This window comes from Gopherus flavomarginatus, chromosome 17, assembly GCF_025201925.1.
Source record: "Gopherus flavomarginatus isolate rGopFla2 chromosome 17, rGopFla2.mat.asm, whole genome shotgun sequence".
In the NCBI taxonomy this organism is placed as follows: Eukaryota; Metazoa; Chordata; order Testudines; family Testudinidae; genus Gopherus; species Gopherus flavomarginatus.
Window position 1 is genome coordinate 20,370,765 of NC_066633.1, and position 255,508 is coordinate 20,626,272.

At 53.7% G+C, this 255,508-nt stretch overlaps 3 protein-coding genes across 5 annotated transcripts; 2 read left to right on the forward strand and 1 right to left on the reverse strand.

Moving 5' to 3' along the window:
* Positions 1-19,486: 19,486 nt before the first annotated feature.
* Positions 19,487-23,082, forward strand: LOC127036007 (uncharacterized). The gene is made up of 2 exons (XM_050926424.1): positions 19,487-20,098; positions 20,191-23,082. The coding sequence occupies exons 1-2, from the start codon at positions 19,731-19,733 to the stop codon at positions 20,678-20,680; spliced, it is 858 nt and encodes a 285-aa protein (XP_050782381.1). The 5' UTR covers positions 19,487-19,730; the 3' UTR covers positions 20,681-23,082.
* Positions 23,083-31,007: 7,925 nt separating this feature from the next.
* ABCA2 (ATP binding cassette subfamily A member 2) lies at positions 31,008-177,552 on the reverse strand. 3 transcript variants are annotated; one of them, XM_050926283.1, is made up of 49 exons: positions 177,422-177,552; positions 110,834-110,927; positions 104,942-105,053; positions 103,415-103,581; positions 101,648-101,775; positions 100,376-100,480; positions 95,838-96,023; positions 95,220-95,438; positions 92,675-92,997; positions 91,380-91,539; positions 90,129-90,257; positions 89,173-89,340; positions 88,440-88,536; positions 87,149-87,322; positions 86,931-87,033; positions 86,456-86,570; positions 80,246-80,436; positions 78,430-78,580; positions 77,358-77,562; positions 76,851-77,015; positions 75,741-75,921; positions 74,894-75,106; positions 74,100-74,296; positions 72,184-72,366; positions 70,284-70,468; positions 68,285-68,405; positions 66,879-67,088; positions 63,385-63,603; positions 62,896-62,998; positions 61,907-62,235; positions 59,735-59,948; positions 58,309-58,414; positions 57,604-57,715; positions 56,916-56,976; positions 56,183-56,357; positions 54,532-54,647; positions 53,160-53,307; positions 52,655-52,778; positions 50,154-50,286; positions 48,569-48,686; positions 47,850-48,028; positions 47,222-47,363; positions 45,850-45,984; positions 44,779-44,882; positions 44,230-44,322; positions 42,991-43,093; positions 41,790-41,927; positions 33,184-33,390; positions 31,008-32,484 (listed from the first exon to the last, which is right to left on the reverse strand). In XM_050926283.1, the coding sequence occupies exons 1-49, from the start codon at positions 177,485-177,487 to the stop codon at positions 32,449-32,451; spliced, it is 7,443 nt and encodes a 2,480-aa protein (XP_050782240.1). In that variant the 5' UTR covers positions 177,488-177,552; the 3' UTR covers positions 31,008-32,448. The 3 variants fall into 3 exon arrangements, with proteins under 3 accessions (XP_050782240.1, XP_050782239.1, XP_050782241.1); XM_050926282.1 differs by having other exon boundaries at positions 66,798-67,088; XM_050926284.1 differs by lacking the exon at positions 95,838-96,023 and having other exon boundaries at positions 66,798-67,088.
* Positions 177,553-232,975: 55,423 nt separating this feature from the next.
* Positions 232,976-243,028, forward strand: FUT7 (fucosyltransferase 7). Its single transcript, XM_050926374.1, has 3 exons — positions 232,976-233,494; positions 236,193-236,329; positions 240,302-243,028. The coding sequence occupies exons 1-3, from the start codon at positions 233,365-233,367 to the stop codon at positions 241,421-241,423; spliced, it is 1,389 nt and encodes a 462-aa protein (XP_050782331.1). The 5' UTR covers positions 232,976-233,364; the 3' UTR covers positions 241,424-243,028.
* Positions 243,029-255,508: the final 12,480 nt, after the last annotated feature.

The following is a 255,508-nucleotide window of genomic DNA, read 5'->3' on the forward strand; positions in this document are numbered from 1 at the left end:
CCAGGCTGCCGTGGGCTATGCTAGGTGGAGTGGGTGTGCCAATGCAAATACCTGAAATTCCTTTCCACACTCCCCATAATTCACCACCAGATGTCAGAGTAGAGCTCATCCTGACTCTGCTTATATATATACACACAGTATAGGTTTTAAACAAACAATATAATACTGTACACAGCGATGGTGATTGTGAAGCTTGGTTGAGGTGGTGGAGTCAGAGGGTGGGATATTTCCTGGGGAATGTCTTACTGCTAAATGATGAACTAGCACTCGGCTGAGCCCTCAAGGGTTAACACGTCGTTAATGTAGCCTCACACTCTACAAGGCAGCACAAATGGAGGGAGGGGAGACAGTATGGCAGAGAGAGAGACACACACAGTGCGTGAGACAGAAACATGCATTGCCCCTTTAAGTATGCTGACCGCACTCTAAGTACATTGCCTTTTTAAGTAAATCAGCATGTTGAGACAGCAGCTGCTGCCAGCAAGCTCCCTCTGTCCTGAGCCCTGTGGTGTCACCCCCTGCGCTGTGGAGATGGCCCAATGGGGTAAGTGGAATACAGAAGCAGGGGGAGGGGGTGTCATAAACAGATAGCTAAGGGTTAATGTCTCTTTCACCTGAAGCACCTGACCAGAGGACCAATCAGGAAACCGGATTTTTTCAACTTTGGGTGGAGGGAAGTTGGTGTCTGAGTCTTTGTGTCTGTCTGCCTGCTTTCTCTGAGCTTTGGAGAAGTAGTTTCTACTTTCTAGTCTTCTGTTTCTAAGTGTAAGGACAAAGAAATCAGATAGTAAGTTATATGGTTTCTTTTCTTTGGTATTTGCATGAATATAAGTGCTGGAGTGCTTTGATTTGTATTCTTTTTGAATAAGGCTGTTTATTCAATATTCTTTTAAGCAATCGACCCTGTATTATATCATCTTAATACAGAGAGAACATTTGTATGTATTTTTCTTTCTTTTTATATAAAGCTTTCTTTTAAGACCTGTTGGAGTTTTTCTTTACTTCAGGGAAATTGAGTCTGTACTCACCAGGGAATTGGTGGGAGGAAGAAATCAAGGGGAGATCTGTGTGTTGAATTGCTAGCCTGATTTTGCATTCCCTCTGGGGGAATAGGAAAGTACTTTTTGTTTCCAGGATTGGGAACAGAGAGGGGGAGTCTCTCTGTGTAGTTTCACAGAGCTTGTGTCTGTGTATCTCTCCAGGAGCACCTGGAGGGGGGAAGGGAAAAAGGATTATTTCCCTTTGTTGTGAGACTCAAGGGATTTGGGTCTTGGGGTCCCCAGGGAAGGTTTTTCAGAGGGACCAGAGTGCCCCAAAACACTCTAATTTTTTGGGTGGTGGCAGCAGGTACCAGGTCCAAGCTGGTAACTAAGCTTGGAGGTTTTCATGCTAACCCCCATATTTTGGACGCTAAGGTCCAAATCTGGGACTAAGGTTATGATAGGGGGACACCCTGACATTAGCACCCCTTCCCTCCCCCACACATACACAGTAAGCAGGAGGCTCTGGGGAGCAGTTCCAATGCAGAGGGCAGGAGCAGCACATGGCAGTCGGGGGAGGGACAGCTGCAATTGCTAGCTTGCTGGGTGACTGCAGGCCAGGGAACTTAGGGGAGTGGGGAGTTGATGGCGGAGGGGGGCTGCCGGTCCACCCTGGTTCCAAGCCCCCACCAGCTAGCTCCAACGGGCTGCTCTTCCTGCAAGCAGTGGCCAAAGCAGGCGGCTGCCAAACAACCTTATAAGGGAGCATTGCACAACTTTAAATGAGCATGTTCCCTAATTGATCAGCAAGAAAACAATGAAACAACGTTAACTGGGACGACGTTAAGTGAAAAGTTATTGTATTTCCAGAGAGATTAACGGAGAGAATTCCTGGGACCCTCTTCGGCATGTCTGATGGCCGCAAGGCAACACCGTGCACACATCATGCAGCAGGCATCAGACAACGTGGCTGCCGTATTCACTACCAACTTATGCAACCAACCGTGGGTCGTGTATTTCAGATGCTCCAACCCCAAGTGCTTCCCAGTAGCAGTAGCTCCTGGGGAGGGGAACGAAGACGCCTAGGTGGGGGAGAAGGGAACTGTTTGGACAGGACCGACTGTTCTAATAGCACAAGTCAGGACCCCCAAAATCATGAGACTGGATTTAAAAAAATCACAAGATTTTAGAAAAGAATCAGTGCTGGGTGTGTTTGAGCTTCTCTCTGCAGCCATGAGGGCAAGAAACTGCCTTTCTTCGAGAACGGGCGTTGACATGTTCCCCTAATTTGTGATATGTATTACTGCTCTGTGGGCGGATCCTCACGGATCCCATGTCCCTCTATCAGCTGCTTTTCCTCGCACCAGACTGTAACTCCTAGTGACCAATCGCACAGGGGACATGCCTGCAGCTACTTGCAGATTCTGGTGCCCCGCGGTGATTGAACAGGTGCTATGGAGAGTCTGCCTCAGTTTCCCCTTGTTCAGCCAATCACCATTTGGTCCCAGGTCTGTTGGTTCCTTGCTGTGATTCCAGCCAATTTAACAGTCTCGACCTTCTCAAGGCGGTGAAGAGTCTAGCAAGTCAGGAGGCCGGTAACCCTTGAGGAGGACCAGCTGCCTCTTGGAATTCAGGCCCCTTTGCTCTCGGGGTCTAACCACCCCTCTGCTGGGGCAGGGAGGGGAACCCAGGCCTGCCCACGCCTCTGAGCTCTAGGCCAGGGACCACTGTGGGAAGCAGTTGAAACCAGCTCCTCCCAGCTCCCTACCACGTCGCTCCTGTAGGCTCCTTCCCAGACACGCTCCATGACCCTCTTCCCCCAGAGCCCAGCAGCCTGGGCAGACTCCTGCTGCCAGGAAGGTGCCTGAACTTTTTTTTTTTGAAAAGGGGGGTGGGTAGCTGAGGAGTTTTGGCCCCTGCACATCCTGGTTTGGCCAAAAGAAATGGGGGGGAGCTGCTTACTGGGCTTTTTCACCCTAGCCGAACCCCCAACATGCAGGAAATCTCCCAAGGGAGCCAGCGGGCTCCTGTAGGCTTCCAGCCCCATGAGGTGCAGATAGCCGAGCGACATGGCTCCTTGCAGTCTGTTAGTGCCAGACTGGGCATGGCCCCTGTAGACAAGGGAGACCAAGCATGGATTTAACATGGGTGGAATCGAGCTTCAACTCAAGAGAACATGCCGAGTTCGGCCACAGGCTCTGGGTTTGATGCAGGACTCACCGGATGGGATTCTGTGTTTTGTGAAATATGGGAGGTCAGACTAATCAGTGTTTCTCAACCTTTGTGATACCAGGGACCAGCTTTCTGCCTTCCTAAACTCTGTCAGGGAGATCTCTGGTCCATGGACTAGCGCCGGTCCTGGTCATTGAGAAACATTGGGCTAGCTGATCCCAAAGGCCTGTGCCTCCTGGTTTGGATGGAGAGTGATTCCATCAATCACAGCCCTGAGGACGATCTTGGAGGTTCATCCCCTTGAATTTTCACAGGTTCCGAAGCAGAGTCTAGATGGGATCAGATCTTTGCTGTCTGCGCCTCTTGCTTGCAGGATTTGGCCACGCTGGTCACTGGCTTTGAAGCCAAGAAGGGTGTGGCACTCTGTAGCTCCAAGCAGCACCCGGGAACCTCCATGTTCACCCCTGTCATATAATTATGATCTATTTCATACAAAGCATGACATGTGAGATATCTTATGAAATGTCATGATCTGCTGAAACCTGTTTTTCTGTCAAAATACATATATCATTAGTATGTATCAAGTTATGAGATTTTGCTGTATGGGTTGTTACTGAAATATGCTGTAAGTTTGCTAGTGACATACAAAGGAGAAGTTCCCCGCCCAGGAGGGTGTTCAAGGACCATTAATCAACAGGGAGTTGTAATCAAGGGATTTATAATTCAGTGACAGTGGCACAAGACCACAGCAGGAGGATTGCTCAATCCTGTGACTCAGCAAAACCCACTAGGACATGTCCAGGCTAGTATTTTCCAGGCCCATGGACTGGGGGTATAAAATAAGGGACAGTGGCACTATGCCTTCGCCTTTCTCCTCCCCTACCAATGCTAGAAGCAAGAAAAATGCTGAGAAGACGAAGACTTCAACTGCGGAAACTGGTTCAGGCTTAAGGGAAAAGCCTGTGTATTATGATCTCTAACCTCCAGTGGAGTGAGAAAACTGCTTGATCTAAATTCTGCCTAGTGTTAGATTTAGATTGTGCGTTTATTTTTTATTTTCTGTGGTAACTTTCTCAGAATTTTTATGCCTACCACATATAACCACTTACAATCTATCTTTCTGTAGTTAATAAATCCATTTTATACCTTCCCTAAAACACGGTGTTTTGTTTGAAATGCTTGGGAAATCTCAGCTCAGTTTACAAAGGCTAATGCATGTCCTCTCCACGGGTCTGAATTTTCCATGACTCTCTTGGGAAGCAACAGCAGCTAATGCATTAACACTAATCGCCACCTCCAAGTGATGGGGTATCCCAGGATTTAGAGTGATCAACACCGGAGCCTTGACAAGGGCCTGTTTCAGCTGGGACATTGCTTCCGTGCGTTGCTCAGTCCATTCCCATTGAACATCCTTCTTTAGCAGTTCATACAAGGGACCAGCAATGGAAGCAAAATTAGGAATGAAATCCCTGTGGAACCCAGTTAAGCCCCAAAAGGATCTTAATGCTGTTAGGTCCTCCGGTATCAGCAATTTTTGGACTACCTCCACCTTTTGCTGTGAGGGAGTTCGACCCCATTTTGTCAGAGTAAGACCTAAGAAAGAGACAACGGTTTTCATTGTCGAGCCTTGGCAGGGTTGCACTTTAATCCAGCTTCCTTAAAAATCGTGTCAGGACTCGCTGCATTTGAGCATGGAACAATGCCGGGCTATTTTTATAGCCCTGTGGTAATTGGGCCCAGGAATATTAGACACCCTGGCAGCTAAATGCAAACCTGTATTGCGACTCCCGGGCCACTTGCAAAGTCCAAAAGTTGTTACTGATATCCAGCACAGAGAACCACTTAGCCCCCAGGTCAAAGGACTTTACGAGGTCTGGCAGCTTTGCCACAAGTAGGGGCACAAGTAGGGGTGACCTGATTTAACCGTCTGTATTCAGTGAGGTGCCAAGAACCATCTGGTTTCTTAACAGGCCAAATCAGGGAGTTGGCTGTAGAGGTGCATCTACGCAGGGCTCCCTGTGCCAGCAATCAGGGCCGGCTTTAGGCCGATTCGCCCGATTCCCAGGAATCGGGCCCCGCGCCTAAGAGGGCCCCACGCCTTAGACATTTTTTTTTTTAAACTTACCCTGGGTCCCTGGCTGCGATCTGCTCAGGGGTCTTCTGTGGTCCCACTCCCTTGAGCGAAGCGCAGGCGGGAGTGCAGCAAGCCCCGCTCTCCCGGCTGGAGCCCCAGCAGGAGCGCAAGCCCCGCGGCCCCGGCTGGAGTCCCGGCCAGAGCGCGGCAAGCCCCGAGGCCCTGCTCTCCCGGCTGGAGCTCTGGGCCTTTAAATAGCCTCCAGAGCCCTGGGGTAGTGAGGGGATCGGGGGGCTATTTAAAGGGTCAGGGCTCCGGCTGCCTGCCTTTGCCACCCCGGTCCTTTAAATAGCCGCCAGAGCCCCGCCACCCCCAGGCATTCCCCAGGGCTCCAGCGGCTATTTAAAAGGTCCAGGGCAGGGTAGAAGCTGGGGAGCTCGGGGCCCTTTAAATAGCCCCCAAAGCCCTGGGATAGCAGGGAGCTTGGGGGCTATTTAAAGGGCTGGGGCTCCAGCTGCCTCTGCCGCACCCTCTGCCCTGCCCACACCAGCCCCGCTCCCCCTGCCTGCAGCCAGCTCTGCACCCCGTGCCCACAGCCAGTCCCTGTCAAACCCCCTGCTGTGTCTCCAGTCAACCCCTGCCACACACCCGTGGCCCTGTCCAAAGCCAGCCAGCCCCACACACACCGCTGCCCGCACCAGCCCTGCACACCCTGCCCTGTCTCCAGCCAACCCCTGCTGCACCCCCCTGCCTGAAGCCAGCCAGTCTCTGCCTCTGTCTCCAGCCCTGCCAACCCCTGCTGCATCCCCCCGCGGCCCTGCCTGAAGCCAGCCCGCCCCACACACCTCCTATCTCCAACCAACCCTGCACCCCTTGCCCTGCCTCCAGCCAGCCCCATGTCCACTGCTGCCCTGCAGTTCCAGGACAGTAACCCTGCACACCTGCTTCAATGAGGTGGGCAGGGAGCAGCTGGGACCCACACATGTGAAACAGCAGTCATTAATAACAAATCAACAGCATATATGATGCAATGTACACAATTTATAATTTTATTATTTATATAGTTATGGAAAGTAAATAATACATGAAAGAAATGAAAGGCTTTTTTTTCCACTTTTTTTTTTTAAGTCATCCCTGCCAGGGCCCCGCCGAAAATGTTCGAATTGGGCCCCGCACTTCCTAAAGCCGACCCTGCCAGCAATGACTTGATTGCCTTGGCTACATAAGCTGTGGCCTGGTCTGGATAGGAATATTGTTTTGGGGAGGGCACGTCTCCCCCATCCACAACAATAGTGACTGACATGCACCCATGGTGATGTTTGTGTTTAGCAAAGGCGTCAGCATGTTGTGACGATGCTGTTCTGGCGGGACGCAACTGAGAGTGCCAGTTCAGGACGAATCACTTAAAACAGGGCAGTTACAGCCCAAGGCTGGGGTTTTTCCACCTCTAAGGCAAACCAAACTAGCCAACCAAAGAGGACTTTGGTCTCACCCCACTGGCTAACCACAAGTCACACAAGCAATTCCCTTAGACACTCCAGTTTCCCAGTATCACCATCAGTGCCACCCGTCCTGGGGATGAATGGTTATGAAAATGAACACCCCAATAAAGGAAAAAGGTTCTCTTGATCCCAAAGAATCAAGCCTCAGACCCAGGTCAATATACAAATCAGACCTTACCCACAAATCATGCTGTTGCCAATCCTTTAGAATCTAAAATCTAAAGGTTTATTCATAAAAGGAAAAAGATAGAGATGAGAGCTAGAAGTAGTTAAATGGAATCAATTACATACAGTAATGGCAAAGTTCTTGGTTCAGGCTTGTAGCAGTGATAGAATAACTGCAGGTTCAAATCAGGTCTCTGGAGTACATCCCCCGCTGGGATGGGTCATTCAGTCCTTTAGGTAGAGCTTCCATTTGTAGCAAAGTCCCTCCAGAGGTAAGAAGCAGGATTGAAGACAAGATGGAGATGAGGCACCAGCCTTGTATAGTCTTTTCCAGGTGTAAGAACACTTCTTTGTTCTTACTGTGGAAAATTACAGCAAAATGGAGTTTGGAGTCACATGGGCAAGTCCCTGCACACTTTGCTGAGTTTACAAGGCGTATCTGCCTTCTCTTAATGGGTCAATTGTATAGCTGATGGTCCTTAATGGGCCATCAAGCAGGCTAGGCAGAGCTAACACCAACTTGTCTGGGATGTCACCTAGAAGCATAGCATAAGTTTGAAGTACAGACAGTATATAGCCAATATTCATAACTTCAACTAAAAAATGACACATGTATATAGACAGCATAATCATAACCAGCAACCTATAACCAGGTCTTAGACACCTTATATGACCCCCTTTACATAAGATTTGGTGCCACTACAGGACCTTGGTTGCAACCATGTTCTATATGGTCCGAGATTATATCAATAACCTCACAGCTGCTCTCTCGCTCTCTCTCTCTCCTGAATCCTGGTGATGATTGTATCACACGCATTAGATACCTGAACCACTTCTGATACAGCATGCTCCATTTCCCGGGCAATTTGAACCTCCAGAGATGCTTCTCCTGCTCTGCTAAGAGCTGAGACAGTCTTTTCCTCAGAATCTCCTTCTCTCTCTCCCTCTGCAACATCCTCTTGCTTTCTAGGATGACAGTGTCTGGTTCACTCCTCCTCTAGCACTATGGCTGGAGGACTTCCCTTTTCTGCTGGCACACTGGCTCCTGTTACTTCACTGTCAACTTCCTCTTCTAACTCACCAGGCTGGTCCTCTGCGTTAGCGGCTCCAGAAGCCATCTCCACCCTAGCTAGCTCTCTCGCTCTCCTTCTTGTCGCTGGCCCCATAGGCCAATTGATTTCTGTTGGTTCCACTAACCCAACTGGGATAAGAACCACGGCTGACTCATCTCCTGTCTCTCCTAGCTCCTTGGCCATAATCCATGGGGGCTCCTCCTTATCTACAGTCTCTGTCTGGACCCAGGTGCTCCTGTGGTCTCTCTGGTACGGCTCGACGTCATACACCTGCCTTATCCTTTCCAAGTGATCCAACAACCGACCACGGTCTAGTTTAGAACCTTCCAGTGATTTTAAACTGGCAGCTGCTTGTTTCTGCCACCCATACACTTCCTCACGCACCTCATGGGCAAGATGTTGACTTTGTTCTAACTTCCTTTCCAACTCCTTTCTTTTACAGAAAAGAGAGAACTGCTCTGCAGAGGCAGTGCATAACTGCTCCTTTAACTCCTGAATTTCCTTATCCTTCTTCTCTACAGCTTTCCATGCCTTCCTGAGCAGCTCCCCTCTCGCCTTTAACTTCCGTCCTAGAAGACCACATGCTGTCAACAAACACTCCATTGCAATCCCTTTCATTTCACTATCTTTTCTTTTCTTCTCTCAGTTTCAATTTCAAACACTCGGCTCACTAGATCCCACGGGTTACTATGCTCAGAGAGAACTTCTCTATCTTTCAGTTGCTCCAATCCTCCATGTTCCCTAATGTATCTTGTAACAAAAAGCTCTAAGGCTGTATCGCAGGCAGCCTCCACCGGCTCTGCTGCCTTTTTCTCACTCATTTTTGCTTTTTCTACTGAATAGACTTACTTAACCTTTAAAATAACAAGGAGAAAAACTTAACACTATCACTTAACTCTAAATTAAGAGGTCTAAACTAATAATAAAAATATACCCCAGACTGGTCCAACAATACTTCAAACAAGTCCCAAAAACACAGGATGGGGGCAGGATCCCTCTCTTCTCTCAGTGGCCAGTGTATATTAGCAGATTGAGAGGTAAAACTCCCAGCGGGACCTACTGAACAGAGGGGCAAATACTGCTGAGAGACGGCTCAAGGGGGCAACTTGGGGGAGCTGAGGGGACTACAAAGGGGGTAACTGGAACTGTACAAGTTCTGAGTTACCACAGCCTTCAAAATATTAATCAACTCCACCACCACGAGTGTGGGTCATTGGGCCCAGTGCAACTGCCTAATCAGTACTTAACCCCACCCTTATTGCACGTACAATACCGTTACTCTTGATATATGGGCCTATAAAACAGAATGAAACAGTTAAACCATCTGACCCACAATCTGCAAGGGGGGGGAAAAGGAAGTATTATGAGTTCTCTGGGATCGGTGCCCAGAATTCGCCCGTTACAAAGGAAACTGCTACCAGATTGTGCCCAGTGACTAGGTCACACGGAGTTTTGCCACGCACACCTCAAAATTCCTGCTGGTTCGCCACCCTGTTGATCTGAATTTGATGGGTTAGTTGTTATGGCTCGCAACTGATTGCATCCGACCAGAAGATTTATAGGTTCTTGTCCAATTCAGAGCACAGGGTCCGAGAACTCAGAGAGTTCTATATTGGGAAAGGACTCAGGGTGCTTGGCAAAAACACTTACACCAAGGACAATACCAAATTGATAAAAACTTCATTGAGATTAGAATAATAAATGCGATTAAACTTATAATTGAAAACAGCAGAAGAATTCCAGAACTCCTGCTGGTAACATTCCTGTTCTAAGTACCTTAACCTGACACACTCACACCCTTCCTCGAGGACCCGGTAAGAGGAGGTGAAGGGCCAGCGTTACTCCTGGCATGCCCGATAACACGATGGTGCTGGCTTCCCCAGTAGTTAGGAATGCTGAGTAGTTCTACTACACTGCACAAGCTGAGCAGATAGCGTGATAGAAGATAGAATGATGCGTAGATACAAAGATAGTCTAGAGAATATAGGAGAACAAAGAAAAGGAAGAGCTAAAGACTTCCAGTGATATCCTTGCAAGGTATTTGATAGGATCCTGATGCTATACAAGTCAGGCCCAACCTACTATACCCAAATCTTATTTCCGTATTTCTTTTATGCTGACTTACTCTTAACTGATTATACTTTTAGCTATTTAGCGGATCTTACTGGATACAGGCCAGCAGGCTTCTTGCATTTCAGCAAAACCTATTCTATGTATAATTAGGAAACACATATAATATGCCTCAACACATCCTAAATTCATAGGAATTAATACTGATAAAATATAAGAATAAAATGGATTAATTCAGAACAGGGCTGGCTCCAGGGTTTTTGCCGCCCCAAGCAGCAAAAACAGAAAAAGAAAAAGCCGTAATCGCGATCTGCAGCTCTACCGCCACTGCTTCAGTCTTCAGCGGCAATTCGGCGGCTGGTCCTTGGCTCTGAGAGGGGGTGAGGGACCCGCCGCCGAAGAGCTGGACGTGCCACCCCTCTCCGTTGGCAGCCCCAAGCATCTGCTTGCTGGGCTGGTGCCTGGAGCTGGCCCTGATTCAGAAAAAGAAACATATTCTTTGATACGGCTGGCTGGATTAGTAGAATAGAAAAGTTAGCAAAGTAATCCTATGGGCTACAACTGGGTAAGAAACTTCTGACTGGGCTTTTGAGCAAGGCAGGATGTACAGCTCTGGGGTGAAAGACTGGGGACAGAGCCAGCTCCAGGTTTTCTGCTGCTCCAAGCAGGGAAAAAACAAAAGCCGCAGCAGCATGATCCCACTGCTTCACTCTTCAGCGGCAATTCAGCGGCAGGTCCTTCGCTCCGAGAGGGAGGGAGCGACCCATCATCGAATTGCTGCCGAAGAATCGGACGTGCCGCCCCAAGCACCTGCTTCTTCAGCTGGAGCCTGGAGCCGACCCTGGCTGGGGATTCGGGGGAATTGGCTGGTGCCTTTCTCTGTGTGCTTCTTGAGCAGCTCTGGGAGCATTTGTGGAATCTAGCTGGGTGTGGGGCTTCACATGCTGTTGTGCTGAGTGATCACAGCGCCTGGAGGGGTTTGCTGCTGGTCATTACCAAACCATTGTGAGAGACAGCCCAGGCTGGAGAGTCAAAGGCGGCACAGCGGTCCCACAATCCCAGGTTGTACCCTGGGGAACCCATCACAGAGGAGTTCCCTCCGAGACAATGGTTTCATCATCCTCTAAAGCAATGGGTGGGGATTGGTGCCCCAACCCCATCACCAGCGCTCTGGGATTGCAGGGGACAAGGGCTGTGCAGGAGGCCCTTTGCTCCTGCCTGGCTACATCCTGCATTCCAGCATGGGGAGGGAGGATAACATGTGGCTGCACACTCGCTCCCCAGCATGTCTCGGTTTGGCTGCTCTCTGGCTATGACCATGTCCCCACAAACTGGTGCCTGAAAGCTCTGAGTCTCCTGCAACAGTTCAGGAGCCTGCCCCGTCCTCCCTGATTAGCATTTGTGCCCCTTCAGCACAGAGGACAGTGTCCCTGCCCCACAGTTTACCCTGCAGGTCCCTGGAATGAGAAAGTTCAGAGCCTTGGGAATGGATCCTGCTCCAGCCAGGCACACACTGACACTGCTGGCCTGCGCCAGTGACACTGGAGTCCCTTCCCTGGCCACTGGGACTAAAAATCCCTGCGGAGTCATTGCAACATTGAGTGCGATGTTGGGAACAGGACAGGATAGCTGAGGAAATGACACCCTGAAAATTACACCATCCCAGCGCTATTACCCACAATACTCGGGGTCACTGCCATCCCCAGAGCTATTACCCAGAATGCTCGGGGTCTCTGCCCAGCCCAGCACTATTACCCACAGTTCTCAGAGTCACTGCGGCCCCAGTGCTATTACTCACAATGCTCGGGGTCACTGCCTAGCCTCAGCGCTATTACCCACAGTCCTCGGGGTCACTGCCCAGCCCCAGTTCTATTACCCATAATCCCTGGATTTAGGATTTCCAACTTTCTAATTGCACAAAGCTGAACATCCTTGCCCCACCCCTGCCCTGCCCCATCTCTTAGGCCCCACTCCCCACTCACTCCAGACCCCCTCCATCCATTGCTCGCCCTCCCACATCCTCACTCACTTTCACTGGGCTGGAGAAGGGGGTTGGAGTGCAGGAGGGGGTGAAGGCTCCAGCTGGGGGTGTGGCCAGAAATGAGGTATTCAGGGTGCAGGAGGGGGCACTGGGCTGGGGCAAGGGATTGGGGTGCAGGAGGAGGTAAGGGTTCTGGCTGCGGGTGCAAGCTTCAGTGTGGATCTGGGGCTGAGGGGTTTGGGGTGTGGGAGGGGCTCAGGGCAGGGGGATCAGAGTAGGAGAGGGGAGGCAGGCTCTGGAAGGGAATTTGGGTGCAGGACGGGGTTCCGACCTGGGTCTGACGGTTGGGGTGTGGGATGGGGTACTGACCTGGGGCAGGGGTTTCAGGGTGTGGGTGCAGGGTCTGGGAGGGAGTTAGGGTGTGGGAGGGGGTTCCAACCTGGGGCAGGTGGTTCGGGGTGCAGGCTCCATGCTGCTCCCAGAAGTGGCCGGCATGTCCAGCTCCTAGGCGGAGGTGCAGCCAGGCGGTTTAGCGCGGTGTGCACTGCCCATGCCCACAGGCGCTGCCCCACGGCTCCCATCGGCCGCAGTTACGGGCCAATGGAAGCTGCTAGGGTTGCCAACTTTCTAGTCGCACAAAACTGAACACTCTATCCCTCCACTTCCCTGAGGCCCCGCCCCTAACCCACCCCTTCCCCGAGGCCCTGCCCCCACCCACTACATTCCCTCTTCCTCAGTGGCTTGCTCTCCCCCACGCTCGTGTGCCTTCCTCACCCCTCCCATCAGTTAGCGTCAAACACTCCAGGGTGAGGGTATAAAAGAGGCACCACACTCCAGCTGCCTCGGTTTCTCCACACAATATTCCCAGGCGCATTGGTCAATACGGCACTAAGGCAGAGGGGAAAGGTGGGCGGGGAGTGGGAATACATAGCCTGCACCACCAAGAACCCAGCTTTCAGAAAAGTCACCGTCATTTCTTCTTCGAGCGTCTGCTACATATTCCCCCTCCTGGGACACATTAACAAACAGTAACTGTGACCCGGGATGGGGAGAACACAGGCCCCGAATTAAATAAGGACTGCAGAACTGCCTGGACAAGTCTGATCCTGATCTAGATTCGGAGTCTACCGAGTAAAGCCGAGTGAGGCTGGCACTGCCCATTGCTGCGCTGCATATTCCAGTGAAAGGACGACAGCTCAACTGGAGTAGGCCAGGGAAGTAGCATTGGATCTAGTGAAATAAATGTACCTTCATTCCTTCAGGCAGAGGGAGCCCCCTCAGTTTCCAAGTTTCTTTAATACATTGTCTAACCCAGCTTGAGAGAGCGTGTACGGTGACTGCTCGCCCTTGAGTCCTCTTTTCAAAAGAGAGAAACAAATTGGGAGTGAGAACTAAGCATTTTGGACACTCTAAATCAGGGGTCAGCAACCTTTCAGAAGTGCTGGGCCGAATCTTCATTTATTCACTCTAATGTAAGGTTTCGCGTGCCAGTCATACATTTTAACGTTTTTAGAAGGTCCCTTTCTATAAGTCTGTAATATGTAACTAAGCTATTGTTGTGTGTAAAGTAAATAAGGTATTTAAAACGTCTAAGGACCTTCATTTAAAATTAAATTAAAATGCAGAGCCCCCCAGACCGGTGGCCAGGACCCAGGCAGTGTGAGTGCCACTGAAAATCAGCTTGCATGCCGCCTTCGGCACACGTGCCATAGGTTGCCTATTCCTGCTCTAAATAGACAGTGGAAGCCCTTCTGACAATGAGCAGATGTAATCTGGCCTCCCCTTCCTGGGGGAAAATACCAGTAATATTCTGGTGATGGTACCGCCCATAAGGTTTTATGGGAATATGACATAACTGGCATGTTTTGTGCTGCCTGTGCCATGTAACAGATCTCTGCAAAGGAGACTGTCTACAATATCTATTCGTCCTATTTGTACACAGGGCCGTCCTTAGCCATAGGCAGAACAGGCAGCCGCCTAGGGCACCACTTTGCCTGGGGGCACCGCTCTGCCGGAGTCCGGACAGATGGAAAGCAGTGGAGCATGTAAGAGCAGGGCTGCTGGGTCCTAGAGAGAGCCGAATGCAGCACAGTCTGAGGGAGGGGATTGGCTGCTGGGGTCTCTGGGAAGGGGTGGGGGAAGGAACTCACCTGTGAGTGTGACTCTTTCCCCTGGCGTGAGGTGAGGCAGGCTCAGCGGCTCTGGCAGTATCCTTTGTTGTCCCCCATAACGTCCATTCTTCTCTCTTCTGCCCCACAGAGCACCCCCCCCGTTTCTCCCTCCCCCCCACAGAGCACCCCTCTCTTCCCCCTCCCCTCCATCTGGGCTGGGTTGGTGAGGTGCTGGGGGGGAGGGGAGGCTGGCTGCCTGCTGAGGAATGAAAGTGAAAGTAACTCACTTCCTTGGCAGGCAGCCAGGATTGGAAGGGTTGCACAGGGCTGGGCTGGGATAGCCAGATAGCATGTGCAAAACATCACACAGGGGGTTGGGGTAGGGTGAGCAGATGTCCCACGTTTTTAGGGCCAGTCCCAAGTTTTGGATCTTTTTCTTATATAGGCTATTCCCTCCCACCCCCGTCCTGATTTTTCACACGTGCTGTCTGGTCACCCTAGATAGGGGTAATTGGTGCCTATATAGGACAAAGCCTCAAATATCAGGACTGGCCCTATAAAATCAGGACATCTGGATCTGATCACCCTAGCTGGGGAGCGCGTCTCTCCCCCAGGCTGACAGCGATCCATCTCATCCGGGGGGAGCGGCACAGGGCAGGATGAGCTGCTGTGGCTCCATGGGTGCCCCGTCCCTGAGATCAGATGGTGTGCTAACTTCACCATGGTCCGTTGGGGTGGCAGTGGTGCCCATTGGCGTGTGATTGGACCTGAGGGTTTGCTGCTGCTGTTGCCACTCTGCACCCAAAGAGGTGGATTTTGGGGTCCTGCAGTTTTCCACCTATCTCCTCCTCTGCTGCAGCTGTTTGACCAGCAGGCTGGGAGGTGAGCCAAGCATGAAAGCAGTGCTGTGTTGCCATTTAAAGTGTCATTTAACAACTTTGTTTGCCAAAAATGCTTGCTAACAATCCTGAATTCAATTTCAATATTTTTTTTTAAAAAATCAATATCTTAGCCAAAAACAGAAAATTAAGTTGTAGACAATTATTTGTGACAAGTTTGGTATGGGGAAGGGAGTGGGCCAGTTTTCATCAGAGAAACAAAAAATGTTGACTGACTTTCCTATATCCCTGTTACTGATAAATAGAGCCCTCCAACAATGTAATATGCTCATCTCCTTACTAGTGTATAGAGCAGGGGTCGGCAACCTATGGCACATATGCCAAAGGTGGCACGTGAGCTGATTTTTGATGGCACGCAGCGGCGAGCTGAGCAGCTCAGCCCGCCGCTGCTCTGGGGTTCCGGCTGCTGCCCCATTGGCATCCAGGGTCCCGACCCCCGGCGCCACTCAGCACCCACTGCTGGTCTGGGGACCCCCAAGGAATCCCAGGCTGGCAGCGGGCTGAGCAGGCCAGCGGCTGAGACCCTGGCTGAGCCACTCAACCCGCTGTTGGCCTGGGGTTCCATTCACTCAGCTGGCAGCGGGCTGAGCAGGACTAAATTCAACAAAATAGGAAAACAAGAGCAACTAATGACAAAGTGCAACAGCCTAGAGCAGTGGTCCCCAACCTTTTTCGTCCGGCGGGCGCCAAATGAAGGACCGTGGTAGCGGACAAGCATCCGCCAAAATGATGCCGAATTTCGGCGGCATTTCGGCAGATGGTTATCCTCCGGCCAGTACGTGGGTGCATCGAGAGGCCCCTGCGGGCGCCGGGGCACCTGCGGGCATCGCGTTGAGGATCCCTGACCTAGAGAACTTCCTGAAGCACGGTGATCGTTTTGATTTAAATGGACTTGAACTGTACGAAAAATTGAGTTGTTGCCACATGCAAAATCCATGATGGACATTGTACAGTTTATTCATACCAGCAAACTTGTTGACATATATCCTAATGTGTACCTTGCTACTCATATTCTACTGACAATTCCTGTAACAGGAGCATCAGGAGAACGGAGTTTTTCAAAACTAAAGCTCATTAAAAACTATCTCCGCTCTACAATGAGTCAGGAACACTTGATTGGTCTTGCTATTCTTGCAATCGAACAAGACATCACTTGGTCTTTGTCATACGATGACATTATTACTGATTATGCAGCCAAAAAAGCCAGAAAGATTGCTTTTTATTAAAAACAAATCCTTGTTTCAATACCTCTTCATAGAAATTTCCAATAAAATGTTGACAAATTTAAAAAAATGATATTATTTGCATCATTCTGTCAAATCAGAATTTTTTCTACAGTGCTACTTCTTTAGTGCTAGTCCATCAGCATTACAGTGTGCTTAATTAAGTTAAACTGGTTTTAATAACATGCATATGGCAAGTTTTCCAATAGTGTAAGCTTATGTTTGTGTTGCTAAGAGCAAGACAGGCACAGGGGCACCAGTTTAATAATCTCGCCTAGGGCACCATAAATCCTAAGGACGGCCCTGTTTGTACATATACATCATTTTGCACTTGAGGTTAAGAATATGGGCTGTACACTTGCTTGATTTCTAAGCAAGCTTTGTGAGGCATTTGATCAGCTCCTTTAGGAAGGAATTCAAAGGTTAAGTACCCGATCAGGAAGCACTTGGGGAACAGTGCATCTTGGAATGCTCCAATCCACATAAGAAGTCTTCCTGGAGACATACAAGATACCATGTGGACAATGACTTTTGCCTGTAGAGACTGTGAGTCATGCATGGACATGTGACTTGCCCAGGTGACTCCAGAACTCCATCTTAGGCCTGGTCCACACTACAGCGTTAAATCGATTTAAACAGCGTTAAATCGATTAACGCTGTACCCGTCCACACTACAAGGCACTTAAAATCGATTTTAAGGGGTCTTAAAATCGATTTCTGTACTCCTGCTCAACGAGAGGAGTAACCCTAAAATCGATATAACTATATCGATTTAGGGTTAGTGTGGACGGAAATCGAAGTTATTGGTCCCATTCTTTTACTCAGCTACCCAGAGTGCACCGCTCCGGAAATCGATGGTAGCCTGGGACCATGGACGCACACCACCGAAGTAATGTGCCCTAGTATGGATGCGTAAAATCGATTTTATAAAATCTGTTTTATAAAATTGATTTTATTAATTTCGATTTTACTCTGTAGTGTGGACGTGGCCTTAGAGCTGGACTTTGCATAGGAGTGAGGGGGGGGTCTCCACCCACAAGAGAAAGTCTATTTGAACCTGTGGGACACCCCTCCATTTTGTCTTCAGCTGGCTAAAGACGGAGCCTCTCCACCCCCCAGGATACTTGGAAGAAACTGGAACAAAGGGGTGTGAGTGATTGCTGGACCCAGGCTAAAAGGAGAATACTCTGTAAAAAGGAGCTATCATGAAGAATCCCCTAGCTACCACCTAAGCTGGAACAAGAGCTGTACCAGGGGAGAGAATTGTGCCAGGCCTGGATGGTGTCCAGTCTGAGGAAAAAACTAACTGAAGTATCTCTGAGGGTGAGATTATCTGTATTCAGTTTGATTAGACATAGATTTGCATGTTTTATTTTGCTTGGTGACTTACTTTGTTCTGTCTGTTACTACTTGGAACCACTCAAATCCTACTTTCTGTAATTAATAAAATCACTTACTAATTAACTCAGAGTGTGTGTTAATACCTGGGTGGGCAAACAGCTGTGCATATCTCTCTATCAGTGTTATAGAGGGCGAACAATTTGAGTTTTCCCTGCATAAGCTTTATACAGGGTAAAACGGATTTATTTGGGTTTAGACTCTATTGGGAGTTGGGCATCTGAGTGCCAAAGACAGGAACATTTCTGTGAGCGGCTTTCAGGTAAACCTGCAGCTTTGGGGCAGGTAATTCAGAGCCTGGGTTTTTGCTGGAGCAGACAGGAGTGTCTGGCTCAGCAAGACAGGGTGCTGAAGTCCCGAGCTGGCAGGGAAAACAGGAGCAGAGGTAGTCTTGGCACATCAGTTGGCAGCTCCGGGAGTGGGGGTTCTGTGATCCAACCCATCACAATTCTAGCTTGATTTATATGAAAACCTGACACTATCGTGGCTCTGTAGGGAGAATCACCTTAAGCGTGTGAAAGACAGTAGATGATAGGGCTGCCATTAGCCCCTGTAATTCACTTGGGTACCTTGCTCAAGCAGCAGCTATCAAAACTGTCTTGATGGATAAATACAACACCCTGCAGTGCCCCATAGGTCACCCTGTGGGTCTGGGCCAGGTGCCCTGCTCTGGGTGTAGCACCGCATGGCAAAACCACTCACTCAAATTGGGCCCGCCTCCACTCCATCATACAGGCCCCCGTGACTACCAAGGCTTGTCTTTTGGCTATTTCTGTTATTTGCTCTAGAAATGCCTCAGCCACCGCCTCTTCCTCATCTGAGGGGCTGTACTAGGCCCCCAGCATGACATTACTCCTAGTTTTTCACCCAAAAACTTTCAGCTGGTCTGCCGCTCACCTCTCTCAGAACAAACATAAACCTTCTGGGTGCACCATGCAACCCCTCCTCCCGTTTCCCCCCCCCGCCTGTCCTTCCGGAGTGAGTTCTGCTCCTCTCTACCAATCCTCCAGGCATGAGCTTCAGCCCTCAAAGTCTTGGGGATGCCCGTTAAGTGATAACTTCGCTCATGTACTAACATTCCCAGCTCTGCCTGTTTATTCCCCAGCCGCTTTGGATTTGTGCCCCTGGGCTCAGGGCAGTCAGCCAGAGCTGGGGAAGCACCCAGAGCTCGCTTCCTTTTGCCCCTTCCCCAGGCCGGGGAGCGGTGAAGATCCTGCCCTTGCTGAAAGATGAGGGGAGGAGCCATGAAATGCTGGGGGCTCCCTGCTCCCTTTCCCCATCCACTCTCTGTGTAAATACACATTGTTATGCAAATGTACGTAGAATGATTCAAATCCACAAACGACTGCTTTTTCGCTGCTGGCTACTGCATGGTGTCATTTAGGCCAGGGGCTTAAGCACATGTTAACGTCATCCAGGTGCGTGTCCCCTCGACCTGAATGAGAGCATCTTGCCTCTCTGGACAACGTAAATGAGTCTCTTACTGCACACAAAAGACAGGTGCCATTTGTGATACCAGTGCCTATGCCCTGGGGCTAGGCTGTGTGTGTGCAGCACCTAGCACAACGGGGCTGGTGCATTGATCATAACCGGGGCTTCTGGGCACTACCGTAATACACCTGATAACATCCAGCATTTGGTACAACAGTGCCCTGGGACATGACTAGGGGCTCCTAGGCACTACCATAATACATATAATAGCCATTGCACCACAGTCCCCAGAGGGCTGGTAGGCAGCCAAGGCGATGCCGTACAAAGAGCAACCCCGCTGGTCATTAACTTGAGGCCCAAGCTGGGATTGTTACATAGTTTTTTATTTAAAACAATCATTTTCACATCTTGTTGGATTTTTTGCTAGCAATATACAGGCTCTTCCAGGCCATCCCCACTTGTCTGTGCCTCCCACGCCATCGGTGCTGTACAATCAAACAGCACAACCCTGCCCCCCGGCATCACAGAGAAAGCCAGCGGCCAAGGCGAGAGGTGGGGGACCCGAACCAAACAAGCAAATGGAGTTAAGGCAGCGCGCCAGACAGCGGGGCTCAAATAATCAAAGGGAGGTTACAGCTCAGAAAGCCCTGCATGGGCCAGGCCTCTGCGGGAGCAGCATGGCTGAGCCTCCAAGGGACCCATCCTCATGGAAGCTTTAGGGCAGTGGTTCTCAAGCTCCGAAGGCAGAGCGGAGAGCGGCGGCCGCTGGCCGGGCGCCCTGCTCCGAAGGCAGAGCAGAGAGCGGTGGCCACTGGCTGGGCGCCCTGCTCCGAAGGCAGAGCAGAGAGCGGTGGCCACTGGCTGGGCGCCCTGCTCCGAAGGCAGAGCGGAGAGCGGTGGCCACTGGCTGGGCGCCCTGCTCCGAAGGCAGAGCAGAGAGCAGTGGCCGCTGGCTGGGCGCCCTGCTCCGAAGGCAGAGCGGAGAGCGGTGGCTGCTGGCTGGGCACCCTGCTCCGAAGGCAGAGCAGAGAGCGGTGGCCGCTGGCTGGGCTCCCGGCTCCAAAGGCAGAGCAGAGAGTGGCGGCCGCTGGCCGGGAGCCTGGCTCCGAAGGCAGAGCGGAGAGCAGTGGCCGCTGGCTGGGCGCCCGGCTCCGAAGGCAGAACGGAGAGCAGCAGTTGCTGGCCGGGAGCCTGGCTCTGAAGGCAGAGCGGAGAGCGGTGGCCACTGGCTGGGCGCCCTGCTCCGAAGGCAGAGCGGAGAGCGGCAGCCACTGGCTGGGCGCCCTGCTCCGAAGGCAGAGCGGAGAGCGGTGGCCACTGGCTGGGCGCCCTGCTCCGAAGGCAGAGCGGAGAGCGGTGGCCACTGGCTGGGCGCCCTGCTCCGAAGGCAGAGCGGAGAGCAGCAGCTGCTGGCCGGGAGCCTGGCTGTGAAGGCAGCGCCAGGCCAGCTGCAGCACCGAAGGCAGGAAGGGCGGCAATGTGACAAGCGATATTTGTCAATATCACTTTTCACATCAGACAGTGCCCCATTGCCACCATTACTCCTGCACCACTGCTGCCACCCGAGGGCTGACAGCTGGAGTTCTGCTGACCCCAAGTGAGGGATAGGGGTGGGGGTTGGGAGGGAAGGAGAGCCCAAGCGGCAGGGCTCCGGCTGTCAGCCCCAGGGTGGTGGGGTTCTGACTCTCCCCTTTATCCCCACCTCCCAGGTGTGCATGGCCCTTCTGCACAAGCCCGAACCTGCTGGGGCTGACAACTCTCGCCTCCCTGGACGTATGCCCATGCCACCCGTGGGAGAACTGCCCCCCAGTTTGAGAACCGCGGCTTTGGGACACTGTGACAAGGGACAGCAATGGTTATGCACTGTCCCTTGGAACCGTGCTTGGGGCCAACAGAACCCAAGACCTCTGGAGCTAAAACCCAGAGGCCTCTTCTGCTTGAGCTAAGGGGCCAGCCGTAGTGGGTCACAGACAGCAACCACAATACATGACCTCGCCTCGAGAGCGGGACAAAGAGCCAAATTGGGTTAGCAGGGCTGAAAATGGATTCCCACCTCTCCTTCCATGTCTCCAGTGCCACCACCGGCGTGTGTGTTAGCTACACCAGCCCTGCCCGGATTGCTGCCCATTGAGATGAACCCCTGGCTGAGGGAAGGGGCCATGCGAGCTGCTCCACATCACCAACAGCTCTGCCTCTATCGCTCACCCCCCCTTGGAATCAGTGAGGCTCAGCACCAGGTGCTTTGTTCCTCCAAAATCACACGGCCTCTGGCTGCTGTGGGAATGCCAGAAGAGAAGCTCGGGTCAGAAGGTGGCTGCAGGAGGGAGGTGCACTCAGAAAACAGGGTCGGCCTGAAGCCCAACTGTAACACCAACAGACCCCAGTTGGTGGCGGGCAGGATCGAACCTGGGGCCTCTGGAGCTTATCGTGTGAATTAAAAGCCAAGGGGCTGTTAGCTAAGACTGTAGAGCAGACTCACTTCTCGCTCAAAGTGGTCTTGGTGCCCTGGATGGGACAGAGCACCTCACCCAGGTGTGTGGGTTACACAGGCACAACTAAAGCCCTGGCCTGAAGGGTTATGCAGCACCCAACACTCTGCACAGGGGTGCTCCACCCAATCCAATGGGGCAGCTAGGGGTGAAGCTGGTTGCCAGGCTGAGCCCAATAAGAAATTGGGTGCAATTAACTGGGCTCAGCCTGGGGAGGGAGCCCCGGTGGCTCTGAGGCCTGAACTCCCTGGCTGAGGCCGTTAATTGCACCTGTCTAACCCAAGCAGTTTCTACATTGGCACAACCTCCTTGTGTGGACACTTATCACAGTGACAGAGCAGCCCAGCTGAACCAGGAGCTGCCACCCCCACCCCCATTCGAGAGGGGCCACACAGGAAGTCTGCTCTGGTCTAACTAAACCGCTTTAGGTCAGCGGGTTTTACTTCTATCTGGACCGGCCCAAAGCTTCTGGACCAGAACAGTGTGTCCGTCCCTTCGCCCTGAAATGAGCATGAGACTCACCTGCCTGGGCTCTCACAGCAGATTATTAAAAGAGGGAAAGAAATCTAGTCTCTGGGACAGCAGCAGATTCCCTGCCACATAGCTTGGATTTAGTCTCAATGTCCAGTTCCTCTTTAACACAGCAGAAACGCCAGTTAAACCAAGTGCTAACAAGCAAGCTGAAAGTTGGACTATCCTCAGGGCTCGTGCCCCGGGTAGCTGCAGCACTGCCTACAGGTGACATTTGGTATTACAATGATTTAACAAGCACCCCCAATGAAGTTATGGGTCTGCTCCTGCTCCCAGTTGTGTAAATGTCCTGGAGTGAGAGCAGGGTCAGGTCCGGAACCGGAGAAAGCAAAGATGAGATGCTGGCTGAGAGAGGGAGCAGGGGACTGGGAATGAGGAGGGATTTCCTGCAGGAAGCTGAAGGAGGCCAGGCAGGGAGTGCTGCTGGTTGCAGGCGTGAAGGCAGGATGCAGAGAAGGGGGACTGGAAGTGAAGGGAGCTGTGAGAAGAGTGGATGGGGAGGAGGTGTCTGTAGGGTGACCCGTCACCCAGCCCGAAGGGTCCAGCCCTGCAAGAAGCACAGGCAGAATTCTGGTCTTTGCTGCACTGGGGCAAAGCTGGAGGTATGGCAATTGCCAGTGGGGCGATTCATTATATGGACAACTCTCGTGGGAATCTCTGGTTTCATCCCCGGGGGGAAGGCCTTTCCTCAGGAGGCAGGATGGTGGGGTACTAAGCCTCTGCTCCCCAGTGCAGGTGGGGCCTCGCGTTGCTTCCCTTGCAGCACCGGGGGGTGGGGGCTGTTCTCTCTCCCCCATGCTGGGCTGTAGGGTAGGAAGAGCGCTCCGGCCCTTGCCCGTGCAGCGTTTACAAACGACGGCCCAGCAAAGAGGTGTTGGATGACTGTGGGCATGAAGCGATTCATGGCACTGCTTAGTAAGAATGAAAGCGGGGACCCTCCACAGGCCAGGCTGCTGGATCTAGCAGGACATCTCTGTGGTGATCTTCAGAGCGTGTCTCCCAGCCTGGAGAAACTGGTTGGGGCAGTGATGGGGTGCAAGCTTCAGGAATATTTCCTGACCAACATCAATGTAGTCCGAGCCTGTGTGCTTGTCCTTATCCACAAGGGACAGCATGACACAGCCTGCAGACTCCTGGAGTGTTGCAGGGTGAAAGAGAAGAAAGAGCTGGTGCAACTTTGGAATGAGATCCACTACCACAAAGACATGGAGAAACGCCACACAGATTCCCTGACATCAGTGCAGAAATTCCGGTGCAGGAAGAGGAATCCTCCACCAGTTTCCCTCTGTCCTGAAGGCAAAAGGAAGCGAATCTATCCAAAAGAAATGCTCCAAACGCTGCACAGATTTCCTGCAATTGACGGGTGATCAGTCCAAACCCAGAGGCAGCGTGACACAGCAAGACCTACAGACTTTGAATCCAAACTAAAAGCCTATAAAAAAGAAGGGTGAGATGAGAGACTTTGGGTAACGTTCTGCTATCAACATAGAGGGGCATCAGTGCGCGCCCGACAGAGACCCGGCTCCTCCTCGTGCTCAGCTTTCCTGGCCAGTTAGCCGCCATGAGCTACAATCCCCAGCTGCGAACTCAAGCCACGAACTCAAGCTACAATCAGGACTGGTAACTGTCCAGCAGCTGCAGAACATTTGGGGTGTGTGTGTGAGAGTGTATGGTGTATGTGTATAAGTATTAAGGTATTTGCTAGTAGTTATAGGTCATAATAAATGTGGCATCTTTGCCTTGACCCCTAAAACGATCCAGTGTAGTTTTGTCTGTACAACATTATTGGTGGAGAATGCAAAGGGGGAGCAAGCATAGAATCCACAGTTGTTATAAAAACTGCTGTGCACACCGCCAGCTTTAGTAAGCTTGGCACTATAGGAAAAAAAAATGTAAACTTTCAGTTAACTAACCACAAACTCTGAAGGAAATAGGAGTTTAGGTTTAAACCTTGTTCAAATAGTAAAATACTATGCATTGAAAATTTTTATGATTAAAAGGTATACACACCCTCGGTCACAGCAGAGCTGAGAAAAAGGGGAGAGGTTTAGCATCCCTCTCTCCACCCCGGAATGCTGGGGGGAAATAATTGGAGGTGGGTATATCCCCAGTCATAGTAAGGTCGGGCAACAGGAGGAGGACTTAAAGAGCCTCGCTCCACACTGAAAAATCCTAGGTGCATACACCCTCAGCATAGCAAGACTGAGCTAAAGAGGAGAACTTAGTGCTTCTCTCTCTGATCCTGGGAAGGATTTTTATAGTTGGTGTGTGAACCCTCGGTGGTAGTAGGCCGAGTGATACAGAGGGAGGCTTAGTGTCTCTCCCTCTGGCCCAGAGAGGGTTAACTTGCTCCTTCAGGAGTTAAAAAGGTAAAATTGCTCTTCCAGGAGTTAAAAAGGGAAACTGCTCTTTCAGAAGTTGTAAGCTGCTCTTTTAGGAATTAGGGGTTATAGTGCTTGATATTTATCAATTTGGTTTTGTTGTGGTTGGTTGTTGCTCACAACTGTTGGGAAAAATGTTTAAAAAACACTGTCTAAAGATATTCTTAAAAAACAACAAATTGGCCAGGTATATAAACCCTCAACTCCAATGAAAAAGGAGGCAGCCGCAGTTTGGCTTCTATGGAAAACCTGTAATGAGGTATTCCTTCAATTGGTTAAATGTAAAAATCAAAAACTGCACCAAGATTTACAAGCCTCTGCTGCAAAAGCAGAGAAATAAAAATGTATGTAGTACTCAAACCTAGTTAGATGCCCTTAAGGTTGAGTATAGAGAGTTAAAACAGCACTCTCACACCTTACAGCAGCAGTGACATCAGAAGGAACATTTGAGACCCCAGAAGGGGCAGATTTTTGGGACCCCTCTGGAGAGTGGAAAGGGGAATATTTGGGTAGATTCCTCCTCCCAGGGCCAGAATGCCATTGCAACAGTAACAACAGTGCCTGCTTCTGCCTCAGACCTCCAGGCCATGGCAAAGTGGCTGGGGATTTTAAAATGGAAAAAATCTAAAGCCACAAAAAAAATGCACCACTTAATTAGCATTTGTGCAGCTCCAAGTACCGAACACACTGTGGCAGAGGCTGAGCTGGGTCTGCCATGTGAGAGCACTGTGCTAATTTGTTTCTAAGCTTCTATCTTTCAGGCTCTGAACCAGAACATCAGGAGAGCTGGTACCAGCTGAAAAGTTATAAAATACCATGGTTATAGTGTCGTGACAAAGTCTGTGTTGCATGTTCTGTGTCTGTCTCTAGTGGTTTCCTGTGCTAGCATTAGGTCCAAAAAATAAAATAAAATAAAATAAAAAGAAATACTACACTAGACAGGGCAAATGTGTTTTCCTCTCTCTACTTCCCTCATGTCCATCCAACTTATCAATCACCACTTGTGTCCAAAAGACTTTGGTCCCCAGTGCATCAGGTTTATTTTTTGTTAGGTTCTCTAAGTGTCATTTTGTTGTTAAGTTTTGTTATTGATACATTTGTATTATTAGTTACATTTGCTTGTATTGTTAATTCCACATTTTCCTCTATGCTCCCTGGTTCTACTTCCCCAAGCCCTAAAGGGTAGTTCTTGGGTCCCCATAACCTGTAAAACCTTGGCCCATAATTGTAGGGCCCCATCTTTCAGGTCTCCAGAAACCTCTTAAAAACAACTGTTAAAAATAGAAAATTCTGCAACTAAATATTAGTTTAAGTCCAAATCAGCTTAACCTTGCATGACAACTGTGGTCCTCCTGCAAAGGCTTATTTGTTGTGTGTGCTTAAGGAGGTCCTGACCTCAGGCCACGTCCAGACTAGGAATTAAAATCGATTTTAGATACGCAACTTCAGCTAAGTGAATAACGTAGCTGAAGTCGAATTTCTAAAATCGAGGTACTCACCAGTCTGGACGGCGTGGCATCGATGTCCGCGGCTCTCCGTGTCGATTCCGGAACTCCGTTCGGATTGATGGAGTTCCGGAATCGATGTAAGCGCGCTCGGGGATCGATACACCGCGTCCAGACTAGACGCGATATATCGATCCCCGAGCAATCGATTTTAACCCGCCGATGCCGCGGGTTAGTCTGGACGAGGGCTAAGTAACTTTTCTTGTTTGATGGTTATTGCAGCATCAAACTTGGGCCTCATTTTATTTGTCAATGTACCCAATGATTGTAATGGTTTTATTGTATTCCCAATTATTATAACTATAATTGTTTGCATTTGTGTTTAGGTTATATCTGGTGTTTAGTCAATTGTAATGGGTTTAGTTATATTCACCTGGTTATGATTGTTCGGTTTGTTTGCAACAAATCACCTGTGCCCTACAACAACAACTAGCTGTAATAATCATAGATCAAGGGGCAGTGTTGTAGGAGCAGCCCACCTGGTCAGCCGTCCTAAATATAATTTTTCATCCCATCATTGTGCTATTAGTAACCCTGTTATGTTGGTTCTTCCTTAAAGCAATTAGATAAAGTGTGACCCATTCAATACCCCTGGATTGAAGGGTGAAAAGGGGGATAATGTAGAACTGATACGTGAAATTGTTTTTAATTGTTCACTTTATTAATTATCAGAGGGGTAGCTGTGTTAGTCTGGATCTGTAAAAGCAGCAAAGAATCCTGTGGCACCTTATAGACTAACAGACGTTTTGGAGCATGAGCTTTCGTGGGTGAATACCCACTTTGTCAGATGCATGTCATTCACCCACGAAAGCTTACGCTCCAAAACATCTGTTAGTCTATAAGGTGCCACAGGATTCTTTGCTGCTTTCACTTTATTAATGTAACTTCTGTTCACCATTCACTACACTTGCCTACATTGTAACTTCTGTTCACTGTTTGCCATATTGGAATTCAAACTCCATTTTAAGACGCTCACTCCATTTTGTAAAAGCTTCCTCCAACCTTCATTTTTGCCAACCCTGCTGTAATCTTATTAGTTTAGTTTAAATGTGTGACCGAGGTATGTATGGATGATGGAATTAACCTCCAGCTCCAGCCTGTCCTGATGAAATAAAGTTCAAACTCCACCGGCTGAAGATGCAGACAAGAGCCCTAACAAAATAAGAAGTGTCCACTCTAAAAAGAAAAGGTACAATAGAAGGAAGATGAAAGCCAGGTCCCAGGCTGAAAGTCATGCCTGCAATTGATGGGTGATCAATCACCAAACCCAGAGGCAGCGTGACACAGCAAGACCTATAGACTCTGGATTCAAACTAAAGCCTACAAAAAGGATGGGTGAGATGGGAGACTTTGGAGCGTAACATTCTGCTGCCAACATGGAAGGACATCGGTGCAGGCCCAACAGAGACCCAGCTTGTCCTTGTGCCCGGCTTTCCTGGCCAGTTAGCTGCTACAAGCTACGAACCCAAGCTGCAAACTCAAGCCATGAACTCAAGCTATCTTCAGGACTGGTAAGTATGCAGCAACTGCAGAACATCTGATGGATGTGTGTGAATGTGTGTGCGTGTGTGTGTATAGGTATTAGGTATAATCTGTGTGTATAAGAATTAAGATATTAGTTATTGGTCATAAATCAAATTATCATAATAAATGTGGCATCTTTGTCTTGCCCCCTGAAAAGATCCTGTGTAGTTCTGTCTGTACAACAGAATGACATCATGGCTTTGATGGGTGGCTAATGTTGCGATGTCATTTCTGGAGGGAGGGCTTTGGGATGACATCACTCATTCTCCCCTGAGGCCTGTATGTCTTTTGGACGGGGCTGGAGCCAAGCAGGGCTTTACTGGGGGTAGCCCCACGGACAGAGGCGAGGCCTGCGGGCTGCTCCATCAAACACATTGCCCCCGATTTTATCAGTGACACAAACTGACCAATTTTCAAAATGCTTTAAAAATACATGGGCTGAAAATGGTACTTTCAATAGGGGAAAAATACACGTCTATCGTATCAAAATCTAGAGCCTGCACGGCTGGAGCCTGGCCAGCTTGGTGCCACCACAGATGCAGCATGTCCGTGTCAGGGCACACATGGCAAGCCCCTGCCTTGGAGAGTGAGCTCTGCTGCCTGTTCCCCCACAGACCCCCAACGCTGCTCTCCCTACTCAGCCCCTGAATTGCTTGGGAGAGGCTGCTCCCCACCTCCAACTCAACAGCAGAGCTCCTTCCCCCACCCACCATGGGATCGCCAAGACCCCTGGGTAGCAGATGGCTGGTGGGGAGGTGGCTGGGCTATAGCAAGTTGTGTGGGTGGACACTGAAAGCAAAGCAAGGGGGGAGGGGTGTCTCGCTTTGCACAACAGCTTGGCCTTGTGGCTTCCCAGCGGGGAATGTGCAGCCAGGTCCCTGTGGGCCAAGGCAGCCGAACAGCACCCTGCGTGAGGCCATGTGGCAGCAGTCCCAAAGCCCAGGGAGAAGCAGGCCAGGACCACGAATAAAGCCCAGGACCATTTGCTAAATGCGCTTCCAGGCCTGGCTCTAACAGCGCTGCAGCATGGTCGCTTTGGTTCCAGCCCAGTCCTGAAGGGAAGAGGTCGTGCCCAGGCTGAGAAGGGGGCAGACCCTTTCCCAAGGAGAAGGCAGGTAGCACTGACTTGGGATACTGGACTGGGCAGGGGTGTCAGGAGCAGAACGCTGCTGCAGGCCCTGCCCCGAGCCACTAGCTCCTAGGCCAGAAGAGGGTGGGCACAGACCTGTGCATTCGTACAGGGCTTTAACCCAGCGGCACCATCGGCTGACTGGGGAGCTCCTACTGGTGCTCACTCACACACACATGCCCCTCCCCTGTATAAAAATGAGTCTTTGGTGCTGGGGACGGAGGTGGGACGCTGAGCCCCAGCTTGACTTTGCAGGTAGCCCTGGTGGGACCCACATGCTGGGACAATGTCACTGCACTGAAGGGGCTTCACAAACAGCAGCCACCCTCCATGGAAAAAACAAAACATTTCAATGACGGGGCGATGCTGAGTCTCATCCGAGAAGCAACGCACCACCCTGGGCGAAAGCACCCCTAACCCACACCTGACAGAGCCTCCGCCCTCCTGGAGCACTGTCCTCCCAGAGGCCCTATGAGAACAGAGCCCACGAGTGCCAGCAAACAGCTGCCAAGACACAAAGCAACTACAAGATGAGCAAAGGCAAAGAAGTGGACAGACACGCCCCATAGGTCCCCTTGGCAATGGGCACTCGGTGGCTGGTGGAGATTGGTGGCTCCGGAATAGCCAAGTGGTCCAGACAGTACCAGCTGCTGCAATCCTGTCCTCCACAGGCCAGGCAGGGCTCAGTGCATTGGCACAAACTGGCTGAGTGCCAGAATTTGGAGAGGAGCAAAGAAAATCCCCTGGGTGGTGATGCCAGCGCTGAGCGATGCCGAGATCAGCCCTGGCTCCGGGGAGTCCGCTCAAGCCAAACCAGTCCGCGGGCTCTCCGCAGAAAGGAGGGACATTGGCTAAGTCTGTTACAAGGTGTTGGGCAGGCCTGGCACTCCTGCCATGTCACGCAAGCCCCCTGCCCGACGCTGAAGAGGAGAAGCCAGTGTCAAAGGGAGCAGACTGGTCCAAGGATGCGCCCAGCATAGAGACCCCAGCTTCCTTCCTGGCAGGAATTCCACAAGGGGCTGGGAAAACAGGCGTGACTTTCCTTCTCCCAGCCCATGCCCTCCCCTCAACTCCCTCTGCCCCCCAGCATGTTACACACATTGCTCCCCCCACCTGCGTAGTCACAGGCTCCCAGCCCAAGTGAGCAACCCCAGATTTTATTGCAGATTTTAAAGTTAAATTAACGGTCCGTTGCCTGCAGGCAGGGGCCTTGGCTGTCTCACACCCACAACCTTCCTGATGCCCCGCCGCTAAAGGAAAACCAATATGATTCACAGCTTCAAACCCAAAAACCTGGGTGCAGCCCTTCTGAGCAACTCTCCAATAACACACCGGTGCATCTGCTGTGGCAGCTCAGGACTTGGGTATTATAAATTATTATAAACAACACCAAGTCAGGAAATAAGAGAAAAGGTGCATCCTGACGGCAGCCCTGTTAACGCAGTGCCAGGATGCCGCCCAGCCTGTGTCCAGTGACCCCGTTCCGTTAGCAGAGCCCCTTGGGCACGAGACGTCTCTGACACCTCACAGCTCTTCACGCAGGAATCAGCTGCTGTGTAGGCTCCCAGGGTGAGGCCGGCTGGCCACGGCAGCTCAAGCAAGAAAAACCTGCAGGCAGGCCCATCAGGGTGTGACAGGGTTAATGGCGGCAGAGTGAGGGTTGCTGGGATCCAGAGCCCAGATGGGGCAGGGGCCACTCCATGGCCAGGAAACAAAGCAGCATGTGCCTGGCCTCAAACGGAACCATACCAGGCTGGATGGCCCCTGAGGGAAAAGCCGGGGGCAGGATTTGCTTACGCTCCAATGCTTGAGGGGGTCCTTCACAGCCCTTGGCCCACCTGGATCCCTGGCATCCCTCGGGAGCCATCTCCCCTTGGCGAGATCACATCCAGTCTCCCTTCTATGCTGCCAGGCAGGACCACAGCTCTGTGGAGAAGATGGACCTTTGGCCCAGGGATTCAGGAGGCCTCCAGCCCAGATACACCTCCTGTCCCGATCATGCTGCCCTGGTGCCTCTCATGGCAAGACGCTTCGGGGAATGAACAGTCTCCTGTCCCAGGCTCCCGTCCACCCCCCTGTGCCGCTGGGGGCAGCTGAGTGTTCTGGCTGGGAACACAAGGCCGTGTCAGGTTGGCACGGGGATGCCCCAGTTGATGAGGAAGGCAGTTCAGCCGCCTGCATGCGCTCCACTGGATCCCGTGCATGGGAGGGCTGGCCTGCTCCAGCGGGCAGGGGGTGTTGGACAATATCGTCCCCCCAGTGGCCATACCCCACTGGACTAGAAACCCCAACGCGGCTACATGAAGGTGTTTCCAGGGTTACCCCTTCAACCTCAACTGGCTCCCTAGAGGTGACAGGCCTCTCCTGCCTCCATCTTCTCAACCACAAATGATTCCAGGATTTTTTTTCCTCCCTAGTTTAAAATAAGGGGAGAGGAGGGGGAATCAGGCCAGAGTATGCAATGCCCTGTGAGTCTACTCTGCCCTGGCTGCTCTCTGTGCCCTGCTCTGGGGACAGGTCATGCGAGAACGCCCCCTCTCCCCCCCAGCCAGAACAGGGGCTGAGTTAGCCTGGGGCGGGGAGCTGGCCATCTGAGAGTGGCTGGCATGCTGGTTGCATTCTATAGCAAAGGGGAGGGCTGGAGAAAAACTCAAGCTGGCCTTGTGGCAGGATGGCTCCCCACTGGTGCAGAAAGCAGGTCTGAGGTCCTGCCACCTCCGGGTAGGGGTAGCAGATTTACTGGGTAGGTTGTGCGGGACTCTCCTGCGGGCTGGAGCTCTTGAGGATGGGCTGGTGGTGAAAGCAGCTTGATGCGTGGCTCCTGCCTGCCCCCGCAGCCCCAGCCCTGCGGCTGGAACGCAGCCTCACCCTCAGGCAGCCAGGGCCTGGGAGCTGAGTGCAGGCTCAGGAGGAGCCGTACACAGACGCATTGCCAAGTGGGAGCAGCCTTCAAAGCACTGGGATTGCTCAGCTGTGGCTGGGAGTCGCTTGCGGTGTCCCTCGGCATCCAGGTGGGAGACAGCCCATCTCGGGCAGCAAGGAAAGCCCTCCCCCTCGGCCCTGCTCCAAGCCCGCATTTCACGGCAGCTGGCCCATGTTTAAAAAACCCACACGAGTCAGATACCCGAGGGAAGCAAAGCCCAGCTCCCCCCCGGCAGGCCGGTGTCGCGGCAATGAGCCGTCTGTCATATCATTAAAAAAATAAATCTTCCCTCTCTGAGGCTGTGCCACCCACTCCTGCCTCTGGGGGCGGCACTAGATAACTGCGTGGAATCCGCCCCGGACCCCGGAGACGCAGCCTTTGCAGGGCAGGGGAAGCACACCACCAGTCCCGGCCACGCTCCGCAGGGTGTGGCTCCTCTCGTGTCCCTCCGGAAAGGATCAAAGGAAGCGGTGTCCGCACACAGTCTGCTCTGTACATTTAGTCCTTCCTTCTTCACCACCTTCCTGCAACCCCCCAGGCAACCCGCCCTTCTCCACTCTGCCACTGCAGGCAACCCCTCAGCTGCTGCAGGCCAGGGTGAGGGTCGCTGTGGGCCCGGCTGGCGGGGAGAAACCTCCACTGTCCATCCAGGCCAGTGCTCTGCCCTCAGGTCTCTCTGGGCCTTGCTTGGCAGCTCCATGTCAGCTTCTGGTTCGGGCTGCAGGATCCAGGCGGCTACCAGCCTTGCCGGCAGCGGGTGCAGATGGCCACCCATCTCACTAACGCTGGATGACTGCCGCTCAATGGAGGGCGGGGAGGGGCGGGGGCACTCGGGCAAGGGGGAGTCAGCGGCTCCTAGGCTGGAGAGTTCGCTCCCCCCCGGCTCCTCAGCAGAGAGTGTCCGTGTTGAAGGAGAGCTGAGCCTGCAGAGAGAAGAGCGGTGGGGGGGGAGTGTCACATGACAGCAGGGGGTCTCAGTGGTTCTGATCTGTGCAGGGTCTGCAACCCCCCCAGGCCCTGCTGGTGAAAGCGATATGCCCCCACCCACCCAGCAGGGCATGGGGCTCTGGAAGTATTGCTCTGGTTTCACTGAGACCCAGCTGGCATCCTGGAGAGCTTCTGAGACCATCCCCACTTGGCCCAATGGGCTGCGAAGGCCCAGAGGAGAAGCCAGACAGGAGAGCTCAGGGGCTGGGGAATGGGCCTCTCCCTGAGAGCTCCAGGCAGGGCACAAGGGGCATCACCCCTTCCCAGGGAGTGGGACTGAGACAGCAGAGGCTGCCTGAGCAGATTCCTGCACCCCGAGGGCTGGGTTCTGACCCTGATACCGCCGGGACAGCCCCTCGGCTGCAGAGGAGTTTTGGCAGGTTCTGTCTGGTGCAACGGGCAGCAGTCTGGCCCAAACTTTGCTCTGAGATTGGCTGGCAAAATCCACTTTGGGGTCTTGCTTCTTCCTTATTCCCCAGAGGAGGGCAGGGACTCCCCATCATGCCTGAGAGCTCAGCGTTCGCCCTTCCTGCCCTGCACAGGCACATGGAGGAGAGGGCCGTGCTTTGCCCTAGGAAAGCTCTGCTGGATGTCTGGGGACAGGGGAGCTGCAGAGGTTCGAGGGCCCCCCTCACCCTCTCCTCCTCAAAGCTGATCAAGCCCTCGTCATCTGTCTCCAGGTCCTCGGGCTCCTCCACCACCAGGGCCCGCAGCTCGGTGGGGGCGGCGCGGGGCTGCAGCAGGCTCAGGATGTGCTCCAGTGGGGACTGGATCGAGCAGTTGGGGCTGGTCTCCTGCTGCTCCAGGTTGTCGCTTTGCTTCTTGGCAAAATTCACAAACACCTGGAAGAGCGAAGGTGAAAGCGCCGCTCTCTAGACGGGGCTCAGGAGATCCCATGACCCATTCAGCAAAGGGGGGTGGTTTTCCGTCCCACCCTCCAGCCTGTGTGCACACCCTGTAGGGCTGGAGTCAATCACCTGGGGGCTCTGCACTAAGACCCCCAGCTCCAGTGGAGATCAGCCCCAGCACTGGGGCTAGCTAAGGCCCTCTCCATGCCAGAGCCTTGGGAGGCTTCACGTAGCAGCGGCCACATGCACCCGACACGCTCACAGACCGCAGTGCAGCTGGGGCCCAGGGCCATGGAAGGGCCCACCAGGGCAAAATGCCCATTGGAGGCTGGTGCTGGACAACAAACAGGCAGGGCTCTGATCCCCACTAAATCCAGCTGTAGCTAGCACATTCCTGCACTTACAATGGGTGGCCCCAGAAAAGACGGTTACTCACCTTTGTAACTGTTGTTCTTCGAGATGTGTTGCTCATATCCATTCCAGTTAGGGTTAGGTGTGTGCGCGCCGCATGCACGTTCGTCGGAAGATTTTTACCCTAGCAACACTCGGCGGGTCGGCTGGGCACCCCCTGGAGTGGAGCCGCTATGGCACCGGATATATACCCCTGCCGACCCAGCCACCCCTCAGTTCCTTCTTGCCGGCTACTCTGACAGTGGGGAAGGAGGGCAGGTGTGGAATGGATATGAGCAACACAATCTCGAAGAACAACAGTTACAAAGGTGAGTAACCGTCTTTTCTTCTTCGAGTGATTACTCATATCCATTCTAGTTAGGTGATTCCCAAGCCTTACCTAGGCGGTGGGGTTGGAGTGAAATGTGGCAGAATGTAAAAACTGCTGAGCCAGAGGCTGCAGCATCTCTTGACTGTTGAACCAGAGCATAATGTGAAGCAAAGGTGTGGACCGAGGACCATGGAGCTGCGCGACAGATCTCGTGGGTAGGTATACGAGCCAGCAAGGCGGCAGATGAAGCCTGAGCCCTGGTAGAAGGCACGGTGATGTGGCTTGGGGAAATATGAGCCAAATCATAACAAGTGTGGGTGCACATCATCACCCAAGATAAGATCCTCAGAGGAAATGGGTAGGCCTATCCTTTGGTCTGCTACCGCAACAGAGAGTTGGGGGTTTTTACGAAATGGTTTTGTCCGCTCAATATAAAATGTGAAGGCTCTACGGACGTCCAGGGAGTGCAATTGTTGCCCCCATTGTGTTGAGTGTGGTTAACATGAAAGGCCGAAACCACCTTAGGGAGGAAAGCCGGGTGTGGTCGTAACTGCACCTTGTCTTTGTGGAACATAGTGTACGGCGGAACCACCGTAAGAGCCCTGAGCTCGGAGACTCGTCTGGCTGATGTAATGGCTACGAGGAAAGCTGTCTTCCAAGACAGGTATAGCAGCGAGCAGGTCGCTAACGGCTCAAACGGGGGAGACATAAGTCTGGTTGAAACCAGGTTGAGGTCCCAGGTTGGGGCTGGGCGGCGTACTTATAGACTCATAGACTCTAGGACTGGAAGGGACCTCGAGAGGTCATCGAGTCCAGTCCCCTGCCCTCATGGCAGGACCAAATACTGTCTAGACCATCCCTGATAGACATTTATCTAACCTACTCTTAAATATCTCCAGAGATGGAGATTCCACAACTTCCCTAGGCAATCTATTCCAGTGTTTAACTACCCTGACAGTTAGGAACTTTTTCCTAATGTCCAACCTAAATCTCCCTTGCTGCAGTTTAAGCCCATTGCTTCTTGTTCTATCATTGGAGGCTAAGGTGAACAAGTTTTCTCCCTCCTCCTGATGACACCCTTTTAGATACCTGAAAACTGCTATCATGTCCCCTCTCAGTCTTCTCTTTTCCAAACTAAACAAACCCAATTCCTTCAGCCTTCCTTCATAGGTCATGTTCTCAAGACCTTTAATCATTCTCGTTGCTCTTCTCTGGACCCTCTCCAATTTCTCCATATCTTTCTTGAAATGCGGTGCCCAGAACTGGACACAATACTCCAATTGAGGCCTAACCAGCGCAGAGTAAAGCGGAAGAATGACTTCTCGTGTCTTGTTTACAACACACCTGTTAATGCATCCCAGAATCACGTTTGCTTTTTTTGCAACAGTATCACACTGTTGACTCATATTAAGCTTGTGGTCCACTACGACCCATAGATCTCTTTCTGCCATACTCCTTCCTAGACAGTCTCTTCCCATTCTGTATGTGTGAAACTGATTGTTCCTTCCTAAGTGGAGCACTTTGCATTTATCTTTATTGAACTTCATCCTGTTTACCTCAGACCATTTCTCCAACTTGTCCAGATCATTTTGAATTTTGACCCTGTCCTCCAAAGCAGTTGCAATCCCTCCCAGTTTGGTATCGTCCGCAAACTTAATAAGCGTACTTTCTATGCCAACATCTAAATCGTTGATGAAGATATTGAACAGAACCGGTCCCAAAACAGAACCCTGCGGAACCCCACTTGTTATACCTTTCCAGCAGGATTGGGAGCCATTAACAACTACTCTCTGAGTACGGTTATCCAGCCAGTTATGCACCCACCTTATAGTAGCCCCATCTAAATTGTACTTTGCTAGCTTATCTATAAGAATATCATGCGAGACTGTATCAAATGCCTTACTGAAGTCTAGATATATCACATCCACCGCTTCTCCCTTATCCACAAGGCTCGTTATCCTATCAAAGAATGTTATCAGATTAGTTTGACACGATTTGTTCTTTACAAATCCATGCTGGCTATTCCCTATCACCTTACCACCTTCCAAGTGTTTGCAGATGATTTCTTTGATTACCTGCTCCATTATCTTCCCTGGCACAGAAGTTAAACTAACTGGTCTGTAGTTTCCTGGGTTGTTTTTATTTCCCTTTTTATAGATGGGCACTATATTTGCCCCCTTCCAGTCTTCTGGAATCTCCCCCGTCTCCCATGATTTCCCAAAGATAATAGCTAGAGGCTCAGATACCTCTTCTATTAACTCCTTGAGTATTCTAGGATGCATTCATCAGGCCCTGGTGACTTGCAGGCATCTAACTTTTCTAAGTGATTTTTTACTTGCTCTTTCCTTATTTTCTCTTCTAAATCTACCCTCTTCCCGTAAGCATTCACTATACTAGACATTCCTTCAGACTTCTCAGTGAAGACCGAAACAAAGAAGTCATTAAGCATCTCTGCCATTTCCAAGTCTCCCGTTACTGTTACCCCCTCCTCATTGAGCAGTGGGCCTACCCTGTCCTTAGTCTTCCTCTTGCTTCTAATGTATTGATAAAAAGTCTTCTTGTTTCCTTTTATTCCCATAGCTAGTTTGAGTTCATTTTGTGCCTTTGCTTTTCTAATCTTGCCTCTGCATTCCTGTGTTATTTGCCTATATTCATCCTTCGTGATCTGACCTAGTTTCCATTTTTTATATGACGCCTTTTTATTTTGTAGGTCACGCAAGATCTCAAGGGTAAGCCAAGGTGGTCTTTTGCCACATTTTCTATCTTTCCTAACCATCGGAATAACTTGCTTTTGGGCCCTTAATAGCGTCCCTTTGAAAAACTGCCAACTTTCCTCAGTTGTTTTTCCCCTCAGTCTTAATTCCCATGGGACCTTGCCTATCAGCTCTCTGAGCTTACCAAAATCCGCCTTCCTGAAATCCATTGTCTCTATTCTGCTGTACTTATACTTGAGGGTATAAGTGCGCCAAGCCCTTGAGGAACCTCAAAACCATAGAGTGTGAGAACACGGAACGTCCACTTTAGCCTGGGTGGAAGGTAGAGATGGCTGCCAAGTGTACCCTCAGCGATGACACCGCTAGGCCCTGCTGTTGTAGGCCAGGGGTAGTCCAAAATAGAGGGGATGGAGACCTCAGTAGGAGTAAGATCAAGTGTTTCGCACCTGTAGGAGAAACGCTTCTACTCGGCTAAGTACATTGACCAGGTAGAAGGCTTCCTGCTATCCTGGTTTAGCCACGCAGCAGCCACACCGTGAGGTGAAGAGACTGCAGGTCTGGGTGGCGAAGCCTTCCGTGGTCCTGAGTTATGAGGTCTGGGAGGAGTGGCAGGGTAATTGGGTTGGCTATCGACAGGTCGAGCAACGTAGTGTATCAGTGCTGCCTGGATGATCATAATGATGCGTGCTCTGCCCCTGCGGAGTTTCAGGAGGACCCTATGAATCAGCAGGAACGGTGGGAAGGCATAAAGGAGTTGGCCCTTCCACGGCATCAGGAAAGCATCTGAGATCAATCCCAGGGAGAGACCTTGGAAGGAGCAGAACATCTGGCATGTCCTGTTCTCGCTGTAAGCGAACAGGTCTATGTGGGGAAAAAATCCCCACTTCTGGAAAACAGAATGTATTACATCGGGGCAGATCGACCACTCGTGAGACAGGAAAGACCTGCTGAGTCAATGCGCCAAGGTGTTCCGAACGCCTGGGAGAAAGGATGCTACCAGATTTATCGAGTGGGCTATGCAAAAGTCCCAGAGATGGATGGCCTCCTGACAAAAGGGGGAGGACCATGTCCCTCCCTGGTTGTTTATGCAGCACGTGGCCGTTGTGTTGGCTGTAAACACTGAGACACCATGGCCTCGCAGCTGCTGCTGGAACCCCTGGCACACCAGGCAGACTGCTCTCATTTTTGGACATTTATGTGGAATGCCAGCTCCTGAGAAGACCAAAGGCCTTAAGCTCGAAGGTGACCGAGGTGAGCACCCCAGCTGAGAGATGACGCGTCCGTCGTCAGGGACATTGAGGGCTGGGGCGGATGGAACGGCATCCCTGCCCACTCCAGGGAGGGAGTTAGCCACCATTCTAGGGAGCCTAGGGTGCTCGAGGGAATGGTGACTATCATGACCATTGCGTCCCTGTCCGGGCGATATACCGGGTTGAGTCAAACTTGGAGAGGACAGAGGCGGAGCCTGGCGTGTTTGGTTACAAACTTGCAGGCAGCCATGGGACCCAGGAGATCGAGACAAGTGCGAACCGAGGTCATTGGGAAAGTCTGCAGACCTTGGATGATTGTTGCCATCGCCTGAAACCGCAGCTGTGGTAAGCAGGCTCCGGCTAGATCGGAGTCCAGGATAGCTCCTATGAAGTCTAACCTCTGCGTGGGAACCAGAGTGGATTTTTCTATAATGATCATCAGGCCTAGACGTGTGAATAGCTCCTTGACGATGCCCACATGCTGAGTGATTTGTGTCTCGGAGTCTCCTCGGATAAGCCAATTGTCCAGATATGGAAAAATGCATATCCGACGTTGGAGGAGGTAGGCGGCGACTACGGCCATACATTTGGTCAATACCAGTGGGGCTGCAGAAAGGCCAAACAGCAGGACTGTAAACTGGAAGTACTGACGGTTGGCTAGAAAGCGGAGGTATCTCCTGTGCGGAGGGAAGATGGCAATGTGAAAGTATGTGTCCTTGACATCGAGGGCGGCATACCAGTCTCCAGGATCCAAGGACGGGATAATGGTTCCCAGGGATACCATGCGGAACTTCAACCTTATCATAAACTGGTTGGGTCCTTGCAGGTCTAGGATAGGTCTGAGACTTCCGTTCAACTTGGGGATTAGGGAATAATTGGAGTAAATAACGGTCCATCGGCGTCTGCACCTCTTGTAAGAGGAATTGCTTGTGAGAGGGGTCCCTGAAGAGGGACAGGGTAGGAACAAATTGGAGGTGGTACCCATACTCCAGCATGCGTAGGACCCAGCGATCTGAAGTTAACTGGGACCCTGCCAGGAGGAAGTAGGAGTGGGATCCCAGCCTGTAACTGGTACGCCGCCCTTGGGTGCACCTTCGGAAGTTCGTCTTTGGTCCCGGTGGTGGTTGCGAGGGACCTTGATCTTGGCCCTCTTGGGGTCCTGATGGTCGTCTGCGACCACCTGGGCCGCGCCGCCTGCCAAAGTCCTGTCTCTGGCTAGGCACAGAGTACGGCGGTGTGGCTGGAGACGGAAAGGCCTGCGTTTGGTCACTGGTGTATGCACGCCGAGAGAGCGCATTAGGACCCCGTTGTCCTTCAGGCTTTGCAGCCTGGGGCAGTCTTTGCCGCGAAGAGGCCTTTACCATCAAATGGTAAGTCCTGAATGGTATACTGCAGCTCCAGCGGGAGGTTTGAAACCTGAAGCCATGAGATGTGCCTCATGGCAACACCCGAGGCCAGAGTCCTGGCCGCTGAGTCTGCTGCATCCAACGAGGCCTGGAGGGAAGTTCTGGCCACCTTTTTCTCTCCCTCCAAGAGGGCAGCGAACTCTTGGCGGAAGTCTTGAGGGATAAGCTCCATAAACTTATCCACCGCCACCCAGGTGTTATATTTATAGCGGCTAAGCAAGGCTTGTTGATTTGCCACCCAGAGCTGTAAGGCCCCTGCAGAGTACACCTGGCGGCTGAGTAGGTTCATTCGTCTAGCATCCTTTGATTTCGGGGCTGGCGCCTGCTGGCCATGCCGTTCCCTCTCCTTAACGGACTGAACGACTAGTGAGCAGGAAGGAGGACGGAAATACAAGTAGTTATACCCTTTAGAGGGCACCATATATTTATGCTCGACTCCCCTGGCCGCAGAAGGGATAGAGGCTGGGGACTGCCATATAGTACCGGCATTCGTCTGGATGGTCCGAATAAATGGGTAGGGCCCCTCTAGCGGGGCATCCGGCGATAGAATGTCCACTACCAGGTCCTCTACCTCCGGGACCTCCTCCACCTGGAGGTCCATATTGAGTGCTACCCTCCTTAGGAGGTCCTGATGGGCTCTCATGTTGTTGGTGGGCACATCAGAATCGCGGTCCTGAGCATAAGAGCTGTCCGCGTGGGATGACACTGATGCGTGTCTGGATGGCCATGGAGGTGCTGAAAAGCCATGGGAGGAGTCTCTGTCTCTATCGGACCTTGCCCAACTCGGCACTGGGGACCGGTGCCAGGAGGCGTACCGGTACCTGGACCGAGATCCGGACCTGCGGCCAGAGCGGTACCAGGAGGTCGACCGAGATCTCGAGGCTCGAGGTCGGGAGCGGCTACAGGAGTCACGGTGCCTGTAGCGGTGCTGGGAGCTGGAACGGTGCCGAGAGTAGCGGGTCGGCGAAGGGGATACCGACCGGTGCGGCGAGTGTGACCAGTACCGAGGAGGAGAACAGCACCGGGACTGCAAGTGGTGTCGGGAGCGAGAGTGCCGACAAGACCTGGAGCATCTGCGGGACCGTGATCATGAACGGTGCCACTTGGCAATGAGATCCCTCGCCGTCGGGAATGTCTCCGGCGTGGAGGGAGCAGTAAGCTCAACCACAGCGCGTACCGGGGAGCTGTCACGCACCGGATTCAACGGCCCTCGTGGGACCGGGATCGACGGTGCTGAAGTCGTTGGTGCCTCGGCAGGTGTCGGTCCCGGGCGATCCGACTTAGACGAGCTCTCAGGCTGCGGTGCAGTTGGCACGGAAGCAGCAGGAGCAGGGAGCTCAACCACGGCGCGTGCCGTGGAGCCGTCAGGCACTGGATTAGGCAGCCCCGTGGGACCGGAATCGACGGTGCCGACATCATCGGAGCCTCTGCAGGTGTCGGTCCCGGGCGATCTGACTTAGATGAGCTCTCTGGCTGAGGTGCAGTTGGCACAGAAGCAGGAGGAGTCTTAGGCTTTCTCGAGCTCGGAGAGAGGGAGTGGTGCCAAGTGGACGTTGGTGCCGGCGACGGCCGGTGCCGAGAGGCCTTGGCAGTACCGGTGTGGTCCGGTGCTGAGGTGGCGCTTCTGTCTGCCTAGTGACCAGCACTCGGTGCCGAAGGCGGAGGGGTAAGTGAAAGTCCTGCTCCTTTTTGTTCTCAGCTTAAAAGCCTTGCAAATGGGGCACTTAGCTGTCAAGTGCGATTCCCCGAGACTTCAAACAGGAGTCGTGCGGATCTCCTGTCGGCATCGGCTTGTGGCAGGCCGAGTCCGGTTTGAAACCCGGTGAGCTGGGCATGGGCTCCGGCACCGGGTGCGGGGAAGGGGCTACTCCCTGAACCCCGTTAACTATTACTAAACTAACTATGCTAGTATATATATATATATATGTATGTAAAAGGATTATAACTATATAACTATATACACGATAATGAACGAGAACTACGAGTAGCTAGGGAAGTGGAGGTCAGCTAAGCTGCGCTCCACTGTTCCAACGACCGACACGGGCGGTAAGAAGGAACTGAAGGGTGGCTGGGTCGGCAGGGGTATATATCCGGCACAATAGCGGCGCCACCGAGTGTTGCTAGGGTAAAAATCTTCCAACGAACGTGCACGCAGTGCGCACATATCTAACCCTAACTGGAATGGATATGAGCAAGCACTCGAAGAACAGGCTGCAACTGTGCTGCACTAATAGCCTTTCCCTAGAACCCCCGCCCAGACAGGGCATGTGCCGGCCCTGACCGGATTGCCCCTGGGACTCACGTTATCAAGCGTGGTCTGGCTGACGGAGTAATCCTCGATGCCCAGCACGTCCACCACCTGCTCCATCTTGCTGAAGACCTGGGCCAGCGAGATCTGCTCAGACTTGAGCTGGTACTGCACCTTGGTGTGGTGTCGCTCCTGTGGGAGTGGGACAGGCGTCAGGCTTGCCCCCAAGGGGGCAGGACGAGGCACTGGCCAGCTTCCCCATCTGCCCCCGGACCCTGACCCCTCCAGTCCCTCTGTGAAGCGACAGCAGGGGTCCCCCATGTGAGGCCCAGCACTGCCCCACGGCTCCTGCTAGTGGCAAGAGACATTCCCAGTGTTCAGAGGGCTGAGGGGGAAACCTACACAAATGCTTAGAAGCCCCTGATGTCCCCCTTCCTGCTGTATTTACCCCAGGGCTTGGCAGGCAGGCACCCAGCAGTAGCTCCTCGCCCTCCCTGGCCAGTCTCTCTCTGTTCCTCTTGGACTGGGCCACATGTTTTGTGGTGACCCACTGGCCGTGGGTCTGATTGCTGGGCAGGAGTCTGCGGGGAAGATAAAGGCGCGACTGCCTGCTCACTGGAGGAGCAGCTGGGGATGTGGTGGAAAGGGGTAACTCCACCCTGCCCCTCTTTGAGCTGGGACAGTTTGGGCTCAGGGACAGTGGGGGTGGGGGGCTGTGTGCTGCGTCCCATCTCTGACCCTCGCTGATACCAGGCCCCTCCGTAAAGCACCAGATGGTGCAATGCTTGTGTCTTGTGGTGAAAGCACAAGACCCCTGGCTAGTCCTGTCTGTCACCAGGCATAATGTGCAACCCCTTCTGCTGTGCCAGTCCTCATCTTTCCACCCGGGCAGTGAGGATAATGCCGCCAGCTGACTCCCCAGGGGCTGAATTCATTGACGTGCGGTGGGATCCAGCCACGGATGCGGGGAGGACGAGGAAGGGTCATTATGATGACACCCTGGCCCTGCTGCTGCCCCTACTGCTGAGCACCGAGGCTCCCATCTGGCCTCATTGCACACGCTGCAAGTCCAGAGACGTGGTGTCGGGTAAGGGCCAGGCTCCGGGAGCCCAGATAACATTCAGCCTTGCCCTTCAAGTCTGGGGCAGGAGGGAGAGGGGAAGCCGCACAGGAAGCCAGGGACTGCTGGGGCTCCAGCCAGGCCATCTTCTGGACCCTGATCCAGGGAGGGAGCACTGCGGGGGGTGGTGCTCACCTTGAGGATGGCCTCGGGGAAGTTCCTGTTGAAGAACCGCACCACCTCCTTGACGCTGAGGCTGGACTTGGTCCGCACCGTGATCATGTAGCCATCTCCAAACCTGGGCAGGGCCAAAGATGCCATGTGAATCCACATCCCGAGAGACCCAGCTACAGTCCAAGCCCCTGCCCTGCACAGCCGGGGAGAAGCGTTTGCCCCGAGGAAGTTGTCCCTGCAACTCCTTGACCAGCAAGCTATAGCCAGGGTGTCAATCAGCCTGGCCTTCCTCCCTGGGAGCCAACCATGCTGCCCCTGCATCAACACGGGCTTGGGAGCAAGAACCAGGGCGCTGCGTGTGGCAGCAAGTTGGCAGATTGTAACCCCTGGGCCGCATGGGACCAGGGAAGGAGAATTCCAGCCTCTGGCTATACTGCTCAGCCCACTCCTGCCAGCTCACATCCCCACGTCTTTGCCCACCCAGCTGCACTCACGTGCCTGTCACCCACAAGGAGAGGGGGAGCCTTCCTCATGCCAGGGACTGCCGTACTGGGTCAGACCAAAGGACCATCTAGCCCAGTATCTGTCTACTGACAGTGGCCAATGCCAGGTGCCCCAGAGGGAGTGGACCTAACGGGCAATGATCAAGTGATCTCTCTCCTGCCATCCATCTCCATCTTCTTACAGAACGTGCCAGCCGGGGAGGTGCTGGTACGGAGCAGGCCAGAAATCCCAAGGCTACGGAAACATTGTTCTCCTTAACCTCTGAGATGAGGACAAGAAGCAATGGGCTTAAATTGCAGCAAGGGCAGTTAAGGTTGGACATTAGGAAAAACGTCCTAACTGCCAGGGTGGTTAAGCACTGGAATAAACTGCCTAGGGAGGTTGTAAAATCTCTGTCATGGGAGGTGTTTAAGAGCAGGCTGGACAAATACCTGTCAGGGATCGTCTAGTTATTACGTAGTTCTGTCAGGAGTGCAGGAGACTGATTAGACGAGCTCTCGAGGTCCCTTCCAGTCCTACCATTCTATGATTTATAATTTACAGTGACACCGGCCATGGACGCTGTGCCATGACTACCCCACCCTGATACCACGGCAGCACTTCCCAGCCTCCTCCCTGGGGGGAAGAGACTCTGCCCCAGGGCATGGGGGCCAAGCAGGTAATCTCCTCGCAGGCCTCTCTACAGATGGATGGGGCTGTCCCCAGGGGCATGGGGACCAGGCAGGTGCTCTCCCTGCAGGGGCAGGAATCTCTTACCTGTTTTTCAGGTGCTGGATGCTGCCGAGGCACTTGAGTCGCCCGTTCACCATGATGGCCAGCCTGGTGCAGAGCGCCTCGCACTCCTCCATGCTGCGGGAGAGGAGGCCGGAGATGAGCAGGGACAGCCCGGCCCAGTTGTGCTGGGCTCAGGTTCCTGCTCTTTGGGTTCACGCATCCCAGGGGCCAAGCCACTTGTATGGCCTGCACAAGAGTCAGGAGGTGCCCGGGGGGTGCCGCATGGCAGGGCCCAGGGGTGCTATCGGTCCAGAATGGGACACCTCAGATGTGAATGGGACCTGGGCTCTTTTGGGGCCCTGATGGCTTCCCTGCCATGGTGGCTGTGCTGCAGGGTTGTGGGGTAGGGAACCGTGTCTTCTCATTGGGCACTGGTGCCCCTTCACTTCCCCCACTGCATGCATCCAGCTAGGCTGGGCTGCTCTGCTCCATGGAGAGCTCTCCTGTGCTGGTTCCCACATGGTGGGCTGGGGTGGGGTGGATTGGAGGGGGCTGTCACATCTCAGGCCAGCTGCCCGAGGCCTCACTAACCTGTGGGATGTCAGCACAACAGAGCGGCCTGTTTTGATGATGTCCAGGATGAGGTTCCACAGGAAGCGCCGGGCCTTGGGGTCCATGCCCGTCGTCGGCTCGTCCTTCCAGAAGGGAGAGAGGCTGAGGTCACCCACCCTGGCCTCCTGCACTGGGCCCAGCCTTTTCCCCTCCCTTCCCCCTCGCACTGGCACCTTTCCTCACCCTTTATTCATTAGGATCATGTATCACAGGGGTTCTCAACCTCTCTCTTTCCAAGTTCTCCCACACATGCCATAAAAATTCCATGGTCCCCCTCTGCCACCATCACTGGTTCTCTGCACATAAAAGCCAGGGCTGGCATTAGGGGGTAGCAAGCAGAGCAACTGCCTGGGGCCTTAGGCCACAGCTCCCCACCAAAGTACATTGCTCAGGCTTTGACTTCAGCCCACGGTGGTGGGGCTCAGGCTCGGGCTTCAACCCCACGCAGCAGGGCTTCAGCTTTCTCCCCGGGCCCCAGCTGGCCCTGCTCGGTGACCTCCCCGAAACCTGGCTGAGAACCACTGATGGATCAGGTGTATTATGGTAGCACCCAGGAGCTCCAGTCATGGAGCAGGATCACACTTTCCTAGCCATTGTCTCCCCCTCCTGCTCCCATCTCCATGGCTGCCCCTCAGCCCTGCTGCACACGGCTCCTGTCTGCTCCCCATTCCAGCCTCGTGCTGGAATTGGGGCATGTGGTGCAGACCCACCTCGGAGTCAGGGCACCCCCATTCCAGCTCACTCCTCAGCACCGGCCTAGACCCGGGGGCAGGGGGGCTGCAGGGGGAGCAAGGGCGCAGGAGAGCCCCCCTCTCAGCCAGGGGGTTGGTAGGGATGGCTGGATCCCATGGCTGGGCCCAGCTAGCTGCCCTCCAGCATTATCTCAGCCCCAGGCACCTCCCATCCCAATGGCGCGTCTGCCCCTTGAGCAGAAGCCAGACAGACACGAATGGGAGAGCAGAGCCCGCTCCTGGGCTCACCCAGATGCCCCGGGCACAGAGCCGAGCCACTTCCCTTTCCCCGGCCCGGGCCTGGCGCCAGGCTGCTCACCAGGAAGATGAAGGCAGGGAAGCCAATCAGGGCGATGGCTGTGGACAGCTTCCTCTTGTTGCCCCCGCTGTAGGTGCTGGCTGGCTTGTCAGCGTATTTGGTGAGCTCCAGCTTCTTCATCGCCCACTTCACCACCTGGAGGGGGGCTCAGGGTGAGGGGGCTGTGGTTACTGGGCGCTGCTGGTGACAGCCTGGCTCCTGCGAGGGCCTATCTACCATGGCAATGGGCCCTGGCCACAGTGCAACCAGGGACCAAGGTGCTCCTGGCTACAGGGCGAGGGGACGCGCGGGCACGGAGCTCCCTGCCTCGTGACCCTGCCTGCCCGAGGAGGTTTCGGGAGTTCAAGGGGACATGCTGGACACGCTAGGCCCCAAATCTCAACACTATTAGAATCAGCTGACGTGGACCATCCTCCATATTCGCACTGGCCCCTCCTTCCAAGCCCAAAAGCCATCCTGCAGAGAAACTCAGAGCCATCACTCCAGGGAGCCCCCAACCCCTCGTACAAAGTGAGGCTGCTGGCACTCCCCGGGCTGGCCCTCCAGCACCGGCCAGCCGAGTGGGCATTGCCCAGGCTGGGCTCTCGTAGAACCACACATCTGGGGTGTGCATGCATGGGGGGTGGTGCATGCGCGTTCCATGTGCACCTGGGTCTGTGTGCGTCTGCCCGTGGGGGTGGGCGTGTTGCCAGCTAGGTTGTAAGAAGCCGTGCTGCTCACTCAGGAGAGGTTTTTATCCCAGGGTGGTGGACAGGAGCTGATGGAGGCTTTGGTCTCCCCATAGCAGCTCAGTGGCAAGAGAGGGATAAATTGGCCTCTGGCCTGTCCACTACCTGTTGAATTAAGCCCTGGTACTTGGCAGCCATGACCCATGCCACTGGCAGACAGCCAGCACTGGCACTGAGAGCCCTTAGGAAGTAGCAGTGGTGCAGTGCCAGGGACTGTGGCTCCCCCAGGGTGACATGAAACGGCATTTCCAGAGCCAGTGGCACCAGAACCTCAGCAACATCAAGACAGAGCCTCTCAGACCTGTGTCCAGGGGCTGTTGCAGCTGGGCCCCCTGTACCCAGCCCAGCATTGCCCTTCTTGGGCTGGGAGAAGGGGGCAACAGGACCTGGCCTATGGCAGGGAGAGATCCTGCTGGTCGAGCAGCAGCCCTGGCTAAGCATGGGGGTGTCACTGCAGCCCAGGGCGCGATCACAGATCAAAGGGAAGAGGAAAGCTCTGACCTGCTAGTGCCCAGGATGTCCTGCTCTGGGAGGGACTGGGAAGTTGGCCTTGTGTGATGACTTCTGTTTCCTCCTCCTGAGGGCAGAAGCCCGGCCCAAATGGTTTCACTCTGCAAAGCCCCAGGGGCTCCCCAAAGCCTTACCCTCTCCTCGTCCTTCCAGGGGATGCCACGCAGCCGAGTGTAGAGCTCCAGGTGCTCCTGCGCCGTGAGCTCGTCGAACAGCGCGTCAAACTGCGGGCAGTAGCCCAGGCTCTGCTGCACCTGAAGGAGTTCCTTCAGGATGCTACGGAGAGAGGCAGGATGATGCAGTGGTTAGGGCACTAGCTCAGCACTTGGGAGATCTGGGTTCAAGTCCCTGCTCCCCCAGAGACTTCCTGTGTGACTTTGGGGAAGTTCCTTCCCTGCTCTGTGCCTCAGTTTCTGCATCAGTAAAATGCAGCTGGTTGGGGTGGTTGACACGTGAGCAGAGCAGGCTACGTCTGTGATCATTTTCTAGAGCTTTGCTACTGGACTGCCTCCTGCTTTGGAAAAACCAAATCCATGGGCAGCCTGCGTTCCCCCACAGCAACACCACAGGCCCAGGTCACTGGAAGTTCCAGGAGGGATGGATTTGCTCCAGTGCAACTGGATCCAAGGGCCCCTCCCAGGGCTGGCTAGACACTCCCCCGTAAGGCCCACCCACAGGCTGAGCTCCAGCCCCTTCCAGGAGTGGGTGGCGCGCCCATCACACAGCGTACGCCGCACCTGACCGCGCCCTGTCTGCGGGTACCTGTGCCCATTGACAAAGGCCTCCCCTCCGGTGGTGCTCTCGTCCCCAGTCAGCATCTTGAAAGTGGTGGTCTTCCCCGCCCCATTGACGCCCAGCAGCCCGAAGCACTCCCCAGGCCGCACGCCCACGCACAGACGGTCCACGGCCAGGATGCGCCCAATCTTGCGGGATTTGTACACCTGACCCAACAGGAACAAAGGGGCAGCTCACTGCCATGTCTAGGATCCCCAGCCGCGGAGGGCTTTGAACCCTGCAAGGCAAGGGGCTGGGCTCGCAACACACCGATGCTGCCCATGCCAAAGGTGGGCAGAGGGCAAACGCGCCAGTCCCCCCAGCAAACAGCTGCACTCTGGAGGAGCTGGAGACCTTCCCCAGGCTCCAAACCCGACCCCCACAATGGTCACATGCATGCAGGTGCCATTCTCCTCTAGTTCTGGGGCATAGTGCCCCTCTCCCACCTGTGCTGGCTGGGGGATCTCCCGCCTGCCTGCCCCATGCTCACAGGGTAGGATCACACACAGAGGTTGATGTCTCTGAGCTAACACAGCCAAACCTCTTAGCTGAGGCAGCACAGGCTCCTGGCTTCAGCTCCAGAGGGCCTGGGATCAGTGACCCACAAAGGGGCATGGGGCCAGGTCTGTGTCCCAGTGAGAGGGTGGAGAGGTTCTGTCCTGTCCCAGGCTGAAGGGGGCCATTGGCGAGGATGGAGCTGCCCCTACCTTGGTGAGATTCTCAATCTTGAGCATGTCATTGTCGGCATCGCCGCGCAGGACCCGGTGCCGTTCGTTGGCCACATCGATGTCGTCCTCAATGGGCTTGTTGGAGACGGGAAGCCGCCTGCGGGAGGGGGAGATAGTGTGGGATGGGTCGGGGGGGCTGTGCTGCGTGGCCAGATAGGCCACAAGGTTTGTGATCCCTTCCTCCTCCCAACAGAGGGGACTTGGGATTTCCACAAGGCAGCATGGCCCAGTGAATTGAGCACAAGGCCAGGGCCCAGGAACTCCTGATTTCTGACCCCGCCTCTGTTCCAGCTTATTAGATGATGCTATCCGGTCACCACGCTGCGCTGTGCCTCGGTTTCCCCACTGAAAAATGGGGCTAGTACTCCCCACCTCACAAGGGATTGTCCGGATTCAGAGGACTGGGGATTAATGGCCCCTCTGGCAGTTTTATCTGCACAGGAGTAACCCAGTTTGGAACAAATCTGTCCCTCTGGACCCAGGCTGAGCCATAAACTGCTCCTAGTCCCTGCCTGGATGGGCAGGGGGTTACTAAGCAATGGTGGGATAGGTGGCCTCCTGTGACGAACTGGGAATGTTCTTAATGTTTTCTCTGAATACTGTGTTGGTGCCTCAGTGTCCCCATGGCAGTTCTTAAGTATCTGGCAGAGCAAGGGCCAGTGCACCTAAATGCCTGGCACTCTGTCTCCTAGCAACTGATGGCCTGGGCCCCTCCTCTGCAAAGGTGCCAGCTGAAGGTGTTGGAGACAAAAAGATCAGGTGACCTCCTGGCCCGGGAAAGGGGCTGAGCAGAGAGGAGGGGCTGGAAGGGGTGGTTAGTCTGGAGCTGGCTAAGGGCAGACGTGGGGGTCTGGCTCACTAAACCCCAGAATGGACCCAGCTGAGGGGTCCGGTTCGCTGTATCTACAAGCTCTGTTTTAGACCCTGTTCCTGTCATCAAATAAACCTCTGTTTTACTGGCTGGCTGAGTCACGTCTGACTGCAAAGTGGGGGTGCAAGACCCTATGGCTTCCCCAGGACCCCACTGAGGCGGGCTCGCTGTGGGAAGCGCATGGAGGGGCAAAGGATGCTAAATGCTCCAAGGAAAAACCCAAAAGGTGAAAACGTGTAAGCTTCTTGCCCTAAACAAGTCTGCTCCAAGGGAAAGAAGGCTCCCCAAAGTCCTGACTGGCTTGGTGGGGAGCAGTTCCAGAGCATCGCCCGGTGACTCCGTGACACCTCCCATCTGTGCTCTCTAGGGGCAGAGAGGCCACGACAGACTCCTCTCAGCCCTGCTTTGCAGACCCAGCAACTAGGCTAATATGCTCTGCTTCTGAACCGGGGGGGGGGGGGGGAACCAAGAGGTGGGTTTCCTTATCTGAACCCCAGGGAGGCCCAGAACCTGTCCCTAGTCACAGACTGGGATCATTTCATAGCCCCTGGCTTTCCAGGGGGTGCCATCTTGTTCTGTGACTATGTGCCCTGATCCAGCCTAGCATCATGACCATCACATCCGACAGTCAGGGAGAACGCAAAGGACCCTGTGCGCAGAGCCTCTCATTGCCCTCCTGACCCTACCACTCACTGTGGTTTCCGGAAGAAGTTATATTGGCACATGATGGTGATGAAGAAACCTACGAAGCCTTCAATTGTCATGGCGACCAGGCCCCGGGTCACAATGTCCCACTCAAAGGGCGATTTCATTTTATCAAACTGCCCTGGGGGGAGCAAACAAAAAATTAACAAGGGATAAGATCAGACCAAGGTAAGAGCACAGGACTTACCGCACTACACCTGAGCCACGCACCCATCTAGTATGGCAGCCTGTCCCCGGCAGCAACCAGTACAAATGCTTCAGAGGAAGGCACAACCCCCCAGCATATGCACTGTACTGGAGAGATGGGGGATTCCTTCCTGATCAACATTTGCCCTGAAGCATGAGGATTGAGAGCACCGGTATTTTTTTCCCAAGATATCAATACAAGAGATTAACAAAGAGACAAGTCTTCTTAAACAAAGTAACCCTGGTAAACAGAGGAGCCCTCCTAACAATGGATAAGGAAGGAAATATTCACAGACAAAATCACTGGTGACTATACTGCTGAAATTTCCCTGTAGAAGGCCATTACAAATGCCTGCAATGATCTCAAACAACATTGGTCGGCTCTGAGGCCCCAATCCTGCCAACACATACACACATGCTTACCTGTGCACACCGAGTGGCTCCAGCGACATTAATGGACCAACTCACAGGGAGTAAAGTTACGCATATGGGTAAACACTTGAAGGGTCAGGGCTTTAGATCTTAAGCTCTTGGTCTGTGTATGGAGGATGCTGAGCAAAACGGGCCTCTGATACATTATAATTAAATGCTACAGCGAGAAGCCTACTTCTTAGTATGCTGTCCAGAACTAAGTTCACGGAAAATCAGGGAGCAATGAAAGCCAACATTTTCAGAATGCTGCCTGATACAAATGCAGGGCTGCAGACTCTCTGTTAGGAACAGACATTTGTCCAGTAGGTGGAAGATAAGCAAAGGGAGAAGGAGTGTTTAACTAACCAAATTACGTTACTGGAGTAGGACTGTGAAATGGAAACATATTTTCTTTCTACTGAACATGTGGTTTCGCTTCAATTTTGCTTCACTTCTGGGATAGATGCCACACAGTATTTTGGGTGATTTGTTGTCATCACTGCTAGATCTAGACAGAACAATGCCTTTCCATCCGGACATCCTTCACCAGCAAAGCTGTCTTGCAACATTACAATATCAACTACGTGGAAAATGCAAATGATAAGTACTTGGTTTTTTAAAGGATTTCTCAGCACCTTCTGGAGCAGACTCTAAGATGCCAGCAGCTCTGGAAGTAAATATGAAAGCTGTTTGGAAAGAGGTTTCCAGGGCCAAGTCCAAGAGACCCCAGTCAGATTGTGAGCTCCTTGGGGCAGGGACTGTTTTCTGATCTACGGCTGCACAGCACCTAATACAATTGGGTCCTGGTCCTTGACCATGGTGCCCAGGTACCACGGTAATACAAATAATAAATGACAGGAGAGAAAAAGGTCTGTACGAGTGGGTAGAGCTTCCCCAGAATGACTGGCAGAAAGTCCAGTGATCACTAATAATAGAGACCACATCTCTGATGCACTCAGTGGAACCTGGACAAAGCTTAAGTTGGGAAATTTAGGCTAGTTTCCTCTGGGCTACGTGATGCTAACAGTGAGCGAGATGGTCTGTACAGATACAGCCCTTGTGATTACACTGTGGTAGTGGCCAGGCGCCCTGGTCATGCCCCATGGATTGTGCTAGGTGCTGCACAAACACAGAACAATAAGAGGTGTGGCAAGGCACTGCTTTTCTCTCACCAGCCTTAGCGTTTCTCCCCTCTGGCGATGGCGGCCCGGGGTAATCAGTCCCGCTCAGGTAGGGTTTGCCTTCTCCCTTGGGTGCTCCCTTGGTTGAGTCTCCACGATAGACCTGAAGGTAAGCCTAAGGGCTGCTCCTTCCCCACTCAAAAAGGGAAATAGTCCTATAGACCCTGCCCATACCTTTTCCTGCCTCCTCGCTGGGACAGGGTGTCATCCTGTTGTTTGTCCTAGGGTGTCAGTCCCTCCCCTAGCCAGCACTCCGGCTTATCTGCTTCCCAGGTGGGAAGGAACACAGCCTCTTCTCCTGGAGAAGCTATTTCCCAGCTGCTACTGGGCTGGGAACAGCTGGTGCCTCCCTCTCTCTCCTCCCTTTCTCTCACTGGAGAAGGAGGTTTTAAAAGGTCTCAGGCAGCCCTTAACTGGATTCAGGTGTGTCTAATTAACGTGAGGAAACCCCTTCTCAGTTTGTACGAAAAAAGCCTTTAACATTCTAGGGCTAACGTATCTGCCTTCCACTGCCCTCTTGCAGCCGTCCGGCCTGACGTTATCACAGATAGTACCTGCACTCTTACCCCCCCCATAGACTGCATCAGCTCTCACTTCCTCTCTCTACCACGCAAACCTGCCCAGCAGCCACGCTGGGTCCCAAGGACAGCCAGTGGGCAAGGTCAGTGACCTGCTGCCCCTTGCCATGCCGTGCCGGCGCGAGGGCCTTACCGATCTTGGCATAGTATTCATTGATGTACTCATTGTAGGCCATTTCCATCAGCCCATGGCCCAGGTTGTAGTTGGGGAAGATGAGGAAGCAGCTCTTCAGGTAGCTGTTAACGACCTTCAGGTCCTGCCGAGGCGGGAGGAGGAAGAGATGACACACACCCCCCCAGACTGCCTTGTGCCCACCCCGCTAGAAGTGCCCCAGAGACCAAGGCTGCCGCATGCGGAGAGAGGATCTCCTGCACGGCCTCTCTGACTCGGGGTCACACCGCTGGCACACGGTCTACACTATGGCCCACACAGTGAGCGTGGCGACATGCTCGCTCCCTCCCTCCCACACCTGTCACAGGCTCCCTGCTATCCTGGCCATTGGTTTGGCGGCCATGCTGACCTGGAAGATCACAGGGGCTGGCCCACAGCAATTCTAGCAGGGCTGAGGATGGCTGGGCTACACAGGACAGGGAAGGTCCGGCCCTGCCCCTTTTTGGGGACCTACAGGAGCATGTACCTTGTCGTGCTCAAAGAGCTGCAGCAGGAAGGTGGCGACAGTGGCTGTGATGCCAATGAAGAGGTTGATAACGATCAGGAAGACGTATGCTGAGCTGGGCACCTCGAACCAGAAGGATGCTGGGTACATGATGGGGGTGATGGACCAGCTGGTGTAAACAGAATGCCAAGGTGAGTGCATCATACACAGGACTGGGCCCTGGCCCTGCCTGAACCCCCTGGCCTGCCCACCCCATTCATACTAGGCCTAGTGAGTGACAGCCCCAAACTCTGGGATCCTCAGCTCATTGGCTAGAAACACAAGAGGAGCTTTAGCCAATCCTCAGCCAGCTCTTCCCAGAGCAAATTCTGCCCCAGTGAAGGCTTCCCTGAGACAGTCTCCAAATAAAACATATAAGCAACCTCTCCGCCTTGCTCAAGTGACTTCCACCATGGATCTCGAAGCACTTCACAGACACCGATGGAGCCTGCCTTGCACAATGGGCCGCAGACAGGGGACATCCTTACCGAGATCATGGCCCACATCCACAGAAGTAGCTTCCACTTGTGGGCTTCCAGCTCGAGGGGTTGGGCTGGGACTGAGCACTTAGAACTCAGAGCTGCAGGTGCTCATGTCCGGAGGACTGGTCTGCACCGGGATCCCTGCCACTGAGGCAGATGGATACTGGGATGAACTGCACCAGGGCAAGCCCCAATCTACACCAGTGCAGCATGTCTATGCCTTGCACCAGTGGCTGAGACTCCAGCATACACAAGGCGTCAGCATCTCTGGCTGGGCACCCTGAACAAGAGGAACATTTTGGTCCAAGCAATTCGCTCAGGACCCCACACAGCCAGATCTCCTGACACTCAGCCCCAGGCTCTAACCACAAGACCATCCTTCATCTCTGCAAGGAACCAGGGGGTCCTCAGGTTTGAGGGGATGGGGAACAGGAGAAGGCCCAGTCTATGGTAGGATGGGTCAGGGAGTGGCCTCATGGGGTGGCAGCCCAGAGGCTGACCGATGAGTCGGGCTTCAGGATTTATAATTCTACAGTGACTAACACATCTGTCAGAACAGAAGCCCAGAGGGCAGAACCAACCAGCTTCTGCATCATGCAGCATTTTGCTAGAAGATTGCCCCTGACACAGTGCTCCCAGCTCCATTGCTGGCTGTTAGAAACTCCCCATCTAGCTCTGTGTGTGAAGCTAGTGCTGGGCGGGCAGCCCGAGCCACACACTGGCCATTTATCCACAGCACAGGGACAACATGGGCAACAGCAGTCCAACCTTCCCCCGTCGGGCCCCGCTAACGCCCCTCATCGCTGCTCTCCGTTCATTCCCCTCCCAGAGCACGCGTGTCCCCCAAGCGACGGCCAGCCAGGCGGACGTACCCATAGAGCAGGAAGAGCGAGAGGACGGCTGGGAAGTTGGTGGGGGATGTATACGCTGGGAGGTCGAACACGAAGAGGATGATGATGCAGCATGTGGCCGGCACCAGGTAATTCAGCTGGAAAACAAATGCACCAAAGATGAGAGTGAACTGCACTGGGGTGGAGTTCAGGAGGCCGTGAATTCAGAGCCCAGGGAAGCAGGACCAGTGTGGGGACCCAGGCCAGGTCTACACTACAAAGTTTTGATGGCACAGCTATTTTGGTCAGGGGGTAAAAAACCACTGCCCCCCAAGCCGAGATAGCGACACCGGCTAAACCCCAGTGTGCACACAGCTATGCTGATAGACAGGGCTTCTGGCCACTTAGCACTGGGGGAGGTGGTGTTACTATGGTGATAAAAACCTCTCCTCTTAGCAAACCCTGTGTCCACACTAGGGGGCTCTGCTGGTGCAGCCATATTGGCAAAGCATCTGTAGTGCAGACAAAGCCCCAGCTCCCAAACTGGTCTCATCAGGCTCAAAGCCAAATACAAAACCAAGCTCTCAGGCTCTCGGTAAATCACCCCTCCCACCCCACTGCAATAACCTACCCGCCAAGGAAGCTATTTCTCCTACAGGCTGGGTGGGCTGAAAGAGAGCGACGAAGAGATTGGTACGGTGACTTCATTTCCAAAGACCCTGCAGAACCGGGGCCAGAGCAGCTCACACAGAGATCACGAGGAGACTATCCCTGCCCCACCCTCAGGGCACAGTGGGAGACGGCTGCAGGGGAACTGGTCCCATAGCACATTTAACTACAGACACCCCGTGGTCCTGTTCTTCTGAAGGGGCCAAAATGGGCCTACTTCCCGGTGATGTTTTCACGGCTCATTCCAGCCAAACTCCACTTCCATTGCACGTCTCAAAACTCCCCCTCAGAGATATGAAAATGGGCCCAAGGAAGCGCTGAGCACGCGCTGAGCGCCCCCGCACAGTCCGGCAGAGCTGCCCCTACCCCTCACTCCAGGTCTGGGTGGAAAGGCCGAAGGAGGAACTCGCCGTGTTAAAGGACATGGCTTGGAACGGATCTTCCTGCCCGCAGGATGTGAGAGGACATGAGTGCCTCATGCATGGCGCCCATTGCCCCGCCTGTGCTCCCAGTGCGCCCCACAGCCGAACCCCTTCCCCGCCCCCAGCCACCTCACTTCCGCCGGCCTGGCTGCGCACTCCCCAGGGCCGATACCCTAGATGGAGCAAGGGGCAGGATGCAGGCGAACCATCATCGCGGAGACCACAGCAGAGGTGAGGGAACCCAGATGCCACATGACAAGCGATCCCCGTGGATAGGACAAGGTCCTGGCTGGGCGTAAATGAGGCAGTGACCCTCAGCTGATGGGTGAGAAATGCTCTATAGACCCTTCTCCCAGGCTGTCTGCTAACAGGGGGAAGGAAGGAGAAGCTCCGGCACTGGGAGAGCCTGTGTGAAAAGGACCTTCCTGTGGATAGGTCACCCTCCAGGGACCATGAACGCAGGGCTGGACAGAGGCCTCCCTCATGGACATCCTATGTAATCAGCCCCTGCTCAGATAGCCTCCCAGGCAGTCGCCCTGCTCCCAGGCTCCTCGCCATCCCGGTTTGTGTGCGGAGGGCCAACTGCCCTTCTTGGCTCTCACCATGTCCCACACATAGTTGGCCAGCCAGTAGATCACCGGGTCGCAGCCGCTCACGAACTGCAGGTGCTTGGCTTTTGTGGCCTTCTCGGCCACCAGAAACACCACGAAGCTGGCCGGCACAAAGGACATGGCCACAATGATGAAGATGGCGATGACCACGTCCGTGCCTTGCAGGCTACAGCAGAAGAAGAGCGGCAGAAATGGGAACGAGAAGGAGGGAAGCAGAGGGGGACAGGGGTTAGTCCGGGTGGGAGAACTGTGCCCCAAGTTACTCCACATACCACAAGCCACTGCTCACTTCACAGCTGGGTATCCCTGCACGGAAACCAGCCCAAAGGCCGCAACATGTGTGTACATGTGTATGTGTGTGTGTGGGGGGTGTTTTGTGGGGCATGGGTAAGGCTAGTTGTTCATCATGGAAACAGAGACTTTGGCTCAGATCCTTAGAAGTATTCAGACTCCAAACTTCCATGGATTTCATTGGGGATTAGGAGCCTACATCCCTTTGTGGAGTGGGGGCCTGTGTGGCTTAGTTTTTCAGGCTGGCCAGGATCTCTCTCCTCTCAGCCTCTCACAGGGGGTGGCAATGGGCTGGCACAGCTCCTCCCCTCCTGGGCCGGCAACCTTTGCCATAGAAAACTAGTGGGGACCTCCCTCCATTTTCATCCATCACAAAACCCTGCCCCCCCCAACCAGGCATGTGCACACCACCCGCGAGCCAACTGGTACACACAGGTAATCCAGGGAGAGGCTGGCGCTCGTCTTGTTCATCGGATGGTTGGTCACTGTGATGCCTGCAGCAAAACGTGACAGGAAACATAGTGAGAGCCAGTGTGTAAGAACAGCCCCTTGCACCCCCACCCCCATGGATCAGCCCTGGAACAACCCCTCGCTATCTCAGCCCCCAGCCCCTCGGCTCAGCCCTGCCATAGGACGGACTCTAACAACAGGTCCCTGCTGGGGGACTGAAGTGAATTCCCTTCCCCGCTGCAGAGCTCACGGAGCTCAGAGCACTTTGCAAACGTTAACTGACAGGACCCATGTCAGTCTGGCAAGGCCAGCACCATCCATGTGTCACAGGTGCACACGCTGCAGCACGGCGAGCTTAAGGGACATGCCCAAGGTCATTTAGGGTCTAATCCTACCCCTGCCACCGAAAGACCTGATGCCAATCCCCTGTTCTAACCACTAGACCACAAAGCCTCTCAAGACAGACATGGGTTTTCAAACCCAACCCCCAGTGTGGCAAGAGTAGCAGACCAGAGTCTGTCTAGTCATTAGCCTGCCCACTAGGACATTTCCTCCTCCCTCTCTGTTAGCCCGTGGTTGGATTCTATACCAGAGCCGGAGCGGGGGTTAGCTCATCGATTCTCGTTATTGCTCGTCTGGTCGGAGTCCCCAGACTGGCTTGGCCAACTCACCGTAGGCAGCGGGGTTCCCTCTGTTCTTGGGCAGGTTGGCCCGCAGGATGGCGTTGTTCAGCACGTTCAGGTAGGTGGGCATACTGTGGTAGCCTTTGTTGTTGTAGAAGACCTGGAAGGGCAGAGCAGAGACACATACTCAGCTCTGGGAGCTCCAGCAGGGCGCCCTGCTCAAGGAGGGGTTGAGGGAGGCTGGGGGAAGCGGAGGGGCTGGGGCAGTTGGCAGCGTGTGAGCGCTGGCACCAGATCCATCCTGCAATGCCTGGCACAGGGACACGGAGTCCCTATGTGGGGCTCACTGGGGTCAGCCCCTTCCTCCCAAAAGCCGCTCTCTCTAGTCCATGGCCCGTGTAACCTCACCTCCAAATAACAAGAAGCTACCAGGTGCTGCTGAGGGGCACTGGAAAGACCTCTGGCCTCTGCTCACCCCACAGCAGTGGCTGCAGCATGGCAAGCTTCCATGGGGTGATCGCTGGTGGGGGGAGACACCTGTTCTCCAGCAAACAAGCTCACTTGAGAGGGGCCCTGGAACAAGATCTGACCTTTTTCCCCTTCCCAAGAGCATGCTGGGAAGCACGTACATCCCTCTTGCTCTGGGACCCCTTTGGCAGGACTCTGGAAGGAGGGTGGGTCTTTGTGGGGGACTCAGCGGGATGGGGCTGACATGGGAACAAAACCTTTCCCAGTTCTCAGAGCACCCCCTACCTGGGCTGTTCTCCTGACCGCGATCTTCCGCACCATGGGTGGGGCCTGGGTGCCAAAGGATGCTGGGATGGATTTCTGGACGTTGCCAACAGTGATCGCTCCATACCTAGAGCAGAAGGGGAAGCAAACGAAAGGCTGGGGCCACCTTCTTTCAGTCCAGGCGACGCAGAGGAAAGACGAGCAGCTGGAAGAATGGCACCTGAGCCGCCCCTGAAATGCTGGGCTCCACGGGGGGAACCTAAGCGAGGGCAGGACATCGAACGCGAGCCGGAGCCCCGAGACACCACTTCCAACCTGCGAGCTGCTCCCAGCCACCCACTGCAACCCAATCCCTGGAAGCCCGCTGCTTCACCCACGCGGCCCGGTGTCACAGCCGATGCGCCCCCTGCTCCCTTCAGAGCCAGGCCACACATTGTCACTGTGCACCCAGGGGCCCTTCTCTGTCCTCCATTTCAGGGGTGAGCCGAGAGCAGGGGGGCGACTGGGGCTGGAAACCGAGGCTGGGTGTTGTCAGCGGCAGGGCATTGTGACTAGCGTTACCGAGTGGGTCTGCCCAGGCTTCGAAGTAGAAGCCAACTCCACCCAAGAGTCTGAGGGTCAACAGTTTCCCCTCAGTAGGTCCCTGCACAGCACAGCTGTAGCCACTGCAGGGCTCCTCCTTTCCACAGCCCCCCTGAGGGAAATCTCAGAGGACTCAGACAGCCCTGAGGGAGGGGGGAAGATGGTCAGATGCTACTGCCCTGCCCCCGAGGGCCAGCACTTTCCCAGCTGTGGGCTCTCTCTGTGCCCCTGCTTAGCCAGCCGTGAGACAAGGCTTAGCGAGTGGCTGCTGAAGCACATCCCAGGGACAACCCTACCAAACAGGAAAGGCAGAGCCTCTGGAGATGGACTTTCAGAGAATGCTGGGCATCCCCCTCTGAAGATCAGGCCCTACCACATGTCCCAAGCTGGGCCCCACAAAGGGGAGCACCCAGAGTCACTAGCCAGCTTTGAAATTCCTGGCTGTGATGCAGAATTAAAAAAAAAAAAAAATCAACCAGTGATTGTCTGATTGGACCCCAACGGGGTCGCTCAGCCCCTGACCCGCTCCCTCTCCGCCATGTATGTAGGGTTGCCAGGTTTCATTGGAATATCCTGGAAGTTTCATCACATGACATAAACTTTAATTAAAGATTTATCTTTAATTCCTGGAGACTCCAGGACAATCCTGGAGGACTGGCAACCCTATGTGTACAGTCTAGCTCTCCCCCCAGTCCCTCCAAGTGCTGCCTCTTCACCGCTCCAGGACCCGAGCGGACTAGATTACAGCTAGCTCAGGTATGGCTTCCCCTCCGGCCTGCTGCTGGCAACCTGCCTTAGCCCTGCCTCCCTCGGACCCCACCTGGGACACTCCCCACGATGCAGAGGAGCAGAAGTGCCCCCTAACCTGTGCAGCCGGAAGCGGTCCGACGTGTACAGCATATACTCCGAGACGTTGCGCCCTGTGATGTCTGCCAGGATGTCCCCTGTCACCACCTTCATCTGGGGTGGGTGGCCTCCCACGCCGCTGGGACAGGAGAAGCCGGTCCCCTGCATGGAGCAGGTGCATTTGATGGGCTCGTGGATGATGTGGGGCAGGGACGGGGCCAAAGTGATGGTCTCTGAGGAGACAAGAGGAGAAACGCGACCCTCTGGCACGCTCGTTCTGCAGAGCGCCCACTCTGTGCATCCGGGTGACAGCCAGGCACCCTGCAGCACTGTCCTACTGTGACAGCCGTGGGGAGAGAGGGAGGCACCTGGGGCAGGAGGAAGGGAAGGAGCGAATGAGGGTTTTAGCTGTATGGCAATCACAGGATGTGCCTACAGCTCAAGCAGACACACCAGAGTTGGCTTCAGTCTGACAAGGTCAGGCAACAGAGCAGCAGAGCCGGGGCAGCACAGGGCTCAGCAGAGAGAAGTAGTCTGAGGAATCAGCCAGGGTTCCGGGTGGGCTTGTCCGGCCTGTGCTGAGGCCCAGGCTGCTGCAGCTTCGCTGCTCCAGGACTGAGCTGGCCAGATTAGAGCTAGCTGAAGTATGGCTACCGGCGTGGCGATCCATACCCTGACACACAGACACGTGTTTCTGAGACCCCCCCCAGCGCTGGAATTCAGACAGCGATGAGCTCCCAAGGGCTCACTGGGGCTGAATCTCTGTCCTTTGAGCTGCCCTCATCGTTCATCCTCTTAAAATCACTTCCAGTTGCAAAGGAACCAGAGGGGTGTTCAGAGCAGGGAAGGAGAATGACTAGGAGCATACAAGAGATTGAAACACCTGCGACTGTTACCTTAGAAAGGAGATGAACAAGAGGAGACACGATACAAGCAGATCAAATAACGAATGGTCTGGGGCAGTGGTTTTCAAACTGCGGGTCACGGCGGCTCTGCTCAGCACCACCGACCGGGCCACTAAAAGTCCCGTCAGTGGTGCTGCCCAGCTAAGGCAGGCTAGTGCCTACCTGTTCTGACACCGCACTGCGCCACGGAAGCAGCCAGCAGCAGGTCTGGCTCCTAGGCAGAGAGGGTGGGGGCACAGTGCCTGACCTAAGAGCCGGATCTGCAGCTGGCCACTTCCAGGGTGCAGTGCAGTCCACGGTGCCAAGACAGGCAGGAAGCCTACCTTAGCACCCCCACTGTGCCACTGACCAGGAGCTGCCCGAGGTAAACCTGCGCCCCAATCCCCTGCCCCAAGCCCCCCCAAACCCAGGGCTCCTTCCTGCATCCCAAACCTCTCATCCTCAGCACTACCCCAGAGCCTGCACCCCCAGCCCAGAGCTCTGACCCCCTCTCACACACCAAACCCCTCATCCCCACCTCCATTGAGTCACAGGCTCCACTGGGTCATTTTCTTCAACTGGGTCCCCAGAAAGTTTGAAAACCACTGGTCTAGAGAAGGGAGAGAAGACGGCCTTCAATAGCACCCAGAGCTTCTGTTATCTCTGCCTCACTGCCTAAGGACAGGGGGTCATTCAATAGAATTGAAAGGTCGCAAATTCAAAACCAATACAAGGAAAGACTTTTTCACACAATACACATGTAGCCTGTGGAACTCACTGCCACAGGAAGTCACCAAAGTCAAGAATGTAACAAGATTTAAAAAGGAATCAGGTGCTTCTACGGACAGCAAGAATATCCAAAGTTCTGAGTTACGCTAACAAATACTTCGGAGGGGGTATTGAACTTCATGCTTCAGGGTCTGAGCTGATCTCTATTAGAGATGAGGAGGGGCACAGACTATCCCACATCTGCTATGGTGGGGTTCTTACACTCTGAACTGTTGGTTCCAGCCACCATCAGAGCCAGGATTCTGGACTAGACAGACCTCGGGTCTCACCCAATCTGGCAATTCCCATGTTCCTAAACCCTGTGCGCCCAGTCAAGCTCTGCCCCTCCCTGAAAGGCATTATGGGGAAGTCCCAGACAAGCCTGCACTGGCTGGAACAAAATGTGCTGCTCTGTGGGTCCCACAGCAATGCCAGAGACCCGGGTTCTAATTCCCCCACCACTATCTTGGCTGGATAGGGAACATGTTGCTTGGCCGGAGGTCCCTATTCCCCCAGATTTCTGCCAGGCCAGACGTTACCTTTGACGGTGGAGGGGTACGTGGTGGAGTTCCAGGCGTGCACCATGTCGTCATCCAGGGAGACGGGGTAGTCGGAGGGGGCCGGGGATGGGGGCGGCGGCACGAAGTTGGAGAGCGGCAGGCCCTGGGTGAAGGAATCGACGCACATGGCATCAAAGTACTTGGCTGCCAGCATCTTGGACTCGTTGCTGTTGAGGTTCAGGGTCTGCACCAGCTGGTCCAGGGTGCTATTGAAGGCCGTCTTCAGCACACAGGTGGCCCCCACCCCGGAGGGCAGGTGGAAGGTGTTGACAAGCTGCTGGGGGCTGGCGTCGGGCGACAGCTTTATGCTGTGGAGAGGGACGGCGGGTGAGAAGGGTTTAGCGAGCAGGGGATGCTCCCGTGGCTCCTCTGGGTCAGCCATGCTCCCTAGGACGGACCTGAGAAACCCTCTTGCTTGCAGGCCAGCATCCTAACGTGATATTCCTGGATACTGGCTTCAGGGGCTCTGCTCCTCATAGGGCTTGCCGAGCTGGGGTCATGTAACCTGCTGTCTGGCTTGGAGGCTGAAGGGGGCTGGACGGCACAGGGGAGGGACTAGAGGGCCTTTCGCTGGCAGGTCACTGACTCAAATCCAGCCCAGGCTGATAGCCACGGACAGGCCGCAACGGCCAACAGCTGGGAACCCCACAGAACTGCTCTCTGTAGGTGCCACACGGCCAGCAGTCTGTACGAGGGCCCTGAAGAGGGCTGTACCCTCACTGCTAGCCGGGCACCCTCCTGGGCAGGCCCGGCGTGGCACTGTGTGGTGGATAAAGAGATTGAGGGGTGATCAGTGCCAGATTCAGAGCAATGACCCTGCACTACAAGAAGCGTCCAGCCTCCCCCGCCAAGCACAGTCACTGCGGGGCACCCTGCAGCAGTGTGATTGAACCTCCCCTTTCCTGCAGGCGTGGGGAACAGGACAAGGGCCTAGGATGCTGCTCCCCGGGCAGTGCCAGGCCTCTCACCGGTATTCGCGCCGCTCCTCATTGGCATAGGGGATGAAGTTGCCCTTGGGCTGGGTGTAGTTGTGATACTGGGATGGCGAGAGGATCAGAGGAGGCAGGTCACCTGGGGAGAAAAGGGGCATGCTGAGCAACCTCCCTGGGGGTGGTGGGTCCCATCCCCTCCCTACTCTGGGCTGGAAGGCCAGCCCTGGGCCCCAGTGACAGGCCCAGGGCCCAGGGCAGACCCAGCGGCACTCCCCCACATTCCAGGTTCACTGGGTGACTTCAAGCTAGTCAGTCCCTCATCCCACTCCCCACCCACACCCAGGTAGCTGTCGGGCAGCCTGGAGCCAGAGACGTGGCCACACATGCGATGCACGTGCTGCTCTGCCAGGAGGCAGGCAGAGAGGCCAGTGTCCAAAGGGGAGCAAGAGGCAACACAGCAGTCGGGTATGGAGGGGAGGAAGGCGCTAGCATCCCCCCCCAGTCGGGTCCAGCGCCCACACACACCTATTTCGGGCACAGAGAGCGCCACCGTCATGGCCACGCAGACGAAGAAGGCGGGCAGCAGGATCTGCGAGAAGAGGGCCTTGGTGTTGCGCTTGGCACAGTGGAAGCGTTTGACGATCAGCCCGTGGAACTGGCGCAGCCTGAGCCAGGAGCCCTCCAGCTTAAAGCTCCCCTGTCCCCCCAGGGGCTGGTCCGCAGCCTCGGCGTCAGCCTCTTGGTCTGGAGCAAGGGAGAGCGCCGGGGAGTGGGAAGAGATACACGGAGCGGGTCAGGCTCTCTCAGAGGCCGTCAAGCTCCTTTCCCAGCCTCCACCTCCTCCTCCTCAGGAATCAGCTAGTGCAACCAGTGACGCAGGACATGGTCCTCCGCACGACCCCGTCAGGCAGCATGGGGCTCACCCCAGGGGGTGGGGGGGGCGCAGGGAGAGGAGGTGGGATGCCAGTCCCCGTATCTGCCAGGCTACCTCCCCAGGGCCGGGCTGATCTCTGAAGACCTGCAGCTACAGAGCTAAGTCGGGAAATGCAGACCCCTAGATGCAGGTCTTGGCAGGCTGGCGATGGGGAGTTGGTGTCAGATACGGTTTTCTAAACTCACGTAACCCTTACGCCGGCTGCCGCCCTGGCAGTTTCAGTGAGTTAATACAACTAACACTTGTACGTACCTGAATGTTTCCCCCAACCCAACAGAGACATGCAGGGTAGGGAGGAGAGCAGCACCCCCGTAAACAGAGAGGAACCCGGGCAGGAGACAGGAGAGGGTATTTCACAATCCCATGGACACTGCAAGCGACCTTCCTGTGCAGCAACCCAATCTACATCGTGCCAGCCTCAGGTCACACAGGCCGGCAGTGAGGGAGTCAGGGACAGAGCCCCGGGGCACAACCCCCAGGTCACCAGCTCAAAACCATTAAACAACCTCCTCCCACTAGGTCCCCATAAGAAACCCGTAGAGCAGGGGGAGGTGGCACCTTTGTACCAGCACTGCAGCCTTGGGGACGTCAGCTCAGAGACCCCTCACAAGCTCACCTCCAAGTCCAGAGGTAGGAGGGCTCAGGCCAGGGGAAAGGATTTTGGTCTTAAGGCATGTTGGCTGCTCTGTTTTTGTTGGGGGGTGAAGGGGTACGACAATGGAGATTCTTTGCTCTTGGTTCCATCGCGTTGTTTTTGTAACCAAGGAAGGCTCATTTTGTTGGCTATACAGAGATCGAGCAATCTGAGACAGATCCTTCGAAGGGAGTCCTGACCCATCAGAGTCAAAATCCTGCTAACACTATGTCACAGCTCCCATGCCACACGTCTGTGCCCACCTGCTTTAGTGCTTCCCCCAGCAGGCCACGGGAGCCCCCAGTCTCCTGCTCTATCTGGGAGGTGAGGAGAAGTCAGGCTCCTCTCATGAAGGCCTCCCTCAAGGAGACACGCCTGACAGATGCCAGCAGGGGAAGCAAGAGGGACTAGGAGAGATGTAGGGCCACAACTGTTTTTTGATGGAAAATTGGGTTTTTGACAGAACAATTTTGGGGGGTTAAAAGTGCCTGCTTTCCACCCGAAAACTCAAACGTGTCGATTGTGAAATGCCTGATGGGTAGTTCAGGTGTCACAACACAAAAATTGGGGGTCACCAGAGGAAATTAACAGGCAGCAGGTTTAATACAAACAAGAGGAATGACTTTATCACACAATGTACGATTAACCTGTGGAACTCATTGGCATGGGATATTGTGAAGCCCAAAAATATAAGTGGGTTCATAATAGAACTGGGTAAGTTCCTGGAGGATAGGTCCATCAATGGCTATTAGCCAAGATGGTTTGGGATGCACCCTCATGCTCAGGGTGACCCTGAACCTCTGACTGCCAGAAGCCAGGAAGGGAAGATAATTGGATTCCTCCAAAATTGCCATGTTCTCTACCCTCCCCCTGAAGCTTTGGTATGTTGGACACAGGATACTGGGCAAGATGGCCCATGGTCTGACCCAATGCGGCAGCTCTTATGTTCTTACGCCTCATACTCCAGTTTTTTTCTACAGGCCAGGCTCCTCAGCCAGACCTCATCTCCCATGATGCACTGCCTTTCAGGGAGACTCAAAGACTCATAGACTTTAAGGTCAGAAGGGACCATTATGATCATCTAGTCTGACCTCCTGCACAATGCAGGCCATAGAATCTCACCTACCCACTCCTGTAACAAACCCCTAACCTATGTCTGAGTTATTGAAGTCCTCAAATAGTGGTTTGAAGACCTCAAGCTGCAAAAAATCTTCCAGCAAGTGACCCATGCCCCATGCTCCAGAGGAAGGCGAAAAACCTCCAGGGCCTCTGCCAATCTTCCCTGGAGGAAAATACCTTCCCGACCCCAAATATGGCAATCAGTTAAACCCTGAGCATGTGGGCAAGACTCACCAGCCAGCACCTAGGAAAGAATTCTCTGTAGTAACTCAGATCCCACCCCATCTAACATCCCATCACAGATCATCGGGCATATTTACCTGCTGATAATCAAAGATCAAAGATCAATTGCCAAATTAATTGCCATAGTCATCCTGTGATCAACCAATACTCCGAGGTCCTTCTCCTCCTCTGTTACTTCCAACTGATGTGTCCCCAATTTATAACTAAAATTCTTGTTATTAAACACTAAATGCATGACCTAGCACTTTTCACTATTAAATTTCATCCTATTACTGCATCATTGGAGATATAGTCCAGACAGGGAGTCTGGCTTATGGGACCATGAGGAACCTGAACTACAACTCGGAGGAGGCACCGCAGCACCACTCGAGAATCAAAGTATTTCGGTTCTCGATTTGTTGCTGAAAATTCAAATTTTTTTTGACAATTTCCCGCTCAGTTGTGAATGAAAAAGGGCGGAGTTTGCAATGAAGAATTTGGCCAGCGTGACTCACTGACCCAAAGGTGCTTCCTCAAAGGGATGCGTCCAGGTGCAGCAAAGGAAGCTGCTAGATTCTAGAGCTGTAGTCTGTGTACGCAATCAAACAGACCCCCTCGCGGTACCCACTACCCACCCGAAAGAACCCCCGGAGCTCTCCGCTGAAACCCTGCCAGAACTCCCTGAACTCATGGCTTCCCCGTCCAGGGGCTCCCAATCAAGTTTCAGGGGGCTGCCCTCGCCCCCTCCCTTTCTTTAGGCCTATTTTTCCATTGTACCAGGGGGTCCCAGGATGAACAGGCTAGAGGCAGGATCGCGCAGTGCATGGGGCGTGAGTGTTCAAACAGGTCCCTCTTGTGGGAGGAGAAAGGTGCTCAGCCCAGCCCCGGCAGGATGGAAAGATCTGGTCAGAGCCAGTGCCAGGTCCCACACATCCCCCACCCCTGGGAATGCTGAGACCAGAACCAGGACACAGCGGCCCCCAACCCTTGCTACCAAATTCAAGGCCTGTCGTGCAGCACATTACAAACCTTGCAGACTGACGTTATCAGGGTCCTGCAGATTATCAAACAACGGAGAGTAATCCCCATAGAACTCCGAATAAGCCCCACCTTCATCGCCCCGCACGGAGCCCACAGAGGAAGCCGAGCGCAGAGACGCCTGTGACTGGGCCAGGTTGGAGCAGGCCACCAGGTTGCTGAGCTCCACCTCTGGCTTCTCGGGTGCCTCCGTGTCAGGAAGGGGCTCCCCGTTGGCCTCGGGCTTCAGGCCCATCTGGGGAGCCAGTGGCTGCAGCGAGTCTTTCTTGGACTCCTTCATGTCTGGAAGGAGAAGGGAGCTGGTGGGGTTTGTGCGGCACAGGTACAAGGGGAACGTCCTCGGGGAGCAGCCCTCCTAGGGCATTGCACTCACTCTCCAGCAAGAACCCACCAGCTGGGACTGGCTGGAACGCCTTAGCTAGCCACCCAGATACTGAGGGACTGGGCGTGCTGGGGTGGGTGGGAGTGGGAACAGGGCTCTTCCTTAATACCCTGCAACCTAAGCATATCAGGATCCACCTTAGCACTTCAGGGAGTGCCCTGGTACAGTAAGTACCCCAGCTCCCCTCTCAGTGCTGGCCAGGGCAGGCCCTGGCCAATAGGAATGCACCCCAATGATATTTCACACTGACATCAGGCCTTTCATCCCCCAGGATCCCAAAGTGCTTTACAAACCTCAGGCTGAAACTACAAACCACAGGACAATATGCGGCCACTGCTAGGGTGGAGCGTGGCAAGCAATCAGGATGTATCATTCCATGCTACTTTTGGGACGGTGCCCCTGCCTTCAGGCCAAGGGCACTCTCCTACTCTCAGGACCATGCAGAGCAGACAGGAGCAAGGGTTGCAGCTAAGATATAGGTATTAAAAATCAACAGTCAAAGTGCCTGTCACAGCTGCATTAACATGACGCTGGGGTCTTTGCTGTGGCTGGCTTGGTGCTAGCAATGTAAAAAAGCACCTCCTCTACCCCACCCCCACCCCCTAGCTCTGCCATTGCACCTCTGTTCTGCCCTAAATCTTCCACTCCTTAGTCCAGCCCTGCCCTGCCCAGCTCTATGCATTCACCTTTGTAGGCCTCCCCTGAGCAGAGACTGCCAGCAATGGATCAATGCTCAACAGGGCGAGGTAGAGACAGGGCCGGCTCCAGGGTTTTTGCCGCCCCAAGCAGGAAAAAAAAAAAAAAAAAAAAGCCGCGATCGCAATCTGCACCTCTACCACTGCCTCTTGTCTTGTCTTCAGCAGCAATTTGACAGCTGGTTCTTCGCTCTGAGAGGGACCCACCGCCGAATTGCCGCTGAAGACCCTGACGTGCCGCTCCTCACCATTGCCCGCCCCAAGCAGCTGCTTACTGAGCTGGTGACTGGAGCCGGCCCTGGATAGTGAACTCAAGTTTGTTTATGTAAGGCTGCTGATCCAGGGCAACCCCAACTCTCCACGAGCCAGGATACCGAGGCACTGACACACACACCCCTTACCAACATCGCTGTTCTCCAGGGAAAGGTCCTCCTCCGACACCTTGAGGAAGACCTCCTCCAGCGTAGTGTCCATCAGCCCGAAGCTGGTCAGCTCCAGCTCCCCCAGGCTCTGCTCCAGGTGCTGCAAACAAGGAACAAAGGTGAGGAGCGGCGGGAGACCACAGCAAAGAGCCATCCCAGAAGCTCCCGGCTAAGCAGTAATCAGCCCATATGCCTGCCCGCCCAGCACTCCCTGCAGCACGGGGACCTCTGGAACTCCCCCATCCCCAGACGGCCAGGCCGGGCGAATGACAAAAGGCAAGAGGCCTGACGGCTGCCTGTGAGCACTAACACATGAACCAGGAACCTCCAGAGCAAAAACCATGAGCTGCTACAGCTTGGGCCTCGGCTGTTCCGGACTCCTGGCTTCTGTGGATCGGGCACAGAGAGGCACTGGTACCACATTCCGCCCGAGTTTATACCTGCTGGAAACCAGGCTCCTGGGTTGACCTGCAGACCCATCGCGAGCATCCCCCGTGTCCTCCCTCTCACCACCCACCTCTGCCGGAACGCAGCGCTGGAGCAAACGCAGTGCCCACGGGGTGGCTAGCGCTGCGAAAGCAGAGAGCTCATAACCCCACCCTGAGCAACCGGAGTCTGAAGGGAGCAGCACTCCCGGCTGGTGGAAAAAGGAGAGGGCTGTGCTTGTCCCAGCGACCCAGACCCCTCTGCGCTGCTGGGCTGGGGGACGCCAGGGGCAGCACTGCAGGCTTAGGGCAAGCTAGAGAGCCCCGCAGTAAGCGAGGGCAGGGGGAGCTAGGAGAATTACTGCATGTGGGACAGACTATCCCAAGAGTCGACGCTGGGCGATGCCCCTGTGCAAGGGCAAGGGACACGCTCGGGGCTGGATCTGCAAATGAGCCTAAGGGAATGAGACAGCCAAATCCCTTGGACTCCTTGGCAAATCCCAGCATAATAAATAATTCAGTGCTACCCCCACAGGTGCCCTCCTTGCCTACCAACCCAGCGAGCACCCAGCCCCGGTCCCACAGGGCCCTCCCGCCCTCCAACCCATGAGCGCCCAGCCCAGCTCCCGCGCGCCCCCCACCAACTAGCATGCGCTCAGCCCAGCTCCTGCACCCTCTTGCCGACCAACCAGCGCGCGCCCAAACCGGCTCCTGCGCCCCCCGCCCACCAACCAGCGCACGCCCAGCCCGGCTCCTGCGCTTCCCGCCCACCAACCAGCAAGCGCTCAGTCCAGCTCCTGCACCCTCTCGCCGACCAACCAGCGAGCACCCAGCCCGGCTCCTGTGCCCCCCGCCCACCAACCAGCAAGCGCTCAGCCCAGCTCCTGCACCCCCCGCCCACCAACCAGCGCGCGCCCAGCCCCGTTCCTGCGCCCCTCGCCCACCAACCAGCGCGCGCCCAGCCCGGCTCCTGCGCTCCCCGCCCACCAACCAGCAAGCACTCAGCCCCGTTCCTGCGCTCCCCGCCCACCAACCAGCGCGCGCTCAGCCCAGCTCCTGCACCCCCGCGCTGACCAACCAGCGTGCACCCAGACCGGCTCCTGCGCCCCCATCCCACCAACCAGCGCGCTCCCTGCCCACCAACCAGCGCACACCCAGCCCGGCTCCTGCGCCCCCCGCCCACCAACCAGCAAGCACCTAGCTCAGCTCCTGCACCCCCCCACCAACCAGCAAGCGCCCAGCCTAGCTTCTGCACCCCCTCGCCAACCAGCAAGCACCCAGCCCAGCTCCTGCACCCCCTCGCCAACCAACCAGCAAGCACCTAGCCCAGCTCCTGCACCCCCGCACTAGCCAGCAAGCACCCAGCCCAGCTCCTGCACCCCCTCGCCAACCAGCAAGTACCCAGCCCAGCTCCTGCACCCCCTCGCCAACCAACCAGCGAGTGCCCAGCGGTCCCCCACCTCTGCCCCTGCATCTCCCGCCTGCTCTACGTCAGTACCCACTGAGCAGCTTTCCCTCCCCGCTCGGTAACTGGCCTCTCGAAGGGCCGGTACCTGGAAGAGCCTCTCGAAGCAGCCCTTCTTGACGGCCTCACTGGGCAGGATGTAGGAGAGCTCCGTGTTGGTGTTGGAGATCAGCAGGCAGGAGGTCACGTACTTCTTGATGAACTGGGTGACGCGGGGCTCGGAGCAGGGGCTGGCGGAGGAGTGGGAAGGAGGGCTGTGCGTCTGCCCCGAGTCTAGCACAGGGAGGGAGCAGAGAAGGACGGGTCACTGCACACACCAGCTCTGCCTGGCTCTGGAGTCCTTGCATTCTTCTTTCCAGGTCCCAAAAGCTGATGCTGCTCTTTTGTTTATTTTAAACTCTGATTTTTTTCAGTGACTTTCCTGCTGGATTCACAGCTGGGAGCCCAGCCCTGCATGCACCGAGCAAACTGCCCCCACACTGCCCAACCCTGGAGGAACTGCCCTGGCCTGAGAAGGGAATTTAGCCTCCACGGCCCATTGGCCTCTCTGCCAACACTCCCAGCAATGGGGCCAGCTCCTATGGGTGCAATTGTACCCAGACCCCCGTCCACCAGGGAGAAGTGAGATCACAGAACGTATTTCTCACAGGATACCCAACAGTAACAACCTTCCATTGCTAACAGCCTGGGCTAGACTGAAACCACCCCCTGGAGGTGAAGGGCTCCATGCTGCATGTTACCCTGAGCCCAAGCCATGCAGAGCCCAGGGAGGAGGTGAGAACTGTGTTGAACAAGAGCTCCTCAATCTGCAGTCTGGCACAGGGGTATACGGGCCTGGAGAGAGGGGGATTAGCCCCAAGTCGCACTGGCTCTCGTGGGAGCTACAACTGCCACTTTCCTTCAGGTGCCTGAGTTTGGCAGCATTTGACCTTCCTCTCTGGGCTGGTTGGTCATTTCATGGGCTTTTTGTTTTGGGCAGGGCTGGGGGGAAATTCGCCTTTGAAACTTTTTTCTCCTCCCGCATGGAATATTAGGTTTGCAGCTCAAAATCAAAGCCACTGAGGAGAAGTAGCCCCCTCCATTATCACAGGAAAATGGAAAGCCCAAGATGCCGGCAGGCAGGAAGAACCAGGGCCTTCCTCCTCCTGGCTGCAAAGCAAAGACAGGTCAGGTCGGAAGGCATTCTGGGGGCAGAGAAGGCGGGAGCACTCCACTGATCTCAAAGCACCACGCACACATGAAATTGCTTTGCTCAGTAGTTGTCAGTTTCTCCTGCCCCGAGATAGAAACCCTGACTGCTTCAAGAAATGGCCTAGGACTGTCAATCAGTGCTACCATAGCATCTCTAAGCACCTCGCAATCTCCCACTGCAATGGGATTGTAATAGCATCAGAAAAGCAATAGCCCTCGGAGATTCGCCTCACAGAGCCCCATGCTTCCTGTGCACGGGGATGAGGGGGACTACTTTTCCTTTCCTCAGCAGTGCTGGTAGAAGATCACGCGACACTGGAGGTAAGAGCCCTCTGCTTACACAGAGAACAAGCACCTGACATTGGGCACTGTCGGAAGACAGGATCCTGGGGTAGATGCACCTTTGGTCTGACCCAGTATGGCCGTGCTTATGTTCTGAGCACTCCCACAGGACGTGGGAGCCCCAGGTCCCAGCGCCTGCTGTGAATCAGGCACATTCCAGGTGAGGGTCTTAGGCACAGGGTTACCGGCTGTACTGGGGTGTCTCACTCTTGGGTGTTTTCAAAAAGAAGTTGAAAGTTCTTGATATCATCCCAAACCGGAGCAAACACAAATTGCAAAGCCCGGCCACTTTTCGAGAAACGGGAATGTTGTTTTCCAGCCAACCCTCCTGAGAGCTACTAGCTTAGCCAGCAGGTCTGATCCTGTCTACATTATGTGGATCCTGTCTACACTTCCCAAGGTGGCCTCGGGGGGCAGACCCCCCTAGCGCGGGTGTGGCGTGCCCGGGGACTGACCTGTGCCGTTCCTGGAGTCTGACTGCTTCTTCACCACCGTCAGCTTGTAGCCATCCCCGTAGGTGCTCTTGAGGAAGAGTGGGGAGCCGCAGCACTTGAGCTTGCCATGGGAGATGATGGCGATGCGGTCCCCAAGCAGGTCGGCCTCGTCCATGTGATGTGTGGAGAGCAGGATGGTCCTTCCTGCCAGGCCAGGGACAAGCGCAGGGGAAGAGCGTCAGGGAGGGGTGAGTGGGGAATGCGCCGCGGATCAGCCCCCAAGGACACCCAAGCAGCACACACAGCACCTGCTGCCAGAAGACAACATGTTCTCTACCAAGCAGTCAGGGCTTCGGGAAACCTGCCTCACAGAGCCATTGCATCCACGGGACTCAGAGTGTTTGGCCAAGATGGGTGGGGCAGTCTTACTATCCTTGTGGTACAGGTGGGGAAACTGAGGCACAAAGCGAGACGGGAGGGATTTGCCTCAGGTCACCAAGTGAGAGCGTGCAGAGGCAGGAATAGAACCCAGGAGTCCTGACTCCAAGTCCTGTGCTACAACCACTCATTGCTGGGCCTATCTCAGCTGGTTCAAACAAGGATTTTTATTTGGTGGTCAGTCACAGCCAGAGTCCATTCCCTAAAATCCAGCTTTCCTTCTCCCTCCGGGCACACGGTCAGGTTGGGGCAATGTTCCTGTTACTCACTAGAGTTACTCCTGGGGGAATTCTGCACTACTGTGTGCATGCATACTTAATGAGCCCTGCCTATTTTTAATTTTTGGTGCAGAAAAAAACCTTCTGCCAAAATGTTGCTGCAGTTCTGCCTTTTGCTCACCAGAGAGCGCTGTGGTGATAGAACAAAGCAGCAGCTCCCTGCCTGTGAGGGGAGGGAAGAGAAAGAGCCTGCCTTCTTCACAGCGGGCCAGGTTAGGAGAGAGGGGCTATGGGGAGACAGACACCGTGGGGTGCTGGGAGGGTCAGACAGGGGCTCATAAGAGCTAGTGGGTGAGGACAGACTGGGGCAGGGGCTGAATGGGAGTTGAGGCACAGGGCCATGGGGGGAGGGAGGTGCAGGGCCACATGGTGATGGGGGAGGGGTGCAAGGCTATATAGGAACAGAGGAGTGGCTGAGTGGGGGAACAGAAACACATGGGGTAGGGGGAAGTGGGTGCAGGGCCACCTGGGGATTGGGGGAGGGGGTGTCTGAGTGGGGATGGAGGGACACGTGCACAGGGAACACATAGGGACGGGGCAGATGTTCCTGACCGAATGGGAAAAACTAGGGGTCAGCCAGGGTCTGCCTGGGGGAAGCTCTCTCACAATCCCTCCCCACCCACCCCCCAAAACTGTTCCATACTTTGCTCAACCCACACCCAACAACCCTCCAAGTTCACACCCAGGTTCCTTCCCAGCAATTTACTTCCCTCTCCCTCAGCTCCTCTGTTACCCCGACTCCACACGGCCTTTGCACTGCTTCTGAGGGTGCAGGAAATATGGTCCTGTATTGTAGTTTAAATGAATTATTACTCAAGAGTTCTGTACAAATATGCCTAGTAAGGAATCTATTTGTCAAAAAACATTTCCTGAATCTTTTTTGTTGTCTGTGTTGTTACAGACATACTTGCTGACAGGTATTTTAAAATAAATGACCAAAAATAATGTAAACTGGTGTAAATACATTGTGTTATTTTGACAAATAAAATATGCAGAATTTTGCAGAATTTTAAAATATTGTGCTAAGAACTTTTAATTTTTTATTGCAGAATTATTTATTTGTGGGCACAGAATTCCCCCAGGAGTAACTCTTAGAGTGCCCTTGTTAACCAAGATTCATCACCCAGGGCAGTGGCAGGGGAATCCTGGTGCGGAGTCTCGCGCTGCACGGAATGGACTCAGACAGGGATCAGAGCCACTGCCATGCTTTGGATTGCTCACCAGGTTTGTATTTGAGGATCAGATCCCAAATAGCCCTACGTGCATACGGGTCAACGCCAGCAGTGGGCTCATCCAAGATAACAGCCCGCGATCCCCCCACAAAGGCGATGGCCACTGACAGCTTTCTCTTCATTCCTCCTGACAGAGTCTGCACCAGGGAGTGCCGCTTGTTGGACAGCTCCAGGTCTTCAATCATCCTGGGGACAGATCCGACATAGCTGTTACAGACTAGTCACACACAGGCTGCGTGAGACAGGCTGGGCAGATGCAAGCACACTGCTGAAGGAGCAGATCTCTGAGTTAACAGCCCACTAAGACGAATGGGGCAGTTCACACCTCCCCGAGCTACTATTTCAGGCTCTTTGCAGACTCAGATACCCTGGGTACACTCAGCTGGAAGGTTTTCTCTGCAACCACAAGGGTTAAAAAATACACTTTTAAAATGAAAGCTTAGCTTTCGTCACCCATGGCCAAGCGTTTCAATAGTGGCTGGGGATTCTGGGTGCCCAACTTGAGACTCCTTAAAGGGGCCTGGCTTTCAGAAAGTGCTACGCATCCACCATCTGAAAAATCAAGCCCTTTAAGGTGTCTCAAGTGGGGCGCTCACAATCACTAGCTACTTCTGAAAATCTTTGCCAATTCTGCACTAAGGGATGGACTCTGGGACCAGTGCCACAGAGCACTGGGACTCTGGTCAAAGTCCACTAAACCTGCTCGCGCAAAATGGTTCATGCCAAGACAGTGATGGCTGTTTATCGCCTAGGGAGGAGTCTTTGGCCGGGGCTGGTCCCTACTTGTCCATCTCCTTGCGGATCTCCTCCTCCGCCATGCTCTTAAGCTGCGAGTAGAACCAGAGGTGCTCCTCCACCGTCAGCTTATCGAAGAGCACATTGTGCTGGGGACACATGCCCAGGTTCTTCCGGATCTCATCCATCTCCGTCCGGATGTCATGGCCGTAGATGGTAGCAGAGCCCGAGGTTGGGGGGAAGAGGCCAGTCAGGATGGACCTGGGAAAGAAACAGGGCAGCATCGGCTCTTCTCCCTGCCTGGAAACACAGCGATTGCCTAGCACAGCTCCACGGCGTGCCACTCTGGGAAGGGCCCTTAGGCAGCTCCGCCCTGTGGAACAGCACTGCCCACGCTGCCCGAGGCCAATGGATGCCAGAGGAGGGCCCAGCCTATCCAGGGCCAGCCAGTGTGTGCACCAGCTTGTTACAGCTCCACCTTGCGGGGCTTTCACAACCCCATCACCTCCCCGCCTCCCCCCACACTCCCTTCCCACATGAACCTCCCACCCCACTCTAAGCACATGCCCTCCTCCTTCAAACCCGCCCTGGTAAGGCCTCAGCACCTCCCCCACCCAGATCAGGTCATGGACCCTGGGCACTGCCGCATGCCTGCTGAACGAACTCCAACACCGCCGAGAACTGGCAGCACTGCAGAGCTGGGGAGCACGGTGTGGCACAAAGATATTGGTGAGGACAGAGCCTGGGAACCCAGGCTAACCACACTGTGACAGCGATCGTGCAGCTCTCCCAGTGTCAGAGGTGGTGAGACCCGCCCACCCTCATCCCATGGCTGCACCTGCCCTGATTTCTCCATGCCACTGCCCACAGCAGGGCTCCCTAGCTCACGACTCACATGGTGGTGGTCTTGCCTGCCCCATTGTGCCCCAGGAAGGACACCACTTGGTTCTCATAGAGGTTCAGGCTCAGCTTGTTCAGTGCCAGCTTCTTGTCCGTCTTGTAGACCTTAGTGAGCTTGTCCACACACACGACGAGCAGCAGGTGGTTCGGCTCCTCCTCTATGCCACGCATCTCCTCTGCAACGAGAGCAGGGAGGCGGTGGGCAGGGGCCTAGGGTGTCTTCGTCAGTGTGTGCGGGGAGCCAGGGGACCAGCCGCCACCCAGCACTGAACTGGGTCATGCACCCTGGCGAGATGGGCAGTGGGGCCACCCAGGATATGCCGTGATGGTCCCGAATCCCCTCCCAAAATGATAACAAACAAATGGGGCAGGGTCCTGCCGTGGGCCAGCTTTCCCTTGCCCCACCCCTTGCCTAGCTAGCCCGGCAGCTCTTTGGGGCAGGGGCTGCCCCCTATTCCAGGTTTGTGCAGTGCCCAGGATGATGGACCCCCTAGGCCCTGCCCAATAAGCCCCAGGGGCACACATGAGCATTGCTCGGGTGAACCCACTGCACCATGCTGATTGCCACGAGCGGAGGATCTGGCCCTCGCTTTGTGTCTTGCCGAGAAGCTGCCCTTCCCCCTCTTGCCCTCTTCCATGCCCGCTCTGCCATAATGCCACTTCCTCCTCTGGCACCTTCTACCAGAGGCTCTCAAGGAGTTGGGGGACAGGGATGGATTTGGCCCCATACCACCTCCACGAGGCTGGCCAGTATTATGGCCCTCGCTTTGGGGAAATGGCAGCACAGGGTCCATCTCCTCTGCGAATCGAGGGGCGTTTCTAAGCAGGTTAGCAGCGTGAGCTCAGCGCCTGGCTGTAACTCACTGCTGAGCCGAGCAGAAAGCCCGGGGGCTGGGAAGTCACTGCTAGGCTAACCCGAGTTCGGAACACACTTGTTTTGGCAGGCCTGATCCCCATCCCCACCCAAGAGAGGTGACGTGACTGACCGGGTGCCAAGGGAGTGGGACTGAGCCAAGAACAGCAGCCAGGTCCCCTGGATCCCAGTCTATTTCCCACTGGCCCCTCTCCCCTGTCTCTGCACTGCCTAGCCTGTGGGCGCTCTTACCCAGCCGCCTGTTCTCCATGGCGCAGGCCTGATCCTCCTCCATGATGCTGAGGCGGGTGGTTCTAGACCAGGGCCAGGTCCACTCCCAGGTTTCAACCCGCCCGTTCCCGAGCCAGTAGGATTGCTGGAAGGGGAAGTACCAGGGCCGGGGGAGCCCGTACATGCCTGCAAAGAAAGGGAGATCAGCAGCGGTTCTGGAGTTCGTGCAGGAGGCCCATGGTGTGACCGAGAGGCATGGGCCTCGCCCCAGGAAGTGGGGGCCAGTGGGGGTGGTATGTGCAGTCCCCTGGAAGGGACAACATACAAAGCCCTGGGGCAGATCACTGGGTGGTTATACCCCCAACCCCCCCGGTTCATGAACATGGCCAGATGCTGATCTGCCCCCACCCCCTGCATTCACAGCCATGCATGGGGAGACTGTTGACTGGCCCTCCTTCCATCCCAGTCAGGTCAGTGTCACCCTACACCTGCCCCCCTTGGGCTGCAGGAGGTGGTCCTGGCCCATACCTGGGTGCACGGCCTCGATGTACCACGTCAGCACACCGTAGACCACGGCATCCACGATCAGCATCATCATGGAGAGCAGCAGGTTGAAGTCGTCGCCTTCCACAGGCGACTGGCTGAAGGTGTGCCACTGGATGCCCACACCGGCCACCTCGTACAGCGCAAAGTACTTGGAGCCCAGCCCGAAGGCCGTGGTCGACATGAGAGACTGAGTGGGGGAGAGGGAGGTTAGCCCGAGAGCTGCTCCCCTAAAGCCCTGGGCAGCAATCCCCTAGCCAGGTGCTCGGGGGAGGCCATCAGGGGTACAGACGGGCAGAGAGGGACGAAAGCCGTTGGCGGTGGGGGTGGGAATCCATGGAGGGTCTGGATGCAGCAAAGGGAAAAAGGCCATTGGGGGTGTGGATAGTGGATGGAAGGGGGCACCGCTGTCTCCTGCAGCCACCCTGGTGCAGCGGCTCTAAGATCAGGATTCACAACGGGGCATGAGCTTGTCACAAGGGGCCAGCTCCTGCCCTGCCCAGCTCCATCACAGGGTGCAGCTGGGCAGTGCCATGCACCCACCAGCCTGCAAGGCTCTGGAGAGGACACAGTGTGCGGCTCGTGTTAGTTGGCACACTGCTCTGCAGGGATCCCACCCTCCTGGAGGGGAAGAGGCTCCTTATCCCCACTCCCCAGGGCAGCGGAGCCTTCAGGACCCCTCCCCCTTCGAGCCCCTGGCCCAACCAGGCTCTGGCTATGCAGAGGGATGTTAGGCTGGAAATGTTGGTTTCTCCAGCTCTGTCCTGCTGAAGGCTCCTTGGTCCCTGTAGCTGCAGCAGGCAGTTCTCTGGTCACAGGCGGCCTGACTCCTCCAGTGACTGGGGCTGGAGGCATGGCCGGGAGGTGGGGGGGCGTCTCCCTCCTGTCTGCATTCTGGGCAAGGAGCAGGGAGCATGCCCCGCCCATCCTGGCAGCAAGGAGGGCGATGGGACGTGGGGGGCAGGCTGGTGATGGAAGGAGCAGAGCTGGGGAGCCCCGTTCCCAGCCATGCCCAGGGCCTGCAGGGAACTGCACCAGGCCGGGCCCCAGGACTCACAGCGATGCACTTCTCGAAGGCCGTGATCTTGTCGTGTGCCACTTCCTCCCGGATGGCGACGTACATGTAGGGGACATAGCTCAGGAAGTAGATGATTCCCCCGCAGGCTGAGGCCAGCTTGGCCTTGGAATAGAGCACGGACACCAGGAAACTGTGGGGCAGACAGTGTGACATCCTCCGCCACAGAGGGAAAGGGGGTCATACCGCCCCAGTCCCTGCCCCGGGGGGGCATGACCCCAAGCCCCAGAGAGAGAGGGTGTTAGCCCCCCACCCCCAGCCCCACCTCTCCCCTCAGAGAAAAAGGCTCACACGGCCCCCACACTTCATCACCCACTTTGGAGAAAAAGAGGCATGACCACCTCCCACACTCTGTCAAACTCCATCAGATGATGGGGACTCCCCCTGCCCTGCCAGAGTTCTGGGGGGCAGACCTGGCTATTTCCTTGGCAGCCTGGGGACAGAAACCCTCTGTCTGCTACCCAAGAGGCCCAGCATGGAGCGGCCCAGCAGGTTTCCTTCACCCTGCCCTGCTGGTGAGCCTCACCCCGCTCGAGGGGCACCTGGGGAATTCAGTCCCCACTCATCTTTCAGTCCTTGTCCGCTCTGCTGAGCCTGCCAATGAGCCACCCCCCTGCCAGAAGGACCAGGGCCTCCGAGGAGGGGCTAGACTGGCCCACAAGCTGTCATGTCGGACAGTGGAACTGGAACTCAGTACCGACCCTGCTTCCTCGGACTCCATTTCTGGCTCCCCTTCCTAAAACTTCCAGGAGGCAAACACCCCTCAGAACAGAGCAGAGGGAGTGCAGCAGAACCAGCTCTGACCGGACCAAGCACCCCCCAGCAAGGATGGCCAGGGCAGGGGTGTGTTGCTGTGTCACCACACAGGTGCATAGATTCCCCACTGCCCTTCATAGCCACAGCGGCTGCACCACAACGACTTTGTGGTTCCTCCTACCTGAACATGGAAGGGGACGACACCTCCCACCGACTGATGGGAGAACCTGCTTCCCTGCGATCCTCAGCACCGTAAATAACTCCCACCCGCCCACGAGCCAGCTGATCCCTGCAGACACCCGTGTCCTGCGACAGCCCGACAGCACAGGCTTCTCACCGCCAGTCAGCCTGCCTCCCCCTGTACACCAATCACTCAGCAATGCTCGAATCAGCCGGAGACTCAGAGGTCTGAGCTTGTGGCATTGTCCACAAGCTGGATTTTCCTCTAATGATGCTGGTGTAAATCAGGAGGAGCTCCATGGAAGCCCAGGGAGTTACACCAGCATCAGGGGACTATCTGGCCTTTAGCTGCGAGACGATCCCAGCCTGTACTGGGGTGGGTGGGAAAAGCATCTGCCACCCGTTGCTCGTAACCATCTTTAATCCTGCTGCTGGTGGCGCAGAAACAGGCAGTGCCCAGGGCTCAGGCTGAGGCTTTAGCTCAATGACCCACTCTTGCCTCCCCCAATCGAGGGGCCCAGTGCGAGCAGCACTGGGGTGACCCTGGGTACATCCATGGCTCCCCTTCTCTGGGAGTTCATGGTCCCGCGCTAATGGCCCCAGCATTGTGGCTTTGCTAGAAACTGTGAAATCACACATTGGACAAAAATGGAATCCAGACTCCAGAGTAACAAATTAACCCCGCTACCCCAGCCCCCCCGGATCCCCCCAGGCTCAGAGACAGCGGCCATGCCCCAGGGAGTGCATGTCTAGAGGCCTCGTTGCTCTGGTCCCTTGCCCCTCTGGCTGCTTGACTCGTCCCCAGCCTCTGGGCCCCTGCCATCACTGCTGTGTTACACCCCTGCCCCGCCCCAGTGCTCACCAGAACATGATGGTGGCCACAGCGTAGATGGCGAGGAAGAGCCAGATGATGAAGACGTCGCTGTGCATCAGGACCTTGCCGTATTTCAGGATGGCGGTGAGCGCGGTGACGGAGATGGAGAGCTGGACAAAGCCAGTGATGAACCAGGCCACCCAGTGGACTGCGTTGTTCAGGCCCATCATCTTCATCACCTGCAAGAGACAGTGCCACGCGCCATCAGAGCACATGGCCCCACTGGGACTGGTTCCACGGGACAGACCCTGCCCTGCCAGCAGGCGTCCTCATGGGACACAGAGGAGCAAGGACAAGGCATCTCAATACGGGCCAGGTTCAAAGGGAACAGCTCTGCACCCAATGCCCTGATGGGTGTGTGGGCAAGGGGAACCTGTGGGAAGGCGGGAGCTGGAGGATCATTCCTTCATTTCCCTATTTGTTACTTGCCTTGTAGTAATCTGAGGCCGGGATTGTGCTGCTAAGGTGTTTCTTACAGGCGTTGCATCTACTCAACAAGCAAATTCCCTCAGGCCGAGATTTCCACCAGTGGCCAGTGACATCGGGCTGCAACTGGAGGCTCCTGAAAGGGTCCTGGTTCCCTGAGTTCACGGCACTCTGGAAACAAGGGCTCCAGAAACACGAGCCCCTTTTTAATTAACTGCCATGAAATACAGCAAGTAAAGGAGGCAGGAGACAGCCAGGCCAGATGGGCAGAGCTTGGATAACCCAGTCTCTCTTTGTGGTCACTACATGATCACCGAGTTCTCCCTCGGCCAGAGTGGCTGGGTAGTGGCCTTGAGATGGGGGTGCAGCGTGTGCGTGTGAGGGAGCAGTTTGCTGGCTAGGAGCATCTGGGTATATCTCATTTAGCCAGTTTTCTGTCACTGCAGGGACGTCAGGCATTAGTGCGCCTGGGTCCCTCTGGTTTTCTGCCTGGAGTTGGCACACAACAGCTTAGCCCACCCGGAGTCTCTTTCCGCAGTTGGGTTTGAGGTGCGGATGCTGGGTGGGGTCGGTGGTCTGTGTTACACAGGAGGTCAGACTAGACCATCTGGTGGTTCCTTCTGGCCTTAAACTCTGATTCACAAGCATCTTATTCCTCCCTCTCCCCATGCACCTTAAAGAGAGAGATCCTAGCTCAAGAGTACGTTCCGCGGCCCTGGCTGGTCTGTGCAGCTAGTCGCTCTCAGCTTCCAGCATTAGAGTCTGATCCCGCTTCTTCTTAAAACACAGGCAGGCAGAAGGGGAGAGAAGCAGCGCAGGAGAGAGGAACATGCAGCTCCCATCTGTGACCCCTAAAGCTCAGAGGCTGGCAGGGGGTCACAGCAAGGGGCCCAGTGGCCCATTCTGGGACGGTGGCACTACAGGTGTGGCTAGGATGGCTCTTATTTTCTACTGGCCGGTCTCTGGAGGTCAGAGGGTTTGTTGGTTTATTCCTGTGGTTGGACTTTTAGCTGCCAAAGTATTGCCAGGTTGGATCTGGCCTGGCTGACTAATCCCGATTCCTCTGGGTGAGGGAAGGCAAGTGGAGCAATTGGGAAGCAGAAGAAACAGGAAGCCGCGGAACTGCCAGGGTGGTTCAGACTGGGGGTCCACTAGCCCAGGGTCCTGTCTCCAACTGTGGCCACCTGCTTTAGAGGGAGGCACAAGAGACCCTGCAGAGGCAGCGAAGAGATCCACTGCTCCGCAGCCCCCGGTTTGCAGCTGGAGCGCTTCCCAGCTCCATATAAAGGTCCCGACCTTTTCTGGACCTGCCTAGCTCTTGGCCCCATGACAAGGTGGGGGGGGAGGAACTGATCCATGGCGGGGGCTGGGAGGCAGCAGGACTCTTCGGTCCCCATCACTGGGGCTGCTCAGCACTCGGCTGCAGCAGGGCCTCCCGAAGTGCAGCTAGGAGGTCCCAAGGGGGCAGGTGCAGCAGTAAAGTTTCCCTGGCGTCTCCTGCGGGAAAGAGGCAGAGCAAAGGGCCCAGGAAGGCAGACAGAGCCGCCTAATGCTTGTTTGGTGACCTGAACTCAAACTGAGCCCCCCCGGGAAGGGGAAAGCCGGGGTGAGCTAACTGCCTCGAGCCCCCCCGGGGAGGGGAAAGCCGGGGTGAGCTAACTGCCTCGAGCCCCCCGGGGAGGGGAAATCGGGGTGAGCTAACTGCCCTGAGCCCCCCTTGGCAGAGGAAAGCCAGGGTGACCTAACTGCCCCGGCCCCCCCGGAGAGGGGAAATCCAGAGTGAGCTAACTGCCCTGAGCCCCCCTTGGCAGGGGAAAGCCGGGCTGACCTAACTGCCCCGAGCCCTCCCGAGGAGGGGAAAGCTGGGGTGAGCTAACTGCCCTGAGCCCCCCTTGGCAGGGGAAAGCTGGGGTGAGCTAACTGCCCCGAGCACCCCCGGGGAACACAAGTGTGGGGTGGGGGGAGGTGAACCCAACAGCATGCAGGGAGAGGGCAGACAGTCGTCATGGAGCTGACGAGGTGACTGAAAGGTGGATTCTCCAGGGTAGGCAGCAGCCCTTCAGGAACTGCAATCCAGGCATCAGTTTCTGCCGGGGAGGGAGCAGGATCCATAGGGCTCATGCTTTGCCGGCTTGTTGGTTTCTCCGGCATAGGTTCCCTCTGATTCTACCCTCCAGTCCCCTGCTGGTAACAACACTGCTTCTCGTGAAACTGAGGTGCGGCACGGCTGTGCTAGACAAGGCCTGGACATTGTGTGGGGGAAGCCCAACGCTTCCACCCAGGCCCCACTGGGGGACGTGAGACACAGCACATGGGAAAACCCTGGAGGGACAAAGCATGCCCCTCAGACAGGGGGCGCAGCTGGAGCACTCTCCAGTTCGGTTTGTTCTTGCTGTCCGAAACATGCGTAGGAAAGAGACCGCCCTGGCTTAACCAAGAGATCTGCAATGATCTGAAACTCAAAAAAGAGTCTTACAAAACGTGGCAAGTAGGTCAAATTACAAAGGATGAATATAAACAAATAACACAAGTATGTAGGGACAAAATTAGAAAGGCCAAGGCCCAAAGAGAGATTATCCTTTATGCCTCTAGCTAGCTCAACAAGAAAACATTCTACAAGAACATTAGAAACAAGAGGAAGACCAAGGACAGGGTAGGTCTGTTATGCAACAAGGGAGGAAAAACAACAGAAGTGTTAAATGACTCATTTCAGTTTTCACCAGAAAGGTTAATAGCAATTGGATGTCTAACATATCGAATGCCTGTGAAAATGAGGTAGGATCAGAGGCTAAAATAGGGAAAGAACACGTTAAAAATTACTAGGACAAGTTAAGTATCAGAGGGGTTGCCGTGTTAGTCTGGATCTGTTAAAAGCGACAAAGAGTCCTGTGGCACCTTATAGACTAACAGACGTATTGAAGCATGAGCTTTCATGAGTGAATCCTCACTTCGTCAGATGCACGTGGTGGACAAGTTAGATGTCTTCAAGTCACCAGGGCCTGATGAAATATATCCTAGGTTAGAATACTCAAGGAGCTGACTGAGGAGACATCTGAGCTATTAATGATCATCTTCAAAAAGTCATGGAAGATGGGAGAGATTCCAGAGGACTGGGAAAGGGCAAATATAGTGTCTAGCTATAAAAAGGAAAATAAGGACAACCCGGGGAATTACAGATCAGTCACCTTAACTTCAGTACCCGGAAAGATAATGGAGCAAATAATTAAGCAAGCAATTTGCAAACACCTAGAAGATAATAATTTTGATAAGTAACAGTCAGCATAGACTTGTCAAGAACAAGTCATGTGAAACCAACCTGATAGCTTTCAGGGATATGAGGGAAGTGGTAGATGTGGTATATCTTGACTTTAGCTTTTGACACTGTCTTGTGGGTATGGGGGAAGTGGTAGATGTGGTATATCTTGACTTTAGCATTTTGATATCTTCTCATAAACAAACTAGGGAAAGATAGCCTAGATGGAGCTACTATAAGGTGGGTGCATAACTGCTTGGAAAATTGTTCTCAGAGAGTAGTTATCAGTGGTTCACAGTCAAGTTGGAAGGGTATGTCGAGTGGGGTCCCGCAGGGATCAGCTCTGGGTCTGGTTATGTTCAATGTCTTCATCAATGATTTAGATAATGGCATAGAGAGCACATTTAAAAAGTCTGTGGATGATAGCAAGCTGGGAGAGGTTGCAAGTTCTTTGGAGGATAGGATTAAAATTCGAAATGATATGGACAAACTGAGAAATGGTCTGAAGCCAGTAGGATGAAATTTCATAAGGACAAGTGCAAAGTACTTTACTTAGGAAGGAACAATCAGATGCACATGGACAAAGCTGGAAATGACTGCCTAGGAAGGAGTACAGCGGAAAGGGATCTTGGGTTCATAGTGACTACAAGCTAAATATGAGTCAACAATGTAACGCTGTTACAAAAAAGCAAACATCATTCTGGGATGTATTAGCAGGAGTGTTGTAAGCAAACCACGAGAAGTATATTCTTCTGCTCTACTCTGGCCTCAGCTGGAGTATTGTGTCCTGTTCTGGGTGCTGCATTTCAGAAAAGATTTGAACAAATTGGAAAAAGTCCAGGGAAGGGCAACAAAAATGATTAAAGGTCTAGAAAACATGACCGATGAGGGAAGATTGAAAAAACTGGGTTTGTTTAGTCTGGAAAAGAGAAGACCAAGAGGGGACATGATAACAGTTTTCGAGTACATAAAACGCTGTTACAAGGAGGAGGGAGAAAAATTGTTGTTCTTAACCTTTGAGGCTAGGACAAGAAGCAATGGGCTTAAACTGCAGCAAGGGACGTTTAGGTTGGACATTAGGAAAAACGTTCTAACTGTCAGGGTGGTTAAGCACTGGAAAAAATTGCTGAGAGAGGATGTGGAATCTCCATTATTGGGGATTTTTAAGAGCAGGTTAGACAAACACCTGTTAGGGATGGTCTAGATAATACTTAGTCCTGCCCTGAGTGCAGGGGACTGGACTAAATGACCTCTCGAGGTCCCTTCCAGTCCTACAATTCTATGATGCTATCGCCCCTGTGATGAAGTGGGAATTGTTGGTAGTACTTTTATGAAGCTTATGTGTGCCTCAGTTTCCCCATGTGCTGCATTGTTACCTAGGGGGTGGGAAAGGGCTGTTTGCTCTCATAGCAGGCAAAGAGACACAGATATGAGTGTCACTTGGCTGTCTAGATCTGGATTCCCTTATCATTGGAGCCTCTGAAAAGACAATGGCAAATCTAATTGTCTGGACATTGATACCTAGCAACCAAGGCCCCCGTGAAACATAGACTTGCCTGCCCCTCCTCAGGGCTGAGCAGCATCTCTCCAGCTCGAGAACAAGGACTGGGTAGGTGGGAGGGGTAAGTGTTGGCTGCTGGAGGCAGTCGTGGCTCTCACCCAGAGTTTGACAAAGGAAATCAGATGGAGAGACAGAGCTTGAGCAATGGAGCTCACTGCAGCTTGGCTGGGCCCTGGACTAACCAGAATGGATTATTCTTAACTGTCATCTCTGTGCTACCCTCAGGACTTCCCACGCTGCGTTCCAGTTAAGGAATAAACCCGGCTGCTCTGACACTGCTGGGTGAGGTGCATCAATCCCCAGCGTGCACCAGCCTCCACTGGGGCCCGGCTCAGTTGGACTCGCTGAACGGGGCCCACGGTGGGAAGTGGGGGTGCCTCAGGCCCAGAGGTTCAGTCTAAGGAGGCGGTGAAGCAGTGCGGCTTACCCTGGAGGAAGAGCGAGACCCCTAGGGGGACTGACACACTGAGGGGGTTCCTCCTAGAGACCCTTCCAAAGCTGGTGCCATCACACTGATCCTGTGGATTTGACACCTCCCAAAGGAGAACAGAGGATGATATCACAGGCAAGAGAAGCACTGATGGCTCAGAGAATGCGTAGAGCTCTCTGCTCCTTCAGCAGCCAAGGCTGGGTCCTGTCCCCTGTTAACTCAGACCCTGGAGAAGGGCAGAGAAGGCCACAGCTGCTGTGGGAGAGAAAAGCCACCCGCTCTCCTGGCTCAGTCTGCCTAAGCCCAGCTGCCCCTGCGAGAGAGAGAGCACTGTCCCTTGGGGCACAGACAAGACAGGGCTTGTGGCTAATGGCTCGAAAGGGCTGGACAGACCCTGTGGTTCTCTCTGGCTCCCAAACTACAACCTGGAGCAGTAACCAGGTGATCTCCCTCCCTACCCCCACTTCCTGCCGCCCCAGCAGGCCCCGAGAGCCCATCGCTCTGCCTGCGGGTGCTTGGGGTCCCCACCTCTTTCAGCCGATGCTCCTTCTCCGCCACAATGTGCTGGATCATCATCGCCACCGAATACACCCAGGAGATCACCATGCACAAGGGCATCATATGCTCGATGACGAACAGGAAGCTGGGGGAGAGAGCAGCAAAGCCCCATGAGAGCGCCCGGCCGGCCAGACTCCCCTGACGGGGCCAGGGGGACGGGAGCCCTGCATCAACCCTCGCTGATGGGAATGGAAGGAAGCGGAAGAGGGGTCCAGCAATTCGGCTCCAGCCCCCCTCAGCCCCAAGCACCGTGCCCAGCTCTTGTCTCACTGCCTGCACTGGGGCCTTGTCTCCAGTTTGGTTCGGCCGCTTGGGCCTGGCAAGGTATTTGCCCAGGGGAGAAGCAGGGGCTGGGATTGGCCTGTCAGGTCCGTGCAGCCCCCATGACACGACATGAGTCTCCCAGTACCGTTCTCCCCCCTCAGCCACCCCCGGTGTTACTCACTCGTCCCTGGTGTAACACGGGTACGGGAACATCTGCACGTAATTGCCAGGCTCCACCACGTCATGGCCCACAAAGGTGTTGATTATGGCTCGCTCCATCATGTCTGAGGGGAGACAGAAGAGCGCAGGTCAGCGAGGGACAGGGACGGTGCCACTCGTTGAGAAGGTGCTGTGCGCGCTGCCGTGAGGCTGCTGGCAGGACGGCCCCAGGCCACTCACCCTGGATCCACACGAAACCATAGAGGAAGTAGAAGCGCCCGCCCGTGTTGGGGCCCGGTCGCCAGTACGCCCGTCGGATCTCGTTGGTCTTCTCGGTGAAACTGGAGTTCTGCCGGATCTTGTACATCACGTGGGGGGGCAGGGAGCCATCCCTGTTGGTCTGGAAGATCACACCTGAGGGGAGAGCACGCTCAGAGAGCTGAACACGAGGCGGTCTTCCTCTCCCTGCTGGCTCGGGGGCTAGCGTACGCTGGGGCAGGGAGGGCACTCTCACACCACACCCCCCAGGGCCTTACCCAAAGAGATCAATGGGGTCCTAGTGACCTCAGTGAGCTTCAGACCAGACCCCACACGAGGGGGCAGTGAGAATCCTGAACAGAAGAAGAGGGAACCAGCAATGGTCACCTTCCACTGCAGCATCTCACAGGGCTTTGAATTAAGACCTGTAGCTGCCTTAAGAAAGCTTCCCTCATGTTATAGTTGGGGAAACTGAGGCACAGAGCAGTTCAGTGACTAGCCCAAAGTCACCCAGCAAGTCAGTGGCAGAGCCAAGACCAGCCTCCTGCTCTCTCCCATACCGGCATCTTCCCTGCCTTCTGTTCCTGCTATGGACAATACACATGGGGATTATTGGAGGGGATCCTTGTATCTGAAATGAGTGACTTGCCCAACGGGCAGCCCACCGGCTAGCATTTGTACAGACCATGCGCCAGTGCGCGCTCCCTGCTCACGGCACACACGTGATCCCCCTAGGTCACCCGCCTCCTGCACATGCTGCGAGCGCTAACACAGCAGGGACCAGCAGCCAGACGTAGGGGAGGTATCGGCTGACCCTGCCAGCCCCCACAGGGACTGCTAATTTCCAGTAATTACTGCCTGGGCTCCATGGGGGATGGGTGCTCCCAGCACTGCTGGGTCTGGCTGAGACACTGAGCAACATACGCACCAAACCCCATTCCCACGAGGGGATCTAACGAAACGGGGAGCTGCAGTGAAGCAGGTTCCCGGAAGCCAGGGCCTAGTATTAGCCGAGGCCATGGGTGGCTGAGCGAATGAGCCTCTCTGAACCCCCCAAATCCAAACCCACGTATCCGGAAGTGCTGGGTTAAACCCAGGGCAGCCAGCTGGGCTCAGGGCAGCCAGCCAAAGCCAGGAGCTGGTTTCCAAGCTGGCGAGTCAGCAGGGTGGCGAATGGACATGCCCTGAGATGACAAGGGAGAGGAACCAAGTGTGGCCCAGTGACTGGAGAGGGGAGAGGGAAGGAAAGCATGAGGCCAGGGCTGGGACGTACTGGCGAACACCGTGATGTTGTCCTGGTACGCCTGGTTCAGCGTGTAGTTCACAATGCTCTCCTCATCGGGGAAGCCCTTGAAGATGTCCACGCTGACCTGGCGGGAGGGAAAGGCCCCATGAGACCCCGCTGCCCAGGAACAGCTCCCCATGCTTCTGGATGCCCTGCGGGGAGTGTTCCTGGGCACACTCCCATGGCCGCTCTCCTGAACTCCCTCACAGTTAGCTGCATCCAAACACTGCCCGGGACGGGTGTAAACAGGGCGCACAGCCTGAGCCCGAACAGAGTGCATTGCCAGCCCTGGGGCCAGTGCACAGTCGCAGCCACCTCTCTGCGCACCCAGGTGCTACTCCATCAGGACAGGGATCCCCGGGGCTGTGGTTGGCCACCAAGCGGAGTCCTGCGAGCAGCTCTGCCAAAGGCGCTTGGATCTACCCTGCATTCACCCCCATTTCCAGCTACGCCCCAGCTCTTCAGCAGAGTGCTCTGGGAGGCCCACGCACTGCGGTCTGAGGGGAAAGATCCTGGCCCAGCAAACTAGAGCGAGGAAGGGCTGACTCAGACCTGCTGGGATCTGAACCTGTGGTTCCAGGGGATCCTAGGGGATACAGACCACCCAGCTACTACAAGGCCCCCTAAACAAGCCCTGGGAGAGAGGCCGCAGGGCCTCCCAGCATTCCTGGGCAGCCTGGCAGGACCCTGGCTTGGCTCCAAGAGGCTGCGTCACCCGCACCTTGGACATGAACTGGATCCAGCCGCAGGCGGCGTTGTCGATAGTGTCCAGCTGCTGCAGCAGGGCGCTGGTGTTGGGCAGCGAGAAGTTGCCGTCGATGAAGCTGCGGAGGAGGTTGTTGTCCGAGGCGTTCAGGATCTCTGGGTGTTTGTGGATGTCGGTGGTGAACTGGGGAGAAGGACAGGCCCAGGGAGAGAGACAAACTGAGGTAAGAAAGGATGAAATGGTGCAGAGGAGCTTCCATACCTCACCCCATCTGCTCGTGGTGCTACTTGTGCAACACACATGGAGGCCCCACTCCCCCTGCCTTGCACCATCATTTGCAGCCGTGCAAACACCACCCTATCCGCCCCCCTTGCCCTCACCAGCAGGGGCACTTTACACCGCCCTGCACGGCCGTCAGGAACGAAGCAGGGCTGTGGGGAATCTGGCCCTGAATTGTACAGAGAGAGGAGGCCCAGCAAAGCGCATGTGCCATGGCATCTGGTGCACCGGTCACGAGGCAGCTGGAGGCAGCCAGCCAGCCTCAGCAAAGCCAGGAGCAGGGAAAGGACCCAGAAGACGTCTCTCCCCTTCCCAGTCCTGTGATGTTAATACAGCAAGGCACCTGAGTGGTCAAACTGTGCGTCACTCAGCAGCATTGCCCCGGCCTGAGACTGTTGGCTCCCGCCCCCCAGACTGGACACAAAGTCCGGAAGCTGAGAGGACGACAGCTCCCCCCCGACACACCCGGATTGCTGCAGCACAGCTGGCAATGCCAGTGACCCGCCTGGGAAGCTAGAGGACATGGGCCCAGGGCTGTGCACCCTGAAGTAAAGCCCTGCAACAGGATGGGCATCCCGCAGCACCTGCTGCCATAATACCGGAGCAGGTAAAAGGTACTTTGCTGTGGTGATAAGATCTGTCTCTTGGCTTGGCTCCAAACCCATTCCTCTCCTTCCCCCTCCCACGAGCACCTCCTGAAGCCAGCGGATCCGTCGCTGCAGTTTGCCCTCCTCCAGGAAGCCCCGGATCTCAGAGGAGATGTTCAGCCAGACCTGGGCGTAGCGAGTCACATTCCCAACGAAGGCAAAGGTCTCATTGGCCTGTGGGGAGAGAGGGGAGCGGAGATGGCAGGCGACAGGGAGGCAATAGGAGAGGATTGGCCTTGCTGCATGTCTGGGACTGGCGCCACTAGTCTGCCCAAGTCATTAAGGGTTAAGGACCCATACACAGCAGGGAGAGCTGGGCCATGCCTAGGTTAGAGAAGTGAAAGCAGTGCAGACACACACGGCATTACTCCAGAGTAGCTACTGCAACCAACAACACTAAGCCAGTCTAGGCAAGGGTTAAACCCACTTCAGTGCATCTATGGTAGGGGCCCTCACCAGTTTAACTAGGTCACTTTAAAACCAATGTAATTAAATCAGTGCAACTCTTGTGACCCAGACACGGCCTCGGCCCTGCCCGGTCGCCAGTAGTTAATGCCACTGATGCAGCTGGCCTCCAGATGGGACCCTGGGACCTAATTCCTCTCTGCCTGGGCATTTACCTGTGTGCAAAGCAGGCACACAATGCTACTAAACCAGCATCCTTCTTGCTGGCCTCTGCCATTCACTGCCTGGGTGTAAGGAGCTTCACGCAGCGCTAGGCCTCAGGGAACTGACCCTGGGCTGGCATCACGCACCTTCCTGTCACGTGCTCGGTGCTGGGACCGGCGATGTCAGGGGAAACCACAAAGAAAATGAACACCCAGCTTCCGACGTGTAACAAACAGGGCAAACTGGGCCAGCAGCCTGTGGCGCTGGGCTGGAAACCACTCTGGCTGGCTGCCACACAGCCCGGACCTGCTGCGGATGCTACACCAAGCCCACAGCCATGCTGCGCTCGGCCTCCAGCAGCAACTCAGCTGGAGGAAGGGAAAATACCTTCCCCCTCCCCTTCAGTCACTGAGCCTTAATCACCGATTCCGAGGCAGAGCTCAATGGGCCCCCAGGGCTCCATGGCACAGCTCAAGGGCTGGAGCGATCCATTAAACCCAGCTCCTTAAGCGCTGCTGCCTGCCACAAGCTGCTCTCCAGAGAGGTGCTCGGCCCCACCCTGGCTAGCCATGGACTTTGAGACCTTAGGGGCTTCCAGGGGCCCCTCAACAGAAGCAGGGCTTAGAGTGATGGCCAGCAGGCCCGGCCGCCCTGTGCAGGCCCATCTGGGCTGGCCAGCGCCCTCACCTTCAGGATGACCTTGTCCACCTCCGTCCCGACAGGCGAGTACAGGATCTTGGGGTTGCTGGTCATGAGGTGCACCAGCAGTCCCAGGTTACGCTGCTCCTTGCTGGTGAAGCCCAAGGAGCTCATGTTGCCCTGCTTCAGGGCCTCGGGTTCAATGGTGCTGGAAAGGGAACCACGCGGGGTCAGTGCTGGGGCCTTCCTTCGCCCTCAGTGACATGGAGGGCTCCGAGAGCCACCCAGGCTGCAGAAGGAGGAGGTGTTTCAGTCACCCCAGCACCCCCACCCGCCAAGGCAGGGGCCCCCCTCTGTGTGGCAACTGGACCTGCAGCTCGAGGTCCCTCTGGCAAGTAGGTGCCAGTGCTGAACAGGGCACTCGCTAAACCCACTGCCCCATGTGCACATTGGGGGGGCAGCAAGGACCCTGCCAAGCATTGCAGTCCTGGCACCTGCCCAGGGTCCCACAGTAGCACTGAGGGAAGGCCTGGTGCTCAGCACGGAGCCCTGTCTGGAGTGCTCCCCTACCCCTCAGTGATGCTCCACAGTCATCTCCTGCTCCCGTTAGGGCAGTGACACCAACCTGCTCTGCCCTGGGCAAACTAGTCCCACTGCTCCCCGCCAGGCTCTCGGGGGCACTCCCTTTGCTGACACCCTGCACATTCCATGCTGTGCAGGGGCCAGTGCACAAGAGGCCTGAGCACGGTTTCACACCAACTCACATGCTGGTGAGTCAGCGAGACGCCGTGGGGTTGGTGCAGCGAGAGCTGTGCCGTGCCGGCATGGAAACCCTCCCACAGACAAGGACACGTGGGCAGGATGTGCAGACCCACTCGGGCAGCAGCTGGCCTGGCTTTCCCCACATGGCCTTGCTCAGGGACTGCGCTCTGGGGTGGGAGAGCGCACTGCCAGGGAGAGGGGGTGCAAGCTCCGAGGCCCAGGCTGACCTGGCCTCTCCAGCTGGCCAGTTCCCAAAGCAGCCCTGCTACCAAGGCCTAGGCTGCCCCGCTGTGTCAGGCTCAAGCTAGCCGCAAGGTACGAGGGGGTGAAAATGGGTCTGGGTCTGGTGCACTGACCCTTGCTCCCTCTTCCCAAAGGAGGCGCTTCCCACCCCTCCCCGCCCTGCTAATGGAGCTTCGTCTTAACCTGCAGCTTCTCCATGACCCCACTCATGCTACCCCCACCCCTGGGCCATCTCTGCCAAGGGACCTCACTCCTACACTGTGCCCTCAGTTACCCCATCCCGGGCTCCCTTCATCCCCTCATCCCAGGGACAGGGGCCCCCGTCTGGCAGCTCCTACCGGTTGTTCCCACACAGGATGGGTTGCAGTCCTGCCCAGAGCTGCACAAAGGCCGAGCGCTGGCCCTGGGGATTCTCTCCTATGGGCTCCCTGTCACCCTCCTCCATGGTGGAGTTGGTGCTGGTGGTGAAGTTGCCACCCCAGCTGGTGCTGTTGGTGGCGGGCGGGGGTGCTTTGCTGGCACAGGCGCCCTGGGGCAGCAGCTTGGCCAGAGCCGAGAGGATGTCCACGTCCTTCAGAACCTTCTCCATCTCCACGAGGTCCTCCAGGAGGGCGTGGAGCCGGTGCTGGGCCGCTGTGCTGTTCACCTCGTCCAGCCTGAGCTGCAAAGCCAAGGGCGGGAGAGGTTCAGCCGCAGTGCAGGGTGTCCATGGGTCCCACTCTCCCAGCAGTTACCAGGGCCAAGGAGTCCAGCCAGGAGAGCGCCAAGGAAATACCCTCCTGGCGTGAAATACATGGGGTCCATCACAGATACAGGCTGGGTTTTCCAGGGCCTGGATTGCTGCTCCCACAGCCCGGGCCCCCCATCCGTCCAGCCCCCCAACATTCAACTCCATCAGCCTCCCAACTCCATCAGCACTCTGCCTGGCTTCGCACCTCCTCTTCCCACAGCCTCCACCTACTGCCCCTCACCCGCTCCCTCCAGCAGCCCCCAGAGTGGGCTACTTGTCACACGGAGGGGTCCCATTTATCTGCAACCATCTGCAAGCCAGTCACCCATTCCCTGTGCCTTGAGCCACCCCGTTCCCCTTGCGCTGTGCGTCAGGGAGCTCTATGGAAACACAATGGCCTTGCACATTTGCAATGGGCGTAAGCAGCTGTAGGAAAATACCAAGAAGCCTCAGGCTCATGCCCAAGGTAACCGACACCTGCCAAGCCTCCACAGCTCGACTTCACCTGGCAAGATGTCTCGCCCCCGGTGGCAGGCTCATGTGTACGGGCCAGGCCATTTGCTGCATCCCCTAAAGCTGACGGGGGCCCATTGCTGAGAGGCAGAGACAGTGGCCAGTGTAATTAACACAGCAGACACTGTGCAATGAACCAGCTCGGCAAGAGGATGTGTGGTCCGTGGCGCTGCTGGGCTCCCTGCATCCAGGCACCCTGCGTAGGGCTCCGCCATCTTTCTAGGAAAGGCTCGGCAAGCACCTGGTGGGATTCTATTGGCCTCTCTGGCACATTCACCGTGCCCAGGCCCTGCTGCAAGGGCACGTCAGCACCAGTCCCCTTGCTCCAGCAGCTCTCCCAAGTGAGCCGAAATTGGAAGAAGCCACATAAGAGAGGTGACTAAACTGAATAATGTTAAGTGCCCCAGCCATCCCCTCCCTAAGGACCCCATGGCAACTGGGAGCGGAGACCCCTGGGTGCGATTCCTGCCCTCGCTGATGCCAGAGAGCACTGGGCACTCCACATGGGGAGAGCTGCACTCCTCGGCTGCACTGGTGGCCAGGCGCCTGGAATACTCCTGGAGTGCACACACACAAGTGGGGCTGGTCCCAGGGATATCGAGTGATGGTGCTGGTGGGATGGAGCTCTGCAAAGCCCTAGAGTGGAAGTGACAATGCTGTCCAGTCCTATCTCCTCCCAGGACCCTGCAGCCCCAGGGAGCGAGGGGATGGCTTGGAGAGATAGACCAGGGCTCCGGGCCAGTTGAAAGAGAAGGAGAGTGGATTCCCTGGCAAATAAAAGGGGCTGGTCTGTGGGACAGGGACAACAGCTCCTAGGCCTGGCCCCATTCCCTGGACTGGCTGAGACTCAGCGGCCAGGAGGGCAGTGGCTGCACTGCGTCCAGGAGAGATCTCAGAAACACCCCAGCAAACCAACCCCAACCAACAGAACAGCTCTGCATCTGCACATGGTGAGAACTGGGGCAGGCAGAGGCCATGCACCAGAGGCAAAGGATGAATGGGCCCTTTGCAAACTCCGTCCCAGAGGCGGGGCTTTCTGAAATGACCAATCAGCTGAGGAAGCCAGGTGGTGCAAGTGAAGTGGTTTTGAAATATAAGACTAGGGAGGGCAAAGCTAGGCAGGAGGGAGGTGGGCCAGGAAGAGCTACCTTGGCTTCGAGAGGGGGGGCAGAGGAGGGGAGCTGGGAGGGCTGGGGTGGAGAGCACAGGCCCCTAAGCCTGTGATCTTCCAGTAGGAGTCTCAATGCTCTGCCCCCAAGGTCTGACCCCACCCACATCTGCTGGCTAAGCAGGCACACTGCAAAGCTCGCCTGGCTGAGCAGGCGCTGGCAGAGGGTGGATCGAGGAACTGGTGACTGAGTGCCAGGAGGGAGATCAACACTACCTGTGACCTGGCCAGGATCAACACTACCTGTGACCTGCTGCCTGGGAGCTGCAAGTTCAACGAGCTGATGGCTTGAGACCAGTAGATCACGTCCCTGGACACAGGGCTCTGCATCCTTATGCCAAGGTGGGTGCAGACTGGCAGAGAGGGCAAGGCATGTACCCAGCTTCTCCCTCCAGGACGGGCAGGCCCCAGTGTCAGAGCAGGGCAGCCGCAGACATTCTCCCTCCCTCCGCCAGGCTGAGGTGCCACTTACCCTGCTGATGACTTTGTGCACATCCAGCTGCTCCTTGAGCTCCATGGCCAGCTGTGTGAAGTGCTCCAGGCGGACGCTGGCGCTCCCGTTGCAGATGGTGGCCCGGTAGGCCCGCAGCCAGGGCTGCCGGCTGCCCGGGACAGTCAGGATCTGCTTCAGTTCCTCCTGATCCTGGTCACAGGTCAGGTGCTCTAGCACCGATGGCGTGAAGAGGACGCTCTGAGGGAGAGAGGATTGGCTGTCACTCCCTGCCTGGGATGGCTCGGGCTGGGACAGCCAGACTCTTCCAAAAAGCAGGGGGTTCCTTGTATTCTGAGCAGCCCCTCGCTTTCCCTTTCTGCCCAGGCAGCAGGGCACGGTGCCAGGCAGGGACCTGTTCCCAGCTCTGCCTGGACTCTGGGTATGTCCTTCCCGTGGGAAGGACAGAGACTCCAGCCAGAGAGCCCCGTGGACCAACTTGGAGTGGTGGGGAATCTTGGCCACAGACAACTCTGGGGGCAGGAGTCCCAGCCAGAGGCCCGTAACCGGTGGGGGTGAGTCCCCTCCAGCGTGGGGCTAGGGAATACGCACAGCCGTTACACTGGAGCCTGCCCCCCACAATCGCTCTTAGCCCCTCACCTCCATCTCCTTCACAAAGGCCTGGGGGCTGTAGGAAGCAGAGGCCTCAGAGGGTGCGCCGGCCAGGCCCAGGGCCTGGGACAGGAGGTGCAGCAGCGCCTGCCTGTGGGTGGATCTCTTGGGGTCGCGCAGAGCCCTGTGGATCAGCCCATCTTCCAGGTTCCTCCACCCGCCCAGGAGGCTCTCCTGGAACCAACAGCGGGAGAGGAAGTGAGGGGACTGCGGCAGGAGGTGAGATCCCTGGCAGGGTGTGGAATGAAGACGGCCCCATGGAGCACTGACAAGAGGCCCACATGTCCCCCAGACTTCTAGCTGGCCAGAGAAGAACAGCAGCATCTTCGCTCCCTCAGCCTCGAGGCCTGGCCAGCAGCAGGTGTGGGGCAAGGGGACCTCACGAGAGACAGGGGAAGGGGGACCACTGGAGCAAGTAAAAGGAGAGCTTGGAGAAGGGTGGAAAGGGGGACATGACCCATGGGGACCTTGGGGGCACAGAGAAGGGGAGATGGCAGGGAATGGGCTCTAGAGACATTCAGGGGCAGGGGATGCCTGAAGAGTCTAGGGACATGGATAGGATGGGGCATGTGGCGTCATCTGATGGAAGGAGAGGGCCTGGGGTTGAGGGGAAAGATGTACAAGAGCGATGAGGTGCAGGGAGAGCTGGGGGCTCAAGGAGGGGAGACGGGATGGGGATTTAGGGAGAGGGTGATGCAACGTGGCAGGCATGGAAATGTCCGCATGGGGCTGAAGGGGAAGGAGACAGCCTCGTGGACTGGAAGCGTCGGCTGAAGGCAGGGAGGGAGCCTGGCCTGGGGGGATCTGTCCAGTGGGTCCAGGCATCTCTGTCTTCCCCAACTGTATCCAAGGAAGAGACCCCGCCTGTGTGAGACTCTGGGGCAGCCATTCTCGGGACGGGGTAGAAGAGTCCTGGTCCCAGCAGCGTGAGCTCAGGCTTAATTGGGATGAGCGAGCCTTCCAGCTCATTTCACACAGGCTGCCTGGGAGTAGCAGTGACTGAAAAAGATCCTGGACCAGCCCAGACCGGAGCCAAGGGGAAAGGCTCCGTAGCCAGCCCCCACCCCACTGCCTTGTGCCCCGCTGCACACGACTGCACTGAGGGGACCAGAGCCTGAGGGCAGTGCAACGGGGTACCCCAATCCCGGCCCCTGTACTAAAGGTTCCCCAGTGCCCTTTGCAAAGGGCTTCTTGAGTTCGGGGAGCGCTCCCTGCCTCCCACTCCTCCAGAGTGAGGAGCAGGGAAAATCCCCCCTATACAATATGAGTACAAGAATCCCGCCTCAGCATGGCCGGCACGATGAGGTGAGCTCTCCAGGTCCCTTCCAATCCCACCTTGCCATGGTCCTGTGATGGACGCTGCCGCGAGATGGCTCAGGCAGGGCGTAGGGCCAGCTAGATGTGGGAGGACACGCTACCCGCACAGACATGCTGCCGCAGCGGGAACACAGGGCTTAGACTCCCTGGGGAAAGCAGCCCTGCCCGGCACAGCCTCTAGCGTGTCCCAGCCTGGCTGCGCTGTTACTGGCGGGAGGCGCACAGCAGGGAAGTGACCCACTGAGCCAAAGGCAGAACCAGGAGCAGAGCCCAGGAACCAACCCCTGGCTCCCAGTCTCGTGCTCAGGCCACTTGACCAAGGCTCATTCCAGGAGGGCAGAGGGGTCTCGGCAGCTGTCACTGGCTGGAACGCAGGACGCCCATTCCCCACTCCATCGCTGAGAGGGGGAACCAATTCCCCCCAGCAGGGCCAGAGGCCCAGCAACCAGGACTTGCTTTGGTACTGTTGGTGGTGCTGACGTGACCCACACGCCGGCAGGAAGCAGAGGGGTGAGTGCTGCAGGGACCTGCTCTGGGTTGCAGCTACCTGAGGACTGTGATAATCTGGAAAGGACCTGTGCTGGTGTGGGGCAGGCAGGGAGAAGGTGCTGCCAAGCAAGCCCTAGCTGTGACGCAGCCTTCCCCACAGCCACTGAAATGCCATGCAGCCAGCCCTCTCCACCGCAGCCAGCCCTCCTCCCCATGCCCCACGCCGCAGCCAGCCCTCTTCCCCCACCTCGACCACAGCCAGCCCTCTTCCCGCCTCACACTGCAGCCAGCCCTTCTCCCCGCGCCCCACGCCGCAGCCAGCCCTCTTCCCCCCCTTCGACCACAGCCAGCCCTCTTCCCGCCTCACACTGCAGCCAGCCCTCCTCCCCACGCCCCACGGCGCAGCCAGCCCTCTTCCCCCCCTTCGACCACAGCCAGCCCTCTTCCCGCCTCACACTGCAGCCAGCCCTCCTCCCCACGCCCCACGGCGCAGCCAGCCCTCTTCCCCGCCCTCGACCACAGCCAGCCCTCTTCCCGCCTCACACTGCAGCCAGCCCTCCTCCCCGCGCCCCACGCCGCAGCCAGCCCTCTTCCCCCCCTCGACCACAGCCAGCCCTCTTCCCCCCCTCGACCACAGCCAGCCCTCTTCCCGCCTCACACTGCAGCCAGCCCTTCTCCCCGCGCCCCACGCCGCAGCCAGCCCTCTTCCCCCCCTTCGACCACAGCCAGCCCTCTTCCCGCCTCACACTGCAGCCAGCCCTCCTCCCCACGCCCCACGGCGCAGCAGCCCTCTTCCCCCCCTCGACCACAGCCAGCCCTCTTCCCGCCTCACACTGCAGCCAGCCCTCCTCCCCACGCCCCACGCCGCAGCCAGCCCTCTTCCCCGCCCTCGACCACAGCCAGCCCTCTTCCCGCCTCACACTGCAGCCAGCCCTCCTCCCCACGCCCCACGCTGCACCCAGCCCTCTTCCCCCACCTCGACCACAGCCAGCCCTCTTCCCACCTCACACTGCAGCCAGCCCTCCTCCCCGCGCCCCACGCCGCAGCCAGCCCTCTTCCCCCCCTCGACCACAGCCAGCCCTCTTCCCGCCTCACATTGCAGCCAGCCCTCCTCCCCGCGCCCCACGCCGCAGCCAGCCCTCTTCCCCCACCTCGACCACAGCCAGCCCTCTTCCTGCCTCACACTGTAGCCAGCCCTCCTCCCCACGCCCCACGCCGCAGCCAGCCCTCTTCCCCCACCTCGACCACAGCCAGCCCTCTTCCCGCCTCACACTGCAGCCAGCCCTCCTCCCCGCGCCCCACGCCGCAGCCAGCCCTCTTCCCCCCCCAACCACAGCCAGCCCTCTTCCCGCCTCACACTGCAGCCAGCCCTCCTCCCCACGCCCCACGCCGCAGCCAGCCCTCTTCCCCCCCCAACCACAGCCAGCCCTCTTCCCGCCTCACACTGCAGCCAGCCCTCCTCCCCGCGCCCCACGCCGCAGCCAGCCCTCTTCCCCCCCCGACCACAGCCAGCCCTCTTCCCGCCTCACACTGCAGCCAGCCCTCCTTCCCGCACCCCACACCGCAGCCAGCCCTCTTCCCCCCCCTCGACCACAGCCAGCCCTCTTCCCGCCTCACACTGCAGCCAGCCCTCCTCCCCGCGCCCCACGCCGCACCCAGCCCTCTTCCCCCACCTCGACCACAGCCAGCCCTCTTCCCGCCTCACACTGCAGCCAGCCCTCCTCCCCGCGCCCCACGCCGCAGCCAGCCCTCTTCCCCCCCCTCGACCACAGCCAGCCCTCTTCCCGCCTCACACTGCAGCCAGCCCTCCTCCCCGCGCCCCACGCCGCAGCCAGCCCTCTTCCCCCCCCGACCACAGCCAGCCCTCTTCCCGCCTCACACTGCAGCCAGCCCTCCTCCCCGCGCCCCACGCCGCAGCCAGCCCTCTTTTCCCCCCCTCCCCCCAACTTCAGGACCACACAGCCAGAGCTCTTCCCGCCCCCCAGCCGCAGCCAGCCCTCTTCTCCCCCCTCAACTCCAGGACCACGCAGCCAGCCCTCTTCCCTCCCAACGCCAAGGCAGCCAGTCCCCCCATCACACCACCACACAGCCTTCCCCCCCGCACCCAGCCACACTGTCACACAGCCAGCACTCTTCCTGTCCCTCCTCAGCCCCACACGCACCCGACCCTCTTCCTGTCCCCTCACACCTCCGCCTCCGCAGCCTTCTCCCTGGCCCCTCAGACAAGAGCAGGGCAGGGGAGTCTCAGCGCTCAGGAGTGACACGAGTCAGACAGTCTCAGCTGTTTCCTTTCCGAGACCCACAGCCAAGCAGGGCATGCGGGGGGCAGCGTTTGTTTCCCCCAGGTTTTAGTGCCTCTGGGAGTCCCTTACAGAGCTGAAATAAGGCCGGCCCAGCCTCCCTGGGGAGTCCTGGCTCCCAGCATAACGACAGAAGCAGGGGACTGGCTGGAGACCCAGGCAGGCAGCAGAGCCACGCAACAAGAGGTGTCCTGGGCTGGAGAGCTGTCCGTTTGGCGAACACAGGACGATTAACGGCCGCTCCAGCTCTCCTTGGCCTGCAACAACCCAGGCGTTCCACTGCCCCCATGAACCTTCCCCTGCTCCCGCCACCTCCCTGACTCCAGGGTCAGGATCTCCCTCAGAGAGCGTGCCCCAGCTCAAGCCCTCTCATGCATTCCCCCCCCGACACCACCTCCCGACCCACATCTCCCTCCTCACCTCCAGCTGGAGAATCTTCTCCCCAGTGCTGAACCGGTTCCAGGGCTCTCTCTCGTGGGCGTCGTCCGCCGAGGCAGGCGAGGAGCCAAAAAACAGGCGATAGACCTGCAAGGGGAGAGCGTGGGCAGAGACTATCCCCATCTGCAGGGACAGCCATGAGAGGAGATTGCTGAGACCTGGGAGGGTGCCTGTGTGTCCGCAGGGGGGGGGGGGGGGGCTCGTCTAAGCCACCAGGCCAAGGCAGAGCGAGAGCTAGTAGCTGGAACCTGAAGCGATGCAAACTCAGACTAGAAGTTGGCAGGGAGGGACGGTAACCGTCAGAACGACTGGCTGAGCACGAGGAGGAGCCTGTGGTCGGCCATCTGTAAACCAAGCCGAGGTGTCTCCTGCCCTAGCTGAGCCTGACGTCCCTGGGCTGGATGCAGAAATCGGTGAATGAAGCTCTGGCCGGAGCCGGGCAGGGGTCTGGCTGCTGGGAACCCTCTCCACTGCTGCTGCAGAACCAGCCCTTCTCCTACACCTCTTGGATTCCCAGCCCTGGGCTCGTTCCTGGGGCGTGCCCTCCTCCTGTCCAGCTAATCTGGTTGGCATGGACAGAGCTATGGGGCAGGAGGTCTCTGCCTACAGCTATGAAGGAGAGATGAGTCTCAAGGCAGCGAAGGGGGAAGCCGGGGAGCAAGGCTCCGGAAGAGGCCAAGAAGCGTCTGTGACTCTCTGGCTGCCTGTGAACAAGCCACTGCACCACGGCGAGACCAATTCAGCCACTCCCAAACCAGAGTGGCCTTGGAACCCCATGCGCCAGCTTGCACTGCCACCCGGTTTGAGGGCTACTCAAATGTGGCTTTCCAGCCATTTCCAAGCTCTCACGGACTTGATTCAAATTCACGAATTACGTGACCACCATGATCTGTGACAAGATCTCGGGCTTTGCCATGTTCCCTCGCCCTTGCCAGGGGTCCGAAAGCGACAGGAAGCACCATGTATCACTGCCATAGCCCAGGGATCACACTGAGTAACCCCTGCATGTCCCTGGTGCCATGGCCATCGGTTGGCTAGATGGGTGCTGTGTGCCCACCACAGACACCACAGCCCAGATACAGCATCTGACAGACAGGAGGCCTGAGCCTGACTCATCCAGTGCAAATCCCGCTGGCAGGCAGGTGTGGGTATTCAGCACCTGGCAGGATCGAGCCTTCTGTCCTTTCATGCCCTTCTGCCCCATGGCCGTGTGGCTGCGCTCCTCAGAGAGGGGTTCCCTGTGCAGGCACTTACCTCCTTGAGGTTGATGTTGGAGCCTAGCAGCAGCTGGGCCGTCTCACTGGGCAAGGAGAGGTTCCGAGTGAGGAAGCGATGAAGTTCACTCTGGTCCTTCACCACGGAGCCCAGCGTGATGCCGGACGCTGGTGGGGAGCAAGGGAAACACTGCGACGTTAGAGGCTTATGCTGCCCCCCACCCAACATGTGGGCCAGGGCTGGGCACTGCTCGGCTGTGAGGGGGAGATTTCACGCTTGGGTCCATCCGAGCTGAATTCTGAGAGCCGGTGGCACTGGGCACGCCAAGAGAGCTGGTGGGGCTCTAAGACGTGCTAGCTAGCAGGTGTGAAACCCTCACCTAGGCTTTAACCCCTTTCAAAAGGTAATCAATGATCATGGCCAGTTCTAGGCGCCCCTTTAGGACTGAGCATGCCAGCTGCTCTGTGTCCGCAGCCCCACCCCAGCACAATGGGGTCCTGGTCCGTGGCCGGGATGCCTCGGCGCTACCGTAATACACCTAATAAACAACAATCCCAATATAAACACCGTCATCTTTGCCTGCAGTCGGTGCTGTTTTACAGATTGTTTGTCAATGCATGGGCTAAGCACACCTCATATGCCTGGCCTGGGCAGGCAGCAATGCCCCAGGGACCTGGGAACCAGGGCGTGAGGCGAGTATAGTGCAGTAGCACCATGCCACTCACACAGGGAGGCTGTCACACAGGGAAGCGCCTCCGAGATGCTTTGTTCAGACAAGGATCCTCAGTTCCCCTTTCCTTTGCTCTGTGCAAGCAAAACGTTCCCTGGAACGGCCGCAGGGAGGGTACGAGCCACAGGCACTGGGGTCAGCCCTCAGCCCGTCTAACTCTGCATGAACGGGGGACACAACACAACCCCATGTGGCTTATGTGACCAGCCCGCGGGCACGAAGAATGAGTCATGTCTCCTCGACAGCAGCTGTGACAGCCCCTCATGAGAAGCCAGCAGCCGGGATGCCACTGTTGGGACAGAGGCTGATCTGCAAGAGGACGTTTAGCTGCCTGTGGTTTGCCCAGCCCATGGGGCCAGACTGACCTGGAAGGCTCAGGGGCGCAGGGTCAGTCAAACAGGTCTCAGGGAGAAGTGCCCCTGGTCTGGATCGGGGGGGGGTGTAGGGGGGAAGGAGTGGATGCCAACTCGTTAACTGCCGGCGTTCAAGGCCCCAATCTGCCCTGTAGGTTTAAAGATCACCCTTCCAGACCTGCTGCGGGCACGTGACAATCCGCTCGGAGGACCCTGTCCCAAGGCTTTGCTGCCACCACTACAGCCCCTCAAGCTCTTGCTCAGGCTCCAGGACCCACAACCAGGCCCAAGAGAGCGCAATAGGAGAAGCCCAAGTGTGGGGCCACAGCTCAGGTCGGCAGGGACCCTGGCAGTGCGGCTGGCAGAGTGGGGCTCTCACCCAAGATCAGGAGAAACAAAACGATCCAGAGACGGCTGCGTCCCTGCCCCAAACTGTAGGCAGCTTCCCGCACCAGGATGCAATGACAGCACTGCAGAAATGGGACCTGGCTCTGACACTCTGAGCTGCGGGGAGGCTCCGAGCCACCCAGACAGGGACCTGGACTCCATGCCGTGGGGCTATCCCCATGACGGCTCTGCGAATGGCAATGCTGCTATTTCCCAGGTTTCACCCAGCTCCTGCTGCCAGATCCCTGCCTGGGCCTGCCACACTCCAGTCAGCTGCCGCGGGGACGGTGGTGGCTCATCAGTGGGGGCAGGTTAGGCCTGTGGCCTCATCCCTACCTGCCCGGCTGTCGAAGTGGGTCTCCATGGAGCTGGGCTCGCTGTTGCTCAGGGACTCCAGCTGCCGCCGCAGGGACTCCAGCTCCTCCTCCAGCCCAGGGTGATTCGGGTCAAACAGGTTGCTCTCTTCCACCACCTCATTGAGCCGCTCCAGGAGCTGGGTCACGCTGAGGGAGAGCGGAGAGAAGGGGCCTTAGCACAACCAAGGATGGCCTGTGGGAGGGGGCACGTGGGGGGCAGTGCCCCTGCCAGGCACTGGCCAGACTGATGACTAGCAGAATGCAAACAGGCTGCTGGGGTGATGGTTATTGGTGCAGCAGGTGTGTCTTCAAGGGAGATCCCTCCTCCCCCAGGCACACAACTACCCCCTCCCCGCCTGCCCCTTTAACCCTGTCCCTGCCAGACACTGTGGGGCTGGGACTTGCGGGGCGGCAGAGCTCATCTCGAATTCAGCCAAGCCTCTGAGTCAGCAAGTGAAGCCAGCCAGCTGCCATGGATCCAGGTGGGCCTGTGGGCGACAGCTCAGTGCTCCAGCACTGCTCCAGCACCACTCCAGCCCCACTCGCTGGAGGCCTGCCTGCTCCCCAGACCACCCGCCAGCCCTCCCAGAGCAACGACACTGCTCTCTGCTCCCAGCGCAAGGCCAAGCAGCACTGACGACAGGCTCAGGCAGGGGGCATGGCCCAGTCTCATTCGGGGAAGGTGGGCACTGGAGAATTCTGGCCAAGGAAATGAATGGAGGCAGGTGACAGCTGTGGCCGCACCCAGGGAGCTATGGCTCAGCTGCACAGATTCCAAAGGGAGGGAGGGATTTCATCCAGCTGGGAGCAGCTCAGACAGGACAAGTCTACAGAGAACTGGCAGTTCCCCTTGTCAGACACCTGGCACGAATCGGGCACATGGCGAGAGGGTCCCCTCCCCACTGTATTCCCAGGCTCCTGGACAAACCCAAACCCTGAGGACGGCGAATGGAGGGCAGTTCACAACCCAAAACCGATCCAACCCAAAAGGCGCAGGCCGTCATGGGCCAGGAACGCGCTGGGACTCAAGCACTATCCCAGTGCTGTGCCGGCGCACGCAGGCCAGGAACTGAAAGCGGTGGGTTTATTTCTGTCTTCTCTGAGGAGAGGTAGGCAGCCAGGAACAAACAGCAGCAGAGGGTGAAAAATAAATCAGTGCTTCAGCCTCGATGAACAACTCCGCATTTCTGCAGGGCTGTCAGGCTGGGAATCTAGTGACTTAGAAAGAGGAACTGAATAATCCTGCCGGCCGGTAGGATCAGCATTGCTTTGTAGAGGGGAAACAGGCACATGAGGGGAAGTGACTTGGCCATGCCATGTTGCAGTCCTGTGCTTTAACTCTTTCCTCTCCCAGCTAGATAGAATGATCTTCAGCCATTTCAGTGTCCCTGTAAACCCGTAAGCAGCCAGCACGAGCAAGAGAGAGGGCATGTGTTTGGACACGCACCTGTGCTCAAAGCAGACCCAAGGCAAAGAGACAAGCCGTCAAGGAAGGCGATGGACTCACGTGGAATTGGAATACTGCAGGAATCCAAACTCATCTCTCTGGCCGTCAGGGCATAAGGACTGCATCACCGGCAGGATCCCAGCCGAGGTGAGAGGGGCTGCTGTGTAGAAAGCTGGAGCGGGAGAGAGACAGTACAAGAGAGAGAGGAAAGATATAGGGGGACAGGGAAGTGGGGGGAAAGACACCCAGTTCAAAGAGAAGCATGAGTGTTGGATCAGTACGATTATTGGCTAGTACGTTATCTCCAAGTGGAAGGTCAGAGGGTAAAGGTCAGAGGTCAGGGAGCCCCACTCTGTCATGTTAGCCTCTGTGAGGTGCCCAGTGGGTCTCCCCAGCCGGCATCCAGGAGCCAGTCCTGCTTTCTCCCCAGGACCCTGCACGCGGCAGCTGGTCCCGCCACAGGGCCCTTCTGCCACAGCTGCGTGGGGCGCTATGCTCATCTTCAGTTCCCTGGGGCACTTTTACAGCCCTCTGGGTCCAGGCTGCAGGGGCCTGCCACCCCTTGCTGCCCTGAGCGCTCCCCATGCCCCCAGCTCTCAGAAAGCAGGGGGACCCCCGGGGAAGCTGCAAACCCAGCAGCTGTTCTGATCAGCCTAGTAGTGACTCTCAGATGTAGGGTTGATTTTCAGAAAGGTGGGGGTGAAGGGGGCACAAGGTGAGAGCAGCCGGTGCTAGAAGCCCCTGGGGCACTTTTGAATGGGCCGCGCCCCTGCCCGGCTCCCTCAATCTACGGCTGGCTGAGGCGAAGCACAGGAGTTTTATTAGGAAGCAGAAATGACGAGGCAGGGAGGAGAAGGCAGCTGGGATGAGAGCGTTTGAAGGGGGGTGAGGATGTTAACAAGTGACCTTTCCCTATAGCTCCACCGTCAGCCCCGGCTAGCAAAGAAACAGCCCTTCCCCACTTTGGGCCATTCTCCCAGCCCCGCTGGTGCATCTCCCCAGGTTCCTGCCTCCTGCAATCGCTGTTCCCAGAACGAGCCAAATATTCCAAATTAAAATAGCAGAACCAGCGTGCGGCTGGGAGTCAGCTAACGTGCCCCAGGTAGGGGAGGGTGGTGAGCCCAAAGAAGCCCACCAGGGACGCAGCTGGGCTTGGCTGTCATGCCCACGGCATGGCCCCACTGCTTCTGGGCCAGCCACAGGTGGAATGGAAGCACCCACATCCAAGGGTGCTGGGGCAAGTGGCATGCAGGAGTAGAGTCACCAGAGGGGCAAGGAAACCAGGCAGTGATCCAGAGGGGACTGTTCTAGTGACCAAGAGCTGCTAATAATCCCATCTCTGTGCTCACAAGGAGCAGGGTGGGCCCTGGCAGTGAGCCCCCTCCCCTGTGTGCCAAGGTTGGGTGGGGGCTCCCATCTGAGCTGAGGTGTGTGGTGGGAGGAGATGGGGTCTGGTGGAGAGCCCCCTCCCAGGCACCCTGTGTGCTGGGCAGGGTGGGGAGACAGGGTCAGACAGCGAGTCCCCTCCATCTCCAGTCACTCATCAGGACATCACATTGTCCTGCTGCTCAGTTACTCAGCAGCAAACTCCCACTGGAGGGGCCATGGGAACTGGGACTGGCCAGATACTCCAGTCCCGAACCCAGGCCTGGAGCAGCAGAGACAAGGCTCCGTCGCAAACTATTCAGAGAATTTAAATAAAAAACCCTAACTCCTGGCTTCTGTTCACTAACACGAGTGGCTCTAAAACACCTCCTCCCGTCCCACCCCCACGGTGGAGCTAGGGCTGAACAAAGGGCTGTGTTCAGAAAGATACTGCAGAGAGGCAGGGACTGGTGAAGAGACACACTGACGCAGATCCGTTAGCCTCGGGACAGACTGGGATTCGATAAGCCTGTGGGGCAAAGCAGTGAACCAGGTGGGACACCAGCCCACAGCAGGCTGGGGCGATGGGGAGCAGGGACAGAGTCATCTACAGCCTCCAGCAGCCCGAGGGGTGAATCAGAAAGGGGCTTTGCACTGCAGAGGAAATAATGGGTGAACTCTGGGGGAGAGGGCCCCAGCTGCCCACCTGAAACAGCCCAGCTCAAACCTTGGGGTTAAACCTACTTGTGCCTGCACTGGGTCACAACAGCATGGGCCAGGCACAAAGTGCATTGGAAGAAGTTTAAAAAAAAAATCAAAGTATTTTACCTCTTGGGGTGGAGAGAGAGAGAGAGAGACTCGCCTGCCCACCCAGCCATGTACGTACACCCACATGCACACAGGGCCCATCTCCACTATAAAAGCAATGCTATCGAGGTCCCAGTTACAACACAATTGTCCCCAGGCATGATTCCACTGGGGTTCAATCGTCCAGCATTAGTGGCATCTCCCCCGGTCCCGACGCCTTGCATAAAGCAGGCTGGCACACAGCCCCAGGACACTGTCTCGCACAGGTCAGCTCTGTCGAGGCTACAAGTAGGAGCCGTGCTATCTGCTCATCCGGAACAACCGTGTGGTTACCAGGTCACCCATGGCAGCCACTGTCATGGTGTAGATGAACCCAGAGCGGGGTCTCCAGCTCCTCCCCCCAGACACACAAGGAAATGCGAGAGACAGGAAGAGTGCGCTGCTTCTTACCCGGGTTAGAGCACAGTTTGCCCCAAGGGGGAACACAATGCGGCTGGAGGGGGGGGAACTAGTTTCTCCCCCACTGCTCCCCCTCCTCCACAGCTGGGCCCCTGCTTTAACCCCTGCATGGCCCATGACCCAATGGGCAGAACCTGTTCGACCCAGCCAAGTTCAGCAGTGACTGTTAAACTCAGACAGGGGCCCGGCCCACATAATGGGGCCCAACAGAGACGGTGAGGAGCAGGGAATGAGAATTGTGGCCGAGTCAGGAGCCTGGGCTGACCACAGCACTGGGGGACTCCAGGAAAGATGGTGGGTCTATGGCATGACCCAGAATGGCGCCTCTGGCTGTGGTACACTGGGCAGGTTCCTTTTCACCAGTCCCCACGGGGGTGGGAGGAGGAGGAGGAGGGGTGAAGGTTTGGGTTAAGTAAATGTGTTAGTCAAAGCAGCCGAGAAAGCCAGGCCACCATGGCTGCCATTTCCCAGAATGCTTTGCCAAAGGGGAGAGTGGGAGCGCCAACCCAACCGACAACTTACAGACTGGAGCATGCAGTGGCAGCGTGGAGGAGAGGCAGAGAGGGGAGTGATGATGGGGAAAGAAAAAGAGAACGTGTGTGAGAGAGAAACAAAACAAAAAGCACAGGTCAGAGATGGGGACCCGGCGTGCGGGCAGTCACAGCCTGGCCGGGCACTCCTCCTCACCAGCGCCAACAGCTCTCCACGTGCAGGGATGGCTGAAACACAGGCTCAGGACACCATTACCCTCTGCCATGGCCTGCCCCACTCCCAGAGAGCCAGGGCATCGCACTGATGTGTCCCAGTCCCCTTACCACTCTGCCCCACCCCTCCTCCTCCTCCCCCACCCGCCCAACCCCCATCAAGCCCTAGCAAAGGCTGCTTCATTTCCCCAGGCAGCAGCCAGGGGCTGAGCTCTCTGCTGGGGATGTGGAGTGGGGGGCCTGGAGGGGGTAGGGTGCTGGAATAGGGGGGAGCAGAGCCCGCTGGAACACACCTTCCATCCTGGGGTTCCTGGCTGGCCCCTCATTCTGCAGTAGGGTGACCAGACAACAAAAGTGAAAAATTGGGATGGGGTGGGGGCTAATAGAACCCTGTATAAGAAAAAGACCCTAAAATCAGGACTGTCCCTATAAAATCGGGACATCTGGTCACCCTATTCTGCAGCCACTGTTTCCGCCAGCTTCCCTCCCTCTCCTCCAGCCTCCTCCCCTGGCAGGGGTGCCAACCCCTTCATCAAGGCACCTGCCAGCCTGACAATGGGGCAAGGAAGGACTTCCCCTGGGGGCTGCAGGGTCTCCTGCCCCTTCCTATGAAGCCACTGGAGCTGGCCACTCTCACCAACAGATGCTGGCCCCAAGGGAGCCCTGCTGTGAGCCAGGCAGGCAGCGCAGTATAGTGGATAGGGCACCAGACTGGGAATCAGGACCCAGGTTCAGTTCTTGGCTTTGCCACTGACCCGCTGTCTGACCCTTTCACCTCAGTTTCCCCTTTGTCTATTGAGATGGGGCGCTCTGTCTGTGCAGCGCCTGGCACAATGGGGTCCCAATGGCATTCGGGGAGTCTAGACGCTAACGTAACAATGATAAAACCTGGGCTGGCAATTCCTGTCCTGCATGCCAGTCTTCACCGTTGTCCTGCTGGGATGGCAGAGCCTGTGGGGAGCTGCCCCGGTGCCTTGCAGCATGGCATCCCCGGCCTACCCGGGGGAGAGCCCTGGACTCTCACTGGAAGGGGGAATCTGCTGGAGCTCTCTTTTTCCATAGGGGGCCCCGGAAGCTCTTATCCATAGGGGCTGCTCCTTCAGTGCACCAGCCCTGGGGAATTGGAGCAGTGGACAATGCAGCCGCCTTACCAAGCCCACTGGAGTCAGGCTCTGCCCCTGGGAAGAGCTGGCCTGAACTGCATGGTCTGACTGCACTGCAAGGTTAGCCCAGGTGAGCGGCTGGGTTAGCCTAGGCTGGGTGCGAGCAGCCACACTGCCCCGGCCTGTCCGAGTTGCTGCACTCCACTGCGTGGGGCTAGATCACCTGGGGGACCCAGGCCGCTCGGTGCTGCACCCAGCTGAGCAGGTGTCCGACTGTCCTGGACGGGCAGCAGGAGGTGTGGGAAGGCTCACGGGAGGTCTCAGCGGAGGAGTTTACTATGGGGAGGGCTGTTCGTTATGCCCCATCCCTGATGAGCGAGGAGGCCCAGGCTGCGTGGGAACTGGCAGCAGGGGGGAGCTCTGGGCACAGCTAGCCAGCCAGCAGCAGCCAACCCAGGCTGCTCATTTCCAGCCACCTACCCAGATTCAGTTAGGAGCCAGCACATACCAAATTGCTGGAGGCGGGTCCCAGCGAGTGACACCAGCTGGGAATTCTGTTACCCTCAGTCAATGAGGGGGCTGACCTCCTCCCAGCACCCAGATCTCTGCCCCGCCACAAGCCACTGCTGTGGCCAAGGGCAAGCAGAGCCTCTGGGCCTCCTACAGTCCCTCTGGCACCCTCTGAGCTAATGGGCCTTTCGGTAGTAACGCTCAGCCCACGTGCAGCATGAGTGGGGCTGGAGGGGGATCCCACACTACCCTGACCGAGGGGAGCTAGCCAGCAACCCTGGGGAAGGGGGCTCACCCCCAGGAGCTACCCTCCCTGCGCCAGGCTCTTTGCCTTGCTTTCCCAAGAGTACAGCGATGCAGCTCAGCCCAAGGATGCCTGCCCAGGGAGCAGCTGGGATGGGCTGGCAGAGGCCCCTCCAGCCTGCTGGCCCCTGAGACACGCTCTCAGTGCCCCAGAGGAGGGTGGTGCAGAGAGGGGGCTGGGATATAGCCAACTGGCCGGGCTGCTGCAGGGAAGTGGGTTACCAGAAGGGTGGGGCTGTGAGCTGCTCCACAGAGCAGTGGGGGAATCTGCTGAGGGACCTGCTTTCACATGCCCCTGCTCCACTCTTTTGTCTCTGCGCTGCGCCCCCACCCCCTGCTGCAGCTGCACTGACAGGGTGACCACTGGAGGAACATCCTGCCTTCTGGATCCCTGCAGCCTCTAGCCCCTCGACCACCAGACCCTCCCACTGGGCCGGCACACACTAACCCCTGCTCATCCCCACCCAGGCCTCCCCGTGAGCCCCCTCCCTGCCCAGTGCCCGAGCCCTCCCCAGGAGTGTTCTCTAAAGGAAGGATCTGCTTGGCTGAAAGGGAAGCAGTGGCTGGGGGGTCTGTGCTATCACTGGGGGGAATTTCCCTGTCTCACCCCCAGGCCTCCCACTTCTCTCCCACATGCCTCCCCTAGAAGTCAGGGCATTGCCCTCCAGTGTCCCGGCACCTTCCCCACAGCCCACACTCACCTTCCTTCACGGGGATGGTGGGCTTCTTCTGCCGCAGCCCCAGGAGGATGAAGAAGAGGACCAAGGGGATGAAGATCTCGAAGGCCAGCACCCACTGAGGACAAGACGAAAAGCACAGGTGACCGGTGAGGTTCAGGGCGGTTTTCTGCCCCCCATTTCCCATAGGATCCATCCAATCAGCACAGACTTTGCTCAGTTTCTTGGGGACCAAACTGCTCTGTTTACTGAGATCGCTCCCCAGTGCGCACACTCCCAGTGGGACCCCACTGACCTCCCTGGACCAAGGGCCACTTCCAGCGGCTCCCGAAAGCAGCAGCATGGCCCCCCTCTGGCTCTTAATGCATAGGGGCAGCCAGGGGGCTCCGCACACCACCCCCACCCCAAGCGCTGCCCCAGCAGCTCCCATTTGCTGGGAACCGCGGCCAATGGGAGCTGCAGGGGCAGCGCCTGTGGATGGGGCAGCACACAGAGCCGCCTGGCCGTGCAGAAGCCGGAGGGGGGACATGCCAATGCTTCCGGGAGCTGCTTGCGGTAAGAGCCACCTGGAGCCTACACCCCTGAGCCACCCCCCTGTACCCCAACCCCGTGCCCCAGCCCTTATCCCCCTCCCACCCTCTGAACCCCTCAGTCCCAACCCAGAGCACCCTCCTGCACCCCAAACTCCCCATCCCAGAGCCTGCACCCCCAGCCGGAGCCCTCATTCCGCCCCCATGCCCCAATCCTCTGCCCCAGCCCAGAGCCCCCTCCCACACACTCCTCATTTCTGGCCCCACCCCAGAGCCTTCACCCCCTCCCGCACCCCAGCCCCAATTTCATGAGCATTCATGGCCTGACATACAATTTCTATACCCAAATGTGGTCTTTGGGCCAAAAAGTTTGCCTACCCCTGATTTAGGATATTGAAACCAATGGGAGTTAGGTATTTAAATACCTTTGAGGTTCTGAACCTAGGTGCCTTTCACCCGCTGGATGGAGACCAGACATCAAATCCACCTTGGATCACAAGTGACATGAATTTGGGGGACCTCAGCTTAGTGCCTGTGGATATTCATCAGCATCCTAACACCTGCCCCCCACCCACCACGAGAACTGAAGTATCAGAGGGGCTGCAGATGAGAATTGAGGGGCACCAGCCGACCAGGGGTTGGGGGCAGGGAGCCCAGGGCTGAGACAGCAGGGGGCTGCGGGTGAGAATTTAGGGGCATCGGCCAAGCTGGGGAGTGGTAGGGAGCCCGGGACTGGGATAGCAGAGGAGCTTGCGAGTCAGGACTAAGGGACACCAGCAGAGATGGGGGGAGCCCAGGTCTGGGATAGCAGTGGGGCTAAGGGTCAGGACTGAGGGGCACCAGCCAAGCTGAAGGGGGGGCAGGAAGCCCAGGGGTGGGACAGCAGTGGGGCTGCGGGTGAGAATTTAGGGGCACCGGCTGAGCTGGGGCGGTAGTGGGGCAGGGAGCCCAGGTCTGGGACAGCAGTGGGGCTGCGGATGAGAATTGAGGGGCACCACCCGAGCTGGGGAGGGGAGGAAAGGAGCCCAGGGCTAGGACAGCAGTAGGGCTGCGGATGAGAATTGAGGGGCACCGCCCGAGCTGGGGGGGGGGTGGGGAGGAAGGGAGCCCAGGGCTGGGACAGCAGTGGGGCTGCAGGTGAGAATTGAGGGGCAGAGCTATGTATGGGCACAGAGGGGGAGGGGGGTAATACTGAGGGAGGGTCTGGCTGCTGAGTCACGGTGGAGAGACTGCAGGGGGATGATGGGGGAGGCTGCCAGAGGGTTTGGTGCATGGGATGAAGAGCCGGGGGGGAGCTGCCAGGGAAGCTGAACGGGGGCCTTTGAGGCTGGAGGAGGGTACGACTGGGGGCCGGCAGGGTCCAGCAGCAGAGACAAAGCCGAGGAGTGGGTGAAGCTGGGGTGTTTGCCGTTGACCAGCGTCCCTCTTGAGAGCCTAGTGCTATCAGCTCCCCTCCCCAGGCTCAAGTGTTACGCGCTGGGACTATTGATCCCAGGGCCTGAGAGACCAGGGGCCTGTCCTGGCACTGGCAGGGGGCTTCCCCCAGAGGGGTAGGGAAGGAGCAGGCCCCCCCAGGGTGCTGTGGCCCTGCCCGCTGTGACCCAGCAAGGAGGGCTGATGCAGGGAGTTACACAGCAGCGTGTCAGCATTTCTCCCAGCACCTGAGCCCCGTGGCCTGCCAGGTGGAGCAATCAACGCCCTGCGGCAGGGCCTAATTTCATCCGCGCACAGGAGCAGAAGTTAAACAGCAGCAGAGACTTGGCAGCACCTCAGAGCCCGGCAGCCAGATCCAACGGGGCAACAAATCCAGAGGCACTGGGCTGGGCATGGGGAAGGGAGCCCCAGCCCAGGGAAGCCTTGTTGGGCCGGTGTTAGCAGCTGATAGCAAGCCTGCAGCCTCTATGAAAGGAGCCAGAAGGCTCTGAGTGCAGATCCTAGGGATCAGGTGCGTGCATGGGAACACGTGTGAAAACATGGGTGCACCTGAATCCAAGCAATGATGCACACGCGTGGGGGGGGATTCAGGCAAGCACCCACGGTGTATGATTCATCACACATGTCCAAGTGAGTGTGCGCCTACCCGTGGAAACAAAGCTGGGCGTGCACGCAAAGCCAGCCACACGCATGGCTCCGCAGGGGGACGGGGCCCGGGTCTCTGTGATTGGCCAGGAAGACGGCAGCTCGTGACTGGCTCCCTGCTAATGAGTCAGCCTCAGACAGCAGCTGCTGGGGGAGACCGAACAGCACCTGCAGCTTGGGGAGCGTTTCCATCAGCTCCCCATGTGCGCGTGGGCTGCATGGAGGCAACCCAGCTCTGTCCATCCCCCAGCAGGCTCCTGGGGATGCTTCCCCCACCCCAGCGAGCTGAAGCAGGTGCCAGGCAATGCTGGGCCTTTTGAGCGGATTCTGCCCAGCCGCTTTGCCAGGCAGTGCTGGAAGGATACAGCATTCACAGCATTGACATGGGATGCAGCCAGGAGTTTCTCCTTCCCCAAATGCTTTGCGCCCACGTGCACACAGTGTGAAACCCAGGCTAAGAGGTTAGAGCCCAGACCTGGCTGGCAGGAGCCCTGGTTCTATCTGTGGTGCTCACATAAAGTCTGGCCTTCTCGGCTCTGTGCCTCAGTTTCCCCCTCTGCAATGGGGAGAAGGATGTTACCTATCAGGCAGGGAACACAGGGCGCTATGGAGTCCATGGATGGGAGGTGGCACAGAAAAGCAAAAGAGCCTAGTCCAGAGAGGGACCCAAGCTACAGAAAGGCAAAGCGAGGGGGCGTGGCTAGGAGCGTGCTTCTGAGGGCAGGTAGCCAGACATGCTAGCTCTGCTCGAGCGAGTGCACTAAAAATAGTACTGTGGCCACGGTGGCTCAGGCCAGCCTTCTGACCACGTGCCCGGGGGTCGGGTGTGATGGCACTTGGTAGCTAGCCTGAGTCACAATGCCATCCTTAGCACACTGGCTCGGACGCGTCCATCTCCCTGCGCTAGATAGCACCTTCCTAGCTGCAGTAGAGACACACCCAGTGTCAGAGCTGGGCATGAAACCCAGGAGCCCCGACCCCACGTTTCCTGGTCTCACCATTAGGCTGGAATCAGAATGGCAAGAGACTCACTTCAGAGGCACAGGTTCCCCGGTATGGTGTGCTCCCATAATAGTGAAGGGCTGAGATTTCCCATAGCTGGAGGCTCAGATTGAGGTGTCTGAACCCTATAGTCAGCTGGGAAAATCTCAGCTGGCTCTTCAAACCTAACTTGTTCTCAGGACTTGTAACCTGAAGTCGTGGGTCTCAGCCTCCTCCCACCAGACCATCCGTCCATGTCTACATCCCCACCTCAGCTGCACCAAGATCCTGGCGGTCATCGTGGGCATTACAGCAGCATTCTGCTGCACCAGGCCAGCGCTGACCAAAGGGACTGAGAGACACGGCCAGTTCTCAGGGGCACAGAGCAGCTCAGGTTAGTGGGGGGGAGCGGCATTTCCTGGGGTTCTCTCAGGGGTGGGGGGAGCAATCGAGCTCTGTAACCAGTATCTGCTCTCCCCATGTGCCCCTCAACCGTCTCGCTAGTCACTGGCGAATTTCTTACCAGCATTATGGTACAAGGGAGCTCTGGGAAGGGGGTCTGAAGGCTCACAGGGGCCAGGCCTTACAAAGCCAATTTGGGGGGTTCAGGCATGAGGGGTGGCCACAAAGGTGGCTGTGTGGGGAGCAAACCATGGGGAGGGGGAGGCTGGCACGAGGAGACAGGAGCAGACAGAAGAGGGGGAAAACAAAGAACAAGACGAGTGACCTTGATGTGGTGGAAAATGGGGACCAGCCCCCATGCCCGCTGGGGCCCACTGGCTATGAAACACAGAGAGGGGTCAGACCTGCATGGTAGGTATCTGCCCCCTCTCCCGCTGGGTGTCTAGCACAAGCCACTTTCCATCCTCCAGCCTTGGAAACTCCAGTGGCTCAGCCTCCCGAAACGTACTGGGGTCCTTTAACCAAGGCGAGCAGCGCCTCACCCAGACCCTGGCACCCTCAAACTCAACTCACACCCAACAGCGCCCCCTCCTGGGTCACCAGCACCACTGGCGTTTCCAGGGAAGTCTCCCACCATAGCACTGACCAGCCTGGCCCGGCCCATTGGGCAAGAGAAGCCAGCATCTCAGCGAGCCCAATCGGCAGCAGGCAGCTGCTGCCCCCGGGGCCAGACCTGAGCCGCGCTGCCGCTAACTGGGTTAAATACGCTGGCTGTGTTCGCTGCAAAGGGCAGCTGTGGTTACATAATCCCGGCCCTTTCATTCCACGTGCTGATACGCGCCAGCACTAGAGATGGTCTGACAGGTCCCATGCTGCAGGTGAGAGACCAAGCCCCCTCCAGCAGCTCTCCCTCGCAGCACAGCCCAGAACCCAGCAGAAAGGCTGACACAGCACAGCCAGACTTGGGGCTCAGGGTGGGTGAAGGCTGCATGTGATGCTCAGAGCTGGCGCTCTCTCACGGGACATTCGTCTGCCTGGCCCTGAGGACATATAGCCCCTCCCCAGCGCAGTGTCCTGTGGCCATAGGGAGCACAGGTAGGGTACTCCTGGGGACGCTCCCACGGAAAGTACAGAGGGGTTAATGGGCACTATTATGAGACCACGAGACTTTGCATCAAAGTACCCGGCCTTCCTTTTTAAATCAAAGACTGGGTGTTTTTCTAACACAGGGGTTCTCAGCCTCTTTCTTTCTGAGGCCGACCCCAACATGCTATACAAACTCCACAGCCCAGCTGTGCCACAACTGGCTTTCTGCACAGAAAAGCCAGGGAAATTGCCTGAGGCCCTATGCCACGGGGCCCCCACGAAGCTATGATGCTCAGGCTTCAGCTTCAGCCCCAGGTGGCAGGGTGATGAGCCTTCGGCTCTCTGCTCTGGGCCCCAGTGAGTCTAACACTGGCTCTGCTTGGCGGACCCCCTGAAGCCTGCTCGCGGCCCCCTAGGGGGCCCAGATCCCTGGTTGAGAACCACAGTTCTAAATGATCTGCTCCAGAAATTATCTGGGGGCCGTTCTCTGGCCTGCGTTATGCAAGTCAGACTCTTACCACAATAGTCCCTTCTGGCCTTCAAATATATGAATCCTGATGCTCAAACAATCACAGACACCATAACAAATCCACAGCCCCCTGCAAGCTCCCAGCTGTCACCACCCTGCTCCCCGCAGCCGCATGAGACGTCCCAGAGACAGCGGGGATGGAACTTGCACCCCCTACTCCAAAACACAGGCCACAGCGGCACAGCTTTAAGAACTAGAGTGATGCTACCTGGTCACTTCACCTTTCAGTTCTGGCAGGTGTGAGAGACACCCCTCAGGTGGGGTGGGGTGGGGCTGGGAGACTGACCCCAGGATGCTGGCACTAAATTAAAGTGATCCACAGTGATCCTTACACAGTCACTTGTGTTCTTTCTTGTTTCTTACTCCCATGAAAGTCACTTTAGTCACCTATTATCTGTATCGTGGTAGAACCTAGGCGCCCTACCACAGAGCAGGGCCCCCCAGTGCCAGGCACTGTATAGACACAGACCAACTGAAGGTGAGACTGGTTTATTGGATTGAGATTTAACAACCTCTTGGGCTAGAGGGAAAAATCTGCATTAGCCCCAATCCTGACCGCTGAGGCACGGCCGAGTATGTGTCTCTCTCCCCCTCTGGCCTGTTTTCTCCCATAACAGAAAGTCACACACAGCGCCTGGCTCACTCCCATTCTCAGGCTGCGTTCACACCCTTCGCAGCCGCCTGGCAGGACGTGGCTGTAAAGACGACGGCGAAGAGCTTTGCCCTGCTTTTCCACAGCCCAGCAGAGGTCAGCATCAGCTGGGGTTCAGGTCTCCAGGGTTTCCCACCTCAGCCAAGCCTTGACTGGCCATCCTGGGGTGGGGGGGCTGATTAGCCATAGCCCTGCCCCTATTTACACCAGTGCATAATGGCCAGGATTGCAATCTGGTAACTTTCACAGCAAATCCAGCCCCAGAGACTGTGACCATTCAGGGGATCTGACTGTACTTATGGATTTGGGTTGATCCTATGAACTTCTGACTAGGAAAACTGCTGTCTCACCAAATGCCTTCTTTTAAGTGTGGAATCCAGCACAGACTGGCAGGGACAATGGAGAGCAGTTAACCTGAATGACCTTATAGCCACACACGGGGGAAGTGAAGGGGGTTGGATGAAGGCAGGAGAACCAGTTTTCTCCAACTCTCCCCACAGGGGCTGGTGTTTGGACAAAGGACAATTCTCAAAGCAGGCGAAAGAGGCAGAGGTTCGTCTATACTATGGGGGTTTTAGTGGCATCACTACAGAGCTAGGCCAGCATAGCCCCATGGACATGGCCTATGGCAACAGAAGGGGTTTTCCATTGGTTTAGGAACCCCAACTCCCCGAGCAGCAGTGGCTAGAATGATGGCAGACCTAGCTGTGTCGGCACCAGGGTGAGGTCTGTATGGCTCTGGCACTCAGGGGTGTGGATTTTCCTTAGCTTTGGTGCCCTGCATGTTAAACGTAGGTTAGACCAGAGGGGGCAAAGCTGGGTGGCAAAGGACTCCCTGGGGAAGGCTTTGCAGAGAGACAGGGCAGGAGAGGGGAAGAGAGGGGCTAGCTTTCATAGCAGAGAAAGCAAGCGGATCTAGGGACAGCATCTTACAGTTCAAAAGTCAGGCCATGAGCTGCAGCGGGACAATCCCACAGGTCTCGGACTCCAGCCCAAAACACTTCAGAGTGGTGAGGAAAGTGAGGCAGGGTTCTTTCCCATCGTACTGATCTGTGCATTTCTTGTGCCCTACAGAGCAGTGGTGTTAGAATCCTGGGCAACATGTGCCTGTGTGTTATCCCTTGATGAGTTCCCCTGTAGGCCCAGAGCACGCACCTGCTGGAGTGCAGGGAGAGGTGTGTTTAAGCTGCTGGAGAGTTTAGGGGCAGCACTGGTCTCAGCTCTCAGGAGGGGCTGCTGGATAGAGGGGCTGCTCCCAGAGCGTGCGCACAGGGGCAATGATGGGCTCAGGTCACCCTCAACTTAAAGCTTAAAGCACATGAAGAGCCAGCACTGGGATCCTCTCACCCCTGCCTGGCCAGTGGGGGAGCTCACCAGTCCTGTGCCAGAGGCCCCAGGAAGGACTAGCAGAGGGCTGCAGGTTTGGATTTAAGGGCGGGGGGAGGGGGGAATCCAAGAGCAGACAGAGCAGGGCCTGCAGGGGGGAAGCAGCCCCTCCCTGCAGGAGTCTCACTGAGCCCCACTTTCATAAGCAACAAGGGAATTCGCCCTGCCTTTAAGTTACAGTGGGGGACAGGGGTACCACACCCACAGCCCCTGCTAGAGCCCAGGCACTGGAGGGGACAGGGAGAGGCAAGGGGAGCACGTATGACCAGCTGGAGCTCTCAGAGCTCACACAGGGATGCAGCAATCACAGCTCAGCTTTACCTGTTCCCTGTGCTCCCTGGGGCTGGGCTGGGTTGGGGTCCCAGGAGTACAGAGCAGCGTTAACAGGGTCCCCGAGCGCTCAGCCTAGTACTATTACAGAGTGGACTTTCCCAGGCCGGTGGAGGGGCAGAGTGACACGAGGAGGGGAGAGGATGGGCTTCTCCTGCTCAGGGTGAAGGAACCCCCCCCCCCCCGTCTCTCTCTCTCACACACACACACACACACACACCCTCTCCACAGTGCCTGCTTTCCCCAGTGCTCCCCTCGGCAGCGCTGCATCCCCTCGGGAAGCTGTCTGGAAACCCCAAATCCTCAAGGGTCACTGCCAGCCAGGCTCCCTCTCATCCAGGCAGGGGCGTCGCTCCCCTGCACATGGACCTGTCCTGTCCTCTGCGGATTGGGGTCACACAATAAGCCCTCCCCACCCCAGAGTGCCAACGAGGAGCTAATCCTGCCTGCTCCTTCCAGCCTGACGCACACAAGGGGCCGAGTCAGCTCTCCTCCCTGAAGGCCCAGATTTTTTTGGGTCCAAATTTACAATTCAGATCCTCCCTTGGGACAAGTTCCGCTCCCAGGCCCTGGTCACATGAACTCAGCCTCATGCGGGCCTCTTGACGCTGTCACACAACAGCAAGGAGAGGGGACTAACATCTTCCCACGAGCCTTCCTGTAGGAGGCCTGGCAATGCCAGGCTGCCTTGGCACCATTTATTCAACCCCTTGGTGCCAGCACAAGGCCTTCTCATGCCTTCTAATTCTGCTGTTCTGCCCAGTCAGATTCATCCTTGGTCTGCCCAGCCCCTCGCCGCCTCCCCCATTCACACCCACTACCACCTTGCAAGTTTCACCACATTCTTTGTTTTCTCTTCTCGGTTCCTACAGATTCTTCCCTCTCCTGGCTCTTGTCTACACACAAAGGCTGTCGAGCCAGCCTGTGAGTACCAACCTCAGGGCAGTCGGCGAAGAAGCAGGGCACAAACCCCAAACAGTCTGAGTTTCACCAAGCAAGTATCAAGTGTGAACCCCTCAGGCGTAACATGGAGTCACGGACAGTCCCCCGGGCACTCTGTCCTGTCACCCAGGGGAGCCTGCCTTTGTGATAGGTGGCCCCTTACATCAAGGATCACAGCAATATTTCGGTAGCTCCCAGCCCCAAGGACCAGTCACTTACCCCAGGCCAGCTGCACCTTAGATCTTACACCAATTGTAGCCAATTCTATAACAAAATATCTAGATATTGATTAACTAGGAAAAGGAAATGAGAGTTATGTACAAAGTCAAAGCTGGTAAACAGAAACACACACGCGAGTTCCAATCTTAAGTTTCAAAAGGTAATAGCAGCTTCTATCATCAGCAAGCTCTACATGTCCTTTAGGGCTAAGCATTGAGGATCTTTTGCCTGTGCCTAGTAATCCTTCCCCCCAGAATGCAAGCAGCACAAAAGGTACAGTTCTCCCCCTCCCCCTCTTTGAGCTGTAAACTCAGCTGATGGAGGAATTCACTTGCAAGGGTATGCCCACACTACGGGATTATTCCGATTTTACATAAACTGGTTTTATAAAACATTGTATAAAGTCGAGTGCACGCGGCCACACTAAGCACATTAATTCAGCGGTGTGCGTCCATGTACCGAGGCTAGCATCGATTTCCGGAGCGTTGCACTGTCCCGTACCTATCCCATAGTTCCCACAGTCTTCCCCACCCATTGGAATTCTGGGTTGACATCCCAATGCAAACACAGTGTCACGGGTGATTCTGGGTAAATGTCGTCACTCAATCCTTCCTCCGTGAAAGCAACGGCAGACAATCATTTCGCGCTCTTTTTCCCTGGATTGCCCTGGCAGACGACATAGCATGGCAACCATGGAGCCCGTTTTGCCTTTTGTCACTGTATGTGTACTGGATGACGCTGACAGAGGCGATACTGCAGTGCTATACAGTAGCATTCATTTGCCTTTGCAAGGTAGCAGAGATGGTTACCACCCCATTGCACTGTCTGCCGTGCCACTGTATATTGGCGATGAGATGACAGTTATCAGTTGTTCTGTACCGTCTGCTGCTGTCATGGGTGCTCCTGGCTGGCCTCGCTGAGGTTGGCCGGGGGCACATAGACAAAAATGGGAATGACTCCCCGGGTCATTCCCTTCTTTATGTTTTGTCTAATAATAGAGTCACTCCTGCCTAGAATATGGGGCAAGTCTATTAGAGAGCCAGAGAGCACAGCCGCTGCGGGTCAGAGGCCCTGAGATCCCGCAGAAATGATGAGCTGCATGCCATTCTAGAGGGTGCCCCTGCAACAACCCCACCCACTGCTTCCCTCCTCCCCCAACCTCCTGGGCTACCGTGGCAGTGTCCCCCCATTTGTGTGATGAAGTAATAAAGAATGCGGGGATAAGAAACACTGACATTTTAGTGAGATAAAATGGGGAGGAAGCTTCCAGCTGCTATGATAGTCCAGGCAGGACATTAAAGGGTCGGGGGGAGAGGAGCGCAGCGTCCCGCTGCTATGATAGTCCAGGCAGTACAGAATCTTTTCTTTAGACATGAAAGGGGGGGCAGGGTGATGGAGCTCAGCCTCCAGTTGCTATGATGAGGACGATTACCAGCTGTTTTGTACCAGCTGCCGGGAATGACCGGGAGTCATTCCCATTTTTACCCAGGCGCCCCCGGCCGACCTCTCCGAGGCCAGCCAGGAGCACTCACGGGCTGATGATGAAGACGGATAGTGGTCATATTGTATCGTCTGCCACCGGGAAGGGGATGCTGGTGTTCAGCACTGCAGCACCCCATCTACCAGCAGCATGCAGTAGATATAGGGTGACATTGAAAAGCGGCGAGAAACTGTTTTTTTCCCCCTTTTCTTTCGGGGAGGGTGGGAGAAAGGGTGTAAATTGACGACATATACCCTGAAATACCCGGAAATTGTTTTTGACCCTTCAGGCATTGGGAGCTCAGCCAAGAATGCAAATGCTTTTTGGAGACTGTGGGATAGCTGGAGTCCTCAGTACCCCCTCCCTCCCTCCATGAGCGTCCATTTGATTCTTTGGCTTTCCGTTACCCTTGTCACACAGCACTGTGCTGTGGCCTCTGTCTATCACAGCCTGGAGATTTTTTCAAATGCTTTGTCATTTCATCTTCTGTAATGGAGCTCTGATAGAACAGATTTGTCTCCCCATACAGCAATCAGATCCAGTATCTCCCATACGGTCCATGCTGGAGTTCTTTTTGGATTTGAGACTGCATTGCCACCTGTGCTGATCAGAGCTCCATGCTGGGCAAACAGGAAATGCAATTCAAAAGTTCGCAGGGCTTTTCCTGTCTACCTGGCCAGTGCATCCGAGTTCAGATTGCTTTCCAGAGCGGTCACAATGGTGCACTGCGGGATACCGCCCAGAGGCCAATACCGTCGATTTGCGGCCACACTAACCCTAATCCGACATAGCAATACCAATTTCAGCGCTACTCCTCTCGTCAGGAAGGAGTACAGAAATCGGTTTAAAGAGCCCTTAATATCAATATAAAGGGCCTTGTTGTGTGGACAAGTGCAGGGTTAAATCAGGTTAACGCTGCTAAATTCCGTTTAAACGCATAGTGTAGACCAGGCCCAAGACTCATCTTACGGGGAGAGACAAACAGAGTCTTTTGTCCTCTTTGATGTTCCATTCTAGTCCCTCTTCTGTGGATGGGTTTTCCTTGTCAGATCGGACAGAACAGCATGGGTTGGAGATCAGCATTTCACACTCTCCTGTCCTGTGATTCACAGAGGCTCACCATACACCTGCTCACATACGACCTTGCAGTACGGAGTAACGGGACACAGATGCTGGAAGTGAGATTAATGCGGCAGCAACTCACAAGCACTCCATAAAGTCTAAACATTAAACAAGTTCTTCCCATTCTAACGCCTGTTTTAACAATCCTACTGCCCAGGTGAGCCAGACTGACTCCAGCTAGAGGTTTGTCAGTGTTCAGAGGAGGCCTGGGACCTTGGCCTGAGTTGGCACCTGGTTGGCCAGCATCACACATGCTATCCCCACAATGCAGCCTTTTAAACAGCAAGTGGCTCTCAACCAGGCTACAGCAGAGCTGCTGTGCCACTAAAACGCAAGGGCAGCCACACAGGGGATTGATTGCACCAGGTTTGACTTCCTGCACACCAGTGAAACCTTGCGTGTAGACCAGGCCTAAGACACAAACACACCCACAGCTTACCTCCCTGTCAGTTCAGCTCTGTCTGATTTCTGGCATCCCCCAGAGACCCTCTGAAAGGAGAAACAGTACAGGGGTCACAGGTATTAACTACCAGGGCAGGCCAGGAGGGCGATGAGACATTTCTTTAAATAAGAGCGACTGAAACCATCCCACTCCAAACCAGCCGCTCCCAAACTCTCCACCACAAGGGCGGCATCAGCAACTTATTCGGAGCCCAAGGGCTGTCCCCAGCTTTTTTGAGATGACCTGAAAAGGGAAAAATGGGAGCCTGCCCGTCTCTGACACACTACAAGCGACAGAGTTGGTCTGCCCCCACTGTCTGTAACTAAAAGGCCTGTCACCCCCTTTCTGCTGCAGCACTGCTGGGAGATTGACTCAGAACTGAAGAGGGGGCAGAGTCCAAGTCTTTATCCAGCAGAGCTTTTCTCCCAAACGTCTCATTCAATAGGTGCTAGACGAGGAACGAGGAGCTTTTAAAAGTCTGACTAAAAGTTGCCCTGGCCCCCTGTCATCGCTAGTTCAGTGCCCTCCAGTGACCTATAGACTCGCCGCTTTCCCGACGTCCCATGGGCCAGCACAGGAGACGTTCCCATGGCAGAGGCTTGCTGCCGCTTTGGTAGTGCCTTCTCAGCTGACGTAGCCCCACGGGCTTTGCCCTTTTGGAACGGACGCACTGTCTGCTTCGCCCCCCCACCCCACCCACAGGTTCTGTCCCTTGCTGCCCCCATCCTCCTTCACCCCAGGCACTCCCTCTCCCAGGGAGGAGGGTGCGCTGGCAGCTTCACTCCCACTAGCGGCTCTGACCCCCCGGGTGGCTCCCCCTTCCTCTCTGCAGAGGAGTTTCTGGCTGCTCTCACAGGGCAAATGAAGTGAAGATGCTGATGGCTGGTGGCGCAGAGGAGCCTGCACCCTGGGGCCGGCCAGCTCTCGCCACAGCAGGCTTTGGGAACCACCGGCTCACAGGAAAAGGAGGTGTGCAAGGCTAAACCAGTGGGCAGTGACTGAGAATGAGGGTGATGGGCACCTCCTGGGGCACGGAACAGCCAGAGGCAAAGAGGCAAAGCACAAGGACCAGAGACGCTGCCCAGGGGTAAGCACTAGACAAGGATGCAGGAAACCTGGGTTACAGTCTCAACTCTGTCCAGGTGACCTTGGGCAAATCTCTTTCCCTCTCTGCCCCTCTGTGACCATCTTGCCTTTGTCTCACCCAGTTAGACTGTAAACTCCTGGGGGCAGGGACTGCACCTGTGCGGCGCCCACCACGAGGGGCCCTGAGCTCAGCTGGTGCGTCTTGGAGCTCCTGCAATCCCAGAGACAAGGAGCGGTGCTAAGGGAACCCGGCACTGGAGGAGGCTGGGCCCAGGCCCCACCAGGCTGAGCTCTTGGGGGCGAGAGGGGAGTCTGGAGCTGTTCCCAGCAGAGAAGTGATTCACTGCAGAGGCCAAGAATACCACCAGCCCCTGCCCCTCTCGGAAGGGATTCCCAGCAGGGCAGTAAATTGCACCAATCCACAGGAGTCACTGACCCCAATAGCACGTGCAGGGCAGATCATAGAATCTCAGGGTTGGAAGGGACCTCAGGAGGTATCTAGTCCAACCCTCTGCTCAAAGCAGGACCAATCCCCAGACAGATTTTTACCCCAGATCCCTACATGGCCCCCTCAAGGATTGAACTCGCAACCCTGGGTTTAGCAGGGCAATGCTCAAACCACTGAGCTATCCCTCCCCCTAAATGATGCTGCAGAGAGGGCTGGGGATGGGTGTGAACGCCCACCTAGCCCCCTCCCAAACCCACCCACTGCTCCCTGGAACCTTTAACCACCCATCCAGCCAGAGCCCACAGGGCCAGCCCTCGTCCTAGAAAGAGAGTTAAAGCAGGGCCCAGGAACCCAGCCACGGATCCGAGTAGACCTTGAACCCGACAGACCCCCACTAGCAGTGCTGAGTATAAAAATGCTCTGACTCTCTCAGGCTCAGTGGTCTCTGGTCACCTCCTCCAACCCAGGGGTGTCAGCAGGGGCTGTGTGACCCACTCCTGCCAGCCATCACGGCCTTGCTGCGTGTGCCCTAGAGGGAGCGTGCTGCGGCTCGTGGCGGCACTGGCCGGAGCAGGGCACGCAGCAGCCATTGCCCCGACCCCACACGCAGGAGGCGGCTGGAGAGGGTGTGGGGAGCAGGAAGCCCCCACCAGGCCGAGCCCTGAGGTGAAGGCAGTGGTGCAGCCTAGGGGGAGGGGAGAACCAGCTGCCCTTCGGGTGCACGGGGATGGGGCATGACCGAGGGAGTGGGCCACGGGAGAGGGTCCAGGGGACAGTTAGATCAGTGGCTCCCTGGAGGGCACAAAATAAAGAAAATGGAGTCCTGGCCGTGGCTAGAGTTTGTCAGCCCAACCTGGACCCAAGGGGACCAGACTCCGTGCGTCAGGAATGAAAACAACCCGAGGGGCTTGGGCTGGCTTCAGGTTGGCTGTGAGCTAGTCAGGTTAGGCCTGAGCTGAGCTCTAGTCAAGATCAGGGCCCCATTGTGCCATGCGCCACCCAGACAGCGAACCAGGAGCACGGCAGGATGGGTTTGGGTGGAATAAAGCAGAGGCCCCAGCAGGACGATCTGCAGGCAGCATGGCAGGTGGGGGCATAAGGAGGGATTTAAGCAGGTCAAGGGATGGTGGTTCAAATCTTGATTTCGCCCTGGAGATTTTAACCTCAGTCACCAGTGCTCTAGGCCCAGGCTGCTCCATCAGCACAGCCACCCTGCCCAGGGCCTCACGCGCCTTGTGACTCCACAGGGATGGGGGGCAAGCCAGGACACAGACGGGGGTGAACGGGGAGGGGCAGAGAACAATGCAGAGGGCTCGGCTGATTGTTCATGGCAGCAACCTGATTAAATACCAACCCCCTCAACACCCACTTGCCATGCAGGGGAGAGCCCCTGCCACACCCCCTCACTGGGAGGCAGCAGCAGAAGCCTGACACCTTGCCAGAACTGGGAGTGGCTTCCCCAAAGCCCAGCTCCATGGGCTGGAGGCTGCACCTCCCTCCTTCTCAATGGGAGCACTGGGAAGGTGTAAAGGGCCCAGCTGCTCAGCACGCTGTCCTGTCCCATGGGCTGGATTTGGGTTTTCAGAGAGGCTATCCCTGCCCCCTTGCAGGAGAACACAGTCCCAAGCCAGCCACCCCTAGGGGAGCAAACCTGGAGAAGCTAGTTGGGTCAAGGGCAGAAAGCCCAGATATTGATGCCCACCTGTAAAAACAGGTCCCTGGGCTACCCCAACACTCCCTCTCCCTTACATCTCACAGACACTCACCCCCCGCAGTCAGCCAGCCAGCCAGCCAGCCCGCCCGCCCGCACTCTCCCCAGTTCCCTGCTAGCCCAGAGAGCCAAACCAGCACCAGTCTCTCTCCCAGGAGACGGGGCCAACGCTGCCCTGGCTGGGACGGGGCTTTAGGAAGATTTCCCGGCTCCAGAGATCAGCAGGCATTGTCCTCCTCTCTTCACACCCGCCCGCCTTTCCTCTCCAGATAATCTGCACCGGGGAGATCACGGCCAGGTGGGGTCCCCTCAGGCCCATGGCCTCGAGAGCCACTTGCAGCACCGTGCACTCTGCCTCTGATCACAGGGCAGCCCAAGCCACCTGACAGAGGGTCCCAAGTCCTGCCAAGAGCCGACCACTCCCCAGCCCTTCGTACAGCAGAGACGCCAGCCCCAAGCCGTGGAACTGTACGGCATCTCCAGCAACTGGGCCTGGCAACTCTCTGCCCCCAGGGCGGGCCTGGCATAGGACCCCCTGTGGCAAGGAGTAGATTGACGCAGGCAGCTCGCATGCTGGAGGACTCCTGGCAAGGCTCCGAGCTCGGCATTCAGCCAGTCACATCAGCTGCTTTCCACGCTGTTCTGCAGCGTTGCTACCCCACACGGTGCAACCCCGCTGGAGAGGAGCGTGGGAGACAGCGGCTGAGACAGCCAGGGGCTGGGCAGGGCAAGCTTCCTTCCACTGTCTCCGCGGATATTTAATTAGCTTTACGCGCCATGCCCTCTAACAAGCTGCAGTCGCCCAACACCAGGGCAGCCCTTCCCCGGGGTCCCTTCTCAAATACGGACCATGAGGGCATCCGGTGCCACTGCTCTTCGCCTCTCCATGGGTCTCAGTTTACCCATTTGTGAAAAGGAGGGTAATTTATAAATACTTTGCCCATCTAATGTCTTGTGAATGAAATAATCCTCAGGCCCCTGAAGAAAGGATCACTCCAGTTTTCCAGGTGGGGAAATTGAGGCACAGAGCAGGGGAGGTACTTGGCCAAGGTCACCGAGCACATCAATGGCAGAGCCCTTAATAGAACCCAGGAGTCCTGGCATCCAGCCATCCCGAACATCCCTTCCTCTCATACAGTGATGCTGACCTACCTCTTAGCTGGGGCTGGGGATCAGGCTGGTTTCAGCTGTGTCTGCAGCGTGCTTTGGGACAGAAGGGGCAGTGGGCTGCAATGAGGCAGGGCTTGAGCGGCAGCAGCACAGATGAAGCCAAGACCCCCCTCCTTGTGGGAGAACACCCCATGAAGGGGGAAGAGGGAGGAGAAACACAGGGTGAGGGGGTGCCAAACAGCTCTTCACAAGGCATGAGCTCTGCTCTCAGGCCCACGCTGCAGAATTCGTTCCTGTTTCAGCTCTATTGCTTCAGTAGGTTCTCCCTAGTGGGTACGTGGCCTTGCTGACGCCTGGCACCACCCACCCTTCTGCCTGCACAAACCCCTGTGGGCAGGTCCTCACTCCCCCAGCAGGGAAGCACCCGGCTGATGGGGCCAAGCACCATCATATGCCTAATGCACTCGGGCTGAGAGCACTTTGACCCGGCATGTTCTAAAGAGCACCAGGGAGGGCTGGAGGCACAAGTGACGGCACAATCGCCCACAGCCCATTCTTGGGTCTCCGATTAAAGGTCAGGGTAGAGGCAGCCTGGTCAAACTCCATCTTGGGCAACTAAGAAAATAATGCTGCTTCTCCATTCCCTGCAGGGTGGATTTGATTTAAATCACTAGTCAGGAAGACTCAATTTAATCATGGATTTCTACATAAAAGTGCAGTCTTGTTGGTTGTTATAACCTTAATACATATTCTTCACAACTCAGATAGATGTAGGTTTTATTGTTTAAAAGTGCATAGTGTGTACCTTCTAAGTGATTAATTTTGAAAGCTTTTCAGATTAGTTTTATAGCTATACCAGAAAGTGAATGATTGTTTGGTTATTTCATTTATCAAAGGTAATTGAAGCAGATGTTTATGAAGTCATTGGGAGTGAACTATCTCCCCTTCAACAGGTTAATCATTAATATTTAGAAGACTTTCTTGCCATGCTGTATTAGGAGGAGAAAATCACCAGACAGACATTTACATTGTTTTATTTAACTAAAACAAGAACCTTAAGTATTCTGGATTTTTTTCTTCAAACAGCAAACATAATATTTTAACAAAACAAGCATATGCATTTTTGAATTTAAACATTCAAGTTTTTCAAAAGCAGGTTTGTTTTTTTGTTAAAATTGTTTAACTAAAATAGTTAATGAAATATTTAAAAAAAATTTAAAAAATCGACTCATGCAGGTCAACATGAGAAACTTAAAATATTGGCTTCTGCAGCTAACTCAGTCGTCTTCACCTTCATTTTCCTGTTTGTTCATAATCTGGAAAAGAAAAAAAAAAAGCTTTCCTGCTTTTTCAGGTCCCAAACGATTTCTCAATTTGGAATGAATTAGTCCAAAAGAAGGAAATATTCTTTCTACACAGGCAGAAGAAGCTGCTGCTGTTAAAAGTGAGATTATCACTTCAGCAGTCTCTAAATCCAGGTGCTTAAGTGACTTCCACCAGTTCACTGGGGTGCCTTTCTTTAAAACATCATCAGCAAACATATTTCTTGAATGGTTCATCCTTAGCTCTGAAGTTTATGATAGTTGGCATTATGGAGGGATGACTGTGGATGTCCATGTCAGAGCCAACTCTTCTTTTTCAGCAGTTGTTTGACCCTGGTACCGAGTATTGAGAATATTTGCAAGAAAATGAGCTGGAGATATTGCTTGTCCCATTCTTTTTTTAATGCTTGTAATTTAACTCTGCCGTTGCATATTTCTCTTTAAGATCTCACTCAGTTCCTTCCAAATTTCAACAGCTATTTCCCTGCATTTTGTTCAAGGCTACAGAAAAAGGCTTCAGGGTACTCAATATTTCTCTTAAGCCCAGTGTTAAGAACTTTGGCTGTGACAGTGCCATCTTTTTTTTAATGATTTTGTTCACAAACTATCATTAGATTAGTCCAGTTCTTGATATAGTGCTCAAAACAGTTCACTACTGCAGTGGTTCCCAAACTTGTTCCGCCACTTGTGCAGGGAAAGCCCCTGGCGGGCCAAGTCAGTTTGTTTACCTGCCACGTCCGCAGGTTCCGCCGATCGCGGATCCCAGTGGCCGTGGTTCGCTGCTCCAAGCCAACGGGAGCTGCTGGAAGCGGCAGCCAGTACGTCCCTCGGCTCGCACCATTTCCAGCGGCGGAACAAGTTTGGGAACCACTCCATTTACTGAGTTCCATCGCACGTCATGTGGGAGAGTTAGCTCGGTTCCTCCCACTTTTTTCAGAGCAGCTGCTGCAAAGTGGTTGTTACGGAAGTATTTTGCAATGTCAACAACATTAGCCTTTATTTCTGGAACACTGAAGTCTTTGGCTAGGAGGTGCATCAAATGGAGCACTGCAACCATATGTTATTAGCTTGGGATTCTCTTCAGTCTCTTCTAAATTTCTTTTCATCTTGGATACATTTGAAGCATTGTCTGTGACCAAGCTGCATACTAGACATTTGATTTTTTTTCCCCACTGTTTGTTATAGTTTTTACTGCTACTTCTTGTAAGTATTTTGCTGTGTGGGCATTTCCTGATGTATCAATTGTTTCTATAAAGAAGACATTCCCTTCTTCTGTTGTCACACAAGCACATACAACAGGATCACTGTGGACACTGCTCCACCCAGTCAAGACTCAAGTTAACAATTTCACCCTCTAGACCTTTTGCACACTGCTCAGTTTCTCTTTCATACCACTTTATCCAGCAATCTGCCTGCGACTTCTGCTCTTTTGGGTGACCTGTATCCTCGTTTTAATGACTGAACCATGTTAATGAAGTGTGGGTTCTCAATCATACGGAAAGGAGAGTTTGTGGCATAAACAAACCGGGCATTTTCTTCATCATTTACTTCTTTTTGTAATCTGCTGGTTCTTATCACAAACTTACCTGTGGCTGTTTCTGGATGAATGAGATTTTTTTTTTCTTTTTGTTACAGGTGACATACTGTGGCTATGTGACATACATGATGTGACTGAAACACTATCATTGGCACATAACTCTGAAACTATAGAAAGTGATGGTGATCTTGAAGGTGGATAGTCTTCACAATCCTGTATGTTGAGGATGGATTCTCCTAAACAAAATAAGTCAATGCAGTTATTTAATTATTATTTCTGAACTGGTCATTTAGTATTACTCATCGCATTCATGGACATTCAGTACTACTTTAAAAGGGGAAATTGTAAGAGGAAGATCTGCCTATTTCAGCTACACCCCTACCCTGGTAGAACGTGAATTTGGATATAACGCAGTAAATCAGTGCCCGGGGGGGGGGTGAGGGCGGGGCAGCGCGCTCCGGTGGATCAAAGCAAGTTCGATAATGCGGTAAGATTTTTTGGCTCCCGAGGACACCGTTATATCGGGGTAGAGGTGTATTTATTTTTTAATCACAACTGCATCTAAAATGATAGTACCATAGAGTAACAACTATATTTTTTGCTCAAATGTGAGACTTCCTTCTGGATTATTCTTGAAGACAGGCAGTCCTTAAGTATGAAATAAAAAAAAAAAAGTTTACCAACCTGAAGATCCTGCATGTTCAGACATCATCTTCAATGCAGCTTCCTCCTGAGAAGAAATACTTCTCATAATGTTTCATTCGGGCAATCAGGCCTTGCACTTCTTTGTTGCACTGTTTGCATTTTGCACACATGCCTGGGTCTCTTTTACAGCCTGCTGCCATTATAGGTTTTGCCTTCCAGTGAGGGAATGGTATGGTAGATCTCAAATCAATGAAGGCTACACTCAGAAAGACCTCAAGACTTCTGGAATATGCTGCTCAAACAATTTCACTTTTGTTTCTACTGCCTGTCCCTCCCATCTCACATTTATCTCCAGACTTCTTCTCCTGGTCCAGATCTATTCTGCCCCCAACAATCTTCTAGTCATTGAACTTATTGAAACTTTGCACTTTTGGAGAGAGGTAAGGGATTTACTCTGTGTACACAAATTTGAAGAGGGAAAATAGGGTAGAGGTCTGTTGTCATTTCTCACCTCTATTTAAATAAACAAACATTTTTGCTGTTAACAAACATATCTCTGGAGACACAAATCCACAGTTTGAGTTCTGCAAAACTAAGCATCTCTGATGGTATATTCTAGACTGAGCACCGAGTCCCATTGGGTAGATAGAAAGATTAACCTAAATAATCTATACAGAAGCCCCTGGAACCCCATAAGATTGGGTCCCTAATCCATGAACTATTGGAACCCATTTACAAAACTTTTCTTAAACATGAAATGAATATATTGTCTCATACTGTAGAATTAGAATTTATGATCCCTATTCCATGATGAGCTATCTTCATTAAAACTATCTATAGTAGGTTTTTTCCCCTCAAAAAGCATTTTATCAAAAAAATCCAAATTACAAACAAAAATATCAGATTTTTATTTTTTAAATCATCGATTTTTATTCACCCTGATTCTCTCCACAGGGCTCTCCCAGCATTTTACAAGCTTCAGAGGGTTCAGCACCTCCCCTTCCCCTGCCCCAGGAATTAAGTCTCATCTGCATCTTACAGGTGGGGAAACTGAGGCGCGCACAGGCAAAGGGACTCTGCCATGGTCGCTCAGTGAATCCGTGGCAGAGCCAGGCACAGAATCCAGCTCTCCGGAGTCCCCCAGCTCTTGTTCTGTGAACACAAGCCCACCCGCACTCCTCTCCTGGGGCTTCAGTTTGCTTTGCTGCCTGCATTGCTGAATGCCCAGCTCCCCCTCCAGCTCACAGAGATGCCTGCAGCCATGGGACAGGTGAAGAATTAGTCTGGTCTGCACTAGAAAGGAACAGCAGTGTTGGTCAGGAATGGGATTTTTTGCCAATACAGTTACACTGGTATAAGCCCTTGTGTGGATGCAGTTATACCGATGTAAGGCCTGGTCTACTCTACAGAGTCGACGCAAGGCAGCTTACGTCGACCTAACCATGGAAGTGTCTACACTTCATTCCGCTCCCGCTGATGTAACTGCCCTGCCACACTGACTTCATTACTCCACGAGCAGTGCGGCGTCACGGTCGATGTAGTTTGGTGGACGCAGTGTCAGCGTGGACATCGCGTGGCTTATGTCAACTCTGACTGGCCTCCAGGAGTCATCCCACAATGCCCCACCCTGATAGTCCAAGCGATACAAGCGCTCCCGGGGAGGACATACCCCACCGACATGAGGAGCAAAGTGTTGACGAGCACAAGTGATGTAATTACTGCGGGGTCCTGGAGGCGGAGGCAAGTTAGGTCGACTTAGTTTTGTAGTATAGACACGGCTTAATCGTCCTTATACCAATATAGCTGATGCAGGTTCCTGAACCAGCATCAGTTACATGTCGGCCTAGCCTGCACTTTAAAAAGTTTTGCTGGAATAATTATGTTGGTTAGGCACATGGAGAAAACAAAAACTGAACAAAACACATCTGCCCACCTGACTGACACAGCTGGGCCAACGAAAGCCTCAGTTTCAACTGGCAAAAAAGTCCAGTATTTGCTGGAATTGCTTATTTTGTTCAAGGAACTGGTGTAAGTCATATTAGCAGAAGCACTCTTTTGCGAGAGGAAGAGATTTGCTAGTACTGCTATAACAGCAGAGCCTTTGGAGTGCAGGCCAGACCACGCAATAGGTGGGCACACACTCCGCTTGTACAGCTGGAGGCAAGGCCAGGAAAGGGGGCCCCCCTGTCCCCGGTGTACTTCTGAGCAAATTCCAAGTGCCTGGGACATTCCCTTTCCAGCCCGCCCCCTCAGTCCAGCAGGGAACATGTCTAGAAACTTTCATCTACTTCTCTTTGGCCATTTTCGAGTGATAGGCCCAGGGAGGAACTTTAAAAAATAACACTCGGCAACAGCTATTCTTCACTGCGTTCTGATCAGCTTTCCAGGCTAAAAACCCATGAACACCACAAGTCCCAAAGGAGTAATGGAGCACAAGTACAGACTAAAATGAAGATAATATTTTAAAACCAAGAGGGTGGTTTATTCATCTCACAATCAGAGACACATTGTGGAGGATGGAAAGCTATTAGCTTTATTGGTGACGCCTCCTGAGACTTTTATCCAAGGGTCTTAATGTACTTGGCAGATATTAATTAAACCTCACAACACCCCAGTGAGTTAAGATTGTTCCATGCAGGAAAGAGATCCCGGGCTCGTGATTGGCTTAGAAAGAGTTGGGATAGCGTTGTTGGGATGGTGCCAAAGTGGTGTGCCCGTACTGAATGAATGGTGAGAACATGGCTTGACATGACTGAACTGCAACAGAGGATTCGGGGAGCAAAATCCTCTTAGCATCAGGCAGATGACAGAGCTGAAACTGACTGGCTCCATGCTGCATGTATGAGCAATACTGATCTTTGAGTCAGCAAATACGTCCACTTGAAAGCAAAGATGTGCAGAACATCCTGAGTGGAGCACGGGCTGATCGGGGCATTTCTTCCCTGTTGAAGGACATCAGGCGGGGGGCTGAAGTGGATGATTGATAAGGGAGTGAATGTGGGGTGATGCTCAGCTGGCACCACTCTGCAGTCTCCTCCTAAAGTATTACTTAGGTAAAAATTAGTAGCCACGTGCCCACAGGGCAGGCTTTTAAGACATGTGACTCCTTTGAGGAAAAGGAGTATAAAAATCAAGCAAATTAAATTGCTTTTTTAAGCATTAATTAAGGAATTCCCCCCACAGTAAAGCTGCTAGACAGAGTAGCCAAAACTCTGCTCCATGGGCTCAAGTAGGACTGTGAACCAGAGGGGTTTCCAGGCAGCCAAGGCCTGGCCTTGAGGGAATCAGACAGACCAGAGGGCTGAGGAGAACAGACCTGGAGAGAAGAATTCATCCATAGAACTGGTAACCACCTTCTCTGTTTGCTAAGCAGGAACGGTGTGAGGCTAGCACGGGGCCTGTTTGTGTAGGTTTGTGAAAGAGAGGTTCACTAAGAGGAATGTATCGCTCTTCCTTTACAGTTCTTTAATGTCTAACATAGGAGTTATGTGCTTAACATAACCCTTTCCTACTTGTGTAATCAGGGCCAAATGGGGGTGGGGGGGAAGGAGAGACATTTGGCCTGGGCCTCAAGCTCAAAAGGGGCCTCAAACTTAGACATTTGTTAATTTTTTGCATTTGATAAGTTTTGCAACTTGTTTTTATGCGCATCCCTATTGGACCAAAATGTGACACTCACTCTCAGCTTCGAGCTGCAAATTTAAGCAAATAAGAGATGTGATTTGGTAAAAGACAATTTTGTTAACTGATATAAATTTTGTCACATTAAAAAGTTAAAAATGTCCATAAATATTAATAAAAATATATCAGTTCTGATGGCACAAGAACGTGTCCTCTCAGATCAGCTGATTATATAAACAAACCACTACTAGCGGCTGGTTCTGGATCAAGTGTGTGTTGAAAGGTGATTGTTACATTTTAGTGCCTTTATAGTTTTACATCTAGTTGACTAAGGAATTATTTGAGTGTGACAATTCCTCATTATTATCTTCATATGGTAGCTAAAATTGGTGACTGGTTGGTTGACCGAGCCCTAGCTTGGCCATCATCATAGGCTTTCATAGTCTGTAGGCCCAGATTCAAGGTGAAAATTTTTAAGGACAATCTTGTACAGTGAGTTTCGTGAGGCCACGTTTGAAATTTTTGGACATTATCCCTGTCTGTATCCGTGTCTGTGTTTACTATATATGTATGTCATCCCTTTGTCCTCAGCTCAGCCTGTTATATTATACCTGTTAGGATAATAACCTGTTTCATTTTGTGTTCTTAATTAGTATTCCTTCGTTTTAAGTCTTTTCAGCATTTGTGTACATGTTTACAGTAGACGACTGCAAGTGTAGATAAGCTACTTATTTACAGCAGAATATTTCAAGTGTGGATAGAATGGAGCATCAGAGGTTGGAGGAAGCTGAAAGACCGAATACCATCACGAGAGTTCAATGTCACACAAAGAAAACGATGTTGCATGGAAATCAGCCAGTAGGGCAGCATCAGCTGAAAGTTCAATTGAGAATTTACTCTTGACTGAATGCTCTACAGAAACTAATAACTGGGAAAAAATTCTTGAGCCCATCCTGAATGTCATCCTTGTTCTTTCTGAGCAGGGATTGGCTTTCTTTGGTTCCAGTCAATGCATTGGTGATCGTGCAAATGGAAACTTTCTAGGTATCCTTGAACTCCTCAGCAAATATGACCCACTTTTATCAGAGCATGTTAAATATGTACGAGAATCGCAAAAAAGAGTCAAAAGTGCATGCAAATCCATTATCTCTCCACACACGTACAAAACGAGTCTATTGAGCTATGTGGGTCATTCATACAAACAACAATTCTTGATGAGATTCGAAATGCCAAGTATTTTTCACAAAAACAACAAGGAGTCCGGTGGCACCTTAAAGAATAACAGATTTATCTGGGCATAAGCTTTTGTGGGTAAAAAACCCCACTTCAGATGCAACTGTTGCATCTGAAAAAGTGGGCATAAGCTTTATTTGGGTTTTTCACTCACAAAATCTGTTAATCTCTAAAGTGCCACTGGACTCCTCGTTGTTTCTGTGGATACAGACTAACACGACTACCCCCTGATACTTGAGAAGTATTTTTCAATCACTGTTGATACCACTCCAGAATGTTCTCACAAGGAACAGACTACTATGGTTATTCGATATGTTAAGACTGTAGACAGCTCAAAATTTTCAGTTGAAGAAAGGTTTATTTTGTTTGATAATTTCACAAGAAAAACTGGAAAAGAAATTGCTTCTCAAGTACTAGCAATTCTAGATGGTTTTAAGTTAGACTTTCAAGTCTGCATTGGTCAAGCCTATGACAATGGATCTAATATGGCTGGGAAATACTAAGGTGTACAAGCAGTTCTGCTTGAGCATAATTCAAACTATATTTTCTCCAGTTGTGGAAACCACACACTAAATCTTCTATGTGTTGACTGTGCTGAATCATGCAAGGAGGAATTACTTACTTTGGAACTGTTCAGCAAATGTACAATCTCTTCAGTAGCAGTCCACAAGTGTGGGAAATTCTGAAGCAATCTCTTTCTGTTTCACTGCATGGGATGTCCAAAACTAGAGGGTCTGCACAGACTAATGGTGTTCAACCAGTTGCGCAGCACAGGGCCATCCTTAGGATTTATGGTGCCCTAGGCGGGATTATTAAACTGGTGCCCCTGTGCCTGTCTTGCTCTTAGCAACACAAACATAAGCTTACACTACTGGAAAACTTGCCACATGCCTATTATTAAAACCAGTTTAACTTAATTAAGCACACTGTAATGCTGATGGACTAGCACTAAAGAAGTAGCACTATAGAAAAAATTCGGATTTGACAGAATGATGCAAAAAATATAATTTTTTTATTCGTCAGCATTTTATTGGAAATTTAAATGAAGAGGTATTGAAACAAGGATCTGTTTTTAATTAAAAGCAATCTTTCTGGCTTTTTTGGCTGCAAAATCAGTAATAATGTCATCATATGACAAAGACAAAGTGATGTCTTGTTTGACTGCAAGAATAGCAAGACCAATCAAGTGTTCCTGACTCCTTGCAGCGCGGAGATAGTTTTTAATGAGCTTTAGTTTTGAGAAATTCCGTTCTCCTGATGCTGCTGTTACAGGAATTGTCAGTGGAATATGAGTAGCAATGTACACATTAGGATATATGTCAACAAGTTTGCTGGTATGAGTAAACTGTACAACGTCCATCATCAATTTTGCATGGGGCAACATTGATGACAGTGTACTCAATTCATACAGTTCAAGTCCATTTAAATCAAAATGATCACCATGCTTCAGGAGGCTCTCTAGGTCGGGGTCCCCAACGCAGTGCCCGAGGGTGCCATGGTGCCCACAGGGGCCTCTCAGTGCACCTGCGTACTGGCTGGCGGATGAGCATCCGCCGAAATGCCACCGAAATTCGGCAGCATTTCGGCGGCAACACCTCTGGATGATGCCGCTTGCCACCAATAAGCAGCGTCATCCAGAGGCGTCACCGCTGAAATGCCGCCGAATTTCGGCAGCATTTCGGTGGATAATCGTCCACTGCCACAGTCCTTCATCTGGTGACCGCCAAACGAAAAAGGTTGGGGACCACTGCTCTAGGTTCTTGCACTTTGTCATTAGTTGCTCTTGTTTTCCTATTTCATTGAATTTAGTCCTGCTCAGCCCACTACCAGCTGAGTGAATGGAACCCCAGGCCGACAGCGGGTTGAATGGCTCAGCCAGGGTATCAGACACCAGTATGCTCAGCCAGCTGCCAGCCTGGGGTTCCTTGGGGGTCCCCAGACCAGCAGCAGGTGCTGAGTGGGGCAGGCAGCTGGGACCCCGGGTGGCAATGGGGCAGCAGCCAGAACCCCAGAGCAGTGGCGGGCTGAGCCACTCAGCCCATCGCTGCATGCCATCAAAAATCAGCTCGCGTGCCACCTTTGGCACATGTGCCGTAGGTTGCCGACCCCTGCTCTATACACTAGTAAGGAGATGAGCATCTTACAGTTGTTGGAGGGCTCTATTTAGCAGTAACAGGGCTATAGGAAAGTCAGTCAACATTTTTTGTTTCTCTGATGAAAACTGGCCCACTCCCTTCCCCATACCAAACTTGTCACAAATAATTGTCTACAACTTAATTTTCTGTTTTTGGATAAGATACTGATTTTTTAAAAAAAAATATTGAAATTGAATTCAGGATGGTTAGCAAGCATTTTTGGCGAACAAATTTGTTAAATGACAATCTAAATGGCAACACAGTACTGCTTTCACGCCTGGCTCATCCCCCAGCCTGCTGGTCCAATAGCTGTAGTAGAGGAGGAGATAGGTAGAAAACTGCAGGACCCCAAAATCCACCTCTTGGGGTGCAGAGTGGCAGCAGCAGCAGCAGCAAACCCTCAGGTTCAATCACATGCCAATGGGCATCACCGCCAGCCCAACGGACCATGGTGAAGTTAGCACAACATCTGATCTCAGGGATGGGGCACCCATGGAGCCACAGCAGCTCATCCTGCCCTGTGCAGCTCCCCCCGGATGAGATGGATCACTGCCAGCCCGGGGGAGAGACGCGCTCCCCAGCTAGGGTGACCAGATCCAGATGTCCTGATTTTACAGGACCAGTCCCGATATTTGGGGCTTTGTCTTATATCCGTACCAATTACCCCCACCTAGGGTGACCAGACAGCAAATGTGAAAAATCGGGATGTGGGGGGGGGGGGAAGGATAGGAGCCTATATAAGAAAAAGACCCAAAAATTGGGACTGTCCCTATAAAATCAGGACATCTGGTCACCCTACAGATGAGTTCCTTCCCCCACCCCTTCCCAGAGACCCCAGCAGCCAATCCCCTCCCTCAGACTGTGCTGCATTCGGCTCTCTCTAGGACCCAGCAGCCCTGCTCTTACATGCTCCACTGCTTCCCATCTCCTGGCTCCCAGCAGAGCGGTGCCCCCAGACCTAGTGGTGCCCTAGGCGGCTGCCTGTTCTGCCTATGGCTAAGGATGGCCCTGGTGCAGCATTTGAATTCCGTGAGAAAGGCTTTAAATGAGCCTGAATCTCTCAACCTCACTGCACAGGCTCAAACTGAACTTCAGTCTATTCAGAAGCACATGTGCAAATTTGAATGCATTCTGATGTCATCTGCGTGGATGAAGCTACTTACAATGATCCACCAAACTAATCTGGTAATTGAAGTACGCAATGCTACACTTGATGTTGAGAAGGAGAACATTCAAAGTCTCATCAAGGACATTTAACAGATTTGTGAGCAATGGGATGCAATCCTGACTGAGTCCAAATTAGTAGCACAGAATATTGTCATTTCATCTGAGTTCACCAATCGCAACTTACCTACTGAATCCAATGCTGAGCAGCATTATAGGGTCAATGTCTTCCTGGTCAGGACTCTTCGTTGCTTTTTCCTTGTCAACATTGACTCTATTCAGTCAGGTCTTACACGTTGATTTGAGTCATTGCAACTAATTTGTGCCCTTTTGGGGTTTCTTTGGCAGTTCAACAAACTGAGTAATGAAGATCTACTTTCTGCAGCTGAACAATTTCAGCAACAGTACAACAAAGAAATCTCCAAAGATCTCAGTGACGAGGTCTTTCTCCTCAAACGAACATATTCCATGATCTTTACATTGGATTGCAAGCCAAAGGAATTGCTCCAAGAAATACTCAAACTTGGACTCTCTGGGGTGTTTCCTAATATCACAATTGCACTGCGTATTTTTGTCAGTTTGCCTGCATCAGTGGCTTCAGCTGATAACACCTTCAATGTGCTGAAGCAGGTAAAGAACTACCACCATTCAACTATGGGACAAGCGCATTTGAATGGGCTCGCCATGCTTAATATCAACTGAGACATTGCACGAAAGCTGGATTTTCCCCTCAACAATTAGTGCATTTGCACAGAAAAAGGCTAGAAAAGCATTTGTTAAATAAAAAAATATATATTCAAATTATGTCTCACTCTTTCTTTGGTGCCTTATTTTGTTTTCAGGTGTTGTCAGTCCTTGTTTTCATTATGGCCAGGGGCCTCAAAAGCTGGAAGTGGCCTGGGCCTCTCTGGACCTCCGAGAGGGCCTGTGTGTAATTCCTTCTCAAATAAACTGCAGTGTATGCAAGTTAATTACTTTTTCAGTGGTATGACAGTAATCTGCTCTGCTGGGAGCCATTAAAGATCCATTCAGGAGTAGTAGCTCCCTGGTGCCAACAAGTGTATTGTGTTAACCAGCTCAGGGGTTAACAGTGCCCAGGTGGGGAACAGGGCAGACTGAGCACCCAGCTCTTATTTTAAGGGTGACTGGCCAAAGCGGACGAGTTTTTTAACATGTTTCCCCCTGCCCCACATTCTTTCCTGCTGCCTCCTTGCACCATAAAGAAGAAGATTTTCCTTCCTCCTCCCCCCAAAAGCGTGCTTTTTCTTTTTAATATGGGACATTCCGTTTTTTTTCTACCGTTTTCCCTGGAAAACTGTATGGACAACGGCAGAGCTAGTAGGTTTCAGACCTCAGATACCATGGAAGTGAAACATGGTTGATTGAGACAGGAAGTGTTTAAGACATAGTGTTTAACAGCTCTGGGGTGGTTGTTTATGTTCACACCATTTAACTCTAATGCCTGAAAAATAGTTGGGACAAATGATTGCTTTGCCAACGATTCTACAAGGCTCAAACTTCCAGCTCTCTGGTGGCCAAGAAGGACAAGACTCTTCTATTTCATAGAAATATCAGGAATGAAACTCAGATGAAAATCCCTTTTCCAGCTTCCCTCATGCAACATCAAGAAGTTACAAAAATATAGAAGGCACAGGTCAGTTATTCTTCTTGGCATTTCACCTTCAGGAAATGGTTATTTGCTCTCTGACATGCCAAGATCTGTATCACACCAATACGGGCTGAACTTTGTTCTATATTTCAGCAATTACGCCACAGAGGAGCAAACCCTGAGACACACAGATGGGAATGTGCACCAGATGTCATTGGCCCTGGATTGCTTATGAGATTTCCCTTCATTTCCTCGACACCTGCCACAGTTCAGGCCTAGGTGTGCCTCCATCCCCTCTCAGAGTGCACTCCCTTGGGTGTCAGGCCATGGGCCTCTACCCATCCCCGGGGTGGATTTGCGACTTTCTTGTCCTTTAAGATGCAAAGTCTGACATGCTACTCAGCTCTCGGGTGAAGATTGGTTACATCAGATCTAAGCTCACCCAACTCACCTGTCCCCTCTGTATTTACATTCCAGGCACACTTTTCCCCATGTGTTTCAATGCACCAGAGCGTAGAGATCTGGTTAAGCATCGCAGATGCCATTACTACCACTGGCTTTTTTCCTCTCTGTGCTGAGAGCAGAGATTGGACTGCTTTGGGCTTCTGGTTTCCCTAGACAGCAGCACAGCCTGGATCAGAGCCACTCAACACACAGGGATCGGTCACCAATGAACGGCTCTTAGAAGCAACTGATTGTGTGTAATTAACCTGTGATGTTTAATGGTATCAGGCCGGGGACAGCCAGGGCATGTTAGATAGCAGCCCCACTCTGCAGTGGGGTGAAAGCTAACCCGCTGCTGTTGGTCACTCAGGGACTTTTCCCACAAAGGGAGAGAGGTCAGAATAGAGTGAACAGCAATCGGCGATCGAGGGTCTGGCTGCTCTGATGTCACAAAATCTGCCCCCCTCCCCACCTTGCCTTTGCCATCTAACCCTTGGTTGCTTTTCCTTTTGGGTCTGGCCCTCCCACAGCTGCTCCAGCCTGCATGATCTGTAACTAGGATGCAGCCACGCAGCCTGCAATAGAGACGGGGCCCCAGGGCAGACAGCTCTCCCTCCCGTTATCAATGCCCTGAACCAACCAATTTCCCAGCAGCGGACAGGCCTGATTCTCCTGCATTACGCCAGTGCAGTCACCCCCAATTTACACGAGATGAGGGAGAAAGGTCAGGGCCAGCCATCGGCTCAACTTGAGCAAATGCTAGAAGTGCCGCTCTGCAGGGGAAGTGGCACCTCCTGACTCAGTAGGTTGCTCGCTGCGTGGACACTCGCTGGCTGGAGGGACAAAGATACCTGGGTGGGAATGTAGTCCTCTGCCCCTTTGTGCATCAGCAGCAGCCCTGGCTATTGAATCCCAGCTGTGCAGACACTGGGGGCCGGGCAAGTGTCACCGTGGGGCTGAGCTGCCCTGCAGAGCCCTGGTAACGAAGCAGGAGGAAAAGACGCCCCCACTTCACTGGGAGATCGCACCAGGCGTGGGCTCAGAGTTGGCTGTTGGGGGCACGCAGCCCATGAGGGTCTGTAAAGGCAGCAGGTGTGCTGTGGAGCCCTCGAGAGACACGGAGCCCTGGGGTGCCATGAGGAGCATCGCGCAGAGGCGGGCACATGCAGGGTGGGGCCACAAGACGCCCGTGGCTCAGAAGGAAGGAGGCCAGGCCTTGGTCAAGGAGCACAGCATGGGCTGCAACGTGCAGAGAGCTAGACCCAAACTTCCCCAGAGCTTGGGGCATCAGATCCCGGGTTCTGGCTCAGACCTAGCTCCTATTAATGACATTTGAAATTCACTCTCCTCTCCCACCCAGAGTCTGAAGCCGTCACACCTCTCCTCTCCCTGGGAACCTGGCCTTTTCTCCTTCTCTCTCAGCCCCTCCAACTCACTTTTAAGTCAGTGAGAGCTCAGGGGCTCTCTGCTGCTGCTCCTCCCCTCTACCACTGCTGAGTAGAGCCCCGACTTTGGGCACTCTAGGTGAAAATCCCCCCGTGCTACCACTGAACTGGAATTCCTCCACATGCTCCAGAAACCCCTTCCCCCTCCCTTCAGAACCCTGCACTAAGAACTCAGAGCCCCCTTAACTCTGACCTCAGCACATATGAAGTTAACTTTCAGATCTAGATCTATGCTTCCCAAAAGGTTTCACCCGTTTCTCCATCCCTGGACGTGGTTTCCCTGAAACATCTCCAGGTTGGTCTACACATATATTTGCTTCATGGAAGCTGGGATGTAAATCTACCTTGTTCTAGCCAGGCACACACTCAGTGTCTCTGTGAACCCTGCTGCCGCGCATTAAACATTCCCGAGTGCACTTTGATCTGCCCCACTTCGAAATGAGAGTAGATCAAAGCGCATGCGGGAACTCTCAGTGCCCGGTCATGCGGACAGATAGCGCACGACAGGTTAGCGCGGGATAGATTTACACCCTACTTTGCTGCAAACTAAGTGTTCAAACAGACAAGCCCTCCACTTCTATACACACACACACACACACACACACACACACACACACACACACCCCCCTTCCCTAACATACAGGCACGCCCACTGTAATAGATAGGACAGAAAACACTGTCACAATATATGGATATCACCCCACAAAATACTTATTGGAACTGCAAGACAAATTGCAGCACCTTCCAGATACGTAGAGAGGGAAATTAAAATCCAGAGTGTCTGACAAACGGGGTGATTAACTTCAGAAATCACTTTCTATTTCAGACATTACATTTCCTCCTATACACCTACCGCTGAGCCCACACAAAACACTGACTTCATCCAGCCGGCACAGCGATTTAGTCATCCGCTCTGCTACCGTGCAGGAGACCCAGTAATGCGCAACACAGGCAGAGTTAAAGTTACTGTGCAAATAGACTTCAATGCCCACACGTCAAAGGGTTACAAGTTTGGGGCCTTCAAGTGCATGGTGTAGAAAATGGGCCCGATTCTCAGTTATACTGAGGCTTCTTTACACTACTCTGGTCCCCAGAGCGTTCCCCATGCAGAGACCCTCCCCAGCTGCTGGAGAACTGGCAGAAGGACTACATAGACCCTGCCCTAGCATGGGGGGCAGATCTGGGACATGGCCAGCATGCAGTGCTCCACAGCTGTTATCTGCTTCCCAGGGTTCACAGAAAGCAAAGCATGAGTTACAGCAGCGTAAGGGCTGCTTTACCTTACCATGGGGGCCGGGCAGCCTTGCATTGTTCCAGGACACGGGGAGCACCCCCTCCCCACCTGGTTCATGCCCCAAGTGCAGGACCACAGCCAAATGCTGGGGAGCATCTCTGGGCTTTCCCAAATGGATCCTTTACAACCACTCCTCCCTCTTAACCCTTCTCTGAGCTTTCAGCCCAGGCAGGGAGGATGGATACACCAGACATGCCATCCAGCCCAGGGGTTGGAGTCCCCACTCAGAGCAGTTCATAGCTGCAGCCAGGGTGCCAAGTCAGATCCAGCGCCTTGTGCCCAGCGGGTCCCAGAGCACGGGGCAGGGCCCCCCAGCTCAGAGAGGGGCCAAAAGAAATACGGAGATGAACTAAATACAGGGGCCAAAGTAATGAGGGTGCAGGTCATCAGCCCCAAGCAAGGGATCACCCAGCCAAGAACCCACGCAACACCGGCTGCCCAAGGAGTCAGTGGAAACCAGCACCTCTAGGGCGAGGTGTCTGCAGCATCCCCAGCCAGAGGATTCCTCCAGCTCCCTGGCTGCTCTCTCTGGGGCTGCATGGCTGGCGCTGCCCTCCACAAAGGCCCAGCTCTCCCCTCTGGTTGCTCCAGCTCACAATTGTTTCTCTGTGGATGGCCAATGCCTTTGTTCCCTCCTCCCTTGTTTACTTGCTCTCATAATCGCTTCTCTGTTGCTACAAAACATTCAGGGTCTGTCCCCTTTGCCAGCCCTGCCTGGCGCACAGTGGGGCCAGTGTGCTGGCTGGGCCGGGCCAGGCGTGCTGGGGGTGTTGTGGGATTTTTAGAACATGTCATTTACATGCTGATCGGTTGCTCTCTAAAGAGCAAAACAAAGACACAACCCGGGCTCAGACTCTGGCACCTGCATTAGAGCAACACCCCCACATGCTCGGCCCCCTCCCATCCCCAGTCAGCTGATGGGGCCCCAGTTCTCCGGCGCCCTGCACAGTGGGGTGGGTGGAACGTGTCTGAAGCAGGCTGGCTGGGTTTCATCCCCACTCTGCACTAGAGTTAAACAAGTGCCCACGGTGCAGAGCCCACAGCCACCCTGGAGGTCTTGGCTAATGGACCACAGGTGGGGGAGGCCTTGCAAGGAGCATACACAGGAGACAGGGCACTGAACGCTGCTGTTTTCGGGAGAGGCGGGGGGTGACAGAAGCACAAGCCTCTCTGAGGGATGGTTAAATCCAGGTCTAGTGTTTGCAGCAGCTGTGCAAGCTCCCCCTAGTGCCCCTCACTCCTGTCCCCAGCCCCTGCTGGCCCGGTCCGGGCTTCCCTACACAGCTCTGCTAGTGCCCCCGAATCCTGAACCCCAGCCCCTGCTAGCCCGGCCCTGGGCTTCCCCACACAGCTCTGCTAGTGCCCTCGAATCCTGACCCCCAGCCCCTGCTAGCCCGGCCCTGAGCTTCCCCACACAGCTCTGCTAGTGCCACCGAATCCTGACCCCAGCCCCTGCTAGCCCAGCCCTGGGCTTCCCCACAGAGCTCTGCCAGTGCCCCCCAATCCTGACCCCCAGCCCTGGGCTTCCCCACACAGCTCTGCCAGTGCCCCTCGATCCTGACCCACAGCCCCCCTACTGTCACAATTAAAGAGACCCCTCTTCATCACTGTGAGCAGCCAGGGCTCTTCTGCCCCTTCCTCCACCCTCCTTGCACCACCCAGCCCCAGGAGAAGAGCCCTAGGAGCTGCAGGGCGAGCAGTGGTGAGGTGGGGGCGGGTCAGAACTGTTGCAGGGACAGGGACTGATTTGAGGGGGTGGGGGGCAGGAGTAATTGCTGGGCAGGGGATGGGCAGCTGTTGGATGAGACCCTATAGCAGGGACCAAAAATCCTCTTACTCACTAGCCAAGTGAGCCCTGGCAACAGATTGTTACCCATTCACAGGGGATGGGCAGAAGGTGCCCGCCAGCAAGAGACAGAGGAAAAAAAAAACAATGTAATTTAAAAAGCTCATGAATTGTGGGATCTGCTTCAGGACTGTTTTAACCTTCAGCCCAATCCTCATTTCTGGCCTCTCGAAGAGCAGCTATGGCCTCTTGTGGCGGGAAGGGACCACAACCCAGCTGAACCAGCCTCCTGAGGATCAACCCTTGTGCGGGGGGCTCAGTCAGGCTGCACATGGCTGACGGATCGGCTGCACGCTGCTCCCCTCCATGCAGGGCCTGTCATAGCAGGAGCACATCTGCTCTCTGGCGAGACTCAGCAGCAGGAACAGCCCTCTGGCTTATCTAGCCCCTGCTGGGGAGTGGGGACAAGGTCCTGCTCACAAACCTGCAGCAGTGATGGCGGGTGGCAAACCTAGCACTGCTCTGGGGCCACGGACGCACGGCGGGAGGTCCGAAAAGCAGCTCAACCTGAGCCAGGCACCTGAGGGTGCAACAAATCGGGGAGATCCCGACTTTGAAAGCCAGGCCGGTCAGAGCCCCAGTAAGAGCTGAAGCCAGGCTCGCCCAGGCACTGACCCCAGAGAGATGGCCCAGATGCTCTCCTGGGGCTTTCCCTTCTGCTGTCCTAGGGAAGGAGCCTCTATGGAAAGTCACCACAGTTCTGGCCCAACGCCCCCACAGGGCTGGCAGCAGCCGGTTGCTTCTCCGGTCACTCAGAGCGCTCTGTGGGAGGGGCAGAGCCCCCCCTAGGCAGGGAGCATGGCAGTCCTCAGCTCCCCGACCAGCTGCTTCCCTGCATCAGAGCCCGGGGACCCCTGGGCCAGGGCTGGGCGCGTGGAACAATCCCTGCTCAGAACAGAGTCCAGGACTCTCCCCTCCTCCCCTGGGGTCCCCCTGGCACCAGCAGAGTCCCTGGCCGGGTGGTGCCCTGAACCCCATGCCGGGGGCAGTGATCCAAGCTGGATGCTTCCCCCTCACTCAGCCCGTCCTTTGCTTTCCTACTACACAAAAGAACAGGCGAGGCCTCACCTTGCTGCATTGCCATGGTAACCGCACAGGCGTTGCCAAGGCGAGCAGCAACTGGGAGTCAGGTGCCCGGCTGGTAGGAGGGGCAGTGGTGCCTGTCCCCAGGTGGGGGCCCCGCCCTCAAGGCAGCAGCCTTGGCCTTACCCTTTGACAACGGTTTCCAAGCAACAAACCAGCCTAGCGACACAGGCGAGAATACAGCTGAAGGCGGCTGGCTCTGCGAGAGCTCTCTGGGGCAGGAGCTGTCTCCAATTCCCTGCCAGCTCCACGCCGAGCAGTAGGGGCCCCAAGCAGAGGACGCAATAGACATGTTAAATGAAAAGGCTATGGACCCGCCCTCGGAGAGAAGGGGGGTGTAAAAGGACTGTCACGAACACAGGCACCCCTCTACTGCACAGTGGCAGGGCTCAGGGCCTTGCAGGTCAGTTTCCTGTTGGAGGAGACACCAGCGACATGGAATCTGTGTATTCTGTTCGCGCAACTGGCTAATTTCCATTACACGCACACCAGTCCTGGGGCAGGGGTGGGCACAAAACAGCACGCAGGCAAATCCTTAGGCAGAAATCTGAGCCAAATATCAGTGCCAGGTTCCCAAGGAACAGCTTTGCCCTGGAGCACACACTAGTTCGAGAGCTGGGACGGCACACAGGTACAGGGGCCCTCGAGGGTGCGAGCTGGAGGAGAGGTCAACCAAACCAACATTGCAGCTCCCAGACCCCTTCAGACGAGACTGGGGCTCACCCGACTATTTCACCGGACACCCCCAGACAGTGCTGAAGAGGCGAAAGGCCAGTGCATTAACTGGGCTGAGTTACACACAGAGCAGGGCTAATCGTGGGGATTGGCAGGGCCATGATCCCCCAAGTCCATCAAAAGCAAACAAAGTAGCAGCCTCCAATTTGAGAGCCAACACGCTCGTCACACTACAGCCATATGCTCACTTCTATGGAGAGGGAATAAAAGGCGGCACACGCCCTGTAGCAGGGGTGGGACCAGATGCTGGGCTGGAAAAGCCACCTCTTTAGAGTAGCCCAAGGAACTGACTCAGTATTACAGCAGGGACAAGCAGCAAACCCACACCAAGGGCAGGGCAGGGGGCACTTGGGCTGAGATGCGGTAACACTAGGGGGGACCCTGTTATTCCTTTCAGTATGGGAAACAAGCAACGGGTTCACCACCCCCTCCCAATGCACGCACCTTCCTGCCCCGAAGGGAGCCAGCGCTGGACTTAAGGAGGATATGCACGCCCAAGCACACACACCCCCCGCAGCTGCTGTTCACGCTTTTCATCCCTAGATCACGCACTTTACAAAGTGACAGTCTCACCCTCCCCACTGTACAGCACAACAAAATGACTCATTCAGGTGGGCCAGTGGCAGAGCTGGGAATAGGAGTCAGGCCTCCTGAGCCCCAGTCCAGTGTTCTAGCCGCTGCACCACACTATCTCCCATCCAGCCCTGAGGACTAGGGCCGGAGGCAGTGCCCACTGAAATCAATGGGCGCATTTCCGTTCATTGCTATGGGCTTTGGATCACTCCTATGGAGGGCCCTGGCCCACGCACCAACACAAGATGAACTCATTTGCCCCTCTGCCCAGCTGCGAGCGGCAGCATTTAACGAAGCAGCTCTTCCAGGTGAAGGACCTCGGGGCTTGCACAGGATACCTAAGCACTCTGCACAACTTTATAGCACAGCAGGGCACTGCCAACAGCCGAGCACACTCGCAGTTAAGAGAGTGAGACAGCCTCAGGTTACAGTCGGTGCAGAGCGGCCCCGGGGACAGCACCGCGGAGCCAGGAACAGCAAGAGCAAGGCCAGCATGAGAAGAATGAGACGCTGGCATTCACTCACAGCTTCCATCTGCCGTAAAACCCTAGAGTGCCCTGGAGCCACCAGCTCAACCCACAGCTGCTCCTTGCTCCTGTCCCAGCCACTCCCCCAACTGCCAGGCCTGGGATGCTGGTGGATGTAACCCATCTCCCAATGGGTGCAGTGGCTGTAAACTTTGGGAGGAATGACAGTGCAGGGGAACCAGCACCAGGCTCGCCCAGGTCCCCAGCGGACCACAGCCTGGGTCCAAGGAGACCTGTCAGCCCACACTTCGGAGCAGGAGACCTGCCTTCCACCGCCTCTGCCCCCAGGAAAGGTGCCACAAGCAGGCTACACCTGGAGAACCCAAATGACAGGGGAGGGTGTTAGACAGTCATGAGTAAGTCAATGGAAAGCAGCCAACACAAGAATTTGCACCAAATGCTCCCATCTTTAGATTCCTGTCTACATCCTGCTGGTGGCCAGACCCAGTGTCTGCTAGCACCCCACACCCCCACCTGCAGGGCAGTGACCCACAACCCGGCTCTGGAGGGCTATGGATTAGATTCTCAAGTTACTGCAGGACACAAGTCATCCCTTGTATTAGCACCTCATCAACAGGAGGTGAGCACGGCAAGCCTCAGGAAGCCAGGTTAGCACCAGTCTTCGCTCCACAGCCCCAAAGCCTTTGGGTTTAGATCATGGCGGCTGTCAGGGAACCAGCATACAGAGGCTGCAGGTTTAACCACCCACCTCACTTCCTCTTGACATAACCCAGTGGTTCTATGGTACCTTCACACCTGCCTAGGTGCCAGCTACCAGCCTTGTCTGCACTGCCCAGCTAGATTTGCTTACACTCTCCCGTCCCCCTAGGAGCTGCTTTGCCATCATGCCCTGAAGCCTTGGCTGGAGGGTCAATCTCCTTGTTCTGCGTTTGTACAGTACCTAATACAAAGGGGTCCTGGGCAGGACTGGAGCTCCGAGGTGCTACCAAACCACGAGTCTTCTGCTAATCGTTATTTGTAATTCCAAGTGTCACGGAACTGGACGTCCTCAAGGCTGCCGCTCAGAGTGCCTTGACACCCGTTTGCTGTTCTGCGAGGACCCGGGCACCAAACAGGCACAATTCCCATCCAAGCCAGCAGGAGATGCAGTCCCCTAACCTGGAGGACTGTTGCCCTAGGGGAGTTGGGCACGGTGCAGGGTAATGGGGGGGGGAAGGAAAATGGGGCTGCTTCTCCAGCTACATCCCCCTGCATAAATTACTCAGTTTGCAAACCCACAGGTTACATGCTCCGCCACTTACACTCACTTCCCACCGCCACTCCCCCTTTACATCCCAGCTGTATTGGCTGCCGCAGCTCTGCAAGGAACACAGCAGGGAGCTGGGCGCAAGCAGTCCCTGCCATGCCTGCGGAGCACGAAGAGCAGCGCTGCCCTTTGTGCTTCCACTGCAGTACTCGGTCGCTCCGTAACCCCCAGTTGTCTGGAGACACCCGCACCACCATCCTCCACGTGCCCCAGGGATACTTCGCATGGTCCCCCCAAAACATTCCAATATCGGTCATCTGCGCCCCAAAATCAGAAGCGTGGTTAAAACCAACATGGCAGATTCTATTTCTTCACCTTCTGGATTTTGAGCCCTTAGGAGCCCCATTTTCCAGCTTTTCTTCACAACCATAAGGGCTAGAAATCAATTTAAAATTTTTGTCCATATTCACATGACTCCAGCAGCTGGAGTTTTAAGGCAAAACACCCCATCAAACAGCTGGAGATTTGCCATAACATCACAGGGGTCGGCCCCGCTGCGCACTCACCATGGCGAACGCATTTGGGAAAGGGCTGGCGGCTTCCACTTCCCATCGCCGTTCCTCGCAGCACCCTGGGGGGTGAGCTGTGGTGCTTGCTGCATGGAGGGGAGAAGCTGGGACCTGGCGGGAAGGTTTGTGATCACTGCTTCTTACACTCCAGCCAGTCCTCACTGGTCCCTTGTACTCCCCAGCCACCCGCTGACTGCCACCCTACTGCGATCGCCAGCTCTCTGGGGTGGGGACTGTCTCTCTGCTAGGTGTGCACTGTGCCAAGCACAACTGGCCCCTACCACAACACATGAGAATAAGGTTTGGGGAAGATGGAGAGGGTCCTTTCATTTATTTATTTTTTTTTAGAGGGGAGGTTACTTAGAAGTTGAACAGCACAAAGATCAACACATCTCTCCCCCAAATCTCTTCCCGTCCTACCAGACACTCACCACCTTTCAGAGATGGGGGGCTGGGGGCAGATTAGCATTCTCCATTGTTTGTATTATAATAGCACCCGGCAGCCTCTGTCCTGGACCAGGACCCCATCGTGCCAGGCACTGCACAGCCAGAGCAGAGAATCCCTGCCCCCAACGTGCCGACAACCTAATAAGCCACGAGACAGTCGGACACAGAAACAAGGAGGCAAAGTTTGCAGGCATGAAGGGCAATGGTCTTCACACTCCACTGGCTTGTTCCTGGGCAGCCCGCAGAAAATGTAAGACTCATCCCCACGGCAGGCAGCAAAAGTAAGGGGCCCCCCTGTGCAGACTAGACAGCACCCTCCTCCCCACACCGGTGATTGGAAAGGGTCACATTCTGGAAACCTTGGCTGCAGGTTGCACTCCCCTCACAGCTGCTCGCACATGCGGGACTGCACCGAGAGGCAGGTGCCTGCAGGCTGGGTGCCACACATGACCATTGTTCTGCTTGGACTCTCCTGGCTTAACATGCAGCGACAGCGCTTGAGAAATGCGCCCCAGGAACATTGCCACATACATCCCAGCAAATCCCATAGCCTGCAGCTGTTTGCATCCATTACTCCCTTCACCCAGCAGCGTGGCCCTGACTGATTCGCTACAGGCTGGAAGGGGGAGTAGGTGAGACACAATGCTCAATTCTGATGCCCCCAGAGAACGAGGCTCGGGAACTCAACAGCTCCCCCTTTAAACCCCGAGCCCTCGGCCAGCTTAGGGGCTTTGTGTTTGACTTGAATCACCCGCTGGGCCCCAGCAGCTGCAACCCAGCAGGGGAGATGTCCAGGGAGGGCAGCATGGAAAGAGATGCCACATTTTCAGCAGGCCACACTTTGCTGTGGCCTGCTGAAATAAAGCCCCCGGTTCATGCTGCCAGCAAGGACTGGGGAGAGCCGGCCCTGGTACATTCCATTATTCAAATCCCACGGCAGCTCTAACACCCGCTCACAGCCCATCCCTACACCCCCTTGAGCTACCCGACTGCCCTTGGGGGTTAGCGTGGAATCAGCCCACCCTTCTCCCACCCAGCTGCTCCCGTCCATCTCCTTCCAACTCCTGCCGCCTGGGTGCCCAGTCCCCTGCTGCCTCCTCCCAGGGCTTCACTGCCCGCCCACCCCTCCACCCCCGGTAAGCCAGGCCACCACACCCACTAAAATGGAAGTGTTGCCCCTGTCAAGAGCAGAGGGATGCAGGTTGCGGGCACTTGGAGACAGCATGTGTCAATCCTGGAAGCCAGGGGAATGGGGAAAACATGCTCCCTGATGGGGGCAGGGAGAGAAGAGAAACAGTGGCAGGAGGGGAGAAGGGGTGGGGGAAGGGAGATGAGGGGTGGCCTTCCAGTTCCATGACGCCGTGATGGGAGTGGGACTCATTCCTTTACGGGCCAAAGACCTTGTGCTTAGAACAGGACTCCTGGGTTCCATTCCCAGCCTCTGCCACTGACTTGCTGGGTGGCCTTGAGCAAGTCACTTGACCTCTCTGGGCCTCAGATTCCATCGCAGGACTTAAGGATTTCAATGGAGTGAATATCTATATTTACTGACCAAGATCAATGACCCCTGCTCTGCGGGGCAGGGACCATCTGTCTGGTCTGTGCCGGTGCAGAGCCAAGCACTTTGCAGGCCTTGGCCATGGCACCTCGGTGTTACTGTAATGCATGGAGTAATAATCCCCTCCCCCAACTAGCCAATGGGGCAAAGAACTGCTCTGCCAGCCCAGCCAGCATGGCCAGGCCCAGCTCCGGCACTCAGCCAGGAGCCAGCATGCAGCTCCCCACCCCCCTGGGCAGGAAGGGGACAGGGCCAGAGGAAGTCCCACCTAGTCTGCCTTTGCTGGGAGGCTGATGGAGGCGTCACAGGGCCTGGATTCAAGGGAAGCAGGAGGAGACGCCCAGGTCCCTGCTAAGGGTCTGGAGGCCCCAGTGTCTCCTGCGTCATCTTGAGAGGAGCATTTCCCCTGACACCGGAACATGCTGGCACTTCACGCAGCCCGGGAGCAGCCCTGCACCAAAGCAGGCTTGGAGATGCCAGACTGACAGGCACCTGAACTGCTGCCTGTGGCAATCCCAGGGCCATTCCAGGGCCACTGGAATGATTTGTACAGTAGGGGAGCTGAGAGCCACTGAACCAAACTGGAAACCCTGTATGTGCTGGAAACCACTTCAAGCCAGGGGGTGCAGGAGCTCCCCAGCCCCCTAGTTCCAGCACCTACGGTCCATTTCCCCAGCTGCTTGGGTGGGAGGCAAACAATAGAGCGACATCATCGCCCAGTCAGGTGGCCAATGGCAAGAGTGAGCGTGTCTTAGGGAGGAGGAAGAGTTGCACCCCCCCAGGAGAGCAACAGGGGCCCTTCAAATCCAGTCCACTCTTGATGGCCACAGGCTGATGGGGGAAGGAATCACGTCCTGCGCTGCTCTGAGAGAGATGGGGCATTACGGAGAGTGCTCCGGGAGGGCTAAGCAGCTGTCACCCTCAGCGCTTCAGAAGGCCCAGATCTAGAGCAGAACAAGCACGGGACTCCTGACCCTCACCACAATTCTGCACTGTGGCCTGAAGCAAGCTGCTGCACCTCTTTGCCTCAGTTTCCCCCATCCTACCCCCCAATCCCTTCCTCCCAGGGCATGTGCCAGGTCGAAGGAGTTCACACCGTTCCCCGAAAGGGAGACACGTGTCACGTGTTGTTACTGTGACCTCAGCAAGGGCCCCCAAGGCTTCAGGCTACTGCTGCCATGGGCAATCACAAATGGCTGTGCAGCCTGGAAGGTAAGTCAGCCACTGGCTGGGCTCACTGAGTGGGTTCAGTGGCAGGTAATATACAGGAGATCAGATTAGTGGTTCCCTCTGGCCTACAAGGCTGACACTATTTTGTACCTAGAGTGGGAATTTTCTAAGCTACGGTCTGTTGTTCTTCTTGTTTGTAAAACACCCAGCTCAGTGGGGCCCTGATCCTCAACTGCAGCCCCTCAAGGCTACTTCAGCACTAATGAACAATAAGCAGCCCACCCTTGTTCCAGGCCGGCCCAGTATCAATGCTGCCTTGAAAGGGGCATTGACATTAGATGGGATGTTGGAATTCCCAGCCTCATGCCACTCGCTTTCTGCTCCAGTCGCTCTGTGACGTCCCGGACTGGCAGTTCAGAGCCCTGAATGCTAGGTCAGGCCGGAACAGGAGAGCCACTCGTCTGCTGTCCCCGCCCCGCTGACCTCGTTGGAAAGGAATTACCAGACCACTCGCAGATCAAATGTACCCGCTGTGCAGGCAGGAGAGGATCCTCAGCTGGCTGGTGAGCTTCTCCACCGCACCACCTTATGCTGCTGACCCCACGGCTCACTCTTGGGGGTGGGGAGTGGGGGAACAGTTACGGCCACCTGCCTTCGTGACTCAAAAGCTACAGGCAGCAGAACTGCTTTTAGGGCCCAATCCTGCCACTCTGAAGCCAAGGCCTCCATTCCCTCCAGCTCCAGTGTTAGGATTCGCACCAAGAGGCCCCATGGTTCTAGGTGCTGTACAGAGAGCAAGAGGGGATCTCTGCCCCGAGACAAGACAAAGGCTGGGAGGTGTGATTTTCCCCAAGGTCCCACAGGAGGTCAGTGGCAGAGCCGGAAATAGAACCCAGGTGTCCTGAGTCCCTGGAAGCAGGAGCCGAGCCTGGCTGTAGTGAAGGAGAATGAAACACCCGATTTGCTGCACAGAGCAGACCAGGAAGTCCAGTGACACGGCCAGGCAGCTCCCCCTCCCCACACCCTCCTGCTGTCACTAGCCTCTAAGTGACCGCATAGGACCTCTCCCCCACCCTTGCCAGGGGACAGAGCGGTTGGGAAACAGAGGGAATTCCAACATCTCGACATTTGTTTTCAATTCAATTCTAACCAAAAGCCAAGATTGCCACATTTCCTGCAGCTCAAGAATTCCAAACCATTTGGAGTCAGATTTTGTATTCTGTTCAGACGTTATCCGAATGAAGTCTTACTAAGTCCGTATTTTATATACACAACATGAAAACAGATTAAGCCATTTTAAAGTATAAGTAAAAAAAAGAATCAAAGCAATCAAGTTAAATTTATCAAAGTGATACATTTTTACCTGAGGGAGCCATTTTTCTGATGCAAGTTTTGACAGAAACGGATGCATTTCCACTATATCTTTAGGTTTTGAAAAAACTGCAATTTAGGACAGAAAACTGTTCCACCAAAAACGTTTTGACCACCTTCAAACAACACTGCCACTTACCCTTCTAGCAAAAGGAGCTTCCTGTGGACCAGTCCTGGTACGCTGGGTCAGGAATTCCCTGACAGAGCCCATCCAGGTAGTATGCTCCGTTACCGGAAGGATTTTCTGAGTAACCCAGCAGTGCCAGGCCAAGGTTTCCCCTAGGCCTGCATGTGCACCTGTCAGCCAGTAGGGAGGGCTCACACAAAGTTGATTAGTTTGACCCAACTTGAAGCTTGTCAATTCTACTAGTCCCATCCTGAGGCAAGATACCAAACACCCTGTGCACTGCTCAGTAAGGGACTTATTGCCAATGGGGAAGGGCCTTGGCAACCTGGGAGAGTCCCACTTCCAGCCACCTTCAGGTATAAATTTTCTGACTTGAACTGGTTGGAGGCTGTCACCGAATCCCAGGATTGGTGTGATGGCCCCACTTTTGGAAGGGTCTCCAGGAGAAACCCCCTTAATTTTGCCAGATCCCCTAGGGGCCTCACTCTTCCTTGAGGGTCTTCTCAGCGTAGGAACAACGTGTCTCAGGTGGTACCCCTCAGCTTCACCGCCTCCTTAGACTGGACCTCTGGGTCTGCAGCACCCCCACTTCCCAGCGTGAGCCCCGTTCAGCGAGTCCAACTGAGACAGGCCCCAATGGAGACTAGTCCACTCTTTGGGGATTGATGCACCTCGCCCAGCAGTGTCAGAACAGCCGGGTTTATCCGTTAACCGGAAGGCAGCCTGGGAAGAACTTAGGGGAGACTAGAGAAATGAAGGTTAAAGCATCGTCCATGCTGGTCAGTCCAGAGCACAGCCAACCTGTAGCAAACTCTTTCATGCAAGCTCTGTCTCTCTCTCCATCTGACCTCCTTGGTCAGATTCCATGTGAGAGTCCGGCTTCTTCCATCCCCCACCTCATAACCCCCCAGTGCTTTGATCTCAAGCTGGGGGATTGTTGTTCAGCTTCCTTGGGCAGAGGTATGGAAATCCATATCCATCTAGGCCATGGGTTGCTAGGTGCCAATGTCCTGGCAATTGGATTTGCCATTGTCTTCTCACTTGCTCCCTGGACATGGAGACTAAGGCCCAGACAGCTAGGCACACCCACACCTACGTGTCTCAGCCTGCCCAGAGAGCAAACAGTTCCTTTCCACTCATTGGGTAACAAGGCAGCGCATGGGGGAAACTGAGGCACAAAACAGGACTCAAACATATTACAGAATTAATTCCCACTTCGTCACAGAGGCTGCAAAGTATTTTGATCTTGCAACATGATTAAGTATTTAAAAAGGCACAGAAACAACTTTTTTTTTTCTTAAATTGACTCATTTTTGGAAGTTCCCATTTCCAGCAGAGCTGCCTTCAAACAGTTTCTCCCAATTCTTTCACTCTTGTATTCCTGTCCCACAAACTATCCAGATAAAGGGTTTTCTGCTCCCCTTTATGTTCAGAAGAGAGACACTGACAGACCAACTACTCCACAGAAACAGAGACAAATCGACATGCCTCAGGCCACGGGCATTTTCAAGATTGCCCAGGGCCAGATTTTCAGGTGCTTAGTGCGCACTCAGAGCCAGATTGGGAAGCCAAGCCCCTACTTTTGGTGCCTAGGAGGGATGCCCCAATACCCACAGCTCTTCGGAAACCCTGATTCTGTGTACTGAGCCCTTTGAAAAATACTGGCCAGAGCGCTGCCGGATGCAAAAAGTCAACGAACTGGGCAGGGGGAAATAGAGGTCAGTGTTTGCATGCGGCTTCCAGGGACACATCACAGAAGCTACTTGTAACTACAGCAGGACCAATATGGAAATACAATTTCCAAGATGCCCTCTTAACAGGATACATTTGTTGAGAGCCTTGCATGGCAGCCATCAACCCCCTGCAAGTCCCCCACCTCCCTCGGTTTGTTTTAGATTGCAAAGTCAGTGCCACAAAAATGTATGTGCCAAAGGGAGCCAGGTTTTTGTTAACCCTTTCATTGCTGCACCAGCCTGCTTTGCCCTCCCCTCACCCCACATCCTCAGCTCCCAGGCTGCCATTACAAACAGGTGGTCCACAGAGCACCAGGAAATATCAAGCACAATTGGGCTGCTGTGAGGGCGCCCACCAGTCACAGCTCGGTCTTCTCTGGAGTAGCAAAGTGGGCGATCGAGCCAACGAGGGCAGATAACATAGCAAGCAAGAGAGGAGTCAGAGGTGTCCAGAGACAACATGGCAGATGCGTGGATGTTGGCACAAGCCTAGCGGGAGATGGGAAGGATCTTTGTTTGCTCGAGGTGACGTATGAGCCGGGTTGAGCTCTCAGTTACACCAGCGAAGTCTTACCAGCAAGAGCAGGCCTCCTACGCCGGAGCAGCACACCGCATCTGCAAACCCTCGCGAATCAGGCACTACGAGAGTCATTCCGGGAGATGAACGATGAGGAAGGAGACGAGTCTCCAGCCGAGAGGTGAAACGGAGAGCGGTTAGTACACCCAACTCTGCTGTCTCAACCGCAGACGGGTGCTCCCTTGGGACGCACGTTCCTCCCACCGGAGCCTCAGCTCTGCAGTAGAGGGTCCTGCCAAACCTCCAGAGCCCATTACCACCACTGGGCAGCACCATCCCTACAGAGCTACAGGGAGCCGGAGCTGCAGGTTATCCCAATCTACTTCACAAACTGCAAAAAGTCAGGGCTTCCCTGGGTAACTGACAGCACCACACTGCCCCTTCTAACTATCGATCTTGAGGTTTCATATGATGCCTTTCACCGTAGTATCTGGGTGCCTTCCACGAAAAAAAAAGAATCAGACTCGCCAGGGCAGGAAAGCCAAGCTCCCTGGGAAGCAGGTCACGGTCATCATCCCCATGTTACAGATGGGGAACCAGAGGCACAGAGAGATACAGGTCACGATAATCAAACCTGGGCACCTCTATCTAGGGACCCAGAGAAATGGCCTGATTTGCAAGGATGCCAACCATCCACGTCTCCAAGGAAGCCAGTTGGAACCAAGGGTGCTCAGCACCATAGGCACCTAAGTTGGAGCATCTTTGCCCGGAGTCCCACCTGACGACGACCAGGAAGGCCACTCCAGATGGCAGCTACTGCAGAGAAGCAGCATTTCATGACATCAATGGCGACATTACGATGCGGTCTACATGGCAGCTGGGAAGCTGCTTCTGTTTGAGCTGGTGCACTCAAAATACCAGCAAGGCTGCAGCGGCAGGGGCAGTCGCTCAGGCTAGCCACCTGGGCTCAAACCCGCCCAACTCCCCAGGTGCACTCTTGGATAGCTAACCCAAGCCACCGCCCCACAGCAACAGCCGTGCTGCTGTTTTTAGCCTGCTAGCTACAGCAGAGCCAGCCTAGGTCTGTCTCCCCACCCTGCCTGCTGCTCTGGAGCCAGAGCCAGAGACACAGAAGATGAGGCTGCTGCTGGCTGACCAGGGACAGGGAATAAAACCAGCCGCCCCTAAAGGCCTCACTCCAGGTGATCGGCGTCATCAAATGAAGGCGTTTAGCCCTGTGTTATGTAACAGGCATTGTGGTGCTAATCCACAGCAGGTGTGGGCTGCCTTGCTCCTCGAGACTTGGTCTGTACAGTATGTAGGGAGCAGCCCAGGGGTCTGGTGTGATGCAGTAGGGACTGTCTGTGTGGGGAGTGGGAGAGCAGGGGAGGACTTTAGGGGATGGACGATGCCAGGGCCTGTAACCTGAGCTAGGTAAGGGAGGGGAAAGGTCAACACCTTTGCCCGGGAAGGGGAACAAAGGAAGGGAGTGGCAGGAGGGAAGCAGTTTGGGTTTGGGCTGGGGCTGTGTGGGTGGAATTCAGGGTATCCTAGCTAGGATCCAAGCACCCTGAAAGCCCAGAAGGACTCGGTGGAGGGGTCCTGACTGTGCCTGCAAGCCCTGCTGTAACCTGTGTTCCTGTTGTCCAATAAACCTTCTGTTTTACTGGCTGGCTAAGAGTCACTGTGGGTCCCAGGAAGAGGGGTGCAGGGCCGGACTCCCCCGCACTCCGTGACAACTGGTGGCAGCGGCGGGAGATACTGCACCCTGTGGACAGCGCTTCCTGCAGTAAGTGACTGGGGAGCAGTAAAACGAAGGGGTGGTTAACACCTGGGAGTGTGTGCCCAGCGAGAAGGACTTTGCAGTAACAGGGTCCCCCGGGGGATTGCAGTGAGTGGTCCCAGGGGCGGAGGAGTCTGCAGCTCGACCCTGGCAGAGAGGTGGTGACCTCACGAAGGGCTGGTGCACTAGGGGTCCCCCTGGAAACCGTGGGGAGCGGCGAGCACCCCGGCCTGTGAGTGGCCAGCAGGAAGATGTATGCCAAGCGGCGCAAGTGCGACCTGCTGGAGCTGTGCAAGCAGAGGGGGCTGCACCCAGGGAGACGCACCAAGGACCAGCTGATTGCCCAGCTGGAACAGGGAGACCGCATGAATGAACGGAGCCCTGTCTCTGAGGGAAGCAGCCGAGCAGATGCAGCGCAGGCACCAGTGTCTGTCCCCGCTGGGAGTGGTCAGCCGGCAGACGAGGGCTTCCCGAGACCCCCCCTTCCTAGGCGTAGAGGAAGGGCCGGGAGGAGCCCAGTGTATACCGAGGGCACCGTGACGTCCCCGGCCAGCAGGGGAGCCTCACGGCGACGCTCACCCCCCAGCAGGGGATCCTCCCGGCAACGCTCGGCATCCGTGGAGCGGAGGCGGCTGGAATATGAAAGGGAGCTGAGACGGGAAGAGCTCGAGTTAAAGAGGCGAGAGCTGGAGGAGAAGGCGAAACAGCGTGAACATGAGGAGAACCAGCGCCAGCGTGAGTGGGAGGAGAAGGAGAAACAGCGTAAACATGAGCTGGACCTGGCCCGGCTGAGGAGCAGTGAGGCCCCGGCTGCGGTGAGTGAGGGGGACCCAAGCCTACAAAGAGCTTTGATAAGCACTTGCTGCCCCGGCGTAAGGAGGGGGAGGACATAGATACCTTCCTGACGGCTTTTGAGAATGCCTGCGAGCTGCACAGGGTTGACCCTGCAGACAGGATCGCAGCTCTCACCCCCTTACTGGACTCCACAGCCTTGGAGGTGTACAGCCGACTGAAAGGGGCGGAGGCAGGGGACTACGAACTGTTCAAACAGGCCCTGCTCCGCAAGTTTGGGCTGACTCCTGAGATGTACCGGAAAAAGTTCCGGAGCCAGCGTAAAACCCGTGAGGTCACATACCTACAACTGGTCAACCGGGCGCAGGAGTATGCCCGCAAGTGGACAGCTGGGGCCCAAACTAAAGAGGACTTGCTTAACCTATTCATACTGGAGCACCTGTACGAGCAGTGCCCGTCCGACCTGAGGCTGTGGTTGATGGACCAGAAGCCGGAGAACCCGCAGCATGCAGGCCAGCTGGCCGACCAATTTGTGGATAGTCGGGCAGGGGATGGCAGGGAGGAGTCTCGAAGGAGCAGGCCTGCCTCAACGCAGAGAGAGAGTCATCATGGGACCTCCCAAAGGGGGCCTATGGAGAACCCCCCCAAAAGGGGAACATCCAGCGACAGGTCCCTCCGACCCACTCAAGGGGACCCACGAGATATGGGCTGCTATCGCTGTGGCCAATGAGGTCACATACGGGCCCAGTGCCCCAAGCTCAGGGACAGATCAAGCAGACCCAACCCGCAGAGGGTGGACTGGGTAAAAACCCAATCGGAGGAGGGGCTACATTCCCAGGAAAGGGGGGTTGGCAACATACCACCTATGGATGCTCCCGGTTCCGGGTTTTTGGTTTACCGGGTGGGCGCGGGGCTGCCCCTCCGGAAAGAGTGCATTGTTTCCCTGGAAGTGGATGGGAGGAAGGTCACTGGGTACTGGGACACGGGCGCAGAGGTGACGCTGGCCCGGCCCGAGGTGGTGGCCTCAGATCGGATGGTGCCCGACACCTACCTGACCCTGATGGGCGTGGGCAGGACCCCATTCAAGGTACCCGTGGCAAGGGTACCCCTGAAATGGGGGGCCAAGGAGGGCCCCAGGGATGTGGGGGTACACCAATATTTGCCCACTGACGTGTTAATGGGAGGGGACCTTGAGGACTGGCCTAGTAACACCCAGAGTGCCCTGGTCGTGACTCGTAGTCAGAGTCGGCAAATGGCACTGCTCTCCGACAACGGGGAAGGTACTCGACCTGAGGTGCAGGACCCTAACTCAGGGAGCGGGGAACGCCCAGGGGCACGGTGCAGAGAGGCTGCGGCCTCAGACCCAGCCAGCAAGAGAGAGCCGGTCCCCATTCCTGTCCCAGCTGCTGAGTTCCAGGCCGAGTTGCAGAAAGATCCCTCCTTGCGGAAGCACAGGGACCGGGATGACCTTAGTGCGGTACAGATCATGAGGAGAGGTTGCAAGGAGAGGTTCCTGTGGGAGAAGGGGTTCCTGTACCGAGAATGGGCTCCCCCAGGGGAAGTCGAGTCATGGGGCATCAGGAGGCAGCTGGTGGTTCCCCAGAAGTTCCGTCACAAGCTGTTGTACCTGGCCCATGACATCCCTCTCGCAGGGCACCAGGGAATCCGGCGCACCAGGCAGAGGCTGCTACAGAACTTTTACTGGCCTGGGGTCTTTACCCATGTCCGACAGTACTGCCAATCCTGTGACCCCTGCCAGAGGGTGGGGAAGACCCGGGACAAGGGGAAAGCGGCTTTGAGGCCTTTACCCATCATAGAAGAACCTTTCCAGAAGGTGGCCATGGACATAGTGGGACCCCTCAGCAAGACGACCCGGTCAGGGAAGAAATACATCCTGGTGGTGGTGGATTTTGCCACTCGCTACCCCGAGGCGGTGGCCTTGTCCTCTATCGAAGCAGACACAGTGGCAGATGCGCTGCTGACAATTTTCAGCCGGGTGGGGTTCCCCAAGGAGGTCTTAACGGACCAGGGGTCCAACTTCATGTCGGCCCTGCTCCGGTCCTTATGGCAGAAATGTGGGGTCCAGCACAACTGGGCCTCAGCGTATCACCCCCAGTCCAACGGGCTGGTAGAAAGGTTCAACGGGACACTGAAGATGATGCTAAAAACATTTATGAACCAGCATCCGCAAGATTGGGACAAGTACTTACCTCACCTGCTGTTTGCGTACAGGGAGGTAACCCAGGAATCTACCGGGTTTTCACCTTTCGAACTGTTGTATGGAAGGCGGGTGAGGGGGCCCCTAGACCTGATGAGGGACGAATGGGAGGGGAAGGCCGCTCCCGAGGGAGAGTCAGTGGTGGAGTATGTCCTGACCTTCCGGGAAAGACTGGCCGAGCTCATGGGCCTGGCCATGGAGAATCTGGCCCGAGCCCAGAGGAGGCAGAAGGTCTGGTATGACCGCACAGCACGAGCCCGTGCCTTCGCCACCGGGGATCAGGTGATGGTTCTTATCCCCGTGAGGAGAAACAAACTCCAGGCCGCCTGGGAAGGGCCCTTCAAGGTTATCAAGCAACTGAATGAGGTAAACTATGTGGTGGAGCTGTCAAACCGGGCACATCACCGTCGGGTGTACCATGTGAACATGATGAAACCATACTATGACAGGGGGAATGTGGTGTTGGCCGTGTGTGGACATTGGGAGGGGCAGGGAGATGACCCCTTAGTGGATCTATTCCCTGGGACAAAAGCTGGTTCCCCCCTGGAGGCGATTCCCCTCTCTGAGCAACTGACCCCGGGCCAGCACGCTGAGATCAGAGGGGTGCTGCATCTGTACCGACAGCTGTTTTCCAACCAGCCTGGACGCACTAATTTGACTGTCCACCGGGTGGAGACCGGGTCACACCCCCCTATAAGATGCTCCCCTTTTCGGGTCACTGGTAAAACTGCCCAGGATCTTGAAAGAGAGGTCAGGGACATGCTGGTTTGGGGGTGATCCAGCCATCTTCCAGCCCTTGGGCCTCGCCAGTAGTGCTGGTTCCCAAGAAGGATGGGTCAATCCGGTTCTGTGTGGACTATCGAAAGCTCAATGCCATCACCGTATCTGATGCCTACCCTATGCCCAGGCCTGACGACCTCCTAGACAAGCTGGGAGGTGCTCGGTACCTCACCACTATGGATCTTACCAAAGGCTACTGGCAAGTGCCGCTGGACGCAGATGCCAAGCTGAAATCGGCCTTTATCACCCCTCTGGGGCTCTATGAGTTTTTGACCCTGCCCTTCGGCCTCAAGGGAGCGCCGGCCACCTTCCAGCGCCTGGTGGATCAGCTACTGAGGGGGATGGAGAGTTTTGCCGTGGCGTATATTGACGACATCTGCGTCTTCAGCCAGACCTGGGAGGACCACATGTCCCAGGTTAAACAAGTCCTGGACCGACTCCGAAAGGCTGGGTTAACAGTAAAGGCTGAGAAGTGCAAGGTGGGGATGGCTGAAGTATCTTACCTGGGCCATCGGGTGGGGAGCGGCTGCCTGAAGCCGGAACCAGCCAAGGTGGAGTTGATCAGAGACTGGCCTGCTCCCCAAACCAAAAAGCAGGTCCAGGCCTTTATTGGGATGGCGGGGTACTATCGAAGGTTCGTGCCCCACTTCAGTGCCATAGCCGGCCCCATCACTGAACTGTGCAAAAAGGGGAAGCCAGACAAGGTGATCTGGACTGAGCAGTGCCAGGAGGCTTTCCGGGAGCTGAAGGAGGCTCTGGTTAGCGACCCAGTTCTGGCAAACCCAGATTTTGACAAACCCTTTATGGTGTTCACCGATGCCTCAGACACGGGACTGGGGGCGGTGTTAATGCAGGAGGATGAAAAGGGGGAGAGACACCCCATCGTGTACCTGAGTAAGAAGCTGCTACCCCGGGAACAAAGCTACGCGGCCATCGAGAAGGAATGCCTGGCCATGGTGTGGGCCCTTAAGAAGCTAGAGCCATATCTCTTTGGGCGACACTTCACCGTGTACACCGACCACTCTCCCCTGATCTGGCTGCACCAGATGAAAGGAGCCAACGCCAAGCTCCTGAGGTGGAGCCTGCTCCTGCAGGTCTATGACATGGACGTGGTCCATGTGAAGGGAAGTGCCAACTTGACAGCGGATGAGTTGTCCCGGAGAGGGGACCCTGAACTTCCCCAGGTCACTGGGCAGAGTGACCCCGCTCAGTTCAGTCTCGAAGGGGGGAGAGATGTGATGCAGTAGGGACTGTCTGTGTGGGGAGTGGGAGAGCAGGGGAGGACTTTAGGGGATGGACGATGCCAGGGCCTGTAACCTGAGCTAGGTAAGGGAGGGGAAAGGTCAACACCTTTGCCCGGGAAGGGGGACAAAGGAAGGGAGTGGCAGGAGGGAAGCAGTTTGGGTTTGGGCTTGGGGCTGTGTGGGCGGAATTCAGGGTATCCTAGCTAGGATCCAAGCACCCTGGAAGCCCAGAAGGACTCGGTGGAGGGGTCCTGACTGTGCCTGCAAGCCCTGCTGTAACCTGTGTTCCTGTTGTCCAATAAACCTTCTGTTTTACTGGCTGGCCAAGAGTCACTGTGGGTACCAGGAAGAGGGGTGCAGGGCCGGACTCCCCCGCACTCCGTGACAACTGGATTGGCTCATCTGGGCAGAAAAGTAAACCTCATTTGGCTAGAATGCATTAGGTGATACCACACCCCCTCCGAGGGATGAGTACATCATACTGCAGAGGGTCAAAGAACACCAGAGTGTCCGTAGAGGTAAACCTGATCTTTCAGAGACCCCCTGAGGAGTATGGGTCATGGCTCCAGCACCTCCATTCAGCAGCAAGGGCTGTTTCTCGCTGGAGGCTCCCAGCTGGGGCCCTGATCCTGCACAGAGCTCAGAGAAAGGATTCGGCAAGGACTTGGGACCATTTCTGCACCTTGATAGTGGACAGAGCAAGCGTGGACAATCTGTCGGGATGGTTTTAGCAAATGAAGTCCTCTCCCATTTCCCCTTCCCCAGCTTTTCCCTCTTTTTTAAAAAGCTTTAGAAGCATGCTGCACATACAGTCTGGCCTTCCCAGTCGGAGGGTCAGGAGGAACGGGAATCTGGATGTGGCTTAGGGGCTCTGTCCTGGGATAATCCTTCACAGAACAAGTATTCCCCCCTGTACGCATGCACACACGGGTTGAGTTAAAAAGAATTTCAAGTAGTCTGAACAAAAATCATCTCCCCACTCGGGCTGCACTTCCTTAGCAGCTCTCATGGCATTGCACTGGAGTTTAGCTTGAGTTCTGTTGTGCACTTAAAGCCATGAGTCCATCTCTCTGTTCTGTATGAAAAGCCCAGCACATCTTCCCCAAACACACAGCATTTACTCTCGAGGCCAGAATGACTTGCCTGGGGCTTTACAAGGAACTCCAGCAAGCTTTGTACTTCTTCCCAAATCAGGCATTACAAAAACCCAGGAAATACAGGATTCGGGTTGCACATAAATCCAAACAGGTTAAAGGTAAGAAACGCACAGCAAAGGCATGCAAACAACCTTAACTCTGCCCTGTAGTGATGCAATGAGGAGGAAGAAAATATGAAAATAAATGTTTGTTTTAAAGAAAAAAGTCAGTGCAATCTAATCTGGGATTCCAAATACTCGAATCCCTTAGCCATAGCATGGTGTAGAGAGTTACAGGGTAGAGTTAAGATTGTTTGGGTGCCTTCACTGTGCATTTCTTACCTTCACACGTCTGGAGTGAAGTGAAACCTTAACTCTGAATCCCCCCGGGTTTAAATGCTTGGTTTTGAAGAGGACATTACTGAGATGTTATAATTATAGACCTTGAACGTCCTGAGACGTCCTCTCCATCCTAACTGCATCTCCGTGTAGTTCTGTTGACGGGGAATGCTTCGGCTGGATCTCCAGTCAGCTACAGACTCTTCCAGGGTAGACAAGACGGGAATTTCTAATGCCAAAAATACAGCCAGCCCCCACCCCTTCGACACGCGCCCTCAAGGGCACAAAAGAGAAAGTCCCACAATCGCCCTTCAACAAAATGCCACAAGACTCTCGTGCTTTCCCTGCCAAGTCACTGCTGCGTCCCACCTCTTCTTTTCCCAGGCAGCCCCCGTCACATCCTAATGTCGCAGCTGACAGCAGCAATGCCAGCTTGGGCCCTTGCCGAGCGAATCGGGCAGGAGGACGGGACTGGCGAAGCGTCTTGGGAATAGAGAGCAAGGAAGGGAAGAGGGATGCAGAAAGTGACTAGTGAAGTGTTAGTGACATCGCACGGTGCCCATCTAACGTTTGCGCAGTGACAGCGGAGACGCCACCCTGCCCTTACTCGCTGCGTCGCCGCAGAACTGGGATCGGCTCATCGCGTACAACTCTCCAGCTGCTCCGCTCACTCGGCTCCAAACCTAGCTAGCCTCACCCGCCAGGCAAGCAGCCTATTACCTGGTGGTGCAGTGTGATGACCCAGGGCCACTCACCCCAGCCAACTGCTCCAGAGGGAACCAAACGACAAGCAGCCTGATTTTCAGAAGTGTGAGCACCCACCGATGCCCTCAAGGTGGCTGGGGAATGCAGATGCTCAGTCCCTTCGGAAAAACAGCCTCAGTTTTCAACACAAGACACTGTTCACAGCTGATAATTTGTATTACAGCAACATTCAGATCCCAACTGAGCTCAGGGCTCCATTGTGCCAGGTGCTGTACAGACATACACAAGGCAGTCCCTGCCAGAGAAGCTTACAATCTTGATACACAAGAGAGAGTGGGAGGGGAAACTGAGGCACAGAGCCAGGAAGTGACTTGCCCAAGGTCACTGAGAAAGTCAGTGGCAGACAGGAATACAACCCAGCTCTTCTGACTTCCAGGCCAATGTTTTATGCGCTAGGTTTCTCCACCCGTCACATTCCTGCACCTCTGCAAGTGAAAGACCATCTAGCCCAGGATTCTGGGATGGTTGGGAGAAGGCAGAGATCTCGCCTGTTTTCTCTCACTGACCACATTGCGAAGGCCACAGTCAACCCCCCAACCCCATCTCACATACCTCCTCCTTGGGGTCCTCTCTTCACCAGTCATTAGTGGCACACAGACACACACACACGGGCATTACTATGGCTTGCAGGGGACGCTGCAGGGCAGCCAGCTCTCCTGAGGGCTGCAGAGCAACCTGAGTGCCACGAACCTCAGACAGACAGGAGAGCGTGCGTGCAAGACACTCTTGGCATAGAGATCAGAGCTTAGTGACAGCCATAGCGTGAAAGCACCCCCGGGCACTATGACCAGTCCAGGTGCTGATCAGAGTGGGCCGCTGGGAGCCTTGTACCCAGCCCCACACAGACAGGAGCATGCGGGACAGCAGCCCTACTGCGGGGAGGAGGGAAGTTGCACTTATCCAGCTGCCCCCTGGCCCACATCAGGGGCACAGCCAGGAGACTGAAACCCAACTCAGACGTGTATTTTTGCCTGGCGGGGCACAGTTTCAGTTTTTGCCTGGTCAGGCAGACTTCTTGGCTATTTAGCAAACAGGAGGAGCAGAAAAGGGCTGCTGTGACCAGCCTGGTCCGCTCTACCTTTGCACCTGACCCACCCACTCAACCCAGCCCTAGGGTGAGGCACCAGCTAATACAGAGATTACACTGGGGCAGAGAGGAAGTTTGTCCAGTTACGCAAGGCAAGGAGCATGGGCCACACTGAGCAGCGATGCCTTGGGCAGGGAGCACACAGGTCACAGCCAGGTGTACACCAGGGGCAAGCGGTACCCAGCCCGCAGCAGGAGTGAGGGGTGGCAGCAGAGGTGCTCACGAGATGCCATGCACCAACCAAACAGGCTGCACAGAGATAGGGCCTAGCGGACGCCCTGCACACTGCTGCAAAGTCGATCCCTGGTTCCCACAGCACCTGCCCCGATGCACGCTCTGCAAGCCCCCGCAGTGGGGCGGTGATGCTGCGGTCTGGGCCACTGCGTGCTAGGGTCACACACATGTTCTTTGGGTGGGCAGGGAGATGCCTCGTCCTGGTCAGCCCCTGCTAGCCTTGCACTGAATACCCTGCTCCTCAGGACCCTGGCCAATGACAGTAGAGTAGGGCGCTGCCCAGCAGGAGGGGGGGCAGACTCTAGCTCGGCACACATCCGCCTGGCAGCACTTCACTGCCCCAAGGTGCATCGCGCCAGCACAACTCACCTGGGCAGCTTAGTGTCACGGAGTGTGGGGGAGTCCGGCCCTGCACCCCTCTTCCTGGGACCCACAGTGACTCTCGGCCAGCCAGTAAAACAGAAGGTTTATTGGACAACAGGAACACAGGTTACAGCAGAGCTTGCAGGCACAGTCAGGACCCCTCCACCGAGTCCTTCTGGGCTTTCAGGGTGCTTGGATCCTAGCTAGGATACCCTGAATTCCGCCCACACAGCCCCAAGCCCAAACTCAAACTGCTTCCCTCCTGCCACTCCCTTCCTTTGTCCCCTTCCCGGGCAAAGGTGTTGACCTTTCCCCTCCCTTACCTAGCTCAGGTTACAGGCTCTGGCATCGTCCATCTCCTAAAGTCCTCCCCTGCTCTCCCACTCCCCACACAGACAGTCCCTACTGCATCACATCTCTCCCCCCTTCGAGACTGAACTGAGCGGGGTCACTCTGCCTAGTGACCTGGGGAAGTTCAGGGTCCCCTCTCCGGGACAACGCATCCGCTGTCAGGTTGGCACTTCCCTTCACATGGACCACGTCCATGTCATAGTCCTGCAGAAGCAGGCTCCACCTCAGGAGCTTGGCGTTGGCTCCTTTCATCTGGTGCAGCCAGGTCAGGGGAGAGTGGTCGGTGTACACGGTGAAGTGTCACCCAAAGAGATATGGCTCTAGCTTCTTAAGGGCCCACACCATGGCCAGGCATTCCTTCTCGATGGCCGCGTAGCTTTGTTCCCGGGGTAGCAGCTTCTTACTCAGGTACACGATGGGGTGTCTCTCCCCCTTTTCATCCTCCTGCATTAACACCGCCCCCAGTCCCGTGTCTGAGGCATCGGTGAACACCATAAAGGGTTTGTCAAAATCTGGGTTTGCCAGAACTGGGTCGCTAACCAGAGCCTCCTTCAGCGCCCGGAAAGCCTCCTGGCACTGCTCAGTCCAGATCACCTTGTCTGGCTTCCCCTTTTTGCACAGTTCAGTGATGGGGCCGGCTATGGCACTGAAGTGGGGCACGAACCTTCGATAGTACCCCGCCATCCCAATAAAGGCCTGGACCTGCTTTTTGGTTTGGGGAGCAGGCCAGTCTCTGATCACCTCCACCTTGGCTGGTTCCGGCTTCAGGCAGCCGCTCCCCACCCGATGGCCCAGGTAAGATACTTCAGCCATCCCCACCTTGCACTTCTCAGCCTTTACTGTTAACCCAGCCTTTCGGAGTCGGTCCAGGACTTGTTTAACCTGGGACACGTGGTCCTCCCAGGTCTGGCTGAAGACGCAGATGTCGTCAATATACGCCACGGCAAAACTCTCCATCCCCCTCAGTAGCTGATCCACCAGGCGCTGGAAGGTGGCTGGCGCTCCCTTGAGGCCGAAGGGCAGGGTCAAAAACTCATAGAGCCCCAGAGGGGTGATAAAGGCCGATTTCAGCCTGGCATCTGCGTCCAGCGGCACTTGCCAGTAGCCTTTGGTAAGATCCATAGTGGTGAGGTACCGTGCACCTCCCAGCTTGTCTAGGAGCTCGTCAGGCCTGGGCATAGGGTAGGCATCAGATACGGTGATGGCATTGAGCTTTCGATAGTCCACACAGAACCGGATTGACCCATCCTTCTTGGGGACTAGCACCACTGGCGAGGCCCAAGGGCTGGAAGACGGCTGGATCACCCCCAAAGCCAGCATGTCCCTGACCTCTCTTTCAAGATCCTGGGCAGTTTTACCAGTGACCCGAAAAGGGGAGCATCTTATAGGGGGGTGTGACCCGGTCTCCACCCGGTGGACAGTCAAATTAGTGCGTCCAGGCTGGTTGGAAAACAGCTGTCGGTACAGATGCAGCACCCCTCTGATCTCAGCGTGCTGGCCCGGGGTCAGCTGATCAGAGAGGGGAATCGCCTCCAGGGGGGAACCAGCTTTTGTCCCAGGGAATAGATCCACTAAGGGGTCATCTCCCTGCCCCTCCCAATGTCCACACACGGCCAACACCACATTCCCCCTGTCATAGTATGGTTTCATCATGTTCACATGGTACACCCGACGGTGATGTGCCCGGTTTGACAGCTCCACCACATAGTTTACCTCATTCAGTTGCTTGATAACCTTGAAGGGCCCTTCCCAGGCGGCCTGGAGTTTGTTTCTCCTCACGGGGATAAGAACCATCACCTGATCCCCGGTGGCGAAGGCACGGGCTCGGGCTGTGCGGTCATACCAGACCTTCTGCCTCCTCTGGGCTCGGGCCAGATTCTCCCTGGCCAGGCCCATGAGCTCGGCCAGTCTTTCCCGGAAGGTCAGGACATACTCCACCACTGACTCTCCCTCGGGAGAGGCCTTCCCCTCCCATTCGTCCCTCATCAGGTCTAGGGGCCCCCTCACCCGCCTTCCATACAACAGTTCGAAAGGTGAAAACCCAGTAGATTCCTGGGGTACCTCCCTGTACGCAAACAGCAGGTGAGGTAAGTACTTGTCCCAATCTTGTGGATGCTGGTTCATAAATGTTTTTAGCATCATCTTCAGCGTCCCGTTGAACCTTTCTACCAGCCCGTTGGACTGGGGGTGATACGCTGAGGCCCAGTTGTGCTGGACCCCACATTTCTGCCATAAGAACCGGAGCAGGGCCGACATGAAGTTGGACCCCTGGTCCGTTAGGACCTCCTTGGGGAACCCCACCCGGCTGAAAATTGTCAGCAGCGCATCTGCCACTGTGTCTGCTTCGATAGAGGACAAGGCCACCGCCTCGGGGTAGCGAGTGGCAAAATCCACCACCACCAGGATGTATTTCTTCCCTGACCGGGTCGTCTTGCTGAGAGGTCCCACTATGTCCATGGCCACCTTCTGGAAAGGTTCTTCTATGATGGGTAAAGGCCTCAAAGCTGCTTTCCCCTTGTCCCGGGCCTTCCCCACCCTCTGGCAGGGGTCACAGGATTGGCAGTACTGTCGGACATGGGTAAAGACCCCAGGCCAGTAAAAGTTCTGTAGCAGCCTCTGCCTGGTGCGCCGGATTCCCTGGTGCCCTGCGAGAGGGATGTCATGGGCCAGGTACAACAGCTTGTGACGGAACTTCTGGGGAACCACCAGCTGCCTCCTGATCCCCCATGACTCTACTTCCCCTGGGGGAGCCCATTCTCGGTACAGGAACCCCTTCTCCCACAGGAACCTCTCCTTGCAACCTCTCCTCATGGTCTGTACCGCACTAAGGTCAGCCCGGTCCCGGTGCTTCCGCAAGGAGGGATCTTTCTGCAACTCGGCCTGGAACTCAGCAGCTGGGACAGGAATGGGGACCGGCTCTCTCTTGCTGGCTGGGTCTGAGGCCGCAGCCTCTCTGCACTGTGCCCCTGGGCGTTCCCCGCTCCCTGAGTTAGGGTCCTGCACCTCAGGTCGAGTACCTTCCCCGTTTTCGGGGTGCAGTGCCATTTGCCGACTCTGACTACGAGTCACGACCAGGGCACTCTGGGTGTTAGTAGGCCAGTCCTCAAGGTCCCCTCCCATTAACACGTCAGTGGGCAAATATTGGTGTACCCCCACATCCTTGGGGCTCTCCTTGGCCCCCCATTTCAGGTGTACCCTTGCCACGGGTACCTTGAATGGGGTCCCGCCCACGCCCATCAGGGTCAGGTAGGTGTCGGGCACCATCCGATCTGAGGCCACCACCTCGGGCCGGGCCAGCGTCACCTCTGCGCCCGTGTCCCAGTACCCAGTGACCTTCCTCCCATCCACTTCCAGGGAAACAATGCACTCTTTCCGGAGGGGCAGCCCCGCGCCCACCCGGTAAACCAAAAACCCGGAACCGGGAGCATCCATAGGTGGTACGTTGCCAACCCCCCTTTCCTGGGAATGTAGCCCCTCCTCCGATTGGGTTTTTACCCAGTCCACCCTCTGCGGGTTGGGTCTGCTTGGTCTGTCCCTGAGCTTGGGGCACTGGGCCCGTATGTGACCTCGTTGGCCACAGCGATAGCAGCCCATATCTCGTGGGTCCCCTTGAGTGGGTCGGAGGGACCTGCCGCTGGATGTTCCCCTTTTGGGGGGGTTCTCCATAGGCCCCCTTTGGGAGGTCCCATGTTGACTCTCTCTCTGCGTTGAGGCAGGCCTGCTCCTTCGAGACTCCTCCCTGCCATCCCCTGCCCGACTGTCCACAAATTGGTCGGCCAGCTGGCCTGCATGCTGCGGGTTCTCCGGCTTCTGGTCCATCAACCACAGCCTCAGGTCGGACGGGCACTGCTCGTACAGGTGCTCCAGTATGAATAGGTCAAGCAGGTCCTCTTTAGTTTGGGCCCCAGCTGTCCACTTGCGGGCATACCCCTGCGCCCGGTTGACCAGTTGTAGGTACGTGACCTCACGGGTTTTACGCTGGCTCCGGAACTTTTTCCGGTACATCTCAGGAGTCAGCCCAAACTCGCGGAGCAGGGCCTGTTTGAACAGTTCGTAGTCCCCTGCCTCCGCCCCTTTCAGTCGGCTGTACACCTCCACGGCTGTGGAGTCCAGTAAGGGGGTGAGAACTGCGATCCTGTCTGCAGGGTCAACCCTGTGCAGCTCGCAGGCATTCTCAAAGGCCGTCAGGAAGGTATCTATGTCCTCCCCCTCCTTACGCCGGGGCAGCAAGTGCTTATCAAAGCTCTTTGTAGGCTTGGGTCCCCCCTCACTCACCGCAGCTGGGGCCTCACTGCTCCTCAGCTGGGCCAGGTCCAGCTCATGTTTACGCTGTTTCTCCTTCTCCTCCCGCTCATGTTTACGCTGGTTCTCCTTCTCCTCCTGCTCACGCTGGCGCTGGTTCTCCTCATGTTTACGCTGGTTCTCCTCATGTTTACGCTGGTTCTCCTCATGTTCACGCTGTTTCGCCTTCTCCTCCAGCTCTCGCCTCTTTAACTCGAGCTCCTCCCGTCTCAGCTCCCTTTCATATTCCAGCCGCATCCGCTCCACGGATGCCGAGCGTTGCCGGGAGGATCCCCTGCTGGGGGGTGGGCTTCGCCGGGCAGATCCCCTGCTGGCCGGGGGTGTCACGGTGCCCTCGGTATACACTGGGCTCCTCCCCGCCCTTCCTCTACGCCTAGGAAGGGGGGGTCTTGGGAAGCCCTCGTCCGCCGGCTGACCACTCCCAGCGGGGACAGACACTGGTGCCTGCGCGGCATCTGCTCGGCTGCTTCCCTCAGCGACAGGGCTCCGTTCATTCATGCGGTCTCCCTCCTCCAGCTGGGCAATCAGCTGGTCCTTGGTGCGTCTCCCTGGGTGCAGCCCCCTCTGCTTGCACAGCTCCACCAGGTCACACTTGCGCCGCTTGGCATACATCTTCCTGCTGGCCACTCACAGGCCGGGGTGCTCGCCGCTCCCCACGGTTTCCAGGGGGACCCCTAGTGCACCAGCCCTTCTTGAGGTCACCACCTCTCTGCCAGGGTCGAGCTGCAGACTCCTCCGCCCCTGGGACCGCTCGCTGCAATCCCCCGGGGGACCCTGTTACTGCAAAGTCCTTCTCACTGGGCACACACTCCCAGGTGTTAACCACCCCTTCGTTTTACTGCTCCCCAGTCACTTACTGCAGGAAGCGCCGTCCACGGGGTGCAGTATCTCCCGCCGCTGCCACCAGTTGTCACGGAGTGTGGGGGAGTCCGGCCCTGCACCCCTCTTCCTGGGACCCACAGTGTCTCTCGGCCAGCCAGTAAAACAGAAGGTTTATTGGACAACAGGAACACAGGTTACAGCAGAGCTTGCAGGCACAGTCAGGACCCCTCCACCGAGTCCTTCTGGGCTTTCAGGGTGCTTGGATCCTAGCTAGGATACCCTGAATTCCGCCCACACAGCCCCAAGCCCAAACTCAAACTGCTTCCCTCCTGCCACTCCCTTCCTTTGTCCCCTTCCCGGGCAAAGGTGTTGACCTTTCCCCTCCCTTACCTAGCTCAGGTTACAGGCTCTGGCATCGTCCATCTCCTAAAGTCCTCCCCTGCTCTCCCACTCCCCACACAGACAGTCCCTACTGCATCACACTTAGTGAACCTCCTTTGGCAACTGAGAACCCCCACCCCACCCCCGCATTGCCCCCTAGGCACATCTAGCTAGGTATGTAGCCCACACACAGTGCTATGGGGGCAGTGGCTTGGAACAATTTGCACAGTGTAGGTGCTGGGAGCCATTAAAACTGCAAACCCTGCATATCATAGAATCTCACGGTTGGAAGGGATCTCAGGGGGTCATCTGGTCCAACCCCCTGCTCAAAGCAGGACCAATCCCCAGACAGATTTTTACCCCAGTTTCCTAAATGCCCCCCCCCCCCCTCAAGGACTGAACTCACAACCCTAGGTTTAGCAGGCCAATGCTCAAACCACTGAGCTATCCCTTCCCCCTGGAAACCACTTTGAGCAGGGTGGAGGCTGCCACACTCCTGAACTGGGGGGCTCTGCGTTCTCATAGCAGCTGGATCCACCACATTCCCTGCTCCAGACAGCAGGGCAGCCCCAGTGCCAGGAGAATGGCAGCTCCTGCAGCAGCTTTGTGAAGACCCCCATCACTGTCCTTCTGCCCCTTCTTCGAAAAGCTGAGCCAGATGGGAAGAAGGTTGAGAAAGCAAAAAGCCTCCTTCTCAGTGCACAGAGCATGCAGCCTACCCAGCATGGTGACTGCCCAGCTGTTGAGGAACTAATCACAGGGCTTCTGTGACCAGTGTGGTTTGGGTGCCATTTGGGTTTGTTCCGTGTCACTCTTGGGGAGGAGAATGGCCAGGGCAGTGTCAGACCTGAAAAAGCCAAATGGCCCTGAGCATTTACCAGCTCCACGCTTCGCCCTCCAACCCCCTGAGCATCAGGTTCCCATGCACCTTTCCTTAGGGGCGGAAATCCACGGCACAAGGCTTGGCTCCTTAGCATGACTGGCCAGCACTGCTTAGTAATGCAACAGGATGACTCAGTGCTGGTAGCTCAGGATAAAACTAGTGGGCATGGAGACAGCACGGCTTTGAGAACAGAGAGAATTCTGCCCAGCCTCGCCTGATTTTTCCCCTCCACGAGCAAGTCCCAGCTGGACGATCAGAGCCATAGATCCTCCAGATACCAGGATGATATGAGGCCCACTGCTGCAAGCACTCACTCATGCGAGTTCACCCATTACCTCAATGGAACTGAGGGCTGATATGAGCAACGGCTGCAGGATCTAAATTATTGGAGAGGGAGGGGGAGAAATACCAGCCCAACATTTCTGAAGCGGTTGATTGCTAACCCTCAAATCAGAGCCTAATTAGACCATGTCACCTGCCCCCATCCCAGTCCTACCAGGGAAGCACTGCCTGTTCCCAGTGCTCTGTCCACTGTGCTTTCAAATGCCATCCAAAGAGAGGGCTTCCCCCGCTGGCCTGGGAAGGGCTATTTCCCCCAACCCCGCTTCACTCACCCGGTCACCCAACGAAGCCCCAGGATTGTAGCCAAATAACCAAGGAAGAAACTTCCCCTGCTTAGGAACCTGCAAGTGCATTCTGCATTAATTACTATGCGCATAATTCTTCTTTAAATCAATGCCCATTGCAGCTCGCTCGACGGAAAGAGCGCTGTGCAGTCGATGAAACGCACTTGTCAGCCTAGGGATTTCTTAACAATGAATCAGAGCGAAGTGGGTGGGGAAAGGGAAGGAGTTAAATGTAAGTAAGAACCATTGTAGTGTCACTGATTCCAAGGCCAGAAGGGGCCATTGTGATCATCTAGCCTGACCTCCTGTACAACACAGGCCAGACATCTGCCCCACAATAATTCCTAGAGCTGATTGGATGTTTTTTCTAACCAATCTTGATTTTAAAGTTGTCAGTGATGGAGAATCCACCATGACTCCAGGTAAAGTGTTCCAATGGGTAATTACTCTCACCATTAAAAATTTACATCTCATTTCCAGTCTGGATTTGTCTAGCTTCAACTTGCAGACGTTAGAATGTGTTATACCTTTCTCTGGGAGATAGAAGAGCCCAGTATGAAATATTTGTTCCCCATGTTGGTACGTACAGCCTGTAATCAAGTCACCCCATAACCTTCTCTTTCTTAAGCTATATACATGGAGCTCCTTGAAGCTGTCACTATAAGGGAGGTTTCTTAATCCTCTAAATCATTTTTGTGCCTCTTCTCTGACCCCTCATACTCAGACACCAAATTGATTCTCCTTTTAGAGACCTGATACAGCCCTTGGGATCAGGGAGGGGGACAGGCTTGGAGGGAGAGCATATCCTCTATCCACCTTAAATCCCTCTCAGCCCACAGCATTGCTTCCTGAGCACCCAAAAGCAGGAAAGCTCTCTCCAGATTAACAAATGGGGAAAGATGCAGCTGACCCACATATGATTTGGAAACCTATTTATAGCACACTGATACAAATGGCTTGTGATAGTGCTCCCATAACAGCCACATCCACAGGGGTCATAAAAATGGAGCTTGACATAAGCATGGCAAACCTGGGATTTTAGTCACGTTCGGGGAGCAGGGGATGAGGGGGGAGAGGATGACAAAGCTGTAGATCTTGGCGACAACATGAATCCATCCCAGATGTTCTGAACTGGCACCAGCACACGGTGCCCCTTACTGGAGCAGCCCCTGGGTAACCCAGCTGACCCCATCCCACAGTGAGGCTGCACAGGTAAGGGGCTCAATTGTTGCTGCTGCACACAGGAGTGTTAGAGGATGCCCAGCTCTGTACACAGTACACACTAACACACACACACAACGGACTCGGAGCGGCCTCTCTCGGTTACTCCTTGGGTTTATAAGCACACTGTGTGCACCCATCACACACAGAGCCAGCCAGACAGCACCAGATTTCTGCATCCAAAGCCCATCCATTAGTCACCTCACAGAGCCGGAGCCTGGGATATCACCTCTTCCTAGACCCACACCTGGGGGGCAGCCTCATGCTCAAAGGCAAAAGAGAAATAAAAACACAAGCCACCTACAGACCCAGGGAGGGGGGCTCTGAAGTGACCCCCCCCCAAGCTCATTAAACAGACATGGCAGATCCCCAGCTGCCATCTCACTGCATGCAGGGAGTGAGGTCCCCCGGCCTCCGGGCTGGGAGGCTGACTTGGGGCGGGGGGCCGAGAGAATCTTCCAGCCCCGGATCTCCAGGCACTGCAGGGAATGCATCCACAGGCCTCAGTCCTGTTGCACCGCTGCTGTTCGCCAGGGACAAGCAAGCTACAGCTTCCATCGGCGAGTAGTGGGGGCCTCGCTTACACCAAGCAGCTCCCCCTCCCCTTCCGTGCAGCACCCCGATCTCTCCTTTCCCAGGCCAGCCAGCGCCTTCCACCCCAGCACAACGAGAGGCGAAACAGCGGCAGATTTCCAAGGATCTGCCCTTTAACCTCCCTCCCCCGAAGCGCAGCTGGGCTCATGCCTCTTCCAGCCCCAGGCTCCGGCAGGCCGCCCAGCCCAGCCGGCACCCTCCACCCCAGCGATCTTCAGCTCAACGGAAATAGCGCGCAGATTTACCGGGCTCCTGCGCTTGAGAGTCACGTTCTTCCAGAGCAGGAGATGCAGCTGGTGCAGGAACCCCATGTTGGCTCGCCCCGGGAGCCGGCGCCGGGGGGGAAGGGGAGCAGCGTCTGCCCGGGAGCGCTCACCCCCCCTGCACCGCCATCCTCGCCCCCAGCCCCGCGAAACCTCCGCAGCCGCCGCCGCTGCCCGGGGCTTTGTGCGCTGGGGGCGGAGATCGGGGCCGGCCGGTGTCGCTCGGGGGCCCGCCAGGTGGAGGTGCGCTGGCAGGGGCGAGCCCTTAGTCTGCGGCGGCTTCAGTTCCGCTGCCGGGAGCCCCACCCCCTTCCAGCGGCTGGGCACTGCCTCTTAAAGCCGCAGCGCCGCGGCCACCCTCCCGCCCCTCCCCGGGCGAGCCCCGCTGCCCCGGCCTTGCCGCTCCCGGGGGCTCCGTGCAGCCCCCTCCGCTCCCCGGGACGGGAACCTCAGCGGGGGCAGGGCTCGATCCTGCGGCCCCTGACCGCTCTGCGCTAGAGCCGCGCTGCGAGGGGCCCTGCGCTGCCGTGGGAGCGCGCCCCAGTGCCCGCGGCCGGAGCAGGCCGGAGCCCACGGGGATGGCCGCTGCGCCCCCCCGAGCTAGGTAATGATCAGTAATTGCTCCAGGACCCACAGCCCGGCCTGGCCTTCCCCCCTCTGGGCCCGGGTGTCCCCTCCCCCCGTTGTCTGAGTGGGGCAGGGTTGGGTCTAGCTCTGGGGCCGGGCACCCCCCCCCCGGCGCAGCCCCCCGGTCGCTGCGGGCAGAGCTAGAACTTCGCAGTTTAGCGCCTGGGACGAGCCAGGGTGTTTGCGCCCCCTACTGTTTTTTGTCATTTTCTGCCCCACAATCAGAGGTGACCAGTAACTGTTGATAGCGGGGGGCACAATTTTAAAGGGGGGGCATGTGACTACCCCACAGAGGGGTGCAGAGGGATGTTGGGGGGGGTCGAACGATGGCACCAGCCCCGCAAAGTGGGGCTCAACATGGGAGCACCACCACCCCCCAACTCAGCAGGCCGCTCAGTCACTCTGGGTTGGGAGTGCAACAAAAATCGGGGCGCACGCGCCCCCCTACACATCACCTGTGGCCCCATTTTTCCACCCCTGCGGCTTTGCCCCCTTGCCCCACCCTGGTTACAGCCCTAGGCCCACCCTCACACACTGCCGAGCCCTGGCACCTCTGGACTTGCTGCAGCAGGTATGAGTGTAAGTCCTGGCCCCTCTTTCACTGCAGCTGGAGCAGGGGTCACACTAATAGAACCTAGAGCTATTCAAGCTTTGCCTATGCCACAGGACCCTGCCAGATGAGGTTTTACAGACTTTGGCTTTTTCCCCCATTTTGCAAACTGAGCCTCATTTTTTCTCAGATTTTAGCTCCCTGTCCTTCATGCTCCCCTACCTGTGCCCCTCCCTCTGTCACCTGAACACTGGGGAATATTTCCCTCCCTGCTTTGAACCTGCAGTCATTTCGCTGTCTCAGAGTTACCCCTCTGGTATGTATTCTTCTCTGCTTTGTATTATCCTTTTGCTAGTTTACATCACCAGGAGACTTCAGAGCCTTCAGCAAGGACAAATAGTTTGCATATTTCAAAGCACCTGCCAAGTAACTAATCAGCTCTGAGTACACCCCTCTGAGGTGGGTAAGCAAATAACATTGTGGTCTCAGGCAGTAGTGTGTGCCCATGGTGTTTTGGATCCATCCAGTGCTAGTTCCACTGACAGTAATTTTTGGACCCTATCAGCCAGATTTTCAGAAGAGATCTGCTCCCATTTAGGCCCAGATTTTCAGAAGCGCCTCAGTGAGTAGGTGCCCCACACTTTTGAAAATCTGGCTCTGACTGCAGGTGCTGAGCACCTGAAAACCTGGTCCAACATTCCCGATTGGACTCGGTGAGCATACGTGCACTGCTTCTTTACATTTGTGGCAGGAATTTCTGGGGCGAGTTCTAGGCAGGAGAAGCTTTTGGGGTGATGCTGGGTTCCTTACTGTAATCAAGTTTCTTGTTCAGGGTCAGAAAAAGCAACTCCTTGAATCTTTACCGCTGCCACATGACAGACTGTCCTGCCCAGAATCTTTTTGGGTGGCTGGCTGCGCTGTGTTTGGAGAATTCAGAAATAAAGCAGGTTATACTGTTAGCACTAGCAGCACACTTCTACGTTGCTATTCCCTGCAGCATGTGTATACAATGCACCACCCTAGTCCGTAGATCTCAAAGCATTCCCCAACGCTTTTTGGTTTTAAGCTCCCAACACCCCCGTGAGGCAGAGAAGTGCTATTATCCCTAGTTTACAGAATATAGGGAGCATCTCTGCCAGTTTCCTAAGTGACTTTCCCAGAGTCCAACAGGAAGTTTGTGATAGAGCAGGGAATGGGCATCCCAACTCCTCAGCTAGTGGCCTAACCAGCCTTCCACTCTGCACCCATTTTACAGCTGGGAAAACTGAGGCACAGAAAAGTCTTACCTTACCAAGAGCCATAGAGGGAGTCATTGTCAGACCCAGGAATAGAACACACAAAATCCTACTTCTAAAATTGGAGTTCTTTGTTCAAACCTCCTCCTCTTTCCCTCTCTGTAGCTCAAACCAGTGGCTCACCAAAGATTGTCAAGCTACTCCTTTAGCTTCTGATCACTGACAGTACCTGTTGGTGACCGCTCTAGCATGGATTCTCCACTCAGGGAGGGTAGGGACTGTTGCTCACTGTTTGTCCAGCACCTAGCACAATGAGGCCCTGATCGTGGCTGGGGCCTCAAGCTGCTGTCATGCCACAAACAGTTAATACTAGGGAGAATTAAGTTTCTGCTCTGAAAGCCCATTCACAGGGGAAGGGCTGACCTCTTCCATGAAGAAAGGGGAAACACCCACCAAGCATAGACAAGAGCTAATTTGCATGCCATATTGTCTGAAACCCATTTGCGGCAGAATAAGTCTAGAGATGTGGAGTTTTGACGCCTGACTTTTGTGCTTTAATGTCTCCGCCATTTGCATTCATGTCCATAGAGTTATTATGCAGGGGACTTACCTTTCCTTGTGTTCCCAAAAGTAACAGAGCACCGTGGAAGGAAGGCGAGACTGGTACTGTTTGTGTCAGAAGGACTCTGCTGAAGATCTGCACACCGATTTATAGCTTCGGACACAGAAGCAAGACTTCATGGCCAGAGAAGGGAGAGAGAGAAGGCATTGCTCCAATGCTGCACTGCAGGGCCAGGCTGGAGAGCAGGGCGCAGAGAGATTGGAGAGCTAAGAGAGAACCTGTACTGAGCCAAGAAGCAGAACACTGGGGGGGGGGCGGGGGCTGGGAGCGCCAGTCAAGCTCCAGGACAGGGAAGAGCAGGTGGGCAAAGAGGCTCCTGGACTTCTGCAGAGCAGATTGGAGATGGGGGAGCCTGGGGGCCCCAGTAATGCGGCAGGCCAGGCAAGGTCGACCCATGGAGTACAGGAGACCCGTTGTGTGTGTCAGTGTCTGGGGGGGACAGTGTCAGAGTATCAAAACTGTTCATCCCCTAGATCTTTAACTGCAGTATTAAAGTATCCAAGTGCCACAGGCTCATGGGGTTGAGCGCAGAGAGCTGCTTCTAGTCTCAGCCCAGTCTGCGCCTGGCAGTCACTGCTGTCCTATCCTGGGCAGGTCCCTGAGGGGCAGGGGGCAGAGCTGCAATCTTGTGGGAGAGGTAGAATCGCTGCTTGTGAACCAGGTGGCATCAACACCCCCTGCATCAGCAATGCAACCAGAGGAAGCCTTGGGGGATCAGCCCTGGCACACAGCGCCTCCTGCTTCCATGTCACTGACTCAATTCCTCGATTCCCAGATTCACTGGTTCCCAAGCCAGATGGGCCCCTTGTGATGATCTAGTCTGACCTCCTGCGTGACACAGGCCAGACAGACCCCAGAAGCAGCAGCTCGGTGGCTTTGAGGAAATGACAGACTGGACCAAGGCTGAAGTGGGAGGAATATTTCATGAGCACTAGGGGAGGTGAAGCAGCACAGGGCTGGGCTACACTGGGGAGTAAGAGCCTGGGGAAAGGACGCTAGTAATAGCCAGGGGAAAGAATTCCCTGAAAGACAAACCAAGGGGGTTTAATGGGTAAAGTAAGAGGCCATGGAGCAGCAGTGTGCTCAGATGCTGACCAAGGCATCCGGAGACCTGAGTGGTATCCTCACCTCTGTCACTAACCTGTTGGCCAAGTCTATGCCTCAGTTCCCCCTCCCATGTTCTGCCTTTTTAGATTGGGAGCTCTCTGACACAGGGACTGTCTCAGTGTGTGTACATCTAGCACTGAGCTCAGAGGGGCAGCTGGGTACTCCTGTAATCTAAATTGTAATAGCAGGGGGAAAATTAGGAAAATGGTTAACAACTGAAGTGTGAGCAGTGCAAACAGGCCCTATCTGAGGACACACATCATATTGGTGGGGGGAGAAAGGGGCTAAGACTCTGCTGCGTATCAGCCAGTGAGGGGAATCAGAAGAGGCCTTGACAGGACATGAATCATAGAATACCAGGGTTGGAAGGGATCTCAGGAGGTCACCTAGTCCAACCCCCTGCTCAAAGGGGGACCAACCACCAGACAGATTTTTGCCCCAGATCCCTAAATGGCCCCCTCAATATTGGGGTTTAGCAGGGCAATGCTCAAACCACTGAGCTATCCCTCCCCCCATGGACAGCAGCTGTTTCACGGTGTTATCCCCAATGGTTCAGAGGCTGCAGCATGGCAGCAACCCTTCAAAACCAAGCCTGAGCTCCTTGGCTTCTGGTGGATGCAGTGTTAGCAAACAGCTTTTCCTTTCCCTGACCCACAAGGGCTCAAAGCAGGGGTTGAACTGGGCAGCAGGGTCCTGGGGCACGTGTGTCAAGACAGACATGTTAAACATGTGGCCACAGACTGGCAAAGAAATGAACAATAGCCGCAGCCAAACTGAGCGGCAGAAGGCAAACAGGCATGTGCCAGGCCAAGGCAAAGAGACACCAGCAAATAAGCACAAAACTACTCCACAGACTAATCACACATGTGCACCCCCCCATCACACATAGACACAAACACACAACAGCTGCAGACACAAAAAAAATCACCCACAAACCAACCACCGACACATCACACCCGCACACCAAGCACCCCCAGAGGAACATCGGAATGGGGGAAAAAGCTTGGGCTGACTCTGCTCTCCCATACTCCAGTTTCACACTGACGTCAGTGGGTTCAGAATCCGCCTTCGGGCCACCCCACAGTCCCCTCAGTAGCTCCTCCTGCACCCCATGCTTTCTGCTCAAACAGTCCCACATGGGCCGCGCCCGCAGCACATGCTCCGCCCACTGGAGAGCGTGAAGGAGCACATCCTGCCATCGAATTTCTCTCCTGAGGGCCCAGTTCTGCGGCTAGGCCTGGCCCGTGAGTACAGTTACTCACCAAGTAGCCCCATTGCTCAGTGGCACAACTCACCTGAGCAATGGATTCGCCAGCGCTTTCAGCTTGAGCAGATGGGGATTTCCAAAGCTACTGAAGGGACTGAGGCCCCCAAACCCCGCCGCAGCCAGGAGCCTGGTACACTTTGGGGTGCTAGAGACAGACAAAGACGTCTTGGAACGGGGCAAACCGTACAGGCTGAGCTGTGAACAAGCCGTACTGGGAGACACGACCCTGATGAAGTGACAGGGAACCCCCGTTCATGCCGAGAGTATCATTCTCATCTACCAGAAGCAGCAGTGGAGGCCAGAACGCAGCAGATGCCCCAGGAAACAGGCAGGCCCAGAGCAAGCTGAGTAAGGGCAAAGATGGGGGGTTATTTATTCATTGCTATTTTGCCTTTCCAAAGCTGGATACGCTGTCCTGCACCCTCTCGGGCTGTAACACTGCTTGGGAAATCCAGGCCCCAGTGCTGTTACCAACCCCAGAGAGCAGCCAGCGTGGGCATGTCAAAACACACACGTGCACACTCACCCACATACTCCACCCAGCACACACGCCTCACATTTAGACGGATGGGCGTGCTTTGACACAGCCTGCATTCCTGCACAAGGGGTTGAAATGATCATTAACATAAGAGGAAAACCTTGGCCATGTCAATGTGTGTGTGTGAAGTTTACACAAACAACCTTAACTCTGTCCCTGTCTCCCCTGTCCGTGGTACACATCTGATGTATGAGAGCCCATGGGGGAGTAAGGCTGCTAGAGTGGGATGTTAGACAGTCAGCAGCCACAGTACTGGGTGCAGGAGGCAGATTGGGCCCTCTGGGTGAGGGATACAAGAGGGTTGCTGCAGGGCTGTATGCGGAAGGCAAGGGGCGCAATGGTGTTTCTCAGGACCATTGGCAACTAAGTGGAGGAGGTGGCAGTTTCCAGTCCGAGAGCCGTAAGTGATGGCCACACGGTGCATTGCAGCTCTGGGTTTTGCAGGGGGTGAGCTATGGATTTGGGGCCTCTGTTGGAAGCGTGGCGGAGGGGTGTTGTGTAGCAGTAGCCTGGTTGCTTGGTGTAACCGGAGCTCCCACATGGCATGTTGTTGATGGGGACTGATGGCGGGGAGGGGTCAGAGTAAAGGGGATTTGTAATCACAGAATTGTGTTAAGGAGCCAAGATGGAACGCAGTGCGGTCTAGGGGACAGAGCACTGGATTGGTACTCAGGAGACTTGGCTTCTATTACCAGTTCTTCCATTGGTCATCTGGGTAACTTTAGGCAAGTCACATTCCCTTCCCTGTGCCTCAGTTTCCCCTAATGTAAAATGGAGATAATGATCCTGACCTCCTGTGTAAAGGAACTTGGAGCTCTACTGCTGATAGGAGCTTGGTATTATTATTAACAGTGAACTGACTCCCCGTTTTTTACCTGGGAGGTTTATTTCCTCTCCTGCGTGTAGCTCAACAGCTATTAGCACCCAGGCTCCTGTCACTGCTCTCCTCCAGGCACGAATTCACTCCCCTCCAGCGCAGCTGAGACCAGATCACGGGACATTAGGAATAGCCCTGCATTGGCCTGGGAATAGGCCACATTCCCCAACAGGGGACTTCCATGTCTGTGTGAGATGAATCCCACTAGTACTCATCCTCCCATGGAGAGAGAGACCCCTCCAGCATCACACCCCTATCATGCTGTGGCCTCTTGGTGCACAGAAGTGGGCACCTAGGGTGGCTTTCCCAGCAGCAGCCTGGATCAGGGACTCTCATCCATCTCTGACTAATTTGTGTGGTGAGAGGATGACAATCGATTCTCTCCAGATTATCTGAAAGATGTTTCACTGGAGGTCCAGCAGGCTTCACCTCACTGGGATAAATAACTTGACTCATCCCCTGCAACAAAGGGCCAGGCCTGCCTCTTTAGGGGAAGGTGACACCTGGAAGAATTGAAAAATCCAGGCAGCCACCACTGAAAATGCCAGGTCCCCCTCCTTCTCCACAAGCATGCCTGGAGTGCAGAATGAGACCGCATTGCTTTGCGCATGGTTAGCGCCCTTCTGGCCAGGATCTCAAAGGGCTTTGCCATCAGGACGGAGCCTCTGTGCATTGTCTGTTTTTATTGCCATGTACACCTAGGGAAACTGAGGAACAGAGAGGTTGATTGACTTGCCCAAGATCACCCAGGAAATCAGTTGCAGAGCTGGGACTGAAACCCGTGAGCCCTGGTGCCTTGTCCCTTGCACTAAGCACTCAACAGTGTTGTGTTTCACAGCACACACACAGAAACGTCAGATAAAAACATTGAAACTCGTGTTGGAAGGTTGCAATGTCACACTACATTAGGGCTTAGAATTCAGAATGATAACCCCGAAACAGAGAGAGAGAAAGCAGACTGCTTGTATGGCAGAGGGGCCCCCACCTTATGCTAGGCAATTCTTTCCAGACTGACTGTGCTTAGATCCAAGCTTTGCTACAGAACCCACTAGTCTGCAAGCAGGACTAGGGACCCCCCTCCACCACTTAAAATGATAGCTTGCAATTCCAGCACAGCCATATGCAGACAACATTCCCGCCCCATGAGAGTTAAGGAGAGTTTTCTCCCCGCAGTGCGCCTAGCTCACCTCTCACAGGCAAGCCTCCAGTAAAAACACCACAGAGCAGCCCAGGCCTCATGAGCAACTCTACAATAATAAAGCAATGTTGTAGGCATAGTGGAGAAAAACAGATTCCAGAGGGAAACAGATTTTAATTCCAGACTTCCAAGGGGTGAACAGAATGAAAAAACAAGTGTCAGATTTATGGACCCTTGCTTAGGCAGACAGTACAGCCTAGTGGATAGTGCCCTAGCTTAGGCATCAAGAGGCCTGTGTTCTAGTCCCATGGAGCTGCTGTGTTGTCTTGGCCAAGTCCCTTCTTTTTGTCTGTCTTTCCACATTTTGTCTATTTCAGCACTTTGGGGCAGGGACTGTCTTGTTATGTGCTACATACAGCACCTAGCACAGTGGGACCCAGATCTCAGGTGCTGCTTATAGGTGTTACTGGAGGGAAGATAGTTAATACCAATATCTTGCTAGAACCCTTTGAATATCTTGTTGGTATTTCCATTATAAAAACCATCGGTGACTGAAATCTGACAAGTATCCAGTCCAGGAGCTCCTGTTTATTTCAGCAGCTCACAGTGTGCCAAAACCATAAAGTTGTATCAAGTTTTAAGCTAGTCATATCAAGAGAGAGGAAGATACTTTCTCTTTGATTTTCCAGCCCCACTGTTTTCCAAGCACAGAATTTTTTGTTCGCGAACAGATTGTATTTGTCCTTTGGTCGGTGTAAACAAAGGAACAGAAAGATACAAATGGAGCTATCAGGAAACTTTTCTAGAAGGCTAATTGGTACATAAGGCTGGAATTTTCAAAGAGGCTAAGGTAGGCACCCAACTTCCATTGAATTTTTCACAAGCCACATCTTGAATTAAAGAGCCAACGTTCCCTAGCTGACATGGCAACAGACTCCTATCCTCTGTGGCTTGGGCACAGAGGGGGACCTGTGATACATTCACTGGTTGGTTAAAACATCAGCTCCTCACTCGGTATACCACTTCTTTAGATGGTGGCCTAAAATTTTAATTACCGGTATTTACAGCTGCAGAGTTTTCCATCTGGTTCCCATGCTTCTAATTTGCATAGGGATTTTGAAAGCTGGCGCTGAGGGGGTATCACTAAAACATTTCAGTACTGCTTCCTCGTTCCACAGCGGGGGGACGGGGAGAGGGAGCTGGAACACGGATAAAAATATAGTGTTGTGATGGGCACCACCAGAAGGTGCTGTGATGCGTTCAGTCACAGAGACCCCCTTGGGACTGTCACCTAACGTGCTGAATTTATCTCTGAGCCCATTTTCCCTGCCAGCTTGGGACTCCACAACCCTGCCTGGTTGAGCCAGACATGCTAGTCTGCTGCAACACAGAGCCAGGCCTGCTCCATGCCCCCAAAGTGGTAGACTTTAACCAAAAACTACTAAGCAGGTCTCCTATCTCCAGCACCCAGACACCCAATTCCCAACAGAATCCAAACCCCAAATAAATCGGTTTTACTCTATATAAAGCTTATACAGAGTAAATTCATGAATAATCTGCCCTCGATAACACTGATAGAGAGATGCACAGCTCTTTGCTCCCCCAGGTATTAATCACTTATGCTGGGTTTATCAATAAACAAAAGTGATTTTATTAAGTGTAGAACTTAGGATTTAAGTGGTTTCAAGCAATAACAGACAGAACAAAGTAAGTCACCAAGCAAAATAAAGCCAAAACACACAAGTCGAAGCCTAACACATTAAGAAACTGATTACAGATAAAATCTCACCCTCAGAGATGTTCCAATAAGTTTCTTTCCCAGACTAGACTCCTTTCGAGTGTGGGTCCAATCCTTTGCCCAGTACAGTCCTTGTTAGTTCCAGCTGACATCTTAGGTGGTAAGCAAGGAGTATTCTCATGACTAGCAGTCTCCTCTGTTCTGTTCCACTCCCTTTTTACAGCTTCAGCACAAGGTGGGAATCTTTTGTCTCTCTAGGTCCCCACCCCTCCTTCTAAATGGAAAAGTACCAGATTTAAGATGGATTCCAGTATCATGTGACATGGTCACATGTCCTGTGAGACCTCATTCTTCATTACCAAGGGGCTGGCCCACACCTATTCAGGAAGACTTACAGGTAAATAAACCATTTACAACCATTTGTCCTAGTCAATGGGAGCCATCAAGATTCTAAACCACCATTAATGGCCCACACTTTGCATAATTACAATAGGACCTCAGAGTTATACTTCAGATTCTAGTTTCAGATACAAGAATGATACATTCATACAAATAGGATGAACACACTCAGTAGATTGTAAGTTTTGTAATGATACCTTACAAGAGACATTTTGCATGAATCATATTCCAGTTACATCATATTCATGCTCATGGGAAGAAGAGATAGCTTTGTGGTTTGAGTATGGGCCTGCTAAACCCAAGGTTACGAGCTCAATCCTTGAGGGGGTGATTTGGGGGTTTAGTTGGGGATTGGTCCTGCTTTGAGCAGGGGGTTGGACTAGATACCTCCTGAGGTCCCTTCTAACCCTGATATTCTATGATAAGCATATTTCCATAAACCATATGGAGTACAATGTACAGGTGCTATTAGCCATGGTCTCACCCATTGTACAGGTGCTACTAGCCATGGTCTCACCCATTCTTTTTCTAAAGGTATGTCTGCCCTTCGAGCTCAGGCTGTGACTCCCAGCTGGAGGAGACATACTCAGTCAGAACTAGCATGTTAAAAAGAGAATGTAGCCATGGCAATGCAAAAGGAGGTGGGGGTTAGTTGCCCTGGGTACATGCCAGTCAGAGACACTAAGCTGCTATGGCTACACGATCAGAGCTAGCATGAGCATGTCTACCTGAGCTGGGAATTACACCTCCAGCTCGAAGCATAGGTATCCCCATACCATGGGAGCTCTGTTCCATCTGTGAAATATTACTGCTTGTGGTTAGTTTGGGGACACAGTCACTTTTGGGAGGCGCTCTTACAAGCAGCAGGAGAGTTTGCCCCAATAATTGACTCTAGTTACAGAGATGAATGCAGAGAGCAGACTTGCACCCTGGGAAACAGGTACTGGTATTTTGGCTGAGATCTCTGAAAGACGAGGTTGGCCTGCCCGCCATTTGTGACCATCTCTGTTCTAGGACAGCTGTGTCTAGTGTAAACCAGTTACACTAAGAGTATCCCCAGACTCTGCCCCACTGATCTCTCCTTCAGTAGGAAAGTGACCTGCATGGCCCTGCAACCTGCTGTCACTCAACAAAGGGGTGACATTAGTGTACATTCTGCACCACCTTGCAGCCCCAAGGGCTTTACATTGCAGGATCTTCTAGTCTAGCATTTCTCAACCCATGGGTAGTGACCCAAAAACGGGTCGCAAGAATGTATGAAAGGGTCACGAACAAACTTTAAAACCTTAAAAATAGATCATAATCTGCGTACTGTATGTTAATACGGTGCATATGGTATTGCCACCCTTACTTCTGTGCTGCTGCTGGCAATGGCTCTGCTCTGCCTTCAGAGCAGGGTGGCCAGAGATGGGCGGCTGCTGGCTGGGTGCCCACCTCTGAAGGCAGTGCCACCAGCAGCAGTAGTGCAGAAATAAGGGTGGCCTGGTATGGTATTGCCACCCTTACTTCTGCACTGCTGCTGGCAGCGGCTTTAACTTGTTATTAATTATTATTACTATAATCAGTACATGTACTGGGTAATAACTATTTTGGGACTAAAATACTTGTGTTTTCTACTTACGCTATTTCCTGGGTCGGGACTGGCCACCAGTGTTTACAAATGGATCCTGGTCCTAAAACGGTTGAGAGCCACCGTTCTAGTCTGTGTGTACAGCACCTGGCATAATGGGGGTCCGTCTGCACGTCCTAGATATAAATAAGAAATACCAGCAACGCTGATGATGTTGGTATGGAGGAGCTCTGTGCTAATGCCGATGTTAAAACTGAGCGTATCTAGTGTGAACGCAAGGACCTCTAGCCATGGCTTCCCCACCACAGCACTGAGGGGCCACTTCCACCTCCTCTATTAGAGGCTGCTGGGGGTCAGCGCAGTCCTTGGTGCATTGCCCTACCGTGTGCCTGTGCCTCACAGCCCCCTCGACGGCCCCACAGTGTGTACGTTAACTGGCAGCTAAGAATGCTCCAGCCACCTGCCTCCTTCCCTGTCCCCTCCAGCTGACACAAAACAGCCTGTCCTGGACAGCAGGGAGCCCCCCTGCACCCCGGCTTGCTGGAGCTCCCACACAGCGAAGAACTGAAGCATGTGAGCAGCACCACCGGCTACATTCTCCAAGGCAGGTGTCTCACTGCATCAGAACCATGCACCTGGTGCACCAGCACAACGCCGTCTGGCCTCACCACGTGGGCACAAAACTGCATCCAAGGAGCAATTGCCCCCTGCCCGTGTGTATCTCCCTGCACTGCCCCCAGGGCTCGCCCAGTCATTTGCCTCCATTGGCTTCTTGGTTGGGCTGCTCCACGATCGTCTCTGATTCCTTCACTCGGCTCTGCGCTGGGTTTGCAATCCCCCCTCGCTGCCCCTCCCTTGTCTTGATTTGTGGAATTTCAGTAGCTGCTGTTACATAAGCTGTTCAAAATCCTCTGTGCACTCATGGCCATGCTGAGCGGGGTAGGGAGTTGTCCCCTGCCAATCTCTCTGCAGTTTTGCACTGCATACGGACCTGTACCTGGCCAGAAATATGCAGTGGCACAAAGGGTCAATTTCCATCCTGCCCTCAGGAGGTGCTCTGCCATGCCCAGGCAATGCCCCATCACAGCTGGGGCACAGCACTAGGCAGATCGGGCACGGTGGGTGCTTAGGGGTCATATTTCAATTCATGGGTAGGAAAAAAAAACCTAACCAGGCTAGCTCTGATCCCATTAAGAATAGCTCTGCCCCTCTGAGAGGGCCTTAGGCCCTAGTTCTCCAAGACATTTTTGTTCCTAATTCATCCGCCATCATGGAGCTCCTTGGCCAAAGGTGCAAAGTAGCAGCCAGGATGCTGGTAAATGGAAACCGAAGCAAGAGAACATACGGGGACTCTGCCCTGAGCCGGCAATCCAGGACTAACTACCAGTGCCCAAGACAAGTTAAAACACGGTTTGCATTGGCAGACTTGACTCTCCACTTGAAAGTGGGTAGTTTACTAACACTCCTGGCTGGGTTGTCTGCAAGGCCGGAGCCCGGGATCTAGACATGTGGACTCTTGACTGAGCTAAAGGATAAAGTCTGTGGCAGTAACACACTTTAAACCACTATCCATGGAGATGCCACTGGAAAGAGCCGTGTGGCTTTTCTTGCCTGTGCCAGGGGCTTGCACCAGTCCAGCTACATGAATGGCTCCTTCCCACTCCAGACAAGGCCAAAAGGTGGTTAGTGGCACGGCTGGGACCTAGGGCCACATGAGATCAGAGCTCCTATGCTGTGATGGTCACAGTGCCTTCGACATGAGAGGGATTGGGCTAGCAGTGCCTGCTCTCTGACTGTGAAAGGAGAGAGGGAGGGAAAGATGCTCTGAACCTCCTGGGAACCGGGTACAGTGTATGGATGAGAGCTTAGAAAGCGGGTTGCCTATGTGCCCACCTCTGTTCCAGGACAGGTGAACAGAGAATCGGTGAACCAGTTGCATGAAGAAAATACCCAGATTCCACATCACTGATCTCTTCTCCAATGGCAAACTCACCTGCGAGGCCCTGACAGCTCCTAACAGAGGGACAGGAGACAGCCCAGGGTATTTTAAATTTGTCCAGCATCTTCTGCCACTGCTCTCTCTCTCCTTCGCCCAAACTCTGTTTATCCATCGGCGTCTCATATACCCTCTCTCTCCATTTCTCTTTCTCACCGTTCGTCCTCTCTCCCCTTTCACTGTCATCTCTCCAGAGCGGCTTATGCCCAGGGCTCCTGGTTCTATTCAGGGCCAGCTATACCAGATCCCAAGTTCACAACATCTGTTCCCGCTGCCGAGTAACACATTGTGCCTCTGAATCCAACTGGGCTGGGTCAGAACAGACGTGTCCACTTGCCTGACCCAACCAGATAGCTGGACACATGCTCTTAGTCATCCACATCTCTCCTTCTGGCTCCAACTCCTGTCTGACTCTTGCTAACACTGGGCCTGACCCAAAGCCCACTGAAGTCAATGGAAAGATTCCTTTAGACTCCAGCAGTGTGGTTTATTGAAAACTGTTAAACTTGTAAGCTGTCACTTTAAATTTCCAGGGGAGTTTCCTGGTCCTGCTTACCGGCAGGAGGCTCTGTGGGCAAGTGTGTGACCTGGGCATAGCATAGTCAGATCTTCAGAAAGCCTATCTTGAGTAAAGTGGAGTGAATTGTGCCACTGTTTGAGGGAGCAGCCTGCTTTGTCTCACTCTGGTTTGGGGCTCTTGGGTGTTTTCAGTCTGAATTCTAAGAAATAGAGCTATGTTACATGGCAACCTTCTGGCAAGAGCATCCAATGTTTTTATCTAACTTCTGTGGGTGTGCTGTGAACTTATATATGCTTGGATCAGGCATATAGTTATTTATCCACTGCTGTCTAATTACTATTTCTGTCCATCTGTTTCAGTCCATCCCTCTGTCTCTCTCACTCTGTCTCCATCTGCCTTGACCCACCTCTCCTTCTCCCCTGTTTCTACAGAAGCAAGACATGAGGAACTATTTGGCTGCAGGAGCTATGAGCTTTGTTGCTAAGGGCAACTGAATTTCGATAGCTGCTCTGGAACAGCTGCCCTGTCACTCAACAAAGCTGCCAGTTGTCTTGGAACAAAGTTCCATTATTCAAAAGCTTCTGGAAGAAACATTGTGTGGCCCATCAACCATGCTGATCTAACATCCGAATGTATGGAGGGAAAGAAAAGAAAGGTATGTGGTTACAGACACAAAAGCCATTTAAAAAACCGAGCGATGGAAACAGGCCTTTGAGAGAAGTGATTGTGGGATGGCTTTAAGTGGGATAGCCTCCGGCCTGGTCTACACTACGCTGTTAAACCGATTTTAACAGCGTTAAATCGATTTAACGCTGCACCCGTCCACACTACACTGCTCTTTATATCGATTTAAAGGGCTCTTTAAATCGATTTCTGTACTCCTACAAAATGAGAGGAGTAACGCTAAAATCGATATTACTATATCGGATTAGGGTTAGTGTGGATGCAAATCGACGTTATTGGCCTCATTATTTTACAGTAGCTACCCACAGTGCACTGCTCCAGTAATTGACGCTAGCCTTGGACCATGGACGCACACCACCGAATTAATGTGCCTAGTGTGGACGCGCACAATCGACTTTATGATATCTGTTTTATAAAATCGGTTTAAGCTAATTCGAATTTATCCTGTAGTGTAGACGTAGCCGTCCAAAGCAAACCAGGAAATCCTAGAGCATAGGAGGCACGAAGGGACCTGTCCTGGGGCTGTCTCTTTGGGACGAGTTTGCAGATGTGCTGCAACCCGGTAACCCAGTCCCAGGGCAGCTTGAAGGTGGTGGGGGGGGGCTCAAGTGGGGCAATTTGCCCCAGGCCCCGGGCTTCACAGGGGCCCCCCATGAGAGTTTTTCGGGGGCCCTGGAGCGGGGTCTTTCACTCACTCTGGGGGCCCCAGAAATCTCTTGCGGGGCCCAGGCCCCTGGAGCTTCTTCCGCTCTGGGTCTTCGGTGCCAATTCAGCTGCGGGGGGTCCTTCCACCCCGGAACCCGCCGCTGAAGTGCCCTGAAGACCCATGGTGGGGGCCCCCCGCTGCCGAAGACCCCAGGCTCCCTGAATCCTCTGGGCAGCCCTCCCCAGTCCAGGTCTGCTCCTCACCGTAAGGCCAGTGTGGGGAGCAGGGAGGTCGTCTGGGGTAGATAACACACAGCTGTGTTCCTCCAGACCTGGACAGTTCAGCAGTTGGGCTCTCCCTGGGCCTGGGAGGGGAGTGAACTGACTGAGGTTCAATGCGCACAAGACAGAAGCAACGGTGGTGCTTGGGGAAGCCTGCAGAGATGGTGGTCGGTGGAGCCTGACCCAGGAGGCAGGGGCTTTGAGGGGTTACCTGAGTCTCTGGATTGCTCCCTCCGGTGGGCCAAGGGGGCCAGAAATACCTTTGCCCAGCCGCGTTTGGTAGGATGTTTGTGGCCAATGCACGATCCCCTGCAGTCTGGACTGGAGCGGATCTAGCTGGCGCAGAACATGAGCAGAGCTCCCCAGCTCGCTGTGCAGGGCGCAGTGTTTCTCCAGCGTTGGCTTGCCCTGGGGACGTGGCTCTCTCCCCACACACACAGCTCAGCCACTGCTCCTGGGCTCGGCCTGCTGGGCTCTGGGCCAGAGAGGCTCACTGGAGGGTCCCAGAGGGCTTCAGACCTGGAGATAGTGGGGGCCTGAGCTGAGAGAAAGCCTTGTCCTTGATCTCGGCAACCATTCCCTCAGCCTTGCAGCAGGTCTCCTCTGCCTAGGGTGACCAGACAAGAAGTGTGAAAAGTCAGGACAGGGGTGGGGGGGTAATAGGAGCTTATATAAGAAAAAGACCCAAAAATCGGGATTGTCCCTATAAAATCAGGAATCTGGTCACCCTACCTCTGCCCCATCAGCGTTTGGTCACCTCCCCCCTCAGGAACGCACATACTTGTTCTCCAGGCTTTCGGCAGGCTCTGGGCTCCAGCAGCATGCTGGCCAGCGCCGGCTCTGCCTTCTCCATGGGACCCTCATCCCTGTCAACGCTGCCCTCCCTCTGCTCCATGCTCTGGACCTCCAGCCAGGAGTCTCCCTGTCTCTCACGGCAGCTCCCACTCTACCCCAAAGCTTTGCCCTCTGTCCCCCCAGGAGCGCTGTCCCGGGGCCTGCAGAACGGGCTGCATCATACGCTGTGGAATCTGTGCCAGTGGGGCACGGGGGCCCTGCCCAAATGCATCAATCAAACCAAAAAACAGGGCCTGAGCAATGGGGAAACTCCCCTGGAGCCTCAGAGGGTGTTGGATCAGCTCACAGAGAGTTATAGGTCATTGCAGGCCCCTGCCCCAAAGCTGTGAGCTGGAGCAGCCAAGTGGTTCCACCCCAGAGAGCAGCACCATTGAGCATGGACTGGGGAGTATGTGAGAGGGAGACAGCAGCAGATAGTCACACATCCCACCCCTCAAAGAGCTGCTTTGGTATAGCAACACTGAAAGCTAGGAGCCTCAATACCTGTCACCTCCTACTGGATGCAACCCCCACTCTGATGCTCACCCCCTACTGGATGCAACCACCGCCCTGATGCTGACAAGGTGGTGCCATCTGGTGGGTAGGATATGAGATTGGGACTCAGGAGACTTGGGTTTGAAACGTGACTCTGCCACTGACTTGCTATGAGCCCTTGGGCAAATCACTTACCATGACACGCTTTGCTTTTCCAGTCAGCATCTCTGCAGACAGGGCCCCCTTTATGCATTTTAAGGCCAAAAGGGGCCATTGTCGTCACCTAATTTGACCTCCTGCATAACACGGGCCCAGAGAACCTCCCCCAATAACCCCCGCATCCTGCCCAGACTTGCTGGTAGAGCTAGCACAGATCTCCGATGTCAGTGACGGAGGATCCCTCAGGCCCCTCGGGAGGCTGCGCCCATGGTTCACTGCCATCGCTGGGCCCCTAATTTCTTCTTGGAACTTGTCTAGTATCATTTCCAGCCGCGGGAGCTTGTTCTGCCATTACAGATGCCTCCCTGGATCATTGTGGCAGAAAGGGCCAGGCTGCACCCCTGCCTTCAGGGAGGCCCCCAAAACGCTCAGGCCCACCTCTGGGTACAGCCCTGCTGCCTCTGCAACGTCAGCTCCACCATCGTCTCTGCTGCCTGTGGGCTACGAGTACCCTGGAGCTGGGGTGTCATCCCAACTAGCGTGGGCAGACACCTCAGTGCAGCCATGACTTTAGGGAGGGCTGTCACGCCGAGCGTGCTCCCATCCAGGCCCCCAGAGGCTTGCTTGGGCAGTTACCCCGTCCCACCGCCCATGGTTACACTGCTATTTTTAGCACACAAGCTTAATCCAGGCTAGCCTAGGTGCAGCTACCCAAGCTGGGATCACACCTCCAGCGCCAAGGTAAAGCACTGACGAACTGAGGAACCCAACCTTGCTGGGCCTGGGTCAGAGCTGGCCCATGAGTGCCCCCAGTGCATAAAACAGGGACTGCAAGTGACCTACGGTAAGTACTGTTAAATGTACCGAGTAAATACAGGGAAAGAACTAGAGAAAATACTAATATTCCCCAGCATCTGTCAGTTGCAGTGATCATAGGGACTACTTGTCACAGACGTGGATACACCATTTTTGAGAGCAGTGTTATTTTTCTGGTTGATTGTGTCCCTCTAACAGGTCTTGCATCAGTTTCTACACTATAGTGAGGCTAACCTTAGGTCTGTCAATAAGGCCTGGGCTCAGTTTGCAGGTAAAAAGGTATTTTTCCTGATCCTGAAAACTCAGCCTGGGATCTGAGAGCCAAGCTGGGGGTCTTGTCATCTCACGCAGCAACTCTGTAATAGAGAATCTACACATTAGGTTATTCCCTTTGCGACACCTGACACCGAGGTGTCAGTGCATTTTCACAAGTGCAGCTGATTGGGCCCTGGAAAATCCATTGGTTGCTGATGCACAAGCAGAAACAGACTCCAGCTCCCTGTCTTGTAGCTGTGTTGGCTCTGCAGGGAGAAGAGAAGTAAAAAGGAGCAGTGTAGCAACCTTATGGGGTGCATTTCCCTCTCATCACCCAACAGTGAAGCCAATAAACCCCTCTCCCTTCTGGTGACAACACAAACAAGTGGCAAATTTAGACAATGAGGAATAATTCTGAAAACCCAGGGGATTGCCATTCTCTGCATCTTCACATCAAAGTTCTAAGCTCCAGTGACACCAGATGGTGCAATCCCTTATCGCAATAATAAATAACAGGCCAACAACAAGGCAGCACGTTTCAACCAGAGGTCTTCAGATTCACCTCAGCATCTCACCATCCATAGCATATGGGGGGAAACTGAGTCACGGAGCATTGAAGCCAATTTCCCCAGAGTTAGGCAGTGAGTAACTGCCAAGAACAGAACCCAGGCATCCTGATACCCATGCTGCTGTCCCACCCACAGGACCACACCACTTCTCTCAAGGTTCCTAATGCTTCAAGTCCAAGAGAAGTGGAGCACTATTAAATACTGAGCAAATCAACCAAATGTTTTGGATACAGATTTGGGTAATTACAAAGTGGAAAGGGACAGGAAACAGAACTGCAGAGCAACCACCTGCTAACAAAATAATTGAGCAAAGTTCTACAATCCACCAGTAGAGGACAGCAGCTGCCAGAATATATTTGATTCCTCTCTTGCCGAGCCCCTGTAGTGTGCCCCAGTCTCTCAGTGTGTGCACACAGGCGGTCTCCCAGATCAGATTGCCTTCTCCACTGTTTAACCTGGTTCAGGTCACAGGAAATCACAATGTTACAATCAGATATGTCAGATACAAACCTAACGACACCCGACAAGAGCTACCACAGCATCAGGCTGAGTGACGGGTTTCAGCCCCAGGGCCAGAGTCAGCCCCTAACCCACAATATCCCAATGGAACAAAAGACAAAGCAGCTGAGCTCAGTTCGAAGGAGTAAATACGGGAGAATGAGCCAGAAGATTCCAGAGGGATAGGCCCGACAGCAGGATCCCGCTCTCCGGCAGATCATGAAGATAGACTGAACACCATGGAATCTGAGAATGGTAAGACTGGAAGGGACCTCAAGAGCTCATCTAGTCCACTCCCCTGCACTCGTGGGAGGACTAAGTATTGATTCTGGACCATCCCTGACAGGTGTTTGTCTAATTGTTCTTAAAAATCTCCAGTGATGGAGATTCCACAACCTCCCTGAGCAATTTATTCTAATGCTTAACCACCCTGACAGTTAAGTAGTTTTTAATAATGTCCAACCTTAACCACCCTTGCTGCAACTTAATCTCATTGCTTCTTGTCCTCACCTCAGAGGTTAGGGAGAACAATTTACCTCCCTCCTCCTTGTAACAACCTTTTATATACAGTACTTGAAAATTGTTATGTCTTCGCTTCTCCAGATTAAACAAGCCCAGTTTTTTCAAACTTCCCTCACAGCTCATGTTTTCTAGACTGTTAATCATTTTTGTTGCTTTGTTCTGGACTCTCTCCAATTTGTCCACATCTTTCCTGAAATGTGGTGCTCAAAACTGGACAAAATACTCCAGCTGAGGCCTGAGTGGAAGAATTACTTCTTGCGTCTTGCTTACAACCAGAGCCCTGCGCGGATACAAAATTTGTATTTGCATCTGATCTGCAAACATGGTTCGTGGATACCTGCAGATTTGCAGAGCTTAGTTTACAACATGCCTGCTAATATATCCCAGAACGATCGCTTTTTTTTGCAACAGCGTTACATTGTTGACTCGTATTTAGCTTGTGATCCACTCTGACCCCCAGATCCCTTTCTGCAGTGCTGCTTCCTAGGCAGTCATTTTCCAATTTGTATGTGTGCAACTGATTGGCCCTTCCTAAGTGGAGTCCTTTGCCTTTATCCTTATTGAATAGGGACAATAAGGATAAGGACGAGGATCTAGACTATGTCATTGCTATAAGCAGGGGCTATGCTCAGCTTGCTCTAGACACATTCTACAAACTGAATCCCAGCTCACCCCTTTCCTCAGCTTTCCCTCTGTTAACACAGCAGTTAACAAGAGCAGAACGAAGACCAGCTAAGACCTTGCACCCAGCCTGGGCTGCTCCTACAGTTCCTCCCTCAGAACTGCTCAGCCCCCACCCTAGATCCTCTGTCTAAAGACTGACTCCCACCTCCCTTGTCTCAGGGTGCGGTAATGAGAGTTGGCAGAATCCAATTAACCCTTTTTCAGCAGGATTATCACCTGCTAACTGGGTGGGGGGTTTCAAGCAAACAATGCCAGCATATTGCAAGTTACGCTGCATGCTAGTGCAGAAGTCTGTATTGCAGTGGTCCCCAGACTGTGGACTGCACCCCCCTAAGGGGTGCAGAGGATTATTCAGGGGGAGCACAGGGGGATGCAGAAGTGTCCAGGCCAGCCACCACGGGGGAACAGGGAGGGAGCAGCGCCTGGCCCTGTTATGCCCCCAGCTCTGCTCCTGGCCCCAGGCCTGGCCAAGGTACATTTCTGTCATGGCTCTAGCCTCCATCCCAGCTTCAGCTCCCAGCCCCAACTCCATTCCAGCCCCAGCCCCGCTCCTAGCTGCAACCCCGTCCTTGGCTCCTGGTCTGGCTACAGCTCCAGCCCCAGTTCCAGCCTCGGTCTCGGCCCCTGACTGCAGCCCCACTCCCAGCCCCAGCTCCAGCTCTGGCTCCGGCCCCTGCCACCCAGGGCAGCATGGACAGATCACGTGATGGGTAGGGGGTGGGGAGCGATATAAAAAGTTTGGGGACCTTTGTTGGCTGAGGTTAATAGCACTGATAATAGTTCTCTGTCCAAAATAGCTGCTTGGTCAGTGACACTGATTTACAAACAAGCTATTGACCCACCTCACAATCTCAGCAGCTGAGAGCACGTCTACCCTAGAAAGGCTGTTTGGAGTGCAATGGAGGAGCAGCAGCTTGGACTAGACCAAGTCTGTGTTGTGCCTTTACGTCCTTCTGGACTTCAGCGTCTGATTTCTAAGGGTAGGACGGGCAGCAAAAGCAGCGGGAGGAGAAGCATTAAGATAGGCTGCTTTTAAGGGACACCCAGCAGGGGTGTTCAAAGATTTTTTCCTTCTCATCCCTTCAAAGATTTTTATTTTAATGAGAAGCAAAGAAACTTGTGGCACCTTATAGACTAACAGACGTTTTGGAGCATGAGCTTTCTTGGGTGAATACATGCATCTGACGAAGCGGGTATTCACCCACGAAAGTTCATGCTCCAAAACGTCTGTTAGTCTATAAGGTGCCACAAGATTCTTTGCTGCTTTTACAGATCCAGACTAACACGGCTACCCCTCTGATATTTTAATGAGCTGGCCAGGGATGCAAATTCTGCTGCTACCTTTCAACGCTAACTGCAAAGGCACATGACTAACAGTCTGGAGCATTAGTAAAACATACAGCACATTGCAGATAGGTATATATATATATATATATATATACACACACACACACACACACAGAGGTTATTTTTGTTCTCTTCATGCATGCATGAAATATTACTGCCTTTGGAATTGCTCAATGTCTGCCTAATGGCTATTTCACCTCCACTGTTAAGATAAGTTCCTGTCTGCATCCTAAAGACTTGCCCATACTGGTATTGCCCTGGCCTTTCCTTTGTCAGTCAGTGTTAAAGGCATTCTGAACTATATGCATTTCCTCACTTTTTGGGGGCGAAGCCAGACTTTCAGGCACCTGCTCCCCTACTTGGTGTAAACTTTGCTTGTACCAATCAGAAACGAACACACACAGTTTTTGGGCCCCGTCCCCTATGACACTTCTATGATGTCATAGTGGGTATTTTAGGCTGGTCTGCCATGTGCAGGCAGAAGAGGAGAAAGAAAAACGAATCCTGTGTACCTTGTACACACCCGTAACCGAGCCTGATCACCTCAAAACCTCTCTCAGCTCACGTGTTTTAAGCAGAGTTTCTATGTTTGCCGGTAGTTATGAGTTGGTTTGTATTCGTAAGTATTGGTTATTACTAAATGCTGCATTCGTGTTTATAAATATTGTTTACTGCATCTTTGTTTATAAATATTGTTTAATAGTAAATACTTTAGCCTTGTATGTTTTAAGTTCCATTAACCCTATTAGCTAATCATACGCTGCTCCCCTACCCCTTGTAACTATCCCCAATAAAACTTTTAATTAATTAATTTTAGTTGTGTGCGTGCCTGCAGTTTGCATCGTGACCCAGACCCTCCTTGCATCCCTTACCTATACAGTCTATTGCCACGTGCAGCCTGGTAAATAACAGCTCTGCATTTTTCTTTCGCCCCTAAAAGTACGTGGCAATCTACATGGCGTCACGAACAGGATGCACGGAGGTTGGGCCATGCCCGTGGCACATTGCAGATCGCGCAGATAATGAAACTGAACAGTTCCAACATTTGCAGTTTCACCTTCTTACTAGCCAAAATTCGACTAATCCAAAAATAGAATGGATCTGTTCTCTTGGCTCGGGCAAAACTCTAAAAGGTTATACTGTACCATTAACCCTGGCAGATATGGGATGCCTCCTTCAGTGCCACCCGAGCTTTAGGTGTCAGCCAGCCGATTGTTCCCTGCAGCCTCAGTGCACGGAGACTGTGGAAAACCTCGGTGCTGCAGATCCCTCTCAACTTTGGAGAGAATGTAGCCGCATTGTTAGAAAATCTGGAGGCACCGTTTCCAAATTAATTCCCCCACCTCGGGTAATACCTGCTGATCCGGCACGTAAATTATTATGCCAAATGATAAAAGAATTAAATTTGATTTAAGAAAACCAAAAAATTGCGACCCGATGAATATAAATCTGAGGATGTTTCCACCGTCCTGTTTAGCATGATATGCAAGGCCCTCGATCTGTGTTCTGTCCTCCATGGAGGCACAATGTTTGCAGCTAAACAGGCAGCCCCAGGCTCTCCTAAAGGTAATAATGAGAAGAAGACAGAAAAGGTAGAGCCCATCACTACCCGCCCCCCAAGTCCGTCTCGGAAAATTTTGCCACCCCCATATTAGGCTCCTAAAACTCCTCTGTATCCAGCTCTGCCAACAGCCCCAGAATTTGCAGAATCTGAAACCGTAGCAGAAGCTTTGCCTATTGCAATAACTAAAACTAAAATAAACGCACAAATAGGCAACACCACGCAGGTTACTGAACTGCGAACACGTACTAAGGCCGAACTTAAAGAGTTTTTAAAGGAAACGCAACAAAAAGCCGACGAGGCCCCCATGGTTTGAGTCGGGCGGCTAGCCTTAGAACAAGGAGCAGAATTGGTGGACCGCGAGGAGGCCGGCACCTTAGCCAAAACGGCCAATTGGGCACGAGGCTTCCCGGGTCACCCTTTATTAAATAATCACATTTGGCCACTTACCACCCTGGCAGCTGCCATTTTAGCAACGAAAGGCAGTTTTAAAGGATTATATATCCCCCCGGGAACTTTAGTTACTCCACATGATCTAATATGGGCAATTGCAGGAGCTTCCATAGCCCTGTGGGATCCAATACAAAATCCACTTAATTTAACTATTCAACAGCAGTTGGTGGCCACACCCTTTATATACGTTACTGATCCCACCCAAATTCCTGTCTCAGCAGAGGCGGTTAATTTGGCATTAGAAGCTGCCCCTGGAGCTGACACCGGTGCCATGCTGCACTTGCATGCAGCCGTTCGCAGACCCATCTTAACGTTATTTGAAGTGGTTAGTAAAATTAAGTTGTTACTGCCACCCCTGCCTGTTGTTCTCCCAGTTGATTCACCACCAAAAAACCCTCCAAAAAGTCAGTTTAATCCCCAAAAATATCCGGAGCGAACTAAAGCTGAACGGGCACTATTTGGCTTCCTTCTTAACAAAGGGATCCCCAAAGAAGCCCTGTGTAAAATGTCAAACCAAGAGCAGCAAAATGTAGCCGAACAGCTAGGCTGGAAAAATTGGGAGGACTATGTTAGGACAAAAAACGAATAGGGGCCGGATGCTGCCCGGCCCAAATTAAAGATCCCACCGATGAACGCCCATACGCCACCCTGTTAGTTAACGGTGACACCCCCACTTCCTTTTTATTAGACACTGGAGCTCAAATTAGCGTTATTGAGCCCAACGTTCCCCACTGTCCTACTGGCTCCTTTATGTTTGTTCAAGGTCTCAATGCAGTACAAGAAAAACCTGTGGTTTGGGTTAAAGTTGCCCATGGAAAATACCTAAGAAAAATAAAAGCCTTGTTGGGATCAAAAAACCTGCTAGGTGTCTCAGATATTAAAAAATTTAAACTGCATGATCAAATTCTGCAAGCACTCCCTATAACCGTAGGCGATCATTCCCCCTATACCCCCGAAGTAGTAAACTCCCAGCCATGGAAATTTTCCCCTATTCTCACAAAATCCGAAGGGCTTCCCCTTATTGAAGCTTTGCTCACTCAGCTTCTAGAAGAAAAAAAAATAGAAAGGGTCACTGCATCCACCTTTCTGTCTGCGGGTTGGGGTATTCCCAAGCCCGGCGATCCCTCTAAATATCGCCTTGTCATTGATTACAGACAAGCTAACAGCGGTGTAAAGCCTATCGCATTTTCCAGCTCTGCCACCATTCCCGAAATACAGCGGCAAGTAAGCGATGCAAGTAATCAGTGGGCATGTACTCTTGATTTAAAAGATATGTTTTACCAAATCCCACTCCAGGACACACAAGGAATCTTAAACTTTGCTTTTAAGGGCGTCCAATATAAATGGAAAGTCTGCTCACAGGGGTTCTGTAATTCTCCTGCACTTGCATCGTCCCATCTCAATATCACATTACAAAAGGTAAAACCCCTACAGGATGTGTATGTGCTAACCTATGTAGATGACATTGTCATTTGTGGGACCAATCCACAAACAGTTCAAAGTACCACCCAAATGATAATTGATGCATTAGAAGCAGATGGGTGGCAAATTAACAAAACAAAGAGCCACCTGCAGGCCAGCCAGCAATTCTCATTCTTGGGACTCCAATTCACTCCCACCACTCACACCCAAGCCCCAGCCAGTGTATTAGACCCTTGGACAGAAGCCCCTCCACAAAATAAACGAGAGCTTCAGCAGCTATTAGGTCTCCTTAATTATCACCGCCAATATATCCCTGCACAGCTAATTTTTAACCTAAAAATCCTACAAAGCTCTCTCTCTTCTAAACGCTCCCGAGAAGTATGGAACGCATCAGCACAACAAAGCTTAGAGAAACTAGCTGGCTGGTTCGCCTCTAACCCCCACCTCGCCCGTTTTAATTCCCAAGAACCCCTCAACATCAATTTGTTTATTACAAAACACCATGTAGGGTTCACTGTACTGCAACATGGTAATGCTATTTACAATTGGGCCCATTGCCTCTCTGGACCCCAGTACAACTATGGTCTAGTGGGAAAAATGCTACTGGCTGCATCCAGTGCGCATCACTGGTCCCAACTCCCTATCCCAGGTACCCTGTCTGGACCATGTGTTCATTTAATCCCATGGCTTACAAGTACCCCTCCACCCGAGTTTCATGGCACTACTCGCACCTGGCAGCTTCTATGTTTCCAGGTTGAGGTAGTTTGGCAGGCATGGACCCTAACTCCCAGCAATAACATCTTAGCCCCCCCTTCACCAACCGTTATGCATTGAAGTAAAATATGATCCCTGGGTTGTGTCCAACGGGGGCACCTCACCATCTCCTAGGGCAGGAGTTCTTTGTTCCATATGTAATCACTTTAATGTGCAGTTGCTGCCCCCCTCCTGCTCCGCACAAGAATGCGAGGTGCAGGCCGTTCTTTTAACTGCCCAACATGTTGTTAATGCCCACTCTGCCAACAAGCAAGTTGTTTTAGGTATCGATTCTCAATTTTGTTTAGACATTTTAATTGAGCAAGCCTCTCCCTCAGCTTTTGTTAAATTGTGGGACCAAATTTTTGCCCTAATTCGTAAATTCTCTCACCCTTGGTTCGTTATGCACTGTCCCTCCCATCGACCAGACTCTAACCCCCTGCATTCCAGTCTTGATCAAAGAATGAGAGAGGTCTCCCAAGTTCATATGGCAAATCCCGCCGTACAGGCAGACCCACTGTTGCGCTGGCTCCACGAAGAATGGGGACACTTACCACCCACAAAATTATACGGCCTGTTATCTAGCTTTTCTAACCAAAAGCCTGACGTTAGCCGCAGTCAGTGCGAGCTCATTGTTCAGTCCTGCTTGCAGTGTGTGCAGGTAAAAACTATGAATCGTCCCCAATAGGAGCGCTCTGCATACGCTGCAGAACACTTTGCCCCAGGTAGTACGTGGCAAGTTGACTTAATAGGACCCTTGCCAGGTGCTCGTCGTTTTCCAAAAGCCTTAGTTACTGTCGATCTGGGGTCTCGACAAACCTTTTGTGTTCCTCTTAATAAAACCAATGCTGCTTCTGTCGCTGTGGCTCTTAAGCAAACAGCAGCTGCCTGGGGCACTCCCACGGAAGTCCAAGCAGATGGTGGACCACCCTTTACCAGCAAAAGCATTGAACAGCTCATTTTCGGATGGGGGGCTTCCCTTCACATCCATACTAAATATCATCCTCAAAGCAATGGTGTGGTAGAGCGAAAAATCGCAGTCCTTAAAACTATGTTGCGAACAGCAAACCCCAACCCTGATTTTAAAAACTGGAGCTCATTTTTACCCCAGGTACTTATCGCACTCAACAAAAGTTACTCTCGCTGGCCTCACATTTCACCTACACCTAAGCCGCCTTGGTCCCCCATGTTTAACACCGGCCAACTGGTTTGGCTTACAGAACCCCAAGCCTCTGGCCATCGAAAACCTATAAAAACCACCATTCTCCGGGCTGGCAAGTACCCTAACACCTACTTAGTGGCTACAAGTACCCCCGGTAACAAGCTAATTCATCATAACTGGCTCAGCAAATGTAGTTCTTAATAAACAAACTAATGCCCCTGAGCAGGGCTCCTATTATTCTGTTTTACAGGTTATACTGCCCTTCCTCACAACATCTTTGCCCACAGAACCCTTAGGAGAAGGTGGACTACAAACATGGTTCGCCGCCTACTGGGTGCAGGAGGTCAGCGGAAACCAGTCCCTGTCAGCGCTGAATCCAGAAGATTGTCTTGTTTGCTCTACTCAGTTCTCACCTAAATATCCATTACCCCTTCAATTTGTACCAATAGTTTATAATTTTTCTTCATTTAATTTGTCTAATGTAAATTGTTCTTCCCCCTATGTGGAATGGGCTGCTTCTAGTGTTTGGAATAATTGTTCTTCACAATTTAATTCTTATGTGTTTCCAGTTCTTAATGCTTCAGGTCGAAGTGATCATAGCTTTCCTTTAATTGATAGTATTAGAGTTCCAGCGTCTCATTGTTGGGTTTTTGTTGGTAATAGTTTAACCCCAGCCCCTACTTGGGTGTGTACTTATTCTAATTGTTCTATGTGGAGTTTCTCTTATGCTAATACCTCCCTCACTAAACCCACTCCACAAACTGTCTTAGGGCAGGTCTGGCGGGTAGTGATCAATCTATCGGTGGTAGATTTACTGCATCTAGTGTAGACGTGATAAAATCAATCCCCGATTATGTTCCCCAACTCATGAGAGGTGGAAGCAGAGTCTACAGGGGAGTGGCAGCGGTTGACTCACCGCCGTCCTCACAGCCAGGTAAGCCAAACTAAGATATGCCGACTTCAGCTACGCTATTCATGTAGCTGAAGTTGCGTATCTTAGGTCAACTCCCCCTCTGGTGTAGAGCTGGGCTTAGTTATTCTTGTGTTTCCATATTGGATGCTAGGCAGGACCCAGCACCAGTCACTCTACCTTGATTAGTGTGTTTCCACTAATCTGGGGTTCACTAGTGTAGATTTGTGAGTCTGGATCCCTGGTTTGCCAGAGGGAAGAGTGGAGCGGAGAGGAAAAGGGAAACTACCTTGCAGGAAATGAATTTACATAGTGATTTTTTAAAAAATATGTTGATGAAACTTAGAAAAAAGTTCCCTCCTAGAACCAGGATGTCAGCTGAGATAGAGGAATACAATTCAAAATATGAGCCAGTTTTCTTCTGCACTGACCCACCAGCCTATCAGCCAAGCAAACACACTCCTTGGGGCTCTGCCAGCCCTAACTTTGCCTGGCAGGTTAACAATAGGTGCACCCCCATCTCCGAATCCCTTTGAAGCATTGCCCTGTGATATCCAGACCCTCCTCCATTGAACACTCACAGAAATACCAGCTCTGCTGTCCCCAAAGCGACAGAGAACACCAGCTTGTGTGATTCAACACAGGATCCGCACCTTCCTTAATATTGCAGCACTGAGATATATTGATAGTAAACACAAAGATAAGTGAGCATGAGTAAGAAAATTGGAAACAATAGGTTATATATAAAACAAAATCACCACACATTTTTTAGAGACTGAATTTAGCAAGTTAGTCTCTTGTCTAAAGACTCGAATATCACCCAGAGCCACTTTGGCACTGTCTTCAGCCAAGGCTGGCTAAGATCCTGTCTTCATGAATGTAAACACACTGCCCATTTATTTCATAGGTGCAGACTAAGGGGGTGTTTTCTTTGCCTCCTGCTTATATCCCTAAAGTTAATTGGCAGTATCCAGAGGCAATAGAGCTCCTCCCCCCAGCTGGTTTTCCTGTGGGCCGCTGCCATGTTGACTTCACTTCTCGTTGATGACTTCATATGTAAATGGGCATCCACTGTGTTAGCTTACAATGCTTAGTTAACAGCTGGACAGAGAGACAGCTGAATAACCATCTCATGTCTGACAGAAAACCGGTTTCTCCACCTCTGCTGTGATATAGAATCTAAAAACATATTTTTGGTAGATATACACTTCATTCCGTGTATAGTATCTGTACATACATGTCACAGCTCTATCAATGGCCAGCGTGAGCCCAGCTTTCATTTAAGGCCCCACATGACATTCCTTGGTGAATCAGAATGTACAGACCAAAAAACCAAACCACTCCTGTAATCCCCTTGCCCCAGGGCATTAAAGGGCTCTTGTGGGAATTTCTGATTGTGACCCTTCAGAGAGGATTCTGTTCCCATCAAAGGAGCAGCCCTGCTCTACCACTCCACTTATTACCAACCTGCTGGGATAACTAAGTCTGCCCAGCTCATTATAGTAAAACACTGAAGGTTTCTTAGGGCGGCTGGAATGATCTTGCCCACCAAGGCACAGGCAGTGTGAGGAGGGGGGTGTGGCACAGTGCACATGCTGCCAAGCACCTGTTCATTGCTTCATAGTGGGGAAGGTAGGAAATCTAACTGCAGCTAAAATAAGCTGTGACCAAAGTCAGGTGGGGAAGTGGGCTCACATCAAGGCTGATCAAGAGTGAGTTGATTTGATTCTGGTTTCATTTTCAGTGGGAGAGTCTCACATTTTTTAAAAAGAAATGAGGCTGTGTACAAGAGTAAAGTGGGTGTTAAATTGTTGCCTGAATGATGGTCCCAGGAAGAGAAGCCCTCAGTCTAGTCATGGGATGGGTGTAGCCTAGGCAGCTGCAGTGTAACCTTCCTCTATGCTGCTCAAGGAACAAATACTTTGTCCAAGCCATGGGAACCGCCAGAGGTACTAGGATGGCTCTGCAATATGCCAACCTCTTCATGGGCCACCTTGAGGAAGAATTTCTTGACAATGCACCATGAAACCAATTATATTTTCATCCTCTGGACAGATGACCTAAACTCCCTCAGATTTCTACCACAACTTCAACAACCACCACCCATCCATCAATCTCTCTCTAGAACACACTCACACTTTTGTTTCATTTCCTGGATACCATGATCAACTTCAACAATGGAACCTACAGACAATTATACACAGGAAACCCACGGATCGCCATACCTACCTTCACAGATACAGTTATCACCCCAAACACACCAAGAAATCTGTTATCTACAGACAGGCACTCAGATACCATAGAATATGCTCCGAGGAGAATGTCGAGGTTATACACCTTAACACACTTAAAACTGCCTTCATTGAACATGGACACTCCAGAGAAATAGATTGCATTATGGAACAGACCACCAAATACCTGCTTTAATAAAATCCCCTCCAACTGCACATTCCCTAGTTGTCACCTACAGGGCCGGCTTTAGGAGCTGTGGGGCCCAATTCGAATAGCTGGTGGTGGTCCGGGTCTTTGGCGGCACTTTGGCAGTGGGGGGGGGTCCTTCACTCGCTCCAGGTCTTCCGTGGCACTGAAGGACCGCCCGCTGCCGAAATGCTGCTGAAAATGGAGCAAGTGAAGGACCCTCCTGCCACCAAAATGCCGCCGAAGACCCAGACTGCCGCTGGGGGAGTAAGAAAAATTTAAAAGGTGCAGGGCCTTCTTAGTTGCGGGGCCCTCTTCTGAGAAGTCGGGGGAATTGGCCTAAGGCCGGCCCTGGTCACCTACCACCTCACACAGGAACCCATACGAGATATCAAACAACTACAACCCACGCTCGATGTGGCCCACATCCTGAAAGAAATCTTTCCTGAACCTTCAGACAACCTCTCAGCCTCTCCAAGTTCATCAGAAGCAAGCTCCTCACAGACCAGGACACACCATCTTAAAGCAGCATCAGATGCTGCCAGAACAACAGATGCAAAACCTGTAAACATATCTCCACTGCTACGATGACCAACACCCACCACAAGACACCTTTCAAGTTCCCTGGGTCCTACACATGCCTATCACAACATGTGTTGTACTTTATCCAGTGCACTAAATTCCCCAACAACAATTATGTGGATGAGGCCAGACAATCACAAGGTTCTCCAATGAACTCACACAGGAAAATGATGAGACAAAAAACACTATCACCTGTGGGTGAACCCTTTCCACAAAGTGATCACTCAATAGCTGACCTCTCAGTGCTCATTCTCAAAGGGAATCTGCACAATACCTTCAAAAGAGGAGCTTACTTTGCTAGACACTTAAACCAATAGATTGAATAGAGACACTGGATTTATGACTTATTAAAACAATCTATAACCCACTAACACCCCCGCCCACAAGCTGCCCTTCGTTTCCCCTCCTTGCCTTCCCCCCGCCCCCCAATCACTGGTGGGTCCATTGAAATACATGTTAACTTATGCCAAACAACCTGTTCCACCCTGTATTTAGCTGTGACACTCTGAGGCCTGGTCTACATTACAAAGTTAGGTCAACACAAGGCAGCTTACGCTGACCTAGTTGTGCATTTGTCTATACTTAAATTTGTCTCTCACCCATGTAAGTGCCCTGTTATGCCAGCTTGGTGACACTACCTCCCTGAGCAGTGTGGAGGCAGGGTCCATGTACCTAGATCGACATAGTGCGAGTGTTGACACTGTGCTCCTTATGTTGACGCAAACTGGCCTCCAGCCCCTGTCCTACAATATCCTACTGTCAGGGCTGAATCCCCACTCTCTTACTCCGAGTGCAGAAGTGGGGCCCGCAAGGATTCTAAAAATTAATACTGGTCACTCCAGGCTGGTATTACACTCCCAAGGTTACAGCTTTTCTCTGACCTTGGCTTGGTAAACGCTGCCACCATCCAAATGTAAAAACCCCTTGGCTCCAGGAAGGAGCACTTGGGAATTCCTCCCTGTGGGTACCCTCAAGCCCTTTCACCTCCCCTCTGGGGAAGAGCTGAGAAGAAAACAAAGGAAATTACTGGTTGCCACCAGCTAATCAAACGTGGACAAACCTCTTAGGACACCAAAAATCCAATCCTGGTCTTACAAAAGGTCAAATTTATTAAAACAAAAGGAAAGAAAATACATTGGGAACTTAGGTTTTTGCTAGATTTTAAAAGAGCAATTCCAAAAATTAAGCCCCCACATTAACTTTCTTGGGGGTTCACCTTAAAGGTTACAAGCAAACAAAAGCACCCGGGCTTAGCACAGAGGAGTCCACAAGCCACAATAAAGAAATAAACCTGATCACGTCTATCTAAACATTCCTAATTTACTTACATATTTGGGAATGAGCTGATGATTTTTCAGACCTGGCTTAAAGCTTTACCCAGCCTTGGGCTGCCCTCCGTTCCCCTCTTTCCCAGAGGGGCACAACAGACACAGGGGAAGCTCCTTCTCCAATTTTTGAAAGTTCTAGCCTTCCCACTGGCTCTTTTGGTCAGGTGCCCACTCCCTTCCTTTTACCTGTGGCCTGTTAACCCTTTACAGGTAGAGCAAGCAGAGAACAGACACCAAGAGGGATTTTACAGCTAACTGTCCGTAAAAGGGAGTTCTCCCCACCCCCGCCATTTATCACACCTACACTGATCGCCCCGGTCACAATTGTAAACTCCACTGCCCAAGAGTCATGTAGACTGGACGCTCCCCCTCCCCTTTAAAGCCTTGTGAATTTTTGAAATTCCTTTTCCTGACTGCCCGGCTTGGTGAGCACACCGAGCAGCTCTCCAGCTGAGTGTAGCCGCTCAGCTGACCATGCCAGCTAAACGCTCCAGACGTGCTCCTGCCTGGAGTAGTCAGGAGATCTCAGATCTCCTGGGCCTTTAGGGAGAAGAGACGGTGCAGGCACTGCTCCAACGAGCTGTAGAAACATGGACGTCAGCAAGCAGATTGCTCAGGAAATGCAGAATGGCTATGACGGAGCGGCAGCAGGGCCGCGTGAAAGCCAAGGAGCTGCAGCAGGCAGACCAGACGGCCAGGGAGGCCAACAATCGATCCGGTGCTGAGCAGCACACCTGCCGCTTTTACAAAGATCTGCATGCCATCCTCAGCCGAGACCCCAGGCCCCACACCACCATGGGTAGCGCCAAGGAGCACGAGTCACAGGCCCCTGCTGTGACCAGACAGGAAGAGGAGTATGGGAGACAGACGAAAGGGCGATTGTGGAAGGGAAAAGACTCACTGGTGTGGCGCCTCTTGCTGGTCATCTTGGGAATTAGCTCTTCTAGCCCAGAGCGAGCTCTGCAGGCCAGTGTCTCGCCTGATGCTGGCCCCCTGTGTCCCTCCCAGACCCCAGTGCCCTTTGCCCAGAGGTTCTGCCCACCACAGCACCCGCTTGCTTTGGGTATCCCCTGCCAGGGGAACCCCCAACCCTCTAAACCCACCTTGCCTCAGTGGCTACTGTCAGTCACCATCTAGCCCCCACTCCCTGGGGCAGACTGCAGTCTGTAAACCACTCATCATCGGCAAGGGGGGTTGGACCAGCTGCCTCTGCCTATCTCTGAGCTGCCCCTCTGCAGCCCCAATACCTTTCATAGGCCCTTTTTAATGCCTGCAGCCTGGGGCTTTTCTAGACTGGAGCTCCCCAGCTCCCTCTGCTCTTCCCCAGCACAGCTCCACCTCAGGTCCCCTCTCTCGCAAGCAGACAAGTCCATCTCTCCCAAGAAGCTAGAGAGACTGTCTCCTAGTTTCTGGCCCCCAGCCCTCTTATAAGGGCCAGTTGGGCCATGATTAAGCTGACCACAGCTGTGGTTTCTTCCCGTCCCCCCGCCTTGCCCCCACCCCCACCACAGTCCACTCCCAGGGCTGTTTTAACCTCTTCAGGCCAGGAGTGGGGTAACCACCCCGCTACAGAGATCCAGCTGCACAGTGAACCTAGACTCCACCACAGTCCAGTCAATTGGGCACAGGCCAGCCCATTGCAGGAGAAGAAACTATAAGTAAGTGTGCAGAAAAAAATTCAATTACAGGGATGGCGCAGGCGCGCACACACACACACAGCAGGACACAGCTTTTGACATTTCATTCATTTCCTTGTGCTAGAAGCGGCAGTGGTCCAACCAGAAGAGGTAGTGTTGCTATCTGCTTTTCATTCCCCAACAGATTCTGGGGAGGCGGAGGGGGGAGTTTGTTTATGTCCACAGGGACATCCCTTGAATCCTCCAGAGAGATCTCGGAAACTGCCCTGGAGATTACTCTGCACTCCCTTTTGAAGGTTTCTAGGGAAGGCTGTTTTATTTCTTCCTCCATAGGACACTGTCCCGTTCCACGCAGCGATAACTTCAGCAGACACCATTGCAATAGCAGAATCCGGGCCTGGGGAGCTTCTGAACTGCGGCTGCAGCTGGGTTCTCTCTGCCTTTGTTACCCTCAGGAGTTAGAGAAAAGCTAAAATTGCCACCGCCGGTGGAAAGTGGTGACAGTGTTCAGTGCCATTGCCCTCTGCAACTAGAGTCATGCAACCAAGCAATTCCTTCCTCGTTTCCCCACCGCCCAGCAGGCCATGCACACCAGGGCTGGTGCTGCCACTGGTGCCACTGAAATTCCAACAGACCCTGTTCGTCGGTGGGTGGGATCAAGCCTGGGACCTCTGGAGCTTAGTGCATGAGCCTCTACTGCAGGGGTCAGCAACCTTTCAGAAGTGCTGGGCCGAGTCTTCATTTATTCACTCTCATTTAAGGTTTTGCGTGCCAATCATACATTTTTACGTTTTTAAAGGTCTCTTTCTAGAAGTCTATAATATATAACCAAACTATTGTTGTATGTAAAGTAAGTAAGGTGTTTTAAAAGCTTCATTTAAAACTAAATTAAAATGCAGAGCCCTCGGACCTGTGGCCAGGACCCGGGCAGTGTGAGTGCCACTGAAAATCAGCTCGCATGCCACCTTCGGCACCCGTGGCATAGGTTGCCTACCCCTGCTCTACCGCATGAGCTGAAAGCCAAGGGGCTGTTAGCTAAGGCTGTAGAGAAGACTCATTTCTGTCTCTCTAAGTGGTGTCGGTGCCCTAGATGGGACAGACTCCACACCCAGGAGGTGTGTGGGTTACACTCAGGGCCGTACTTACCCATACGCAAACTGCACAGCTGCAGAGGACACCAGGAAATTTGGAGCAATTTGGTGCCCCAGCTTTCCTGGTGCCCTACAGAACTGCGTGCTGCTCCAGCGGCCAGCCCAATCCCCGAGCCAGCTGAGCCGGCCAGGAAAGCTGCCCCCACCCCTGCTTCACCTCTTCCCCAAAGCCCCCGCCCCTGCCCGACCCCCACCCCTCCTCTTCTCATCCCTGCTCCACCTCAGCCCTGACCCTACTCTACCCCTTCCCCTGAACTCAGGGCCAGTGCAACCCTTTAGGTGACCTAGGCGGTGGCCTAGGGCACTGGGATTTGGAGAAGCACCATTTTCTTCGACAGTGACCGCAGCGGCCAGATCTTTGGCCGCCCCGGTCACCGCCAGCTTTTAGGTGGAGCCGGGGCAAGGGAGCCGGGGCAAGGGAGTGTGGGGAGGGCCACCTGCAGCAAGTAAGGAGGGGGCGGCACACAGGGGAACTCCCTGATCCAGTTCACCCCTGCCCTGCCTCCTCCCCGAGCACGCCATGGCTGCTTCACTTCTCCCACCTTCCAGGCTTGTGGCGCCAATCAGCTTAGGTGCTGCAAGCCTGGGAGGAGGGAGAAGTGAAGCAGCCACGGCGTGCTCGGGTTGCTCGTGCGCGGAGCAGGGTGAGCTGGGATGAGGGGGGGTGCCTCAGGGCAGAGGGTGGGGGGTGGGGAGCTGCAGCAAAGGGGGCTCCTCAGGGCGGGGGGGGAGCTACTGGGGGGGGTGCCTCAGGGTCGGGGGGGCACAAAGTGGAAGTTTCGCCTAGGGCGTGAAACATCCTTGCACCGCTCCTGCCTGAGCTAGATCCTGGGGGACTGCAGCAGGGGTCGGGCGTGATCCGCACTCACCAAGTGTCAGGAAATGGAGCAACCTGGCCCCAGCCCGCTCCTCCCTGCCAGCTCCCAGCCGGAGGTCTGGGGACACCCCCCTTCTGTGGGAGGGCTGCATAGGGCACCAGAATGTCTAGGGATGGCCCTGGGGTTACAGCATGCACAAGCAATCCCAAGCAGAAGTGAGAATGTCATGCCTAAAACTTTAGGGAAGCAAGGGGAATGAGTTCTGCATCTTAAGTTTTACTTTCTGAACAAATAGATGACAAAGCTCAGTGTGTTTTATCTGCAGCTGCTGCCATTGTGGCCTTCAGTGACTCCTCCTCGCCAGATCTGTGGAACACCTGAGCCAGATGAGGAGGAGAAAGAAGACGATTCAGGGTGACACACTCAGTGAGATCCTGCAAGCCAGTGCTGCTTCAGAGCGTGAGCACAGGGCCTGGGATGAACATTGCGGAGAGACTGGAGAAGGGAAGAGTGGAGAGGAGAAAGGGCCAGGATCTCAGCAGGACAAGGAGAGGGAGATGCACCAGACGTAATGGGGCTTCTCAGGCAGCAGACAGATGCTGCAGACTCTGCTGGACCTGCAGGTTCAACAATCCTCGGCTCATCTTCCTCTGCCGCCCAGTGAGAGCACAGTATTGGGACCTCCCTATGCCCCTCCTCCCCCAACATTCTACATGTCATCAGGGGTCGCTGCAGTACCCCCACCACTCCCCCTGGGGACGTTAAAGAAAATCACAGTTCCACACACACCGACCTGTTACAGCCACGACTTGGACATGAATGTTCTTTCCCCTGCATAAATTCTGTTCGATTGATTGATTAAGTTTTTTATACGTATTTGTTTTAAAATTGCACAGGTTTTTTTGCACTGATTTTGTTACAGAATAAAATTCTATTATTCAGAACATAATTCATCCATATTAGTTCACAACTTACATTAGCAGTTTTGAAAGCAACCCAGTTACTGCCCAGTCTCACCCAACTCATAGGATCGATCACAAACAGAATAAATAGGTGCGTTGTTACAGTCCTACATGGACAGTAATCACCACATGATTCCTGCCAGGCAGAGCACACAACAACACCACACGCTACTCTGGCTCACTCTTGATATGGTCTTTCAAAGCCTCCCTGAGCCATATCGCTTCACGCTGAGCTCTTCTAATAGCCCTGGTATCGGGCTGTTGAAGGTCAGCAGACAGTTGCTCCACCTCTGCTCTCCACCCCGGTGGAAACTTTTCCCCCTTTGCTTCACAGATGTTATGCAGGACACAATAGGCATCTATGATCATTGGGATATTTTTCTCATTTTGGTCCAATCTTGTGAGTCAACAGCACCAGAATTCCCCTGAATGACCAAAACCCCACTCAACTCTCATTCTGCACCAGCTCAGCTGGCAGCTGAGTTGTGCCTCGGTGCTGTCGAGGCAGCCAGTGTATGACTCCGTGATCCAGGAGAGCAAGCAGTACACTGGGTCCCCCAGGATCACTACTGGCATTTCAACATTGCCAATGGTGGTCCGCCACTTGGGATAGAAAGTCTCTGTTTGTAGCTTTCTGAACAGACCTGTGTTCTAAAGATGTGCTTGTCATGCACCTTCCCTGGCCAGCCCACACCGATGTCAGTGAAGTGTCCCCAGTGCCAAAATAGGAATATGTGTGACGTCCGTCACTCCCACCCCCTGCAGTTCAGGGACCCCCTTGCTGAAGACCCATCCACTGTGTCCTGCACATTGCCTAGAGTCATAAGAATAGCATATTGGGTCAGACCAATGGTTCATCTAGCCCAGTATCCTGACTTCTGATAGTGCCAATGCCAGGTGTTTCAGAGGGAATGAACAGGCCAAGCAATCATTGAGTGATCTGTACCCACTCCCAGCTCCGGGCAGTCGGAGGCTATGGCCACCCAGAGCATGGGGTTGCATCCCTGACCACCTTGGCTAATAGCCATTGATGGACCTGTCCTCCGTGAATGTATCTAGCTCTTTTTTAACCCAGCTATAGTCCTGCATTGCAGGAGATGATTAATAGCCATGCACTTTCATGCCAACAGGCCCCCAGGTGTATTTCCCAGCTCCAAATTGCTCCTGACTGACTAGTGGCAATCTGGCATTGCAAGTCTCCACAGCGCGAACGCCACTCGCTTCTCCACTGTCAGTGCAGCTCTCATTTTGGTTGCCCTGCATTGGAGGACTGGGGCAAGCTCAGTGCACAAATCCAGGAACATGGCCTTGCACGGCCAAAAGTTCTGCAGCTGCTGCTCGTCATCCCAAGCCAGCATTACAATGCAATCCCATCACTCAGTGCTTGTTTCTCTTGCTCTACCATCTGCGGCTGCTCCGTGAACACCACCAACTGCCTTGAACTGGTTCTCGTCATGTCCCGCAGCAATCTCTCCTCCCTAGACTCATCATGTTCTTCTCTTCTTGTGGCTCTGCAAATAGTGTATCCTGTGCTTGCAACGCTCATGATAATAGTGCAGAGCTGTGCAGAGCTGACAAACAGTGAGAGGGCTGCATGGGTTTGTGGGACTTTGGAAAAAAAGACATAAACATTATAGGATACAAATAATATTATCTGATGGAGACCGTTGCAAACTGAGAAGTTGACCCCATGCTCCCAGTCACCCCTGCACGACTCGTTTGGTCCCATCATGCATTGCTAAACTGTCTCAAAAGCCAGTGCATTGGATAGTGGCAAGTTGCACGGGGGGGGGGGGGTACATTATAGTTCATCAACCTGCAGGTATTTAAAGAATTGGAATATTTACACGCATAAAAATCCATCTAAACAATGCCCACTAGAAGGTACTCTAATCTAAATAAAATTATACATCTAAGAGGAGCGTTTAATCACCAAAAAGCCCTAACACAGCGTGAGCAAATTTGTCTATTAAGAAAAAAAAAGGGTTAATTTAAAAATCATCTTGGCTCAGGGATAGAAGGGGGGGGCGTTGCTCTGCGTTCAGGGTCAGGAATCGGCGAGGACTGTGCTTGGTGCAGGGAGGGGCTACTTTCAGCCCCAGCTGACTGTGAAAAAATATAAATAGAGGCAAACCAAAAGCAATACAAGTTACAGAACTAAGATTACATTTGCAAAAATTAACTGTCCAGTAAAATCCAACAGTGTGCCTTTGTAACCCTGGAGTCGGTGTGGTTTGGTAACACCAAAGAAGCCACAGGCAGCTGACCTGGACTAGAATCTCTGAAAAAGACGCCGCAGGAGATTCCAGGGTGTAAAAAAACAGCCTTCCCAAAAGCGGAAGCATGTTGAAAATTCTGGACAAGCTGTATACAGGATAATCTCCCGTCCACCTCTCCCCCTTCTCTGAACATTATACACAGAAGTGGCCAGTCTGGACGTACATGTGTGGGTATAAAAGGGGCTTGGGGTATTCATGTTTTCCTGAGTAATAAGGAAGCGTTCCCAATACTCTCCGTTGTTGTTTTATTATTTTATTAATGAAGCTTTAAAATTCAGTTACATGGTGTGTTTTCTTTATCTTCCCCCAATGATCCTGTAGTGTCAGCCTGATCACCTGACACGAGGAATAGACTGGTAACAAAAATTTGTCACAGTTTGGTGAGCAATTAAGAAGGAGGGAGCCTTGCAAATTTACACCATTTATTTGTTTTACCCTTGTTATTTTATGTTTGCTTTGCTTGGTACTGTTGGTGTTATATGTTAAAAACTGCATAAGTAAAAGTAAGCCTTAATAGAATAAGGAAACACTATCTGATTCTGGTTCTGTTCTGTTTAACCGGTTACTGTTGTTTTTCTGCTCTGTTCATTTGGGCGTTAGAAGTGTGGGCGAAACTGAACCTCTCATTCGTAATTTCTCGGAGTAAAAGCCATGCGTGCGAGGAAGCTCAGAGGTCAAATTAAAATCCTTCTGTCCCGTCCCCTGTAGCGGTCAGTATATAAAAGTGGAAAAACCTGGCTTAAACTGTAATTTCCTCTGCTCTCTGCGTAATTCACTTTTCTGTTTAAGTGTCAGCAAATAAATAAATGAGTCTCTGGGTAAACTCTCTAAAAATAGTCCTTTAAATTATATGTTAAGTAAATGGCCTTTGCCCAATGGGCCATGTGTTTTTGTCCAGGTGACATGCCTCACGAGGAAGAACTTAAATAGTTTTGTAAGTTAAAATGTTTAAGGAAAAAGACCAGGAGGGGTGGGGGCTAGTTAAGAAGCCCACCCTCCTAGCTAAACTGGTAGTGAAACAAGTTGGTGCCCATGGAAGGGACGGTTCAGCAAGAAAAGCAAAATCGGGCCCAGGCAGGCAGGCAACAGACAAAGAAATTAAAAAACAAGTTAAAATACTTTAAGGGTGTAGTAAAAAAAAAAAGTCAGTAAGTGTAAGCATGGGAATTTCAAATACCTAGAACTTACTTAAAATAGTAAGTTAAATTAATAAAAGTGGCTGTTAAAAAACAAGCAAGTAATTTAAGGGAGAGTGAGAAGTTAACTCTATAGTTGCTAAAAAAAACAGCAGTTAAACTTTGTAAAAATGCTAAAAAAAAAAACGTTCTTGGTGTCTGTAAAATGTTTGTAAATAAATTCAAGCAAAAAAATTATTAAATTGCAATCATTTGGTATGGCTATAAACAATTTAGTTAAATTAGCTAAAAAATGTATACAGTGTCATGTAATTAAAAACCTGGACTGCCTATAAAACAAATACAAAAAAATATGGGGTAATTCCTCTGTTTTGCCTAAAGTTAACAAGGGTATTTGTATATTTCAAGCAATAATTGTCTGCCCAGAAGAGGTGGGTAGACCTGTTTTTTTGTCTTTCAAATAATCAAAAAAAACTAATGCCAGCTAAACAGCATTTGACGTACCATGCATTTACTGGCACAACAAAAATTATGTTTTGTGTTCTATGTTCTGTCTTGTGGTGTTTATCTTGTGGCCGGAATTTTTGTGTTTAATATTTTTATAAAATAGTCTAGTTTAAAATCAAACAAAAAAATTAAATTAAAATGCAAATACTTGTTTTGTTCAGCTTAAAATACAAAGTGTTTAAATAAATAAAAAAAATGTAATATACTAAAGTCTAATGCATTTCCTTAAGTAAAAAAAAAAAACTTTATTGGTCAAACTGTTAATTGCAAAAATTGTTGTTAAAATTTGCATACCAACAGTCTTTAAAAGCAAGGACATAAAAAGTTAACTCACTCCCCATATTGTACATGGAATCTTTCTGGCTACCTCAAATTTCTAGCCAGAGGGCTGGGGATGGTGAAAAGCTATTGAACTAAAAGTTGTATTAAGTAAACTCAAAATGAGTGTGCTTGTCCTGGCTTGTTGCTCCAAAGTTCTGTAATAAGGTTATTTTAGTAAAAGCGTATATGTAGCATACATTAAATAATAAAACTAATGTACTGTATAATGGCAATGTTTATGTGTTTATTATTAAAAAAATATATAAGTAAAAAATAAAAGTTTCCTTTCTAAATTAAAAAAAGCCAAGAAAAAAACAACAACAAAATAAGTTAACTAAAAAAAAAAAATTAGGTAGCAAGCTCAGGCTATCAATAAGACACTAACTCCACTCAAAAACACTGCTCACAGTTAAAACTTGGCTAACAACTAAAAAAAAAAAAGCTTAAATTTGCCCACGCAGCTATAAAATTTGCAAAACACTGCCAGGCACTAATAAAATGTGTTAAGTTTTTTTTTTCCACAGGTAAAAAAAAGCTACCCAAAAACCCTAGCAGCCCTGCCATTCCTTGAAATCAAAAAACTAAATTAATGTAAAGGTCCACCAACAAAAGTCTGCTCTGGCTCCACCCTGAAAAGGCCCTTATTAAGTCCCGGTAACTACCAACATCGCTGTAAAATGTCAAAAACTGACTGCTTGAACCCAAAATTCTCACTGCAAAAAAACCTCTCCACATTGGGAAAAATTCTCCTACTAATAATTAGCCTAGGTCATCTTCTAGCTCCACTGTGCCTTCTAAACAGTAAAAAAAAAGTACAAAATAAAGTGCTAGTAACCTCTCCCTTGTCCACTAACAAATCTACTGTGCCTTTAAATTTTTCTAAAAAAAAATCAAAACCATTACAAAATAATGTGCTGGTAACCTCTCCCCTACAAAATGCCACACCACAACTGTTTAAAAAAAAAAAAAAACACTCGCTCCACTAAAATTGCCAAAGTCCAAAAATTCCTAACTAAAAAAAACATTAAAAACTAACCCTAGTAAAAAAACAAAAAATTATACACTGGTAAAAAAACATTTATAAAACCCATGCTTAAAAATATAATATTAATTAAATTTTGGGGTTTATTCTACAGGCTGTGCCCTGTGTTTTAAATAAATCTTTCAGCATATATAGCTCTCTCTAATTGAATTTTAAATAACAAGTACCTAAAAAGATTGTTCTACCACTAAAAATTTTACCCATATTAAAATCATTCCAGTAACTAATAATATATACTATTAATAAAAATGTCTTTTAACAGTACCTAAAAATAATAAAATAACAGGCATATTATAGTACTACACCAAAAAAAAATGGTATTAAATATAATTAAGGCTAAAAAAGCATTGCAATAAAATCTAGTATGTTTAAAAAATCAAAATTTCCTAAATAACCAGCTAATGGCCATTCGGAATAATCTTAAGTACCAGACTTGGCCCACTGCCCTTACAGACGCATCAAAAATACCATCTAATCTGTAATCATAAAAACATATGTGAACACTTCCTGGGTAAAATTGTAGCTTCACAGGGCGAAGTGTGTGCCCTTATAAAAAATAAATACTGTATTTATGTCCCAAAAAGCACACAAAATATTAACAAGCACATCCTCTCAGCCAAACAGGCTTTTAAACAGTAAAAAGCCCAGAAAAGAAAACCCACTATTTCTAATTCCCTCTGGGGCTGGTTACCTGAAAAAACTAGGGAAAGGCATTGTTCACCTCCTGCTCACTGGTGTATTGTTACTCTTTTCTTGCTTGCTTGCTTTAAAGCACTCCAGCTCCCTAAAGCTTAATCACATGTTATCCTTTAAGTGTGAAAACACTCAGCCAAAAGTTTGTTGAGTATTCTCAAAGGAGGGAGTTGTTGGTGTCACTCTTGCATAACCCTAGGTAAGTCGGGAAGGTGGTAGACCACAAGTGTCAATGAAGCCCTCCTGTTGTAGGCCTCAATAAACCAATGTTCCTCCATGTTAAACACTTTGTGTAACCTAGGCCATGGCTACACTTACAGTTCTGCAGCGCTGGTAGTTACAGCTGTGTTCATACAGCTGTGTAGGGCCAGCGCTGCAGTGTGGCCACACTGACAGCTACCAGCGCTGCAGTGTGGCCACATTTGCAGCACTTGCAGCGCTGTTGGGAGTGGTGCATTGTGGGCAGCTATCCCACAGAGCACCTCGTCCCATTTTGGCGCTGTGGCTTGTGGGAAGGGGAAGGAAGTGTGCGGGTCTTTCCGCTTCCTGTTCCAATGCCCCGTGGTGCTTTGCTACACATTCCGAGCAGTTTGGCGGCATTGTGAGTCTGCAGCGCGATTTCTGAGATTTCTGTTACAAATGGAGCCTGAGCTGCTGAGGACCTTGCTGATGAATGTTGCCAGCACATCACGCATGGCAGTGGAGCTATTCCTTCAGCTGCAAAGTGACAGTGAGGAGTCAGACGATGATATTGAAACGCCTGACGCTCAAGACACTCAATTGCTTGTGGCAGTAACAGACGTGCTCAGCACCGTGGAACGGCGCCTTTGGGCTCGGGAAACCAGCACTGAGTGGTGGGATCACATTGTCCTGCAAGTCTGGGATGACGAGCAGTGGCTGCAGAACTTTCGGATGAGAAAAGCCACTTTCATGGGACTGTGTGCTGAGCTCGCCTCTAACCTGCGGCGCAGGGACACGAGATTGAGAGCTGCCCTGTCAGTGGAGAAGCGGGTGGCTATTGCAATCTGGAAGCTGGCAACTCCAGACAGCTACCGATCGGTGGCGAACCAGTTTGGAGTTGGAAAGTCCACCGTTGGAATGGTGCTGATGCAAGTTTGCACAGCCATTAATCGCACCCTGCTAAGAAGAACTGTGACTCTGGGGAACATGCAGGACATTGTGGATGGCTTTGCAGAAATGGGTTTCCCTAACTGTGGAGGGGCAATAGATGGGACGCATATTCCTATTCTGTCACCACCCCACCTGGCATCAGAGTACGTTAATCGCAAGGGGTATTTCTCCGTGGTTCTGCAAGCGCTTGTGGATCACCGTGGGTGTTTCACTGACATTTACTCAGGATGGCCTGGAAAGGTGCACGATGCACGCATCTTTTGGAACAGTGCCCTGTTCAGGAAGCTGATGGCCGGGACTTTTTTCCCAGACCGCAAGATCACAGTAGGGGACGTCGAAATGCCCACTGTGATCCTTGGAGACTCCGCTTACCCCTTAATGCCTTGGCTCATGAAACCGTATACAGGGAAGCTTGACAGGAGCAAGGACCGGTTCAACTACAGGCTGAGCCGGTGCAGAATGACTGTGGAGTGTGCTTTTGGCCCTTTGAAAGCCTGCTGGAGGTGTCTTTATGGGAAGCTAGATTTGGGGGAAAGCAGCATCTCCGCTGTTATATCTGCATGCTGTACCCTCCCTAATATTTGTGAAGGGAAGGGTGAAAGATTCAGTGAGGAATGGACCTCCGAGGTTCGACGCCTAGAGGCTGAATTTGCACAGCCAGAGAGCAGGGCTACTAGAGAGGCCCAGGAAAGGGCTTCAAGGATTAGGGATGCCTTAAGGGAGCAATTTGATGCTGAGAGCCAACAGTAATGTTTGGTGCCTTTGCTGTGCTCCTTTCTACCTTGGGATACAGTATTTACCACTTTCTGCAATAATAAAAAGTATTGTAAAAGCCATAAAATCCTTTATTCAAAGTACAGTGCATAAAAGGCCAGGGGGGTTAGGGTGGTGGACTGTACATTCAGAGGTTTGAATATGTCCTGTTTGGATTGCTGTTCAATATCTTCTGCACTTCAGGATTACTGTGCTGCAGAGTAATGGGGATGGAGTGCACAGGGTAAGGATTGTAGTTGTAAGGGCTGGTAGGTGATCGTACAGGTGTTGGGGGCAGCTGGGGGTAATAAGAAACTGGCTGCTGGAGAAAGGTGTTTTGTGCAAATACTGAGGAACAAGAAAGAGAGCTTTGGGAGGGATGTGAGTTACCACGGTACAGATCTGCCTGCATGGCTACGAGAGACTCGAAAGAGTCAGTTTGGCGAGCCAGGAGGCTTATCATGTGCTTTGAGGTTTTTTTGGTAGCCAATTCCTTTCTCCTGCTTTGTGTTTGCCTCCACTCATACATTTTCTCTCTCCATTCCTGCGTCTTCCTACTTTCTCTGATGTAGTGATTCATAACTGCTTTGATCAATTCTTCTTTTGATTTTAGCGGATTTTTTCTCAAGTTCTGCAACCAACGTGAGGCCGGTGATCCGGCTACAGTAGTCAAGGTCACTAAAAAAAACATAGATAGAAACATGTAATACACAGAGGCTACATTGTTTATTATCACACAGTGAAGGAGTTTGTAGACTTTTTGTAGCATCATTCCCACATACCTAACATAACACAGAGAGGCCAGGGAAGCGAAGGCATGGCGAGCAATGGAGTGAGTGTTTCTGCCCTGACTTCACCTGGGAGGGGGAACTGACTGATGGCTCACTGGGGTTTATCTGCACTGGGTAGAGGAGGTAGCTGGTGGCCTGCACAGGGGACAGTAGGGAACATGAAGCTGGCGAGCTGCTGGCGGTGGGGGCGGTCCGCGGAACTGCCGGCCTGCTGGGGGGGGGGAGACCGTAACGCACCGCGCTGCTGGCGACCAGCTGGCGGGGGGGGGGGCCGGAACGCAACGCGGTGCTCGCGACCTGCTGGCGGGGGGGGGGCGCGAACCTGGCGCCCTGCACTGAAGTATCCCTAAATTCTCAACAGGGTTTCCTACTGCCAGATATATCACTGCTGCGTGTTACCTGGGAAGAGAGGGAGGGTCTTCTACAGCAATGTGGATTCCGCCCTGGCCCCTATGCAGCTTGCCTGTGTGCAGCCATGGTCCCCCCACCCCTCGCTGCACAGTGGATCGGACAAGTTAGCCTGACTGGGACAAGGACCACGGTGGCTCTCCCTATAAACTTGCGAAAGCACATTGCGCACGCTCTGGCTGCAACTTTTCAAGAGGTTACCGAGGCAGATTACAGAGACGTGATAGAGCAAATCAATGAGCTATTCCACTTTTAGGCATGCATGCAGGCAGCCATAACCCCAACCCTCCTCTCCCAAAACATAAAATCTCCTTACCCCGAGCACGCTCCTCTGCTTCTTCTTCACCAGCAACTTCCCGCTGCTGCGACTGGCTAGCCTCCTCCTGGCTTGAGAAGAGCTCCTGGCTGCATGCCTCCTGGGACTCCGGGGTGTCTCCCTCCACCCCAGCAGCCTCACTCTCGGCTTCCTCTACACCCTCCTCCTCCTCTCCCTGCTCTGAACTGTCCATCGTGCTCCTAGGATTGGCACTGGGGTCACACCCAAGTATGGCATCCAGCTCCTTGTAAAAACGGCAGGTCTTGGGGGCAGCTCCTGAACGGCGATTTCCCTCACAGGCTTTGCAGTAAGCACTGCGCAGCTCCTTAATTTTTACCCTGCACTGCAACTGTAATAACCTTAGTCCCAGATTTGGACCTTAGCGTCCAAAATATGGGGGTTAGCATGAAAACCTCCAAGCTTAGTTACCAGCTTGGACCTGGTACCTGCTGCCACCACCCAAAAAATTAGAGTGTTTTGGGGCACTCTGGTCCCTCTGAAAAACCTTCCCTGGGGACCCCAAGACCCAAATCCCTTGAGTCTCACAACCAAGGGAAATAATCCTTTTTCCCTTCCCCCCTCCAGGTGCTCCTGGAGAGATACACAGACACAAGCTCTGTGAAACTACACAGAGGGACTCCCCCTCTCCGTTCCCAATCCTGGAAACAAAAAGTACTTTCCTATTCCCCCAGAGGGAATGCAAAATCAGGCTAGCGATCCAACACACAAATGTCCCCTTGATTTCTTCCTCCCACCAATTTCCTGGTGAGTACAGACTCAATTTCCCTGAAGTAAAGAAAACTCCAACAGGTCTTAAAAGAAAGCTTTATATAAAAAGAAAGAAAAATAAGTACAAATGTTCTCTCTGTATTAAGATGATACAACACAGGGTCAATTGCTTAAAAGAATATTGAATAAACAGCCTTATTCAAAAAGAATACAAATCAAAGCACTCCAGCACTTATATTCATGCAAATACCAAAGAAAAGAAACCATATAACTTACTATCTGATCTCTTTGTCCTTACACTTAGAAACAGAAGATTAGAAAATAGAACTACTTCTCCAAAGCTCAGAGAAAGCAGGCAGCCAGAAAAACAAAGACAAAAGACTCAGACACTCAATTCCCTCCACCCAAAGTTGAAAAAATCCGGTTTCCTGATTGGTCCTCTGGTCAGGTGCTTCAGGTGAAAGAGACATTAACCCTTAGCTATCTGTTTATGACAGCAACGCGTCCTGTTCATGGCCCCTTATCAGCAAGGACTGTGATATCTGCTCATAGGTATCATAATTTCTCCGGCTGGAGCGCAGCTGTGCTTGCAAAGCTTCCTCACCCCAAACACTGATGAGGTCCTGCAGCTCGGAACTGTTCCATGCTGGGGCTCGTCTGGGGCGTGGAGGCATGGTCGCTGATTGATTGATTGATTGCACTCCACACCTGGCTGAGCAAACAGGAAGGGGATTTTTAAAATTCCCGGGGCATTTAAAGGTCTGGTCAGCTGAGCCCAGGGCAGTGGAGTGTGCAGGATTACCAGAGAGGCTTAAAAGGTATGCTGGGATACCTCCTTATACCCCGGAGGTCAATAAAAGCGCTGGTGGGGTCCACACTTGCTGACCAGTGCTGGATCACCAGCGCGGGAATCGCTACACCCGAGGCACGACCGGGTGTACAGCCAGCGCTGCAACCAGGGAGTTGCAGCACTGGTCGTGCTTTGCAAGTGTGGCCACATCCTGAGTTGCAGCGCTGTAACCCCCTCACCAGCGCTGCAACTCTCCAGTGTAGCCATGGCGCTAGTGTAACCTAATATGTTAAAAGTTGTAAAATGTAGTGTTAGCAGTTAGTTTTCGGTTGTAACAGCCAGTTCTCTGCTGTAATACATTAAAGCTAGGCTAAAGCACGCTCAAGGCCGTTTTAAAATACTGTATACATATCTCAGCAGCAAAAAAAACAAAAACAAAAACAAAAAATTAAATAAAAAAATACTGCAGCTAAATTAAAAAAAAAAGTAAAAAATTAATTAGCACAAAAAAGTTTTGTAGTAAACAACTAAAATATAAAAAAAAACCTGCTTGTTTTAAGCGTGCAAAATTTCAAATTGTTTCTCCCTTGCACCTTATCTAAGCTCAAATAAACTTAATTTGCTTCTCCACCATGGTGTGTTTATTGGCGCGGCACACCAGGCGAGGGACCCCCCTGCTGTTGCTTGGCCTCAGGCAGTTATCTGCCAGCAACAAAACCCTTCTTGTTACTCTTAACACCTCTTGCTACTGCAACTCCAAGTGTGATTTGGCCTTCCTGATTTCACTCCTTCAGCCTGAGCAGTATTTTTATACTCCTCCACTTCCTGTAAGCTTCTTTTTTGTGTTTAAGATCAGCGAGGATTTCACTGTTAAGCCAAGCTGGTTGCCTGCCATATTTACTATTCTTCCTGCACATCGGGATGGTTTGTTCCTGCAACCTCAATGAGGATTCTTTAAAATACAGCCAGCTCTCCTGGACTCCTTTCCCCCTCATGTTATTCTCCCCAGGGATCTGGCCCATCAGCTCCCAGAGGGAGTCAAAGTCTGCTTTTCTGAAGTCCAGGGTCTGTATTCTGGTGATCTCCTTTCTTCCTTGTGTCAGGATCCTGAACTCGACCATCTCATGGTCACTGCCTCCCAGGTTCCCATCCACTTTTGCTTCCCCTACTAATTCTTCCCGGTTTGTGAGCAGCAGGTCAAGAAGAGCTCTGCCCCAGTTGGTTCTTCCAGCATTTGCACCAGGAAATTGTCCCCTACACTTTCAAAAACTTTCTGGATAGTCTGTACACTGCTGTATTGCTCTCCCAGCAGATATCAGGGTGATTCAAGTCTCTCATGAGAACCAGGGCCTGCGATCTAGTAACTTCTGTTAGTTGCCAGAAGAAAGCCTCGTCCATCTCATCCCCCTGGTCTGATGGTCTATATCAGACTCCCACCATGACATCACTAGGGTAACCAGATGAGAGGGAGAAAATATAGGGACACATAGAGAGGGAGGGGTCCTCCGGCAGAGCAAAAAAAAAAAAAAAAAAAGCCAAGTGCTGCCAGCAGAGCAGCAAGGGGGGGGGGGGGGGGAAAACCCAATAAAGCCGAGTGCTTCTGGTGGAGCAGCAAAAATAAATAAATAAACGGACAAATAACTAAATAACTAAATAAATAAGGCAAGTGCTGCCGGCGGAACGAAATATCAGGACAAAGATCAGTCAGGACTCAGGACAAACACCTGAATATCGGGACGGTCCCAATTTTATCGGGACGTCTGGTCACCCTAGACATCACCGTTGTTGCTCACACTTCTAAACTGAATCCAGAGACTCTCAAGTTTTTCTGCAGTTTCATACCAGAGCTCTGAGCAGTCATACTCCTCTCTTACACACAATGCAACTCTCCCACCTTTTCTGCCCTGCCTGTCCTTCCTAAACAGTTTATATCCATCCATGACAGTGCTCCAGTCATACGAGTTATCCCACCAAGTCTCTGTTATTCCAATCACATCATAGTTCCTTGACTGTGCCAGGACTTCCACTTCTCCCTGCTTGTTTCCCAGGCTTCTTGCATTTGTGTATAGGCACTTAAGATAACTCACTGATTGTCCCGCTTTCTCAGTATGAGGCAGGAGTCCTCCCATCTTGTACTCTCCTGCTGGTGCTTCCTCCCGTTACCCCATTTCCCCACTTATCAAAGGGCTTTGGTCTCCTTCCCCCGGTGAACCCAGTTTAAAGCCCTCCTCCAAGTTAGCCAGCCTGTTTGCGAAGATGCTCTTCCCTCTCTTCATTAGGTGGAGCCCATCTCTGCCTAGCACTCCTTCTTCTTGGAACACCATCCCATGGTTGAAGAATCCAAAGCCTTCTCTCCGACACCACCTGCGTAGCCATTCGTTGATTTCCACGATTCGACCGGGGCGGACTTGGCCAATAAGATCTTTCTCACTGAAGGCTGAGTTGTAAAGAGCTCAGCCCACCCCTCTGATCGCAGCATGAGCTCCCACAGAGCGAGGGTGGGGAACGTGTGAGACCTGCCAAGGCAGGCTCCTGCCATGCAACAGCCAGCAGGCTCCAGGGGGCTGTTTGTACAGATCCCAGCCCCCACTCTCGGGGGACCCCTCTCCAGGAGGACATGGCACGGTGGAGGGACAGCACCTCGGGAGCTGAATATCTGTCCTCACTCCCTAGCAGTGCAATGGAAAGTAGGTGGCTTTGCCCCAGGTGAAATTTTGTATTGGAGTGAACGGGCCTTCCCCATTCTGCTGCTCTCTACTGGGTGTAATCAAAAAACCCTCAGCTGTGTGTCATAGACCCCATGCCACCATGGGCCAATGGAGATTCTCCTTTAGCTCAAGGGGCATGCAGTCGAGTGTTTGGGGCAGGAGCGGTGCTGAAGCAGAGTGCCTGCTGCTTGCAGCCCAGTGACACAGGGCCCTAGGCAGCTGCAGGTTTTTGTGGTCTGGCCTTCACAGCGGGGATGTTCTCATGCGCACTGCCCGTGCCCTTGGGCACTCCTGTGGCCTCCTCTCTTTTCTCTTGGGTGTGGGTGACAGAGCTTGTTCTCAGGAGATCGGCATAGGATGATTAAACCCAGCGAGGCGGAATTTGGGCTGCAAACCACCTATCTGGCTTACGATCAGCGAGCGGGGGGGCTGTGTGCAGATAACAGGAAATAGGACACACATTTGAGTAGGAAAAAACACCCAACTCTGAGCTGTAGCTGGCCTCAGAGGGTGCCGGGGGCGTTGCCTGAACCACATGACACTTCCTACTCCTGGCATCAGTGAGACACTGAAACAATTGGCTGAGGGCAAGTAGCTGCTGGAGCCTCTGGGAACTCTTCAGGGCTCTTCCCGCTGGTTTGCCTAGGGACCCTCGCTCCCCAGAGCGCTGGGGGAGGGGACCAAAGGGGGATTAGCCTGAAGCCTTGAGAAAACCCCCTTGTGCTGGATTTAGCACAGGGGAAGGGACCCAGGGCTGCTAATTTGCGGCTGCAGCACTGCCCTGACCTGGCAGAATGCCCTCTAGCAGCGACAGGGGAGGTTGGCATTTTGTCTCCGCAAGGAGTCGAGGGTCTAGAGGCAGGGAAAGGCAGTGAGGGCACTGTCCTCTCGTGCCACACAGGAGCTGAGGAATCTGGCCAGCAGGGCCTGGGGAATTCTAGAGTCTCCTCTGTTGAAGAGATTTCAACCTACACAGCAGGGCCAGATCCTGCCTCGGTTGCCCTGAGCAACCCCAAGGGGTGGAGGGAGCCCAATGCCTGGTGACTGGTTTGATGGGAGGGAGTCCAATGTTCAGATTCGCCCACCCATGGCACTATCCCATGACGACCAGGGCCATGCAATTCCCAGCAGGCTGTGCCCAAATCACCGCCAGCAGCCGAGGGCAGCATGGTTCAGGGGCCAAAGCAATGAACCGGGACTCAGGAGACTTGGATTCTATCTTTGCCTCTGCTGTGTGACCTTGGGGAAGTCATGTCCCTTCTCCGTGCCTCAGTTTCCCCATCCACCCTTTGTCTGTGGAGACTGTCTCTTGCTATGTGTTTGTACGGCACCTAGCACATTGAGACCCTGCTCTGCTGTGATACAGATAATGACATGGAGCCTTGCGGAGTGGCATGATTGGGAAAGGGAACTGAGACTGTCAGGGATTTGCTGGGGGCTGACCTTCAGGGGAACAGAGATCCTGTCCCTATATATGGCACACACCTGCTCTCCTTCCCTTTTCTGTGGCAGCAACATGCCAGTGGGGGTGGTGGGGTGGGGGAGGAGAGTTCAGGGAGAGCAAAAAGGCTGCCAGTACCAGTGTGAGCGGTTGGCAGTTTCAGGATGAGTCACTGGGGTCCTGAATGAGCCTGGCATCCTGTTTGCAGTCAGATTGTGACAGGACACAGACGTCGGCACCCAGTACCACACTGAGTCAGAAGTCTGCCAGCCTGTTGGGTCCGGGGCAGGAGCTTTGAGCAAGGGCGGAGGGGGCTGGCTGGAGCCCTCCGGCCTGCGCCCGCACACGCTTGTCGGGTCTGGGGCGGGAGCTTTTAGCAAGAGCAGAGGGGGCTGGCTGGAGCCCACTGGCCTGCACCTGCACAGGCCTGTCGGGTCCGGGACAGGAGCTCTGAGCAAGGGTGGAGGGGGCTAGCTGGAGCCCACTAGCCTGCGCCCACACAGGCCTGTTCGGTCTGGGGCGGGAGCTTTGAGCAAGGACGGAGGGGGCTGGCTGGAGCGCACCGGCCTGCACCCACACAGGCCTGTCGGGTCCGGGGCGGGAGCTCTGAGCAAGGGAGGAGGGGGCTGGCTGGAGCCCTCCAGCCTGCACCCGCACAGGCCTGTTGGGTCGGGGACGAGAGCTCCAAGCAAGGGTGGAGGGGGCTGGCTGGAGCACACCGGCCTGTGCCCACACAGAATTACTGTGGCTGGGCCGGTGCCCTGGGGCAAGACCATGCAGGGGTGGACCCAGATTTCTTATGAATCTCCTTGCAGGGAACTGTGCTGAAAGCGGCGGAAGTAGCTACCCTACCCCGGGAGTAGCCGTGGTAATAAGAGTGTTTAACGTGTGCCCCTCAGCCACCCAGCTCAGTTTTTACATTTTTTTTGGCTTGGTTTGTGAACCCTTGTGACCCCCACACCTTAAGTCAGGGTTTGTCAAACGGGGGGTTGGGACCTCTCAGGGGGTCACAAGGTTCTTACATGGGAGGGTCGCGAGCTATCACCCTCCACCCCAAATCCCACTTGCCTCCAGTATTTATAATGGTGTTAAATATATTTCAAGTGTTTTTAATGTATAAGAAGGGGTCGCACTCAGAGGCTGGCTGTGTGCAAGGGGAGGTCACCAGAACAAACGTTTGTGACCCACTGCCTTAAGCACTGCAGGAGCCACATGAATCAGACAGAAAACCAACACCGCTCGCAAAATGTTTATCCCCCCAAAAAATCTTCATTCCAGATGAAAAACATCTGCTGCCCTGTGGAAAGCTTCACACCTAGTGCATCCCACTGCTAAGCTTTAGACCTGAGGCTTCTACACAAACCACCCTTCCTGGTTTGTTCACACCCTGTTTCATTCACAACCTCCTTCGCCCTGGGGTTGGGTTTTTTGTTGTTGTTTGGACGCTGAAAGTTGAAACGAAATTGGTTTGTGTCATTTCTAAAAGTTCTTTTGAAATCTCCGCCAGGATAACTGAAATGTGAGCTCAGGGTTGACAGTTCCATGAAAAAAAAAAATGATTTCAACTGAATTGTACATCCAGGTGGGAAATCTTTCTGCCCAGACACTGCAGCCAGTATCTGCCATACCGCTTACTACCGACCCCAGTAGAGGGCTGGCTGGCAAATCTGCTGGAACTCCAAAGCAAGAGTAACCCTGCTGAGTCCAGCAGTTGCACTGTGCTCCTTAACCACCGGAACAATTTACCGAGGGAGGGGGGTGGATTCACCATCCAGCACTATTTTTAAATTACGATCAGGTGGTTTTCTAAAAGCTCTGCTCTAGGGATGATTGTGTTGTACAGGGGGTCAGATTAGATGTTCCCAGTGGGCCTTTTTGGCCTTGAACTCGATGAATCCATGCCTAAGCAATCCTCATGACCATCAGGCAATCCCCGTCACTGCCATACAGAGGGCAGGGAGAGATCATGGGTCAGCTTTAGAGGCACTGTGATCTAGTGGACTGAGCACTGGACTGGGAGTGCTCAGTCCACTCAGGAGATCTGGAGGCAGCTGTCAGCTCTGCTGAATGACCCTGGGCAAGTCATTTCCCTTTTCTAGGTCTCAGTTTCCCCATCCGTGAAATGGAGATAAGGATCTCACCCTCATTCGTAAAGTGCTTTGAGCCCTGTAGATGAAGAGAACTATGTAAGTGCTAGGTACCAGTATTATTAGTATTTATCACCACCCCAGAGTTTCCACTACTCAGAGCACAGGACAGCAGAGATCAGACTCAAATATCTCTGGGAACAACACGGCTGCCCAGCACTGCATGCCAAGGCAGTGACACAAAGGTCACACCCTCCTGATGCAGTGACCCAACCTGACAGGATCAAGGCTGACCACATTACAGGCATTGCACAAAGGGCACAATGCAGCCATGGTGCACATACCCCGTGAAAACCCAGCCCAACCCACAGAGCTCACAGCCCCGTGGAAAGTGCACCTCCTTGCTAAAGGTTTTTCTCTGATATGTGCACCCTGCAGATAAAGACAGTGCCTGACTGATTGTCTCTGGGAGGTCAGTGGTCTGTAGTATGCATTCTATTAATGATGGGGGTAGGTTAAAAACTGCAGTGAATCTCCCAGGACTCAGACAGTGTGGGGAAGCTGGGTGGGAGGATCAGAGCTGAAAGGGAAAAGCTTGTTCCCCACAATCTCTCACTGGTTTCCCCACACAGGATCCCCACGGGTGTCTGCTGTTGTAACTAGCCCACCTACAGGAGGTGCAGTTAACTCTGCAACTGCTGCATAAAGTAACACATTGTGCAGAGCGCCACTGAAGATATTTCCATGACCATGGCAGAGATCAAAACCTCCAAAGCTTGGTTCTTTTGTAGCCCATTTTGTCACTAGGACGTCCCCTCCCCACCCAGCACACACTCATCTGTTTATGGAATAGGTGAAAGAGGAAGAAATAAATCTCTGAATGAGGACATGCCATTTTCTGCTTCTTTATGAAGGAGAGTGAAAGGGCTTCAAAGTGTTATCCCCTTCCCCTGTCCCACACCCACCCCCCGGCAACTTGTATTTTAATGAGCAATCTTGTCTGGCAGACTCTCTGGCTGACCGGAAAACTAGCAGGCGTCTGCTGCCAAGAAAGAGGAACATGATTAACAGAGAGAGGAAGGGATTTGGGGTGATAGTTTTGTGAATTTTCATTTAACTCAAATTCAAATGCTAGCGTGATTAGCAGAGAGAGGAAGGGATTTGGGGTGATAGTTTTGTGAATTTTCATTTAACTCAAATGCTAGGGAGAAAAATGTCTTTCTTGGCGACGTGAACCCTAAATGCCTTGATTAGGGCTGGGAAAGTAGCCAATATCCCCCACAAGCCAGAGAATGCAGAAGGTGACAGGCTGGAGAAAACAAATGGGGAAAACCCAGGAAAAAAAATAACCACAACTTTTTTTATTGAGCAGGGGTGGGGCCTGGAGGGGAGGGAGGAAGAGAGAGAGCACAAGCAAGCAAGCTCAGGTCATCATGTAAGGAAAGCAAGAAAGGGTTCCCTTCACTGGCTACCTCATGGAGGGCTGGAGATGGAGGGATATCAGCTGTCCTCTCCAGCCTTGCTTGAAAGCCCAGCACTGCTTCTTGGAGCTGGTACCTAGGAGTGAAAGCAAAGCCTGGTGGGGAGTGGCTGGGTACATTGAGAAAACCTTCTCTAGAAACAGCTGAACAAGCAACAGGAAAGGTTGTGGAGGAAGAGGAGATGGTGACACCACAGAAAAGCAGAAGTTATCGAGTGACCACAGCCTACTCGCAGCCCTCAGCTGGATGGATTCCTTCAGCATTACCCAGCAGACAAGATCACACTACGGTGCTTCTGATACTACCGGAGGGTAAGTCTCTGAGCTCATGCCACTGCCTAAAATCAATGCTAGCATAGCAGCCAGGAACGCAGCAGTCAGATGGGTAGAAGCTGGTGCATTTTGGACCAGGGCTAGACAATCTTCAACACTGTGCAGAAAGATTAGTGAATAGCGCTCTGCGACAGCAGCTCCTCTAGAAAGAGTCAGGAAAATGCTGCACAATGCTCGATTAAACAAGATAAAATGAAAATGCAAGAAAACCAAACCTCGCTGTTTAACAGGGGGGTGACATGACTTCATTGCATTTAAAACCAAAACTTGCTCTTCAGTGTCCTTCTGTGAACAGGAATTGTTCTAACCATCGCGACATGTTAGTGAGGAACATTTGAAATAGACATCTCAGCGCCACTCCCACGAGGCGGCTCCAGAATCAAGGGCTAACCTTCCATCCTTGCAAACCAAGTACAATTTAAATCTCGCTAGGCCAAAATGTGAACCCCAGGCCAGGCTCCCAATTCCTCTCTCCCTGAGTAAGTAGTGTGCTGAGGAAGGGTTTGATCCAATAACAGAGGGGTGAAAATAGCCTAGCAGTGCGATCCAGTCTCCCAAAGGGAACGATGGACGCACCAGTGCTTTTCACTGAAGATGTAACTTAATACAGCTCTGGAGTCTGGACTGTAGGGAACAGGGCTGCACTGAGTGGGGCATGGATTAGTTGTCAACTAACATTCGTTCTCTGTATATTCCACAAAGAGGATTCAGGGAAGCAGAGCTTTCCTGTCTCTTCAGGTACGTGAGTTTTTCTGCAACTAAATCCCAGCCGCTATATTGTCTAGAGATAGGAGAGGAAGAAAAGAAGGGATGTGTCTCAGAAGCAGCCTTTCTCCGGAGGTCGGGGGAAGAACATGAAACTGACTATAAGATTATTTTTTAAATCAGTGTTTAAGCAGATCAGCTAGGCAACAAAGGTAAAAAAATTCATAAGCCCCCAAAGTGATTTAGGATCTTAAGTTTCATTGGCATTCAAAGAAATTAGGCTTCAAAGTCACCTAGCGACTTTGGAAAATTTTACCCTCAGAAGCCAGATTCTCCCAGGCACTGGGCACGTTGGGTGCACATTGGGTGCTGAGCTGTTTTTTTTTTAAATCGGGCCCATATTTTGAGTGCTGAGCATTTGGAAATCCAGCTCTGAGCTCTTTGGCAAAACTCAATCCTTCACATGTGCAAAATGTCAAATGATTGAACAGGCTGGCAGCTCCGGCTGTGGAGGGGATTGAAATATCTTCCAGGCTTTGTTACAAACACGGAAACCTGCTTGGGCACTGCCGACCTGCGGGCGATTACAGCACAGTCACTGATGGCCACTGCCTTTAGTTCTAGTCCAGCTTTTGCTGCCTTTATTGATGTTATTCTCGGAGACTTGGAGCATGTGTTTTTCATGGCACAGACCCTGGAGCGCGGGATGGGAGCCCTGAGGGGGCTCTGTGATGCTCAATAAATCAAAGCTGTGCTTAATTTTCAAAGATTCTGAATTCTAAGAGCTAGTCTACACACAAAAATTGTGTCACTTTAGCTACACTAGTGTAGGAAAATCCTCTCCAGGAAGGAGAACATGCTAGATTGGATAAAGGCCCCTTTATACCAGTGTCGCATCTCCACAATAGGGGCTGTGCTGGTGTAATTGTATCACGAGAGCTCTTACTGACAGCTACACCAGGACACAGACTCAGTGTGGATCAGGCCTCGGGCAGTTCTCCATTGCACAGCTGCGTGTGTGGTCAGTTACACCCGTGCAAAGTGCTCCCATTCTGATCTGGTAGCATTTGCCACCCACTTTGTATTGATGTATGTGACCACACAAGATGTGGGGGCAACACAACTGGGCCCTACTTCTGTGTTCACCTGCCTCTTCCCCTAGGTTTTACCCCTCGGCTATACACACACATGCAAAAACTACAGTGAAAGAATGTTACTGAGGTTGCAAAGTCAAGTCCTCTCAGGTTAATAAATGCCTGAATTAAAGGTGCGTGTTCAGCCTTCATTTGCCACGTCCCTGTGTGCATGTGTGTTATGATACAGTCTTTAATCACATGATCAAATGCTATTTTTTCCACGAGCCCCTGACCTCTCTCAGTGCACAGGACGGATAAAGGAGCCCCCAGTCTATATTTTGTTTTCTCTGCGTTGTTCAGCATATGGCCCCAGAGCTTAGTTATTACGCACTATTCAAACCTTGCTCTGAAAACACAATGGTTAATTTGCTCCTGGGCTCTCCTGTGGCGCTCCTCACGGAAGTATCTGGCTATTTTACAAACATCACCCCACTGCGAGAGGAGGGGCAGTATTTGCTCCATGTTATAGATGGGAGGGGCTAAGACACAGCGAGGTTAAAGTTTACAAGTGGTCACTATTTTTGGGTGCCGCATTTGAGATGTCTCTCTCCTTATTCCTCAGCGTGCTGGAGCACTTGATCTGCAGCTCCCAGTGCTCAGCACATCAGCACATCAGCCCTGAGGGTCGCACACTGGGCACTCAGCAAATGAGCAAACCCATAGTGACCATCTGTGAAGGGTTTCATGGAAGTGATTTGCCCATCCTCACACAGCTCTGTAGCACAGGGTTGGATAGAATCCAGCTCTCTGGGAAAGCGTTCAACTGCCTTAGCCGTCAGACTGTCCTTTCTCTTCCTGCTGTCCTTTCTCTTCCTGCAATCCCTTGCCTTATGCAGGACCCACCTTCCAACTTCTGCAAGGAGTGGCGCACGGGGACCCTACAGACAATGTTCACTACGACACAACACAGATTCAGCCCCAGCACAGGCTCATCCTGCGCACTGAAGGAGACTGGGGTCTTGTGGACGAAACAGTATGTAATTAAAGACTATCTCATAATGCACATACTCAAAGGGGATGAATTAAGGTTGTGCAGGCAATTTCACTCAACAAGAGGTCAAAGCACACTATGGAACTTTTAGTGCGCTGCAGCAGGGTCCGCACGGACAATGCATGGCAAACTGGTGCACGGTAGATGTACACCCCAGTTTGCCACAGATTAAGTCTCCATATAGACAAGCCCTCAGTTAATTGATCTTGCTGCCTGAAAAGTGTTTATTTGTATTTAAAGTAGTGCAGGAATGAATATTCTCTGTTAATGGCCTCAAAAGGCAGCAGGAGACCCAGGTTCTGTTGCCAGCTCTGCTCATGACTCTCTGCATGACCGTGGACAAATTGCTTCCTCTGCCTCACTTTCCCCCCTCTATAATACTGGGATCGCAACACTTCCCCCTCCACCCTTTGTAAAGTGCTTAGAGATAGACAGTGGGATCTGCATACTCCTGTGAGACTGTATGTAACTGGGGTAGGCAGAATTACTATCCACTGCAGTCTGGTCAGTCCTGGGGCTGGTGTACGGAATGAACCAGAGATGAGGTTAAATAATCAGAACCACAGCTCCAAACGCATCTGAACGGCCACACTGAGTCAGCCCAATCGTCCAACTAGCCCAGTGTCCTGTCGTCTAACAGGTGCCACTGTCTGATGCTTCAGAGGGAATGAACAGAACAGGACAATTAGTGAGTGATCCCATCGCCCATTCCCAGCCTCTGGCAGTCAGGGTAGCGATACCCAGAGCATTGGGTAGCCAAGATGGTCAGGGATGCACGTAGCTATTAACGGACCTGTCCTCCATGAACTTATCTAGTTCTTTTTTGAACCCTGTTATATTTTTGGTCTTCACAACATCCCCTGGCAACAGAGTGACTGTGCGTTGTGTGAAGAAATACTTCCTTCTGTTTGTTTTAAACCTGCTGCCTGTTCATTTCATTGAGTGTCCCTGGTTCTTGTGTTGTGTGGAGGGGTAAATAACATTTCTCTAGTCACTTTTTCCACCCCAGTCATGACTCTCAGAGTCCCCCTCAAGTTTTTACAAGTGCTGTCTGATTTTGGATGCTCATCTTGGCACACCCGTGCCCTCAGCTCCCACTGAAAAGCAGCACTGGAGCTCTGCCTGGGTGAGCCAGGGCTTGAGATGGACTCACAAGATCAGTGGCCACTTGTGATAGATTCGTAGCTTCAACAGGTAGAAGGGTTGGCTGTGATCATCCAGACTGACCATCTGTCAAACACAGGCCAGAGAGTCTCCCCAGAACGACTCCTTTGGAACTAACACAGAGCCTTAAAAAAAAAAAAATCTAATCTAATCTCCCTCAACCCTGAATAAATTGTTCCAATGGTTAATTTCCCTCACTGTTAAAAACATACACCTTATCTCCCATCTGATTGTGTGTCTAGCCTTGGCCATTGTGTTTTCTGGCAGGTGGGTGACCAGACCTCCTGTTTTTAAAGGGACAGTCCTATATCTAAGCCCTCCTGCAAGTGGCCCAACTTTTTCTTAAAGACAAGCAAATTGTCCCGTATTTTCTGTCTGGTGGGTCCTGCTGCTGGACGGATCCCTGCTCGCCAGCTGCCTGCCCACCAGCAGTGAGTTGGGGGGTCCAGTGGCTGATGATGGGGGTGGGGGTGCAAGGCTGGAGGTGGGATAAGGATGCAGTGTGTGGGGCCAGCCACTCCCCTGTGCAGGTCTGTCAGCACAGTCGCTGCTGCATGCTGGCTTTCGGCCACCAGGGCCCCGTCCCACATCTGGATGGTGGTGGCTGGTGTGTGCGGGCAGGTGCCAGGCAGAGGCCGGTTACATGTCACCTTGGCTGCCCACCCCTTGGTGCTTTATGTGCTCCCCCTCTCACTGTCCTCTCCTTGCTTTGCCCTTTCACCACTACCTCCAGCCCCGCTGCTCCCCATATCCCTCCAGATGGGGTGCGTCCCGCTTCCAGGGTAGTGGGGAGAACCAGCCCCTGGTCGGAGCGCTCAGCTTGCCAGCAGCTTCCTTCCTTCCCCCGCTGCCTCTGGCTGGGCTGGCACCTTTGGAAAGCCCAATAGCCTCCGGCCTCAGGCTCTGGCCAGGAGGAGCCGAGCCCTGCATGTGCCAAAGCCCGCACAGCGCTGGCACGGGGAGCCCTCTCTGCCACTCAGCTAAGCTCCTGAGTGTGGGGGGCAGCGATTTCCAGATGGTTCATACCCCAAACCTGTAGGTCCACAGCAGTCCCCTACCCATCCTGGGGCAGGTGCGTAGCACCCTCTTCACCTGTCCCTCCCCGCCCCCCCCCGGCCCCAGCCCTGGGTCCATTCTCCAGGGATCGTGGGGCTGCTCCGTCTCCTAGGCACCCTCCCCTGCTGAGCCACCTCTCTGGCTGGGTTCGCTGAGGGTCCTGCAGTCAGGTTCCCTGGGCCACGGTGCACAATGCTTCCTTAGGGCTTAACCCCTTCCTGCCTGCACTGTAGCTGGGGGACAGGAAGCGTTCGGTAATGTCAGTGGCCAGCAGCAGCCTGGAGATGTTAGCTGCATTTCAATACTTTGTGGGCAGGAAGGGACAAGCTGCTTCCACATCCAGCCATGGTGGGGATGGGGGAAGCTGAATTCAGCAAAGACACAGGCCAGGGCATTCCTACCCCACCCCAGCCCCCATGGCTGGAAGCAGCTCCCGTCCTTTCCCTCCCACACAGTGCCGAAAGGCTGCTGCTGGCCACACGCTGGTGGGAACCCTGCAGAAATCTGGAGGGAGGGGTGCATGTGACCCTGCATCCCCATCCCCAACCCACACACATGCCAGTTGCCTTGGGAAGATGGAGCACCAGGTACCAGGAGAGGTGGGTCTGTCCCGGGGGCCCAGCCAGGCACGGAGGGTGGAGAGTGCCAAGCAGGGAGGGGAGGGTTGGTCGGTCACCCCCCGTGGGACAGAGGTATACCGGAGTGTATGTGTGTCACCTCTTCCCACGTGGGGGGGGGTGTCACCTCTCTCCCTGTGAACCCTAAAGATAAGAAGGCAAATAAGAAGAATCCAACTGCCCAGTATTTCTTTTTACCAGGGGCTCAGTCAACTTGGTGTTAATTTGAGCGTTTGTACTGCCGAGTTCTGACTGGTTGCCGTTGAACTTGCTTGAATAAGAGTAATTTTACCGGGTGTCCTGTATTCAGCTCAGGGAAATATGGTCACCCTAGGCAGGTCAATCTCTGGAGACTATGGAATCGGACCAGCTGATGTGTTTGTGAGCATCCAGCTACTGGGGCTCTCATGCCAGGGCTGTTGAGGCAGGGCTCTGAGCTTTGCAGCTGGAAATAAACTGCAGACGCCCCGCTTCTGCAAAAACACACCTCTCAGGGGTATCACGGTTATAACCACCATAAATAAATACAAACCTTCCAGCATGTGACCACATCCCCTTCATGCTGTTTAAACCCTTGCGCAGAATGAAAATAGAGCCATCTACATGCACGCTGCAGCTATCCTAGGGCTCAAACGTCTTCTCCTGGCTGCTAAACAGCAGCACCTCCCCCACCCCAGGCATTGCCCAGTCTCTTCCTAAGGGCCCAAGACTGGCTAGTCTCAGCTGCACCAGATTCTGCTTCAGCTAGGAAGTGCTTCCCTCATCCAACTCTGCAGCCCTCTGCTGAAATGTAATCCCCAAAACCTCATACAAGGCATCCCCTCTGTGCAGCACTGGGCTGGGACAGCTCATGGCAGGAGGGTCCCATCCAAGGGGCAGCAAGAGTCCTGTAAACCCAGTCACACAGATCAGTGACCATGTTCTGTAAAGACCTTAGCTATGCTAGTGATATCAGCTCTTCTCCTTTCCTTCCATCTGCGAGTTCCCTGCGTCCCCTTCAGTTTCCTCCCAATCCACCAAGATGCTCACACACCTGCACCCTGAAAAGAGGAGGCTGCAGAAGGTGCATTGTTACATGTTGGAGGCTGATTTTTACCCTCCTTCTTCTCCATTCCAGGGGCTGGACTCAGCACTGTTCATGAAGCAGAAATTCTGCCAAGAACCCAACTCTCCCAGCAGCTCAGCACTGCAGGTGCAACGTAAGCTGCTGCTCAAGATGCAAACTTGCTCCTTGTCTATGCTGAAGGCCTTGGCCAGTACAATAACATTTGCAATCATTCTCTGGAACCTGAATTTACTTGACTACCAGTCTGAGGTCCCTGGCCCAGCCCTGGGGCACAGCAAACCCCTGACAGTGCTGATCTGGCACTGGCCCTTCCGTCACACCCAGAACCTCAGCACTGACGTTTGCGCAGACCGCTACAGGATCAAGGGCTGCCAGCTGACGGGGGATCACAGGCTCTTTAGCCAGGCAGATGTTGTGGTGTTCCATCACCAGGAGCTGCAGAAGGACAAGGAAAGACTCCCAACAGAAAGGAGGCCTCCTGGACAAAACTGGGTGTGGGTTACCCTGGAGTCCCCCACCAACACTAAGGCACTGGCTGGATGGAACCGAACCTTCAATTGGGTCATGACATACAGACAAGACTCAGACATCTTCATGCCTTATGGGGAGCTTGTGCGCCATCCATCAGCCAGCGGGGACATTCCAACCAAAACTGGCTTGGTGTCCTGGGTCATCAGTAACTACCACCGGACTCAGAAGAGGGCCCAGGTCTACAGAGAGCTGTCCAGGCACCTCCAAGTGAATGTATACGGGAAAGCAAACAAGAAGCCACTGTGCCCAGACTGCCTCTTGCCGACTACCTCCAAATACAAGTTCTACCTGGCCTTTGAGAACTCCATCCACCAGGACTACATCACTGAGAAGCTGTGGAGGAACGCGCTGCTGGCCGGCACCGTGCCGGTGGTGCTGGGGCCCCCCCGAACCAACTACGAGAAGTTCATCCCTGCAGACTCCTTCATCCACATTGAGGACTTCGGCTCCATGAAGGAGCTGGCCAGCTTCTTGAAGACCATGAACTCCAGCCGCTACAGGGCCTTCTTCGAGTGGAGGAAGAGGTATGGGGTGAAGCTCTACACAGACTGGCAAGAACGGTTCTGCACCATCTGCACCAAGTACCCCCACCTGGCCCAGGGGCAAATCTACCCTGACCTGGAGAGCTGGTTCAGTGTTTGAGAAGATGGGGCTCGGCCAAGCTGAGGCTTTTCAGAGATGTGTGACTTGCACAGAGAAGCCAAGCTGTCTATGTTAGTGGAAAAGGACGTCTGAGTGGATTGGCTAATTCTTAGTCAAGTGGCTGGTGGGGTGACTGAGGGCACTGAGCAGGACCTGGGTCTGGGAGCCAGGAGCTCTGAGCCCTGGTTCCAGCTCCGACACAGACTTGCTGAGACCTGAGGCGTGTCGCTGGTACTCAGCTTCCCTGTCTATAAAAGCCTCATACACTTACCTACCTCACAGGGGTGTTGTGAGGATTAACCGGTGCCTTGGAAATGGCTAGTTGCTCCCCTTTGCCCCCTCAGGAATAAATGGGGCAGAGGAGCGATGTCGGGGGGAGGGGTAAATGTGACCCCCTGCTCTGCATTATTGTATTTCAGTGCTAGGGTGGGGCAGATGGGGGCACCAGCAAGAATAGTGAGATCAATGAACTCTCCCTGGGGTTCAAAACCCTTTCAGATGCCAGCCAGACCTCAAGCTGCAGAAGGAAGGCCGGTCTCTTCCTTGCACTTTCCTCTCTGGGAGGTGCTCAGATGCCCCCCCAGTGACAGGCGCCCATGTAAGAAACTGAAGCGATAGAAGGAGGGGCTCCAATTGGTCTGTCCTTGTTGTGTGGTCCGTTTCCTCCCAGCGCCGGAGCCCCTGCCATTTTGGTGGTGGCGAGAGCAGGAGCGCCAGTCCCAAAGAGATTTTCTGTCTTGCTTCTTTTTAGTCAGTCCCGGTGCACTGCTTAGGGGGCACCGGCTGCGCTGGTGTGGTGAGTGCTGGCAAGGCACAGCCCTTTCTCAAGAACAATCACAGCCCGTTCAGTGCTGGGACAAGTCATAAGGGGATGGCTGTGGTTTCTCACTCCTGTCTCGTATTCTTCATATCTCTGACAGGAAGCCGTTGAGTCTGGTTTCGCTCTGATGTGAGGTTCCCTGCAGCAGGTATGGCCTGCCCAAGCCCTGAATGCACCCGTGGAAGGAGTGACTTTACGGGAGGAGTCCTTGTGGTACCTTAGAGACTTTGCGATGAAGTGGGTTCTAGCCCACGAAAGTTTATGCCCAAATAAATGTGTTAGTCTCTAAGGTGCCACAAGGACTCCTCGTTGTTTTTGCTGATACAGACTGACATGGCTACACCTTTGAAACTTTTACGGGAGGGGTCATGCAAAGGAGCCGCAAGCAGGAGATGCCCCCAGGCAACGAGTAGCACCTCCCACCCCTGCGGGAGTCAGTGTTAGTTAGTTTAGTACAATAGGAAAATAAGGCTGAGATTTTCAAAGCCACCTGATCTGAATGCTCAGTTCCCGTTATGTTTCCACATGCCCCCTGCACAGGATGGATGGTGCTCAGCAAACGAGCAGCTACTCGTTTTACCCTCATTCAGCATGTGATACTTTCAATGGAATAAAAGGGCACAGAGAGGCAAAGGTGTCAACCAGACCCTGTCACTGCACAACATTAGACCGTTAAACACAGTTTGGGTTTGAGTACACGGACGCATGGCAACAGACACCACTAAAAGCACCTTCTGTGAAAGATACAGAAAAAGGAAAAACAATTAAAGCCTTGGTAATGTGAAGTATTCAGTAAGGTTTTCATTGTAAGGGTAGCCAGAAGGTTCTCAAACTTTTTCTTGCTGTGACCCCCTTTGAAAATATTTCAGGCTGTGACAACCCTCCACCCCAAAAAGTGATGTGCCCTCCACCATACCATGCCACCCTTATTTCTGCACTGCTGCTGGCAGCAATGCTGCCTTCAGAGCTGGGTGTGCAGCCAGCCGCTGCCACTCTCACGACCCCGCTACAACAGTCTTGCAACCCCCTTTGGGGTCAGGACCCCCACTTTGAGAAATGCTGCGTGTAGAGTGTTTTCATCAGGAAACTCCCTCCCCCAGCTGACAGTTTTGCAGACTGGATTAAAGATGGTAATTTATGCTTCTCTTTGGGGAAAAAAAGTAGTGGAGATAGGCTGGCGCTGCTGTTGGTAAAGTTTGATCCTGCCGCCTTTAAGGAAAAAGAAAACAAACACACAGCAAAGGGACAGGGCAGAAAAGAACAGCAAAGACAGAAAATGCAGCTTCTCTGGTGCCAACTCTCACTTGCAAACTCACTGCTGGAGAAACACAGGCCCAGCACTGTCTTTTCTGCCACCCCAAGACCCAGCCCGCTAGTACCAGTAGCAGGCTGTTTAAGGTATGGCTTTCAGGTCACAGGCTCAGAGCAGTTTGCAGAAGAGACAGCGTCAGCCCAGCCAAGTCAGACTTACTAAGCAGCAGGCAACAAGGAGAGCACTAGGAAAGAGAGGTAATAAGGTGGGGAAGGAAAGGGACGGGCTGCTAACGGGAACCCAAGTCGTAACTTTCAGGTGGCATTTGTCAGGACCACCCTTGGGCTGGCTGAGGCAGACACAGGCTGGGGCAGTCTGGTGGAACTGGTTGGCAGCTGGGAAGGTCCCAATATGGCTTAGGAGCCTATATACCTGCCTTCGGTCACCTGATTAGGCCCTCGCTTGTGGATTGGCTGGGACCTGGTTGACTGGCATGAGTCTATCATAGGACTTGCAGGTAACAGATGATTCACCAGCGCTGGCTCAGGGGTGACTCATCATAGCCTTCAGGATTTAGCCAGAGTCAGAGGAGGTGGTGATGTCGTCGGGTCCCTCTCTCTGGCCGGGTCTGGTCAGATAGCAAAGGCCTGGTGGTGTAACGGTGGATCCTGGGGTCCCAGGAGACCATGCAAGTGGCAGTCGTTATGGTGAATCTTGCTCCTTTCAGTCCACCCATCTCTCAGCCGTTTGATCCTTTCCCCAGAGTTGTTTGGTTTTTTTAAGCACCCCAAAAGGGGTGATGGGCGACATGTCCCTTTCCCTCATTATTTTGTCCACCAATTAGGCACCAGCTTTCGCCCATTAATTTCTGGTTCCATTCTTACCAAGCATGGCTTTATCGCAGTCCGCAAGTGGGGTCAGGGGAGCTTTTCGTTTGGACTAAACCACTTTCTGGCTTAACTTCTGCTGCCTTTTATACGCGATTTTGTGTAACAAGCTGAGTTGGACTTTTGCTGGCTTGGCCGGCTTAGAGCGGGGTATGGGGTGGGAGGCATGTGGAGGGCTTTGCAACAGGCCACAGGCCTTATTTCCTGCACACTCTTCTAACCCTGCTCTGAAGACAGAATTATTACAGCTCCTAAGGCTCTCATAGCAATAGCACAGTGCTTCACAAACATTAGTGCATTTCCTCTTCCCGATGCTCCTGTGAGGGGAGGGAGCTGGTACCTGAACTGGGGCACAATGAGAGATGATGGTCAGCAGTTTCTACTAATCTGGGTGCCCAAGCTGAGACACCTAGGGCCTGGCTTTTCAGCGTATTTAGCACTTCTCTAGCATGTCAGATGGCCAAAGCACAGCTCCCGGTGACTTCTGCTGCCGCTGAGCGGGGTCAGCAATCACACCCCAGGATCTCGAGGCAGGCAGCCGGAAAATGAGCAACACACCATTAGTCACCACCTGTGAAAAGTTTTGTGGCACTCACTGGCTCAGCATCACACAGAGCCTTTGTGGCAGAGAAAGGGATGGAATCCAGTTCTCCAGGGCAGTGGTTAGCTGCCTTAGTGTGAGATCGTCCTTTCTCTCCCTGCAATGCCCTGTCTGAGTCTCTACATGCTGTCCAATTTCTGCAACAAATCAGACTGGGCTCCTAGGTCCAACCGTCTCCTTCACTACACATCCTGGGTCATCTCCAGAGGAGCAGGAGCACCCATCCTGTGCACTGAATGAGGCAGAGGAAAAATATTGTGTGAGGAAGTCATTCAGGACTGTCTCAGAATGCCTATGCACAAGGGAAATGAAGGAAGGTTGCACAAGTTAATCTTCACTCTGGCATTTCCTAACTTTCGAGTGCCTGATTTATTTATTTTTTTAATATGAGCAAAGCCATGTATTTTTGTCTCTAATTTCATTCTCCGACTCAGCTGAAACCCTTTTTAGCTGACAGTTTACAAAAATATTCATGCTGAAACAGACACCTGGTAAATGTCAGTGCAAATGGTTAGAGTTGGGCACAGTTATAAGCAACAAAAACAGGGCCTTAGAATGGGAAGTGTTAGAAACTCTAGAGACAATAGGCAGTGCTACCGGTTCCTCTTATAATATTGCAAAATTGTGTGGGATCCCTCAAACAAATATAGGGACACTGTGATCAAACATGGAGACACATGCTTGGATTTATTCTTGTCTGGGAGGGAGTGGGATCTAGTGGTTACAGCAAGAGGCTTGGAATCAAAACATGTGGCCTTGACTTCTGGCACAGGCAGGAAATGTGATCCACTTATAGGCTCTGTGCCTCAGTTTCCCTTTCTGTAAAAACAGGGACAGCACCAGCACTACATCCTCAAGTGCTGGGAGGCTGAACTCATTAATGCTTTGTGGCAGAGCTCTGACCTTACCCCCTTGGGTCCTGCGCTTCTAGGCAGTTTACGCTAGCCTCAGTGGCTCACTGTGACCCTCCATGTAGCCCTTCTCTCTCTAGGGCCAGGGTCACAGTCTACTGAGCCCTTTTCATCATAGGCCAGCAAGGAGGTTGAGAGAACTCCCACAGTCTCTGCTGTCCCTAGGAGCTTATTTCAGAACAGTTTAGCCTCCTGTCCTGACAGGGGCCTGACTTCCCCTCCCAGGAGATGTGCCTGTAGTGGTGAGTTGGGGGGAACCCTGGCCCGCTGTCACGGAGTGTGGGGAGTCCGGCCCTGCACCCCTCTTCCTGGGACCCACAGTGACTCTCAGCCAGCCGGTAAAACAGAAGGTTTATTGGACAACAGGAACACCGGTTACAGCAGAGCTTGTAGGCACAGTCAGGACCCCTCCACCGAGTCCTTCTGGGCTTTCAGGGTGCTTGGATCCTAGCTAGGATACCCTGAATTCCGCCCACACAGCCCCAAGCCCAAACTCAAACTGCTTCCCTCCTGCCACTCCCTTCCTTTGTCCCCTTCCCGGGCAAAGGTGTTTGACCTTTCCCCTCCCTTACCTAGCTCAGGTTACAGGCCCTGGCATCGTCCATCCCTTAAAGTCCTCCCCTGCTCTCCCACTCCCCACACAGACAGTCCCTACTGCATCACACCCGCCCTCTACTCCGGGTTCCGGCCCAGGGACCCTAATGGTAGCAGCTGTTGGCAGCCAACCTTTCACTGCCAGAGTTGCTACATTTCCCTGGGCCACTTCCTCGCAGATCTCCTGCTTCTCCCTTCTTCACCCTTACCTTAGGGCTCCCTTACCAATGGTTTGGGGGTGTCTTCATTAACCAGCCCTTCAGCTGCACTTCCTCTCCTCTGGCTCTCCCCTACCTGACTGGAGTGAGCCCTTTTTATAGTATCAGCAGGGCCCTAATTAGAGTCAGGTGGTCACATTAACTTAATGGCCTCACCTGACTCTTTGCAGGTGTTCTCATTAGCCTGGGGCAGCCCCTGCTCTGGTAACTCAGGGAACAGAAAACTGTTAATCCAGTGGCCAGTATATCTGCCTTCTGCTATTCCGCTGTGCCCAACTGAATTGGATCTATCACAGCTTGTAAATGCTCCAAAATGCTCAGATGAAAGTTATATAAACTAGGTCAGTCTCTGTTACCGTGACTGTGCTGGTGTAGGATGGATGCTTCCTACATGGACAGGGTTTGTTCTGTCAGTAGAGTCAGTCCACCACTCGGAGATGCATTCGCTGGGTCAATGGAAGAATTCTTCTGTCGACCTAGCCGGGGCTACAGTGGAAGGTAAGTGGCCCTAACAGCATCGTACTGGGAGTGGCATTTTTCACAGCCCTGAGCAGTGGAGCGAGGTTGAATTGATTTTTAAGTGTAGCCCACACCAGGCATTTGCCCCTTTAAATCATACCTAAGAAAATGAGGCAGGGGGCGGGGTTTTAGGCACCGTCTGAAGTTCCCCACAGACCAGCAAGCAGCATATTCCACTGCGATGTTCCACACCCCCCACGCTAACCAGCTCATCTTCACTACAGCTGGGAGGTGCAAGTCCCAGGACGAGTGGGCAGACTGGTGCTGGCTCTGCTCCAGCCAGTGGGTTCACGATAGCAGGGTGGGTGGCAGCTCGGGCTGGCCCCCAAAGGACAGACTCTGGGGGCCAAGCTGGCTTGAGTAGCCACCGGTGCAGCCACACTGCTAGTTATAGAACCCTAGTGCAAGCTAGTGCATCTGGCCACCTGTGCTGGGAATCACCAAGCCCAGCTGCAGTGTGGGGGCTATAATGGCCTCTGAGCCTGAGGGGACACGTAACATCACAGGTAAATATACTCTTAGTCCTCTGGAGGTGACAAATGTCTCGAGGGAGGCTGTTGTGCTTATCACAGGAGAGGAGTTTTATTCTTTATCATCTTCTGCTTGGCTTCTCCACTTTCAGGTCACACACACGGCATCAGATGAGAATAAATCAGCCTCCTTTCTTATCACAACCGATACATGCCCAGTCAGGGACAGAAATCGCACCTCCACCCCACAGAAGGTTGGTACCGTTAGCCCGAGCACTCCCCTCACGGCCCCATCGAGTGGCCCTTGGGCTGTCCTTGTCACCACCGCTGCTGGGGTTGTCTCACACACCCAGTCAGAATCATACCCTGGGGGCAGCAGGCAGGCGGCTTCTGCCTTGAAAGGAAATAGTGACACATGCAGAAGGCCTTCTCGGGGCGTGTAAGCCACCGCTCTATTCACAACCAACCCCAGCACTCATCAGGAACTGAAACCAGCACGACTCACACCCCAGCCAGGGAGACCCAGCCCAACATGGCATGCGGGGGCCAGGGAATCTGAAAGGTATTCAGCCATCGCACCTCCTGGCTATATCTCAGAGCAGCCACGCTACCATCAGGAACAAGCCACACAAGCACTTGCTAGGAAGGGAACCCACGCCAGGAGCAGCCCCATACCCGCAGTGGGGTGATACATCAGGGATTGAACCAGCCTGAGGCCCTCCAGAGCTAACTGTACACTCTACTACAGCTCGAGCTAACGCTCCCTGGGTATAGCTGTGCCAGCCACGGGCCTCTGGGCATGAAGCACAGGTGAGCCATCACACTCACCAGTGAGCTAGGCACGCGCCAACCTGCCCTTCACAACCAGGCGTCTCTGGAAAGGGCTTTGTCACTGAGACACGAAGGGGTCAATTTTTAAACGAGTTCAAAGGCTCCTGAGCATTCCCATCAGCCACCAGGGCTCAGGGCCTCTGGAAGGGAATTGGAAGTCACAGCCAAGGCACAGAACCTGCAGCTTCCAGCACGCAGAGCCAGGAGCAAACCTCAGGTGAGATCTGGTGCCCTAAGGCACAGTGGCTGATGGTAAGTGCATGGCAAGCCCAGCCCTTGTGAGGCAGAATCAACCTCCCCCCGCCCCCCACCATTCTACCAGCCCATGGTGGTGGCTTTCCCTAGTAACACCAGCGTCTCTTCTTCACCTCAGGGCGGGGATCTTCCCCCTCCCAAGCTGAGCTGCTGCCAGACTGCAGTGGGGGCGAATCAGCCTTCCTCTGCTAACCTCAGAGCGGCCCCGCTTTGTCCTTCCTGTTTTTGCAATGTGAGCTGGCACACAGCAGCCTCTGCCAGCCAGGTCCTGCTGAGTGTCTCCCCGGTGGGGCAGCCCAGGGCATCAGCCCCCACAGCCTCTTGGTCTCCCCGGCCACAGGGTCGAACTGGGCTGACGCGGCTGTGCGCCGGCTAAGGGGGCTGAGTCCCACGCCAAAGGTGCTACCCCTGGTTCAGAAGGCAAGGCAGCGCCCACTGCCCCTGCCAGCTGCAAACACCTACAGGCTGCCAGGCCCTGGGGGGCTCCAGGCACCACACAGCAGGTGGAATTCACACACACTGATGGGGAGCAGGGGTTTAAGCCACTGTGGCACCCTATTGCCAACCTCAAGCTATCAGAGATCATGACTCTGCCCCCAAAACACTGTGAGGGTTTTTTGAAAGGGTTACGTTGCCTTTGGGGGGGGCTGTCTTTTGAGTTCTGAACCTCATCCCCAGTGCCTGTGTATTGGGGGGCTTAGTCTACGGACTCCCTCTCCTCCCAACTGCCCTTGTATAAGTGCAGTTGCATCAGCAAGGGACCTTTCGCCGGCGGACTTTATGGTGTCCAGGAAAGGGGTGCAGCTATTCCGACAGAACTCGGTTTGTCGCTGTAAGGGGCGTCTCCACTAGGGGGCGTCTGCCGGCACAGCGATACTAGAGGAGCATTTGTAGTGTAGACAAGCCCCATGTCACACTCCCAGCTGGACTGGCTAGGGGGCAGCTGGGCTATCTGCTCCTTTGGCTCCCCTCCCATCCTGTGAAATGGGGTCGGCTCCTGTGCCAGGGGAGGGAGAGGGAAGTCTTCCCAAAGCAGTGCTGGTTGATTGCTCTGCCCCAGGAGGTGGGTAAGGGGATCAGCAGCCAGTCAGAGAGGTTTGCCCCGAGCTGCACAGACAGGCATGGGCACAGCTGCGGGGGGTGGCCCTTGTGCCTAGGCCTGCCCTGAGCAGCAGGGTCCAGTGGCCCAGGCTATCATGAGCCCCTGAGAAGCAACGCCGGCCAGAGCTTGGAGATTGCGCCGGAGTAGCCTTGCTCATCAAGGGGAGGGGGGCTCCTGTTTCTTCCCACTTCCCCACCCACCTCTTTCACACACACCCCCAAGCCCTTGCTGCTGGAAAGCGGATCAAGATGCAGGGGGACGGAAGATGGGTAGGGGCAACATGAAGGATCCTGCTGCAGCTGCGGCATCAGGCGTCCTCGGATCTGACAGAGACTCACTGTGTGAGCTTAGACCTGGGGTGGGTATGGAAATTGTATGGTGGGCCATGAATGTCCTGTGGCCGAGGGAGACTCTCTGGGGCGTAGCATGGAGGGGCTCTTTAAGGGCTGTTACCAGGGTGGAGGGGGACTCATGGGACGTGGCATAGATGGGGGGCTCTATGGGGGCAGTACCAGGGACTCCTAGGGGCCCTGCCAGCAGTGACCTCAGGGTGGCCGTACCAGGCACCACCACAGGCAGAGGCACCTAGCTGGGACGAGTGCAGCCCCTGGGCGGTTTCGAGGCTCTCAAGGGTGGGGCCATAGGAGACCAGGAAGGGATTGGGTGCGCTGCTGCCACATGGGGAGCGGAGGCTGTCATGTAGGGGCGGGGTTCCAATTCCGGAAACAGCGTGGTGAACTTGCACCCGTGCAGTGTGGCTCTGCGTGCCGGGGTAATTAACCACTGGACCAACTCACCAAGGAGCATGAAGCGTTCTCCATCACTGGCAATTTTTAAATCTAGACTGGATGGTCTCCAAAAAGCTCTGCTCTAGGAGTGAGTTCAGGGCAGGTCTCTGGCCTGTTACACAGGGGCGCAGACTAGATGAACACAATGGTTCCTTCTGGCCTTAGCATCTATGAATTATTATTATCAGCGTACAGCAGGCTTGTTCCCACTCAGCAGCGCCGAGGGTGCCAGTGTCCAGGATCATGCTCCCTGTGCAGCCCAGCCTCCAGGACTAATGGACCAGCAGGAATCAATCAGTGGCTTGTACATAGTCTGCACCAGTCTAGAGTATGTGAAAAACCCTGTGATCAAAAGGGTCCGTGCTCCCTTCCCATCACCAAGCAGCCGGACCCCAGTGCCCTGCTCCCCAGCCCACTCTCAGGTACTTTCGCACAGAACAGTGACACCCAATGGCAGTTTTGCGTGAAGAGGCAAGGTTGCTCCTTGGCAGCTCAGTCGTCCTAGTTGAACAGAAAATCAAAGTACAGCTGAAAGACAGACGCTAGGTTTGCACGACCACTTATTTCAATATAACTTACATCGCTCAAGGAGGTGACTAAGACATTCCCCACCCCGAGCAATATACATTCCACTGACCTAAGCATTGGTGTGGGCAGTGCTATGGTTTGAGCATTGGCCTGCTGACCCCAGGATTGTGAGCTCAGCCTTTGAGGGGGCCATTTAGGGAACTAGGGTTTTAAAAAAAAAACTGGGGATTTGTCCTGCTTCGAGCAGAGTGTTGGACTAGATACCTTTTGAAGTCCCTTCCAACCCTGAGATTCTATGCCTCTGGGGGAGTGTCTCTTGCCAGCACAGCTACTCCTGCTCGCAGAGGTGGATTTACTGTGCCGACAGGAGAGCTCGCTCCTGTCAGCACAGACAATCTTCACCAGACTCACTACAGTGGCACAGCTGCAGCGGTGTAGACTAGCCCAGTGAGAGGCAAAGCCCCTGGAATTAGCATCCTTACATACTGGCTTAATAGAAAAGCCATTTTCAGACAGCCAAAAATGATTGGCTGAAGATCAGTAGCAAAACAAATACAGGTCTGTCGCATCGTACGCACATTTAACATGCGCGATTTCAGCTTTACGCAGTCAGCAAAAACAAAAAAAAAGAGAAAAATAACAATTTTAATACTGTACCTGTAGTGTGGGCAATTCCGCCCACCATTACACTCAGTGTAATTTTGACTCTACAAGGTTTTTGCTTTACGCGCTGACCGTGGAACGGAACCCCTGCGTAAGATGAGACTCGCCTGTATTCGCTGCCCCCACGCCCGGCACACATCACCTCAACCATACACCAAGTAGCTAGGTGGTGGGGCACCAAGCAGTGGGGGGGGGGGGAGGGCGGTTCACAGCAGTGCAGCCTTTGTCTCAAAAGCCAGCGTCCAGGGAGCATTTCAGTCCTGCATGCTGCTGTGCTAATGCCTCCAGCCAGTTCCACTCGGACATGGATTTTTTTTCTTTTCCTTTTCTCATAGGCAATTGGGCAGTGTTGCTGTGGGCTGTTCAAATGCCCGCCGGGCTGCACCCGAGGTGAAGCCTACATGTAAATGTTGCATCCTGCTTTGAAGCCCATGGAGATGAGAGTCGCTGTATGTGACTAGGGCTGCTGGCCTGTTGGGAGCCTAGGGCTATGCTGGCTGAGCTGCTGCTCTCAGGGGGCTGAAGCGAGGAGGAACTCCAGCTGATCACCCAAGTGCTGGGGAGGCAGAGAAGTCTAGTGGATAGAGCACTGGCAAGCTGGGTTTTAATCTTGGCTCTGACAGTGACTTTCTGGGGGGACCTTGGGCAAGTTGCTTCATACCCCTGTGCCACTGTTTCCCCTCTCACCCTTTATCTGCTGTGGCTATTTTGGCAATAGCTCTTCAGGGCAAGGGCTGTGTCTGTGCAGTGCCTGGCACAATGGTGCCCTGACCTCAGCTGGGGCCTCTCGGTTCTAGCATAATACAGTTATATAATATTAAATGCTATGAAGGCTCATTGAATCATAGAAATGTAGGAGTGGAAAGGACCTAAGCAGTCATCTAGTCCAGTCCCCGGCACTGAGGCAGGACTAAGAATTATCTAGACCGGGGTCGGCAGCCTATGGCACGTGTGTCAAAGGCGGCCCGCGAGCTGATTTACCGTGGTACGCTGCTGCCGGCCTGGGGTCCCCGCCACCAGCCCCACTCAGCCTGCTGCCAGCCTGGATGGACGGAACCCTGGACTGGCAGCAGCCTGTAAATGTAAAATGTATGACTGGCACATGAAACCTTAAATTGCCACGAATAAATGAAGACTTGACACCCCACTTCTGAAAGGTTGCCGACCCCTGATCTAGGCCATCCCTGAAAGGCGTTTGTCTAACCCAGGGGTAGGCAACCTATGGCACGGGTGCCGAAGGCGGCAGACGAGCTGATTTTCAGTGGCACTCACACTGCCTGGGTCCTGGCCACTGGTCCAGGGGGCTCTGTATTTTAATTTAATTTTAAATGAAGCTTCTTAAACGTTCTGAAACCTTATTTACTTTACATACAACAGTAGTTTAGTTATATATTATAGACTTATAGAAAGAGACCTTCTAGAAAGGTTAAAATGTATTACTGGCAATCGAAACCTTAAATTAAAGTGAATAAATGAAGACTCGGCACAGCACTTCTAAAAGGTTGCAGACTCCTGGTCTAACCTGTTCTTTAAAACCATCAGTGACGGATATTCCACAACCTCCCTAGGTGATTTGTTCCAGGTTAACTACTTTTATAGTTAGGAAATTTTTCCTAATGTCTAACTTAAATCTCCCTTACTGCACTTTAATCCCATTACTCCTTGTCCTGTCCTCAGAGGCTAAGAACAATTTATCACTCTCCTCGTTAGAAGACTGTTATGTCCCCTTCAGTCCTCTTCTCCAGAGGAAAGAAACTCAATTTTTTAAATCTTTCCTTGCGGGTCATACTTTAATCATTTTTATTGTGCTCCAGTTTATCCCCACCTCTCCCACAGTGTGGGGCCCAAAAATGGACACAGTACTCCAGTTGACACCTGATCAGTGCTGAATAGAGCAGAATTATTTCTTGAGGCTTGTTCACAATGACGTGATCATGACCCAGAAGACAGAGGAGGCTGGGAGCCTGAGCACTTCAATACGCCAAAGCATCAATGATTTGAACAGAAATCGTTTCAGAAAGAACTTCCCCGATGTCTGGAAACACCAATGACACAATGGGGCTATCCTAGGGTGACCAGACAGCAAATGTGAAAAATCAAGATGGGGTGAGGGTGGGGGTGGGGATAATAGGAGCCTATATAAGAAAAAGACCCAAAAATCAGGACTGTCCCTATAAAATCGGGACATCTGGTCACCCTGGGCTACCTGGAAAGTGGAGAGGAAGCCACCAACCAGAGGCACTTGTGGGCTCCTTCACTTAAGGAATCATTACAGACAAAGGAAACTGCAACTATGTGTTACGATACCTTCGGTGCTACTTCTGCAACACTCAGGGCTTGGCTACACTTGCGAGTTACAGGGCAATAAAGGAACCCCGGGTGCCCTAGCTCACTCCCCGTCCACACTGGCAAGACACGTAGAGCGCTCCGACTCCACGGATAGAGCGCTCCTGGTACTCCACCTTGGCGCCCCGCTGGAGCGCCCCAGCATTAGTGTGAATGGGGAGTTGCATTACTGTGCTCTGATCAGCGTTCAGAAATGTCCCATAATCCCCTTAAGTCAAGTGGTCACTCTTGGCATCGTTTTGGATATGTCCTTTGAAAGCTCCGTTTCTGATAGCCGGCTGCTTATCTGCTCCGAGACAAAGCAACCATTAGTGTGGAATGCTGTGTGAGAGAGAGGGGCAGAGGTGGGTGGGGGATCTGCTGCTGTCTGAACTCACAAGACAGCAGGCTGACATGCTCTCAGCCCCCCCAAAACCCACTTTCTCTCCCCCACATACCACACAACACACTCTGTCACACTCCACCCCACCCATCCCCCATTTGAAAAGCATGTTGCAGTCACTTGCATGCTGGGATAGCTACCACAATGCACTGCTCTCTGTGGCAGTTGCAAGAGCTGCTAATGTGGCCACGCCAGTGCGCTGGCAGTTGTGTGTGTGGACAGATTGCAACGCTTTCCCTACTGCGCTCTCTGAAGGTGGGTTTAATTCAAAGCGCCCTACATCTGCAAGCGTAGCCATGCCCTGAGTCCCATGGGGAGTAGTGCTTACCTCTGCTAGCAATCCCGTTGGAGTACTCAACAGGAATAGCTTCCAAAATGCAGCCCTTGCAGAGCCAAACAAACATTTACTAGTGAGTCTAGTTCAAAAGGAGTTTTCAAAGTCCGTTTCAGAAAGAGCTGCTGTGAATTCCCAAACTCCATTCAGGGCCGGATCCACGTACCCAGCCTCCAGCCTACGAACACCGTGCTTGGTTGGTTCCATTGATTTCCACGGCTCTGCTCATGAGTCGGGGTTCACAATCTGGCCCCTCGGGAATGGGCTGTTGTCTTGCACAGTTCACGGACACCTCTCAGCAGGAGCCCACTTTGCTGATGACAAGTAGGGCTGAAAGGCAATCAGGGAGTGTCTGAAGTGCAAATCTGACAAAGAACAAAATGACACCTAGTTTAACTGTGGTTACCTTTCCACTGTGAGAATGACACACCTTACGCCAACAACAGGAAAGCAATAAAATCGAAAACTAACCCCCCTCCTCGACCTTGCTCAGATTTTTAACCCCCAAAAGGGAGACATGTCAAGGACTCCATTGCTATTATTTTTTACACACACACACACACACACACACACACACACACACA

Coding starts and splice junctions, on each gene's coding strand:
- LOC127036007 (XM_050926424.1), top strand. CDS start 19,731: ATGGGCCAGGCCTCTGCGGGAGCAGCATGGCTGAGCCTCCAAGGGACC. Junction 20,099..20,190: donor CTGGGCACCCTGCTCCGAAG/GCAGAGCAGAGA, acceptor CTGGCTCCGAAG/GCAGAGCGGAGAGCAGTGGC.
- ABCA2 (XM_050926282.1), bottom strand. CDS start 177,487: ATGGGGTTCCTGCACCAGCTGCATCTCCTGCTCTGGAAGAACGTGACT. Junction 91,540..92,674: donor ATCCTGTGTGGGAACAACCG/GTAGGAGCTGCC, acceptor TTCCCTTTCCAG/CACCATTGAACCCGAGGCCC. Junction 77,016..77,357: donor CATCGAGGCCGTGCACCCAG/GTATGGGCCAGG, acceptor CTTTCTTTGCAG/GCATGTACGGGCTCCCCCGG.
- FUT7 (XM_050926374.1), top strand. CDS start 233,365: ATGGTGACACCACAGAAAAGCAGAAGTTATCGAGTGACCACAGCCTAC. Junction 233,495..236,192: donor GCTTCTGATACTACCGGAGG/GTAAGTCTCTGA, acceptor TGCCTTATGCAG/GACCCACCTTCCAACTTCTG. Junction 236,330..240,301: donor GGGGTCTTGTGGACGAAACA/GTATGTAATTAA, acceptor TCTCCATTCCAG/GGGCTGGACTCAGCACTGTT.